The sequence below is a fragment of the Ursus arctos genome, unplaced genomic scaffold, assembly GCF_023065955.2.
Source record: "Ursus arctos isolate Adak ecotype North America unplaced genomic scaffold, UrsArc2.0 scaffold_20, whole genome shotgun sequence".
NCBI lineage: Eukaryota > Metazoa > Chordata > Mammalia > Carnivora > Ursidae > Ursus > Ursus arctos.
Window position 1 is genome coordinate 51,484,887 of NW_026622875.1, and position 209,768 is coordinate 51,694,654.

Here is a 209,768-nt window from a genome sequence, read left to right on the forward strand (position 1 = left end):
CCGAGCAGGTCAAACATGAGGCCCACAGCCTTTTCTTCCTTCTTTGGAGACTTAGACCCACATTGCTGTCTTCTCTTGTGATGGCCTCTCGCCTGCCTGCCTTGCCTACAGTTGTCATTTAAACTATGTGCAGCAAAATCACCATTAGGGCCATCCACGTTCTTGTTTCAGAAGCACATAGGTTGCCTTCCTCTAAAACCTGTAAACCCCTTAGAGCCAAGAGCTGAGGCTCCTAATTCTGTATGTTTGCTGAGAGCCCCACTATTGGTCAGGTAACAGCTGGGTGATCTGCTGCGTGTTGGGGGGAGGAAAAGGACACCAAGGAGGTGAAGGGCTCTAGGTAAATAGGAAGCTTTCCTGGAGGAGCTCTTTACCCCCAAGACACACCTATTCCCGGGGAAGAGCAACTAGTTCAAGAAGCTCTAGGGAATTTCTATAAATCATGTGCAGTCCAAAGTGGCGTCCACTAGGTCAGGCTCCTCTAGATGTGTGCCATGGTTCCATGTGCTTTTGAAACTGTCTCTGTCATTGAATCTTCTTTTATGCTCTTTTTTTTTTTCTCACTTAGTCTTTTGTTTAAAGCCCTTATGAGAACCATTGACTTTCCCTTTGCTAGCCCGCGGTTTGGGAAAGAGACTGGACGCAGGATATGTGCATCCAGAGCCCACTCTGCCTCTAACTGCTTTGCTGGTTGTCCATTCATTCATTCATTCATTCAACAAATAGGTATTCAGAACCTACTGTGTGCCATTCAAGGCACTGCTGGGGATGCAGTAGTGACCAAAGAGACCAAGTTCCTACCTTGCTGGAGCTTATATCCACACACCTGGGTCTCCATTTCCTGGAAGGGGGAGGCTTTCGTCAGCTTTCATGGCTTTTTCAGAATTATCATTCTAGAATTATATGAAGGGAAGACAATTTTCTATATCTTGTTCAAGGCAAGGGGGTATTCAAATTACCCCAAGAGGTAAAACATGGTGGTGGTGTTTCCGAATCTGGATGAAAAGATGGAGAAGGGAGTGTCTGGATGACTCATTTTGTAAAGCGTCTGCCTTCAGCTCAGGTCATGATCCTTAGCTGCATGGGGCTCCCTGCTCAGTGGGGAGTCTACTTCTCCCTCTACCCTTCCCCCCTGCTCATGACCTCTCTCTCTCCCCCTCACATAAATAAATAAAATCTTTAAAGAAAAGATGGAGAACGACAGACAGAAACAGAGACACAGAAAGACTAAATAATAAAAGCTCCACAAAAGTTTATTCAATGGCATATCCTCAGCCTACAACAATGCCCGATGCCTAATGAATGTTTAATAAATATCTCTTCAGTGGATGAATCACATGGGAAAAACAAAAAGGATGGTTGGAAGGGAAAATTTCCTCACCATGACCTCAGGCCCTTACATATACCTCTTTCCCTCTTTCCTGTCTTGGGAATACTGCTCCTTCAGAGTAGCGTTTTCTGTTAACTCCCCCACCTCCTCTGACATTTGGACCCAAGCAGGGTCCAGGCCTGGGGGTCCAGAATTGAACTGTGAACTCTGCTTCTTTTTACTCTCCATGGTTCTAAGAGGTTCTGGCTCATTATTGCCTATAATCCTGGGCATTCCCTCTTCTGAATGAAAACTTCCCTCTCTAATCTTCCTGTTCCTTCCTCAGAGAAGACAATGTTCGCTTCCTGGGCACAAAACATGATCTTCCTTAATGGGTTTAGACCTAGGGTCGCAGATTTGTATGCACACAGAAATAAGCCAGGCAGGTAATGTGATAGGTAATAGGGAGTGCTGGGGACTGTAGCAAACTGTTGAGCTGAGCCCTCTGTCCAAAATCAGACTTTGAAAAAGTACCGTGTGGTCCAAAAGAACCTTCTCTGTAGACACTCTAAGACCAGTGGACCATCCATTTATGGCCTCTACCAGTCACGAGGAGCAAGCTAGAAAGACTTGTCAACTCTTCACCTGTCACTCTACACCAAGTCCCCCTAAGACCACAGGACTGTCTGCCTGAACAGAGGTGGGGGTGGGGAGAGAGGAGGACACGCTCACTGGGAAATAGAATGTACATTAATATCTTAAACTATCATTCTGCTAGATCCACATTTGGCTCCGGTAGCAACTTGTCTTGGGCTAAAGTACCGAAAATTGCTGTAGAGGCACCATTTCTGGCTCCAACAAAAGCTGCCTTTGACTATTGAGAGGGGAGAGTCTGGGTCAGAAGGATCAATTTTCTGATGAATCGGTGAACAGTTCTGAGTGGAACTAATCAGGCTTGTGTTGTGTCACCCTTTCTTTATAACCCATAGTTTAGTGATCTGAACTCTGACTACCCGCCTGTGACTCCCCCCCCCTTCGGCCTTCCTAATATGGACGCAATACCCTGCGTATACTTGGCACGTACGTACACACAGAGAGAATGAGGATGTAGAAAAGTAAGTTGGAGGGATAAGAAGTCTCAGAGAGATGCTGGAACCTCCTGGACAGGACTGGAAACAAAGGGAGATGGGAGAGGATGATGTCCAGTGGAAGGAATTTATCTTTTCATGCCTCCAGGGAATCCAGAAGGTCTCAGGGAAGCTTGGTCCTGGGTAACAAATTAGCTCCTTAGCAAGGCAAATTCCTGGAGGATTACAGGACGGGGAGCGTGCCCAGCAGCACTTCTAGTTACTGATGCCAAGGGAATAGAAAGGGTAATCAATTATTTTTTTCCCTCAAGATTCCAACTCATGTTATACCACAAAGCACTGGGTCATGTTAGGTCACAATCCAAGGCCATGTTAGGTCAGGTCTGGATTACCCATCATATTAGTTAAGGTGATACCGCTTTCAGGGCAGAGAAATGGACTTCAGCTGACTTAAACAAAAAGGGGGATTATCGGAAAGCTCCTGGGGGCTTTTTGAAATCAAAGGAAAGCTGAATAACCACAGCTCGGCAAGGGAAGAAACGGAGCTCTAGGAGTTCATGGTTGTGTTGACATTGATAGGATTCTTTCAGCCTACCTGGGCTCTCTGGCTCTCTGGGGGAAGAAGATCTTATGCGCCCTGTGAGTTAGCTTGGGTTTCCTACAAGCAGAGGGATCCTGGTGCAAGTGATTTTTGGGGGGAGTGCTCTCAGCAGAAACCTGCAGGGCAGTGAGGGAAGCAGGATAGAGCAGGAGCTAGTCTAGTCTCAACCTGATCCCACAGTGGGATCTGCAGAGTTACCCTGACTTGAAGCAATGGAGTGTGCCTTTTGCATCCCCATGTCCATCAGTTACTGGCTGTGGGCAGAGTTTCTCAAGCATTTTTGGAAAAGGCTATTCAAGAGAAGGGGGTAGCTGTGAGCCACGAGCAGCCAACATTCACAGCAGTTGGGGGTTGGTGCACTGCCCTCACAAGGGGATCCGGGATCTAGGCAGAGCACCAACTGTGTATCCACGCACAGCACCTAGCTTGGGTAAGGTGTCCACCCAAGAGCCATCAGCCATAGAGAGAGAGGCCAAAACCTGAGATCCAGACACGGCAGCAGAGGTAAGTGAACAGAGGAGTGAAGGGCAGCTATGCCAAATGATGTCCAGCATATCGACTTGCATCACTTCCACTGAAAACGTCCTTCTGGGCAGTATGCGGAGCTGTGGCCAGCTGTGTTTCTTCTTCAGTAAAGAGAATGTTTGTTTCCCAGGCACCTAACCGAATCTTTCTTAATGGCTTTAGGTTTGGGGTCACAAATTCCAATATAAACAGAGATAAGCGTGATAGACAGTAGGGAGCGGAGAGAGTTTACCACAGTCCCTGACACTCTGTATTGCCAATCACAATTAATATGATTGCCTGACCTCTATCCGTATGCATTTGAATGTATGATCCCAAGCCTAAACCCACTAAAGAGGGTTCACATTAGGTGCCTAGGTATGAACCTAGAAGTGGAATCTATAAGTCATAGGGTATAAATGTGTTGAGCTTTAGTAGACATTGCCAAAGAGTTTCCCAAAATGGTTGTACCATTTGATACTGCTTTTGACAGTTTATGAAAGTTCTAATTGCCCCATATCCTTACCAGCACTTGGTATTGTTTGTGTAATCTCATTAGTAATATTAATTTCCATCTCTCTGATGACTAATAAAGTTAAGCACCATTTCATATGCCTTTTTTTATTGTTTATGGGGATGCTTTATATATTCTGTATATGAGTCCTTTGTCAGATATATAACAAACAATATATAGAGATATGTATAGATATATAGACACATATATGCACATAGACACATATAGAGTAGAAGATATATGTAATTTGTATGTAAAAATATGTTTGTTATACATAACTTTATATTTAAAAGTAAATATTAACATATTTATATTAAAATATTTATTTGAAAAACACATTAAATAAAATATTTAATACAAATATATATTTATTTATAATATATAATTACATACATAACATACTATATAAAATCACGCTGTGGCTGCTTTTTAAATATTTTCTTAAATTATTTTTTTTAAGATTTTATTTTTGGGGCACTAGGGTGGTTCAGTCAGTTGAGTGTCTGACTCGTGGTTTAGGCTCAGGTCATGATCTTGGGGTTCTGAGATAGAACCCTGAGTAGGGCTCCGGACTCAGCAGAGGGTCTGCCTAAGGATTCTTTCTCTCTCCCTCCTCACCCCCCGCCCCTTCTCCTACTCATGATAGCCCTCTCTCTCTCTTTCAAATAAATAAATCTTTTTTAAAAATTAAGATATTATTTTAAAATAATCTCTACACCCAATATGGGGCTCAAACTCACAACTCCAAGATCCAGAGTCCCATGCTCCACCAACTGAGCCAGCCAGGCACCCCTCTTAAATAATTTTTATAATGAAAACAGAATTTGGGGTGCCTGGCTGGCTCAGTTGGTGGAGCATGGGACTCTGGATCTCAGGGTTGTTGAGTTCGAGTCCCACTTGGATGCAGAGATTTCTTAAAAATAAAATCTTGAAAAAAAAAAAAGAAAACAAGCATTTAAATTTAATTTAGTCCAATTTATCAATTTTTCCCTTAATGTTAAGCATTTTATGCTTCCTATTTAGGATATCATTGTCCATATCATAGTCATACAGATAATCTCCTACTTTTTTCCTAAAAGTTTTACCACTACACTTTTCACATTTAGAAACACAATTTATCTAGAATTTATTTGCTGTGTTATGAGTTAGGAGTTTATTTTATTTGTTTATACTTGTGCCAATATCACACTATCTTAATAACTATAGTGCCATACTAAGTCTTAGGGTGACTGATTGTCCTGGTTTTCCTAGTACATTCTGCACACGCCCCTCCCTTTCCATTTGAGATATTACTGACATATAATTGTGTATTAGTTCAAGGTATACAACATAATGATTTGATATATGAAAATTTCTGGGATCTAAAACTGAAAGTATTGCATCTGAGAAAACCCCTCAGTCTCTGGCAAACTAGGATGGTTGGTTATCCTCCTAAGTTCTTTTTTTTTTTTTTTTAAGATTTTATTTATTTATTTGACAGAGATAGAGACAGCCAGCCAGAGATAGAGACAGACAGAGAGAGGGAACACAAGCAGGGGGAGTGGGAGAGGAAGAAGCAGGCTCATAGCGGAAGAGCCTGATGTGGGGCTCGATCCCATAACGCAGGGATCATGCCCTGAGCCGAAGGCAGACGCTTAACCGCTGTGCCACCCAGGCGCCCCCCACTCCTAAGTTCTGGTATCTGGTGGCATAGATCCTCCTTTGTTTTTCTTCTTCAAAATTGCCTCAGCTATTCTTCACCCTTTGCATTTCTTTAAAATTTTTAGAATCAGCTTGCCAATTTTCACAAAAAAAGAAGAATGAAAGAATGAAAGGAAGAAAGAAAGAAAAAGAAAGCAAGACTTCTGGGATTTTCATTGAGACAGCATTAGCCTATAGATAATTTGAGGAAATTGACTGCACATCTTTCATTTATTCCTACATATTTAATGTTTTTTCATGCTATTGCAAATAGTACCAGTTTTAAATTTTTATTTTATTTTTGCTGTTATTGTGTTCTGTTATAGAAGTAAAATGAAATTTTGTAGGTTGACCTTCATCCAATGACGTAACTGAATTCACTTATTAATTTTAATAATTTATAGATTCTTTGGATATTATATGTACGCAATCACTTTCTGTAAAAAATTATCCATTTTTTCTTCCTTTACAAATTGTATGTTTATTATTTCACTTTCTTGTCTTATTGCACTTGCTGAAAACTCTAGTGCAATGTTGAATAAAAGTGGGGATGGAGTTACACAATTATCTTTTAATTTGATCCTATGGAAGATATTGTTTTAAAAAATATTTTATTTGTTTATTTATTTGAGAGAGGGAGAGAAAGAGCAAGCACGAGCAGGGGGGTAGGGAGGGGCAAAGGGGGAAGGAAAGAATCTCAAGCAGACTCCCTGTGGAGCGTGGAGCCAATGTGGGGCTTGATCTCGTAACCCTGAGATCATTGCCTGAGCCAAAACCAAGAGTCAGATGTGCAACTGACTGAGCCACCCAGGCACCCCAGAAGATATCGTTCTTTAACTTTAAAAAATAGTGTTCTGAGGGGTGCCTAGGTGGCACAGTTGGTTAAATGTCCAACTCTTGGTTTCTGCTCAAGTCATGATCTTGGGGTTGGGAGAACAACCCCCAGGAGATCAAGTGCTGTGTTGGTTCCACGATCCGTGTGGAGTCTGCTTGAGATTCTTTCTCCTTCTCCCTCTGCCTCTCACACTTGTGCACCCTCCTCTCTCAAACAAATAAATAAATCTTTAAAATATGTATATTTTTCCGAGGATAAGAATTTTATGTATGGTGGCCAGTGAATAGTTTTATGGCAGGTGGGTCTAACTGTACCCCTCCTTTTGTACAAATAAGCCCCAAAAGATGACTTATTCTCACATTCACCCATTTGGTGCTGAAGTTGGGATTAAAGCATGTTTCCTGATAACCTTTTGTGAGTACATCTGTTGGTTTTTGTCTGCCTGGAATCCCTACCCCCTTCTGACTTCTTCTTTATTTCTCCATTCCAACCATGTAATTAAAGATTCCCAATCACGTTACTCTATCCTTTAGCTCCAGGGTCTTACAGTAGGCCCATTGGTTTATTTCTCCCCAAAATTCAAATGGAAGGCTCCTGAAGTCTTGTGGAAATGCCCTGAGAGCAGGCACAGGGTCTCCTGCTGTTGAGGACCTAGAGGTCTCCAGATTCCTGTCCTTCCAAAGGTTATGATCTCTACCTCTCCCATCAACTCTGGAACTGTTCAAGAATCCTCTTTCCAATGAACTACCTTTTTCTCTTAGCCAGAGTTGGTTTCTACTGTGTATTAATCAAAGAATAGGTATACCCCCTATTCTCTTTACTCTGGCACCAAATGGAGCAAAATGGGAACATACTTTTAAGGATTTAACTGTATTCTATTTATATTTTATTTATTATATTTTTAATTTCTTCCTGATTGAAAATAGTCATTGCATATTAAAATCATAACTTAGAATTACTCTTATTGCATATGCATAATTTAAATCCATATACTCCAGGTTTATTTATCCCCAGGAAAGCTAACAAGTTAGATATTTTCTTTTTAAATTTTTGTCCTTTTGACTCCTCTACTATAAGAATAAGAAAACGTTTCTGTAAAGGGCCAGATAGTAAATATTTTAGGCTTTGTGAGCCATCTGGTCTCTCTCACAACTACTCAACTGTTGCTGCAGCCATGAACAGTACCTAAATGAATGAATGTGTCTGTGTTCCAATAAATGGACACTGACATTTAAATTTCATGTGTCATAAAATATTCTTCTTTTGATTAAAAAAATTGAAAATGTCAAAACAATTCTTAGTTTGTAAGTCATACAAAAATGGTAGCTAAATCTGTTGCGTGAACTATAGCTGGTCAACTTCTGATCTTTCTCCCAATTGTGATACATTATTGGACAGGAGAAATTTGACTTGTGAAATTGAGATTATAAAGTAATATGCATTATTTATGGGATACAGAGCAACTTGTTTGTCTCCTAAATTGATAAGCATGTATTCAAGGATATAACTAGAAGGAGATATATATCTATAAAGGATATAAGTAGATAAGATCTTCCTATTCCCAGGAATTCTTATGTCACATGGGAGAAAGCAGAAAGATCATACTATATGCTAAACTTCTCTGTAGTTATTTCTTGACCATCTAATTTTATAATGTACTAATTAAACATTCATTGTTAACACAGAATCAAAGAAAATAAGGGACTTTCAGAGGTAGATCACCTAGTCACGTACAGTAATAATGATGCCTTATATTTGTACAGCGTTTGATAGTTCACAAAAATTATAGTTCCACATATTATCTCTTCAGATCCTCAAAACAACTCTGGAGGTAGAGAGGCAAGGTATTATTATCCTAATTTCAAGAACAGCAACCTGTCCAAGATTACACAAGGGACAAGGGAGTGGGAGGAATTTTCTAGTCATACCTCTGAGTCATAGCCAGAATAATTTCCATCAAATATAATGATACAATCATGCAATTCAAGAGCTGGGTAATGAGTAAGTCCTGCTTCACCAGCTGACGAACATGTGGTGATTCAACATAGGGACGCCTTTGGTTTGTCAATGCAAGCCTCACATGTCTAGCTCAGTGGGAAATCCAGACCTCCTCTCCTCACCTCTTTCTCTTATACATCTAGGAATCACAGCAATCATAATCATGGCTGATTGTTCTGGGAGGTGTTACCCTTGCTGCTGTAGGAGCTGGGAGCCTAATGCCATTGCTGACTCCAGAGCTTTCCAAAGCTATGCCCTTGGAAAGCAATGCCCTTGTCAACTTCCACTTCTGCCCACAGGATTTGAACATAGTGTCCTTGTAACTACTGAAGCACCAGGCTGAGATAATTACACTCCAACTCACACCCAAGCTCCAGTGTCACCAAGACCTTTGGCTACCATAACTTTGTCTATGAATACACAGGCCATCAGAAGGAAGGGACTTGGATTGTGCTTCCTGTCCTCACTTAGCTGTTACTGGGATGCTTCCCTTCAGTTGTTCCACAAAAAGAGAGATGCTCTTTTCCTCAGGATGACATTTAAGACAGCGCATTGACACCAACTGGCTCAGGGATCCTAATATTACAGTTCCTTGGATTCATTCACCCGGTCACTTACCCAGGGCACAAGCTGGGTATAGAAATAAGCTGCCCTAAAGCCTTTATGTATGTTTGTATGTTAAGTACATATGCATGGGTTGATTGATTTAAATTTAATTTCCAGTTATGGAAAATTTAAAACACACACAAACAATAGAGAATATGGTATTAAATCCCATTCGTCCCTCGTACCCATCACTCAGCTTTAATACTTAAATCCTTGCTTAATCTTGTTTTCATCTCTCTTGCCACTTCCCTCCTTCCCTCTGGAATATTTTCAAGGAAATCCTGTAGATCGTAGAATTCCGTCCTTATTCAGCATGACTCTAGTAGATTATTTTCAAAAACACAACCACAGTATCATTATGACAAGGACAACATTACAAACCCTTAATTAATAATTCCTCAATATCATCTAATATCCAGTCCATGGTCAAATTTCCCAATTGTCTCAAAAATGTCTGTTTATAACTTGTTTGTCAAATCAGGATCCACATACTGTATTTGGTTGTTAGGTCTTTTAAATCTTTTTTAATTCATTAAGGTAATTTGTTTGTTGAAGAAAGCCCATCATTTGTCCTGTAGAACTTTCCACATTCTGGGTTTAGTTGATTGCATCTTCTCTGGTGTTGTTTTGACAGTTTTCTATATTGCTCATTCTCCTTTCTCCTCATAAACTGTTACATTTAGAGGCTTGATTGGATTTAAACTCAAAATATTTTGGGGAGTAGCAAAAATACTTCATAGGTGATTTGATATATTTCAATTGCACCACATCAGATGCATATGATTTATGGTTGTTCGACTCTTATTGATGTTAAAAATTGATCAGTGGCTCCAGGTGTTTTCACTCTACCCACCAATCTTTCATTTAATGTTTTAGTAGCCATTGATGATTGGTATTTAAGTCTATTTTATTAGGAGATTACAAAATGATCTTTTGTCATTTCTTTTATATTTATCAGCTGGAAAGTTTTTTTAAGATTTACTTATTTATTTTGAGAGAGAGAGGAGAGACTGCACGCACGTACATGGAGGGGGGAAGAGAGAGAGGGAGAGAGAGAACCTCAAGCAGACTCCATGCTGAGCGTGGAACCTGACGGGGGCTTGATCTCATGATCCTGAGATCATGACATGAGCCAAAACCAAGAGTTGGGCGCTTAATGGACTGAGCCACCCAGGCGCCCCACAGTTGGAAATATTTTATACAAAGAGGCTTTTTCTTAACAACTCTGGTCACCCTAAAATACAATTTGTACAGGAGAAACAGAATGTTTGATTTTTCTCCTTTATTTACCAACTGCCATTACCATATAACTCAGCAACTTACTGTAGCAACCTCCAGGTGACTTGTACATTTTCTTTTTTCCTAATGTTATTATAAACTTGTGGATTTTAACATCATTGAAGTGATAAATGATTTAAAGTATATTCTGTAGGGGCGCCTGGGTGGCACAGCAGTTAAGCGTCTGTCTTCGGCTCAGGGCATGGTCCCGGCGTTATGGGATCGAGCCCCACATCAGGCTCCTCTGCTATGAGCCTGCTTCTTCCTCTCCCACTCCCCCTGCTTGTGTTCCCTCTCTCGCTGGCTGTCTCTATCTCTGTCAAATAAATAAATAAATAAAATCTTTAAAAAAAAAATAAAGTATATTCTGTAGGGGTGCCTGGGTGGCTCAGTTGGTTAAGCACCCGCTTTCAGCTCAGGTCAAGGTCCCAGGGTTCTGGGATCGAGTCCCACGTAGGGCTCCCTGCTCAGTGGGGACCCTGCTTCTGCCTCTACCCCCTCTCCACTCCTGTGCTCTCTCTCTCTCTCTCAAATAAATAAAATCTTTAAAAATAAATAAATAAAATCTATTCTGTAAGCAATGGTGAACCACGCAACTTTCAAACATAAAGCATACCTGATCATGTATCTAAAAATCAAACAGTAAACTTATTGTTTTAGGAGGAATCCTTTCTTATGGAACTAAAAATTAAGATAAAAATCTCGAAACATATCTAAAATTTAGTCACAACATTTAACAATGAATATTTTCAGGATCTTATACTTGTTCTCTGATTTTCTTCTTTACTTCCACTCCTATTTTTAGACTTCATCTCATGAATGTCTGAGTATCTGACTGAGGATAGAGATTCAGTTTCCAATGATTTCCATCTTTATATCGTTCGGATTACATTTATAAGACCTACATTTCCTATAATTAGTGTTTGCAATTTCATTTTTATAAAATAAGAGCAAATTAATATCCAAATAATTGGCCAGTACTCTGGTAATTGAGCATGAGTGTGTGGACAGTGGGGACGCAGCTCCAATGGAAGCATTGACCAACAGTGAGTGCCAGTGTGTGAGATCAACGTGCTTGTCCGCTCACATACCAAAGATAGATTTTGATGCATGAAAAGAGGGTTAGGTGTTTTAACAGAGTATGCATGAAACTCTACTATCAACTGTGACAAGCTGGATTGTTCGTCAGCTGACTTGTTATAGCTCCACCAGACAATTTGTTCTGAGAGGGCAGAAGCCACACCTGTATTGTTCATTTACTCCTAGCATCCAGTACATGATTTTTAAAAACGGAAGAAAAAATGATGCATGCAAGGCAAGAGAAAAATCTACAATGGTTTTGAGCAGTGAGAGTCATAACTAGATCCATTTTTTAGTTGTACCTTTTGCATATTTTGTCTCTGGGCTACTGGTATGATACACATATTTCTTTAAAAATTTCTTTGAGTATAGATGTAGTACATTTCATTTAGGAATATTCTGAACAGTAAACCAATCAAATAAAGTCCCCGGTACTTCCGTTCCTTCAGGTTAACACTTGGGTGTCTATGTCTGTATAATATTAAACAATATAGGAATCACCTTGAACATATTGTTTGGTAATCTGCTTCTACATTTAAATACATGGTTAATGCTATCCTATGTTACCTTCTCCTACAATAGAAATTGTAATGGCTATATTCCATGATCATATCTATTTTTAAAGTAACCAGACCCAAATCCAAGTTCCAAACATGAGATTCTGATGAACAGGACCACAGAGCAGTGATTCTGATCAGAATTGTGCTTGTTAATAACAGCAGGCAGTTCCATGGCACATACAACTCCAGGATGTGAGATTAACCTCAACAACTATTCATTTAGTTTGGTTTGATTTTCTGCCAGTCTTATGACCAACTTAAAGCAGGTCCTAGAACAGAGAACGTTGTTTGGTGTCCAGGGAAGCAGCAAACTAGAGAAGCCATCCCAAATTCCAGAATAATAATAATAATAGAGAATAATAGAGAGAGTCAACATTCTGTTTATACCTACATTATCCATTTTCTGCAGCAAAATTTGAACTAAAAGGATAAAAATGCCATAGAGGTTAGGTTAAACACCTTGGGGGAAGTAACCTATTGCTGTAGAAAGGAATGGAAATGGTGAAACCAAAAAGAAGCTGAAAACAAAGCTGTCGATACATTTTGCTTTCAAGATTCTACACTGTGTAAATGTCCTTCAAGATGATAAACTTAAGGCTGATTCATTGTCACTTGCTTCTGCGGTGGTTTCCCAGGCATCTTAGCTAGCAACCACCCTGCCCCCAGGGTACAGAGGGCTAGTAAATATTTTTCAGGGAGACTGACAATAGGAAAGAATTGTAGGACAAGAAACTACCTGCAGTACTGAGGTGGGAGTATCCTGGAAAGTGATGTGCTGAAAAACTGACCCTTCCAGCTGGTTAACTTTTATTCTTGTGCATTTATTCATTTTTTTGCGACATTCACTCATCAATGACGAGTGAATATAGGACAGCGTAATGATACAGGGGAAATAATGCAGTATTGTGTATAGAATTGGGAGACATGCAAAACAAGTGTCATGGTATTTCTTTTTCCTTTCCTTTTTTTTTTTTTTTTTAGTAATCTCTACACCCAAGGTGGGGTTTGAACTCAGGTCACCGAGATCAAGTTAAGTGCTGTTCCGACTGAGTCAACCAGGCGCCCCCATGGTATTATTTCTTTTAAAAGCTTAAGGAAGGAGGCTCCTGGGTAGGGGTGCCTGGGTGGCTCAGTTGGTTCAGTGTCTGCCTTTGGCTCAGGTCATGATCCCAGCGTCCTGGGATCTATTCCCATGTCAGGCTCCCTGCTCAGGGGGAGTTTGCTTCTGCCCCTCTCCCTGCTCCTTCTCTCACTCACTCTTTTTCCCAAACAAATAAATAAAATTGTTAAAAAAAAAAAAAAGCTTAAGGAAGCATGCTTTAGGCCTTTGTTATTTGATATAGTATGTATTATCTTCTGACCATCAGTATCCATTTCCTTATTTTGGTGACAGCACCCCAAAATTTCTTCTGGGGAACCACTCCTCTCCTATAATCCATGTTCATTGGATGAAACAGCAGTGAAGCATGTGACTCACATTTGACCAATCACAGCACAGAATTTGCCTAGGTACAGTAATTTGTTAAGGGACAGGCAGATAATCTGTGTTGGTTTAATTAGTGAATCCGGGGACTTCTGGGAAGGATCTCTTTCTTGCTGGACTTGGACCAGGATGGATATAGACTTGAAATTGTTGGGAACCATCTTGCTACCACATGAAGCCTGAATATAAAGGCAATGTGGAGGAGAGGTGAGACTTTTTTATTGTTGCTTTTTGTTTTTCATTTTTTTATTCGATAGAGATAGAGACAGCCAGCGAGAGAGGGAACACAAGCAGGGGGAGTGGGAGAGGAAGAAGCAGGCTCATAGCGGAAGAACCTGATGTGGGGCTCAATCCCATAACGCCGGGATCACGCCCTGAGCCGAAGGAAGACGCTTAACCGCTGTGCCACCCAGGCGCCCCGCTTTTTGTTTTTCAGAAGGACTCTCTCTGATCTGATCTGAAATGGGCATGAGTGGCAGTGGGTTGAAAGTTCTAACTCCACCCTTATTTTCACAGGACTGCTAGAAGTGTCTAAATTATGTATTAAAAAAATTGATACTTTACGGCAACAAGAGATATGAAAAACTGTATTGGAATAGTTTATTATATAAACATCATATAGTAGTTCTAGGGATATGATTGTGGAGTGTATAAAATAGATATTTTTTCAAGAAACATATAATCTGCTTGGAAAGACATGAACAACATTAAAAACGAAACCCTTTAGAACACAAATGAATTGCAAATAGCATGCATATAAATGTTCTGCATGGCAATAGAAAGTGATAACTATCTAGAAACAAAACCAGCCTACAACAAAAGCATGGGTAGAAGGGTTTAGGCTAAACTCTGAGTATTTCCATTTAATTCTCAAGGCACTGGTCCTCATATCCCTAATCTTTAGTTGGTTCGTACATTTGTATTTCCTATCTGGATGTTTCCTCTGAATTACTGACTTGTATATTTAATTGCCTATTTGATATCTCCACTTAGATGTCCAATAGGCATCTCAAACTTACCTTGTCCCCAAGAGTCTTTTCCTCCAAACTTGCTTGACCTAGACTGTTTTCCAAATTTCAGTAGATGGCAACCTCATCCTACTAGTTGTTTAGGTCTAAAACCTTACAAGTTGTCTTTTACTTTCTCTCTCTCTCTCTTTTTAAAGATTTTAATTAATTATTTGAGACAGAGAAAGAGAGAGGGTGCCTGAGCTGGGGGAGGGGCAGAGGGAGAGGGAGAAGCAGATTCCCTGTTGAGCACAGAGACTCAGGGCTTGATCTCAGGATCCTGAGATCATGACCTGAGCTGAAGTTGGACACTTAACCGACTAAGCCACCCAGGAGCCGCTACTTTTTTCTTTTTCTTGCATCTTGAATCCATTCCATCAGCAAATCTCAGTGTCTCTATCTTCAAAATGTATTCAGAATCTAACCACTTCTTAATACTTCCACTGCTGCCCGAATTATTGTAATAGCCTAACTGGTCTTTTTGCTCTCATCGTTGCCCCCCTAAAGTCTATTCACATTATAGCAGCTAAAACAGTCTCATTTTATTAGATAAATTTTCAAACAAACGGCAAAGGTGAAAAAATTTTACATTGCTCCATCTGTATACCCACTCCCTAGATTCTACTATTAGCAGAACAGTCCTGCTTCACGATGACAGATTCTGTAGCTCCTCTGTCCGAAGCTCTCTGATAGCTTACCTCATTCAAAAAGGAAAAGGCAATTTCTTACCATAGTCTTCAAGACCTAGTATGATCTGGTCCCTAATTCCATTCTTCCCTGTTATTACTCTTTAGCCTCACTGGTCTTGTTGCTGCTCAAACATGGCAAGTACATTCTTGCTTTAGGGTCTTTGCACTTGCTGTCCCTTTGCTTGGGATGCTCTTCTCTTAGGTATTTGAATGACTTGCCTCTTTCTTTGGATCAGTTCATCAGAGGTCTTTTCTGACTCCTCCAAGTAAGTATTAGGTTGAACAATTTAATGTCATTCAACCATGTTGAACCACATGAATCTAATATTGTTCTGAGTTTAAAAAGAATGTAAAAAAAGATCAGGAATTTCATATGGTTCAAGCTAATAAAATAGCACCACCCTACCCTTTTATTCTCACCTGGGTTCCAGTATTCTTTATAGAGCTTCTCACCATCTTATGTACTATCATAGTGTATTGTCTAGAAGGTCCTCAAAGATAGAGGATCTTTCTGTTTTGTTCAATGCTGTGTACTCAGCATGCAGATTGGAACTTGGCTATAGTGGGCACTCAGGACATATTTAAGGAATGAATTCTTCACATTGAAGCCAGAGCGATCTTTCAGTAACACAAATCTGATGTCTCTCCCACTAAAAATTCTTAAATTGGTTTGGATCACTTTTTTTTTCTTTTTTTTATCACTTTTGAAACAAAAACGAGAATCTTTACCAGGCCAATAAGACCCTGCATGATGGGTCCTTGCTTAATTCTCTAGGCTCATCCACATTATCTCCTTCATTTCTTTTCATGCCCTGGGACTCTGTTGGTTCCATTATGAAGTCTTTATGTTTTTCCGTTATGATTCTTCTACATCAAGTTCACTCTGAGCCAGTATATTTTTTAAGATTTTATTTATTTATTTTAGAGAGAGAGTGTGCAAGCAGTGGGGTGGGGGGGGGGGTACATTGCAGAGGGAGAGAGAGAGAGAATCTCAAGCTGACTCCAAGATGAGCACAGAGCCCGATGCTGGGCTCCATTCGAGGACCCTGAGATCATGACCGGAGCTGAAATCAAGGGTCAGATGCTCAACCAGCTGAGCCACCCAGGCGCCCCACCCTGACGCAATTTTTAAATCTTGGCTCATAGCATCTCTTGCTAGAAGCCATTTCAGACACTCCAGATTAGGTTTGAGTTCCACTTCGATGCCGTCACGCACCACCTCCCTACCCTTAGTAATACCTATTTGGATTATAAAGTTACTTTTGTATGATAATTTGTCTCCCTTATCAGACAGTAAGTTTCATAAGAAAACACAGCTTTCTTTCTACTTCCCACTGTATCCCTACCATCTGTGAAGTATCTGGCACATAGTAAGAGCTTAATACTCCTTTAAAAAAATCGATCCTATTGTCATTGTTACTCGTGTCTAACTGGGTACCTGGTACACAGTAGATGAATACCTTTGCTAAATGAGCTGTAGTATGAAAGATGTTTGACTACACATTTACAATAAATATATAATGTAGAAGAGCCATCACTTGATTATCTGTGATTAGGCATTCATACACAATTGATATCTACACCAAATCCCAGATTCTATCCTCTCATCAACTTTTCCTCACCACTAAGACTGAGGAACTTAAGTTACACTTCTTTCCTTTCCTCTGTTTACTCTGTGAACTGTCTGGCTAGGAAAGTCCACATAGAGCCAGAGTGAGCCATAATTGAGATTGGCTTCTGAACCAGCAGACCGCATTCTCTCTTAGTTAGATGTTAGAAACATTTTTATCTTACTTATTTTTTTTAAAGATTTTATTTATTTGAGAGAGACAAAGAGAGAGACAGAACACAAGCAGGTGGAGGGGCAGAGAGAGAGAGAAGCAGACTCTCCACTGAGCAGGGAGCCCGATGTGGGGCTCAATCCTGGGACTCCAGGGTCATGACCTGAGCCAAAGGCAGATGTTTAACCAGCTGAGCCACCCAAATGCCCCGAAATTTTTTTATTTTTAAAGATTTTATTTACTTATTTAGAGAGAATGAGCAGGGTAAGAGGCAGAGGCAGAGGCAGAGGGAGAAGCAGACTCCCCGATGAGCAGAGAGCCTGATATGGGCTGGATCCCACAACCCGGGGAACGTGACCTAAAGCTGAAGGCAGATGCTTGACCAAGCCACCCAGGTGCCCCTAGAAACTTTTTTTCCCCAAATGAAAAGCTTTCCATTATTTTTCTTATTTTTTTAAAAAAGATTTTATTATTTATGTATGTATGTATGTATGTATTTATTTATTTATGGCGAGAGCAGGGGGAGGAGGGGGCGGAGAGAGAGAATTCCAAGCGGACTCTGGGCTGAGCCTGATGCGAGGCTCGATCCCATGACACTGCAATCATGATCAGAGCTGAAATCGAGTCAGACACCAAACTGACTGAGACAGCCAGGTGCCCCTATTTTTCTTTTAATTTTAACAGCAATCTCTTTGAAACATTTCAGTGGTTAGAGGATATAGTAAAACATACACATACACAGGTTGTATACATTTACAGGTTTATTAGGGCAGAATGACATGGAACAATATAAGCAGAAAAAAAAGCAAAAATCTTACAAATGACTTCCTTTTAAGTGCGCTGAAACAGACATTTTTAGTAAACTTGTAATTCCAGATGAGCACTGTGGCAAGCTTGTTGACTTTGTCATGTTAATTTAGGAAAAGAGAGAAGAGCCAAATCAAGTACAATAAAAACGATTTACAAAATGGTATAAAAATGGTAATTTTTGGACATAATGAAACATAAAAAGAAACTAAGAATCTAAAGAAGATAGAGGATGTTAATTTTCTAGTTTTTAATAATGTATTATGGGTATGCAAGATGCTACCAGTGGGGGAACCTAGGTAAAGGGTACCCAGAACCTCTCTGTATTATTTTTGCAACTTCTTGTGAGTCTATAATTATTTCCAAATAAAAAGTGAAATAAATAAATTTAAAAAGTAAAAAAAGACAGCAGGAAAATAGTAAAAGGAGATAAGAAGGAATTTTTAGAAAGACAATTTAAATATACATAGTTGAAGACTGCTTTGCCAGATTTCCATAGGTTTGTAAGGAGTTAACCAAAATTTTAAAAAATGCTTCCAAGACAGACAGACAGACAGACACACACACACACACTTTACTAATAAAAAATTAGGCTCTGAAAAGTGGCATCCTATTTTTAATGTTGGAACTAGTGATATTTTCCAGAGACATGGAGAGAGTGAAACATAGTACTGTTTGCAAAAAAATAACTTAATTTTGCAAAAACCACAAAAATGAGTGTTCGCTCTTGAGAAAGGAAAACTTTTATTTCTTGACATCATCAAAGAAAAACGTGAAAGATCTGATATGAAAGGAACAAAAATGTACAAATCATACCACCTCATTCCTCAAAACTGTATAAACATTTGCAAGATTTTCCTTCATCCATTAAATGTCCCTAGAGCAGCCAGCCTACACAGACCTGGGGGCATTCACATGTCACAGTATTACATACAAATCTGGGAACACATATCTTTGGGAGAAAGAAATCACTTATGTGCAAGGAGAGACTGCCTGTGAAAGAATTCAGAGTGACATTTAGGCAGGACCCCTTTGCAATGACAAAATGTTAGTGTCATAATTTATCACATTCTTGGGAGCATTCAAAAGACACATGGCATTATGAGCTTTTATGAGTAGCTTTTTTGGTGCTGAATAGATGGCAAAAATCCTATAGAGGGAGAAGTAAAAACACGGAGAAGCTCCAAAATTGCCTCATATCACTGTACCTTAAAGCTTATTAAAGCAACATGCAAATCTGCTTGGCTGCACATGGTGCAAAGTAAAAGGGGAATTAGGGCTAGAAAGACCTGAATTCAAATTCTGCCTCTTCCAGCTACTAGTTTTGTTACCTTGGGCTAGTCGCAGTCTCTGACTCTCAATGTGTTTGTTACTAAAATGGGTATAATAATCCCCATATCTCAAGGTTGGTCCTAGTACTGAAAGGGATAATATATTTAAGTGCCTAGCACAATGCTGTGCAAACAGTAGGTAGCAATAAGTGTGAGCTCCTTCCCAGCTTTCCCAGAAGACACAACAAAATATTTCTTTCTCTGTTAGTTTGGTATGTGTCAAAACAAATGGCTAAGGGGTAAATAAAAAGGGCAAGAGAATCTAATCCTACTATTATCCAAACAATTGTTCTATTAATTATGCAGTTATATAAACTAATATTTAATAAACATTATTAGCTTTATTGGTATTATTCAGGTAATGCATTAATACCTGAATAGGTCCTCTATTTTGCAAGCCCACTTTTTATTTTGACTTTAACTGATTTAGCAAAATAGGCCATCAATTCTTTTATTCAGATAATAGAGTACGATCTTTCAGGAGGATTATGCTCCTCTTTTTTTTTTTTTTAAGATTTTATTTATTTATTTATTTGAGAGAGAGAATGACAGAGACAGCACAAGTGGAGTTGGAAGGGTGGAGGGGTAGAGAGAGAGGGAGAAGCAGGCTCCCATCGAGCAAGGAGCCTGAGGTGGGGCTTGATCCCAGGACTCGGGGATCATGACCTGAGTGGAAGGCAGATACTTAACCAACTGAGCCACCCACGCGCCCCAAACTTCTCTTGATCCCAGGTAAAAATCATAGTTTTAATGTTTACTCATGGGTCTGAGAAAAAGTGACGCGGAAAAAGAAATGGTAAAAAGTTAAAGAATTTGTTTTTCAAGGCTGATGGTGTAATGCTCCCTATGATGAAGCACCTGTTGATATCTGTCTGGAGACCAACGTTCCCTAACTCATGCCTTGAACCTCCGCTAAGAGTGCCATATTCCCAGGCTCCATCAACTCGAAAGGGTGAGCAAGCCTTGTGAAATTGCAAGGGTGGACAGCACAGACACAGCCCTTAGAAGGCCTTAGGGACAGGTTCTTAACACGGAATCCGTGGGCTTACTCAGCAGGTTCTGGAACCTGCAGTCCCTGCCTGTGAAATTGTGTCTAAGTGTATTTCATGGCTTTTCCCCAGGAAGCTGCTCAACTATCACTTCCCTCTAGAGGCTGGATCTCTAGCCATCCTATCCTGAAAAAGGGGTCTCGCCTACACAATCTCTCACATCATTCTTATGTATTTCCTGCACAGCCTTACCACAATCTGTCATTACCTTGTTTGTCTGCTTAAACCCTTCTACCCCACTAGAAGGTAAGCTTCCCAAAGAGCTGGGCCCTGGCCTTTCTCCAGCACCTTGAACCTGGTGAGTCTCGAGAGACACTTCTGGAATGAATGACACGTCCGTGTCTAGCAGATATTTAACAGCCTCTACATCCCTCCATCTGCACCGCCCCCCCCCCCCCACCTCGCCGCATTCTTCTCCGGAAATCATTTTAAAATCACGCGTTTTCATTTTGGAAATAAGGCTTTTCGCGTTGCCACTACACCCACTCGCTCTCGCACACTCGTTCCCTACAGTCGGAACCGCTGCTCCGGCCCACTTACCCAAGCCCACTAGGCCGGACAGTTTAGAGGCAACCAGGGCAGGTGCAGCCTCGAGCGGGCGCCCGCCTCAATTCACCTTCCCGGCCCCCGGTGATCCGCGGGAGCCGAGGAACCACCTCTAGGCCGCCCGGGCCTCCGCCCACCGGGGTCGCACCCCGCCACCCTCCCTCCAGCGCGGCGCCAGTAGCTCTCAGTGGCCGCGCACAGCAGCATTAGCACCGCTCCCGGGGAGGCGCGCAGCCGTCGCGGGTGAGCCAGCTGTCCTTCGCGAGGCCGGGATCCTGGCCGTCCCGCAGCGCGCGCCGCCGCGGCCGCAACTGCTTCCGGGTGAGCGGGTCACCGACCCTGTGGCCCCGCCCCTCCTCCGCCTCCTTAGCAAGCCGCTCGGGCTGCGGCTCCTCCCGGGGGCCGGTTCCCGCTGTCTCTGTCTCAGCCGCTGCACCGCGGGACCACCGGTGTGACTGACCGACCGGCCGCGGGCGCGGGGAGCCGCCGCGTCTAGCCCGGCCCTCCTGGCTGGGAGCTTGGGACCCAGTTCGCCGTCCGCGACCCTCGCCCTCCGCTCCTCGCTTTTCGCCTGGCCGGCTCCCGGCGGCCGGCTCGCTCCCGGCCCTTCCCGGGCGGCGCCGCAGCCACAGCCCGCGCCCAGGGACAGGTAAGGGCCGTCCCTCCCGCCGTTCCGGGGGCCCCTACCCGGCCTCTCCAGCCCGTGCGACCCGCGCCGCCGCTGACCCCTGCTGGGGGCCGGGCTTCCCTGCGGACTCTCCGGTCGAGGTCGCCCCCCGCCTACCGCGTTCGCCGGCAGCACGCCTGATTTCTAACGCGCACCCTCCGTCCCTGCGAGGGGAAGGGGTTACTCCCATTGTGGGAGAAATTACATTGGGCCGCTGTCTCTCTGCCTCGGGTGCTCGAGGCTCCTTCTCCTCTTCCCAGGCGCGGCACTCCCTCGCTTCTGCCCCCAGACTGGCACCCCAGCGAACGGTGTCAGGCCGGTGGAGGGCGTAGCATTTTTATGGGATTTTTTTTTCTTCCTCCTTGACCCGAACTGAAGCGCGGGCATAACAGGCGCTTGCTAGGAGTGTCGGGGTTAATGCTTGACTAATATGGGGTGTTATTCACATCCAGATTGTTAAGTTATACAGCTCCAGTCAGGCCTCCTTCTCTTGCCTGTGGATATCCAGCAGAAAGCAGGACCTAAGGAAACGCACCTCTTTTCCTTTCTTAGAGGGAAAAAAGTTCAAGTGTTTGCTCTACTTTTCCACCGTGGGAGATACAAATATTAGGCTGCTGAGACATGGCTAGGGAAATACTGTATCCTAAACTTTAACTCTTTGTAGCTCATTTTCTTTGAGTTTCCATTTAATGACTCAGCATTTCTATGGTAAACAGAAAAACTGCGGAGTAGGTTAATTGACTAAAAGATAATATGTAAGAATAACTGAGTAGCTGTTAATTTTTTATGTTATCACAATGGGAAGAGAACGTGGATGCAGTAAATGGAACCAGAGATATGGTGAGCAGGTACGGGTGGGCGAGTTCATAATATTTAAAATAACATTTTTTTCAAGATAACGTTTTATGTGGGGGTAAATCTATATATAAAGGTGCCACTGTTGGAGAATGCAATGTTGCAGATAAGAGTTCGCAGAGACCTGAGGTTTGCTGTGGTTTGGAAGTCTTGCAGAATTAACCCTGTTTAACCAACATCATGCTCTGTTTAACAAATATAGAGATGATGACCTAGTAATATTATATTCATGTTAGAGTAAGAATTTCAGAAAGTGTGATTCATTTAGAAAGTTAGGTCACTCACTTTGTGAATCACTGTTATGGATCTTAAAATTGGAACAGAGGAAAGCTAGAAGTTTGTTACTGCCTGTTTAGATGCCTTCAGTCATTTTGTGTGAAGTATTGTATTATGCTTTGTTAGGTTTGTTGCTGGATACTTACCGTCATGAAGTATGGTAAGAAATAAAAATTGAACCTTTGTAGAATGTTTGGCTTTGGAATAGTTAGTTCCTAAGTGGATTGTTGTAATTTTACTCCCCCCGCCCTTTTCTTCGCCAGATGTGGGAAGATAAATGAAGGGGTCTAGAGACAAAATAAATGTCAGTGAAAAGGTATAAAAAAGTTTACTGAAAGAATCTACAGTATATAAAAGTCTTTTCAGTGAAAGATCTCACCTATTTTGTGAATCCTTAAAAATGTGGAATGAGACTATACCGAGTTCTTATGTAAGTTCTGTTATAGAAGAAAGTGTGTATTGAAGTTGTGATTTATTATTGGAATGAATTCATTGTAAACTAGAAATAACTTTTTATTGCTGAAATGTAATTTGATCATTTTTGGCTTTAAAAATTGTTAAGCAAAATAACCTTGAATCACAGAGTACTTGATACTTATTCTTAGCCTTGTTTTCTTTTACTTCTTTTTGAAATTCAGCTTATTTTACCTTGATTTTCAATTTTAGGGAACTTTAGTTAGTTATCAGCTATAAAGTAATGGTAAGCTGGTCTTGCTTACCAGGTTCCTTTGATTATTTGAGTAAATTTTGGCATCTTATTTTCTTGGATATCCATTCTTATATACAGAGTGTTCCCTAATGTTGCTTTTGATTTTTGTCCAGCTAATAGTGACTTAATTAAGAATTTCAGTTCCCAGTAAACAGAGATTCCCTTTTGGAAAATCCCTCGTGGAAACCACCATAACTAACAGTCTTGATAGGTAGATATGCAAGAGAAGCCTTCTTATGTCATGATTTAAGCATTTCCATAATGAAGGAAAAAAAGTGATAGGAGGGTATATTTGGCAAATAGATTCTTTTTTTTCTCAAAACAAAACCAAAAACATATTTTTACTAGAAATGAGAGCTGTGTCTTGGTAAGCTCTCTGTGAATTGTTTTACCCGGCTCTTAGTGTGAAAAGGAACAGAACTGATGATGTATAGAAAAAAAAATTCTCCTGGCAGCATGCTGGGAATGTTGATGAGGATCCTTTAAGAGGAAGTACAGTTCTTCTGTCTTCATCATAGGAGCACTGTCCATTGCACCTACAAAATAGAGGCCATTTCTTAGCCTTTTCCTTTTAGGTAGTTTCTTTCTGGAAACTCTGAATGGAGAGATGGGCCTTTAACCAGGAAAATGTACTACCTTATCCAGTTTGCAAACAATAGACTTTATGACAATTATTCAAAACTCAACTTTTAAAACTTTAGAGGGAAGGGATTGAGCAGAATTTGCCCAGTGAGTAAAATAACTTTACCTTTTTCTCCATTTCTCCTTTTAAGATACTAGATAGACACCTTTGGAAATGACCCATTTTTGTGTTGCACATTGCACTTTTCTTTTAAAACTTTTTGCCTTATGAGAAATTAGGCCAGACTTAAAAGGAATCAAACATTGGACTAAAAACTGGGTTTATTATAAGTATATTTTTTCATTTATTCTATTATTTCCTTATTCTGGTGGGGGGATGGAGAAAGGATTCTGTTTCTTGGGGGATCTCTGAGATTTGCTAAATGTGTATGCTTTTGTTTTGCTCTAGTGATAGGGAGAGAAGTAGGTGAGAGTAAAAATGGTTGAGAAGCAGAAGACATGGCGTACATAAATGGAAAGAGAATGCCCACTTAATGGGTACAGATGTTTGTAGGACTTTTAAAAATTGATAAAACATTTACAAAGAAAATGTTACATGGTGCAAAGGAAGCCTCCTTTCCACAACAAACTTCTAGCTTTTTCTCACTCCTCCACCCCCTAATCCAAGCAACCACTGTGAGTAGTTTCCTGTATATTCTTCTCTAAATTTTCAATTACATATGTAATCACCTATGTTTAAGAGAACTTTCTTCTATCTTTCATTCTTACCCTTGATATATCTTAGAGATTTTTCCATATTAGCACGTGTGTCCATCTGATTTTTAAAAGACTGGGAGTCTTGCTCAGTGTAGGTGAACCATAATTTATTCATTTTCCATGATTTATTTTACCATTCCCTATTAACAGACATTTGGGTTGTTTTTAGCTTCCTATAAATGTTGCTGGAGTGAACAACTAGTATATAAATCTTTGCACTATACCATAAGTATGTATATGGAATATATTTCTGAAAGAGTGATTGCAAAGTTGGGCCTTAAGTTGTGAAGATTTATAAATTTGTTTCAGTCTTATATTGGATTTTATTTTATAATAGAAGTTAACTTCTTTCTCAACCTTGTAGAAGAAAGGAGCTCTTACTTTGTATTTTATCCTTCCATTTAAAAAAATATTAAACTGTATTTTATAAGTCAATCTTAAACATTTTAGAGTGACCGGTGGTTAATTTTGTTTGTACTGGTAATGGTGAAAATACTGTAGCTTGAAGACTGGTGTTACAGACAAACCACTTCACTTACATAGGGTAATAGTAAAATGAATACCTTTTGTAGTCGGTTAATTGTTTTAGGATTTTATGACCAATATCAATTAAAAATATTGTATATAGTTTAACTTCTTGCCTTGATGAAGTCTGCTACTATATTATTAGTCGCAAAAAATAGTCCACCTTCTGTCTTCCTTTACCTTCCACATCGTAATCTATTCATAATAAAATAAACCTCTGTAGAGTTTGAGATTCAAAGTCATTTTGCAAACCAGAGCGCTATGGATGGATTAATTTCCCAAGGCGGGGGGTAGGTACAGCTTCAGTTTTTATTCTGCAAGGTGTTTGTGAGCAAATTTAAGAGTTTAATTTCTGTATTATACAGCTCACTCATGACCAGGAGAAGGGGGGTTCAGGAACTTTTTCCCTTTTAAAATGAGAGATTCTAGAGAGAGAGAGTAAAAAAAAAAAGTACCGAGGGGCTAATGTATGATGATGAAGTTGGAACTTGTGAGTGGCAATGTCTCTGGCTGGTGCCCAGGATCTATTTTGAGGCCTTGTCAGAGTACCTCTGACAGAACCTACCACATAACTGTAATCTGTCCTGGCCCTGCTGCCAGTCAGGAAGGCCTGCGGTTTAGGAAAAGCGGCAACCGCAGAAGAGTGAATTTATAAAAGACATTTGCCTCCAGAAGATTAAGGCTAAGTTTTGGGGTGAAAATCTGCTTAGCATGCATATCCTAGGGTCATTTTTTTTTTTCTTTTTGTCTTTGTTTTAAAGAGAAGGGCTTGTTTCAGGAAAAATAATGAGGAAAGTATTTCAGAAGAATGTGCAGAAGGAAGAGCACAGGATTGTATCAGTATTGATGTTATGTCCTGGGTCTAAGAGTGATCAGTCAAATGTTTTACAACAGGGGAAAGCCATTACTGATATTGGCATAGGGAGGCCATGGCCCTAGTTGAACTAGTCCAATTCAGAGACTTGCACACATGTCTTTGGATCAAAAGGACACTGGGAATGATGGGCTGTTTTATAGGATTATTTTGAGTTCGTACAGAGAAATTAGCTTCTTCCCATAGAACAGCTACAGTCTCATGTACATTATCATGAAGTTACCGCTTTAAAAATAACTCGAGGCTGTTACCAGATGCTATCTCCCAGCACAGCTGTCTCTGTGTATCATGTGCTTTCTCATGAAAACCTTGGTGTTTTCTATCCTTAGTGAATGAGGCACTTGAGTTTAAAGTTCTTTAACTGATTTCACTACTTAGGCTAGAAACCTGTTTAAAGGGCTTAGTACTCCACCCATTTATCCAAGGTTTCTGTCACCATATTAAACTGCAGCCTTGTATTACAGTCAAGGTTGTTTGAAGAATTCCGCATGCACTGCAAACATAATTTACAGATGCAAAGCCAGCAGATGGTTTCCTTTCTTTTGCTTTAGGTTAGGTTGTAACTCCAAGAAATTTTGTTTTTCCTTGCCCTCAGAAATTTGGATTGTTTGCATTAGACAATAACGATGTATTTAGGACTGTATTCAGTGTGATGAGAAAAAGTAAATGGGAGTATTTATCCCTTTTTTTCTATTTCTATTATCCCTTTCCTGTCTCAGGTCTCAGCCTTCCTCTACCAAAAAAAAAAAAAAAAAAAAAAGGAGGTGAAGATAGTGCACGGCAGAGAGAGTGGAAAAGAGGTTAGGAAAAGCGTTGGAGTACAAATGTATATCAGGTCGTTTTTATTTCCTCAGAAGTGAACTATTAAAACCCTTCTTAAAAAATCGTAGTTTATCTTTTTCATTGTTTTCACTTTGAAGTTTGTATGTCTTAGTTTTTTTCGTTATGAACACCAAAATCTTAACTAATTTTGGATAACATAGCTTTACTGTTTTAGGAAACTAATTTTAAAGTTACTTTGTGATCACTTTGTTATTCTTTCTATATCCCCCACTTTCCTAAATTGAAACATTTTAACAGCCAGGAGCACTCTTTTGGCTCTCTGTTTTCTAAGTAAAATAGAGTATACTGTATGCAGAGGATTAGGATGTTAAAATATTTATTTCCCTTTTAAATGGTTTAAGTTAATTTATAACAATAAACAATGTAATCAGGAAGCATACATGTTGCTATTAAAAAAAGAAAATACAAGAATTTCAGTAAAGTGACCCAATGATTATAGGATTGAAGATAGAAAAAAAAAATCAGTTTTAGGTTAGATATCTGTTCCCGTCATGGATATTGCCATATCTAAGTGGATAGTCAAAGAAACGAGAGTCATTGTCTGCCTCTCTTACTTACCCAACTCACCCTTTGTTATCTATCCAAGTGGGGTTTTTTAAAAATTGTGATAAAATATACATAATATAAAATTTACCATTTAATCATCTTTAAGTGTACAATTCAGTGTCATTAAATACATTGACACTGTTGCACAGCCTTCACCACCCTCCATCTCCAGAACTTTCTCATTATCCCAAACTGCAACTGCACCCCTTAAAAAATAACTCCTCGTTCCCCATAGCACCTGGCAACTACTATTCTACTTTCTGTCTCTATGAATTTGATTACTCTAAGTACTTCATATAAGTAGAATCATATATTTCTGTTTTGTGTCTGGCTTATTTCACTTAGCACAGTGTCCTCAAGTTTCATCCAAATTGTAGCATGCATGAAAATTTAACTCCTTTTTAATGCTGAATAATATTCCATTGTATGTATATTCCACATTCTGTTTATCCCTTTGTGCATTGATGGACACTTGATTAGCTTTTACCAAATTGTGAATAATGCTATTGTGAATAACGCTGCTACCTGTGAACAGAAGTGTATAAATATCTGTTTGAGTCCCTGGTTTCATTTCTTTGGGGCAAATACCCATAAGTAGAATTGTTAGATCATATAGTAATTCTGTGTTTAATTTTTTGAGGAATTGCCATACCTTTTTCTATAGTGGCTGATCATTTTACAGTCCTACCAGCAGTGTACAGGGGTTCTAGTTTCTCTGCATCTTTGACACACTTGTTGTTATTACTATTTTTAAAAATAATAGCCATTCTAGTGGGTGTGGGGTGGTGTCTTCATTATAGTTTCGATGTGTGCTTCCCTAGTAACTAGTGATGTGGAGCATCTTTTTGTGTGCTCATTGGCCATTTATCTATCTTTGGAGAAATATCTATTCAGGTCCTTTGCCCATATTTGAATTGGGTTGTTTGTTTTTTGTGGTTGAATTTTAGGGGTTCTCTATGTATTCTGGAGATTAATCCCTTATTAGATGTACGATTTGCATCCTATGGGGTCACTTTCTTTTCTCTTGATATTATTGCCCTCTGATGCACAGAGTTTTTATTTTGATGGAGTCCAATTTATCTACTTCTTTTGTTGTTGTTGCCTGGGTTTTTGGTATTATATTCAAGAAATCATCACCAAATCCAATGTCATGAAGCTTTTTGTGTATGTTTTCTTCTAAAAGTTTTGTACTTTTAACTTACACTTATTTCTTTGATCTATTATGAGTTATTTTTGTTTGTGGTATATGCCAGTAAGGCACTGTTTTGGTTACTGTAGCTTTCTAGTTAAGTTTTGAAATCAGGAAGCGTGATACCTCCAACTTGTTCTTCTTTTTCAAGATTGTTTTGGCTGTTCATGATCCCTTGAGATTCCATATGAATTTTAATTTTAGGATGGGTTTTTCTATTTCTACAAAAAATGTCATTAGGATTTGATAGAGAGTGCATTGAATCTATAGATGGCTTTGGGTAGTATTGACATTTTAACCCTGTTAAGTCTTCCAATCCTTGAACAGGAGGTGGCTTTCCATTTATTTATGTCTCCTTTAATTTTTTTTCACAATGTTTTGTAGTTTTCATTGTACAAGCCTCCTTGGTTAAGTTTTTCCCTAAGTATTTTATTCTTTTTGATGCTATCGTACATGAGATTGTTTTCTTTTTTCTTTTTTAAAAGATTTTATTTATTTACTTGACAGAGATAGAGACAGCCAGCGAGAGAGGGAACACAAGCAGGGGGAGTGGGAGAGGAAGAAGCAGGCTCATAGCGGAGGAGCCTGATGTGGGGCTCGATCCCACAACGCCGGGATCACGCCCTGAGCCGAAGGCAGATGCCCAACCGCTATGCCACCCAGGCACCCCTGGGATTGTTTTCTTAATTTCCTTTTTGGATTATTTGTAGCTAGTGTATAAAAATTCAGCTGTTTTGTATGTGTGTTGATTTTTTTTATCCCTGTGCCTTTGCTGAATTTATTCATCCAAAGTTTTTTTTTTTTAATCCAAAGTTTTAAAAGCTGTTGCATTTGTTTTATGTGTTGTGTAACAAGTTACACAAATTTAGAGTTTAAAACAACACACATTTATTATCTTACAGTTTCTGTGGGGCAGGAGTCTGAGCATGGCTGAACTGGGTCCTCTGCATAGGGGCCTGATGAGGCTGTAATCAAGGTGTTGTATGTGGCTGGGTGGAATTCTCTCCTGGAGACTTACATGATAAAAATCCACCTCCCAGCTCACGGAGGTTTTTGGCAGAATTAATTTATTTGTGGTTTTAGGACTGAAGCTTCTTGCTCACTAAAGGTTATTAGGATAACTAAAGGTTATGTAGAGGCTGTCTTCAGGCTCCTAAAGGCCGCTCTCAGCTCTTAGAGGCAACCTGAATTTCTTGGCCCTGTGGTATTTCCTAATATGACCACTTGGTCAAATCATCAAGGAGAGCCTAGAGCAAGCCTGCTAGCTGGCTAGTCTTATATAATGTAACATAATCATGGGAATGACATCTTATAACCTTTGTTGTATTCTGTTGGTTAGAAGCAAGTCACAAGTCCTGGCCACATGTTTTGTGAGGTGTTTACACAAAGGTAGGAATAGAAGGAGGGGGGATAATGGTGGGGATCCACCTTACAGTCTGTCTGCTATAGCTGATAACAACATAGCACATACTTTATAAATCCATTTTTGTTTAAAAAACATATATGTGCAGTTAAAAGAAGTATCTTACAAAATAGCACATACTTTATGAACCTATTTCTCTTTGAAAAACATGTATGTGCAGTTAACTAAGTGTTACTGGTGGTTTTTATTGTTATTTTGTGTTTCTTCATTATTTCCCCCTTCTCCTCTCTGTAGCATTCCGTTTTGCAATTTTAAATCAATAGTTGGTGTTTTCTTTATAACTAAATAAATATTATTTACTGCTCAGCTAAGTATTGTACCATGATTGTTTTCTTTCTTGTTTAATTCAGTTTTTCCAGGGGGGCTGCCAGGGGGTTTCCTTTCTTTGCTTAGTTTTTTCTCTTCACCTTATTTTTTCCCAAATGTTCCAACATTGTTTTCAAGTGCCTCATCCTATCCATCCAACTGATTTTGAACAAAATAATTAGTTTATTTGTGAAACATGGAGAAATATAAAACAAAAATACAGTTTCAGGAAGAACAATAAAATGAGCATCTGTGTTTCACTACCTAGGTCAAGAAATGAACATTACAATTATCCTAGAAGTTCCTGTATATATTTTTTAATGTACCCCTTCGTCTCCAGGCAATCACAATGCCATTTTACATGTTAATCACTCTCACCATTCCCTGCCCAGCTTTGCTGTCCCACCCTCCATACATGTATTTCTAATCAATATGTGGTTCAGTCTTGAAAAGTGGAATAGCTCTATCACCTTTTTGTGTCGATTAGTCAGGATAGACTAACCTACTTTAACAAACAACCCCCAAGTTTCAGTGGTTTAACACAATTTAGGTGTATGTCTCACTCCCATCTCTTGGTTGTGAGTTGGGAAGCAGTGGTAAAGGAGTAGTCACCAGCTGAAAGGAGCCTGAGTCCCTGGATGACTCTGTGCAACAAACTATTCCTTTGATTTTCTCTTTTATTTGGTGAAGTGTATCTTCTAGTAGCTTATTGACAAAGGGCATAAAAGAGGTAAATTTTTGAGGCCTCTCATATCTAAAAATGTCTTTCCTCATCAAATATGAGAAATAGAATGATTTGACTGGTCATAGGCTGTTGATAGGTTGTCTTTAGTTTTCCTAGAAGTTTGAAGGCATCACTGTATTGTCCTCTTTCCAGAATTACCTCTTTTTTTTTTTTTTAAAGATTTTATTTGTTTGAGAGAGAAAGTGCATGAGTGGGAGGAGGGGCAGAAGGAGAGGGAGGGAGAGCATCTCAAGCAGACTCCATGCTGAGTGGGGAGCCCTATATGGGACTCGAACCCTCCACCTGAGATCATGACCTTGAGCCGAAATCAAGAGTTGGTCACTCAGTTGACTGAGCCACCCAGGTGCCTCATTTCCAGAATTAACTTTTAAAAGTTTAAAGGCATTCTAATTCTGAATTCTTTCTACGTAGCTTGATTTTCCTACCCATGGAAGCTTGTAAAATCATCTTTGTCTTCAGTGTTTGAAATTCACTATGAAATACTTTGATATGGACTCAGGACTTGTGTTGAGCATTCTGTGGGTCCTTTGAATCTGGAAACTTATGTCCTTAACTTCTGGGAAGTTATTAATGGTATCTTTCTCTCTCTCGTGTGTGTGTGTGTGTGTGTGTGTGTGTGTGTGTGTGTGGTAGGTTGTGGTGGATGAACAGGTATGGGAGGAGGGATGGTCAGTTTGTCTTTATTTGTATAAAAAGGAGCCACCCAAATGTTGATGTTAAGTCTTTATGAGCAGAAGTCGATGTATCTAAAGTGGAGCTCATTGCGTGTGGCTTTGGATCGGATGGCACTTGGATTAGCTACTCTCACAGTTGTGCCGTCAGTTTGGCTGTCTTCTCTAATTACTGCCTTGTGAACATTGTACTTACATTGCATTATATCTTGTTGACTTCCTTTTATGGGCCTGATTGGTGTCTTACCTACCATTTCAGAGTATTACTTTGCCCTTTCTAAGATAGGTGTAAGCTACACAGACCTGACCAACATGGCTCAAGAGGGGGGAAATGTTGGCCTCTCCCTTTATGCTATAAAAGTGTCTCATGGCACTATTTTATTTTCCAGTCAGTGAGCTATGTGGGTGGAAGGTTTCATAGAATAGAGGTCTTCAAGGAAAGCTGATAATTTGAAAGGATTTTGCTTTGATAATAAAAAGTTGTATACTTAAAAATTGTTGTTTTCCCCCAGAATTTTAGAGTACATTAAGGCTTGCTTCTTTGTTCTAATTTTGACCTGTTGATTCAAGTTAGATTTTTAATTTTTAAGGTTAATCCAGTGGTGCTCATTCTATTTAAAATTAGCAATGTGTTTTTCACTTACTTAAAATGTCATTATGCCTGTAAAAGTGATGGTCACCGTGACAGTTTTACCAGAGATGACCAACATAAATTTTTATAGTTCTACTTTGCAATTGCTCTGACAGACTAAATGAATCTTTCCCCTTTATCAGTTCATTAATATTGTTTCAAAGTTGGTTATTTTTATAAGTTTGTATTTTCATACTATGAAGTAGCCCATAATTGTAGATTTTAGCTTAAATAATTTTTGTGATAAAGTGATTATCAACAGTATATAAAGCTTTTGGAAAAGGAAAATTCTTTTTATACATATTGTCTTTATTCATTATTCGTATGTATGAAGTTTTACGTATTTGCAGTCATACTTTACATGGCATTTTGTTATCTTTTTGCACCTTATAGGCATAATATTAAATGTGTCCTTGTCTTTCCTTCCTTCCTATGAGTTTTCTCCTTCCACAATTTATTACATCATGTTGACTGGCCTTGACTTAAAGCTGTTGTTGTCAACTTGGGTCATTTTCAATTTTATCTTTGGTTTTACTATAGACTAACAAAAAATTAAAATGATCATATTTATTAATGTAAGTTTTCCTCTTGCATTATATTCTAAGTTTTATTTTTGTTATGAGAATATAGTTAATATAAGTATTGTCAATAGAGTTCATCTTAATCAGAAGGAGAGCCTAAGGTCTAAGGCTAATTTAAGTTCTTTTTTCCTTTGAGACTTAATTCTGGTTCCTTCTATTTTATTATTAGTAACAGAGGATAGTTACTTGCTTCTGTCATGTTAGTTTTGATTTTCATTTCTTTTGGTGGAGGAAATATTTCAGTAATAATTCTGTATACCCCGGAAAGAAAGCACACACTTGTATAATTTGGTAAAAGGACTTCCCGTTCCTTTTATTGCTGCTGCATATCTAGTAAATTGGAAATAGTAAAAAATGCCTTCCCACTAAGAATATAGGTGTAGTGTTGGATTATATTTGTGTTTGAAAATATGCAATTCCCCTGTCCACCCATAGCTCAACTAAGATTAATCTTAGCCATGGGATTTACTTCTGAATTTTACTTTACTACCTTCTCTTTTGCTTATTTTGATTTTAGATGTTTTGTTTTTTGGTGTTGGTGATACAGTATATTTCTATAGCATTTTACACTTTTTAGAAACTTTTTAAAATATTTTATTTATTTATTTGTCGAGAGCGAGGGAGCACGCAAAAGCAAGGGGAGTGGCAGGCAGAGGGAGAAGTGGATTCCAATGTGGGACTTGATTCTAGGACTGTGGGATCATGACCTGAGCAGAAGGCAGACGCTTAACCGAGTGAGCCACCCATTCATCCCTATAGAAACTTCTATGTCTATTTTACCTAGGAATAAATTTAATAAAAGAGGTATAAGAATTCATTGAAAGCCACGAAACATAGTGGGATGAAATTAAAGATCTGAATAAATGGAAAGACACCCCATGTTAATGGATTGGAATCAATATTGTTAAGATGGCAATATTTCCCAAATTGATCTATAGATTCAATGTAATCCCTATCAAAATCCCAGCTGCCTTTTTTTTTTTAATTGACATGCCAATCCTAAAATTTATATGGAAATATAAGGGAGTTAGAATAGCCAGTAAAATCTTAAAAAGAACGTTAAGTTGAAAGACACTGTCTTCCCAATTTTAAAACTCACTGCAAAGCTACAGTAGTAATCAAGACAGTGTGATACTGACAGAAGGATATCTGTATCTATAGCTATCTATCTATATTTAGATTTATGTAGATAGGTCAGTGGAATAGAATTGAGGGTCCACACATAAATCCTTATTTTTATGGTCAGTTGGTTTTTGACAAGGCTGCCAAGGTCATTCAGTTGTGGAAAGAATAGTCTTCAACAAATGGTACTGGAACAAGTGGATATCCACAGGCAAAAGAATGATGTTGGTACCCTGCCTCACACCATATATAAAAATGAACTCAAAATGGATCATAGACTTAAAAGTAAGAGCTAAAATTGTAAAACTCTAAGAAGAAAATGTAGAAATATATCGTTGAGATTTTGGGGTAAGCAGTGCCTTCTTAGAAATGACATCAAATGGGGTGGTGCAGTTGGTTGAGTGTCGGACTCTGGGTTTCCATTTGGGTCTGATCTCAGGGCTATGGGATCGAGCCTGTGTCAGGCTCTGTGTTCAGCGTGGAATCTGCTTGGGATTCATTCTCCCTCTCCCTCTGTCCCTCCCACTTCTGCCCTCTTTCTATGTCTAAAAAATAAGTAAATAAATCTTAAAAAAAAAAGAAAAAAGAGAAATGACATCAAATGAAACAACAAGAAAAAATAGGTAAATTGACTTCCTCAAAATAAAAGCTTTTATGCTTCAGAGAACACCATTAAGAAAGGATATGTAGAAATAGTGTAAGTACTTTTCTCTGACTTTTTCTTTGCCATTTTAATTTTTCCATTTACTCTTTTGTCCACTTATAAGGCAATGATTATTATGTACATAGTGCTTTGCAAATTGGCAGTACCTATTTGTTGGAAAGAGAAAATTTAAATATATGTATTTTATTTTATAACAATTTTCTAATTTTAGAACCTTCTTCATATTAATTACATAAAAAAAAAATCACATCTTTATTGTATGCTTCCCTATTTCTTCCTCGTCTTTGGTTTTATCCTCGTTCTTTGCTGTCTGAGCTTCTGTTGTTTTCCCTAGTACTTCTGTTCCTTTCCTGTTTTCTGCTTTATTGCACACTTTTAAGTCTGATCTATCCTCAGCAATATGTAATTTTCTCTCTCCCTTCCTTTCATCCTCTGAATTATGTTCATACACACATTCCTGAGGTTCGTTCATTTTTTCTCTTTTCTTTTCTTTTCTTTTCTTTTCTTTTCTTTCTTGTTGACATTGAAATACTTTTTAAAAGCCATAGGGAAGGGAGGGAATTTGAATGGTACTAGAAAATGGTTTTCTTCTCAGGGCATACTGAGTATGCAGTTGTTGGGTAAGAGCACATCTTCCTAATTTGGGTTCTGCACAGTTGATGAAAATAGTATTGTAAATCGTGTTGAACATACAGCCTATTAGAATTCATTTATTTAAACATGGTTAGCAAGGAAGGAAGTGCAACCACTGGCATGTCATCTTATGAAAGGAGAAAATGGAATGATTATCAATTGTTTTGGGTATGTGAGACTATGTATTCAAAATATGAGACTTTAAGAAACATTTTTGTTAATTCTTAGGACTACCGAATGGGGAAGTTGGAGATGACATTATACAGGTTATTATTGACCCTTTATAGGCATTATATTTTGTAAAATATGAGTTTAATTTAACCATTATAGGTTCTCATATTCTCCTTTCATGTTCTGCCAAGTCTTCCAGTTTTGCCTCACATATACATATTTTCCTTTTGTACTTTGCCTCAATTTCTAGGTGTACCTTTTATTCTTTCTGTAGGTTCTGTTAATGATTTATTCATTTTGCATAATGTCCTCATCTAGCTATTTGCAGGAATTGATGTCTTTAAGTGTTAAAAGACGCTTAACTTTCCTCCTGCCTGCCCGCCCTCCCTCCTTCCTTCCCCTACTGCTTTGCTCTTGCCCCTGGCCCTTCCCCCTTCATTTTTTTCTCTTCTAGCCAGCAATTGAGGCATTCTTTCCTTTGCCTATAATCTTTCTAATGAATACTAACTATTGTTATTCTTCCATACTGTGAATACCTCTACCTTCCTTTTGGTTTCAAATCAAGGTTTTCTAATTGAAATTACCAGGTCCCATGCCTTTTGTTCACTTAGTCATCTGCATTTCTCAACCAGTTATTTTTTCCCAACACTTACTATACACATTTTGCAACTTACAGAAAAGTTGAAGAGTTCTTTGAACACTCATGTACTTACTACTTGGATTCCACTGTTAATATTTTACTGTACTTGGGGCACCTGGGTGGCTCAGTCGCTTAAGCATCCCCCTTCGGCTCAGGTCATGATTGCAGGGTCCTGGGATCAATTCCCACATTGGGCTCCTTACTCAGTACAGAGCCTGCTTAAATGCGTCTCCCGCTGTGGGCTGCTCCCCCTGCTTGTGCTTTCTCTCTCTCTCTGTCAAATAAATAAATAAAATATTTTAAAAAATTTACTGTACTTTGTCACCTACTGTCCCTTTATCCACTCCTCTGTTATTACATCTTTTTTTGTTTGTTTTTTGGGGGGGTGCATTTCAAAATAAGCAGCTGATATCAGTACACTTCAACCCTAAATATTTTATCATTTGTCTCATTAACTAGGATAAAGTGTTTGTCTAGAGGAATTTTTCTTTTGAGTTAAAATTTACATCAAAAGATACGCACAGAGGGGCACCTGGGTGGCTCAGTCGTTAAGCATCTGCCTTGAGCTCAGGTCCTGATCCCCAGAGTCCTGGGATCTAGTGCTGCATTGGGCTGCTTTCTCAGTGGGGAACCTGCTTCTCCTCTGCCTGCCGCTCCCCCTGCTGTTCTCTCTGTCTGTCAAATAAATAAATAAAAAAATTTTAAAAATCAATTAAAAAAATATTAATTGTGCCATGTAATGACCTCTGTCTTCTAAATCAGTTGTGTTCTTGTGGAGAGCTAACTCCCATTGTAAGGCCGCACTTCTAAAACTTGTGTACTCATTTAGATTTTCAAAGATAGACTTTGAATGCCACAAAGTGCCTTAAAAATTTCTTCTTTTTAATTTTTTGTTATGTAAATGTGCTACATAGTATAATGATTATAGTTAAAGGTATTTTATTTTTTCTAGATTTTTCCATGCTTCAGCAAATATTCTTAGCATTGCTAATGATATCACATAATGCCTGCTGGGGGAAGTAACTTGAGGATGTTTTTGTTTAGTTAGTTAAAAGTACAAGAATGTAAAGAAAGGCCAGGATTGCCCTTTTGTCTACTTCATAAGCTAAATATGTAAAAGAGGTAGTTAATTCAAGGCACTCAAAACACTTATGGAGTGCTTTCTAAGTTTATTAAGTGCTTGCATTTACCTGAACTCACTTGAGCTCACATTAACCATGTTGTATAGGCAGACAGTTGTTGTGTTTGCTCTGTCAGTGAAGAAATGAAGCCTTAGGGGAAAGGGCAGTGCATCAGTTGAACTCAGGTCATCTCACTTTAACTTTGGTCCAGTGGCAACAGCTGCAGTTCCACTCAAGTCTTTAGTTCAAGTGCCATTCCAGATACTGCTATTTGCTGATGAATAAAAACCAAATGTTTTATTGCATAGATAGTGTTAACTGTAATGACGACTCTGATACAGAGGCTTATGCCAATATTTTGAATTCCGCGTGTTGGAATACTCAGATATAGGGAACTGCAACTATTGGGATCCAGACAGAACTCTCTAAGTGTGCTATATTTAGAATGTGACATACTGATATTACATACCCATTCTGTTCTCACAAGAGTGAACAATATCACGATTGAAGTGCCACTTAATGTGGCAAAATTCCTATTTTTCAGAAATGTATTATGTGAGAAGCTCATTGGAGAAAAGAAAGCCTTGTTGATATATCTATCATGGAAGGTTTCTATTTCACAACATCCTTGAAAGTACTTCCCTTCTTTCCTGTAGGTAGACAGATCCTTAATGACGAAACCATGTGGAGAATAACAACTTGACATTGTCTGGGTAATGGACTTGACAAAATGTGGGCAGTTTTGTTTTTGTCAGTGGATGTAAAGGTTTGGCTCTTAGTTTGGTCAATACAACCAAGGAAAAGCTGGAAGAGATTAACACGGCTCCTGAAGAAAAGTATTCTTGAGGAAACCTTGCAATAGTAACTTACTGGAAGTCCTTTAGGATCAGAAACTGGAAATAATCTAATTGAGATCATCTTTTGAGTCTATATCCTTATTTTTGTCATTTTAAAGATAGATTGCATAGGAGCTGAAAACCTTTTACTTTTTCTAATATTAGTAGGGATGTCTGACTACATAGTACAGATCATGTAATTCTTTCAAAAACATTAGATTGTTTTTTGACAGAGGTAATGGTTGATCTGCCTCGTGTACACCTGAAAAAGGTGACAGGACCTGGCCAATGTGTGTCATGTAAACCCCTAGATTTTCTCTATAGATAGGACAAGAAGGATAAGGAAGACAGGAAGTTGTTCCCATTTCCTATTTATCCTGTGCCTCTGTCTCTTTTCTTGTCATCTTTCTCTCAGGGCTGGCTAGCCTGGAGCCTTTTTTAGAGTTTTGCTTTGAGGCATTTTTAAGAAAAATAATTCTTTGTAAATCTGTGTGCTAGAAGTATCCTGGCAGGTCTGAGGTTTAAGGCAGTATTTGTTGAGAAAGAAGGAAATGAATTATGGAAAAAGAGGAGACAGAAATCCATTCAAAAGAGTGCTACCAACAGTGGCTTCAGATAGTATGTCTCAGCTGTATACCATACCCTAATTTGGGTGTGATCCACTTTGGGGCCACTTTTTTCTTTGAGCCTTGGATCTGGATGGATGGATGGATTGATTGATTGATGCATCTCTCTTTCCCCAATGTTATTGGAATGTTAGAAAATCAAGAAGAAGAAAAAGTGCAGCCATAATTCTTTCCTCCTAACGGAACTGCTGTTAAACTTTTGATAAAATCTTTATTTCTTCTTCTGTAATTATTTTTATGTTCCTGGAATTAGAAAATGCCTCCTTTTGTTTCCTGTTTTTGTGAACTGTCTTTGAATGTGTCTTTGGAAGGCTGGCTGAAGGACGAATATTGGGTGATAACTACTGTGCATCAAATTGTCACTCCAGTCTTTGAAGAGAAAAGTACTACATGCTGCTTTTTTTCTCAGTAGGTGACTAATCTTGTACGTTATTACTATTAAGTATATGGTCTTTAAAATGATGCTGAGGGTGAGAGTGGTGGGAGACTTCTGAAAAAACAACACTGAGCTTTTCAGAAATTGTCCTGATTTGTGACTGGGACTTCTCAGCTGCTGCCTTCAGACATACATTCCTTCTCTTCGTTTCCATTTGAAGGAGTCCTTTCTTATCGTCCAGATAGATTTTCTATGGCAGAGTAATGAACTATCATCAGTCTTCATTCTGATTGACAAACATAGCATGCTAGCTATGTGGGAGTAGGAAATGGTGTCAGATAAGAGGGGAATGGCCTGAATTTTCATTGGAGAAGACTTTCTTTGGAAGAGTGACTTGATAAGTGGTTCTGTTTTATTTTGCCTGAAACAAGTAAATTCCAACACATTAAAGTCACTTGGAGTTTTAATGTAGTTCATTCTACTGGGACAAACTTACTTGAGAATTCCTTTGTGACTCACGGTTTAATGAAATTTCACCAGTTTATTTTGTTAAAGCTAGGAAAAAAATTTTTTTAAGTTAATGGGTATTTTGCTAAATGAGCTGTACTTCTTAGGAATGTGTATAGGAGAGAGGGAGGTCATGCAAATTAGGATGCATTTTCTTATGGGAATCTTTAATTTCAAATACCACATGTTTGGAAGGTCAGATGATCTTTATTATCCTTATTTAATCCTGGCAGATGAATTTTTCTTCTTTTTTTTTGTAAAAATGAGTCTATTTCATAATAACAGCAACAATAATAGATCCATAGATATATTCTTAATCGTTGGCCTACATCAGTTTTGTTTGTCACCGTATCTTTGGCACTTTCCACAGTACCTGGCAGTAACAGGCACTCAGATTATTTGTTGCATGGACAGTGTTGGTAATTGTTAATTGCAGAATAATAAACCTTCAGTTGTTCTTTTATGTGGTAATAGTTTAATTGGAATTGTTTTTTAAATTACACTAAAAAGCCAACTTATCTTTGTAAGTTTAAGGTTCTGTATTAAAATTTCTTGAATATGTTCTTTCAGAGCTTTAGAATGAATGACTTTGCTGAAATGTTTTTTGCTCTGGGATGGAAATGAGTTTTAGAAATAGCCGTAGTAATTTTAAACTGCTAAGTAGAATTACTGCTGACTGCAGTTTTCTGAGGCTAATGTTACAACATGTTCTTTTTTTTAAGACTTATTTATTTATTTGAGAGAGAGCGCGTGCATCCCTGCGATTATGCGAGTGGGGGGTGGAGGGGTGGGGGGTGAGGGAAGGGAGGCCGAGGGAAAGAATCTTCAGCGGACTCCTTGCCAAGCCCATAGCCTAAGGCAGGGCTCCATCTCCCAACCCTGAGCTGAAATCAAGATTTGGCCACTGAACTGATTGAGCCACCTGGGTGCACCTACAACACATTCTTACAGGTTTCTGTCTGTGGGTAGCATGGTAAAAAAGAATTGGGAAGTTTAATAATAAGTATAAACTTAAATATTCTAAAATTTGTTGGAATAATTTGACAGTGAGGGAAAAGTATTTGGTGACTAAGTTATATGTAAATACATAAATGCAATTTCTCTTTTCTAAAAGTGAATGTATAAAGGAGCTTTAAAATGGTACAAAGAGAAGCATCCTAAGTTAATTCTGTTTCTGTTTATTTCAGGGCCGAAAACAGTGAAATCACATTTCACGGTTAAAAACTATTAAGAAGACAATATGGGGACTCCTGGTTCTGGAAGGAAAAGGACGCCTGTAAAAGACCGATTTTCTGCAGAAGATGAAGCTTTGAGTAACATTGCCAGAGAGGTGTGTCTGGAAAACCCCCTCTCAACATTGAGTTGCACAGTTGGGAACATTGTAAAAGTGCTGAGGGGAGATATATATAGACTTTGATTCACTGAGCTGGTTTCAGTATGTTTACTGTGAATAAGGTGTTACATCTGGCCTCTAAATACTGTATTAGAATAAAATGTAGTTACCATCTCTATTTGGATATCTGTTGCTCTTATCTAAAATTAATTTTTCATTTTATTTTTTGTGAATTACTTTAGGTAGGTACCTGTAATGTTTAGAAGTTTATAATTAATCTTCAGTATTGAAACTTCAGGTAATTAGAATGTAGAAAATATGATAACTGTATTATAGAAACACTGTGGGCTATACAGTTAACATAATCCAGGAGGTACTGTATAAATGTTGACAAAATAGTCCTTATTTGGTGTCCACCCAGATTCAGTTGTTTTAGCTGGTTTTTGAAATATTGCAGTGGAATTTTTATGTTTAACTTTCAGCTAGTACCAGAGCTTCTGGAGCATTTTTGTTTTGGTTTGTTGACAACTCAGAAGAAAGAAAAAAATGGAAAGGGTTGTCACCTATTGAATCACTGGCAACATTTCCTGTTACATATTGGAAATTTAAGATAACTCCCAGCTGTGATTTCTTAGTGAGGTGCCAACTTTGTTTCAGACTCTGACTCTATCTGCAGCTGCAGACCTGACCATAAATTAATCTGGTACAAGAATTGGTTAGAACATTATTAAATTATATTCTTTTTGTGAGGATTAGTCCCTCACCACTTCCTCTTTGTTATTCTTAGTAAAATAGCTCATTTAGGACTAGTGCTTTTGACATATTATACAGTCTCTTTTTGATCCAGCTCATTGTTACATTTTTCCTCTGGTAAGCTGCTCAGTTAGCTTTTGAATTAGAAGTCAAATTCTGTAGAGGGATGTTTGAAGCAAAATAAAGTTGTCTAAAAACTGTTGACAAGCTTGTGATACTTTAACAAAATCACTTTTAAAAAATCAAGCGAGATATTTTCAGATAAAAGGGTAAAAGATAGTTTAAAATGAAGTGAAAATGAGATACAAGGATCTTAAGTATTTGCTCAAATGAAGCCTTTTGGAAGCCACATAGTGTTATTTTAAAACTGAAACTACTCAAAATGTTTACTTCCCAAATTAGAGGGATTTACCCAGATTTCTATAAGGAGAGAAAATGTTGGCACCTTCTAGGCTTTTTTGTACTGTCACTAAATATTTGAACTCTTTTTTTGGCTCTGTGATGCTTTGTTTGCAAAAGTGGTGCATTCTAAACATTTAACACTTGAGTGCTTTCTATGTGACAAACACTTCTACACATTTAAACTGCATTAATTCATTTAATCTTCACAGAATTCTGAGATTGGTTTTATTATCTCCATTTTAACAAAGAAACCATTGCACAGAAGAGTTAAGTATCTTTCCTAAGGTCACACAGCCAGAAAATAGCAGAGCTTGGGTTCAAACAAATGAAGTCTGGCTCCAAGGTCTGAGCATTTAATTACTTGCTGTGCTGTGCTGTTTCTCAGTATTCTCCAACTCCCCCATCAGTAGTTTGTTTTTTGGTAACTATTCATGATTTTGAAAGTGCTTGTACATCTTGAGTCTCATAATAACCTTGTGAGTTAGGAAGGATAGGTATTATTATTAGCCTTAGTTACAGATGAGGAAACAGACAAAGCTGAGAAATAAATGTGTAAAAGATAACAGAGCTGGGGCTCAAATTCAGCTACGTAAAGCCATTGTTCATTCTCCTATACTATACTGATTCCAGAAGAGGCTGGCTTTGGAGAGTTCTAAGTGTGGCTTTTAATCCTGCCTCTACTAGTTGCTAGTTGAGTAATTTTGTTAAGTAACTACTATGGACTTCAGTTTTCTCATCTGTGAAATGGAAATAATATTGTCTTCCTGTATTACAGGGCTGTTGTAATAATTAAAGGACAAAGCACGTAAACCTTTATCATAATGTTAGATTTGCAGTGGGCTATTTTGTTGCCTAGTAATAAGTCAGAATTGAAAGTGAGACTAGAGGTAAAATAGTCTTTTTTAAAAAAGAAATTTATTAAGATAGGTGTTCTAAAATAAGGTTGATCACCAGACACCCTCAGGGAACTTCTTCAATGTATGGAGTCCCAGGCCTTGCTAAATCAGAGTCTGTGGGAGTTGAGCTCAGAAACCTGTATTTAAGTGCGTGTGCGTGCATGCATGCACACAGACACACACACACTTTTCTTCTTGGGGGATCTTGATGGCCAGTCAGATTTGGGAACCATGAACCAAAATGCAGAGAAGAAAAAAACAAAAACAGCAACAACAACAACAAAAAACAAACCAAAAAACCCGAAAACAAAATACAGAGAAGATTCTATGGTCAGTTTTTTATACCTACAGGTTGTTTTCCTCCCTGTACATTATTATTTTGCTATGAAATAACTTAGTTTAATATAGTTACTAAATCACAAATTATAATAATAAAAGTTATTATTATAAAAGGATGTAAAAGGCCAGTATTTTTAGTTTTTATTTCTGTTTTCAGAGCTCTGAATATGAATATGCCAACTCTTTTTTTTTTTTTTTTAAAGATTTTTTTAATTTATTTATTCGACAGAGATAGAGACAGCCAGTGAGAGAGGGAACACAAGCAGGGGGAGTGGGAGAGGAAGAAGCAGGCTCATAGTGGAGGAGCCTGATGTGGGGCTCGATCCCATAACGCCGGGATCACGCCCTGAGCCGAAGGCAGACGCTTAACCGCTGTGCCACCCAGGCGCCCCTGAATATGCCAACTCTTAATAACCTGGTCAAAAGTCTCAGCTTAACCTTCAATATGAAAGGTCCAGTTTTCATTAAGATTCAAGATTTTTATTTGTATGAGTGCCTAATATGTGATGTAGTAGTTTGAAAACTTTAGAGGAAATAATAGGTTTAGCAGTTTTAATAATTCCTTCATATAGTTCTTGTGATTCTTTTCCTTTAATGTTTTCATATCTCATTCTCAGTTATGCATTCATACATTACATGGTTGACATTTGCAGATTGCCCCTAATCCTTATTTTCTCCTATATGATCATCCCTTTCACAAAAAACACATGCTTGAAATTGGGAAGAAACCAAACAGAACAGAACTCCCTTAATGATTAAAAACGGCAAATAGCTTAATCCTCCCTTTTTAGTTTTTAAATCTCAACAGTTTGTCTTTTCTCACTTCATATTGTTTTTTGAGGTAGACAGGGAATGCCATAAATAAAAATAACCTCTTTTTCCTCCTGGTTACAAAGAAATGTCAGGTTTCTTTGCTCCTCAGTTGGCCCCAAGTCAGGGAACTACAGAGAATGAGAAGGAAAAGAAACAAAAGGCATACACATATTCTGCAAACTGGATAATTTGCATGTAAAATATGGAACTGAGTACATTGTGGTAAACATACATAACATAAAACTTACCCATTTTTAGAAGTGTAGGATTCTATGGCCTTAAGTACATTCACATTGTTGTGCAACCATTATCACTACCCATCTACAGAAGTCTTCGTTTTGTAAGACCTGTGTACATTTTAAAAAGATGTTTGGATGTTTGAAGACTGTTCTGTGAAGTCAGGAATGTGGATGGATTTAGAAGCCCCGTCCCGTCTGTAGTAGGTGTGTTGCTGCTCTGTGAGGGGAGCATGGGCTGTCACAGCTCTTGGAAGAGCTCGGAGGAGCAGTGTCAGAAGGGGTCACCAGCAAGTCCTCTCAGGTTTCAGGACCAATCCACATGGTTTGTTTTTTTTTTCTTGCTCCTTTGGCTTCGATTGTTGCAAAGGTTTGGGGGAAATGCAATTGACTTTAAGTCAAACTTTACTGAAAGCATGGAGTGTATCAAATTGGGAACCTTTAGGCAGCTAGCTCTCCAAAGGAGAAAGATGAGGGTAGCATGGAAGCTACTTATGCCACCTTACTGCAGTTAGTTTGGCAAATATTATGGTGAGCGTTCCCAGGAAAAGAAATTAAGCCTTTTGAAGGGATAGCAGTCTTTTCCAAGGCATCACAGAAGCCTGGAATATTACTGATCTCCTTGTTTTAGAACTGCAAATATGAAGAAAACGTTCCATGTACATCTTTCCAAATGGAAGTTATCAGAATGTTGCTTATTTTTGGATCTTATGATCTGAAAGCCCTTCTAGCTCTAAAATTCTTTGAGTTCCCTTGAGTTCCAGGACCCAAAGAGATTCATGCTCATAATGCACAGTTCTCTTAAATCTAAAGGATCAATGACAAGCATAGAAATTGATCATCTTTTATAGGTGTTGGAGTTTAGCAAATGGACTGTTCAGAGACTTTTGTTGTTGAGCAGAATGTACATGTAGACATATTGGGTGCATACACCTACTTGAAATAAAGAAGAAAGGAAGCTTTTATGACTTTTTGGCATTTGTGGCTGCAAGGACTTTCAGATTTCATTTTTTTAAAAAAAGATTTATTTATTGAGAGCGAAAGTGCATGAGTGGGGGGAGGGGCAGAAGAGAAGGAGAGAGAATCCTCAAGTAGACTGATATCATGTAGCCTGATACATGACCTGAGCCAAAATCAAGAGTTGGACACTTAACTCACTGAGCCACCCAGGCGCCCCCAGATTTTTTAAAATAGCTTTGTTGAAATTTATTTCATCCATTTGAAATGTACAATTCAATGGTTTTGGGTAGTTTATGATATTAATTTTTTAAAAGTTGTGATTATAATATGTATAACAAAATTTGCCATTTTAACTATTTTCAGACTACAATTCAGTGGCATTCATTGCATTTACAATGTTGTGCAACCATCACCACTGTCTATTTCTAAAACCTTTTCATCACCCCAGACAGAAACTGTAACCATTAAGTAATAACTCCCCATCCCCCCCTTCCAGATCTTGGTAACCTTTAATCTACTTTATGTCTCTGTGAATTTGTCTAGTTCTGAATATTCCATGTAAGTGGAATTACACAGTATTTTTCCTTTTGGCTTTTTTCACTTAGCATAATAACTTCAAGATTCATCTATGTTGTAGTATGTATCAGAACTTCATTCCTTCCCCCTTCAAATAACTTCATTCCTTTTTTAAGGCTGAATAATTTTCCACTGTATGTATATGTTACATTTTGTTTATCCATTTATCTGTTGATGGACACTTGGTTGGATTTCATTTTGCTGCCTATGGCAGTAACAGCCATCCCAGGCCTCTAGTAGTGAGAACCAGAAATTTGCAGGTTTTGATTATGTATTAATTAGCAGCCTGAACAGAAGGATATAAAGGCAAGAATTGTGCTTAGTTTAAAAGATACTGTCCAGTGTTATTGTTTTATGGAATGATAACCATGATACCTTGGTAGAACTAATCTCATAGTTACCTCACTATTTTACTTGAGTAATTTATTCATGTTTAGGGCTTGGCAAATTAAGGATAAAAAACTTGGTAAAGATAGCAGCTTTTGAAAATGCAAAGAATTACCATAATCACAATACTTATGGTTGTTAATACCATCTTTCATTTAAGAATAGAGTTTAAAAGGGCACCTGGGTTGCTCAATTGGTTACACATTCGGGTGTTGATCTCAGCTCAGGTCTTGATCTCAGGGTCATGAGTTCAAGTCCTGCATTGGGCTCATGCTGGGTGTGGAGCCCTAAGGGGGAAAAAAAGAAAGAAAAAGGAATAGAGTTAAAAAACTACACAAATTTTGAATGTCATTCATTCAATAAATGTTTTTTGAGCATCTATTCTCTGCAACTACTCTGTCAGATGTGAGGGATAGGCAGTGGACAGGTCTAACATATTCCTTGCCCTCATGGAGCTTAGAATCTATAGGGGGAACTAGACATTAAACAAGGAGTTACAGAAGGACTAGTTGTTCAATTTTCAGCTCCCTTTTTTCTTCAAAATTAATGTCTGCATTTAACATGGTAATTTCTGTCTTGAAAGCTGTGATTGTCAGTGTACGTCACAGTGGCTGTCTTAGAATTGAGGAAATACAGTGATCTATTTATTTACAACTGTGTTAAGTGCTTTGAGTGGACAGTAAATGATTTTATTAAAAAGTGTGTGATGGGGGACTTGACATGTTTGGGGGCTTTGGGAAGGCTTCCCTGAGGAGGTGCCCTTTCAGCTGATTTCTGAAGGATGAATGGAATTATTGAGGGGAAAGAATTGTCAGATGAGGAAAAGAGCTTTCCAGTCAGAGGGAAGAATGTGTTACAAGCTTTTGAGTCTGAAAGAGTATGGAGAATTCGAGGAATAGCAACAACAGCTAACATGTACTGATTACTGAGCTCATATTACATACCAGTCACTGTCCTAAGTTCTTTATTTTATCAACTATGAATGCAGGGCATGGAGAAGTGAAGTAACTTGCCCAAGGTCACGTAGCTAGAAAGGTAAGGCTGAAATTTGTGCTTAGGCTCCTATGCTTGTAAACTGTTGTGCCTTCTATGAGATCACTGTTAACACTAACATGCACAGCAAGGAGGAGGGTAGCCAGGAGCCAGATCATATAAGCCAGTGGTTCTCAACCAAGGGTGATTTTGTTCCCCACAGGACATTTGGCAATGTGTGGAGATATTTTTGTCTGTCATAACAGGAGGAGGGGTGCGCTCCTGGTGTTTGTGGGTAGGGACCAGGGCTGCTCATACACATCCTACACTGCACAGGACAGCTCCCCACAACAAAGAATTACCTGGCCCAAATAGTCAGTAGTTGGGAACTCTGTTACAGGTTCTAGACCGTATTTAGGAATTGGTCTGTGTCCTAAGAGCAATGGAAAAACATTGAAGGGTTTTGGGCAGGGGTATGACATGATCAGATCTGTGCCTTAAACGGATGACTTCAGTGCAGATTGGAGATTATAACAGAAAGGACATTAGTGGATTCGAGGAGATGAGTTGTGAGACTTGCAGAGGCAGTGGGGGCCCGGCCCAGAGGGACAGCAGTGGGGATGGTGGGAGATGGTTGGGACGGAGATGTAAGTAGTCGATGCTCAGGGAGTGTCTGTGTTTAGAGAGGGGAAAGTTTGGATTGTGCTTCTGGGTGGTGGTAGGGGACATTTGAGTGGGGAGGAATCTTGAAGAGGGAGGATCACGGACTTAGTTTTATGTGTTGTGTGTTTAACATGCCTGTGAGGCATCTAAGTCGAGACTGAAGAGGCAGTTTGCGGATGTGGATCAAGAAATCCAAGGAGAGGTCTGGGCTGTAGATAAACATTGAGACCTGTGAGCATGTAGAAGGTAATTGAAATTGTGAATGTGGATGAAATTTGTCTAGGGAGGAAGTGTAGAGTTGAAAATAATCACTCCTCAGGCTGAATCCTAAGGCATTCCAGGATTTCAAGGTCAAGTCTTGAGTCTTAATTCTGACACTTTTTTGGTCATCCTTTTGTGCTTGGTTCAGATTGTTCTGTGCAAATCAGATTTGTCTGGAAAGCTAACTCCACAGGAGGCATAATTACTCTTATTTAAAATGCTTTTGAGTGTTCTCAATGGTGGTACACAAAAATTTATAAAAAATTATGAAATGTAAATTAATTTTTTAGAGTTATGAAGAGTGATTTTTAAAAATTTCGCCCCAGTTAAAATTCTCCCCCTTTGTGCTTACGTCTTTATTAGACATATCCTTTGAAAGAGCAAATCTAAGTTGTTGTTTTTAGTCATTTAGAATTCCTTCCAGTGGCATTAGTGTATGAATTTAGTCAATTCCCATTTCGTGCAGACTTTTCTCCATTTTTCCCCCATTCACCCCTGGAACTAAGTCAGAGCTCTGGCTCTGTGATGGCCAGTTTCACTCTCTCTCACTTTTCCTTGATTTGTTCCTCTAGCCAGAATTAACAAGACTGAGTTTTATGTCTTGGGGCGCCTGGGTAGTTCAGTCATTAAGCGTTTGCCTTTGGCGCTGGGCGTGATCCCAGGGTTCTGGGATCAAGCCCGGCATCGGGCTCCCTGCTCTGCTGGGAGCCTGCTTCTTCATATCCCCCTCCCCCTGCTTGTGTTCCCTCTCTTGCTGGCTGTCTCTCTGTCTCTCTCTCTCTCTCTGTCTCTGTCAAACAAACAAACAAACAAATAAATAAATAAAACCTTAAAAAAAGAAAAAAGACTGAGTTTTATGTCCGTGTGATTGAAGAATATTTGGTATAGCATTCAGTTGTCATAATCTTCACCATTCCTGTGACTTAGAGGAATTTGGAGAAAAAAATTCAAATAGCACAGTATCAGTAACCTAAATGTGAAGACATTATTGGCAATACCCTTTTTCTTCCCCCAAAGTATTTCTATGAGAACTATGATTCACATTTTCTCCTTTGGTTAGATGTCCCTGCAGATCCAGAATTTCAATTCTCCTTAGCTGTCTATTTATTAGGTTGTATTCTGATCTGAGTAATATAGTCTATAATCTTAAATTTCCTCTCTCATTCCAAAAGAATATTTTGCTATCAAAAGGTCTCTGAGTAAAAGGAAGATACAGTTGTTTGACATCATGACATCAGAAGAAAAGGGCTTAAAATCCCTAGATTTTTATCTAATACAAATAGGTGTTTGTACTCAGAAAAATTTATATAGTTGGTTTTCAACTACGAAAAGCTTTTTAAAAAGTAGTCAATCATAATTATATTGTAAGATCTAATTAAGAAAAATGGCACCTGAGATTTTTACTAAAGGGAAGTTGCTAAGAAATTGAGTAATGGTTTTGTTAGTCTGGAAACCATAGCAACACAATAAATATTATGTCTCTTAATTTGTCTTTCAGGGTTCTTTTGGCATGAGTGTCATGGAAAAATAAACAAAATTAAACACAGTAAACTCTGAGTCTTAGCTACCTGAATTAGTCATTTTCCTTGAATGTTTCACTTTGTAGAATTTTGTATTACACATTTATTGAAATTAAAACATAGCCTGTAAAGATACAGATTATTTTTTGTATTTCTTACACCAGTTGCATGGGTTTTATATTATAGGTATACATGCAAGCTGGCAGCTCTGCACTTGGCTTGACTAAGTGCATTTCTGTCATATTACGGAATTTTTAAAAATATTTTTTTAAGATTGATTTATTTTAGAGAGAGGGAGAGCCAGCGCATGCAAGTGAATGGGGAGAGGGGCAAAAGGAGAGGGAGGTAGATTCTCAAGCAGACTCCTCGCTGAGTGTGGAGCTGACATGGGGCTAGATCCCAGGACCCTGAGATCATGACCTGAGCCGAAATCAAACGAGTCAGCAGCTTAACCTACTGATCCACCCAGGCACCCCTCAATTATGAAATTTTAATTTGGCTCTCTTGAAAAGTGTTACCTGATTACAGTAGGACAGAATTTTATTATTTTTTTATTTTTTTATTTTTTTAAAGATTTTATTTATTTATTTGACAGAGATAGAGACAGCCAGCAAGAGAGGAAACACAAGCAGGGGGAGTGGGAGAGGAAAAAGCAGGCTCCCAGTGGAAGAGCCTGACGTGGGGCTCGATCCCAGAATGCTGGGATCACGCCCTGAGCCGAAGGCAGATGCTTAACGACTGAGCCACCCAGGCGCCCCAAGGACAGAATTTTAAAGCTAGAGGTTCCCCTTCTTTTAAAGTCATTCGAGTGTGTGTTTTCATGTACTTCTCTTTGAAAATATTAAGTGCAGGAAGGTTTTGATAATAGTATAACTACTCATGAGTCTACCGCCCAACATTAACTGATATCAGGGTTTTGTGATAATTGCTTCAGGTTAAAAAAGATAAGAAAGGAAGAAAGAAGACATTATAAATGAATTTTAGGGCCCTATTTTCACTTCCTAGGCCTCTCTTTCCACCGCCCTATACCCAACAGTGAACAACTATAATAAAATCACAAGATTTCCTTCCTGTCTGTATTATAAAAGTTCGAATACATATCTCCACAAATAGTATTGTTTTATGGGTTTTTGTGTATTGTTTTCTAAGTGCTCAATAGGCGTGCGGGTGTGAAACAAGTAGAACCATGTGGGAAGCTGCCAGAATAATGGCTCAGTATGGCTGGAGAGAGATTGGGTAGTGGGAGGAGATGATGCTGGAGAGACTGTAGGGCCAGTCATGAAGGGATTTGTGTGCTGAGGAGTTTAAATCTGATTTTGGAAACTGTGGAGGAGCCATTTAAGAGTAAAAGATTTTTCAGGTTTGACTCGTAGTATCATTGCTTTAGCCACCATATGGAGAATGACTGGTAGGAGGCAGAAAACTAGCTGGGATGCTGCTCTAGCCATCTTGGCAAGAGGTGCCAAGAGCCTAAATTAAGGCAGTAATAGTGAGAATGGAGAGGAAAGTTTGGATGGAAAGAATAGTAAAGAGAGAGAATCTTGAAGGGAGCTATGTAGTTGAGGTTTGGTTACTGAAAATGTGGGCGGAGGGTAATAAAAGAGGAGCCTATGATGATTCTTATCTCAGTTTTTGGATAACTGGACAGCTACCAAGGAATATAAAGAGGAAGAGGAAGTTGCAGGGAAAGATTATAAATTCAATTTGTGATACATTGAGTCTGAGGTTCCAGTGGGACAGCCTCAGTGGTTAATAGCCAGTTGGATCAGGACTGTGGGAGAAAAGTCTGAGTTGGACATAAAGATTTGCAGATAATCAGTATCACAGTGGGGGTGGGGGAGGGTGGGAGAGCGTAGAGTGAAAAGGGAGATCAAGCCCCAAAACTTTGGAGCTTATGATAAATTCTGAGAAAGAGAGGTTGGAGAGTTAGGAGTAAAACTGGGAGATTAGTATTGCAGAAAGCCAAGAGATGAGAATTTTAAGAAGGAGTTGAGTGGTCAGGGAAGTTGGAAGTCCAGAAAGGACAAATGAGGTAAGAATAGAAAAATCCTATTGGGTTTGGTAGTTAGAGGTCATTAGTGGCTTGCTAGGAGCAATTTCAGTAAAATGATTTGGGCAGAAGCCAGAATGCAGTCACATGGAGAGAGCAGGAAGTGAGGAGGAGGTGTAAGAAAAGTTGACTATGAAAAGAAGACAAGGCAGAATCGATCCAGGATGGGATTGTTTGTTTTTATTTGTTTTTGAAAGATGAGAGGGAGTCTGAACCTATATAATGAGAAGAACAAGGCAATAGAGGAGAGAGTGAAGATGGAGAAGAGAGATCACATAGTTGAAGCAAGATCCCTGGGGAAGATGGATTTCACATCGTAGCCTGGGGGGTGTGTGTGTGTGTGTGAGAGAGAGAGAGAGAGAGAGAAGGAGAAAGAGAGAGAAAGAGAGGAGGGATATGCTTATATATGTTTTATATTTATATTAAGTTATATGACTTATCATTCTCTTGCCTTTGAATCTTAGGGTGATGGATTAAAACTTTTTTTTTTTTTTGAGCCCAGTGTGGGATTTGAATTTACAACCCTGAGATGAGATCGAGTTGGATGCTTAACTGACTGAACCACCCAGGCACCCCTAAAACTATTTTTTTTTAAATTAACATAACCTTTTTTTCCTTCAAATAACAGTCCTAAATGAAATCTGACTTGTGAATTTTATTCCAAGGAAACAGTGAGCACTGTGCAGTGGATCGGATGGATCTTACCTTACTTGCAGACCCACCGGACAGATGGAAGATTTATAATAGGATTTTTTTTTGAAGATTTTATTTATTATTTATTTGAGAGAGAGTGAGAGTATAAGTGGGGGGGGGAGGGGCAGAGGGAGAAGTAGACTCCCCGCTGAATGGGGTGCCTAATGCAGGGCTCCATCCTAGGACGCTGGGATCATGACCTGAGCGGAAGGCAGACACTCAACCCACTGAGCCACCCAAGTGCCCCAGCAGGATTGGTTTCAGTTGAGTTTCTTATTTGGAATGCCACTGGTAGCCACTGTGAGTTTATTTTAGCCTGTTCTTCTATGTTTATTTTACTTAAAGAGTAACAGAATCCAAATTTGTGTAAGGGTGCTTTTGGGCATTGGACACCACAAGATACATTATGGCTAATCATATATTATTTTACCTCACTTGTTCCTTGGTGTTTCAGGCAGAGTCATTCAGCAGTGTGTAGTGTGGAATAGCAAGGGAGGAGGAGAGTGAGAATGGAGAAAGTGAGGTTAGAATTAGGAAATGAAGTATTCTAGCTGAAAGTGTTAAGAGCCTGCTTGGAAGAGGGGGAGTCTGTTGGAATGGAAATCAAAGGTGGTTGGAAATGGAAAATCAAGGGATATTGTAAAGGAATATTTGGTTAGGAAGTATGAGGCCCTGAGACCTTGGGTCCTGAATAAGTGTGACAAGATTTCCATTTCTGGAGATTGGAAAATAGGGAAGCAGAGCCTATTTCCTAGAAGATGAGGTCTTTACGGTCTATGTTTGATGTTTTAAAGAACTGCTAAACTGTTTGGAATAGTGGCTATACCATTTTATCTTTCTAGTGTGTAAGGGTTCTGATTTCTCCACATCTTTGCCAACATTAGTTATTTTCTGTTTAAATTTTTTTTTTTATTTTAGCCATCTTAATGGGTGCGAAGTATCTCACTGTGGTTTTGATTTGCCTTTCCCTAATGGCTAATGTGTTGAGTATCTTTTTATGTGCTTATTGGCCATTTGTATATCTTCTTTACAGAAATGTCTGTTCAAATCCTTTACACATATTAAAATGGAATGATTTATATTTTTTATTGCATCTCATCCTCTTTTTCTCTTTTTTCTTCTCTTTTCTTTTTCCTTTTTTCTCTTCTCTTTTCTTTTCTTTTTTTCTTTTCTCATGTTTTTATTTAAATTCCAGCTTCCTCGATGTGGCTTCTTCTCTTCCTCTAGTTGTGCAGTTTGTTCTGTCAGTTCTCAGGTCCATTTTATGGGTATTCAGAATGATTTGATAGTTATCCAGTTGTGTTCTAGGGACGGGTAAGCATAGGGTCCATATGCTGCCATCTTAGCTCACAAAGTCATTTTTTCTTCTTAAATTCCGGAAGAACATAATACAAAATCCTGATGGTAAAGGAAAAGTCCGTAATGTAGAAGTACTCAAACCATATGTGGTTAGTTCTCAGCTTTTCCTAGAAGTTCTTTCTGGATAATTTTAAAAATGGTTTTATTTGAGAGAGAGAGAGCAAGCGTGAGCAGGGGAGGGGCAGAGGGAGAGGAAGAGAGAATCTTTAGCAGGCTCCAACCCCAGTGTGGAGCTGGTTACAGGGCTCAATCTCACAACTCTGAGATCACGACCTTAGTCAAAATCAAGAGTCAGATGCTTAACCCACTGAGCCACCCAGGCGGCCCCCCCAAAGTTCTTTTTCTTGTAAGGTTATTTGGGGGGGTAGAGAGTGCATGTGTGTGGGTGCACATGCAAGTGGTGGGAGGGGTAGAGGGACAGAATCTTCAAGCAGACTTACCCTGAGTGGGGAACCCGATGGGGGGGCTTGATCCCAGGACCCTGAGATCATGACCTGAGCTGAAACCAAGAGTCCGATGCCCACTGACTGAGCCACCCAGGCGCCCTTAGAAGTTCTTTCTTAGTGATCACTGTATGATTCCTAATTATTAGTTGAGTTATAAAGTGAACAGCCTACAAATTTAAAAGGTTTCTGAATTAATACAACCTAAGGCAGTTTGTTCCAGGGGTGGTCAAGTCCCATGATTTTTGCTATCATTTTATTTTTCCATTTGCCCCAGGCAATTAGTGGGAAATGGATTTAATTCTATCCAAATATATCTTTACTTTTTGTGTTGTCATTTTCACTGTTCTAAGGAGAATACATTTCTATACTTAGGTGATTGCATATTTCCTTTAATCAGTCTTATTGTACCTAATATTTGAAAGCATAATGATGAGAAAAATTTTTAGAAATCTAGTCCATTGACCTACTTGATTTCACAGGTAACTTCTGAACCTGAATTTCCAGTTCCTAAATTCTCCTATTAACTTTATTTTAGAAGTTAAAAGTTTGAGTCATATCAGCTTAAAGACTCTACAAGTACTTAAATGAATTAGGCTCCTGAATAACTCTGATTTCATGTTTTATGCTGACTTTAACTTTTTTTGTGTTAAAATACATAACATAATTTACCGTTTTAATCATCTTAAAGTATACAATTCAGTGGGATTGAGTACATTTACACTGTTGTGCAGCGAGCACTATTCTCCATCTTCAAAACTTTGTCATCATTCTGTACTGAAACTGCGTACCCATTAGATAAAAATTCCCCATTTCTCCCTTCCTTCCAGCTCCTCGGAACCACTGTTCAACTTCCTGTGCCCATGCCGTTTGATTATTCTAGGTACCTCAAATACGTAGAATCATACAATATTTGTACTTTTGCGTCTGGCTTGTTTGACTTAACATTATGTCTTCAAGATTCAGCTATGTTTTAGCATGTGTCAGAATTTCCTTCCTTCCTGGAATCATATTCCACTGTACAGATATAACATATTTTGTTTATTAATCCATTGATGGACATTGGGTTGTTTCTACTTTTGGCCATTATGGGTAAGGCTGCTTTGAACATTGGCATACAGATATCTGTTTGAGTCTCTGCTTTCAGTTCTTTTGTGTATGTACCCAGAAGTGGAATTATCAGATCAAATGGTGATTCTATGTGTAACTTTTTTTTTTGCCAACTTTGTTTTAAACTTAGTTAATTTTTTGTGATCCTTTATTCTTTTTTTTTTATTTTATTTTATTTATTTATTCGACAGAGATAGAGACAGCCAGCGAGAGAGGGAACACAAGCAGGGGGAGTGGGAGAGGAAGAAGCAGGCTCATAGTGGAAGAGCCTGATGTGGGGCTCGATCCTAGAACGCCGGGATCACGCCCTGAGCTGAAGGCAGACGCTTAACCGCTGTGCCACCCAGGCGCCCCTGTGATCCTTTATTCTTATATCCCGTTTATTTTATATCTGTGACTATGTGTAAAATGAATGTAGAAATCATGCAGTTGTATTCTGAGGGGAAAATGCTGGTGTTATACCTAGAAGTATGCTTTATGTACCTATAATTTATCTACTTAAAAATACATTGGTACCGGTATAGAATACATGTTTTGTCTACTGGATTGGAATCATCTTTTGCTTTTTGCTACTCCTACTCTCAGTACTGCTTCAAGCATCTGGTAGCAATGTGTAGAAAAATACTAAGATAAAGTACTTTTAAATCCTCTTTACCTTTTTTTAAAGCTTGTTTAGTGGCCTTCTTCAGTACCATCTCCAAGGGAGGCATATCTGAGTTTGGATAAAGTTGGCTAAGGAACAAAGAGAAGGGCTTTTTTGTGACTCTGAAGCCCATGTTCTGTTACACAGCAGCCAGGTTCCCTTTCCTTTTGTTGTGAAAGAAATCTTATCAGAGAGTAGATTTCAATTATCTATAATTTAGGTTTGCTGAGAGAAAAATGGTGAGCCATTTTAGCATAGAATGTATAGAATTGGCCATCGATCTTGGAAGGATGAAATGGGCATTCTCGGTAAATTTCTAAAGAAGGCTACAAGTACAAAGCTAGTAACATGGAAATGACAGTCCCTACGCATTGCCATGGCTTTGCTGAAATTTAAAAAAAAAAAAGTTTGAAAACTTTCCCCAGAAAAATGATACTTTGTAATTTAAAAATATATTTGCTATCTGCTCAACTTAGCCTTGAAGTATTTTTCTATAAAATACAAACTCTAGTAAGAAAGTGGTGTCTACCCAAAGTCAGGGGGTAAAGAAGGTAGGAATAGCTTTTTTAAAAGATAGAGGCCAATGACAAATTCATGTGAGAAGATTAATTGCTCTGGTCATGTTCTTGTTAGAGCTTGAGGTTGGAAGATACGCATTTAGAGTTTGTGCTACTAGGAGGCCATCTAGGCAGACTGGGGAAGTGCCAAAATTGGGGTAGTTGAATAAGTGTTAACTCTTAAGGTGTCTCCTCTTCTTAGAAGCCTGCCAAGACCTTGCCAGGGAAAACGAATTGCTCTCTCCTGCATGCTCCTTCCCTTAGCGTTGTGTCTCCACTTCCCTCAACTAGATTGAGGACTTCTTTGGGGCAGAGATGTCATCATATCTTACACTGTATTTTCAGCACCAAACATAATTGCTTCCACACAGTAGATCTTTTTATTTTATTTTATTTTATTTTATTTTATTTTATTTTATTATTTTTTTTATTTTTAAAGATTTTATTTATTTATTTGACAGATAGAGAGACAGCCAGAGAGAGAGGGAACACAAGCAGGGGGAGTGGGAGGGGAAGAAGTAGGCTCACAGTGGAGGAGCCTGATGCGGGGCTCGATCCCATAACGCCGGGATCATGCCCTGAGCCGAAGGCAGACACTTAATGACTGAGCCACCCAGGTGCCCTGCGTAGACCTTTTTAAACATTGGCGGAGTCTCTTAATGTGAGACTTGCGCACAAATGTAACACCACAGGAGAACAGCTATTGTAGTTATCACGGGGCCATCTGAATCAGAGTTAGGATGTGGCCAAGAACAGAGGAAACCACTGCAAGATAGAAATCACTGAGGAGATTTTTAAGTTTCATGTGGTACATCAAGCTGTTTCCTTGTCTCAATTCCTCGATGCTTTGATCCTTGGCCTGAAATTCTTTTATTTAGCAGACATCAATTGAGACATGGAAGTTGTGGGGGTGACAGAAGTGTGTAATTTTATTTGTTTTGTATTTCTTAATATTGTATTAAAGAGTGCATATGTGAGTGGGCACAGGGAGGGGCAGAGGGAGAGGGAGAGAGAGAATCTTAAGCAGACTCTGTGCTGAGCGTGGAGCCCAGTGGAGGGAGGTGGCCTGCAGCTGTTCATTTGGTGCAAGTCCTGGGAAATAAGGGTGACATATGACTGGGAGGAACCTTATTTCTGGTTGTGTTTTTCTTCTCTCTTCTCTTGTATTTGTGCTAGTCTGTGAAATTTTGCTTTAACCAGAAGTAATGGGGAGCCAGTGGAGGGTTTTACACCGCTTAATGATAAGTCAGAAACGTGTTTTGAAAGACAGATTGGAAATCCTGTAACATTGTAGACGGGAATTATAGGGCAGCTTCTGGAGGCAAGTAGATGGATTTGAAGGCAGTTGCAGTTGTAGTGTTCAAGCAAGAGATGAAGAGTTCCTGTTGTATGATTTCACTGATATGAAATTTCCATAATGGGCAAATTCTTAGAGACAGAAAGTAGAATTAGTGGTTTCCAGGAGCTAAGAGGAGGGGGAACGAGACGTGCCTCCTAATGGGCATGGGCTTTCTTTTTGGGGCGAGGAACATATCCTGGAATTAGATGGTAGTGGTAGTTGTGCAATCCTTGTGACTGTAGTACTGAAAACCACCGAACTGTCTAGTTGTAAGTGGTGTATTTGATGGTATGTGATTTGCATACTAGTTTAAAAGGAGAGAGATATGAAGAGTTCCTGAAACAGAAACAGCATAATGGCCGAATGGGGGTGAGAGAAACCCAGCAGTAGAGAATTGGCAGTACATTGAGACTGGATATTGGCAATGTCCAAAATGAAATAGAGGCTGGTTCTGAAGTTTCTAATTTGTATGATTGAATTGATAGGGAAAGAAATTTTGGAAAACGAGTTTGCGGAGACATAATGAATTGTGTGAAATGTTTTGAATGTGGAATCAAGGCAAGCAGTTAAAAATAAAGGCCCAGATTTCAGGAGAGACTCTGGGCTAGAACAAAGAAGTGACTGTACAGGAGCTGACTGAGGCAGTGACACAGCTGAGCTAGAGGGTATCTTGTCTGCCCACCTGCTATGGACGGTTATGTCCCATCTGCTCCTTAGCCTCGCAGCTGGTGTGCAGGTTGTTGTTGTTGTTGTTCGTAAATAAAGCTGCATCTTTATATTACATTTCAGGCAGAGGCAAGGCTGGCGGCAAAACGGGCTGCCCGGGCAGAAGCACGAGATATACGCATGAGAGAACTGGAGCGACAACAAAAAGAGGTAATCTGGGGGGGTGATCCTAATTTTGTGCTAGTCTCCAATAAATTAATACTTGGCTGGTTTCCTTCTGAGATAAATCTGGCTCCTGTTGAAACACCGGGAATAGTATAACCTGATGTGTATATTTTAACAAGCCATTTTATGTCAGCAAATTAAATACAATATTTGCTTTAAATAATAGCAAACACATAAATAGCTCTTACTGTGTACATTGTAGCAAGTTGTTACAGTGTGATAAGTGCTTTACTTATATTAGCTAAAGTTAGCTTAGAGATGATGAAGTTATTTACTATACTGTCTTAGAGTTTAGGTTAATTATATTATGATATCTACATACTAGAACACTGTGAAGTCATTCAGCCTTAAAGTTTTTAAGCATATTTAATAATGGAGGAAGACATTCATGCAAAAAAATTAAAAAAAAAACCAATTGTAAGACTGACTGGTAGGACTCCCATTGTGTGTTACAAAAACTAGTATTATATATAGGGACAAAAACTACTTAGAAAGAAATGATTACTATCAATACTTTGGTTTGTCAATGGTGGAATTGATTAGTTTTGTTTTTTTCTTAATGCTTTTCTATAGTTCATAAATTTCAGTACATTTTTATTGTCAGAAAAGCAAAAAATAAAATAGGCTTATAGAAATTGGGCAGCTTTAATATGAAACAAATACTCTTTTTAACTCTTTCCTTCTGACATCAATCTGACTCCGAAAATTCACATAAAAATTATTTCTGATGCCATATGGGTATGAAGGGGAGAAAGCCTGCAGGATATTGTTAATAGCATTAAACACTTTATTTTGATGTTGGTGGTGGACTTCTGCTAATGTGTTAAAGAGAAGTGTATAGATCTTATTTACAGCTCAAAAAGTAAACCAAAAAACCGTTGATACTTATGTTGCAATTTTTGTTTTTGACCTCATATATAGTTTCAAATATTGAATGCAATTCTTGGCTTAAAATGAAAATGTTGCAATGCATTGTCTTTTATGCTCCTAAAATTATAGTAAAATTATAAGGAGATTGTTGCTAAGTTTAAGTTCCATTTCCTCTAAACTGCAGAGAGCCATATATCTCTTCATTGTTCGACATATTTAGCTTAGTGATTCTGTATTTTGAATGTATAACTTATGTTGAGCTAATGATCATTGCTCTTCAGGGCAAATGTATAGGATTAATCTAAGACTTTTCAGATCATGCAGTATGTTGGAAACTTCAGTTGATGAAACTTTTGCATTTGTAGCACTCTCATTATTCCTTTGATCGGAAATGGGGACAGATTCAGAAGTGGCTGGTAGGCCGGGATTGCCTGCCTTGCATGTTGTGATCAGTTGCTGAAATTATGCAATCTTGAAGTAGAATATTGACTAATAGTTTGCCAAGTAGGATTGTTTGGCATGTTTGAACCTAAAGGTCAGAGAGTGTCTCTTCTGTCTGTAGTGGACCAAATGTGTACTTGGAGTCCATCCATTTTCTCTTGTAGTCTACAGCCTCACACTTGTGTCATGAATGCTCTTGACCAAGAAAGATTGAGTAAATGGATGTGTTTTCTTTCTCTGAGTTTGTTCTTGTCTCCCTCAAATTTGTCCCCCTCTCCTTTCCCTCTCCTTCACTCCCTCCTCTGCCCCTCTTTCACTCTCCCCTCCTCCTTTCTCTCTTTTTTAAAAAAGCTAGGCAGAAATGTCCTCGTTGAGAGATGACCCAAGTCATTCTTTAATTTTCTGTGAAACTTACTCTTATGTTTTCACTTCTCTCAGTTCCTTTTCGAATCTTCTACCACCACTCCCTAATTTTTAGCTATAAGACCAAATCATGAACCGGTAAAATATTAGTTATGGGGAGTCATTCCTAAATTTGAACTTTTTTCAGTATCGGTAATTCCCCAGCTGTCTCCTGTTGCAGAGGTTCTTCATCCATGTGAATAGGCTTGGGAGGTGGAGCAGGAAGCCTTAAAATCTCATGCAGACTTTTGAATATATGTGTATTTTTAAGTGAAATGCCCCACAGGTGTTATTAACATCATATTCTCAAGGGAGTCTGTGATCCCTAAAGGCTTAGGAACCACTAATTGCTGTTAAACAAGAAATTTTTATAAGCAAATTCCTTCTGTAGCAGCATTTTGAAGTACAACCAGAATTAAAATATTTATGACTGTAAAAAAATATGACTGTATTGACCTACAGATTTAAAACTTTATCATACTTCTTATTGTGATATTTTAGAAAGGAGAGAAAGATGATGTTTGGTTACTTATAATTAAGTGATTCCTCACGAATGTGTTTGTTACTTTGGAGTAGAATCCGTCCTTTCTTGTTACTAAAGCTAGCCTAATTGGTTTTATTTAAAGTGTCTTCTGCATGAAACTGGGTTATCTTACTGTTGATGCATTGAGAACATATTGTGTGAATAAAAGAAATCACTTTTGCTTGCAAATTTTCCATGGAAATATTAATTTTTAAAAATTGTATATTATAGTTCTAAAATTAAATTGCCTGAGAGTTTATTATCACAGGGCATACCAAAACATTAAATAAGAAGAAAAGCCTATATTAAAAGTCTCATATTTGATTCTTATATTCCAAGGCTGTGAAGATAAAAACATATTTTTTTATCTCTGAAATGTGTGCAGTTCAAGAAGTGAGTGTACTAGATTTTCATGGAAGGGGGAACATTTTGGGTTCAGAGGCTTAGAATGTAGATGATGACTAACTCAAGTCCTGAGTGATAGCTCGGACTCACAGAGAACATGGGTGGGGTTTAGTTTCAGGTGGGAATAATTATCACTTAACCCCTTCTGACACTTGCTTTTACTCTTTTCAAACTAATTTTTCCTTTCACTTCTCAGCTTATCTGTCTCTCTGGCTGCATTCTGTGAGCCTATAGTAGAAGTTGGCATGTTATAGTCACAATATAAGATATAAAGAATAATAAATTTATAATAAAATAATGCATATACAAATAATAGGATTGTCAGTTATTAGAAGGAAAAATCTACCCATGTTAAAAATTGCTCCTGATTTTCACACTTTCTGGGTGTCGGGTTAGGATGTTGGGATGTGAACAGGAAAAGCCAGGGCATGAGGCTCAGGAATGAAGCTAACAATGAGCTTGCTCTGTATGCCAGCGCTGTGCTATTGCTTTTTATACAGGTCTCCATTTCACACAGTAAGAGAGGTACCCACCATCTCCGTTTTGCAGATAAGGTGATGAAAGATTGGTGAAGTCAACGACTTGCTCAGTCATTGGCAGAGCGAGAATTCAGAGGTCGGAGAGCTCGCCACACCTGCTAGTGGGTTGGAAGGGGAAAGGACCAAGATGAAAGGGCCTACGTCTTTGTCGGCCTCCAGATAGTCCTAGTGAGGCCAGTGTTTCTGTTTTTAAACTGAGTGTCTCCATCAGCAGCATGTCGGTGACCTGGACGAGAACGTGTGATTTCTGAGGTTTCCTAATTTGAAACTAAGGGGATGGCTCCAGCCTTAACTTAAATATTTCTTGTTGACAGAGAACAGGGCCAAGTGTTTTCAGTGGGCTGTGGTCTTTCTTTCAGTAAAATCACTTCATCCCCACATCAAGTGAATTTTTTAAAAGCAGACTACATTCCATTTCCATTGATTTAAAAGTATCAAAACAACTTTCCAGAAAGCCTTGAACAAATATACATCCATTTTTTAAAAAGATTTTTATTTATTCATTTGACAGAGAGAGAGAGAGGGAGAGAGAGCACAAGTAGGCAGAGCAATAGGCAGCAGGGGAAGAAGTAGTACCAGGCTCCCTGCTGGCCGAGAGCCTGACTTGGGGCTCGATCCTAGGACCTTGGGATCTTGACCTGAGCTGAAGGCAGATGCTTAACTGACTGAGCCACCCAGGCTCCCCGTACATCCATTTTTTAAGGCATTGTCCTGTTTTTTTCTGCCTTGGATCCTTTATACTACTAATGACTTCCAGGACAGTGAAATTGGATTGTTTCCCAGACTGTGGAAGAGGATAGTCAGCCTTGTAGTTGGTATCTAGAAACATAGTTGCTAAAATTTTTTCTCTTGGCACCCGGTGCTGTTAATTCAGGAAAAGCCAATTGGCAATTTAAAATACTATTCTAGAATACCTGGGAAATGAAGTTGCTTATTCTTCAAAGAAGGAGAAAGTGTAAAACCTAGGCTACCTGGCCATTTTCTTCATGCACTTATTATGTAATCAGTGTAGATTTAGCCAGTGTAGGATGGTCTCTTTATGGTTTGGTGGTCTAGTGAGTCAGAAGATTTGAATGCTAGTCCCGGCTTTGTGTCTTTGTGAATTCCTACTTAATCTTTTTGTGCTGCAATTTTCTTTACTTTAAAATGAAGGGATCAGACTGTATAATCTCTAGGGACCTTTCTAGCTCTTAAAAATAATTCTAGGGTCTTTTCTTTTATACAAGAGTTTCCTCCTCTTTCTGTCATATTTGTCACTGTGCAGAAGTATTCAAGATAGGGGCAGTAATTCACAACTACCTAAATGCCTGCCTTTTTATTTAAGAGTGGTGCTACATGGCAGCTACTTAGTAAAGTATGTGCTTTGTGGTTTTTTTGGTATAATGAAAATTTGCTTTGAGCTTGCCTTACTGTTTGTACAGTAGCCACCAGCCATATGTGGGTAATTACATTTAGATTTAAATAGATAAAAATTAAAAATTTAGGTCCTCAATTGCACTTCTAGCATTTCAGGTGGTCAGTAGCCACACGTGGCCATTGGCTACCGTATTAGACAGCACCAACAGAACATTTCCACTTTGTCACAGAAAGTTCTGATGGACAGTGCTGGTTTAAGGTTTAGTTTATAACTGGAATAAACTATATCCTCGCAGTTCACATTAACTGGCCAGTATGGGGTTTACATTTTATTCTGTAGTCTTCTAAAGCCTTTTTAGGCCATTTTTTCCCAAATGGGGCTAAAAAAAAAATAAGCTGTTTAAGGTATTTTTATTAAGAATTATTTTTATAAGTAGCATAATGGAAAATAAATATGAATTCATCCGTCTTTGCTGCATCTTTAATGGGCTGTGGTTTTTAGAGGTCGGTTTTAAAAAACTGCTCTTGTGTGATAGGTGGAATGAAAAAAAAAGGGTAAAGGGAAGATTGAACATTAAACTATATATGTTGCCCTGGTACCCCAAATAAGACTGGGAAAGGACATGTAGAATTAGCCTTCCTGAATAGCACAAGGTTCTTTAAAGCTAACTAACCTAGAACTGGTTACTACTTAATAAACTGTGCCTACTCTGCTGGGTTTATGCTCATGCTCCCAAAACTTTTGTAGTATATAACCTGATAGGGAAAAGGAAGAAATTTGCTTGGCTTCTTCCAGGTTACATGTGTCTGTTATATAACAAAAATGTAAATCAGTGATGAACTCCTAAAGTTCGTAACACTCTTTTGGGTATTGTATCATGGAATCATATTGACCCTTATAAATGGACTTCAGAATGGATTTGATCACAGGCATCAGTGTACACAGCAGATGACAACCAGAAGTGTTCTTGAAGGATGCTGAAAGATGTGACCCAAATTAGGCATTAGGTTGTGGTGTTCCTGTTGAATTACTGTTTCTATAATTTCAAATGAATGATCAGACATAGCCACACCTGTTTGTTCCACCTGTGTAATGATCATGCTATAGTGCCACGTGGTGTTGAGGTATTGATTCATTTTGGAAAAGACGGCATTGATTAGCTATGAACCCAACTGGACAGTTGTGTGTAGATTCTTAGCGCAAATTACTTTAACACTTTGGACTTGAAATTCTGAAAGATCAGAAGTTCCTTACTGTTGCAGTTGATTAAACTGTAGGAACTAGTCATTTGATCTCACAGACAGGACTTAATGCTCCACTGCTAGTAGCTGACTGTGGAAAAGTTTAGAATTGCATTTAATTTAGTCAACTGTTAGGCTGTGGTCATGGTTTTTGTTTTGTTTTGTTTTTTGGTGGTTTTTTTTTTTTTTACCATCTTCATGAGGCATAACTCTTGAAATAACTTTACCAACTCTAAAATATTTATGTAGTTTCTTCTAATTATAAGTAGTTTTTCATATCGCACAGGGGCTTTTTTATTTAGTTATTCTTTTCCATGTAGAGGGGTGCAAGAAAACAAAAAGAAATTCTTTGGTAGTGAGCACAAAATTATGACCCCAATTTTTTTAAGTCCTTAAACTATCTTTGTAATAAACATTTCTTCCTGCCTTGCATAAATGAACATTCACAATGATTAAAAAAAAAATAGATAAAAATCTGTTTTTAATGCTGAACTCAATTTCTGTTTGTTAAGTATACTTGCTTATTTTTATCTTGGCATATTGAGCTCTCTTTGTCGTTTATAGATTACATTCTACAAGTGGTCAGACATACATACACAAGATTATTATTATTGCTACTTTCTTTCCACCTGAAGCATGTGGCGGCCCCAAACCCAGCTTTAGAAGCTGCGTTGTCCACACCTGCTTGCTCTAAGGAAGGTGCTGCTGTCTGCCTGCCATAAGGAAGGTGCTGCTGTGCTCCTAACCGATTGTTGTTTGCGCAGTTGTTCTGATAGACAACCCTCTGTTCAGTGATTAACTCTCCATGTACTTTCTCCTTTCCCAGGAAGATTCAGAAAGGGCCAGGTATTCCCACCGGTCCAGTCATCATCGACCTTATCTGGTTTGTAATAACCAATAAACTTGCCCCTAATACTTGCCCCTCATTAACTTAATGCATTCACCCACAGACTTATGCTGTGTTTGTTTTTGTTCTTATCAGGGAGTTGAGGATGCATTGTCCCTTCGAAGTCTTGGCAGTCACAGGGTTGGTATTTTAAGTTGTTTGCACCATGATAGCAAAGCTTATAGGTGTGAGCTTTCTGCAGCATTATTGCCTGAACAATCTGACAGTGTTCATATTCCTTTGCCTTTAAAAAAAAAATGGAGAAATTATTGGCAGAGTCCTTTCATTGGAAAGTGATCTTTCTCTTAAATTATTGCTATAATCAATATAAATCAATTCTAAAATCATGAATATTTTTAACTATTAAAATGTATTACTATTTTTGTGTAAAAGGACCTTTGATTTTGGAAAATTATCGCAAAATAATAAGATTGATTTTTATGGAATGACATCTGTGTGGTTCAACTTTCAGATTTTCCTACTTTCATATTTTTTAAAATAATGGTTTATTGAATGGGTAATAGCTTTGGGGCTTGGTTGACGAATTATAGTTTTATTACATGGAAGAATTGAGCTACTGATTTGAAAAATTCTCTGCGTAGCATATTTTCAGTAATTACCATACTTCAGCATTTTGATTAACATTTTGTAGTATGCCTCAGCTTTTTAGCATACATTGCTGTAAATCAAGGTAAATGAGAGTTCATTCATTAAAGTCTTGTATATTGTGCCAAGACACTGATCTCTTTTTAAAGAATTGTGCTTTAAAGCTTAAAGCAATGCTTTTAATTTGTTCGTTGACGATATTGATATGCGTATATCTAGATTTTTCATCAGTAAAATGATCTTTCGTGTTGAGGTCTGTGTTGGTTAACTTTCCCTAAATCTAGTTTTCTTCCTATTTTATGTAATATATAAAAGTACTCTATAATAAACCAAGTGTGTTTTGGTATATGAGTTTCAGATGTGCTTGTACTCTTAGGTAGTCCTTTAGTCATATTTCTTACTGGTGACTGTAATCTACTTTCTCTTTTTACAGTAAGTTAGTACACTTATTTTGAGTCATAAATATTTTAGTTAATTGCAAAAGTTTAGATTTATAAGAATATTAACAAGCCTTCACAGCAACCTAATCAGCAATTTAAGAATGATTTTACAGAAGAAACATTTTTTTAAGATAATAAACTCATCCTGCTTCTCCCTAGAGATTTTTTTCTTTTTAAACACTTTGAAAATAATCATACAGGGAGTTAGTCAATAAAAGTTTAAAAGTTGAGTGTTGAGGGTTTGAAAATAATCTCTCCCCATTTAAAAAAAATTTATGGCTTTTTCCTTTGCTTTCCATTATAATGTTCATAGTGTGAAGTTTCACACAGTTACCATTAAGCTGGTTATTTATAATTTTCTAAGTGGTCTCAGGGAAACTTGATTATGTATTAGTTATATTAGTTTAACCGAACAGTAAAACCATCCAAGTTTGATGTAATTTAGGTCAATTTTTAAAATCATTTTTAAAAAAGATTTTATATATTTACTTGAGAGAGAGGGAGAGAGAGAGAGAGAGAGAGAGAGCAAGTGATGGGGGGAGAGGAGCAGAGGGAGAGGGAGAAGCAGACTTCCTGCTGAGCAGGGAGCCCACCCCGGGGCTCAGTCCTGGGACTCCAGGATCATGACCTGAACCTAAGGCAGATGCTTCACTGACTGAGCTGCCCAGGTACTCCTAATTTACTAGCCTTCAAAACAAATCTGCAAACAAGCACAAGAGAAATTAAACCTGCAATTAAGCTAATAAGGAATTGGTTACCATGAGTGTTTATAAAGTAATAATGATGATTTTCTTCTTATGGGAATTATAGCATTAAATAAATTTAAGATAAAACTAGAACTCTCACAGCATTTTATTTCACTGTGGTAAGTGTGAAAATTTGCTGCTATGGTAAAGAGTAAAGCTTCCAGTTTTTAAAAAATCTGAGCGTGAACATGAAGATTAATAAAAATTTTACACCTTAGAGGAGACTCTAGTACGTTATTGTGTATGAGTGTACATCCAGCACATTTTAAATAGTTAGATTTCCTGGAAATAAGTCTGAAAGCTCACTAATAACATTGTTTAAAAGGAATATAATTGAGGGGCCACCTGGGTGGCTCAGTTGGTTATGTGGCTGCCTTTGGCTCAGGTCATGATCCCAGGATCCTGTGATGGAGACCCACATTGGGCTCCCTGCTTAGCAGGGAGTCTGCTTCTCCCTCCGCCTCTCCCCGCTCTCCCTCCCCCTGCTTGTTCTCTCAAATAAATAAAATCTTTCTTAAAAAAAGAAATATAATTGAGGTAAGTTTTTTTTTAAAAGTAGATAATATTGGGAATTCTAAGTTTTTGTCAGATTATGTACCTTTTAAGATTTTATTTTTAAGTAATCTGTACACCCAGTGTGGGGTTCGGGCTCACAAGAGTCGCATGCTCTACCAACTGAGCCAGCTAGTAGCCCTCAGATTATTTACTTTAAGAAGAAATAACTACCACGGGAAGCCTGGGTGGCTCCAGTCAGTTAAGCGTCTGGCTTCGGCCTAGGTCATGATCCTGGAGTCTTGGGATCGAGTCCTGCTTCTGGCTCCCTGCTTAGCATAGAGCCTACTTCTCCCTCTGCCTGCCTCTCCCCCTGCTTGTGCTCCCTCTGTCTCTCTCTCTGACAAATAAATAAAATCTTTAAATAAAAGTTAAAAAAAATAAAAAATAATTACCACATACATTAAGCTGAATATGTAGACAGCTTTTGTTCTCTTTTAAAAATAAATGTGATGGTCTAAAACACTGACCTAATCTTTATTGGGATTTGCTATATAATTTGGGAGTTTTGGTATTTCTTTGCCAGTTATCTTTTAAAACGTATGAGCTGTATATTAAAAAGGTCTAATACTTTTGGATCGTGTGTTTGATGTATGAACATGAGCAGTACCTGGATGTGAGGCAGATGTATTTAAGGTTTTCTGCCATATTCTTAGGACTTTGAACTTTCTTTTTATCCAGTTAACTTCAGTTAATACTTTCTTGAAAGATGACCTGCCAGAAGGTATTTGGACTGGAAATGGTGTCCATGCTATAGATATTCTATAAAAAATAAAAGGAGCAAAAATCGTTCAAGACTGTGAATGATAGGTTTGGGGGAAGGAGGATGAAATCGAAGCCCTGAGCTTAGAATTTAAACTGTCTGTTTCTTTAAAAAATGATCTGCCCATAAAAAACATCTTACAAATGCTTGGTCACTGCTTTTTATATTGAAATACGAGAAGACCATAAGGTAGAGGTCCAAAATTAGAAAATTGAGGCCATCTTGAGCCAGAGCAGTAGGGATGGATACATTGCAATTTCTTATTGGTGCCGATTTTTACTGTTATATATATTAGTTCTTGTTTAATTATCAATGCCTGTAGTATAATTTTAATGAATTTAATTTTAATATGCTTGCAATTTGTGTTTTGTCATTTACTACTACACTGTTTAATTCCATGGAAGAACCCATCGAAGGACATAACTGGGACACACTGGAGCAGAGCTGGTACACCCAAAAGGAAAGACATCATGGTGTGTAGTTCAGAAAAATGCGTAGTGTTAATATTATGCACTTTGATACTCAGAGTTCTGCGGGCTTGAGTAATAGGTATATTCTAACAGAAATTGACACTTGCTGAGCTTTGTTTCCACAACTTGTTTGCTCTATTTCTTTTAATTTTACTTCCAATGAAGACTTTCACGTAACTTTCTGTGAGAGTTAAAATCTTTTTGATAGACGGTCATAGAAGATTTGGAAATATTTTAGCTAGAGCCCTTAATATATTCAGTTCTCTCTCCTTCGATGACTTATTTGTTTTTAAACAACATAAATACCAATTGACATGTACTAGGGGGATTCTTTTTGTTTACCCAGTTGTTCTAGTAGCAGTTGGAGTGTCCAAGTTATGGATTTCTTACCAGATAGATTCAGCAGTTTTTTAAAAAACAGCTGAATTCTGCATTATATTTTGGAAAGGGAAAATTGAAACAGGTCAATTTCAATTCTCTTGTTAAATTCTATGCCTTTGTAAAATGCCATTGGTGCTACAGAGAGGATCAGAACACATAAGACATGACTGTTTTCTTCAGTGAACTTATCTGGTTGGGAAGGCAGAATAGTTTATATGCAAGAATGTGTGGCTTGAGTAATACGTATTTTAGAGATGGTATTTTTTTTTAAAAACAAAAAAGTTATTTTGTTAACGGAGAAGAGACCTAAGTGAAATTTCTATAGAAAAGGAACTTTACTTTCAGGGAAATATCACTCACAATACAGTGACATTTTACCATTGCACATAATTTGCTAAATGCACACCGTTAGGCATTTTAGAAAATTTTAGTTAAACAAGATTTTTGTTACACATGTAATAACACTATCGTTTGCCTCTTCTGGGTAAGATTGCTTAAAAGGTGTAAGCTAGAATGCTTGAAAGACAAGATTAGGAAATCACAAATCTAAGTATTATGCTATAATGCAGTTTCTTGGATTCGAACTGTGCTATTATGCCTGTTGTCTTATTTTCTTAAAGACCTACATGAAATGTGATTTTTCTGGTCTTATCATAAATTTTATGTGTTTTTCTTTGATTGATATTTAATGCCACACCTGTATGTATAGTGTACATATTCCGCACTTTGCTTCGACTAAGTTTCCAGTTTTGTTCAGTGTTTTTAATAGGGAAGCTCTTGAGAAAGGAAGGTTTTCAGCTGTATGTCCACAGGCAGATCGAAGGGGACTTCCACATTTTGATGCTGGAATTGGTTTTTTTTGTTTGTTTTTTTTTTTGTTTGCAATCCTGATTATGTTAGTTATGTGCTCTCGCTTCATTGTCCATGCCTTGCTTTTGCCATGTTTCAAACAATGGGAAATGATGGTAACAGTCACAATAATAGAAAGTAAAACATCTTTTTAATTTCAAAATGCTTAATTCTGCATGTAAAGGCTCCCTGTGGATGTTTTGTGCTAAAGTATACCGAGGTTGAATCATCTCAGCAGCATTGACTAGGAATTCTATGTTTGAAAGGGAACATGCAGCTTTACACGTACGTGAAGTTTAGCAATCACTTACACTAGGGAAGTGTGGGTGTGAGGAAGAAGATTCTTTAATTCAAATGTAACAGCCTTTGTGTATAATAGTTTTTGACTTTTAAGGTAGTGCTGGATTTTTAAAAATTGTTTTTATTTAAATTCCAGTTTGGATTTTTAATAACTTTGCAAATGTTGCTTTTTTCCTCTTTATATTTCTAATTTTGGGAATACAATCAACTTTCAACTTTTTCTGAAATCCAGTATGATGCTGTCAAGGATAGATCGTCAAGACTTTCATCATTAGTATGTAGTGCATGACTTTGTGTTAAATGTAGTTTTACTTTATAAATGCCTGATCATGCTAATCACAGATTATGACTAACTGTCACAGGTTTGTTATTACGTTTTGGGGAAAGAGTATGGCCAACAATGCAAAAACTGTTGTTTTGCGATTGTGGCATAATTTAACATTTGAATAATTTTTTCTTTTAGAATTTCAGGATCAGATAAAAATGATTTGCTTCCTTATTCAGGACTAAGATTGGTAGTAGTTTTTCTTAAAGTGATAAGCACCTCAAATGACACATATGCATTGCCTGGAAGTCATGTTTCTGGCAGTGTTTGATACCCATTGACCTACAGGCCCTGCTGTGTTTCTTTTTATGTGTCACAAGCCAGCGGGTGTGCAGTTGCTAAACAGGAAACAGCCAGCAGTGACAGGTGATACCTGAAACAGCATTACGCCTGCTCATTTTTGCTTGATTGGCTGGGTTTTTAGGTATATCATTTTAGCTAAAGAAGTTTAGTTACAGCGTGTTTTCCTTGGGTTAATATTATGTCAGTAGATTGCCTGAGTTTCTAGACAGTGTAGTCATCTCTTAAAATGTTCAGGGTAATGTATAAAAGGAAGGATATGCATATTCACAAAAAAATGAGTGGATGGATTCAGAATCTAGCTGTGCATATGTCAGGTGATTTGCCTAGAGCAGACTGCTAAGAAGTGGGATATTTCTATCTGCACCTCCTCATTTCAGGTGAGCAGTGCATAGCTAGGTTGGGTTTCTTGTCTGCCTAATGACCTATATAGTAGTATTTCTGTCCTTTATGCCCTCGTATACACTTGGCTTTGCACTCCTGGGAGAAGTTATGTATTGAGACGGTGCTGTCTTCAGAGGACCTGTGTGCAAGGTCAATGTCTGGTAATGCTTTTGCTACAAGGGGCAGTTCATATCATCTTGGCTATTTTCCTCCCGAGCAGCATGTGCTGTGGGACCACTAACTTGGGTCAGGAGTATTTTCTTGGGCAAAGCAATGCCATGTTCTTTCTCTCTCAGTTTTGTTTTGATTGATTCCAAAAGATTGCCTTTTGGCCTTTTGCTATAAGAAAGACCTAGAAGGAGGTGGACCCTCTTGTCACCCATACCTTTATAAAGAAGGTAGAAAGGACTCAAATAAGATGTGGGGTGAGCATCCTTACAAATGCCCTGCCTGGCTCTGAGTCCTAATTACATCTTTTTTAGCTGGCTGTATGTGAGACGGACGGCATAGGGGGAAGTGAGGAGGAATGCAGATGCGTAGAGGTACTCTATCTCTTAGCTAGTCAGCCAAGTGCCATGAGTCATTTACTAACAGCTGGGAAATAGATCCCATGGGGACTACTCTGTATCTCATGTGCATCTTTCTGTGTATGATTTTAAGACAAAGTTTATTAAGTTATTTTTTAAACTTCACTATGTGATCGTGAAAGTTAACTTCAAATGTTTACTTCCAGAATCATTCTTACAGTCACTCTTATGGAATGAAGAAGAGGTCTTCTGGTTCTCATAAAGACCCACTGGTTAGTTGTGTTCTGTCTCATGTCCCACTGTCTTGTGCTGCTGTAAAATTCACTGATTACTTTTAGGGAACTTAAGAATTATGACTGCTTTGGTGTGTGCCTTTGGCATTATTGAAATTTGATAACATACTGAAACATGATTTATCACAATCTTATTTAGAAGTAATTTTGTTTTCACTTACAGGATTTAATAGCAAGTCAATACAAGAAGTTCATTAATCATCTATTTTCAGTTATGAACTGTCCTTTGGAATATACTTAAAGAATCAGTTTAGTGAGGTTTTTGTTTTTGTTTTTGTTTTTAAAGATTTTTTTGTTTAGTTATTTTTGAGAGAGAGAGAGAGAGCATGAGCAGGGGGAGGGGCAGAGGGAGAAGCAGACTCCCTGCCAAGCAGTGAGCCCAGTGCTGACTGATTCCAGGACCCTACGATCATGACCTGAGCTGAAGGCAGACACTTAACTGACTGAGCCACCCAGGCACCCAGGTTTAGTGAGATTTGTATCCTTATTTTAGAAATTTGATTTAGTTGTGGTATTATAGGCAGTGCCAAACTCACAAATAGGTTTCATTCTGAGAGTTTTTTAGTTTGTAGGTTAAATTTTGGGAAGGTGGAATGAATTTTCTGGTAGAAACAATGAAGTATGTGTTAGCAGAGTTCCCATGTTATCTTGCAGGAAACTCTTTAACCTAGCATGTCATTAAACTATAGAACTAATACTGCTCCATTCCAGCCACCTTGCTAAACATTTCTGTGGGGGAAAAATGTGTCCAGAATGCCCATTTGGATTATTAGGAACACTTCTTCCTGTTAGGCTGCCACAGTACTGGCAGGAGAATCAGTCCCAAACTCCCTGTTACCTGGTTTCTGTGTAAGGGGCTCTGATCTTTGGTGGGGTGAGAGAGGATCAGTAGGCTTTGGCAGGTAGGAGGGAATATAATGGAGAGGATATTAGTGAGAAGCCCTGGAGGGTGAAGCATTGAGAGCTCTGGGGAGAGGTTAGTCCTGGTGCCTTGTTGAGGGTGTGGTGTGGGGAGGCAAGGCTGGGCGTGGCAGGGCTCAGTGGGAGTAGGGATCCCCCCCCCCCCCGCCCCCGGCCCATTGCAGTGTCCGCAGTGCAGGAGGAGTCTTTCAGTCAGGGCTTGCTTACATTTCCTTAATTCTGAGTGTAAAAGATGGCTGGATAAGTTAGGGAATTACATAGATGATGTTCTCTTCGCCAGGTAACCACCATCTGTATAATGACTTGTTCTGTGCAGCATATTGAAAATGAACCTGCCATAGATGTTTTAGGCCAAACCTGTTTAGTACACACTGGCACTGTGTTTTTGGTAATTTAATCGGATCATTTTATTTATTTATTTATTTATTTATTTATTTATTTATTTATTTATTTTAAAGATTTTATTTATTTATTCGACAGGATAGAGACAGCCAGCTAGAGAGGGAACACAAGCAGGGGGAGTGGGAGAGGAAGAAGCAGGCTCATAGCGGAGTAGCCTGATGTGGGGCTCGATCCCATAACGCTGGGATCACGCCCTGAGCTGAAGGCAGACGCTTAACCGCTGTGCCACCCAGGTGCCCCTGGATCATTTTATTTTGACAAATAATGGGAGGGACTACGAGAAGTTTGAAGAAAAAGCCTTTACTATTTTCTGTGGCATTGCCAAGTGGATTATAAAAGTGGTAATAGTTGTTTTGGATTTTTCAAGGCTGTTACTAAGTATGACATGAGAGTAAATCATTTATTATTTCCATTCCATTTTGACTGAGGGTTTATGCTCATGTTTTTATTTTTATTTTTTTTATTTTATTTTATTTTATTTTTTTTAAGATTTTATTTATTTATTCGACAGAGATAGAGACAGCCAGCGAGAGAGGGAACATAAGCAGGGGGAGTGGGAGAGGAAGAAGCAGGCTCATAGCGGAGGAGCCTGACGTGGGGCTCGATCCCATAACGCCGGGATCACGCCCTGAGCCGAAGGCAGACGCTTAACCGCTGTGCCACCCAGGCGCCCCTATGCTCATGTTTTTAAAGCGAAAAAGTTAGTAATGACTTGGTTTGAATACAGTTAACCTTTAATATTAGTCTTTTTTTGGAGACTTGAGATAATTGTTATTTTGACTTTTACTTAATGCGATTCAATGCTTTAAAGTCATTGTTTTGGAGGAGAGGGGGGTTTGTCAGTATCAGAGTTTGCCTTTGTGTATTGTCAACAACGTTTAACCTAAGAAAAATGTGTTTAATTTTACTTTTTGCAGAGTGGCCTCTACTTTGACCAGAGAAATTATAGCAGTCTTAGACATAGCAAACCCACCTCTGCCTACACTCGGGTTTGTCTCAAGCTTGTTGGCTTTGTGTGTTTTATCCAACTTTAATGTACTTCTAACCCCTGGTTTTGCATTTTGACTAGTTAGAACTAATCTGTGAGTGGCTGTGTGTACACTAGTTTGTGGTAACTGAATTCGTAGAGTCTGTGTATCTTTACATGATGTGAACTATTGAACCACCACATTTGTAAATGAGTACCATTTTCCCCAGTTTTTTAAAATGAAAAGTATTTAACACACAAAAATATTCAAAGAATTGTATATTAACCACCCACGTGCCTACTACTTAGATTCTACAATTAATATTTTACTACATTTCCTTTATCATATTAATGTCTGTCCGTCTATCCATCCACTGATCCATCTTTTGGGGGGGATGTATTTCAGAATAAGTTGTAGGCATCACTATACATCATGGTGGATGGCCTTTTAATAAAAGCTTACATGTAAAAATTTAAATGGGATGAGAAGAATATAATTATTTGTTTAATGTTAGAATCCTTGTTTTTTCAAGACATTTGGCACATTATACATTTAAAACAGAAATATGTGGCACATAGTACATATAAAATAATTCAGTTGTCAAAACCTGCACACAACTTAGATATTCTTATTTGTCTTGTCTGATGGGCTTGGAAAAAAGAGCTGAAAATTATTTTCAAATGACATCAGAAAAAGAAAGATTTAATTCCATTTTTAAAAATGCAGTGCGTTGTTAGTGCCTTGGATTCTTTGTGACCAGTAGGTTTTTTCTGATTAAATTAAGACACTTAGTCCATGGCTTGTTTTGAAATACAGGGTTTCTAATCTATTTGGAAAAGAGTTTTTGTAGTGGTAACTTGGAGCTCATTTACCTTTTCCTCAGTAATCAGGCCAAGCTCATCAGGAGTCTGCCGTGAGATCTCAGAAAGTGTCTCAGGACCTGCTGGTGATCCGGGTGTGGCTGCTGTCCTCCACACTCACTGCGCTGTGGCCCTCTTTTCTTGAGTGTTCTCTTAGGCTGCCACCCCATCTCCTACCATTACTATTGAAAGCCCAGTAGGACTTAAACATGTTTATAGAAAACTATTCCAGGTGTTTCTCTTATCCCTTGAAATGCATATTCAAAAAGATTTCTAATGGCTTAGTTTTTCTCACCTTATGTGTTACTTAACTACCTTAAGCACTCAGGAATTGCTAATGAATTATGGAATGTAGAATAAACACGGCTTCTGTTCTCATGATGGAGAAACCAAGTCTCCTTTTGTTTTGCTGAATTATCTTGTTCTGTTTTGTTTTTGTTTCTTAACAGTCTTCTTCCCTGTGTAGTGACCCTCTGGCGACATCAAAGAGTACCAGGGTTAGTACTTTCTGAGAAGTGTGTTGCCTTCAGAGCTACCAGTTGCTTTTCTTTGGGTTAAATCATGCGCTTTTTTCATAGGCCTCCTCTACTGCAAATTCTGGTCTGCTGAGAAGTACCAGTCTGGTTTGTATTTTTCTCTTCCAATGTATGCACTTCTGGTGGAGCCACTGTCATGGTGCTGACCCTGGCTTGACAGCTTTCCTCCAGAATAGTCAAGGACACATGGCTTTAATGCTATGTACACTGCAGAATGTGCTGCCAGTGCTTAAAATGTAAAACTTTATGGTAGTAAGAAACAAAACAGCCCTACTGCTGGCTGTTGGTAGGCCCTTGCTTACAGTTGTCTTCCTGTAGAGAAGACAAACTTGCATGGGCTCCACTACACTTGTATACTTTTGTGAGATGGTTGCCCATGCATAGATGTCATATTTTTCTTTGGGACAGCTGTGGCCTTGGCCATGTTAATACTAGGCTCTAATAAAGCAAGCTGACTTGGAAGCAAAAACCATATCTCTGTGTAACGTGCGCCATAGCTCTCTGTAATGTGTGAGTTGTGAGCTGGTTGCTTTCAGGCTGTTGCTTTGTTGTGCTGTGGCCTGTTCGAGTAGACTGGCAACTTGAGGCTTTGTAGTTTCATTTTATTGTGCCAATGGGCAAAGTGCTTTGTGTCCCTCACTTTTCTGCTCAGTTCCTTCTTTTGAGAGAATAAATTCATAAATGTTCCTTCTCCTAGTTTCATAACATGGTGATGAAAAGAAATACTGTAATGGTGCTTTTTAAATGAAGTGTGAGTTTGAAGTTTTGGGACTGATGTAGGACTTTACGCATATCAGTGAGTGTTCTCACCTGACACACACAACACTTTTTGGAACTGAGTACTACGAAGAAGTTGTGACATTTTCAAAACAACTTTGGTGCCTGAATAAATAGATGAGTGGTATTTCCTCTGTTTTTTAGGTATCATTGTATGATGGTGGATTATATAATCCTTATGGGTCTCGAACTGTAAGTCTAACCAGGGGGAGGTGGTGAGGAGGGTGTGTGTAGGTGGGCACAGTTTACTTACAAAGAAAAAGTCATTTAATCTGACCTGCAGTTGCTCTATAAGGTATGACCCATGAGCTAGCCAGTTGTGACTCTGACCCAAGTTGTGAGGAACTGCCTGCCAGAAATCATGGCTCACAGTTGAAGGGAATATAGGTGGAGAAACCTCTTTTCCTGCTCTTTAGTCCCTGAGGAAGAGGATGGGAGCAGTGCTTCTCAGGGCATGCCCTTCCCCTCCTCACCCTCCAGCTGAGGGCTGCTGGATCTGGAGGGTTGGAAGGGAGGTGGAGTTCCAGTCACCTTCACCCCGGGAGCCAGTGACCACTTAGGTCCAGGGTCACAAATGTATTCCCCCAGCAGGAAAAGGAGCTAGCCATTATTGTAAAACCTTTCTTCTTGGCAACTTTATAGCCATCTGAATACAGTTATTACTCATCAAGAACAAGTTCGACCCGAAGCAGTCCTGTGGTGAGCTGTCTGGTTTCTTTGCATGCTTTGTAGATACTTTGGGTTGTTTCCTTAATCTGTACTCACGATTCAGAATGTTAAAGATGTGTGTTTCACTCTCTTGTGCATGGTTTATCATTTTGCTTCAGTACACAGACTCAGGTATACTAATTTGTCCTAATTGCTGGTCTGCGTGAATGTGACTTAGCACATAATTTCTAAAATGAGTCTGGAGCCAGTGCCATTAGAAGTTTTAAAAAAATTTGTATTGTCGTTTATGTGAACTTCTTATCTCTTCAGTGGTGATATTTCACTAAACGGGTTGATTATCTTATGTTTCTCCTTTCCATCTCTGCTGCCTGCATTGAGCCGTTTCACTTGCTTGCCAGCACTTCAATCAAGGGAGTGAAAGAAGAAGTAATAAAACAAGTCAGCTTTTAAAAGTTGTTTACATAAAAGACAAAGCTGGGACAAGTCTAATCACCTAATCTTTCTGGAATATTAAAACATTTTTTTAAGTTATAAAAGTAGTATTAGCTTAAGGAAAGTGCAGAGTAGAAGTCCCCTGACTCTTGCCTTATGTCCCCTTTTCTGTTGAATGTGTTTTGGAGATAGTTTTATGTCAGCACATTCTTTTTAATGGCAATGTATTATCCCACTAGTGCATGGGTTGTACATTTCTTTTTGAGGATTTCTTGGATATGTTAATTTTTTTGGTAGGTATTGTTTTTGTTTTTTGTTTTTAAATTGAAGTACAGTTGACACACAAGGTTACATTAGTTTCAGGTGTACAACATGATTTGACGAGTTTATACGTTATGCTGTGCTTGCCACAAGTATAGCTCCCATCTGTCACCATACAATATGATTACAATACCATTGACTATATTCTCTATGCTGTAGCTTTTATCCTTGCCACTTAATCTTATTACATAGCTGGAAGCTTGTATTTCCCACTCCCTATCAATGGACATTTAAGTTGCTAGATTTTTGCTACAGCAAACACTTGCATAATGGACTTTCATATACAAGTATATTTTTGTGTACTTATGAGTAGATTTCGTGTAAGATAAATTGCTACTCATTAAATGATGGGGGCCAAAGAGTATATACATTTAAATTATGCATATTGCCATATTGCCCACCAAAAAGACTATGCTAATTTACATTTCCAATGGCAAATGATGACTTTAGGAGCTACTTTGTTATTCTTGACAGTGTCAAAATAGGAGAAATTATTAAAGCAATTTCTTAATGGTAAATACAGATTGCTTTGTGGAGTGGAATAGGGGAGCTGTATGGGTTTTCTTTTACATACATGTTGGGCTCTGTTCTGCCATTTCCAAGCAGCACTTCTCAAGAATTCCACTCCTATACTTAACAAAAATGTACGTAGGAATGTTTAAGGAGATGAAGGCTTTTTGATATAAGTAGGAAGTTTACTTTTACCTCACTCCGTAATAAAATTCCACTTGGCAGTTCTTGGGCCTGGTAGCATTTTTAATGTACCAATGTGATGGCCCCTTGCAAACAAAATTATGGTAATATATTTTCAAGCAAGTGTAGAACCTTGTCCTTGTGTGCTGGCTACATGTTATTTCATTCGCAAGTTGGGTTCAGAGTTATTATCTTGGTGATGCCAGCATGGTTCCTCAGTGATGTCAGAATAGAGGTAACCTAGACACACAGAAGATGAGTCTTCTGCTGCTCGTGAAACAGGAAGAAAACTGTAGGGTGATGTTAGAAATATCTCCACCCATTGCATAGGAATGAATAAAGGAAAATAAGAATCATCATTTCAGTGTCTTTGCTGGTAGGAAATTCTGTCTTTGACTTATTTCACTTGAAGATATTCTTGTATTTTCTCTCCCAAACTTAAGCATTAAGTATACTTATTGACACCCCCCCCCCCCCCCCGATGGGATCCCAAAGGGCCTAGCGATTTAAAAAGCATGAAATCCCTAGCTGGTTTTGGTTGGTCTATTTATGCCCTAGCCCTCCACTCCTGTCCTCTTTCTGTAATTTAAATAAAAGATAAAGTAGTATTCTGTGTGCTTTTTTGGAAATATCGTTTAGTTTTCAGTGATAGTTTATTATACTTTGAAGCCACTTTTCTATTCTATGGTGCACAATAGATGGTGCCAATTACATGCCCATGTAGAGTAATTGCATGCTTTCCCCAACCTTACCTAATGTGCTTACAGCCAGGTAAGACCCGTAGTGAAATCACATGTTTGTCATTATCTGCTTTTAATATCTGTAGTTTCCTGACGATGACACTGCAAGCATTGCGTCTTCTGGTCGCTCCAGTCGTGGGCGAAGGGACAGTGTGGTGAGCGTGGTTTGCATGCAAACACATACGATAAGTTTTTAAATTGCCCCTATGTGTGATCCCATGAAATCTACTGGAAAGTGAAATTTGCATTTGACAAAAATGAACATTTTCCTCAAATTTAGTTTATATGAATAATTTGCCTTCAAAAATGTGTTCCTGTGAATATGTATTCTCTGTGGGCTATGGAAGCTTTCATCAATAACTTGCCTCTTCACACCTTTTATGTGCTTGTCTTTGTGTATTTGAAAGATTTTCACTTTTTATTCTTTGTTGCTGTTTTATGCATATGCATTTATGTGCACAATTCACCAGAAACAAAAAAGTTTCTCCAGCAAAATGAATGCTCCACTTCGCATAAAACTCCTGACTATGGATTACAAATCATGTTGCGATCAGTTGCTTTCTTCACTATGTATTTAAGATGTACTGTTTATAGTCCATACATCTTTTTTTTTTTTAAGATTTTATTTATTTGACACAGAGAAAGAGAGAGAGCGCACACAAGCAGTGGGGAGGGGCAGAGGGAGAGGGAGAAGCAGACTCCCTGCTGAGCAAGGAGCCCGCTGTGGGGCTCCATCCCGAGACTCCGGGATCACGACCTGAGCCGAAGGCAGACACTCAACCAGCTAAGCCAGCCAGGCACCCCTATAGTCTATACATCTTTTAAGACCTGTGAACTTTTTAGAGTCTTTGATGGCAAAATTTAGAAATTCTGGTCAAAAATTCTGGTTAAAAATTCAACTAGTATAATAACTGTAGAGGCAACAAATAGCCAGGTCAAAAGACAAATTATGTAATTTCAGATTATTTTGATGATGCTGGAAGTTTTTCAGAGAGCTGATAGCATTTTTGCTATATTTAAGAATTGATTTGAAAATTACATTAAGGATGATATGTCAGCCTAAAGCTAGTAAAGAGCCGTGTTTTGTGAAAGATTGTAAACCGGAAGCTTTCATAGAAAAGGAGAACACTGAATGTTTGTGAGATTTGTTGCCAAGAATGCAGTGATCTAATTAAGGCAATTGTGGTCCATTGGTGAGCCAGTTAATGCTCATACTCACAGCTGAAGGAGGAAAAAACAAGGCAGGACCCCTGAAAGTACCTTGCAAAATGATGGAGTGGAAGGACAGGCGGGGACTTTAAAGTAATGATGCCTGGGTTTGAGCCACTTCTACAAACTGTTAGTTGTGTTAATGGCAGTTAATTTGTAATGGGGATGTTAATGACGGTCTTTGTGGGTAGGCTTAATATATGCATTCAATGAATTACTATATGGAGAATAACTACAAAATTCTTGAGACAATAGGAACCAGTAAAATATTAGGTATATGTAAATCTAAGTTGTATTATTATTACTATGAATAAATACACTGTTGCTTGACTGCATTAGCCCTTAGCAAAACTTCACACTTGTAAGCCTTCTGTGTCTCTGTGGATGGCCTTCCAGATTCCCTTCCTGGAGGGGAAGAGTTTTTAAGCAAGGTAATCAATCAGACAGAGCTGAGTAAGGAAAGCTGATGAGTGAGGTAAAAAAATACTCCTTATTTATTAATTCAACAAATGTTTATGGAGTACCTATTATATGTGAGGCACTGTATTAAGTGTTGGGAGTAATGTGGTAAGCTAGACAGACCAGATTTCTGACTTCATGGAGCTTATATCCTGGTGAAAGAAATAGAAAATAAACAAGTTAACAAAGGAAGAAAAGAGAAGTAACCCCAGTAATTGTGAAGGGTAAAACAGGTGATAGGACAAGGAACATTGAGAGATGCATGTTAGAGAAGGCTTCCCCAAGGGAAGTGACTTTTGAGCTGTGACTTGAAATGGGAGGAGCTAGCTGCCTGAAAGGGGGGGGGGGTGGAGAGCTTTCTAGGCCAGTGACAAAGTCTCAGATGGGAAAAGACTGAGTTTGGGGAACCAGAAAGGGGCCACTGTAGTTCTTCCATTGTTTTGTCCCACAGTTCCTGGTCTTGAGGAATATGAAAAAGAGGCAAGTGTAAAAATTGGGCAAAAGGTGCAGTAAATACCCTGCGAAGAATGCCTCATTGAGCACACATGTGCTTAACAGAGTCGATAGCTGTAATGAACTACAAATTTTTGAAATATGGTAGAGGCTTTAGGTAAATACTGCCCTAGTGAGGATGATGCGTGTGCTAAACACCAGAGCCTTTTCTGGCCCTCGGCAGTAAATGATCTCTAGTACACAACTCGAGTTAAGGTGCACAAAAGCTTGCTTTAGGGAGCCGTGATTTCCTTTGGGAACCCCTTTACATTTCTTTTCTACTTTTTTGACTAGGTTCATTGCAGTAGTTGCCTCATTGCATGACACTTTATCAAGCACCAAAACAGTATTTTTTCCCTCATATGCCAATGTTCTTATCCTTTTCCTCTCTTTTCTTAACCTTTAAAGCATTTCATTTTTTCTGATTGAAAGGTTTCTACTGCCGATTATTTTAGTCGCTCCAATCGTAGGGGGAGCATAGTCTCTGAGGTGGATGACGTCAGCATCCCCGATTTGACCAGTGTGAGTGTATTGCATGGGGGTCGTTGTGGTGTCTCAGGCTTGTGACTAACGGCTAATACATTAGCTATTTGAAAGTTAGGAACTTAATTTACTGCCTTAATTTTTATTGGAATATGGTAACATAAAGTACAGTTATTTATTTTGTTTTGGAATATGTATATTAATATGCTCTGATTTTTTAAAAAAACTTTTCTGTGAACATTTTCCCCTGTAGAACCCATTAGCAGCTTCAACAACTACCAGTGTTTTGCCAGTTTTGCTTCATCGCTTTCTTCCCTTTTCCTTTTTTTTTCCTGAATTATTTTAAAGCAAATCCATGCCATTTTCCAGTGGTTCAGTATGCATCTCTAATTGAGAATTTCTTTTTCATATTCACTCTACCATTATCATACCTAATAAAATTAAAAATAATTCCTTAAAACCTCTAATACCTAGCCTGTATTTAGATATTCCAGATCATTCTTAAAAGTTTTCTTCCCTTTTTATTTTGGTGAATATATAAAGTACTAGACAGACTTTGAAGGTCGAACAATAGAAGATATTACTTTGTAAAATGTCACTAATTTATGATAACTGGGAAGAATCTGAATAGATTTTAAACATTTGCTCTATGGCATTATTTTGAAGAAATGCCTATCCATTGCTTTCACATTCATTGGGAACTGAATTTAGGAAAGATTGTCCAGTAGAGATGCCTCGAGGCATTTGTCTTAAGGAAGGAACCCCAACCAGCAGATACCTCCCTGCCTGATCCAATAGCCTCATTTTCTCTTTGACACCTCCTCTCCAGTGCTGGGATTAGTTTTGTTTTGCCCATCGACCAGTGCTGTCTGATTTTCAAGCGCTTTGAAGCAGATGAGAGGCAGTGTTCCCTAACCAAAAAGTTTGTTTTTGAATGAAGAGATGTTATTTATATTTGGCACATTGCTGGTTGTATTTAAATAGCTATTTTTGGGGTGCCTGGGTGGCTCAGTCGGTTAAGCATCTGCCTTCGGCTCGGGTCATGATCTCGGGGTCCTGGGGTCAAGCCCCGTGTCGGGTTTCCTGCTGCGCAGTGAGCCTGCTTCTCCCTCTCCTCCCTGCTTGCGCTCTCTGTCGCTATCTCTGTCTCTCGCTCTCATAAATAAAATCTTTAAAAAAAAAAATAAGTAGCTATTTTTGAATAACTTTAATCCTGGAAAATAATTTTAAGTGTGGGCCTTAAATATTCCAGATTGTTGGGTCTCAAACCTGGCTGTATAGCAGCCCTGTCTTGCCCTCTGTCAGATCAAGGAATCTCTGCACGCCAAGTTGCAAGATTGGCTCCCAATTCTTTCCTCTGAAATACTGCTCATTTTATTGATTTGCTTAGCAACTTACTTTTTTTTTTATAGATATAAACCATTTAATTTATTGTATACACCGTTTTTTCTTAAAAACTTTGAATTCTATTAGCCTTTCATTTGTGATGGTGGTTATGTCCCCCTTACATGTATTTCTTGGCAATTTATTTTAGTAACTACACAGAAGTGAAAAGCTTGATAGTTTAAAAAAAAAAACTCTCCCTGCTTCTACTAATTTAATATAACTCTTTTCTTTACCCAGGTAGTTATTTTGGTTTATTTACATATTTTTAAATAAAAATTATACATATTTAAGGCATATTATGTGACAATTTGATATATATGTGTTATTATATCAAATCATCATGCTGTACACCTTATAACATAAAAGATTCTCCAGAGCAGTGGTTGGCAAATCTGGCCAGCACCCTCTTATTTTATAGCCTCTGAGCTAATGGTTTTTATATATTTTTTTCATGATTATCTAAGTACCTATACGATATCCTTAATTTTGCCTTTTAGCAAAGCCTAAAAATTTGCTGTTCCCCTCTCTAGAGCAAGAATTTTCTCTAATATTATTTCTTCTAAAGGGTAACTATACAGCTTATTGTAGACAAATGAAAAGTGGACTTGACGGTAAGATTCCCCCCCCCACACACCACTTTTTGATATAATAAGCTAGGAAATGTGCATTTTTATGTGAAATATCCTGATTTTAAAATGCTGACAATGAATTCAAAATTTGAAAAGACACTTTCAGGCTTCCCCATTGTGTACAGTCTGCTCCATTTATAACATCTGAGCTAGGAGTGCTGAAAAAGGGTGCAAGGCCCTGATTTGGCGAGACTCATTATATAGTATTTATGATTGCTCTAGCCTCTGGTCTTTTCTTCTGCATTGTTCCTTTGTCCCATCAGTCAGGCTGGGGAAAAGCATGTAAATGTGCTAACTTTCATTTTACTAATTGTTAATAAGACCATTTCTGAACGGAATCAGCCATTTTTGCTTTAGGAGATTATTAGAATTAATTGATCCCTTCCCTTCTGTGGTTAGGGAATCAGTCTTCAGTTTTCTGGTTGTTGTTTTTTTTTTGTCTTTGTCCATCAAACAGAATTTTTGATGTGTATTATCACATCCATATATAAAATTAGAAGTTAAAGGATTAGACTCCAATAACTACATTAAACAACACTATAAATATTTTGTTTGACTATAATTTTATAACTTAAAAAATAAGTTTATTCAAATGCCTTAATATGAATACCTTTACCTTCTGATCATATATATTACATTAGATTTACTGATACAGTTGACAAAATGTGTGCTGCATGCTGAAAGTTATACACATCAGATATGCATAGTTCAATTATATCAAATCTCTGATATTCTTTTTTTTAATTTTAAAAAAGATTTTATTTATTTGAGAGAGAGAGAGCGTGAGAGAGAGAGAGAGAGAGAGACCACGAGCAGGGGGGAGGGGTGAAGGGAGAGGGGGAAGCAGATTCCCCGCTGAGCAGGAAGCCCGATGTGGGACTTGATGCTAGGACTCTGGGATCATGACCTGAGCTGAAGGCAGATGCTTAACTGACTGAGCCACCCAGGTGCCCTCAAATCTCTGATATCCTTTTAAGAAAAAAAAAAAAAAACATAATTAGAACAAGATACAAGTCTTTATTTCTAAACAACTCTTTTTAAAAATCTTTTTTATTTTTCTTTTGAGAGAGAGAGAGAGAGAGAGTACACAAGGGGGGATGGGGAAGGGGGAGAGGGAAAGGGAGAGAGAATTTTAAGCAGGCTCCATGCTCAATGTAGAGCCTGACCTGGGGCTTGATCTCAAGATCCTGAGATCATGACCTGAGCTGAAATTAAGAGTCCGGATGCTTAATCAACTGAGCCACCGAGGTGCCCTTCTAAACAACTCTTTTAAATGACGGTATCAAAATATATTTGCAACTAGAATTCTCTATTTCTATTCAAAAAGATTCAAATGTATTTTACCATTTTAGTAAGGTAAAATTATCTGTCAAACTAAGTAGCCATATGCTGAAATGAAGTTCAAAGGGCCTTTTAACCAGAGAATAAATAAACATGTTTCTTTTAAGAAGAAACAAGGAGTTTGAAGGATTTGACAAGATATGTATTCTAGGAAATATTTCTCACATGTTCTAATTTCAATAAATATTAAAGGAGTTTAGATTTAAAGAGAAACAATCTATAATCTCTAGTGTCAAGAGCAAAGCATTTTCAGATGTCCCAGACCTAAATAAGGCAAAGGCATTTATTACTGAAATGTGGAAAAGATTATATTTAAGATTTTGTTTACTAGTTGGTAATTTAAAATTCTTTAAGAAAATACTACTTTTGAACTTTTAAGCATCTAAACTGAAATAAAAGTCTGCTACCATGTGCTCTTCTTTCCTTTTTTCCTGGGCTAGCAGGGGACAAAAGGGGGAGGGGGAGGGAGAGGGAGAGAGAATCTCCAGCAGACTCCCCACTGAGCAGGGAGCTGGATATGGGACTCTATCTCAGCACCCTGAGATGATAACCTGAGAGCTGGAATTAAGAGTCCAACACTTAACCGACTGAGCCACCTAGATGCCCTTGCTCTTCTGTTCACATTAATACGAATATGAAATACTGCAAGCTTGTTAGCTGACTTCCAGGTTCCAGCTATCAAAAACCCTTTTCTTGTTTGGAAAATTACCTGTTTAATTATTTAAGGGTACAATGACATGATATTTACTTGAAACTTTTTGAGAATAGTAAGCTACAGTTAACATTAATGAGTAAGTCCTGAGGGCCATATTTGGGAGAGGGAGGAAGCTTTGCTTAGTGCTTTTTTTTGTTTTGGGTTTTGGGTTTTTTTAATCTTTTTTATTAACAACTTTCTTTTTTAGCAATTTGATTTACTTGTAGTATTTTTTTCTATCTCGGTTTAATTTGCATGTTTTAAAGAATTGTGACCATATAGTATTTACAGCCTTTGTTTTCTGATTTCTCACTTACTAATCTTATTAGTACATATTCATTTTTCCATTGTTATTTATAGTTTTTTTTATCAGCTGTAGTCACCATGTTTTGCATCTTATAGCTGAAAGCTTGTATCCTTTTACCAACCTTTCCCTATTTTATACCTTAATATATTAAACACGATTAATTTTATTCCATTTAGAAGCCTTTTCAGGATCTGGCAGACTCTAGGTCATCATTATGAACATTACTATGTCATTACAGAAAAGTTGTGTAGAGCTCCTGGCTGCTAGAGAGAGCACTGAGACTTTTAGAGCACCAGGTTTCAAGGAGCTTTTTATCTGAGTGGAAGACGGCACATAATATAGCACAATCTGAGAAGGAGAACTGGAGTCTCTGGCCAAGTCACTGCAGCCCAAATGACTGGACTGCGGCATGGCGGCTCTTGGCACTTTTTGCTGCCTTAACGATCCCTGAGGTTTGGCGCACGATCAGTTGGGGTTGCGACAGTTGGGATCTGTCAGAAGACAGTGAAAGCAATAGAATCAACATTGCGATGGACTAGTTCAATGATGCAGCCTCTGAAATGTAAGATCATTCCAAGTTGACGGTTAAAAAAATAGGTGGATTTGGGGGTCATTTTTGTGAGGGGGAGTATGAGCCAAGATTTCAGATAGACCTAGAAGAGTGTTTCTGAATGTTGCTTGTTTTTCTCTTTAACTCATTAATAGAAGAGAGTTGGGAGATACTCTGAGGAAAATATGGCAGTTTTTCAGATACAGTATTTCTTTGATTCTGAAGAATAACACTCTAAGTATCAGGCAATGTGTTTTACTAGTATGAGTGTGATGGAAGGTTATTCCTTTCCATGATAATAATTGCCAGTATTAAAAACTACTGTAATTGCTTGTTTTTATGCGATTAAAAAAATCAACGTTAACTAAAATCAATTCCTTTTTAAGAGTATTACAGTAAAAAGTGGCAAAAAGAGATCAAAGTCTAAGATAGTGTTTATATTACTGATACAGTACTTCTAATAAAGTAAACACATTTTATTATAAACAGTTTTTATTATATAAACACTGAGAGGAAGAAATGAACATGATAAATATGGGCAATGAAAAAGAACAGAAAAACTTTCAAATATGAGGAAGTTAGAGTGAAGTGATCTGAGTAGAGCCAGAAATAATGGCATTTTGTGTTTTAATAATTAACCGAGCAAAGTTTTCAAATCTTTTTTCTAGATTGGGCAGGGTGGGTTGGTCTAGGAGTTGGAGTCTGGGTATATTTTCATTTAGTTAAATCTCTCTGTGATCTTTCCCCCCTAATGCTAATTGGAAGAGTATATACAGGTAAATCATATGAACACAGGGTTAAAGATTCACAAAACTGAGATCTGGACTCAGCCCCGACATTTAGTAGTTATTCAACTTTCAGGAAAATCGTTCACCTCTGAATTTCTCTTTCCTCGGCTGTAAGGTCAGGGTTTGGGATTCGACCTATAAGGTACCTCCCTATATGAAAGAAACACTAATCCTATCCGCAGAAGGTAGGATAACTCAGTTACGGTGTGCCCAGATGATAGGACACTGCTGTTGTTAAAGTAAATGAAATAAGTCTGTAAGTACAGCAGGGGTATGATGCATTTACTCATTTGCCTATCCCAGGTGCTATATGATGTTAGGAATACAGAAATGAACATGTAGACATAGAGCTTACATTAAAGAGAAAGAGATCAGACAGTAAATAAATGAATAAATATCATGGGGTCAGGGAGTGATAAATGCCATGAAGAAAACTGAGGTAGTTTCTTTAATCTCTGGAACTTGGTAAGGAGAAAAAGAAGATATAGAATGTATTTGGGACATTACTTTAGACTTTTGTTAAAGACTCGGGGGCTGGTTGCCCTTGATGGAGAATTGGAAGGTCTGGATGTGGTACAGTAGGGAGAGAGGCTTACTTTCATGTACACTTTTGTGCTGTTTGATTTTTTTATTTTTGACACATGTGCATGTGTTGCTTAAAAAAGCCAAAGAACTGAATCCTTAAGAGCTGTGGGGGAAATCTTTTTTGATGATATATTTAACTTGTTTTAATAGAATTTGAACTTTTTTGGCTAAGTGTACTGGTCTTATCTGTGTGTCCTGTGTCCTAATAATGTTTAGATAATAAAGTTTTTTGGCTTTTGGTTTTATCAGTCTTTTCCTTTTGATGGGTACAAGTTTTTGTGTGTGTATGTGTGTGTTAACATTTGCATTGCCAGAATTCAAGTTGACATATTTTTTCTTTAACATGTTTCAAATAGCATGAAAAGAAAATCTACAAGTTCTAAACTTCTGCATAAGGACAGCTTGCTTACTGCATGTCATCTTTAGGACAAGAATTAAAGTTCTTGACATTTTGTCTTATGTGTCTTAACTTTTATTTCAGTTTCCATATGTTTACTTTTAGGTTCCAAACATGAGTTGAACTTGGAAAACTCAAATGAGGTCACTTTTTTTTTTCCTCTAAAAAAAACCCCAGCATGCTAAGCATCTTTCCTGATTTTTATCTCTGTTCTTTTCTAGTTGGATGAAAAATCTGACAAACAGTATGCCGAAAATTACACAAGGGTGAGTACATAAATTCCTAAGGGAATTAGATTCTCAAGGTCAATTAAACTTAATTTCTGCTGCTATTTCATTATTTTACTACATTTGAACTGGTGGAGCTACTCTTCCTTTCTTCATCTATTTCCTGTCCTTGACCCCCCAAATTCCTGTGAGGTTGAATCATGTGAAGCACTGGGAAGAGAAAAGACACTGCATTTTATTTCCTTGAATGTCACTTCTTAAGCTTTTGGCTGCTCTTTCGATTTTCATTCCTTGGAATTTGGTCCTGAGAAGAAGCCATTAAACACTGAAAATGAACTGTCTTTAGGAATGGTGGTGACAAGGGTTTCCCGCCCCCCCTTAGTAGTTGTTATTATTATTATTATTATTATTATTATTATTATTTTTGAGGTAAAATAACTCCTTTCTAGGAGTTGTTTTCTGTTAAAGTCTCTAACTTCTAGAAGTATTTTTAGAAAGTCATCTTTGGGAAATTATCAGGATTACTTTCATGCTGTATCCAAAAAACATATACCAGTTCTGTCTGATAGAGATACAGTGCAAGCCACAGATGTACCCCACATATATGTAAGTTTAAATTTTCTAGTAGCCTCATTAAAACCGTAAAAAGAAACAGGTAAAATTTATTTAAATAATATATTTCATGTAACCCAAATATGTCAATGTAATCAATGTGAAAAATTATTAATGAGATATTTTACATTCTTTTTTTCCATACAAAGCCTTTGAAATCTAGTGTGTATTTTACAATTAAAAATAAAATCTCAATTTGGACTAGCCATGTGTCAAATGTTCAGTAGCCCCATGTGGCTAATGGCTACTGTATTGGGCAGCATAGATCTGTGTCATTTATTAATCCAGTAGCATAATCTCACATTTAAACTAACTGTAGGACTAGCAGTCTAAATTCATCGTGATCCACAATTTGCTTGAGCTGTAAATTTTGTTTCCAACTTTATCAAAGTATTAGAAAAAGAAAAGATTCTAAAGGAGTGGCTTCAGGAACTCAGGAGGAGGACTGCTAATCAGTGTACCAGTTATAAGTCCTGAACTGTTTTAAATTAATCTGATGTGCTCACCCCAGTGTTGTTTACAATATAGCAAAGATAAACTTAGAAAACAGCTTGCACACAAACTATTTCCTTTGTTATTATGAATTCTAGATTCCAACAAAGTGTTGGAGTGAACAAAGTTACGCGCCGTGTGCCCGGACCCTTTTCTGGATACCCACTTCCCATAGCAGTCTACACTGTCTACATCTTCTCATCCACACCCCCACCCTGGGCCCATTTTTGGTTTCCACAGCAAACGTATTTGGAAAGAAACAAGACTTAGATGTGTCCTCTTCCTCTTTCTCTAGCCTTCATCTCGGAATTCTGCCTCAGCAACAACCCCTCTGAGTGGAAACTCATCCAGACGAGGGAGCGGAGACACCAGCAGCTTAGTAGATCCAGACACCTCATTAAGTGAATTGCGGGTAAACCGCAGTTTTGGTTTGCTTTTTAAAAACCGGTTTTTGGCTTCTTTGTAGTCTAGTATACTGGAACTATTTAACATTTAATGTGACTTAGTAGAAAGAAAAGGAGTATGAGTTCTTTAAAAAAAATGGTTAAAGACAGTTTAGGAATGTGACTCAGATCTGAAAGGAAGGAGATTAGTTAATTCTTTTTTCTGTTCTCTTTCCTGAACACTTGATGATATTGGAATGAGTTCTGCTAATTTACAGATGCCAAAAAAGCTTGTTAATGTATGTAAAAGTAGTTCAGAAATAATTGGCCATATTTTAAATGGAAAATATGTGGATATACAGGGAACCAGACTCTAGGAATTGTCGGTCTTTTGAGCCATTATGGTATTATTTGGCTGCTTGAATATAGTTATCTCTCAATTTTTGTAAGTGTAGTGATATTTGGAATAACAGAAATACCTGACTTGAAACCCCTGGGTTGAGTCCCCATTCTTATTAACTTTTTTATTTAAAAAATGAGGACTTGCAAAATGTTTAAATGTCCATTTGCTGAACCTACTATTTGTGAGCAATGGGGGAAGGGTAGTAATAAAAATTGGATTCATTCATTCATTCATTCATTCAACATTTATTGAGCCCTTCCTTGGTCCCAGAGTTTTAGGCCGTGAAACACACTGTGAACTTCAGGAGTTCACTATTTCATAGGGAAGACAAACTGATAGGAACCAGTAAAACCAGGTCATGTGATACTAGGTAGTAGCCAGAATAGGGCTATTAAAGGAATTCAGAGAAGTGTCAGCTATGTTGGACTAGGAGAAGAGATAACAAAAGGCTTTTCAGAGGAGACACACTTTGAACTAAGGTATGAAGGAAGCATACAAATGAACCAGTCAAAGTTGAAGGGCAAAGGCTTTCTCAGAACTTCAGAGAACCAGAAGGTTCTCTGTATAGTACAGTTGCCTGAGGGTAGGATGAGAAGTGAGGAGGAGAGGCAGGTGAGGAGGATGACCGGAGAAGTAGTCGTGGGCCAGACTACAAAGCATCATGTATGGGAGCCTAGAAGGCATTTGGTCTTCCCCTGGCAACTGTGGGATACTAAATAGGGGAGTGAGAGTACCTGATTTGCATTCTTAAAGAGTGACCCCAGATCAGAGGAAGCACTGGAGGCAAGGGGAACAGTACCCTGTGGTTGAGTAGTGAAGTCAAAACTGTGATGGAAGAAGATGCAGGAAACTTGCTCTGAAGAGAATCCTGAAGGATACTGGAGTTGATTGGTCAATAGCAGAGAGAGACAGGAGGTTAAGAGAAGGTTTTTGTTTTCTTACAAAGGCAGGCTTGATTATTATTCTCATTGCTTGACTTGAGCCAGTAGAGAGATGACAGGAAGGCGAAGGAGAGAGTGATTGAGGAGCAGAGTGCCTGAGTGCGCGAGAGGAATGCTAGGGTGCGGATGAAGGGGAGCCAAATGTGGAGGTCCTGTCTGCTGACACAGGAGGAGGTGGGGACTGGGGTACTGAGTCACATTGTAGGTGGGTAGGAACAGGAGTCCGGCTTATGAAATGGGCAGCCTGTGAAAGTGGGCCAGTGGTTAGAGGGTAGAGAGGTTTGCAGCAGTGGCAGTGGCAGTCGAGAAGGAGAGCTGCCCCAGGCTGACATGGCATGACTTTGCAAGTATTAGTATTTACCAAGCTCTTACTAAGTACCAGGCATAGGTGGCAGGGGGGGTGGTGGTGGTGGTGGTGCAGAGTTGAGTAAGATAAACTCTTGCCTTCAGTGGGACAGAACACAGGAGGACAAAGGCCCTCTAGCCTCACAACTTAGCTTGTGCTTGCCGTTTCCTTGTATTGCTTCTTTAAGAGAATGACTTCCTTGAAGGAAATGAGAAGTTTGTATCCTCACACTCGGCTCCTCATAGCCCTTCGATGTGTGTCCGTTGAATGAATCAATGAGCAGAAGACAGACAGACCTACTAAGGAGGAATGAAGAGGGCAGGGGAAGTATAATACAGAAAGTGTCTGTAACTGGCCTTGGAGAATTGATCCTGTCTGTATTGCAGAATGGTACTTAGGGAAAGTAACCGTGACAGTTATTTTCTCACTAAATCAAGCATCCGAATAGATTGTGTGTAGCAGGGTCAGGTATAAGGGAAACTGGATTTTCCATTTAAAATTTGACCTGCTTTACTTTTAAGGATTATGGTAACATTTGGAGCAGATGCTCTTTTCTCATCATTTAAATGGCATCCTCAACATAAAATCTCTCATTTGACATAATGTTTAAAATGTTAGTGTTTAACTTCCTTCCCTTTACTTTCTTTCTCCCAAATTAATTGTGGTTGGTAAGCAAGTCATTGAAAGACAGCTTTGTTCATATCCATTTATTACAATTTTTAAAACTTTTGCATGAGTCAGTAAAATTTGCTGCTTATAATTAATTTACTACATGTTTTACTAATTCTAGATGAAGCATTATGTTAAAAATTATTTGATTTATAAAATTTTTAATATTATATGCTAAAAATGTTATAATTTATATAGCTTTCTTCCATATACACCCTCTCCCCCGCTAATGCTGTTTCAACACGTGTTAATGTCAAGAAAATATTTAATACTTTAGATTGGTTACTCAACACCTTCTCCAGCCCCACTGTCCCCGACCTGTTTGCTCTGTTCCATGGTTTGGAGTGGCAGTTATGCTTGTGTACTTTTATTTCTCTGCTTTTAGTCTGGAATATATGAAAGTAGTTTACATTTTCATCTGAATCTTTGAGACTTAAGATATGTTTGTGCATGGTTTTATGCAATGGTTCATTCCTATGTCCTGCAGGATATCTATGACCTTAAGGACCAGATACAGGATGTAGAAGGGAGATACATGCAAGGGCTTAAAGAACTAAAGGTATCAGGGCCCATTCTGCAGCCCAAGCATGCTATCTGTACGCAGAAGGGTTGGGTAATGGTGGTTTCACAAGTTCTGTTAACCCCAGTGCACAGAGCTTTACTAACAGTGTTTGTCTTTCAAGCATGTGCTTAACCTGCAATGCATAGGAAAGGCGAACTTCAGTCTCTCCTTATGTCTAAATGTTTAGTGTGATTTTTGGACTATTCAATAAAAGATATTATACCTTAGAGTTTTTAAACTTTGTAAAATATTTGCATGTCCCTTGTGTCATAGCCATACAAAATCGAATTGGGCAAACTCTTAAAAAGTATTCTGAGACTATACATATACACACATATATATTTAATTGAAAATTAGACCTTAAAGTTCTTCCATGCTAAGTGAGAGAGTATTGCCTATTTCTGTCACCAAATTCAGTCAATATTAAAGGCAGGAGGAAGAAACATCTAAGAGTGCATTATTATAAATATTCCTTTTGGAGGAAGGACCCTGAGGTAGGAGGCCTGTGTTTTCGTTTTGTTTCTTCTTCTTCTTCTTTTTCTTCTTTTTTAAACTATAGGTCAAAAAGGATTACACAGATTCAGTGCTTTAAAGAATTTGGAGGTAAATTTAAATGGGCCTAAATCTTTTCTGAGCGAGGATGGCTACTAGTTTTCAATATAAAGTGTCCGAGGGAGGCAGACAGATTGGTTGTCATGCACTTCCCCATGTTTTATTATGAAGTTCAAATCGAATATGAGGAAACTAAAAGTTTTCCTGAACACGTGCATGTCCTTATTTGAAATAGAAAATACACATCAGGCCTCTAAAATCACGTAAGCAAGGCATTCAGAAAGGTGACTCAGGATACACACAAAGGACAAACCATTGGCCTAATGGGCAAGGCTTTCATCAGCTTCCCTGGAGTGATGTGAAGTAGTTTCCCAGGCAAAACCTTCATGTGGATGATTATTGTCCATAAGGAACTTATGGTTAAGACTGAGGACCAAAAAGGGTAGGAAGTCCTATGGAAGGAAGAGTGGAGGCGGCTGGTATGGTAGCCTGCAACTCTCAGTAAACATCAGTAGAATTAAGAAGGTAGTGTCGTGCTCTGTTAGTTTTAATGGCTCTAATCGTCAGTATTTAATCCCCTTTTAAGGTTTTAGAGATAAGACTTTTGGAAGTATCTTGGATCAAGGGAACAAATCCTATATATTAAGTAAATACTCTCATACTGACATCTCATATGTAATATAACGTATCAGGAAAGCAAGCAAGTGATTCAGAGGCATTCTTACTTGCTTTTAGTTTTATTTAAAACGTTTTTTCTTATATTTTAGATCTACCATTTATTATATTCTTTGAAGGATACGAAAGAACAGATTAAATCTGTTTGAGACCAGACACAAGACCCTGTTTTTTAAGAGAAAAAAGCAAAACTTAATGTTCCTCACATAAGTGATACCATGTTAAGAAAAACTGTAAGACATTAAATATATCCATGTTCAGTGCAACAGTTTTAAGCATATCCAGAGTAAAGGAAAAACTACTTTGTGATATACAGTGGTGTACTCTGCTTTATTTTTTTCATTTAGAAGAGATCTATTTAATTTATTTTTATGTTATTTATTTTATTCAGGTATAACATATGGTGCTATATCAGTTTTAGGTGCACAACATAATGTTAACAAGAATTCTCTCTACATTACTCAGTGCTTATCACGGTACATGTACTCTTTTTTTTTTTTTTTTAAGATTTTATTTATTTGACAGAGACAGCCAGCGAGAGAGGGAACACAAGCAGGGGTAGTGGGATAGGAAGAAGCAGGCTCCTAGCGGAGGAGCCTGATGTGGGGCTCGATCCCAGAACGCTGGGATCGTGCCCTGAGCCGAAGGCAGATGCTTAACGACTGTGCCACCCAGGCGCCCCATGATACATGTACTCTTAATCTCCTTATCTATTTCATCCACCCCCCCACACCTCCCTTTTCTTTTTTTTTCCACCCCCTCCCCTTTTCATAATTCATGGTCAGCATATAATTGAGCTTGACTTCAGGTTATATTTATCCTTGAAATGACTTTTTAAGTGGAAGAAAAATCGTTTAAAAAAATGTTCTGATTGGTTATCAAGCATGGTGGTGTGAATGTATCCTATTAAAAAAGGATGCTGGGTCATTGCTTATGACATTATTCTTGATTAAGTGAGGTGGTTTTGGGGTGCTTTTCCTCATTCTAGCCTCCGTGCAGAACCACCTGGGTTATGTCAAATCACAGACTGCTGGACCCTACTCCCAGATTTTCTCATTCAGTGGGTCTGGGATGGGATTGAAAATTTGCACATTTACCCAGTTAATGCTGTTGCTGCTAGTCGAGAATCTACACTTGCAAAATCACTGCCTTAGACACATTTAAGTAAAACTAATTCCTAATAGTTATCACTCTGTAAGCTAGATTGAAATCATTAAAACTACCTTGACACAAATTTAAAACCATCCTCCATGGTCTGTTGTTTAAAGGAAGAGTACATGCCATAAATGTTATGTCAAGTTTATTGTTAAATATTGTATTTTTGCATCTGTTGGTAAACTATCTTAGATTCTGATGTTCATGCAGTTATGCGCCATTTTCTATGGGACTGAGCTGTGAGGAAGACTTTTTTTTTTAAAAGTTACTGGCTTTTTAAAAAGAAGTTATTAGCTATTAGCCCCCGAGATGGATCAGAATCATTCTAAATTCTGTATTACTATTAGGATCCCACTATATTTAAACCATTATACAATTGGCTTTGCTTATATTTTTTATTTGGGTTGTATTTGTTCCCAATCCTGGTGTAAATGTTGCCTGTTAATACAGCCCTGGTTTGTGAAGCATTCTTATGTGTGTGTATATCTTTATTGAGATATACTTCACATACTGTAAAGTTTACCCATTTAAAGTGTACACAATTCAAGCGGTTTTTAGCATAATCACAGAGTTGCACAACCATCACCACAACCCTATTTTAGAATGCTTTCATTACCCCAGAAAGAAACCCTGTACTAATTAGCAGTCATTCCTCACCCTTCCTCTTCCTCCTCCACACCCAGCCCTGGGTAACCACTAATCTACTTTCTGTCTCTGTGGACTTGCCTATTCTGGACATTTCATATAAATGGAATCATATAATATGTAGTCTTTTGTGATTGACTTCAGTTAGTATATTGTTTTCAAGATTCATCCATGTTGTAACATCTTTCCTTCCTTCCTTCCTTCCTTCCTTCCTTCCTTCCTTCCTTCCTTCCTTCCTTCCTTCTTTTGTTCTATCTGTCTGTCTATCTATCACGACTGGTTAATACTGCAGTGTATGGATTTGCCACATTTTGTTTATGTGTCAGGTGATGGACACTTGTGTTGTTTTCAGTTTTTGGTTGTTATGAATAATGTTGCCATGAACATTTGTGTACAAATTTTTGTATGGACATATCTTTTCATTTCTCCTAGATAGATACTTAGGAATAGAATGGCTGGGTCATATGGTAACAATATGTTTAACACTTTGAGGAATTGTCAAACTGTTTTCCAAAGCAGCTGTACTATTTTATATTCTCCCCAGCAATGTATGAGGTTTCTAGTTTTTCCACATCCTCACCAACACTTGTTAATCTTGTTTCTGTTTTTTTAAATTATAGCCATCATAGTAGGTCTGAAGTGGTATCTCATTGTGATTTTGATACACATTTCCCTAGTTACTAATGATGTTGAGCCTTTCTTCATGTGCTTATTGGCCATTTGCATATCCTATTTGGAGATATGCAAATAATCAAATCCTCACCCATTTTTAAATTGGATTATGTCTTTTTATTATGGTGTTGTGAGAGTTCCTTATATATTTTGTATACAAGTCCCTAATCAGATAATAAGATTTACAAATATTCTCTCCCATTGTATGGGTGGTCTTTTTTTTTTTTTAATACTTTCTTGATGGTATTGTTTGTACCACAAAAGTTTTTAATTTTGATAAAGTCTTTCATTGATAGTGCTTTTAGTATTGTATCTGGGAAACCTGCTCCTGTCTACTCCAAGGTCATGAAGATTTAGTGCTATGTTTTTTTTGAAGAATTTTATAATTTTAGCTCCTACATTTAGGTCTCTGATCCATTTTGAGTTAATTTTTGTGTACGGTGTGATGTAGAAATCCAACTTTATTTTTTTGCATGTGGCTATCCTGTTGTCCCAACACCATTTGTTGAAAAAATATTCCTTTCCCATTGAGTTGTCTGGGTACCCTTGTCAAAAGTCATTTGATCACTAATGTAAGGATTCTGGACTATCAGTTCTGTGTCTTCTGTCTTGATTTGTTGAACATTTACATTAGTATTTTTAAAATTTATTCCTAGAAGTAATGACTTTTTATGTGAAATGCTTTTTTTTGAAGATTTTATTTATTTGAGTTAGAGCGAGAGAGAGATACTAAGAGTGCACAAGCGGGAGGAAGGGGCAGAGGGAGAGGGAGAAGCAGGTTCCCCCCTGAGCAGGGAGCCCAATGTGTGGGGCTTGATCCCGAGACCCTGGGATCACGACTTGAGCAGAAGGCAGACGCTTCACCCACTGAGCCACCCAGCTGCTCCAAATTTTTTTTTTTTTTTTTTTTTAGCTTTAAAAATTGTTACTTGGGGCGCCTGGGTGGCTCAGTCTTTAAGCGTCTGCCTTCAGCTCAGATCATGATCCCAGGGTCCTGGGATTGAGCCCCACATTGGGATCCCTGCTCCGCAGAAAGCCTGCTACTCCCTCTCCCACTCTCCCTGCTTGTGTTCCCTCTCTTGCTGTCTCTGTCAAATAAATAAATAAAATCTTTAAAAAAATTTTTTAAAAACTGTTACTAGGTAGTAATAATATACCAAATTAGAAGTAATAATCTCCCAAATTAGAAAGTTATTAAAAAATAGACTTGTAAACAGTTTTAAGCAGAAAACTGAATTATATAAAATTTCAGACATTTTGTTGTTGCTTTTTTGTTGTTGTTCTTTTTTAAAAATCATTTTTGTATTGCTTACTTATTTAAGAAAGACCAGAATTTGAATAATTGCTAAAAAAACATGTTTATGCCTTTACATTAGCATTATTATGCAGAACAGGAAAGTACTGAAAACAGATGTCTGGAAAGTAGCAAAATTCAAACCAGTATTAAGTTTACTTGTGTGAAGAGAGGCTGTATTCTGTTGTATCATTGTATTCTGAATACGAAACAGCTTGTTGTTAAAAACAAGAGTAACATTTCTGAAAACACTGATGCTTCTTCATTTTATGACTCTTCACAAATATATGTGGTCTGCATACCTTTTCATCTTTCAGAGGCTACATTGCTGCTTGATTTTGTTTTCTTGGATAGCAGAGAGGATATAAAGTTCTTATCCTGGCATAACTGGCTTATTACCCTCCTTCCATTTCATGTGCATGTTACTAAACCAGGAGTTCCCCCAACTGCTTGTATTTTGCAAAAATGCATCTTCATGTGTTTGTGCCAGTGCTGTATTTCCTGTTATACTGCATATAAGCAATGAACGTATGTTAGATAGTAGGCTGATGGCTGTGACTTTCATTTAGGAGTCTTTGTCCGAAGTGGAAGAAAAATACAAGAAAGCCATGGTTTCCAACGCACAGTTAGACAATGAGAAGAACAATTTAATCTACCAGGTAGACACCCTCAAGGATGTTATTGAAGAACAGGAGGAACAGATGGCAGAATTTTATAGAGAAAATGAAGAAAAATCAAAGGTAATTGTGCATCTCATCATTCCTTTCTCTGGGTTGGAAAATTAGAACCTGCCATTTCGGAGGTGCTGGGCTTGATGGAAGAGTGCAGCCTACCTGGGACTGAAGCTCCAGTTGAAACTGATTGGTCTGAGGAAGTTGACAAATGTGCGATATCAGATCTTAAAATATTTTCCTTTTTAAATTTTTGTAAAATCTATTTAATTCTCTTAAGGAAAATCTTAAGACCTCCTTCATTTTCTGAAGATAGAATACAACTCAAGTTTTATCTTTATTTGCTATCTCTTAATTATTAGGGACAATTATAGTGAATTACTTATTTCTTCCTGTTTTGACTGGCTGGAATGCCACAAAGCTCTGAAGACTTTCAGTGAGATAGTTCATTTTTTTCCTTTTCTATCATTTTTCAAGATAATCTGTTTTCTAAATGATTGGAGAGAAGTTTTTAACCAGTTATTTAAAAACAGCAGGATGGAGACATGGGTCAGACGTCAACAGATGTTTTCTTTAGAGGTTTTGTAAGTTATATTGTTAAAACGTGCCCATGGAAAATAAAAGCCACTGTCCAAGGTTCAGATTTGCCCTTTGACAACTGCAGAAAACAAATTGGGTTCTCTTATTGGATTTGGACTTTTTAAAGTGTTGATGTCAGTCCAAGCAGAAGACAAAAGGATATTACTGCCAAAAAAAAAAAAAAAAATGAGTTGTGACTACATTGCAAAAATAAAAAGCCCAGAAAACAATTTAGGAAATGTACATTGGTGAATTGTTAGAAACATCAGTAAAATGAAGGGAGAGAAGCTGTTAATACAACCTCAAAAGGACTGGTATTAATACTATAGACTCTAATGGGGATTTTTTTCCTTGAGGACTGAAAATGCTCATTCCAGTCTGTTTTGGTCGTGTTTAAAAAGTGTTCGGAAGTGTTTGTCAAGGGCTTGGGGGAAGGAAGGCTGAATAGACAGAACATAGAGGACTTTTAGGGCAGTGATACTATTTTGTATGATACTATACTAGTGGATACATTATTTTTGTCAAAACCCATAGAATAGGGGCGCCTGGGTGGCTCAGTCGTTAAGCGTCTGTCTTCAGCTCAGGTCAACATCCCAGCGTCCTGGGATCGAGCCCCTCTTTGGGCTCCCTGCTCAGCGAGAAGCCTGCTTCTCCCTCTCCCACTCCCCCTGCTTGTGTTCCCTCTCTCGCTGGCTGTCTCTGTCAAATAAATAAATAAAATCTTAAAAAAAAAACAACCCAAAACCCTGTAGAATATGTAACACTGAGAGTGAGCCTCAATGTAAACTATGGACTTTGGGTGATGAGGATGTGTCATTGTAGGCTCAGCACTTGTAACAAATGTCCCACTCTGGTGCAAGCTGTTGATAGTAGGTAGGAGAGGCTCTTTGTGTGTGGGGACAGGGCTATATGGGAACTCTTTACTTTCCACTCAACTGCACCAAATTAAAAGTGCTCTAAAAAATAAAGTCTATTAAAAAAAAAAAGTTAGGTTAAGAAGACTTGTGTCTATATAAGTTAAAAGGAGACCTCTGGATATTTTCATTCTGGATGACGGGCTCATCGAAGACTATGATTTGGTGGCATAGGTGGTTTCCTCTTTGATTCTTCCTGTTTCTCAAGGGCAAATTTCTGAGATTCTGAGCTGTCATATTTTATGTAGAGCCCTTGGACTCCTTTTTGGCCTTTCCACACATTTTTTCATGTCTATTTCTGGCTCTTTGTTTCTGGTAGATTAGAAGAAAATCTCATGCTAAGTATTTAATGTTCAGTACTAAAATGAGTTATCATTCCATCTTCTCAAATGCCCTTGAGCATTTTTAAAATACAAAAAGAAAAAAACCCACAAACCTCCATGATTAACTTACTAGGCAACTTTATTTTTTCCTTTTATGTTTTTCTAATATGTAGAGATGTGTTAGTATACATAGAGCTGTGGTTTTTTATTTTTATGTAAAAAAAAAAAGTGTGCTTTTCAAATTTAAAAAATCTGTATGCTTTTTAAATACCCTGTAAATCTGCTTTGGGTACTGTAATGGCAAAGACCTTGTGATAGTGTTTTTCTAGTGCACCTTCTCTTTGAGCTCTTCTTTTTTTTCCCCCCAAGAGTTTGTTAGTTTGCTTGTTTGTGTGAGAGAGCAAGAGAGTGAGTGAGTGCGGGAGCAGGAGCCCAAGCAGGAGGAGGGGCAGAGGGGGAGGGAGAGGGACGTGTAGACTCGGCACTGAGCGTGGAGCCCAACGCAGGGCTTGATCTCAGGACCCTGGGATGATGACCTAAGCTGAAGTCAAGAGTTGGCTGCTCGACTGACTGAGCCACCAAGTGCCCCTATAGATAGTGCCTCATGCAGTAGAATGTTCACGTTTAGAGACCTACAGAGAGGTCAGGCACTCAAGTATGTTTCATTATAGCTCAGAAGGAAAGGGTAGATAAGGACCATTCAATTATAACAACATTGATATTAATGCAGTTTTTCAAAATGTCTTCAGTGCTTCCTGCTGGGGTTATAATTGCGTCTTAAATATTGTCTCTGTACCCACTCTGGGGAAGAATGCCTGATTAGGAATGTCTCAAGTATATTATTTTCTTAATATCTATTTATTTTGGTAGTGGATCCTTTCTCTTTTTTTTAAGGCTTATCTGAGATTTTTAAAAAACGTTTTATTATAGTTTTTAAAAATACAGAAAATAGCGGACTATTCTGAACCCTCCTAAAGCCCATCATCTACCTCCAGCAACCATCAACCTATGGCCGATTTTGCCCTACTTCCCTCACTCCTATTCTTTGAGACAAGATTTCAGTCACTCATATTTTTAAAAAAGATTTTATATATTTGAGAGCGTGAGCGAGAGACAGCAAGCAGGAGCCAGGAAGGAGCAGAAGGAGAGGGAGAAGCAGACTCCCCGCTGAGCAGGGAGCCTGATGCGGGGCTGGATCCTGGAACTCCTGGAACTCTGGGATCATGACCTGAGCCGAAGGCAGACGCTTAACGACTGCGCCACCCAGGTGCCCCTAGCTTAGCTATTTTTGACATTCATCTGTGTTGTAGTGTGGGTCACTACTTGATTACCTGACCACATTTTGTTTGTTCATTTGTGTGTCGATGCCCATGCTATCATGAATAGTGCTGCTATAAACATTTGTGTACAAGTCTTTGTGTGCACAGATGTCCTTTCTGTTAAGTGTGTACCTGGGAAGGGAGTTAGTTGCTGGATCATATGGCAACTCTATGTTGAACCATTTGAGGAAAGCCAGGCCATTTTCCACTGTGGCTGCACCATTTCACGTTCCCATCAGCAGTGTACGTGAGTTCTCATTTCACCACAGCCTCACCAACACTTGTTAGTGTCTGACTTTTTTTCTTTTTACAGCCTTTCTAGCAGCTATGGTTTTGATTTGCATTTTCCTGATGACTAATAATTATGAGTATATTTTCATATGCTTCGTATATTTTCCTTGGAGAAATAACTATTCAGATCTTTTGCCTATTTTAATTTTTTTTAAAGATTTTATTTTTTTGGGAGAAAGAGAAAGAGTGTGTGTGAGAGAGAGAGAGCACAAACAGGGGGAGGAGCAGAGGGAAAGGGAGAAGCAGACTCCCCGCTGAACAGGGAGCCTGATCCATCCCAGGACCCCGGGATCATGACCTGAGCCAAAGGCGGACACTTAACCGACTGAACACCCAGATGCTCCCTCTTTTGCCTATTTTTAAATTAGGTGTTTTTTTTTCTTTTTATTATTGAGTTGAAGAATTTATATATTTTAGATACAAGTCCCTTATCAGATACAACTTAAAAAATATTTTAAAATGTCATTATGTCATTATGAAGTCAAGAATACAAGCATTTGATGATTTGAATTCATCGTAGCTTTTGTTCTTTTTAATTTTCAAATTGTTCAACCTTTAACTAATATGAATGTGTTCAGGTTGATTTCCAAGTAATTTTGACATGAGTCTAAAATTTTTTTTTTTTTTTTTTTTGATAAATTCTTTGCTGTCTAGCACAAGAAAGTGTTCCAGGCTCATCTGGTACATTTCCTGCTCCAGACCTGGAGTTAGCTGTTTGTCCAAGGAACCTTGGTTCTTTTAGTGGGGTGGCGTTGGTGCCAGAGAGCTCTTGCCACTGAGAAGATCATTGTTTATAAGGCTTTTTTTAGTGGATGTGTCAGGGAAATATTTATGTGGACTACTTTTTTGTTTGTAAAGTCAAAATGTATTATGAATTTATGCTGGTAGTTCTAGTTCATGTTCAGGACCTTGGCATTTTTCCTTACCCTCTGTTTTACATATGTGTATCTCCGTTCTCAAAGTCACTGGGAATGATAGTAATTATGTTATATTTTGTTCTCTTTGCTCTATCCCACAGTGCTCAGAATAGCCATACCAGTGTCGGCCACGAATGATACAATTACTGAAAATAGTTAAAAGTTTTTTGTTTTGTTCTGGTTGGTTGTTATTTTGCTGCTATACTATGTATAGTCCAACCATTGTCTTTAAAAGTTACTCGAAATAGTTTCTCTGTGCTTATGCTGCTAACTGGATATATAATTAGGCTCACTGCATTTTATTTTCGATACTTAGGAATTGCTTTAAAAATTTTTATCTTTAGATTATTTTTGCTTTCAATTGTGATGAAAAATAATACAAAATTTACCATCGAAACCATTTTAAGGTGTTATAGTTCAGACAGTTTGGTAATATCAAATATATTCACATTGTTGTGCAGTGGGAACTTTTTCATCTTGCAGAACTAAAACTACTCATTAAACAACCCCCCCCCCCCCGCCGCCGCCCAGCTCCTGGCACCCACCTTTCTACTTTTTCTCTTTCTGAGTTTGTCCACTCAAGGTAGCTCATAAAAGTGAAATCATACCATATTTGACTTTTTGTGACTGTCTTATTACACTTCACATAATGGTTTCAAGGTTTATCCATGTTGTGTTGTAGCATGTGTCAGAATTTCCTTCTTGAATAATATTCCAGTGTATGTATGTACCACATTTTGTTTATCATTATTCTGTGTCTGGATACTTGGGTTGCTTCCATCAGGAATTGCTTTTTGAGTTTAACTTTGTTTTATAATTACATAAGATATTTACATATATCTGAAGTCAAACCAACAAAGAAAATATATTCAAAGAAGTCAGTCTTCTATCTCTGTTCATCCCTATTTCTTGAGGGGATTTTTTAATTAAATGCTTTATCCTTCCATTTTTTAACTTAAGAAGATATATTTTGCTATTTGAAAAAATATATACAGAGATGTATGTGTTTATCTCCCCTTTCTTAGAAAATGGTAGCATACTATAAATAGCACTGCACACCTAGCTCTTTATCGCCTCATGACCTGGGTCTTCATGCTTTGGTGTCACTACTGGTGCTTCCATTGTGTGCAGGTACTATAGGTTTTTCCACCAGCTCCCTGTTAATGGACATTTGAATTGTTTGCAGTCTTTTGCTGTTAAAAATAGTCCTGCAGAAATGATGTCTTACATAAGTCTTTTTGCATTTTTCCTGGGCTAGCTAGGGAAGTCGTCAAAGTGGGCTTATTGGGTCAAAAGGCACGGTCATTCTGCTGGATGTTGCCAGATTCCCCTTTGTAGTAGTTACGCCACTTTGGATTCCTACCAAAATGTACAAGAAGGCCTGTTTTCTTCCCCTTAGTATTTTCCTGAATACGTTGTCAAGTGTTTGGACTTCTACTAAGTTTTTTCTCTTAGTGTGATCATCTTTTTATATTCAGAGTAATTTCTGTTTCTTTTTCTGTGAACCATCCATTTCTTTAGGCTGTTTTTCTATATAGTACTGTTTTTTTCTTTTTAATTTTAGAGACTCTATATAGAGAGACAGTAACCTTCTGTTTCTGATACAAGTTGTAATTTTTTTTTTTTTGTAGATTATCATAGGTGTTTTTACTTTGCTTAGAGTGCCTTTTGCCATTCAAAAGTTTTTATGTACTCTAATTTTATTACCCATTTCCCTTTCTTGCTGGTGGATTTTTAGGTCATTTTTAGTAACATTTTTCCTACTCTTTGGTTATAGGAATTCACTCATTTTTTTCTCTAGTAACTGTATCCTTCTTTCCTTCTCTCTTTTTCTCTCCCTTCTTTCCATACATTTCCTATCCTTTTGAAATTTGTCCTGGTGCAGAGTGTGAGGGGTGGTTCCAAGTTTTTTTTCCATTTGGGTATCCAGTTATTCCAGCCACACTAACATAAAACTCTGTCTTTTCTCATTGATTTGACATGATCTTTTTGTTTTGTTGCTTAATACATTTGCACATGTAACTGGGTGTATTTCTGGATTTTCTCTTCTGCTCCTTTGGTCTGTATTCATAAGCCCTTATAAACATTGTTTTAATTATATAGGCCTTATGTCTAGTAAGGCTAGCTTTCCTTTGTATTTTTTTTTTTTTCTGGCTGTTTTTTCTTACGTTTTTCTTCCAGATACACTTTATAATCAATTTGTCAAGCTCTGATGAGAAAAAAGCCTAATGGTATTTTTATTTGGACTGCATTAAATGTATAGATTAATCTGGGGAGAACTGACATTTTTATGATGCTACGTCTTTTTGTCCAAGGTGGTATGCCTTTCTATTTGTTTGGTCCTACTTCTCTGGCCTTCAGTAATATTTTATATGATTTTCCTCATACTGATTTTGGGTATTTCTTGTAAGTTTACACATGTATTTTTTTAATTATATTTTTTGATATTGTGTTTATTATATTTTTCTCTCTAGATTTTATGTATATTTATGAAGCTTATTAAATATTATATATATTTTATATATTAATTTTATAACCTGTTACTTTAGTAAGTCTTTTCATTGTTCTTAGTCATTTTGCCATTGATTAGTCTGGGTTTTCTAGATATATACTCCTAAGAGATGAAAAATGTTAATTTTCTGAACCTTTCCTTAGAATACAGAATTTTTCTAAGTCATTATGCATGGGAAGTCCAAGTGGGTTTCTGGAGGTCAGACTTAGCCTCTGTGTTATTATACTGGAGATGTGCCAGTTTGTTGTGTGCCATTATCTGTGTAAACCATATCATTTGTTTATTAACAGGAGTTAGAAAGGCAGAAACATATGTGTAGTGTGCTGCAGCATAAGATGGATGAACTTAAAGAAGGCCTTCGACAGAGAGATGAGCTCATTGAGGTATGTGCATGAACTGTGGAAATACTTCATTTTGAACAAAACTCATTGAATGGGACGAGGGAGTGTGTGTTGGGAGGGAAGGGAGTTAAAATGCTATAGAGTTTCCTTGTCTCTTCATCTTTGCTGTACCCTAAAATTTCACACACATGAAAGAAAGTTAGGCTTAAAAAATTAATGCTACCAACTGTGTAAGCATTCCCCCTTGTAGTAGCAAAAGCTTTTGTAATTATCTTTTATTCCTTAGCACATTCTTTCCTATAGATATCTGAAGAAATGGCAAAAGGAAAAGTTACGAGTACCATTATTCTTTGGAATGTAGTGAATGCTGTCTGCTGGGACAGGGTTCTTGGGGAGTAAAATGTTTGATCTTCACTGAGGTAGATCTGTTTCTGAGGCAGCTAAAGGAAAAGAGCTAGTCAAGACAGACACCTTATATATAAAAAGCTGGAGGTTGGCAGGTTATGCTGGTGGAGGAACCCCCGAGTGCCCGTGTTGGCAGCATCCTTAGGAATGTGAAGCGGTGGGGTCCACCAAGAAATCTAGAAAGCATTTATTATCCTTTTGTTCCTGCTACCCCGTGAGCATCTCTGTTTCTCTTTAAATGTGGTCTTTCCTCTTGAGGAGGGTTTTCCTCGTGTTTCAGAAGTATGCTGGGCAGGGATCCTGCCCACTGGCGTGCTGTGGTTATCAAAGGTGTCCTGTGTTGACTTAATGTTGATGATGTGGGAGTGATTTCAGGATGGCCAGCTCTTACTTATCCCTGGGAGAGGCCTCCCGTAGGTACCACACTCACCACAATCATCCACGAACCTGTCACTCAGGACCCGCCCTTGCTCTGTTCCCCTCCCTCCTCCTCTCTTCCCCCATGGACCTGCCCCACTTAATCTCTCACCCTGTAAATGACTTAAAAAAAACCATTTAATTGAGGAAAATAAATGACTACTTTTCTATTTGTGGATTTCTGTTAACTTACCTTCTTTCTTGAGAACGATTGAATTGATTGTAGCCTGCTGAAAGCAGATTGAGTTTGTGAATTCTAAACGCAGACGCAGATAACCTTTGAAAATATCAGATTACATGTGAAGTTAGTTGTCCTAGTTTTTCCATTTTTGCCATGAAGCATATTATCTAAATTTTATATCCTGCTGGTATTTAAAAATATGTGAATTCCTCTTCTTTTTTGTCCTTTTGTATTTTTTGTGTCTATATGCCAGCCACTTGTTATTTCTTTTTCTAATTAAGATATATACTTTTCCCCACTTTTGGTTTCAAAAGAATAATAAAGCTGCTTTGGCAGCTGCTTCTGAAATACAGTAGCTTAAGTTAGAATTGGTTAGGTGTTCTAGTTTTTTTTAATTTGATGATTGTGCTTAAGAGGAATTATAATGCTTGATTCCCATAACTTGTCACTGTGGTTTAAAAGCCGAGGGTGCTGGATGTACAATCTTTAAAGACCTTAGTTTTAGGAGATTTTATGTTTAGAATTAACATCTCTTGTATGTTAATACCCATGTGTATGTATAACTGAAAAACCTTGAATATGACAAAATGATGCTTTTTGGTCTTTCATGGTAAAGTAGATAAGAAATGTGTAAGTAGGAAGAGTAGGAGATGGTAATTTACCAATAATTCTTAGAAGAAAACCTGTTAAATATTCAAGGATATAAATTGAGCCTCGTTGCCTAAGGAGAACAGTTGCTTAAGAATTGCTACATGCTGAATTCTGGTTTTTCTAAAAAACTAGACAAAACTAAACTAAAAATATGGCTGTTCCTTCGAGTTCTTGATATTCTTGCTGTCATAGGTTCTGCTAACAAATTCAAATGATTAAGCTGAGATACGTCTTATATTTTTTAGTTCTGTTTAAGAAAGTTTAGAACTATGACTTGTTCTCTGTACTAAGGATCATGTGTTCATATGCAAATCTGAATTTCCCTCTCTAGAAATGTAAGTGGCTCCATGTTTGGAAAAAAGGCAGTTATCAGAGGAAGAGCACACACACGGAGCTGTGTATACACAGAAACCCTAACTGGCTTGTTGCCACAGAGCTGTGCTTGCAACAGTTCTTCCCACTTCCCTTGTGGCAAGCCAGCGGGAGTCCTGTCACCAAGACACTGGATGTCATCTTTCCCTTTAGCAAGCAACTCTTTTCCTGCTCAGCACAGACTTTCTTTCTCCCTTTGCTAAGTTTCTTTATCGGGTTTATTTTTTGTTCTCTTTTCCTCCCTCTTACCCCCCTCTGTTTTTTCTTTCTGCTCTTCTATTACTTCTCTCCCCATTTCCTCTGCAGGAGAATCAACGAATGCAGCAGAAAATAGACACCGTGACAAAAGAGGTGTTTGACCTCCAGGAGACACTTCTTTGGAAAGATAAAAACATTAGGGTATGAAATGAAATTGGGCTTTGGTCTGAAGCTCATCGATGAGGAATAGACCAATATAATTAACTTAGAGATTCCTGAAAATGTGTCCTTTTGCTTATTTTTGAGCATTTATACACTGAAATGGGGAATAAGCAGAAGACAGAAAAAAACTTCCAGGGGAAAACTTGATACTATGCCTGGAAAGAACTCTTCTTGCTAGCAGGACTCTGGGCTTGTGAAACCTACAAAGTAGGAACTTTCTAGGGAAGTTTATTTCCCCAGGATTCTCATCCAGAAGCAGCCACAGGCATTTAATTCAAACTCAGTGGGTAACTTGATATCCTTACATTGCAAGAATTTTGGATGAGAATCAAGAGAACAGTGAGTGGGGGGTGGAAGACAAGTAATTAGTATCCCATAAATCCTTGGTGAATAAAATAGGAAGAGATTAACATCAATTTAGTTACGGAAGTGGATAGGAATGTAAGATTTGCCAGAGTTGCCAAACCATGACGTCACCTCTAATTATAACCCCATGACTCCCCAAAGCGGGGGCCCAGATAAGGAAGTCTTCAGTGCTTTTTTGCTAAGCCCTTTAGGTAGATTCCAAGTGCACAGGAGGCTGGAAAAATTCCCACCAGTTCATCCCGTGTCACACTTTGACATGTGCCCCATCTCATGGTGTGAGCTCTCTCTTCCGCACTGGGGGTGCCACACAACCATAGCTGCCAGAGGCTTACCTTGTCAGGGAAGGGCTACGGTGGAGGAAGCAGAGGGAAGGAAGGAAGGAGGGAAGGAAGGAAGGCCGGCCCTGTCCTGAGAACATAGAAAGTTCTGTTCTGCTTGAGTTTAGGGGGCGTAGGGAAAAGTTGGCAAAGATCCCTGAGAACACCTGTGATAGACACGCCTGGATGAGAAGCCCTCTGGGTCATACCCCTCAGTGTTGTGGGGGGGCTCTCATATCCAGTTCTTTTCATTCCTCCAAGGACCTGTCTTTTTTTTTTTTTTTTTTTAAGATTTTATTTATTTTAGAGACCGAGAGTGAGTGCACAAGGGGAGGGTGGGGGGCGGCAGGTGGAGAGGGAGAAGCAGACTCCCTGCCGAGCAGGGAACCCTTACTTGCTGGATCCCAGGACCCCGAGATCATGACCTGAGCAGAAGGCAGATGCTTAACTGACTGAGCCACCCAGGCACACCCCATCCTCTTATTAATAAACACATGGGAAACAAAATTACTTTTTAAAAGTTTCTAACATTTAAATACTGAGTTTCTAAAATTCCACCCAAAGCTAGAAGAGCCTTCTGGAATATAAATTAACATCTGTTAAGAGTTTTGAAATTTTGATTGTGAACTCCCGATCTTATTTACATTTTTACTTGGGGAATTTAAAATGAGATGTGAAAAAACGTATGGCACAAAGTAGGTAATTTGTAAAGGGTAAAGTCTATTCGCTATCTAGAATGGTCTTCTTTTAGGATCTTTTTTTTTTTCTTTAAGATTTTATTTATTTATTTGACAGAGAGAGAGAAAGCCAGCGAGAGAGGGAACACAAGCAGGGGGAGTGGGAGAGGAAGAAGCAGGCTTCCCAGCAGAGCAGGGAGCCCGATGCGGGGCTCGATCCCAGTACTCTGGGGTCACGCCCTGAGCCAAAGGCAGATGCTTAATGACTGCGCCACTCAGGCGCCCCTTCTTTTAGGATCTTAACATAATTTTCCTTAGCACAGATCTGTAGGTCCATGATTTCTATTTTGTATAACTGTCTTAGTATTTAAACTGATTATTTTGGATCAGCCATAGGAAAACCCCAAACCATGCAGTCCAATAAAATAGCTATTCAAAATAAAACAAAAATATTTTTTCTACCAAAAAGATGTGCTCATAGTTAAGAAATTATTTGACTTTTAAATACTCATGGCATTATTAAATGAATAAGTGGCTATCTTCTTTCTGTATGGTATATAATAATGTGTTCCTTTGGCTTTTTTAAAAAGTTACACTTAAAAAAATTTTTTTTGAGGTAATTGTAGATTCACATGCAGTTGTAAAGAAGTAATACAGAGAGGTCCTGTGTGCCCTTTATCCAGTCTTTCCTAAATGGAACATCTGCAAAAACTATATAGTAGAGTATCACAGCCAGGATATTGACCTTGCTGTAGACAAAATACAGAACAGTTTCACCACCACAAAGATGTCTTCTGATGCCCTTTTATGGCCTTATCTACTACCTTTCCTATTCCTCCCCAAGCCCTGGCAACCACTCATCTGTGCTCGTTTCTGTAATTTTGCCATTATCAAACCACTATATAAATGGGATCATAAAGTATTTAACCCTTTGGGGTTACGTTTTTCACTCAGCATGATTCTCTTGAGTTTTATCCAAGTTGCATTTAGCAATAGTGGGTCCCCTCCTTTGACTTTTTAGGAAACTTTATAAATTGTGGTAAAATACAAATAATGTCAAGTTTACCACTTTAACCATTTATCGGTGTGGAGTTTGGTAGTATTCAGTACATTCACACTGTTGTGCTGCTGTCACCACCGTCCATCTCCAAGCTCTTTCATCTTATAGAACCAAAACTGTGCCCATTAAACAGCTCCCCACGTCCTCCTCCCTGTAGCACCTGGCAACCACCATTCTACTTTCCATCTCTCTGGATTTACTATTCTAGGTACCTCATATAAGTAGAATCCTAGAGTCTTTGTCTTTTTGTGACTGGCTTATTTCACTTAGCATAATGTCCTCAAGGTTTGTCCGTGGTGGGGCATGTGTCAGAACGTCCTTCCTTTTTGAAGGCCGAATGATGTTTCATTGTATGTATATACCACGTTTTGTTTATCCATTCATTGGTTGGTGGACAGACACTTGGTTTGCTTCCACCTTTTGGCTATGGTGGATAATGCTGTGCACATGAGTTTTCAAATACCTCTTTGTGGCCCTGCTTTCATTTCTTTGGGTTGATATCCAGGAGTGGAATTGCTGCATAATATGATAATGGTATGTTTAATTTTTTGAGGAATAGCCAGACTGTCTTCCACAGCAACGGTACCATTTTCCATTCTCATCAGCACTGCACAAGGGTTCCATTACCAACACTTGTTTTCAGTTTTTCTGATAGCCATCCTAATGTGGTCCTCCCACGACTTACACAAGACACATTTTCAATATAGTCAGTGACTATCTCTGGTATCACTTGTCTCTAGCTTCATTTTCAAGATTCAAAGTTACTAACTTAATAAAGAAACGTGACCATTATTTTTATGTTAGAGTTTGTTTTTCTTTAGTTCTCCTTCATCGATCCTTGTGGTCATGCTTGTAGCCCTAAAGCAGGTCCGAGGGCCAGGTGACTATGTGTGGAATAAACACATACAGGACTTGTGTATCTGGATAGCCCCATGTGAGACTCCATCCCGTTCTGATTAGAGATCTTTCTGGCCCCGTGCAATTATATGGAGAAATAACCTGTTGCCCTCAGAGTTCAGCCTGTTATACATAGCTTTCAGGCTTCTTGACACTAGAACTTGAGGTTAGGTCAGGGGTAAAGAATTATTTAGATCTCCACAAGCATGCAGTTTTATCCTGAGTGGGGGGAAAAATCTACTGTAAGAGCTATTCTTGAATGCAAACACAGGCTAGTGGTCTTATGGTCAGGTACTACAGAGCACTTCAGATCCGGCGTGAATACATGTGCTCCAATTATAAGGTATTTCAGTAGCCTCCAAACTTTGTGGTGAAATGGGGGAACTTATAGGGTGTATTTTATTTTGCTGTCCGTAATTATGGGAAGTTGAAAAGTCCAAAAGTAAAGATAAAATGCATTGCTATAGGATGTAGGAAGAGGAGCAAATGGCATGTACTAGCATTTGCTAGAATTTCTAGTTTCAAATTGGTCTGTTCCTAAGAGATCGTGTATACTTAGTGGTGGTGTTGATGCAGAGCACGTTGTGGCAGTGATCGCTGACCGGGTTATACGTGGTGATGCATGGCGTAACTGTGCACGCAGGTACCGATAACCCACAAATGTCTAACCCCACAGAGGTCACAGTGTCTGTCAACAGATGGGAAAGTATTGCTTGTGCTTTTTTTGTCCTGATGCTAACATTTGTTATTCATGTAATAGAGTGGTAATAGTAGCTTGAAGTGTTAGGCTAAATGCCTCATGATGCTAGAAACTCAAATTGTTAATATAAAGGCAGACTCAAGACAGGCCATATGGTGTGAATGTAAATTGCTGAAGGGAAATCAGGTATTGGTGTTACAGTTTGGGTAAGTATGGGGTAGGGCTTGCCCTTATAGACTACTTTTCCAGCAGCATCTGGGATGACAGTAAGGAAACATAATTGTGGTCTTCTTGGGGCTGTGATATAGAAAAAGTATGCAAAGGCTTTGAAACCAAAAAGAACTGGATTCACATTCTGGCTTTGGCACTTATTTCGACTTTGGGCAAAAAAATTTATTTTATTTATATAATATATATATATATAAAATCTGAGCTTCAATTTTCTGATCTGTGAAATGGGGATAAGACCAGTGCAGGATATATAAGGGAGAAATTACATGTATTAATCTGTCAGAGCAAAGTTCTATGTCTTTGCAGCAGTGCCTGCTGTGTATTTGGAGCCGCACAGTTGGTGGTTGCTAGCGCCCCTTACTTATCGCCAGTTTGGGTGCGCAGTAAGATGATAATGATTTAGAACATTGTCCACGACTCAGCAGTCAGTAATGAAGCAGTTGGCTCATTTCTAACCCCATAAACCGAGAGGAAAGTTACCTGTTGTAGTTTAACTTCTTGGCCTAGTGGGGCTGTTGGCAGACAATGTTAAATATAGGAACACTTGTGTCAAGAAAGGCTTTTTCAGAATAGTCCAGCTGTCAGGTGTCTGCATAGACTGCTTGCTTGCCTGGGGTATGTTTCAAATTCTGGGTTATTTCATTACATAGAACAAATTGGATTTGTCACTGATGACCCAAGCGCGTGCTTGGCCTCAGCTCTGACAGTTGTGATTCAGGCAGTGGCGGGGGCGATCCAAGTGGGAAGAAAAGTGGTGGGCTCTTCCTGAGCCTTCCCGGGACTCTCGCATGACAGCAGTGCTTCTGCCGTGTACGTGGGGCGGTACTACTGTTGTCCCTTCCGTTTTTCAGATCAGAAATCTGAGGCACAGGACTCAAAAGCCTGACCCCGAAATCCATATTCTGCTGCACTTCATCAGTGGGCTGTCTCTATTTTGTCAGTGATTTATTTTTGTTTTTCCCATTTAGAAAGGTGTATCAGAAACCAGATTCTTAATTGTATTTAACTAAATTAACAAAAAACAGGTCCTTGGGAATCCCTTTGGAGATTAGCTATTTTGAATTAAGTGGTATTTGAGGACTGTTTTGCCACACTGCTTGGGAAACAATCACTACAGTCAATATTTAATTAAAATACCTTGTGCATACTGGTTACTTTTTCCTCCAGGGCCATTAAAATATTTTTAACTAAAAAATTTTTTTAATTTTCTTAATTAAAAAATTTCACTGTATTCTTGAATGAACAATTTTAGTTGAAATGTATTCGTTTTCTTGTTTTGGTCACCATATGAAAATGTAGTAAGGTCAGTAAGGAAAGCTTTATTTTAATACGACTGCTGTCTTCATCTTCCTTTTCCTGTTTTTTTTTTCATCGACTGGAAAAGAAAGATCAGTTCTCCTGCCTGATGTGATAAGCATGTTTTGGTGAATTGATGCACGATTAACCAGTTTCTGTTTAAACTCTCCTATGGAGATGTGTGTCCATATGGCTTTGTATTTCCTCTCATACCTAACTGCCGGTTTCCAAGCTTTACCACTCCCTTGTCTTTTATGGCCTTATCTCTGTTTATTTGAATTAGGTGCTCTCTGCTACCTCTTTCACTTGCTCTTTTTCTGTGCCATTCTTTCCCTTGCTATCCTGTCTAAAACCAGGCCCTAGAGAAACAGAAAGAATACATTGCCTGCCTTAGGAATGAGCGAGATATGCTCAGAGAGGAGCTGGCTGACCTGAAGGAGACAGTGAAGACAGGAGAGGTACGTTAGCTTTAGCCTGGAGTTTGAGTCCCTCACTGCTTTATTCTTCCTTCCTTTCATCCTGTTATCTTTCCCAGCCCGAAGACAAACCAGTGTTCATTCTTCAGTGCAGATTTGGTAGGTTTCCGTCATTTCTTCTACGGACCTATATTCCGTGTAACTAGTTCTGACCCGGTGTTACCTGTAGCAAACATATTGTCGCAGAGTCACCTCACAGAGCGTACTGCTTCCATGTGGGCCATGTTTTGTGACGGTGGGTTTTTTCCTTCTCCACAGAAACATGGCTTAGTTATAATCCCTGATGGCACTCCCAATGGTGATGTCAGTCATGAACCAGTGGTTGGAGCCATCACCGTGGTGTCTCAGGAGGCTGCCCAGGTCTTGGAGTCTGCCGGAGAAGGTCCACTAGGTAAGACACTGGCTGCTGCTCTGCTGGCTTGGATTTCCCGTCGTATTAGACTTCCGGCTTACTCATATCCCATTTTGGAAAACAAAAACAAAAGAGCTATCTGAGGTTTATCTAAATTCTTAACAGGAAAAAATCTGGGCACAGTGTCTTTAGGCATCCTTGAACTTGGGAAACCAGCATCTGGGTCATTGTAAGGCCCCGGGATGGAAGCACTGTTGGTGTATACACATTGCTTTTTACTTAAATACAAACCTTCCTGGAAGAGATAATCCAGTATGTGTATCCCAAGGAACCTGTGGGCTGGTAGGGGACTACCCAAGTATGTTTTAAGTATCTTCTTCCCAGAGAATCTGGTTTTATGCTCTGCTACTTATCCCAGGGTTTTGTAGCTTTTTGCCAGTGCATTTCTTAAGGCAAGAAACAGGTAACAAGAAGTCAGATCTTAGAGGAGTGTTCTTTGTAGAGCAGGGCTTCTGAGCCTCTTAACATCTAAGCCTCTTAAATTTAAGCCTTTGAGACTTTAATAACACCTCTCCCAGGAAACCACGCAGATGCCCATCCATTGGCTCCACTAAGAATTCTGCTCTAGAGGAAGGAAAATGGCACAGATACTCTTAACACCAGTTCACTTTTTAAAAATTTTCATATATGTGTAGGTTTCCTAGAGGAGTGGGACTTTTTCACTTAGTAAACAGATTCTCTAATGCACAGAATTGCAGAAACAGAGCACTTCGATATAGCAGAGGACGTGGGCTAGGCACAGGGAGCCGCTCTAGAGAAGGCACTGAGTGTGTGGCTGGGGCGGGGGGGGCAGCCCAAGGCTTCCCTCTGCTTGTTTGGAAGGTACTGGGGAAGCCAGCGCTTACATTTGGCCATGACCCTAGTTGGTTCTGGGAGGCGCTAGCTGGGTGTCGGCTGCTGCTTTTACTCACCTATGGTCCCCCTCAGCCCGAGGGGCTTGTTTTAATGGCATGCTTGGGAAGCAGCAGCCCTCCCCCTAGGCCAGGAGGGAGCCCTAGCAATCCTGCTGGCACGCCTCAGATTAGCCCTTGACTGCCTGCAGCTTGGCGTTGGTCCCCATTTCCCCCCAGTAGCCTGTGTGGGCCTTTGCTTCTTCAGCATTGTGTTCCCATTTTCCCTGTTTCAGCCTCCCCATCCAGGCCCCCTCGTACCCCATCTGTCTTCTCTCCCAGATATTGTTTGCTCCTGGGAGGCTTAAACCTGTGGGAGCACCCAGCATTTGAGTTGTCTGTCTACTGGTGAAAGTTTGCACATTTTTGAAATAAGGAAGTGATCTTTGTACTTTGGTTTGTCTTTCAGTGGAAAATCACTGCCCTTGGGAGCAAATGTTGTATTTAGTGCCTTGATAGCTGAAATTCGTTGTGTGGAAATATGTGTTGAATGATTTAGTACTTTTCCTAAGCACCGTTAACTTAAGCCTTCATTTCTTTTGATATTGAGAGCTGTAAGTTATCAGATAATGTTTGTTGTTTTTGAATTTCAAGAATAATTTTTAATTGTTTCGGTACTATATCATAACCAATTCAGTTTACAACCTTTTCCATTTGTTTTAGATGTCAGGCTACGGAAACTTGCTGGAGAAAAGGAAGAGCTACTATCACAGGTAAAGGCTTTCTTCTCACTGGAAGGTAATGTTAATTTAATGGACTAAATAAATCACATGCCAAAACGTTAGTGAATTAAAATGTACACACGAAAGAAATTGGCTTATTTCAAACATCAGTACTCAAGATTTGAAGGATAAGAAGATAAATTCATGTTTTGTCTCTTTGTTGTTTCCTGTTCTTTTAAAAAAATGCATCAGATGTGGAGTTTAAGGAGTTAAAATAGTTCTACGAAGCTTGTTGTGAAGACAGGAGTTCCCTGCTCTGCCACCTCACCTTTACCCCTGACCATTCCGATTGGTTTAGCAAATTCTTCCCATGTGTACTGTTCTTGTATGTTTCTATCCCACACGCTCATGTTGCTTCTTGGTGGTTCTGTTTTGGGCACTGTTGACATCCCTCTGTGGAAGATGACCATCTAGGCTTCTGTCCCAGCACACACACCTGTCCCATCAGCCCCTGTCCTAGTGAAGGCCCAGTGCACATTCTGTCCACGCGTGTCATCAGGACTCGTAGGCGCCGCTCGCCGTGGAGCCCCGCAGCACTCCAGGGCTGCCTTCCCTCTTCTTCACAGCTCCGCTCCCCCGGAGTGAACACTGTGGCTTTTCTTTTCCTCTGCTTGGTTTCCTGTGTATTTATTACCAGGGTAGCTGCTGCGTCTGCAGCATGGGTTAATCTGTTCTTAGTGTTTTCAGATGCACCAAGTATTCTTCCAGTTCCACTTGTTGGTTCTCGGAGCATCTGACCTGGCCCGCTGGGAACTTCATGCCTGTTCCCTCCGTGCCCAGCTGGGCTGCCCTTCATCGCCACCTAGGGTTTCCTCTGCCTGGGGTTCATGTTGGATTCCCTTTTTGCAATGCCTTAGGCCTTCCTCCTTTTTTATTCATTCTCTTTTGGTACATCCCCCGGCAACTTCCTGAGCAAAGGGTATATAGGCTGTAAATTTTTCTTAACTTTGGAGGCCTGAAAATGTCTTCATTTTACCCTGTTACTTAACAGTTTGGGTATAGAATTCTTGGTAATTTTCCTCCTCCTCCTCCTCCTCCTCCTCCCCCTCCTCCCCCTCCCCCTCCTTCTTCTTCTTCTTTTTTTTTTTTTTAAAGAAATTGCTCCACTGTCTTCTGGCTTCCATTATGGAAGTCAGCATATTGAGGATTTCAAGGGCGTTCTGATTTTTTCATCTTTTGTATGTGACTCCTTCCCCTCTCTGGCAGCTTATATCATACTTTCTCCTTCCTGTTTGGAAGTTTCACAGTGATGTGGTCTGGAGTTGTCTGCATGGTTTGGGCCCCTGTCAATTCTAGGAATTCCTGTCCTCCAATCCTGGGAAAATTACTTGACTGGTTTTCTCCCTTCCCATATTCTGTTCTCTCTTTTTGAAACTCCTATTCAGTCATTCGAATGTTGAATGAGATTCCACTCTTTAACAGGCTCTGTGAACAGATCAGTTAAACAATCCCTGCAGTAGTAGACCTTACCTTTCTAGTGGGAAGAGACCAGACAATAAACAATAGATGGAATGCATATGTAAGTTATATGGTATGTTCGAGGTTTGCGTGACCACACTTACTGTATGCGTTTCTCTAGCCACATTTAGTGGCCATAGGTGCAGGCGTGTGTTGGTGGAGTTGGATTTTACCCGGGAGTGTAATTGGGCAGAGGAGGTGAGGGCATGTGCAGGAGAGTAGTGATAATGACCCTGGAGATGAAGTGGGTATGAGGCTAATGGGTAATCCAGGAAGATATCAAGGCCCAGTGGAAAGAAGATGGGAAATATCAGTGGGATTGAAGGACTGGGATTTGGGTTCCCCAGGGAGCTGGAAAGACCAAGAGTAGAGGTTAGAGAGAAGATAATGGGACTGACTCATGCAGGGACTGCACTTAATCGAGTGGGAGATCCAGTATGTGACTGTGGGAGAGCAGTGAAGCCAAGAGGAGAGAGACGGCAAAGTCCTTGGAGAGGAGGTGTTCTGGAAACTGCCATCAGTTGTAGGAGAAATCCTCCATCTGTGAATCTTGAAATTGCTCAGGCTATGCTTGAGCACAGGTCGGGAACTAAATGGTGAAGAAGGAGTGGGGTAATGGCAGTGATGAGGAGTGGTCGGTATGTGGAATGGGAGGGGAGGAGGTCAGGAAGCAGGAATTTTAGGGAGCACTGAGGGAGAACAGTTGGGCAATGGCACAGGAAGCAGGTTATATGTTCTGTTTTCAGGCTCAGTGGTAGGAGGGCTCTGGGAGAAATTGCAAGAGGGTCAGAAGGCTGCAGAGGGAACAGGCTTCTCAGGGGAGAGTGGGTTTCTGCTAATGCACTAGGTAAAGGGACCACTCAGGAAAGAGACTGAGAATGAGGGGAAATGGTAATCCGGAGTTTCAGGCATTGGGAAGGGTTAGGAGGTGCAGATGGGGGAGATGGCTGTACAGAGTCCTTAGGGGAAGAGTGAGGAGGATGACTGTTCCTGAGATGGACATGATGATGGGGGATAATGAAAAACTAGTCCTGGTTCACTCAAGGCAGATGTTGAAAGGGTAGAGGTTTCTGGGAAGCATGGGTTTCCTCTCTGTGCAGAGCTCGCCCTTTCCCCATTGGGAGAGTGGCCCACTTGGTCCTGGTGTCCAGGCTTCCCCTTGACCACTGTTGATGGGGTCCCAGCTAGGGAAGCCCCCTTGTCTGAGCGTCATACTCACCCTTGGCCCTTGATAATGAAGGGCGAAGGAGGCCTGGGGAGGCTCGTTCTTGGTCCCAGAGGCAGCTCCCCCTTGTAGTTCTGAGCTGTAATGCTCCCCAGATCTCTGCTGATAAGAGTTGTAGGCATTCAGGGAAACATGGCTCTGATTTCTGAAGGAAGGGGCAGTAGACCTCTGGGATCAGCACCTTAACTTTTTTCTCTCCTGTTCATCCATCCCTTTTGATCTCTTGCTCTACTTTTAAAAGATTTTCTCAACTTTATCTTTGAATACTTCCATTGGGTTTGTGTTTCTGCAGTCATTTCCAGGATGTAGATATTTTCACTTACCTCAGAGGATATTGATAGTTTGTCACTGTTCTCTGCTGTTTCCTTCCATCTGCATAGTTTACTTCCTAACTGATGATTTTTATGTGTATTTATTTGGCCCTAAGTTTCAGGGGGTGGGGTGGGGACTAAAACGCCGATGGACTGCTCTGAGCATATGTAAGGCTGATGTGGCTGGGTGTTTTGTTGGGAAACTTTGACGTGGGTATGCTGGTCTTCACTTTAGACTAGCAGACAGTTCTGTAGGCAGACATCCCCTAGTCCTCTGTGTGTGGGGAGCAGTCCTGCTGGCAGCATTCTGGGGACTGAGGCCGGCCAGACTGGGGACCTCAGCATCAGTACATGTCTGTCACCTGATCCTGTTCTCCATGCATGCGGGGCTCCTGTCTCCGCTGGGTCCTGTCTTTTCCCACACTGAGTCCCTTTGTATTGGATTCATTTTTAGTTTCTTCAGTTTGCAAATTAAAAAAAAAAAACCCAGCTTTATTAGGGGCCCACCCTATTCCAGCATGATCTCATCTCACCTTAAGTAAATGCATCTTCAGTGACTCCATTTCCAAGTAAGTTCACATCCTGAGGTACTGGGAATTAGAACTTCAACCTATGAATTTTGTAAGGACACAACTCAACCCATAACAATACTCATGAAACCATGACCACAGTCAAAATGGTGGAAATATTCATAACCCTCCAAAGTTTCTGTGTCCCTTGGTAAATCTTCCTTCCTGAGCCTCCCTCTTTCCCCGTCTCCAGGCAACAACTGATCTGCATTCTGTCACTGTGGATTAGTTGCCGTTTTGTGGAGTTTTATAGAATTGGAATTACGTAGTATGTTGTCCTCTTTTGTCTGGCGTCTTTACACAGTGTACTTATTTTGAGACTCAGCCATGTTGCACGTGTCGGTAGTGCTTTCCCCTCTCTTGCTGGGTAGTAATTCCACTGTGTAGATGTGCCACAGTTTGTTTATCCTCCTGTTGATAGACATTTGGATTATTTCCAGTTTGGAGCTATTACGAATAAGCTACTGTAAACATCCTTTATTTTGGGTAAAATAAGGTGGATCAACTGTGTAGCCAAATTAAAAAATACATTTCCAATTATTTCTGCATACAGAAGTTTTTCTAAATATTTAATCTAATATTTAAGTGTTAATATTTAATACTTAATTTAACATTTTAATTTAGTTATTAATTTTAATTGAATTCGAGTTTTAATATTTAAGTTTCCTAAATATTTAACCTAGAACATTTACCCTAATTCTAAGACAAAACACAAACATCTAACTTTGCCCGTGGAATTTTATTAAAAATGGAATGAAGGTAGTGAAGAACTCTGAAAAGATCTGCCGTTCCACCAGCCTACACAAATCATAAAATAGGTCTGCTCTGACTGGGACACCTGGTCGTGAAGCTCACTCCTTCTGATGTTGTTCCCAGTTTGTCACTAGCGCATCTGGCCGTGTGGCCCCGTGGTAGTCACTCAAGTTCTGGGTGGATGACTTGTGTGGCTGAGGACCCACGTTGTCCTGTGGATCTTGTGACGGACCTCTCTCTCCACTTCAGATCCGAAGGCTGAAGCTACAGCTGGAGGAAGAGCGGCAGAAGTGCTCCCGGAGCGAGGGCTCGGCGGCTGACGTGGCGGGGCTGCACAACGGTTCCGACCTGCAGTTCATCGAGATGCAGAGTAGGTGCCGGGGCCAGGCTAGCGCCGCTATGCCGGGAGGCTGCCCGTCTTGTCATGTGCATTTCTCTAGTGCAGCCGTGTTACAGATTGCTTAGTCCTCAGCGAGCCCAGAAGGTAGTCCTGATCCGTGGTACAGCCAGGTAGAGGCTTCTAGTAGCCTCTGCACTTCAGGGAATGGATTGAGAGAGGACTGGGTTAGTGCTCTTACCCAAACAGTATCCTCCTGGCGCTGTCCTCTTCCACACCTGGGTCAACTGTCAGATCCCATACAGCACCCTTCCTAACGGTATTTTTCTTGGGAATCTATTTGGATAGTGGAAGGATACATTTGGAACTAACTCACACTAATGCTGAATAGTTTCAGAACTTTGCGAGAAGTTTTCGTATTAACCAAATTAATCTTTATAGATGGAATTTAAAACAAGGCCACAGAATAGCCTATTCAGTTTACCTCATGGAGTTTTTCTCCCTATTTTTGACCCCATGTTGTTTTACAATGCCTGTACTCACAGTAATAATCTCCATGATGCGGGGAGGTCAGCAGCCATTTGTATATAGTTAGATAATGTATCGTTTGTGGAAAGGGAAAACCTACTTTTTTTTCAATTTGAATTGTGGCTTTTCTGATAACTTATTTTAAAATATCAGTTATTTCATGGCCTTTTCATCTATTTTTGCATTAGGCTAAAAAGAAAAGGCTTCTTGGATTAAGGCTTTTTAATACTATTAATACTGGCTTTTGAGGTTAGTGTCATGTCCTTTATTAGGTATCAGTTGGGACCCTCGTGACACTTCCTTTTGAATATTTTGTTCTAGAAATATTTTGGCGTGGGGGATAGATGAAGATGGGCATGATGAGAGGCAGGCTGACTAGCGGGGCGGCTGTGATGATCAACTGGACCAGTACAATGGCTGCCAACAGTCTTAGAGAGGGGCAGGGGGTAGATCTGAAAGAGATTGGCCTAAAGCAGCAAATTCAAAAGGAGTCACACTGAGGGAGAGGGGGCATGCCTTACGTGTGAATGCTTCTGGGGCAGGTGGGCGTACCCAGAGTGAGCTGTAGAACGAGGTGGGCCCAGTGGGATCTGATAGACTGGGCCTGGCTGGCAAAGGAAGCCCGGGGATGTAAACATGGTGTAGTCGAATGGAATTTCATGGCAAGCACAAAATGGCAAAGATGAAGGACTTACACTCTTGCAAACAGGAAGGAAAGTGAGGTTTGCCACGAGAAGGAAGTAGCACATTGTGATAGTAAGTGGCTGGGATGAGGAATTAAAAACCCAGATCCTGAAGCTTCTATTTTAGAGCCCAGCAGTAGGAATTCTTGTCTCTCACTGCCAGATGGGCCTTTGGGGCAAGAGTTTTATAGCCCCATTACTTTTCAGGTGACAGTAACTACCAGTGAGAAGAACCTCTCGCTGAAGATTATATAAGTAGTTGTAACCTCACTGATGTGGAAAAGCAGAAAGTTCTCAAGTTAGATAGCTTCGATTTGGCTTATCTCCTGTAGGCCTTATGATTCCTACCCTGTAATAATTTCAGAGTGATTTTTATTAAATTTGGTTTGCTGGAGGGAATTTTTAAACTTCTCATTTTAAATGACTTCTTAGGTCAGAAGTACAACGAATGACGTAGAAGTCTGCCCATCCCATTATCACAACAGGTTACTGAAAAGCATTTCTTTGAGCAGGTGTTTATTAAGCACATGCTCAGAGCCCTTGGTGAGATAGAGAAGTAGATTGAAGAAGGCAGAGCCAGGGCCCCTCTCCTCACATACAGGTTTAGAAGGCACGATCAGTGTTAGCAAAGAGTGCAGATAAAACGAGACAGGGAAGGTGAAGTTACAGGGAACTAAGCAGAGTCTTGACGGGGTTGCTGAGGACTTCAGTCAGAGGCAGGGAGAGCAGGGCCCTCGAGGTGTGGCAGCCGAAGAGAGCTGGGGAGGCAGGAAGGTGAGGGAAACTGGAAGCTCCGGGGGAAGGTCAGCATGTAAGGTTGGTGGGGGCCACGGATGCACTGACAGGGCTCCTTGCTCCAAGGTCAGCCTTCCCCCACCATGGGGTAGAGAGTACATTTTCTTCCAACTCCCTGGTCCAAGGGATGCTGGGATTAGGATAGAGCTTCTGGCAGGAGAGCCGTTCTAGAGCCCAGGCTGTGCTGTGGCCGCCCCATGGGCGTTTGCGCTTTGTCTCCTTCCACTGTACAGTCCCCTCCTGGGCTGCAGAGGCTGTCACTGCCGGAGGTCACACCTGCTCGCTGAAAGGTGATTCACTATTCTCTTCTCTTCTAGGAGATGCCAATAGACAAATTAGTGATTACAAATTTAAGCTTTCAAAGGCAGAACAGGATATAACCACGTTGGAGCAGAATGTAAGTACTTCTTCAGTGTGCTAGCAAGTGACTTACACTCCCTTCGAGACTTCTGCATCCGGGTGCCTAACTCCAGGAGCACCCAGGTTTCTTTGGGCTGCCTCTACGGTGGGGTCAAGTAGAAAGCCAGCAGAGAGAACCTGGCAGGACACTTCAGCCTTCTGTTAGCTGTAAAACGTAGAAGACCATAGCTATAATTCTGGTTTTGTCCAGGTATTTCAAGAGACTTAAGGAAGACTGTAGTTTGAAAATCCCTTATTGTCTATTCTGGAGAGTCTAAAAGCTTTTCCATTTAGTGAGTCTTGTCCTGTCATGTAACTTTGGCACTTTAACAGTATGTTCACCATAAACTTAACATGGGAAATTGGCTCTATACTGACTCTCCAGCTGTAATCCTCTCCAGGGACATTTCTCGCTCTATAAATAGCTGTCGGGTTCTGAGAGGCCGTATGACTCACCGTGAGGGGATGACTTGGGATTTGTAATGACACTGTGTTTCCATGTGGCTGCGAGAACGGGGCTCCTGGTGCCCATTAGCAGAGGCCGGCGTTCTCTTGTTGACAGATCAGCCGGCTCGAGGGCCAGGTGCTGAGGTACAAGACCGCCGCGGAGAACGCTGAGAAAGTGGAAGACGAACTGAAGGCAGAAAAGAGGAAGCTACAGCGAGAGGTACCTGCTTTTCTTGCTCACATTCCTACAAAGAAAAGATCCTTCACTCCGTAAGGAATTGGATCCTGGGTCCAGTTTTAAGGCAACAGCAGTGGAGTCTCTTACTCTTCAGTGTTGGTTTTTGACCTGCGCAGTGATGGCCATTTACTTTAGGTTTTGGTCAGTTAGAGACTAGAGAAAGGATAGGTCTCCCTTTTGTTGTAGAGCCAGTCTGTTTCCCCACCCGTTGTCTGTCCTTTCTGGGATTGAGGCTCAGTGTCCCTGTTCGGCACCGCCAGCTGGCAGAAGAGACAAGGCCACGGGGTGCAGCGCAAGGCCGAGCTGGCAGTGCTTCCATTTCCCAGGCAGGGGCGGGGGGGGCGGGGCGGGACTCAAGTGGCACTGGGGTTCGTGTGTGACCATGTGAGGTGACTGGGCTCTCCCTGTCTGCAGTTACGAACAGCACTGGACAAGATTGAGGAGATGGAGATGACCAACAGCCACCTGGCCAAGCGGCTGGAGAAGATGAAGGCCAACAGGACAGCACTTCTGGCCCAGCAGTAGGAGGCCACTGTCCTGTTCGGGTGCCGCTCCTGGGGCCCCTCCCAGAGGGACTGACTTTTTGTCCATTGACACAGACCCCCTTCAGTACTGTTTGAGTTTTGTCATTAAAATAGCCACCTTTGTATTTTATAATTTATGAGAGAATGAAAGAGGTTTGAATCTTCATGAATGAACACTTTGGATTTCGTTTGTAGTTTGATTCTAGACTAAGAACTGGTCCATGCTGTTTTTATTTTTTATTTCCATAATTTTAGAATCACGTTTACTCACCATTTTTCCCCAGCTGCCTCAGTGACTGGGCACTCAGAGGCCTTGGCACGGGTTCCAGAGGACAGCGACTCTGTGAGTGCCCAATGAGATAACTTGGCTGGAGACCTCGGAAAACACAAGTGCCTTCTCCATGGTGCAATTCAGACGTCAGTCATCTCCAGCGCTCAAAAGACACTTACCCTTAATATCAGATAGCATTTATATTTTAGTGAAGAAACAAGTTCACAGGTGGGGAATATATGTTTCACTCAAATTTCTATGTTTGGAGGAAAAAGCCTTTTTTTGTAAAATATTTAAATTTATATAAGAAAATGTTAGAAAAAGATATGGGGAGTGTATATAAAACTTGCTTTATTGCATGTGGCCGGGAAAGTCCAAAGCCTCACACTCTTAAAGTAAGAGTAGGGCCCTTTGTCTTCAACATCAACTGTGCTGTATCTCATGTAAAGTATCTCATCTGCTGCTGATTCTGGAAGAAACCTCAGACGAGCCCGGTGGGGGGGGCAGGCAGGGGGGAGGCCGGCCTGAAGACTCTATTAAACGCACCCTCTTGCTGACCACAGCTGGCTACTGACACATTCATTTTTGTTGGAGGAGCCTTTAAAACACCTCAAGGCAGCCATACCCACCCCTCTTATCTTGCCCCCTCTTCTTTTCTCTCCTCCACAAGGAGAAGGATCTGGAATATACAGCTTTTTAAGAAGTTCAGTTTCATCTTTAAAGGCACCCGGTTCAAGGGGCTTTTATCATCGAGTATGGCCACTCTTCAGGATTTGTGATTCTCTTTTGCCCTCAGAATCAAGGTGGTTTTATGGAGATGGCGGCTGTATCTTCAGAACAAATGCTGTGGGAAGTCTAATGAATTAAAGGCACGTGAGAGAAACTGAAAGTTTAGACGTTAAACTAGATACTAAAGCTAACTTGAATGTGAAGAAAATCTCTACGAATTACCCCCTTCTTCAGAGCAATGAGCTTATTTTTAAAATATGGAAACCACTGTCCTGGATGGAGGGGATTTCCTATAAATTCTCTCTAGTCATAGCAGTAATCACCCGTGCGGGCGCTGCGGGAGAGGGCTGAGGCGGCGAGGGCCTGGAGCCCCACAGCTGGGCTGCTCAGCCTGTGCCCCGCTGGGCTCACCGAGCCCCACTGCTGAGCCGCCCTGTTGACTTTTTGGAAGTTCTATGTGGTAGAACCGGACCTCACCCCTTTTGCGGAACAACAAATTTGTCTCTTCTGTTGTCCCATTCTCTTCCAAAGGGAATGGCTTCATGTCTTCATTAGGTAAAGTTCCCTGTTCTTTCCCATGGAACGTTCTTCACTGAGTCTTGTAATCTGGATTTTACCTCAGTACTGTAGGCGTTCTTCCTCCCCGTGCTCACTGCACATTTCTGTTAAGGCAGCTTATTATATTGGCATGTACAGCTTAAGTTTGTGTTTTTATGTCATCCTTCAGACAAGAATAACTAGAATTTTATCTTAAGCTGGTAGGATTCAGATCCATTAACAAAGGGGGCTCACTTAAAGTGCACACCAGTTACAGACTCCATCAGGACTGCTGCCTTCTCTCAGTTTTTTTTTCATTACAAATTAATTAGCTTTGGTTACGTACAGTAACAGATTATCAGTTCAGCTTTCTCCATACTCAGTGTCACCAGAGCCTCTTACATGTTTGAGACCTCTTTCCAAGGCACGTGAACCAACGTAATCCGTATCAGCTGATATTAGAAATTTACCAGAATACACAAAGAATCAAACCAGAGCAAGATTTATAAAATCTTCAAGGCCTTCTTAGAATTCTTACCAGATGCCCAGACGGCTTTCAAACCAGTTTTGGATTCTTCAACCCAATCAGGTATACTGTAGGTGAAAATGGACCTAGAAAACCTTTCAAGTATAGTGAAATTAAATAAGAAATCATGTTAGGACACATCTGACAATTTATTTCTGGTTGATCCACCAAGCGTGAAAGAGTGCTACTAGTTAGAGGGCAAACGGGAGTCTTCATCCATAAGACCTACCCTTGTCAGGACACCGTCCAAGAACCGCACCACTCAGTCTGCAAGTGAGCGTGGTTAACACCGCTCGAAGACTTTGTACAGATCGGGCAGGTTAGCAAGCTGTAGGATATTTCCATCTTCTGTGAAATGTTTGGGAGGCAGAAGATGTGAGCGGAAGGCTTTATAGACGATGTGTTCCACAGTCCACTTCCAGGGCTTTGCAGAGGAGCCAGACACTTCACTCTGGAAGAGACGTGTTAGAGGTCACAATCCTCCCTGTTTGCCCCGCTCACATCCCAGCATCTGTGGTTTCCTGGCTGACTGTACTGGGCCTGGAAGTCTTGCTGGTTAAAATGGGCTGTTTTACCTCATGCTGGTGAAACATCCTCTCTGGTCAGCCTCTCAGGGATCCTACAGCCCTGAATGTGCGAGAGGAGACAAGGGGAAAAGAAGGCAGAGACTTTCTCCCATGGAAACTTTGTTTCCATTTGGGAGGAACAGTTGATTGTAGCAGGATCTAACATAATGTCTGATCCTGACTACAATGTTCAGCCGGCAAGGCATGCACCCAGGCCCTTTTTGTTTACAGCTGATCTGTAAGAAGAGCTAGGGATTGGACGTCAGTACTGCCCCGTGTGCCTGGCAGAGCAGTGGTCAGATGTAAAATAAGCCGAAGCTAAAGGAGCGTGGGGAGACTGGGGCAGAACCTGAAGACTAGGGCTGCACACTTGAGGGCGAACGATGGGAGACGAGGGCTCACTAGCCCTGGATCGTCCAGCTCAGCCTCCCAGCTCACTGTGATGGCTTGTGTTTCCACATTTGACAGGTACCGAGATCATTCTAGAGGGACCTTCCAAACCAGCAGAAGGAAGAAAATTCATGAATAAAAGCAGACCATTATGTTTAAACCTTATGTGCAGTGAAATCCTAGGAATTCAGAGGCGGCAAGTTTCATTTCCTAAAGGTTGTGTGAGGGCCCATCCCTGTCCCAGGAGCTAATGTGCGTCACCACAGTACCTGCTGGCCTGAGAGGGTTGACTCCTCAGATATATACTGCTTCCGAATGGAGTAAAATATAGCACATTCTTTACTGAGGCTTTCAAAACATTCCTTCTCCTCATCCCAGTTCACCTGGTCCAAAGAGAGAATTCAATACCTCAACATAGGTACTTGCTTTAGTAAACACATTTCATTTCCAAGTGGAGATCACAGACTACTTAAAGCTTTTTACATGTAACATTTTAGGCATTAAATCTGGAAATGAACTGCTGAATACTGCTGGGGTAGGTGGGGTAAGGGGGGACCTTCAGCTGTTTTATCCTTTATATCATTCCACGTGAAGGTGTGGTCCCGTGCCCTCTCCCTCCAGCCCACACGCAGGTACCCACATACTTAGGAATGGCTTGACCACTTGCCTCTGTGGCTAGTCGAAGAATGAAGATAGGCAGACCCTCCAAAGGGGGCACATAGTTGTCGATCAGCAGGGGTAATCCAATCAGGTTCCCCTCCTGCTTGAGGAGAAAAGGCCACGACAAGGAGACAAAAATTAAATTGTTAGAATTTAATCAAGTTCCACTTCCCCAGTGCTCCTTCCAGGTCTTGTTCGCATGCCCGCACCTTGGGTGACCAGGTGCTTGACTGGGCTGGGCACCGGGGGCAGGAAAGCAAAGCGCTTAAAAAGAGCTTTTTGTATTGACATGAAGCAGAACAACTTCTTTCAGTATGCTCGCCAACTAAAGAACACATCGAAATGGAAAGCCCCAAAGGTTAAGGGATAAGAGGAAGAAACAAGAAAGCAAGTGGCCTGGCATCATCTCATTCGCTGCGGCCTGTAGGGACTCTGGGATTCAGCTCTCCCTTGTCGGGATCCTTCACCCCGGGAACAGGAATGGGCATGAACGGATGACAAAATGGTTGTGTAACCTAGACATGCAAATAGGGAGTGAAGATGTGAATGGATGTCACATGCTGATCCTCTCAGAGGTGGGCGGCCTTCTTGTCCTGATCTCAGACCGACTACAGAACTTGATTCTTATCTGAGGAATACAACAGAGGCATAAAAATGGCTGTCACACACCTCATCGATTTCCAAAGAGAAATAGTCTGCAAGCATCTCAGCCTTCTTCTTCAGAAACTCAACAATGTACTCAGCAAGTCCTTCTTTGGGACCATCTTCCTCCGTCCAGCCACTCTCAGGACTATCCAAGGCGAGCATGGCCAGGTCAAACAGCGGTGCTGGCTCCTAGAATGGAGGCGGTGTTAACAGTGCATCCATGTGAAGCCTGTATTCCTTCCCACAAAACCACCACAGGCACACCTCGGAGGTACTATGGGTTTGGTTCCAGACTGCCATAGTCAAGGAATATCACAATATAGTGAGTCAGATGAATTTTTTGGTTTCCCAGTGCACATAAAAGTTATGTTTACACACATATATATCCTATCTATGAAGTGTGAAATAGTATTATGTCTAAAAAAAACAATGTACATCCCTTAGAAAAACAATTCAGCTGTAATCATCAAGACAGTATGGTACTGGCACAAAGAGAGAAGGAAAGATCAATGGAACAGAAGAGAGAACCTAGACGTGGACCCTCAACTCTATGGTCAACTAATCTTCGACAAAGCAGGAAAGAATATCCAATGGAAAAAAGACAGTCTCTTCAAGAAATGGTGTTGGGAAAACTGGACAGCCACATGCCGAAGAATGAAACTGGACCATTTCTCTGACACCATACACAAAAATAGACTCAAAATGGACTAAAGACCTAAATGTGAGACGGGAAGCCATCAAAATCCTAGAGGAGAACACAGACAGCAACTTCTTGCTAAATCCGTCTCCAAAGGTAAGGGAAACAAAGGCAAAAATGAACTATTGGGACTTCATCAAGATAAAAAGCTTTGCATAGCAAAATAAACAGTCAACAAAACCAAAAGACAACGGACAGAATGGGAGAAGATATTTGCAAATGTCTCATGAGATAAAGGGCTAGTTATAAAGAACTTACAAACTCAATACCCAAAGAACAAATAATCCAATCAAGAAATGGGCAGAAGACATGAATAGATATTTCTACAAAGAAGACATCCAAATGGCCAAGAGACACATGAAAAAGTGCTCAACATCACTGGGCACCAGGGAAATACAAATCAAAACCACAGTGAGATACCACCTCACACCAGTCAGCATGGCTAAAATTAAGTCAGGAAACGACAAATGTTGGCGAGGATGCAGGGAAAGGGGATCCTTCCTGCACTGTTGGTGGGAATGCAAGCTGGTGCAGCCACTCTGGAAAAAAAGTATGGAGGTTCCTCAAAAAGTTGAAAATAGAGCTACCCTACGACCCAGCAATTGTACTACTGAGCATTTACCCCAAAGATACAGATGTAGTGAAAAGAAGGGGCACCTGCACCCCAATGTTTATAGCAGCAATGTCCACAACAGCCAACCTATGGGAAGAGCCCAGATGTCCATCAACAGATGAATGGATGAAGAAGATGTGGTTCATACATACCATGGAATATTATTCAGCCATCAGAAAGGATGAATACCTACCATTTACATCGACAGAGATGGAACTAGAGGGTACTATGCTAAGCGAAATAAGTCAATCAGAGAAAGATAATCATCATATGGTTTCACTCATATGTGGAAATTAAGGGAAAAAACCCAGAATCATAGGGAAAGAGGAAAAAATGAAACAGGATGAAATCAGAGAGGGAGATAAGAGACTCTTAATCATAAGAAACAAACTGAGGGTTGCTGGAGGGGAGGGGGTGAAGGGATGGCGTAACCAGGTGATGGACATTGGGAGGGTATGTGTTGTAATGAGCACTGGGTATTATATAAGACTGATGAATCACAGACCTGTATCCCTGAAACAAACAATACATTATATGTTAATTAATTGAATTTAAATTAAAAAAAGTGAAAACAAAAAAAGAAAATGTGTGCTTCTGGAAAAAAAAATTATTGCTAAAAAATGCTAACCATCTGAGCTTCCAGTGAATTATTATCACTCATCACAGTTTGTATTATATACAAATACAATAATAAAAAAGTTTGAAATATTACCAGAATTACCAAAATGTGACACAGAGACATGAAGTGAGCAAATGCTATTGGAAAGATGGTGCCAACAGATCTGCTCAATGTAGGGTTGCCACAGATTTTGAATTTGTAGAAATGCAAGGTCTGTGACGTGCAATGAAGCACAAAATGAGGTGTGCCCGTGTGAAAACCACAAAGCCATGATCGTGACAGGTGAGAAACCCCAAATCTAACACTCACTCCCCATCTCCCACAGAGAAAACACCTGAAAATCACAAGAAAACCTCTTCCTCCTCCTCCTCCTCCTCCCCGGTGGCCACTGCAGCAGAGAGGATGTGACAGCCTGCTGAACAGGTGGGAAGGGGGAGGCCGTGTGGAGGCACTGCCCTCGTGCAGCTCTAAGGGCTCCATGCCTCACTGAAAACTAATGCAAGGGGACGGGAGAATCAGTTCAAGGACATCTCAGGTAAATCATCTGATTAGGAAGAAGACTGAAATATATGCTTAAAAATAAGATGCCTAAATTTTCTTCCATTTCTCCCCTTCCGACTTTACTATGGTCATACATTTTACTTTTACACATGTTACAAACCCACAGAACACTGTTTCTATTTTTTCATAATAGAGGAGTCAGTGAAAGGATTCGACAATTTAAATGTTTATGGACTCAGTACCAGAGCTTTAAAATCTATGAAGGATCAAACGAATGGAACTGGCAAAGAGAAAAAGACAGATTCGCAATTACAGAAGTTTCAATACCACTCTTTAAAAAAAATAAACTAGAAAATCAGGATATGGAAGATCTGAGCCTCACTGTCAACTTGCTATACTTGCCACTCCACTCAAGCAGACCAGGCTACACAGTCGTTTCAAGTGTGTGTGGGCCACTGAGCAGCACAGACCATACTCTTAGTGATTTCTAATTCAGTAACAGGTATCGGGAAAAGCTCCAAGTAACTGGAAACAACATACTTCTCAATAACCTGTGGGTCAAAGAAGAAATCAAAAAGGAAATAAAGTATTTTGAACTGGATGAAAATGAAAACAACTTATCAAAATTTGTGGGAAGCTGTGAAAGCAGCACTCAGGAAATGTATTAGCAATACATTAGAAAAGAATGATGTCCTATCAGTGACCTCAGCTTCCACCTTAAGAAATCTGAAACAGAAGAGCAAATTAAACCCAAAATAAGTAGAAAGGAAGTAATAAAGATCAGAGTAAATATCAATGGGATAGAAAACAGAAAAACAACAGAGAAAAATCAATGAAACCAAAAGTCAGTTCTTTGAGATCAATAAAAATAGACAAACTTCTAGCCAGACTGATTAGGTTAAAAAGAGAGGCCACACATCGCCAATATTGGGAATGAGAGAGGATCTAAACATTAAAAGAATTATGAAAAATACTATGAACAACTTCATGCCAATAAATTCAAAAACTTCAATGGAAAAATTCCTTGAAAGAAACCAAAACCAAAACTCCGTCAAGAAGAAAAAGACAACCCGAATAGTTACCTGTGAAAGAAACTGAATTTGTAGCTAAAAATGTTCCCATGAGGAAATCTCCAGACCCAGATGGCTTCACTCACTGGTGAATTCTACCAGAAATTTAAGGAATCACCCCAATTCTATACAAACTCTTCCAGATGATGAAAAAGGAGGGGAGAGCTCCCAACTCATTCTATGAAGCCAGCATTAATGCTGATACCAAACCAAAGACTACAAGAAAAAGAAAAACCAGTATCATTCATGAACATATATGCAGCAATTGTAAACAAAATTCTGGCAAATCAATTTCAATAATATATAAAAAGAGTACAGTTCATCCCAGGAACGCAAGATTGGTTTTTAACATGAAAATCAATGTAATTCATCATATTAAGAAATTTAAAAAGAATACCACGCAATTATCTTAACAGATACAGAAAAGTCATTTGAAAAAACTCAATATCCATTCCTGAATAAAACCAACTCTAAGCAAACAAGGAACAGAAGGGAACTTCCTCAACCTCATAAAGGACATCTCATCTCCACCTACAGCAGAAAAGCATACTTACTTTGGAAAGACTGAATGTGCTTCCCCGTAAGATCAGCAACAAGGATTTCCATTCTCACCACTTCTATTCAACATTGTACTAAGGGTCTAGCAGTCAGGCAAGAAAAAGAAAGCCATCCAGGTTGGACAGGAAAAATAAAACTGCCTTTATTCACAGAGGCTATGATCATCCATGTAGAAACTGATAGAAATCTGTAAGAAAACCACTAGCACTACTAAATGAGCTTGGCAAGGTTGCAAGGGACAAGATCAATGTACGTAAACACCTGTGTTTCTATATACTAGCAACACACAACTGGAAAATTTTTAAAATGCCATTTATAATAGCGTCAAAAAATGTGGGATAAGAAGGGATAAATCTAACAAAAGATTTCCTCCCCAAATTGCTCTGCAGATTCAAGACAACCCCAATAAAAATCCTAGTAGGCTTTTTTGTAGTTATGTCGGCTGTACAAAGATGATATGAAACTACATAGATAAGTAGTCTGATTTTAATTCTAAATTAAAATTAAGCAATGAAAAGGTCTTGGAAGAAATGACCTAAGACTGTCAGTTGGGGTTGGTTGTGTTTGGGTCATAGGCCTTAGAGGATGTTTATTTCTATTTTTATCTCTCTACAGGTTTTCTTAAGTAGATATGTACTAACCAATACAATAATAAACTTTTGTTTAAGCTGGCTACCAAGTGACTCTTCTGCTTTGTATAAAACTGTGTTATAACTAAAGATACTTCCATATACAAATCATACAATACAAACACGATCCTAGGCATATTTAGAAAAACTTAATATACCGCCAAGCAGATAATTAGGGTAAAGCTATTACTTTCAGAAATGACCAGGTGCTGGAAGTTTCAGAAGTGAGAAGCAGGAAGTAAACTTACCGAGAGTCTCAGAACACCAAAATTGGCAAAATCATAAATGAGTATCTGGTAGAACAGTTCTTCACTGAAAATAAAAATGAAGTGACTTTAAGGAAATGCTGAATCCGTGCTTGAAAGCCAAGCAGTCAGGACAAACAGAAGAAATAACCCCTGCAACATGGATGGGACATGCCGTGGAGACTTCCTGACAGTCTACAAGACCTCCTCCTCCTCTAAGGAGCTGGGACCCATTGCGTGCTCCAGTCAGGGCTTCGGCTGTCCAGCTGCCCCACGCGGCTTAGAGCACTAAGGCTAAGTCTCTAAGTCACCCAGACTCTGTCCCCAACCCCTGGTGCTGTAAAAGGCTGCTGAACGCCCTGTAGGTGAAATGTAAGAAATTTTTGTTGGCTTACTTTTTCCCCCACTTACAAAGAATCCTATAAATCACTTTTTTTTTTTTTTACAACTCACCATTAAAAATGGTATGGAGTATATAAGGAGAGCAGGAGACTTGCTAAATAATCACAAGTGCACACAAGGCAGAACTAGACCAGCTGGCTGTTTGGTGTAGGATGATGCACTGGCTGGCAACGCTCCGAAAGCAGCTGTGGGGGTACAACACGCTGGCCTCCTTACACAGCACGGTGCTGAAATTAATGGCACTTTATAGTTCTTAAGCAATCTGAACCATATAGGTCTGTTTAAAGCCTTCTCATTATCAATCAAAGTAGACAACGTATCTGCTATGCCTGCGTTACAGGGGGAAACTGAGGCACCCAGCGAGTACCTAACTTGTCCCAGGTCAGAGCTAATAAGATGGAAAAGGAAGGAGTTGAATCCAGATTCTGCACTCTGAACCTGATTCTCAATCTGTTTCTTTTAGCTTCTCACTGGGAAACCATTCACATTTATTAATAGCTGAAATTCTAGCGCTGGCCTGGCTTTCTGTTTGTAAAATGAAAGAACCTGAACACAGTGTGATTTGGAGTCTTGGAAATGTACTTATATGAGATGGGAAAGAAAGAACAAGGGCAGTAGAATTCCCAACACATTCATAAGAGACAGCCCACTGCGCAAGCCAAAGGATTCTCAAAGAAAAGACAAGGGATCCTGAACAGAGCTGCACCAAGACAGCCTAGAAGGGGTGAGTTCTGAATATCCAAAGACATGTGTGTGGCAGCAGTCAGCTCTGGGCTGGGGAGGTTTCTAGGTGAGGGAGGAAATTAGTTCTTATCTTGTGCGCCACCCCCAAGCAACGTATGGTGGCTGCCTTGCTCACGGGCTCACGAAGCACTGCAAGGCGTCAGCAGGGCTTGGTGGGAAAGGGCCCCACAGTGGCCAGGTGATGTCTAGTAGATGCCGGGTGGCAGCACCCTCCCATCTGTGCCACCTAATTGAGAACAGATTTGATACAGGTTCTAGACTCACTAGGAGCTCATCGACCAAGGTCTCTGGGAACAATCAATAGCTATGTACTAGGCAAATGGCACGGCTTGTCAACCCCGCTGGCTCATGCGGTGGCGAGAGTAAGCCTTGGCGACATTCCCTAAAGAGGAAAGGGGGCATTGGGTCTTCTTTCTCTTGCATCCCACATTACCCCACTGCACACAGCAGATGCTAGAATTCTCTACTGGCACTAAGCCCTCAACACCTGGTTCAACCACAGTGGTCAACATTTACTGAGGACCAAGAACCTGCCAAACATGAGGCTTCTCATGTCATTTCTTATCCTCACAAAACCCTGCAAGTGAAGTAGTAATTTCCAAATGTGCAGATGAGAAGTCTGAGACACAGTTTAGGGAAGTACCTTGTCCAGGGTGACAAAAATGGTAAATGGTTGGGCCTGGACTGGAAACCATCCGTCTGTCTCCAAAGCCTGGGACCTTCCCCAACAGCTCAGACCGCTCGCTGTCCCTGGCTTTTTGTGCCTGCGCCTCCAGACCATTCTTGTAGTGGCCCTGCTTTTGTCATGCACTTACTCGTTTACCTCAGTTTGGTGGTGTTGAGAAGGTATAACTTGGTCTGATGCTGTGCCAAGGCCCACTGCGGATTCACGCAGCCCACAAAGGAGTGGTTATGCAGCATCTCTCGGAGCGCTGGAAAAGAAAGAGCCGGTCAGGAACGGCATCCCACCAACACCGCTTTGCAGCCCAAAGCACCAGAGCTAGAGACAACAAACGAGCACGATGCCTGCAATGTACCTCTTGCTGAAAACACACACAAATGAGGAATAAATGATAACTAATCTTTCAAAATGCAACAAAAACATTGCCCAAAGGTAAAGGAAAACTTTGCCCAACGATCACACCCTAAGGCAAAGCAGGAAGCCAGAGAAGTACTGCGAACTCTGAAGCCAGCTTCACCCAAAGGCACCAGAGGAACTCGGGAATCACAAACGCTAGTCTGTGCAGGCTCTCAGGTGCGGGGAAAGAAGAACAAAAATGTAGGGATGGTTTGAAACGGGGAGTCTAATAGGAGACCACTTCCCCAGCATGTGAAGCTGAGATGCCAGGGGCCGCACCCTCAGGCAAAAGAGAAGAAATCCTGCCGTGTCCCGAGTCCCAGGGCAGGGAGCAGAACTGCCCACGGACCTCAAGCCTGGGTGTTGGGGGTAAAGAAAAAAATCACAGCCCCGAGAATCTGTAACCACGAGCCGGTCCTCACAAGCTTCTGCAGCCAGGATTCACGCTAAGTGCGTTGCCTAAAACCTTGTATGGAGATTTTAGTTTAACATTGATTCCAGGGCTGACTGTTCCTCCAGGTCCCTGATAGAATCAAATGCAAATTCTCTGCGGAGAAATTCAGTTTCAGTCCAGGCTTCAAATTATCCCCCACAGATAAAATACCAGAAGCTAGCAGTCAAAAAATTACAAAACACACAAAGAATGTAGCAAGAACCAGAATCCAGAAGAAACCACACGACCTCTGCAAAGGTTCAGAGACTGGAAATACCAGCAAAGAAGAGAAAATAAGTATGTTCAGGAGGCTTAAGAGGGATTAAACAATGAATAAGTAGCAAGAGACTATCAGAAATGACCAAGATCTACAAAAGAAACCGAATTTCTAAAAATGAAAAATATATGACTGAACTTAAAAATCAAGACCGACTTCACAACAGATGAGACAAAGTTGCCAAGATAATAACTGATAGGTAGATCTGAAAAATTATCCAGAATGCAGCACAGAGAGACAAAGAGGAAAACTACAGAACTGCTTATGCAACATGGAAGATAATAAATATATAACTCGAGTTCCAGAAGGGAGAGAGGGCAGGGGGAGATGATATTTACAGTTTGAAGACAAAAAATATCTGCAACTATCCCAGAAGTGACAGAAGACACCAAACCTCAGTTCTAGGAAGCCCAACAAAACCCACACTTGGCATACAGAGATACTGCGTACACTAAAGAAAAGAGATCTTAAAAGCACTCAGAGACAAAAGAGAGATTCCCTACAAAGTAATAAAATATAAGACGGTTAGCTGGATTTTCAGCAGTAAGAGTGGAAAATGATATCATTTTACCAAAAAATGATAGAACACCACCTCTGGTGCATTAAGAAAAAGTCAATCTGGAATTTTAAACCCAGCAAAAAACACTTTCAAAATGAGCATAAACTGGACAAAACAAAACTCAGTTGGCCACCCAAGACCCCACCTAATGGACAGGCTTCAGGTAGACCATGAACGATCTAAGGGAAAGAATTATGAGCAAATAATATTCGCTAAATCCAAACAAAGTGACAATGACAATGTATTATAGAACAATTTGATATCCACATGAAAACCATGGATCTAACACCATACACCAAAGACGAATTCCAGGAGGACTAGGGATTTACGTATAAGCATTTTAGGAGACAATATAAGAATATGTTAATTAAACCCAGAGTTAGGAAACATTTCCTACATTAGATTTAAAAAGCCAATCTGTAAAGAACAATTCACAAAACCTGCCTATGTTAAATCTAAGAATTTCTATTCATGAAACAAGTATTTGTTTAAAAAAAGAAGAAGAAAATGGATAAATCCTAAACTGGGGGAAGATGTTTTCATGTAACTGATCATTATCTGGAATATTTAAAGAACTCCTCAAACCAGTCTGAAAAGACCACAAACCCAACAGAAAAATGGGCAAAAAACTAGAACAGGCACTTAACGGAAGGGGAAATATCCTTCAAATTATAGTAATCAGGGAGATGCAAATAAAACCACCATTAGCTACCATTCCACAAACACCAAAGTGGTAAAAAGTCTGACAAGACCAAATGTAGGAGAGGAAGTGGAACAAATGCAACTTCCGTGACCTGTTGGTGGGGCCAATGGGTACGTTTATCTGACCCCTTTGAAAAACAATTCATCATCTTCTGACCCAGCAGTAGCTCTGCTGAGTATATACCCACAGCAGAGCTTCCCCACCAGTGTGCCAAGCTCTTGAATCTCTCATGGCCAGAGCGGGAGGGGGTATGAGCAGGCAGGGATGAGGCCATCTGAATCCAAATGTCCTTCAGCAGAACGAATGAACAAACGTGCAGTTACAGTCACCAACTGGAATCTATTACACAGAAAAAGCAAACCAGAGCTATATGTAGTCAGATGGATGAATCCTAGAACAGAATGCATGTGTATGTATGTTTTATGCACACACACACTATACACCCCCCCCAAAAAAACCCTTACAGTATGATTCCATCTATGTAAAATTTAAAACTTGCAAACTGAACAAATTTTTTAGGGCTATAAATACGGCTGGTAAAACTATATTAAAAAGAAATAACAATCATAAAATTTAAGAAAGCGGTTACCTCTAAGGGAGAAGGGAAGGGGTTAGTTTAGGGAAGAAGAACCTAAGAGATTCAGAGGTGATGAACCCACAATGCTCTATCTCTTAACCAGGTGTTCACGTGTTTTCTTGTATAGATCTTAGGTATGTATTTTATAAATTTGATTTTTTATTTACCAATACATCTGTGTGTGTGTAAGTAAAAATACCACCACCATAAAGGGGGTGGGGAAGGGTCTGGGGACAGCAGTAAGCCTGTAGACCATGTTTTCACTATACTTCTCTTTTTTAGCTTAGGCACCACAAGTGAATTCTCATATTGTTACATAAGTTCTGTAATGCTCTCCGTCTCCCCAAGCCCCAGTAGAAAGAGGCTTATTTTCTTCATTTTTAGAATGAAGTGTTCCCCTCTGTTCCCACTGGAAACTCAATGTCTCTACAGGATGTACTGTGTAGGCGGAAAATGATTATTTTAAAAGCTGGAGAACATCGAATAATCTTGAATAATGAGGCACTGGAGGAAAGAGAAAGCAGTGTAATCCACTAAAAAAAGGGTCAGAGATTTTTCCATACAGATTTTTCATAGAGCCCTCTGACGCATCCTAGCTACCGAGGTGCAGCCCTGCCAGCCTGGGTGGGGAAGGGAGGCGGCTGCTGGCTTGGTGCGGGCCTTCCAGAGTCACTCTTTCATCCAGGCGGGACTTTTCTTCCCACCACTTGGAGCTCTTCACAATGTATCAGGACCTCAAGAACCTCTCTTTCATCCCTCCTCTAAATACCTCCCCAGCATCCCAAGTCTGTGGGCATCTCCCTGCCGTTTCGCCAGCAGCAAAATGGGACAAGATCCTTCTGTGCTTCAAAGCCCAACCACACAGCTGGGCTCCCAATGGAGGTCCTGGGTCTCGCTCGGCCTGTTTTTCTGAGAAGGAGCAAGTAAAGCCAAAGCGAAGGAAGCGCGCCGGGTGCTCTGGTTCTTCATGGCCGTGTGCGGAGCAGAAGCTCAGCGCCCTACCGGACCGCCTGGCGGGAGCCCCCGCGGGCACGGCCTCTGGCCGCCGCCCCAGATGAGCCAAAAGCCATCCCGGCAGCTCTCACCCTGAGCGCCACTGGTGTGGCCTTCTACCTCCATTACAGAGTAGCTTTCATTTTACCTGCTGCGGAAGCCAGCTACTTACTAACCACTGCCCAAACCACGGCGGAATCCTGTACGGCAGGGCTCATTCACCTCTCCCTCTGCCTCAGCACCCAGCCCCGGGCATTCTGTGCAGATAGCATACTTGACAGATGTTTGCCAACCTGATTTCATGTACCAAAATGATCACCTGAGGACAAGCCATATAAAAGTATGAACACTGACACCCAGGACCGTTGCCCAAAGACCAAGGGAAAAAAAATAAAATAGTGGGTAAAATGTTAAACACGTTCACATTCAAATGATAGCAAAAAAATTACAATATTCCTTGTCCTCATTCATTAGTAGATCAAAATTATGAGATTTGCAAGTACATTCAGTCATTATTAATCTGAGATGAGCCTAATTCCTCGGAACTGACTGGATACCGGGCCAAAAATGTCCCGCATTTGCCCACCAGGGCTGGGGAGATCCAGCACACTCGAGAGAGGTGCCTGGTTGAGTGTTCAACTTCGACATCCTGTAGAAGAAAGGTTCACCTCCCGGGCAACTGCTCTCAATCATGTACACACTGCTTCAGCAAATACTTACGGAGTCCACCTGCCAGGCCCCCTGTGGACACCGAGGGTGATGCACTCAGTGTGACAGACACGATCCCTGCACAGACAACACACCGATTGAATAAAACCACACAAATGAGCACAACGAGGAACGTGGGTACAAGGAGAGCATCCCTTACTTCTCTCCTGGGCTGGGGCGCGGCCAGTCCCTGCGGGGGAGCAGCCGGGCTGCTGGTCTGTTAAGGGAAGTGGCCTACCTCACCAAATCTGAGCTCCAGGGAAATCCCTGGACAGCATTCACCTCGAAGACAAGCAGCTTCCCCGACCTGGGGCCACGGGGCTAAAGTACGCGCTAGTGGGCAGGACCCAAGGCCCCATCCCGTGGACAGAGGCCTGAGCTGACGAGGCACGCACGAGGGATCTCAGGTGTTCATCGCAAGGGCCCGGTAAGGGCTGAAGCAGTGCTATCATGCTGTGGAGCAGGAAAATAATGCCCTAAAAAGGTGAACCCATTTCTGCTAGGTGAGGGAATGGTGTAGCTGGCAGGAGCTTCCGCAGAGCCCGTCCGGCTCACTCCACTCCCACACGAAAGCCACCACACCTTCTGTGAGACCCTACACCGGCGCGTCTGAAAAACCAGCCTCGGTGGCGGGGATCAAATCACAAAGGGCACCTGCCCCCTAGAGCAGCTGGTTTGTTTAGCCTCTGAGTCCTGGGCCAGCCACCTCGTGTGCAGACCGTGTCAGTCACCATCCGCCCTCGGTGACGTGTGTCCCTGGGCCTGTTTCTGACTGCTGGGATGTTCTAACTCATCTGTCCACTCCTGTCCTCTCCATCTTCCATTTCATGTCCTCACCTTCAAAACAGGTAACAGCAGCTGCCTGCCTCCCTCACAAGTTGATTCTAGATTTAAATGAGATAACATGTACAAATACACAGTTTGGGAACATTGAGATTCATCATCTGAGCCTCAGCAATGGACTCCAAACCTGATCCAACTTGACTCAGGTTAGCTTGACACTGCACTGAAAATAGTGTGCAACTAGTCAGAAATTTCTCAAAACTCTAACTTTAAATAGCCAATTTACATAAGGGATACAAGCCCTCAAGGAAAACTCCGTAAACTCCAAATCTGAGGGAGGCTGTCAATTGAAACTACTGTGAACAAGCCTGCTAAATAAATCAAGGAACAGCCCACCTCTCTTATAACGTTTCAAACGGTTTTAAAAGCTTCCAGCTTGAAAGCCAATAAGCGGAAGTAAAGAGCGACTGGAGCAAATCTTCGTGCAAACAAAAATCGGAGGCCAACTGGCAGCTACTTCTACAGCTGGCCAGACCTCAGTCACAGGAAGCTTTTACTCTTCCCACGTGTAGAGACACCTATGGCTTTGCCCACATGTGGACAAAGCCCAGAGAGCTGAGAAAAGAGAGAATGAACAGGAAAGGCAAACTGAGGCCTTCCTGAATTCGTTCAAACAAGGGGTGACTGGGATAGAGAAAAATGTAGGGGGCCACAGAGTCACAACAGTGCGTTAGAAAGTGGAGGACTGGGGCAGCTGGCTGGCTCAGTCAGTTAAGCATCTGTCTTTGGCTCAGGTCATGGGTCTCCGGGTCCTGGGATCGAGCCCCTGTGGAGCCCCGCATTGGGCTCCCTGCTCAGTGGGGAGTCTGCTTCTCCCTCTCCCAATGCCTCCCCCCCAGCTTGTGCTCTCTCTCTCAAATAAATAAAATCTTTAAAAAAAAAAAGAAGAAGAAGAAGAAGAAGGTGGAGGATTAGTGTGAAAAGTGCTAACCTGCTCTGCTCCCCAGCCACTGAGGACTTTAACCACGTTGTCATATTTTAAGACGCGGGTTGAAACGTAACTATTTTAATCAGGAAATGTGTTACCGATGAAACATGGAAAGGCCATGACTAAACCGCTGAGACTCAAGTGCAGAGCTGCTGTCTGGAGCCCGGAGCCGTGCTGTCTCCGCTTGGAGCATGACCGTCTGACTCAGCAGGTGAGGGTGGCTCTTTGGGCCAAGCCGCTGTTCTGGTCCTCAATCCCTGCGCAGTTTGTGCCTGGGACATGACTAGCCCCCTTTAATTCCTAAACCCACATCAGCTGGTTTTGAAGTAACCGGGACCAAAATGGAGCTCTATCCTCAAGTATTCTGAAAAGCTGTATCTGAGGAAGGTGATGTTGATTCATGGCTTTGTCTTCCGGGTATAAAAATATCTACTGACTTCTTACTCTATAACAAGTGTTTTACTTATTTTCTCTCTAATCAGCACAATCATCTTCAAGGGTAAAATCAATCCCGTTTTAAAGATGAGGAAAAACCGAGGCAGAGCAAGGATAAGTCACGAGTCTAAGGTCACACAGCGGAATTGGTAGTGCCAGGAGAGCCACTGGGGGCCCTCCAAAGCCTGCTCTAGCAAGAGCACGCCCCGCTCAGGCCACAGATTAGAATCTTGTGGGTCATCACACCGCTTTAAACTAAGAAACAAACTGAAAATTATGTAAATGACTCCTTTACTCTGGCTGCTAGGATTCAGCGAGAATATCGATCAATTATAATTAAAACCAGAGATTACTTTTTCCATTCCCTCCCAGCTGAAAATTGTCTTTCAGCTGCTGCTGCTGCGGGTGAGGAAAGGGAGGCGTGCTCAGCACACCGCAGCGGCCGCCCTACTGTCAACACTTTCTGCATTTCCTAAAACTTGACGTTAGCAGCTCTGGCCCTTGGAGGCCCCGACAGACGTCGGCACTTACGTACTCTCATGTCCCCGCTCGTTAATTTCTTCCTGGAGGCTCAGCACACTGGTGAGGTTGATGATCCTCCGCCGAGGGGTACACGCTGCTGTCATTTCCTTTCGGGAATCATCTTCCACCATTTCCACATCAGAGCTTTCCCGAGGCCTCTTTCTGCAATGAAGATAAGAAGCCGGCAGATCATGACTATCCTTGAAAGCTTTTTTAAATCACCCAAATTTTGTGTATTGCATTTTGGAAAAGGGAGCAGCTTCTCGTGCTGGCTCTGCACATCTGGGGCGGGGTCCTTGTGCAGGCGGCAGATTAGCAAGATTGGTCTGTTCTCTGGCACCCCGTGAATCAGAGGACCCGAGCCCCCAGCAGCCAGCCCCTGCGCACAGCAGGCCTCTGGAGTCACTCGCCCGGTGCAGCTGCAGGGCCCTGAGCGTGTGCGCCCACCTCGCCAAGTGTCACCCGTTCAGTCCTCCATCAGACACTGTTACAGCGCCAGCTCCACACGGCTACGCACCAGACAGACAAGGTGCCGGCTCTCACGGCGCTTACTTTCTAGCTGGAGAGTCAGAAAGCCACAGAAAAAAGATCCTTTGAAGCAGCAGAAAATGCTAAGAAGAAAAGTAAACAAGGCAACAGGATGATGGAGGAGTGAGAGGGCCTCTGGCAAGAGGTGACTCGTGAGTGGAGGCCTGAGCGACAAGAAGGCAGTCCTCCTAGGCCCTCAGCACAGGGAGGGAGAACAAAGCAGGGGAGCTCAGGCAGTGCAGGCCAGCCACACAACAGTGTGGCCAAGGACCCTGCAGGAGAGGGAAAGTGGGGGCTCAAGCGGGGGGCAGGGTGGTGCACCCAAATGCAAGGGGAAGCGTTGATTTTCAGCTGAGGAGTGATACAATCTCATTTCTGGTTTCAGATATTTCTTTCAACTGCTGTGTGGTAAAGAGCTGGTGGTGTTACTTCCCCCAGTGACAAAGAGACACGTAACCCTGCCCTGCAGGGCTGCTAAGAGCACAACACGAGATAGTGCAGGTAAAGTATCCAACACACACTGGGTTCCCCACAGGTGGCAGCACCCCTGATTATTCCCTGGAGACACCCCAACACGTTGTCTTGCTAGACTGACTTGGCAACAAGCAAACTGGAATCAAGTAACTCGTCCAAAACCCAATGGCCGCTTAGCACTGGGGTTCCGGGGCCAGGCAGGTGCGTAGCCCTGGGAGAGCACCTTCCCCCTGAGCCCAGGCGCTGTGCCCGAGCCCGCTGGGGAAGGGGCATCCGCCTGGGCTCAGTGCCGCACCCCTGGGGAGCCTGCGGAGCATGTCCTTCGAAGGCAGGGAAATGACAGCCGCTGCTGCCAACCGCCCTTCTCCCGCTCTCACCTCCAGCCCGTGGGCTTCAGGGCCTTTATAATCTGAACTGAGAAAAATGTGTTTTTCCTGAGAGGAGTGGAAGCAGCCTTGAGTGGGATGAGGGAAAATCCTCTGGATATTTCAGGGTTCTCTCTAGCCTCCTCTGCTATTGAGGCATTATCAAAATCCAGTACTAAAAATAAAAGATAAATCTTACTTTTTTTTCCTGATGTGTGTTTAACTCATGCTTGGAACCATGGACATTTAAAATATCTCAAAGGCCACTGAGTGGGGGGCTCTCAAGCCATAGTCAAAGGCAGAGCACTGTCCCATTGGAGGCAGAGGGCGGGTCAGGCAGAGAGAAGCTGCAGGTGGTTCATGCCAAGTCAAGCCAGAGGCGGTTTCAGGAAAGAACAGCAGAGGCAGGTGCACTCCTCCCAAAGTCCATACCTGGGGTTGCCTGGGCTGGAAGAGGGCCCTCTCTTCTCTGACGTTTCCGAGGTCCCCTCTGTCACATCCACCTCCGTGCCCTGATTTGTGGCAGCCACTTGAGCAGGCTCTGGGAGTTCAAGCATTTCCTCATCTTGCTGCCCAGCCCCACCACTGGAAGCATCAGTCCTGTCTTCTGGGACAATGGCCTGAGGCTGACTGGACAGAGCCTTGCTCATGGGCTGCAGAAAGGCATCGAGCTTCTGTTCCCGTGAATCTGTGCGGACCATCTGGTGGGCATAGACCTTGTCGCCACTTCCAGTAGATGAGGGGGTCACACCCGTTGTGGATTTAACCACCTCCACAGAGGGGCCAGCAAGACCTGGTAGTAAAGTCTATGTTAAAAAAGAAGGTAGTGGGTTAAAAAATTTTTTTTAAATAAATAAGATTCCTAGCCACTGTGATTTTTTAAGCTCAATGGCATTTATGTAATGTATGATTCACTTTATGTTTTTGCTGAACCCTTTCTATATTCTGTCCTATATGTTTCAATAAAATAGAATCTCTCTGGAAAAAAAAAAAAAGGCGGCAGTGGGACAATTCAGAATATGAAATAAATGTCCAGGTCCCAGGGGCACCTGGCTGCCTCAGTTGGTACAGCAGGTGACTCTTGATCTTGGGGTTGTTAAGTTTGAGCCCCAAAGTGGGTGTAGAGATCAGTTAAAAAAATAAAATCTTTAAATAAGAAGAAATAAAAAAAAGAAGTCCAGACCCCAAAGTGGAGCAGCACTGGAGAAAGAAGCTAGAACTAGTATAATCATCGTTACAGAAATACTAATATAGACTCAATTCTGACCAAAACTTGAAGTCTAAAAGATGCACCAGTAAAAATGCAAAAATTCAGAAAAATCCTCACAATTTTAAAATTGGTTTGAAAATGGGGAATACTAGTGTAAAGTGCTCATATTTTTTGCTGCCATAAGAGGATTTCATTTTTTATTGTAGTAAAATATACGCGAAATTTGTCATTTAACCATTTTTAAGTGTACAGCTCTGTGGCATTAAGTATGTCACATCATTGTGCAACCATCACCACTATCTATCTCTAGAACTTTTTCAAAGTTCCAAACTGAAACTTTGTACCCATGAAGCAATAACTCACCATTCTCCCCTCCCTACCAGTTCCTGGCAGCCACTATTTTGTCTGTTTTTAGATATACAGATTTCCTAGCTCTGTCCACTGGAAAGGCCTAAAGCCAATGACCAGCCAGCAGCAATAAGGACCCCCAATCCCAGATTATAGTCTCTAAATACCATCCCCACTAAAATACACCAGAGTTCCTTGGAGAAATGGCCAATTCCAGGGCCTGGGCTGGGCAAGTACAGGGTGAGCCTACAACATCTTCTCTTGCCAGAAACAAGGAAACCATCAAAGACTAATGGAATTGGGTCAAAAGGACAAGAGCACTAGTTTGAAAGGGCTTTTGTTGGTCTAAGATGGGATAATTTCAGGATCTAAAAGAAAAATGACTATCATGAACTAAATTATATTGTTTTGTTAACAGCTATGATAAAATATTAAGAGAAAAAGAAAAAGATGGAGAGGGAGAGGGAAAGAGAAAGAGAGCACAAAGTCATTAAACATCCCTGGAGATCACTAGGACGTCAACTCATTCCTTTGCAAACTGATAATTAAAGGGACAGAACTCAGCATTTACCCTTACTTTCTAGTGTGAACTGTATTTTAGGATAACCAAAAAGTTCTAACAAACGAGGAAAAGTTACTGTATACAGAAGAATTATAATTAATATAGAGAAAATGATAAAATCAGAAAATCATAATCTAGCAATCCTAGTAAAAAAACTGATTCAGGTAATGGTCATCAGTGAATGGTGAAACCATTAAGCTAAATATTCCTGGGAAACTTGACAATGAAGGAAACAGCTAGCACCAGCTGAACCCATGGAGGAGTCTTAGCACCAAAATGACGTAACAAGTCAGTATGCGCCTCCTGCTGGGGCATGACAGACAGTACATGGCATCATCTATCAAGAATTCTCACACAGAAATCTCATTCATAAATCTGAATGTAATCATGCCAGTTTATAGGAATTCCCAGCTTACAGGAAATGTGGAGGATTAGAACAAGTTAAATGACACTAAGAAGAAGCAGTCAGCCAAAGAGAAATGTGCATTATTCTATAGGAAGCCTTTAGAAAAAGCCAGTAAGAACAACAAAAAAGTGTACAGGGACTTTTCTGGTTTCAAAGAGACTTTTTTAAAAGAGATTTAAAAGACAACAACTAAATACAGTGAGTGGAACTTAACTGAATATATATTTGAATGAAGCTACTTAATAAAAGGATCTTTTTTGGACAGTTGGGACATTTGAATATGGACTAGATATTAAATGATATTACTATTAATTTTGTTATGTATAAAAAAAGACAATTGTGATTATATAAGAAAAAAATATTTTAGGGGCGCCTAGGTGGTGCAGTTGTTAAGTGTCTGACTTTGGCTCAGGGCGTGATCCCGGCAACCCGGGATTGAGCCCTACATCGGGCTCCTCCGCTGGGAGCCTGCTTCTTCCTCTCCCACTCCCCCTGCTTCTGTTCCCTCTCTCGCCGGCTATCTCACTCTGTCAAATAAATAAAATCTTAAAAAAAAATTTTTTTAAACACATATAAAATACCAGAGAAAAAAGTAAGTCCCTTAAATGAGCTTTAAAATATTCCTTTCCCTTGGGGCGCCTGGGTGGCATGGTTGGTTAAGTGTCTGACTCTTGGTTTCACCTCAGGTCATGATCTCAGGGTTGTGAGATCAAGCCCCACATCGGGCTCCATGCTCAGTGCAGAGTCTGCTTGAGATTCTCTCTCTCTGCTCCTCCCGTTTGTGCTCTCTCTCTAAAATAAATTTTTTAAAAAATGCTTCACATCACTTGCCATCAGGGAAATACAAATCAAAACCACAATGAGATACCACCTCATACCAGTTAGAATGGCTAAAATTAACAAGACAGGGAACAACAGATGTTGGCGATGATGTGGAGAAAGGGGAACCCTCTTACATTGTTGGTGGGAGTGCAAGTTGGTGCAGCCACTCTGGAAAACAGTACGGGGCTTCCTCAAGAAGTTAAAAATAGAGCTACGTTACGACCCAACAATTGCTCTACTGAGTATTTACCCAAAAGATACAGATGTGGTGAAAAGAAGGGGCACATGCACCCCAATGTTCACAGCAGCAATGTCCATAATAGCCAAACTGTGGAAGGAGCCGAGATGTCCTTCAACAGATGAATGGATAAAGAAGATGTGGTCCATATATACAATGGAATATCACTCAGTCATCAGAAAGGATGAATACCCACCATTTACATCAACATGGATGGAACTGGAGAGTATTGTGTTAAGTGAAATAAAGCAATCAGAGAAACACAATTATCATATGGTTTCACTCACATGTGGAATATAAAGAATAGCACAGAGGACCATAGCGGGAGGGAAAACTGAATGGGAAGAAATCCGAGAGGGAGACAAACCATGAGAGACTGTTGACTCTGGGAACCAAACTGAGGATCGTGGAAAGGGAGGATGGTGGTGAGATGGGGTAACTGGGTGACAGGCATTAAGGAGGGCAGGTTATGTGATGAGCACTGGGTGTTACCCGCAACTAATGAATCACTTGAACATTGCATCAAAAACTAATGATATGTTGGATAATTGAATTTAAATTAAAAAAAAGTAAAAAACAAACAAAAACCACCACTTTTTTCCCTAATCCCAAGTGAGAAAGGGAAAGAGAAAACAAATACGGCAAAATGCTGATGCTTGTTGAAGCTGGGTGACAGGTACGTGGACCGTTTGTGTAGTACGTACTTTCATGTGTACTTAGAGTCAATAATGAGCTAAATAATAAACAGTTAAATAAAGTAGCAAATCTGCTAAAAAGGAAAAACCTCCCTTCATGGACAATGTAAAGCACTTGCAGCACACACAGGCCAATGAAGTGAGTACAGCTGGCCCTTGAACAGAGCAGAGGTGAATGCCATGGGTCCGCTTACATGCAGAATCTTCCCAACACAGTGCTGTGAATGTATTTTCTCTTCCTTGTGATTTTCTTAGTAAGTTTTTTTCCTGCATTACTTTATTGTAAAAGTACAGTGTATAGCACATATACAAAATACGTGTTAGTCGACTATTTATGTTATTGGTAAGACTTCTGATCAACAGTAGGCTAACAGGAGTTAAAGTTTTGCAGAGTCAGATTTTTGACTGTCCAGGGCTCTTAACAGAACTACTTTGCAGATAGTAATTTTAAAGTCCAGAAAAGTGAAACACCTTGTCCAACAGGATGGAGCTGCCACAAACCCCCAGAGCCCCTAGGCTTCCTGATTTCTATACCAAATGGTTTCATTGCAAACCAGGGCTTGTGCTGTAGGCCCCGGGCAGTATCGTGCAAGACACAGCTGGGGAATAGGACAGAAGATATTCTGATGTCCCCAGAGGAGTGGGGACAGCTCTGAGTTTGGATCCCACTACCCACAGCAATGCTCCAAAGCTTGTGCCACTGCACCAACAGAGGCAGGCAGTCTGATCCAGAAACACACTTTCCTTCTGAAGACACATGGGTCAGGACTATGCAGAATTCTATGGGAAATTACAGTGTAAGCTCACTAAATGAATCTGACTTATGCAAAATAAAGACACAGAGGAAGGTGAGAAGTTCCTTCCCCAGTGCAGCCATGGACACACTCCAGGACCTCTGGCAAATCTTTTTTTTTTTTTTAATCTCAGCTAAGACAGAGCAAGGGATAACCACTCTGGCCCAGACAATGTGCTCCTCATTTTCACCTCGTACTTTGAGCCTGTTCTGCTCCCTGCCAGCCAAACCTTTCCCAGGTCCTGCCAATTCCAGATCTTCAACCGTCTGGGAGTGGAGCTACTTCCTCTGCCAGACCCCTCACTGCTTCTCCCAAATAGCTGCGGGCCTCCATGTTGCTATCCTTCCCCCACTGCGACCACAGAATTCTTCATAAAACGCACATCAGATCTCGATTGCCATCACACCAAAGGGTAAACTCCTTAACACGCTGACAGAAAATGTCTACCTGGCAGGACCTCTGCAGCCTCCCCTCTCCATGGCCAGCTCCCCACCAGGCGCACACTCAGGCCTCCCCCTGACTGCACATGACAGCACCTGGGAAAATTGTAAAACTACTGATGCCCCCTCAACCCCTGCCTGAGACTGATTTCTTGGTTTGGAAAAGGCCCAGGCAAAGGTGTTTTCTGTTTCCCAGGTGATCCTGATGGCAGCCAGGGTGAACTCTGGACCTACCACGTGGAACTTTCAGATCCTCGAGCACATGTCCTCCTGTCCCCCCGACCCCTCAGGCCTTTTCCTCACCGCCCCTCAGCCAGAAATACTCTTTCTATGCCTTGTCCCCTTCACCCATCTCACTCTTACCCAGCCCTGGGGTCCCAGCCTCTGAGGCCCTTCCTTCCCTTCCCTGACTGCCCAAGTCTGGGATAGGAGCCTACCCCCACCCCCTCCTGAGTCCCTCCTTTCCTCTCTCTCTCATGGGATGTATTCTCCAGGAGCCCAGGAGCCCGGGAGCCCGGGAGGGCCTCTGCGAAGGCAGGAACCAGCAGCCATGCATCCCCAAGTGGCCAACAGGGGCTCGCCCACAGGAGGGTCCCCGTGCATGTCTGCAGCAGAAGCAGAGGACGAGGGACAGCAACAGATATAAACCAGCTCACGGTGACTGAGCACTCCCTGTGTGTCACCCACTGCCCTGAGAGCCTGACCCACGCACACCAGGCCCACCAGCCCTGTAGCACGTGCATCGTCCCCTCAACCACCGGCACTGCAGGGATTTGTGCACCCCTTACCTCCACAGACTCAAGGCTCACGTGGCACCAGGGCACCAGCAAACCTAAAAGAAGACTGAGGGCTGGTTCAGGGAGAACTTCCTTCTGCCCACCTGCCACATACACCTTCCAGGTGGCATCCGTAGCGACCTGCGTGGACTCACTGCCCACGTCACTGCCTGGGCCCCAGCGGTGGTGGGGCTGCCCCCACGGCATTTGCTTTCACTGCTTTGTGCCCATGCCCTCCCGGCGAGGGGTGTTCTGTGAAGGTTCCTATGGGAAGCATTCACTGGCCTGGGAACTTAAAAGGTTTTCTGCGAAGTAGGAACTTCTCTGCGAAGAAGCCCATTCTCTGCTTGCAGGGCCCGGTGCTTCCATTTATTTTTTTCTTTCTTTTCTTTTTTAGGGGGGAGGAGGAGCAGAGGGAGAGGGAGAGAGAATCTTAAGCAGGCTCCACGCCCAGTGCAGAGCCCGATGCAGGGCTCAATCCCACAATCCTGAGATCATGACCTGAGCTGAAATCCAGAGTCAGATGCTTAACCGAGTCACCCAGGAGCCCCACCCCCTGCTTTTTTTTTTTAGAGAGGGAGATATTTTATTTAGAGGGGGATATTTCCGTTTCTGTGGTTCTGGGGTCTGTTGTGCTCTGAACACACCCTCACCATGTGCTGCCTAGAAACACATCATGTCAGAACTGGGATGAGACACTGGAGATCGTATTATCTACCTATTTATTTTATAGATGGGAAAACAGAGGCCCCGGAGAGCTTGAAGTAGCTTAGAATTATAAGCACTTAGAACCTGGGTAATTATAATAAGGTGGATAGTGCCAGGCCCTGCATCAGACACTTCCACCTACTGTTTGTCCCCACCCTCAGAGGTGAGGATGACCAGTTCAGTCCTCACCGAGGGAGACATGGAGACGTGGGAAGGTTAGTCACATGGTGGCACCCAGGCCCGTCTGACACGAAACGCCCTGCTCCTCCCACTGTCCCACTGCCTCCCAGGATCCCACCCCTCCACTCTGCCCTGTGCATGTGGACTCAGCCTCCTCCTGAACATCCCCAGGAAAGACGAATGCATGAAAGAGGTGTCCTATTCTGTTTCAGACAGCTTGTTTTCCCGAGAAGCCAGTCTAAGGTCTTAAATGGAGAGAGAGTGAGGCCGCAGGCCCCATGACTCCAGGCCCAGGGATAACATAATACTTTCATGGTTATGTTCAGAAAAGGAGATGTTACCAAAGGAAAACTATCTAAGTAATCCTTGGAAAGACAGTCCTAAAGCAACAAGCAAAACTCTGGGCTCTCGTGTCTGACGGGCCACATTTTCAGGTGGTGGGGAAAGCGCCAGAGCCAGAGCTGGACAGCAAGCGCCCTGACCTGGGTGAAGTACATCCTGGAGGAGTTGGAGCCCAGGAGCTTGCTCTCAATGTGCTGCTGCACCCGCTCCAGGATGCTGTCCTCGTGCAGGAAGTGAACTTCATGCTTTGTGGGGTGTACATTGACGTCCACGTTCTGGGGGCTGATGTCTAAGCTGGAGGAAGGAAAGCAAACAATTATGTCGGGTGGTAGAGAACAGGGAAAACAATTCTCACCAGCAGGCTTGGGGGGTTCAAATGACACAGTGGTCAAAACTTTAGGGTCAAGTCTGAGCGACCTGGATTCCGAAGCTGTGTAGCCTGGGGTCAGTGACATTATCTTTCTGTGCCTCAGTCTCCTCATCTGTAAAGCGGATATACTTGTGGTGGGGCTTAAATTCATGCAAAGCACACTGCGTGTACCTGGCACATTTATGATACATCGGCTGTTACCATCACTCCGGAACTAGTAGAATTTCTTATTGTGTGACCTGGGGCAAGTCACTTAACCCGTCTGGATGGGTTTTCTCATCTGTAACCATGAACCTGTTCCCTAGGTAATTTTCAGTATTATGAGGATCAAAATAAGAACACACGTGAGAGAATGTTCTATTACCAAAATGTACTGTAAGAGTCAGTTTCGAGGCCGTGCCAGCTATCACCTGACTGCCTCAGCTCTACAACCATCTTCCACTGCTTACCCCGTGACCACAACGTGAATCTGTGTCAGGAGAGGGCACTGGAGGGACCGTGGAGGAGGAACAGGTTTCTCTGCCAGGTAGGGGACAAGATCCGTCATTCACCTTTGTTTCGGCAGCACGGTGGCTGGCACATGGGAGGCCCTCAGTGAGACTCTGCTGGGTGAGTGAGTAAACGAAGGCAAACTGTGCCCTTCACCTGTGAGAAAGGACAGAACGTCCTTTCGCCAGTGGAGGATGGGATTCGCTCTGCTGGAGCTATGAGCCAGCCCACCTCTTTCAAAGAGGACAGCTGGACAGAATGTATTCCTTGTGAGTCTCTGGTGAGGAGCCCGGTGATGCCTTACCTGAGGTACAGGAATGGGTGTGTGTTTTTGGGCAAATATGCTGCATACACTGTTTCAATGGCTTTTCTTAAGGAAGTTGACTCTACCAGACGATCTAGAAAATAAAAGGAAAGTAACCAGCTCAAAACTATCCTGAAGAGAGAGGTAACAGGTGCACATTCATACCATGCCATGAAATCACTCAGGAAAAACACTTCTGGAGAGACTTCCACAGCAGACCCTAGGAAAGAAAGGCCTCTTTTAATGTGTCACCATCCACCAGCAACTGGCTCTGGGCTTCGGGCTTTCTCCTCTCAGCCAAGTCACAGGAACATGGGAGGGCAATAAGTTCTGCCTCCCTGCTTCCCTTCCCTCAGTCAGCCCGGAAGGACTACCTTTGCCCTTGCCGGGCATGGTGGGCAGCGTGCCGTCAGCTCTCAGACTTTTCACGCTGCACATACACACTGGCTGCCTATCACATATGCCATGGGCTGAGGGACAATAAGCTGGTGACTACATAAACTCCAGTTCGAGGGGGTAAGCACCCCAAGAGATGTGTGTGCTAAGTGGTGGGAGGATGGAGCGACCAACTCTGCCCAGGGGGATTCCAACAGTGGGGTATCCCAACTGAGCAATGAGGGTAAGAAAGAGTTTTCCAGACACTTCAGGCAGTACAAATATTTGATGTATGTATGTAATTTAGGAAATGAGACACGGTTGAAGGGGGTAGAAAACACTAAAAGCTGGGAGAGACATGACAAAAATCAGAGGAAAACCTATTTTCAGAAAACACAGCCCTCCTGTCTCCCCAGATAGGTGACCTCCTGGTGGTCTGTTCTCCTGCGTCGGTGTAGCCAAGGATATGTCCTATGGTTTTATTTCCAATGGGAAGAGAGCCTGTGATCTTATCAATGAGGAGACCATTATTTTCCGAGTGCTCACCACCTCCGTGGGCCCTCAACAAGGGCGCTGTACTTAGTGACACGTGCCCTGAGCATGCAGCCTGAAGCAGGTGTGGGCACCTGACAAGGGGATGGCCAGAGCCCCTCTGCTGCGATTTCAGGACTGGAGACATGCCAAAGGAGTGTTCCTTTTCCCACCACCTTTTCCTCACCGCCGTGACAGCGCACGGCATGGAGGTAACTGGATGATCATAACCTAGAGTCTGACCTCTATGCTACTGGCAACTTGGTTCACTGACCAGACTCGCTAACACTGATGCAGAGCCCATGGGGTAAACAGCTCACCAGCTGCACAGACGGGCTCCGCATACGGAACTTACACTGATTTCTGCGCGTCTATTCTGTAGCCAACACATGTGTCACAAAGCAATATTCTTCATGGTTAGAAAAACAAGTGAAAAACATTTCTGAGCCTTGATTAAAGCCAGATTTATTATAGATCAGGCTTAAGTCCTTCTTAATGGAGTAGGAAAAAAACCCCCACTAATATAATATAGATCAGTTTAACAGACTGTGTCTATAAAATATTGACTCCCTCTTTCCTGTTTATATATGGCCTGGAAAACTGCTGTAAAACATGTATAATCTGGGACACTTCTGGCCGGCTTATCATTATAAACGGAACAGGGGAATATACCATTTTCCATAGCAAGCCAACAAAACTATAAACTAACTACAAATTGCTTTGAACAATAAAGGTAATGGATCTGTATGACAAAAATATAAGTACTGAACGAATGGCAAGATGCGTGACACATTTCTGGCTGGGAAATTAAAAACTGAATCAGATCCATTGTGGCTCTCCTGTCACACTTTCTCAAAACCATACTATGAGCAATTAAGTAAAAAGAAACAGAATGCAAAATAGTATTTACTCAACAAGCAGCAATCATGTAAAACAATACGACTGCAGAGAGAGATAAAGACCAGAGAGGAATCTGACAAAAATCCAAACTCATTTAGTTAATTTCCTCCCTGATTTCTCGTACTGCTCATTATACCATAAATACCTCATTCTTTAAAAAGAAAAATCCCAAGGGGCTTAACATTCCCTTTCTTTACTAATGACACTGCCTACACCCAAGGTACCCCCTCCCTGTGTCCTGCTGTGTGATTCAAACAGCTGACTCTTAATCTAAGGCTAGAACAAGCATCACAGGGGTCTGTGATGCCCCCTCCCAGAGGCAACAACCACACTCTGCCAATAGTCAGCCAGCAATGAGCACACATCAGAGGGCTGAGTAGACTTAGGTAGAAATTATAAATGCTTCCTCATCAAGCCACACTTCGGCCTGAGGGCTTCCTGCGTGTAATCAAACCTGTGGATGCGGAATTTTTCCACCATCCCATAAAATTCCCTGTGGACAGACTTCCCCACATGGTTTTTTTTTTTACTTACGGTTGATGAAGAGTAAGAAGATGCACTTCTTTACCGAGTAATTTGCATTGGATATGTAGCCATTCATTTTGAAGGCTAGGGTTTTATCCTCACACCCAACTTCTATCAGTTCTCTGGTTGAAAAAGAGAAATTTTGAGGGTCTTGAAAATAATGCAAAATTCGAACAGTATAAAGAATCAGTGTTGGAAAAATCAGGGCTTCTTCATAAATTAATTCTCTCAAATAAGGACTCCCAAGACTTGGCTTGTTGAGGCCCTCTGGGCCCACCCATCCACCCATCTGCCCCACCATCCACCCACCTACTCACCCTGTCACTGTTTCCAAGCACTTATGTTCTATGCCAAGCCCTGCTCTGACTGCTGGGACATAATGACAAATCCAAGCTCTGAGACCGTATTTTGCTGAAACTTTTATGTATCTTAGTACCTAAACCCCAAAGATGAAATTCCAAAAGGGCTCATTTCTACTGAATCCCTTACTATGTGAACAGCACCACAACAGACCAGTGTGGTGTCCTCAGGGTTGTGCTTATGGGGAGGTGAAGTTAATGGGTGAAAGGTGGTCTGCACCTAAGCCACACTCGTCTCTGCCCGAGGATCTTCCCAAGTGCGGGTCCCTCTGCCCAGAAAGCTGCTACTGAAAGCTAGTTAATTCCTCCTTATCCCTCATATGTCTGGGCTTCCTCCTTCAAGGAGCTTTCTCTGACTAGCCCTCTCCCTGACCCTGAGAGATTCTCCTGTTGTGCCTTATGTTTTCCCTTTGAGACATCTAGCACAATCACTAACGAATGGTGTGATTATTCCATGTGTCTTTCCAACTGGATTAGAGTCCTCTGAGGGCAAGGAGCATTTCTGCTTTACGCCCTACTAGATTTCTCAGCACCACACCCGGCAAACAGTAGGCATTCGTTAAGTCTTTGCGGAACGTTCGGTGGAAGCTGTCAACTAGTAATGTGCACTCTGAGTCTCTGAGCAGAAAATACAGCTTGCGGTGTTTCTCACACACAATAAACCAGCAAGCCCTTTCTTCTCCAAAATGTCTAAAGAGGCCGGTGTTCTGGAAGCACCCTTTGGGAACAGCTGGTCTGTGTGATTTCTAATCTCTTATAGTCCCTAGGAATTTCATAACGACTAATTCTGAGTCTTTAAATAATAAAGAAGCTCTTACAAGTTTCCTGGTACAATAGTGTTCTCTCTCTGCTCTGGGAACACAGTTTAAGAAACTTACTTCATTAACAATTAGTAAAGAAGAGGGCAATTAAAAGCAAATTGACTGTTCCCTAGTTAGGAACTTGGTTTTGCTCAAAGAAACGAGTAATTTGTCCTCTGAAGTAGAAAACTGGGCTCTGGGACTACTGCTGCTTCTAAGACTTTTGGAAAAGGGGAAACCAGGGGCTGTCTTCTCCATCTGCATGTGCCCCTCATCCAGGCCATGCCTGGCATGTAGAGACCCTTAGCACTTTCCCCTCAGATTATGACATGCGCACTTTGGACTTTGCAAAGTCCTGAGATTTAGCTAGGACTCTGCGATGGAAATGATGGTTTTTGCCTGCACAGGGAGTGCCATGAGGAATCTAACTGGCAAGTTCCCCTCTGAGGCTTTCCCTGACAATGAAGATTTGGTAACGCTTAGAAATCTGCTCGCCACCAGACAGGGAAGTCTTTAAGGACAGGGAATATTTTATTTGTCTTTACATGCTTAACTTTCTGCACAAAGCCTAGGATATGGGAGACAATTAAGAAATGTCGAACAATAATAAGTGAAATCCCAAAATGACAATATGGGAAGTATTAGGAAATGAGGGGGTGCTGGAAAATGAAAGAATTCTTCTATACTGTGACTATTCTGAAGACAGAGACTAGAGAGAACACACTGATTTACAGCCAGAGCATCTGGGAGATTGCATGCACCCAAGAGGTATGGGCTCCCTGAAATCATGACTCCACAAACAAGTCTGAACCATGGAAATAAGCCTGCCTATTTCAATAATGCAAACTCTTAAGGCAGGTGCTACTTTGACAGATTCCAAATTAATGTAAAAATGGTAAACCAAGACGTGGAACGCAGATTTTTCAAAATATGAATTTCTGACATACCGGCTAACAGCATTTCCAAAGATGGAGCGAATATTGTCCACCGTTGTGGCATTAGGCAGTGTCCTAACGTCAGCTACGGTCTCACCTTGCTGATAAACAGAATGGAAAATACAACTTACTGTCTCACAGTTGTGAATAAAACATCCCAATCTTATCTCCTCAGGTGAACTATTAAAAAAAAAAATCCCTTTTTCTAATACATAACCATCCCTTATAATCCCGCCACTTACTTTTTTAACTGAGAAACTAATGCCTGAATTATGTATTGAATACCTGGCAAAGAAAAGACAACAGAACAGTAAGCAGAGTGGCCAAAGGCACAATATAACACAGAACTCCCTATTGGTTAAATAAATCAGTGGGGTGACATGATTTAAACAAAAATAAACACAGTCAAGAATATCTCTATCTATCATATTTTACCCACAGGAAAATAAGCCAGCACAGACTTTATGGAGATATCAATGCTAAATGTGGCAGACTCAAACAAAAAACAGGGTTTTTTGCTTTTACAGGGTTCTGACTAGACTCAAGGATATTTCAATACAATTTCCTCCTTGCTTACAGTTTTACTTTCACAAACCCACTAGGGTCCAGCTTGCATCTCGAGAACCTAGACTTTACAACTCCTGGACTCTTTTATTCTCTCCCAGAGCCCCTCAAGACATCCCCTCCTCACCTGCTTCTTTATCGGCCCCAGGCCCTGTTCCAGCATCTCCCAGTCTTTTCTCAGTTGGCTATTATTTATTTATTACTCCTCCCTCCATGGGCCCCACGAACTGAAGGACTGTGTCTAGCAAAATGCATTCATTCGGCTAACAATTAAGAATTCACCTGACCACACCCAAAACCAAAAGAGCCAACTAGAACTCCTATATTTCCAAGAGGTAATATGCTGACGGTGACTTATACAACTCCAGGGAAAAGCAAAGAAACTTGATGTAGAAGTCTGTTCCACTTTATGAGGAGGAGCAAATGTTTTATTCATTTTGGAGTTTTCAGAAATACTGAAAAATAGTTAACAGATCTCTGCTACGATTCAAGGATGTGCAGGCTTGGAGAGCCCATGCTGGATCCACTGAACCACCAGACAAAATCAGCCTCCAGTGGACATAATGTTATTTTCACCTGCCCCAAACCCTTTCTCCTTCTTCTTTTAACAGGCTCTAGTCTTCCTTTGGGAAACCACCTCTTCCCCATTCCACCTGATAAACCCTTAGACTGCCAATCAAGGAATCTCCCCATAGACAGAGGCACATGACGGGGGGACCCAAGCCATGCCAATCAGATGTGCTCTCCCAGGAAACAGGCCCTTGAGTCGAGTCAGTAAAGAATGAAAACAACTGCACCAGGGCCACTATCTAATCCCCAAAGCCGGCCTGGTTCTCTCTCTCTCCAGGAAGCAGCTGCTGACACTTCTTGCCACTCTTAGCCTTCCAATAAATTTCTTTTGGGCTCAAGTTAGCTGGAGTCCATCTGTTTTGCTTTCCACCAAAAAACCTGCAGAGACCAACTGCTCTCTCCCAGGGAGATGAGAGAAAGCCCAGAACTGGCAACTAAACCTTGACCAGAAACAATCCACAGGCTAGAATACGATGTGCTGTTTTCCATCTAGCTCACCAACCGTTCTCAGTTTATAAGCACGATGAGAGATCCCAGGTTTTGGACTGTACCTGCCAACAACTTCCAATATTTTCCCATATTCTTCACTTGGATTTTTTAAAGCTTTCCTCCTCGTGGATATGTTGTAAAAAAGGTCCTCTACCTGAAATGAAGATTGATTTTTTTCTTGTAAATTCAAAGAAATACATGGAAATAAAGACCCACGCTGTCTACCTAAAGCTGGCTAGCAGAGAATCCAACTATACTTACCAACCGTACAGTTCCAAGCACTGACTGGGGGAGGGGGCAAGAGATAAGTCAGCCTTAACAAACAAAGGAAATAAAGGGCATTTTTCCTGCTTCCCATATTCATTCACTGATTTCTCAAATAGGTACTGGGGGCTATCTCCAGGTCAGGTTCTTTGCTTTGTGTTGGGAATACAAAGACCAACAAAGCACAGTCTTACCCAGGATGGCACACAATTCAGTGGGAGCAAACATGTAAATTTACAAATAATTATACTATAACATGGCATTCAAGCATATTTTCCAAACTGAGAATTCTTTTAAAATTTCTGAGATCATTTGGGATTCTTGGAAATCACACTGTGGCCATCCTATGTACCAGATCTGTCTTAGCATGCACTTAGAAGCACGCATTCATTTCTGCCTCCTGCCTCCCTTGTCAAGGCAAGGGTTGAGAGCCTTCAGGGAAATGTGTGCTAGCTGGGGCTGAGGTGGAGGGGTGGGACGCATAACATGACAGCAGGATGCTTTGTAGGCTCACACAATGGGAAGAGACCAGATGTGGCACCATAGAAATAAGGCAGCATACTAGATTTTCTCTGATTAATGATATAATCATATTACTCAAACACTCTCTGAGTGGGCAGGTATTCTTTGTTCCATTTGAGAGATGGGAAAAGTGAGGTTAAGGGACACTGAACAACTTGCCTCTGGACACACAAACACTGAGTGGCAAGGCTGAGACTCTAACTCATGTCTTCTAGAGCCAAGTTTAAAGGTCCTTTCAATGCCAACTACTTTGCCACTGACTTCTGCCATCCCATACAAGAATCTCCCAGGCTCTGGAAAAAGATGGAGGGAGTGCGCACAGGCTACCATGCCATAAAAGCCAATGACCAGTCCTCTTGTTTAGAAAGAAACAGCTTTCTAGTAACTAGCAAAGATTCATTTTATTATTACTTTGAAAAGTCAGAGATAATTTTATTTTTTTTGAGACAATTTTATTTTTTATTTCAATATTTATACAAAGCTCTTTGTCAACAATTTATACTCCCTTGTACCATTCTTACCGTGATCTGGGTCCCCTGATTGCCTGCACATGGTTTAGGAGGAGCTTTCAGCTTTCCATCTGAATAATTTGCTCTTAACAGAAAATATAAGAGATTATTAATATCCAAAAAGCGGAACATCTACCCAAAGGGTAAAAAATGAAATTATATCAACAATAAGGTAATGCTATGTTATCTACTGTCTTAATCACCATTTTCCTCTTTTTCTACTATTCCATTATCATTCCAATTAGATACCAAAAAAAAAAAATCCCTCTTCTTCTAGCAAATGTTGCTTTTTAGTGCCTGAGTTTTGAGCTACAAAGCAATAGTTTTGCCATTGCCTATGGTGACAGTAACATCTTTTTGGTTAATTCTGTAATCATTTATGGAGGGGCTACCACATGACAGGCCTGTAGAGGCCCTGGTAACAAAGAAAGACCCTGGAGAGCTCTCAATCTAGGGAACACACTTTTTCCTAACGTGGAGAACATTGTGCTAAGTAATCTAGAGAAGCAAACATTCAGCTTGGGGTTGGGGAGGGGGCGGTGAAAGCATCACAGAAGAGATGGCAATTTATCTGGGCTCTAGGGAGGAAGAGTTTCAGAGAGAAAGCACAGAAGACCATCCAGGAAGAGAAAAACATAAAAGCTCAGAAACTTTGGAACACCTGGCAGCTGGAATTTGTGGAGAGAAGAAGCTGGAAAGGTGGATGGAGAGCACAGTGTGGGTGCTGTTTAGGGACGGCTCTGGATTTCATAGCACCATAGAAGGGGAGCCATTGGCGGTCATAAGCAGGAGCATAATATAATGTCAGTGGTGAAGGAACAGAATTTGTCCCAGGCTATTTAGGAAGACATTAATTCACAAGTATCTCCCTATTTTGTTAGAAGGAATTTTTTTTTTTTTAAGATTTTATTTATTTATTTGACAGAGAGAGAGAGGCAGCGAGAGAGGGAACACAAGCAGGGGGAGTGGGAGAGGAAGAAGCAGGCTCCCAGTGGAGCAGGGAGCCCCATGCGCGGTGCGATCCCAGGACCCTGGGATCAGCCCTGAGCCAAAGGTAGATGGTTAACAACTGAGCCACCCAGGCGCCCCTGTGAGAAGGAATTCTGATCCTTCACACAGCGTCAAACTCGCCTAGCAACAGTGCTGTCTACTCTGGAATGCTCCCTGTTCCATTACGTTACACGTCTGTCTGCTGAAGACTGACAAACAGGCAGAACTGCCACTGTTGGAGCTATTTTCCGTATTAATTTATGGACAATCTGTATGATTAAAAGAAATTCTTTTTAAGGTACTCCTAAATAAGGTACTCCTGTCTTCTACTAGCAAATGGCCAGTGCTTATAAAAACAGAGGTGTACCTCTGATTCCTCAAATCCTGTTTTTGTTCTGTTCCAAACTGTCAGCCTTTGAAGACTGGGCCAGCACAACAGAGAGCCAGCAGCCCCCCGTGGGAGGGCAAGCCAGCAAAGGCATGCACGTGGGGCAGGGAGCCAGGGTCTCAAGAGCCAGCTAAGGACCCGTGGGCCTCTGGCACCCCAGCCACAGCCCTGTCATCAGACAAAGTGATATCCTACTAAAGGGCTCAGGGGCAGAATAACATCCACACCTACCACCTACTTAGAATACATCTGTGTAATAGAGCTTGTAAGCACTTATATGTCACATATTTTCTGTTAAGGATCCAGGAGTAAGATTATTACCTAATAATCATCCCTGTGGATTATCCACTAGTCCATAGAAAGGAAAGGAAACTTACCCAAGATTTTGGTCAAAAAAAATGACACTGGTGTTTAGATAGAGTCACTTTGAGATCTAGGCATAAAGCATGTTTCGGGATGAATATGTGAATAAAAGCAGACTGAGCCATACCTGTAGGCGCACTTTGCATCAGCTGTTTTGGTTGTAATAGTAACATGAGCCACGTGGCTGATGCTGGCTAAAGCCTAAGGAAGAAAAGAAAATGAAATGAAAGAAAAGCATTGCTGGGTCACCCACTCTCACCCCATTAAAGACAAAGATGGATCTAAATTATCCCTTCCATTTTGTATTAGCAAATGGCAACAATGGGCATTTTGTTCCCTCACTTTCATGACGTGTTAAGAAAAGGATATCAAATTGCATTTGTAGCATATTATCAGAACAAGCGGAAAATACATATTTGAAAAAGTCCAAAAGGAAACACAACAGAGTATTTTTTAAATTTATTTTAAATCCAGTATAGTTGGGGTGTCTGGGTGGCTCAGTCAGTTATGATCTCAGGGCTGTGAGACAGAGCCCCACAATGGGCTCCAAGCTCAGTAGGGAGTCTGCCTGAGACTCTCTCCCTCTGCTGCTCCCCCTGCTCCCGTGTACACAAGTGCATGCACTTTCTTGCTCTCTCTCAAATAAATACATCTTAAAAAAAGAAAAAATAAATAAATCCAGTATAGTTAACATACACTGTTACGTTAATTTCAGGTGTGTAATACAGTGATTCAATAATTCTATACATTACTCAGTGCTCATCACAGTAAATGTACTCTTAATCCTCTTCACCTGTTCCACCCATTGTCCCCCACCTCCTCTCCTCTGGTAACCATTAGTTTGTTTTCTGTAGTTAAGAGTCTGCTGTTTGGTTTCTCTTTTCCCCTACCTCGCTTGTCTGTTTTGTTTCTTAAATTCCACGTATAAGGGAAATCATATAGTTATCTTTCTCTGACTTATTTCACTTAGCATAGTACCCTTTAGCTCCACCCACATCTTCGCAAAGAAACTCACCAGAGTATTGATGTATTAGAAAAAAGTGCATTCAGGCAGCAGAATTACAGGCATGCTTAATATTATTCTCAATGATTTGCCTCCCAACAATTTGAAAACTTGCCTTCAGAAATGAGGGCACTCCAAATACATAATGTTGCATACATACACAAAACTGTTTTCTGTAAGCACTTAGAGGTTTAGAAATGTAAATTTTAAAATTATCTAATTAAGAAAAAACAAATTTGGAAAAAAAATGACCATTTTCCCCTCTTATAACCAAGACTGCTTTCCTAGCCCACTGGAATCCGTTTCTTCTTTCACAAAAATGACATCACAGAACATAAAAATGCAACCAGGCACTGTGATGAGGTCTGTGTGACAGCATCTCAGCAGACAATGAACACAACCTATGGCAGGTTTAGTTCATTAATAAGGAACTTGGCTTAGGCTCAGAGATTATCAGGTCCTAGCTGGATTTCCCTAGTTTACGTGACTGAGCTAATTTTTATCATTAAAAATGCACATGATTTTGAGACCTGTGTAAGGAAGACATTAAATATATACAGTACATACTCCATCCCAGAACCCCGAGATCATGACCTGAGCCAAAATCAAGAGTCTTGGATGCTTAACCAACTGGGCCACCCAGGTGTCCCACGGATGTTATTTCTATAAATTTACCCTGAGACAGTAATTAAACAAAACACATTGTATACGAATATATAAATACTCACCAAGAAAATGGCAAAAAGCATAAATGTTCAACAGGAAATCATTTAAACTACAGTACGTTCATATAATAAAACTATTAAAAATTACATAGGACTATATATATACTGAATGAAAAGATAACCACAGCGTATTGTCATAAAATTATAAGATCCTATTTTAGTATTAAAATGTTTTTATCTACTTTTTATATTGTATGTTCCTCCGATGCATCACATAATTTTATTCACAAATATTCCCATATATATTTTAAATAATAAGGACTCCTCCCTAGTAATAAAAACATACTATTTTTTATACCAAGAAAATCAGTTTCTTTTTTATTTTTTTTAAGATTTTATTTATTGGAGAGAGAGAAAGAGCACACTCAAGAGAGAGCACAAGCGGTGGAGGGAGAAGCAGGCTGCCCATCAAGCAGAGAGACCGATGTGGGGCTCGATCCCCGGACCCGGGGATCATGACCTGAGCCGAAGTCAGCCAGCCACTTAACTGACTGAGCCACCCAGGCATTCCAACAATTTCTTCTTAATATTATCAACTGACCAATGTGTTCAAATTATCTGTCTCAAAAATTTTTTTCAGTTTGCTCAAATCAGGATCCAAGGAGCTGGTTCATGTGCTTCTTAAGCCTCTTTTTTTTTTTTCTTTAGAGAAAGCAAGAGAGAGCATGACAGGGGTGGGGTGGGGGCAGAGGGAGAGGGAAAGAAACTCTTAAGCAGACTCCAAGCCCAGTGTAGAGCCCCAGCTGGGGCTTGATCTCATGAACTTGAGATCATGACCTGAGTTGAAATCAAGAGTCAGACACTTAACCAACTGAGCCACTTGGGTGCCCCAAGCCTCTTTCAATCTACAGGTTTTTGTTTCCTTCTCCACTTTTCTTCCTTGCAGTTTGTTGAAGGAAACAAACAAGACTTTTATCATGTGGCTTCCTAATCTCTGTATCATTTACCACGCTCCCTTGCCTCCTATATTTTCCCAGTACGAGCACTTAGTAAGCATTAAACAGATTCGCATTTGATAATTTGACAAAAAAGCTTTGTGGGTGGTGTTGCATTCTCCATCAAAAGACACCTAACATCTTGGAAGGAGGTTGTATCTGTAGATAAAACAGTTTTCATTGTGTTAAGTACTTATGAACAATCCTTGATTCTCGAAAGTGAAATTTAACTAAGTTTGTTTGATTTACATATATTTAACAAGTAAAAAGAATCACATCTTATTTACCTGTTGAGAAACATATGTTGACAAATGGCAGAAATGTCATCATAGAAGGATACTTCACACATTTCTTTAATCTTTAGCTTACCTCACCCCGAAAGCCATAGGTAGAAATACTAGCTAAATCCTCAAAGGACTGCAGTTTACTTGTAGTGAACCTCTCACACACAATATCCAGATCTTCTTTCTAGAAGATACCAAAAAATAAGTAAATAATTATGTTATTCATTTTTACCAAATCTTGAATTTCCCTTCTCTGGAGTGAATTCAAGAAGAAACCCCTCTTAGGGGATGAATTTTAAAATCAGCAGTAACTTCCTCATGTGGCATCCAGAATGCCACACTGTCCTGGTCTCCCTTCTCTCTCACGAGTCACATTTCTCATCTGCATTTGCTGGTTCAGGCTCATCTCTGATTGCAGAGTAACCCAGGACTCCAGCCTTGGACCTCTTTGCTGTCTACACTCACTCTCTTGAGGAGTTCTCCACCCACATGAATTTTATAAAAATCATTATTATTATTAGAAAACTTCTTTATTAAAAATCTACAGAGGCATTTAATTACAGTAAAACATACATAACAAACTTCACTATTTTTAAGTGTACAGTTCTGTGGCCGTAAATACACTGCACTGTCGTTTAACCATCACCACTATCCATCTCCCGAACTCTTTCATCCTTCCAAACGGAAACTCTGTCCCCATTAAGCGATAACTCTCCATCCTCCCCTCCCCCAAGCCCCTTGCAACCACCATTCTACCTTCTATGAATGGGACTACTCTAGGTACCTCTTAGACGAGGAAACATACAATATTTGTCCTTTTGTGACTGGCTTACTTCACCTAACATAATGTCTTCACGGTTCATGCACATTGCAGCATGTGTCTGAATTTCAATCCTCAATAAGGCTGAATAATACTCCATTATGTGTATAAATCACATTTTTAAATCCACTCATCTCTGGAACCCTGGGCTGCTTCAAGCTTTGGCTATTGTGAATATGTTGCTATGAACATGGGGGGACAAAGCTCTTCAAGACCTTGCTTTCAATTCCTTGTAGTATACACTCACAAGTTCTACTGAATTGCATGGTAATTCGGTTTAATTTTTTCAAGAATCACCATACTATTTTCCACGGTGGCTACACTATTTACATTCCCACCAGCAAACGCACAAGGGTTCTAATTTCTCTATATTCTTTTTTTTTTTTTAAAGATTTTATTTATTTATTTGACAGAGAGAGAGAGACAGGCAGCAAGAGAGGGAACACAAGCAGGGGGAGTGGGAGAGGAAGAAGCAGGCTCCCAGCGGAGGAGCCTGATGTGGGGCCACGCCCTGAGCCGAAGGCAGACGCTTAACGACTGAGCCACCCAGGCGACCCTAATTTCTCTATATTCTTTATAACACTTGTTATTTTATTTTACTGTTTTTAGAATAGCCATCCTAATAGACGTCAAATGGTGGTTGGTCATTGTTACTTTTATTCTTATTTCCCTAACGACTTGGTATGTTCAGCACCTTTTCATGGGAGTCTCATGGTTTCTAATACCATCAAAAGGCAATATACCAAATTTTTATCTCCCCAGTCCAAACCTCTATGCTGCCCTCCAGACTCATACGCTTACTCAACTAAGAGCCATCTCAAGGTCACCATGCCCCCAAACAAATTTCTCATCTGCCCTCAAGTGTGTTTTTTCCATTGGCTTTCCCACTAGTAAATGGCAACTCTGCCATTTTGCACAGGTCAAAACCTTGAAATCATTCTTGACTCCTTTTTCTCTTACACCATGCATCAGCAAATTCTGAGAGCTCTGTGTTCATAATCAATGCAGAATCTCATTGATTCTTGCCTCTCTACTGCAACCAAACTGGTCCAAGTCATGGTCACCCTTCTCCTGGACTGCTCCAAGAGCCCTCTCACTGCCTCGGTCCTGTCCTGCTACAGTCTATCTTCCATATTCTAGACAAAAGGGTTCCTATAAAACTCACCAAACTATGTCACCTCTTTGCTCAAAACCCTTTAATAGTATCCCACCTTATTCAGAGTAAAACTCAAAGATTTTACAATGGCCCACAAGGTCCTACGTGACCAGCCTACTTCTCTCGCAGACTTCATCTCCAGCTATTATTCCACTCCCTCACCCTGTTAGACACACTGGCCTCCTTGCTGGTCTTTAAACAAGTCAAGCGGGCTTCCATTTCATGGTGTTTACATGTTCTGTCAGCGCAGAACATTCATCCTTTAAGCAGCCTCATAACTCTCTCCTTGACCTTATTTTCCTGAATAGTGTCCAGCTTAGAATATGTATTCCAAATATATTTATCATCGGTACTGAAAATTTGAGTTAAATATCCCATCCACAAAAGCCCAGAGTTTCCCGAACAGGGAAAGGCTCTATCACTTCCTGTTAGATACACCCCACAAAGCACACAAATAGCCTGCTCCTCTGAGGTTTTACTTACCCTGATCCCAGTGCCATTGTCTTGGATCTGAATCAACTTGAGGCCTCCCTCTTTAACAACCACTTGGATACTGGTGGATTTTGCATCTAAACTGGCAAATTAAACAGAAAAAAATTTTTATTATTCTGCAACTATTTTAATATATATATTTTAATATAAGCCAAGGTAGAACAAATTCCAGATAAATACAAGACTGTTTAGTGTGTTTTTCCCTCTGTTTTATAGGCTCTGTGACTACACTGTAATGAGTTTACATGCTGTGAGAGAAAGGGAGAAGAGAGAGGCAGAAGGAGGTAATCATCATTTCCAATAAGACATTAAACACCACTTCTGTTCCTCTGGGAAAGAAAGTGAAGTTAAAAGTAGGATCCTTTTACCACATGCCTATTTCTTACCCTCTTCTCAACTGATTTTGCCATTTATTACTTCAACTTTATTCAGTCTCAGGTTCCCAAGTGACCCTAATGAGATGCCATATCAAAAAAATCATAAATTTGTTTTTCTACTATGTATTCCCTTTTAAGAAAATACGTTTTGTTGGGGAAAAGCAAAAAAGATGACAATGCACAAAGTTCTTTGAGAAGCCAAGAAATCTTTTGTACTTTCAAAGAGTAGCCAACAATCACAGAGAGCGTGGGCTACAGAAAACAAATTCAGTCTGTGGCTGCATGAGAAAGAAAAGTAATCTGCTCTTCACACAGAAACTTCTTTCCTCAAAAATCAGACAATAAGTTACTTAAACATTAAAGGTCTTTCTCAGAAACCCTTGAATTGAAGTTGTATTAGCTATCTTGGTTCACATTCTAAAAAGAGCATAACTGGACTCCACACAAAATCCCTGCCCATAGAACTAATTATAAAGCACTTAGCTAATATGTTCAGTTTGGTTGTGCAGTAGTCTGGCGCATTACCGTAATAGGTCCAAGTTGTTCTGTCAGTGAATTCTAACATTGTAGAAACAAAAGCCGGCCTTTCCAATAGGTGAAAGGAGAAACCGTTCCCAGGTTCCCCGCTTCTTTTGTCTACCTCCTAATTCTGTTCCTTTACCTCAGTGGTCCCTTCTGCCCTGTTCTTTTAGTCCCATTACCCTGAGTGGTTGTTTATGCTTTCACAATCAATCTCCTTACAAACCCACCATTCTTAGCTCATGTTGTTCTTTTCGTGTATTTATTTTATTAACATCAATTGATTTCAACACGAAGGTAACGTTTAGGTACATCATGAGTATGTCTTTTTGAAGTTTATACCCAGATTTTTAACCTCTTCCTTCCACACTGTCTGACACTTCTAAAACATTAGAATCCACGGGATACCCCATGAAATCAGGTATCTTCGATGTGTCCCTCCCCAAAAAAGGTAAAGGAGAGGAAAACACTAAGCTGGGTCACTAATTTGGCAACACAGCAATCATAAGTTAAACCCAGACAAAATCCATCGGCCTGTCCTAAAATCTCGATAACTTATTTGGAATAAAAAATCAAATGAATTGCATTCTTGAAAGTTCATGGGTTATTTTTGGAATAAGCAAGAAACGTTAACACGCATAATACGGTACCCTCTGAAGTATGAATGGAGATCGTCCCCCCGAAAATTTTTATGCATTTAAAATTTTGCACCTTCTGTACATATAATTTTAAAGTATTTCCCTTAACTAATGGCGCCATTAAAACAATACAACGTAGCCCTCCACTTGGACCCAACAACCCTACTAAAGTCTCGCGAGAGCAGTCACAAACTCGCGGTACTCGGGAAGGAAGATGGCAGGACCCACGAGGCCTCCGGCGCCGTGGGCATGCGCCGTACACGCCTCCGCTCGGGGCAGGGAGGCGTATCCGCGCGCCATCCTGAAGACAGGCCTGTTAAGTCGTAGCTAATAAGGAAGCCCGGCTCCAACTTCCTCCCTACCAGTTCTCAATCATCTCCTTGATGGCATTAGCCGGCCGCTGGATAACTTCCCCTGCCGCGATGCGGTTCACCACTGTCTCGTCCAACCGCCGAATAACCCCCGCTACGAGCGACATTTTGGCGCCAGAGGAGCCTAAGTTACGTGGAGATGCTCACCGGAAGTGTCTTCAGCCAATCACCTCAGGGCTTGGTGCTCACGTCTTTTCACCGACTCTGTTTACGCGGTCTTGTCCCACCTTCCCGCGGCAGCCGCTTTCCGAAGGAAGCTATTGATTGGACAGCTGGATGCCAGTCAAGTTTCTTAAGTCCGCGGGTTCCTGGGTCTCTTGGTCCCTCCCTAGAGCCCGACTTCAGGCCACCAGTTAGAAGGGTATGCGCCTGCGCGCTGCCCGCTCTCTCCATTGGCTCCTTCCTGGGCTAGGGAATACGAAATCTCCAGCCAATAGGAACGCAGGTGGCGTAGCCGGAGGTTGGTGTCCCCCTGCTGGGGTGATTTGGCGCAGAGCGGAGGAGGTGCTTGCTCCTGCTCCTGCTCCTCCCCTCTCCTTGCGGCCTCTCGGAGGTCGGCCCTTTTCTTGTGGCCTGCAGTAAAATGTGGATGACGCCCAAGAGGAGCAAAATGGAAGTCGACGAATCTCGGGTTTTCCGGACCGAGTGGACCCAGCGTTACTTGGTGGTGGAGCCTCCGGAGGGCGAAGGGGCCCTGTGCCTGGTCTGTCGCCGCCTCGTTGTAGCCACCCGCGAACGCGACGTCAGGCGCCACTACGAGGCCGAGCACGACTACTACGAGCGGTATGTGGCGGAGGGCGAGCGCGCGGCCCTAGTGGAGCGTCTGCGGCAGGGCGACTTGCCCGTGGTCGCCCCGCTCACTCCCGAGGAGAGAGCTGCTCGTGCAGGCCTCGGGCTCGCCCGCCTCTTGGCCTTGAAGGGTCGCGGCTGGGGTGAGGGGGACTTTGTGTACCAGTGCATGGAGGTGATGCTGAGGGATGTACTGCCCGAACACGTAAGCGTTCTGGATGGCATTGATTTATCTCCAGAGATCACGCGGCAGAGGGTCCTGAACATTAACAAGAATCTACGCAGTCAGCTTTTTAACAGAGCCAAGGACTTTAAAGCCTATTCCCTTGCCTTGGACGACCAGGCCTTTGTGGCCTATGAGAACTACCTCCTGGTCTTTGTCCGCGGCGTGGGCCAGGACTTGGAGGTGCAAGAAGAGCTTCTGACCATAATCAACCTGACTCGTCACTTCAGTGTTGGTGCTCTTATGGCGGCAATCCTTGAGGCCCTGCAGACAGCAGGGCTTAGCTTGCAGCGAATGGTTGGACTAACCACGACCCACACACTGAGGATGATTGGTGAGAACTCAGGACTAGTGTCATACATGAGGGAAAAGGCTGTAAGCCCCAACTGTTGGAATGTTATCCATTATTCAGGATTTCTGCACTTGGAACTCTTGAGCTCCTACGATGTAGACGTGAATCAGATCATAAATACTATATCAGAATGGATAGTTTTGATTAAGACCAGAGGCGTTAGGCGCCCCGAATTTCAGGCTTTACTAACTGAATCTGAATCAGAGCATGGCGAAAGGGTTAATGGACGATGTCTGAACAATTGGCTTAGAAGAGGGAAAACTTTAAAACTAATATTTTCCCTGAGAAAAGAGATAGAAGCATTCTTGGTTTCAATAGGGGCAACAACGGTCCATTTCACAGACAAGCAATGGCTGTGTGACTTTGGCTTCCTGGTGGATATTATGGACCACCTTCGAGAACTCAGTGAACTATTGAGAGTCAGTAAAGTCTTTGCTGCTGCTGCCTTTGACCATATCTGTACCTTTGAAGTGAAGCTGAATTTACTGCAGAGACATATTGAGGAAAAAAATCTAACACACTTTGCTGCCTTCAGAGAAGTTGTTGATGAGCTTAAACAGCATCTTAAAGAAGATCAAAAAATATTTGATCCTGATAGGTATCAAGTTGTGATATGTCGCCTACAGAAAGAATTTGAGAGACATTTCAAGGACCTCAGATTCATTAAAAAGGACTTAGAACTTTTTGCAAATCCTTTTAACTTTAAACCTGAATATGCACCTATTTCAGTAAGAGTGGAGCTAACAAAACTTCAGGCGAATACTAACCTCTGGAATGAATACAGAGTCAAAGACTTGGGGCAGTTCTATGCTGGATTGTCTGCTGAATCTTACCCAATTATCAAAGGGGTTGCCTGTAAGGTGGCATCTTTGTTTGATAGTAACGAAATCTGCGAAAAGGCTTTTTCATATTTGACTCGAAACCAACACACTTTGAGCCAGCCATTGACAGATGAGCATCTCCACGCCCTGTTTAGGATTGCCACAACTGAAATAGAGCCGCATTGGGATGACCTTGTGAGAGGAAGAAATGAATCCAATCCATAAGCTTTGGTAGTACAACATTGAGACACTCAAAGAGAATTTCATTCTAAAAGCAAACATTTGTCCGATTATTCAAGTTAATTAATTTGGATTGTGGCAAATCATCAAGTTTATTCATCCAAATTGATCATGATTCAGATTCTTCTGACAAATGTTTTTTTCATCTCAAGAGGCAGCATGGGACTGAGACATGCAAACACCTTTTTTAAAATTTAATTTAATGACAAAGTCATTGTCTTTTGCTTTTATGATATTGTTTTTAAAGAAGTTCAGTACTGATAATGTGAGTTGAATTAGAAGTCTGTTTTTCAGATGTTTTAAAGAAATTTTAGGTGTTATTTTAACAAAGTGTTAAAATTCTGATGCATATGGTCTGAAGTTATCAACTCCTTAAATGTATGTTTGAGCCAGTTTGCAGAAACTCACATAGCAAGTTCAGAAGTTTCTGAGAAGGAAAAACGTACATACAGTGGAGGTATTTTGTCTAACTATCAAAATGTTTGAGACTATATTTTTTTTTAACATTTTTCTGAGTCTGAAGTCAATACTGACCGATTTCCTCCCTCACCCCCCCAACCTGCCCTAGCGATAATATTACTAATAGAAGAAAATAATTATACAAAATTTTAGTCAGAGGAGTTAAGAATTATTTTTAAATTGCTGGTTTAGGAGGCTTCCTGCATTTTGGAGATCAGACTATCCAGTTACTGGGGGGGTCTCCCCTGAATTTTTCACAGTTGGGTGCTGTTTTATCAGCTTGCCTATTAAAGGACTACGGTAAGTATAGAATCTTAATGATTGCCCATTAGTAATTCTTTATTCTACTCCAGATAGAAGTTTGGCCCTGTCAAAAAAGTATGACAGAATAAGATTATTGCCCTCCAGGATCAGGAGGTGTGAGATATTTTAGCTTATTATGCATGGGTGTTACTGCTTTATAAAGAAATCCTGTTTAAGGAAACCCTTTATTTTAGAGTGATATGACGTCAGATTGTGTTAGCTGCTGGAAGTGGATTTATAGAATTTAAAACTGTCCCACACATTCTATATTTAAGATAGTGCACAAGTAGAAATATTTAACTCTCAAGAAGCAGCTTTATTAACAGATTGCAGCAATTCTGTATTTCTAGTGAGACATCTGCTTTGTGTAAAAAACAGTAATTTCCAAACTTACGTTAACCATGAAAAGGAAATCTTACACAGTAAAGCCAAATACATAAAATGATTTAAAAGCAGGACCCAACTTAGAGGTTATCTCAAGTACAATTTGCAAACTTATGCTAAAGTCCTGTCGTAACTATTGTAACATGTTATTCTTGTTCACTAATCCAGCAAATTCATGGAACCAGGATACGATCAACAATTTAGTCAAAAGAGATGGCATAAAAGCTCAGGAACCAAAATTGTGTCAGTGGTTCTCAACCAGAAGCGGTAACCCCTCTTTCCAGAGGTTGTTGGAAAACATAGGGGACTTTTTTGGTTGTCAGTCTTACCTGGGGGGATTCTGCTGGCATTTAGGCGCGAAGGAACCCCCCCCACCCCCCCCACCCCCGCAGTGCGTAGGACAGCCAGGCACAAAGGAGAATTATCCTTTTCAAAGTGCCAGTAGATCCCCCATTGTAGATTATTTTATTTTGAGGGAGAAGGCAAATTACTGGTAGAAGCAGAATGAGAAAGGCGGGTCGGGCAAACTGACACTACTTGATAGGAGAGACTCATTCCAACATTCCAGGTTTGCCTAGTAAGATGAGGTAAAGTCCTTGATAGATTCTGGTAGCTCACAGTAGCATTTTAAGTCAGTAGCTTATATTGAACTAGAGGAAAGAGCTCTATTCTATTAAACGTAATTAGAGCAGAAGAGCAAGTATTAACAAGCTAGTAATCGAAAATGGTCAAGTTGAGATTTTTGGTGAACAGGGAGTAAGCTTAAATATCTGGAAGAAAAACAATGAAAAACCAACCAACTCCTCCCCCCCCCACCCCCCGCCCCGCAAAGAAAAAAAAATCTACCGGTAATTTGCCAGTAGTTTGGAGTCTTCTCTTTCATGTCAAGTGCTTTATTGAAAGAATGTTTGGAGGACCTGCTTCTGCTTTCCTACCCTAGTTCCTCAAATATTGAAGTCTTGTACATTTTGTGAAGTTCCACTATATATTTTGCTTAAGGTAATAAAACTAGTTTGCGTCATATAGTACTGAGTTGGGGGGAGAGATAAGCTAAGGATTTAAAACTGACCCTAAATAGTAGAGAATTTGCTATAAACTAGTCTTGTTTGTAAAAAAGAAAAATGTGTGTATATTATTGTTTTCTGTATTAAGTAATTCTGTAACTGCATGGCAGTCTTTTAAAAATTTTTTTTTACAAAATAGTTGTTACTGGTCCTGTCGTATCAGTGAATATAGTTAAAATAAGTACTATTTTTTAAAAACCCTATGTCCCTCTATCTCCCATTCCTACTAGTTTTCTTAAAAGATTTGTCTGTATTCCCAGTCTCTCAGTGCCACTCAAACTGCTCTACCCAGCTAGATCCTCGTCAGCATTCTTACCCTCTGACACCACTGACTGCTCTTCCTTGAAGTACTTGTATATGTTGGCTTCAGGGGTAGATACTATCTGCAGGTATGCTTTCTCAGTCTGCTTCATCGGCACCCCTATCCCTTACATGTCTGTGTTCTTGTGATTTTAAAATTTTGTTGTAGAGCTACTTTCTGCATCATCTTAGTTGCTCTCATCCCTGTCCATGGCTTCAGTTACCATCTGTATGCAATGACCCCCAAATTCATATCTCCTTTCTAGGCCTTTCCTAATTCATATATCTATATAACTGCTAACTTAAGTCCCTCTGCTGACTTGTGGACACCATAGCATGTCACTGATCTTGCCCCCAGATCTGCTCTTCTTCTGTTCCCTCTTCCAGTAGATGGCACTACTGCTACCAGTTGCCCTAGCCCAAGCCAAAAACCAATCTATCCGTGACCCTTCATCACATCCACTCGCGAAAACCTTTGTGTTAGGTCTACTGTCTCAAGTTTTTCTCATTTCTCCAGTGCTACCATCCTGATTCAGGCTGTCAGCCTACCTAAATTATAGCAACAGCATCCTTGTTAGTCTCTTTTTCTCTGATTTTGATCATTTTTTATGCTGCAGCCAGATTGTTCCAAAAGACATACTGGTCATATCTCTCCACTGCTTTCACCATGACATAGGATAAGATACAATTTCTGTTCTCTTTGAGGTGTCAGTTTAAATACCACTTCCTCTAGGAAGGCTTCACTGATGCCCTCTAGACTAGGTGCCCCCACTGTGCACTCTCTAAGTACCCTTTTCTTTTCCCAGCCATACACTTGGCACATTTTGTTGCTATTTCTTATTGATCACTGCTAGACTGTAAGCTTTACCAGGGCAGGGACTGTGCCTTGCTAGCTGTTCTGTCTGTAGTGCTTAGCACAATGCCTGGCATTCCAATAAATGTTTGGATGAATAAATATATGTGTAGTGTTTTATGATCTCTGAAGCCTTTTCATAGTCTCATTTGACCTTCACCGAGGTCTTCCTGCCTTAGCCTGCTTGTTGGGTAATTGTTATTCACATATTATGAACTAAGAAATGAAACTAAGTTCTTTGTGACTAGGGAATTGTATTCCCAGAATTTAGCTCAGTGCTTGGTATGTGGCTCAAATATTTTATTATGTGAATGTTGTCGAGGAAACAAACTTAGATTGCAATTTGCCCAAGTAAATTTAAGTAGTAAAGCGAGGATTCAAACCCAGGTATACTTACATAAATCTATGGAATATTAAGTCTTTACCTCCTTTATTTAGAAGTCTTAATTTCTTTTCTTTCTTTTCTTTTTGACCTTTCTTTTTTCTTTCTTTTTTTTTTTTTCTTATTTCCAAAGGTAGACTTGCAAAGGAACCTAGTGAAACAGATTGAACAACTATTTAGTGGACTAAAACAATACTTTGGTAATTAAAAAGTTACACTCAGTATCAGAAAAAGATAATGCCGTTTAAAATACTCATTTTCCTTTTGTAAAGTATCAATCCTAGAAGAAAATGGCATACTATTTATTTACTTGCTACTTTTCTTTACAGATGATTTCTGGCTCTTCTGGGATTTAAAAGTAAGTAAATTTAATAAAATATTAGAGGAATGACTTGGTCTTCCTGGTCCCTAGATACCCAGTTCTCTTGCTTTCTTGCCTACAGAATATCCTTATCACTTCTCCAAGGAACCAAAAGTGACATGTAGTCAAGGTGTACTTCTTAGATTTGCTGTATTTCTTTGCTTTCTTGTTCACATGTCTCTGAACTTAATTTTTGGGTAACCAGGGCTTTTGGGATTCGTGGAAGAACTATACCCATAGTCTTTTTTCTTGAGCCATTTTGTCCAACTTAAGGGATTAGCCAGTGTTATACTAAGTTGGACTTTTAGTCTGAGGCACATTAACTCATCCAGAAATCTTAATAGTTGGTATGATAGTCATCCAGTGATCCTTGCTGCAAAACTGGGTGTTAATGGGTTTCTTTAATCCTTTGGATTAAAGAATTTCTCAGTTTTATCTTTTCGTGATAGAGAAGTAGCCTCATCCTATCCAATAAGTACTCGAATTTATGAACTCTACCCCCTTTCATTTCTGCTTGCAAATTGATGAATTCTGAGGTCCTCTCTTTCTTACACATTTTGTCAAATGCAGCCAACAGCAACCATAAAAAACAAAAAAATGTGTTTTTTTACTCCCCACCCCCCTTCAGTAAAGGGTAGATTCTGTGCCTTCCAGGTTTTCCCAGGAGATAGTTTCACCACTCCATAACATGAGTTGCTCCCATAAGTTATTTCTTCCATCCTCCAATAGCAATTTCCTGAACGCCTACCAACTAAGCCAGTGTGTAGTATGTTGAGTTTTTTAAAAAAGGAGCCAATTTCTATGTAAGGATAGGTGAGGTTGTCACAGTAGCAACAGCAAAATCTCAATGCCTCGGAAACTTCTCTCTTGCAACTTGGCTAGGGACTTCGCTCGAGGTCAGGGGTCAACAAACTACAGTCCACAGGCAAAATCCATCCTGTTGCCTGTTTCTATAAATAAAGTTTTATTGGAAGACAGCCTTGCCCACTTATTTATATCTATGGCTGCTTTTGCTCTATGATGGCAGAATTGAATAGCTGTGACAAAGAGTGTGTACAACCCACAGAGTCTAAAATATTTACTATGTGACCCCACAGAAAATGCTCACCGATCCCTGCTCTAAGTTGTTCTCATTCTGGGACTCAGGTTAGCCAGATATCATGTACGGTGTGGCTGCTTATTTTGGGAAATGAAAAAAAATGCAGCAAATCACTTAGAGGCCCGTAAAGCACTTTCACTGCCCAAAACAAATCCCACGGCCACACCAAAGTTCTAGGAAGACTCTAATCCTTCCATGTGCCTCAGAAGAAAACCAGAAATACTTGGAAGATGACACTAGATTAACACATGGTTATATCTCTCCATTTATCTAATTTCTTTAAAAATATTTTTATTGAGGTAAAACATATTCAGTAAAGTGTGTAAATATTAAATGTATGCCTCAGTGGGTTTTTATATACACCCTTGAACCCCTCCAAGATACCGAACATTTTAGCACCCCAGCAGATGCCCTCATGTCCCTCCTGCACACAGATAACACTGTTCTGGCCTTTATCACCAGAGTTTACTTTTGTCTTTTTAAAGCTTCATGTAAATGTAATAATTATATGTGCTCTTGTGTCTTTTGTTCAATACTATGTGACTCATCCACGTTGCATGTAGCAGCATTTTTTACTTCTGTGCAGTATTCCATTGTACGACTGTACTGCAATTTATAAATCTGTTCTACTGTTGATGGAAATTTTGGTTGTTTCCAGTTTGTGGTTATTATGAATAAAGTTGCTATAAACATTTTCGTATCTGTCTTTCAGTGAACATGTGCACCCATTTCTCTCAGTATACTCTGTTGTATCTTTAAAGGCTTTTAAAGATATTCATTAAAAACAGATCATTCCACTTTTTGCCTGTAATTATTCATACAGCAACCAGAGTGATCCCTATTGTAAAAATATAAATCAGACCATGCCAGTCCTCTGCTCAAAATCCTCCAATGACTTAGTATTCTAATTAGAATAAAATCCAACATCTTTATTGTGGTCTGCAGAGCCCTGCATGATCTGCACCCCCATGTAACCCTTGTTCTTCCTACCCTGTCTTCCCTTGTATCCTTCAGTCCCTTTCCCCTACCCTCAGTCATTCTGTATTGAACACTGCTTGTGAGTTGGGGAATCAAGATAAATGATTTGACCCTGTCCTTAAAGTGGTTGTGATCTACATAGATTTTTAACAAGCCTAACACTGGTTTGTGTTAAATCAATTAGTACTGTATAAGCAGTATAAGGAATAAGAAGCAAATTTGCCCTATGATTAATTAGTGTAAAATAATTTACAATTATTAAAGTGTAAAGTAAATTGCAACCCCTGGAAGGGATTTAGAGAGTAAGATTAAAATGTAAAAGTTTCCTGATAAATTCAAAAAATGTGTAAGGTCTTGCATTTTAGGTCTGCTGATGATGAATTAAGAGTTCACCAACTTGACTACTCTTACAACTTACTATTTGCTATTACATGTTTACTTCCTTGAGGGGTAGGAGAGAGCTGGGGGTGGGGGTGGGGGTGGGGGTGAGAAGGCATTGGAATAAATAAACAAGTGCTGATATTAAGCACATTCCAAAATACCACCCTCATGGCAAAGGGCCTTCTTAAACATTGTACAATTATTGATACATTATTGATTATTGTAAAATAACTGAAAGAATTTGGCTTAAGCTCTTCCCACATTTTTTACTTTATTGATACATAATTGAAGTACAATAAACTGCATGGTTTAAAGTATAAAAAGTGATTGGCTTAGACACATGCGTGAAACTCACCACAATCAAGATAATGAGCATTTCATCACCCCACAAAGGTTACCTTTTGGTTTTGACTAGTGGGAAGGGAAATTTATTCCAATTTAAGTGGCACTGGGGAAAAAGGACTTTATTGAAAGAATAGGAGGTTCTCTCAGAACCACTATTGTTGACTTCCTTCTCTGAACTTTTTTTTTTCTTAAGATTTTATTTATTTGAGAGAGAGAGAGAGAGCACAAGCAGGGGGAGCAGAGTGGGAGAAACAGGCTCCCTGCTGAGCAGGAAGCCCAACACGGGGCTCGATCCCAGGACCCTGGGATTGTGACCTGAGCCAAAGGCAGATGCCTAACTGACTGAGCCACCCAGGTGCCCCTCTCTGAACTGTCTCATCAATTTTGCCTGCAAACCTTTGTACATCTCCCTGGCTGTTGGTCACCACCCCTACTCCAGGGCCACTGACCACTGACCGAGTCTCCTAATACACCAATTCCACATTCTTGGTCAGGACTTGTAAAGGTGCAGTCTGGTGATGTCTTCCCTGAGGCCAGGTATGTATACCCGTAGTGAAGTGAGTGATGGCTGTGAAGGGAAGGGTCCCCTAATGTGTTTGGTGGGGCTTTCTGGTTGTAAGAAACCAACTTGTGCTAGCTTAATGGGAAATAAGAGAATGATTACAGAAATAGACAAGTATCTCATGGAAACCAAGTAGCAGAATCAGATTCAGCGGTCATTCGACAATCACTAAATGAAAGCCTGATAGTGCCAGGCACTGGTCTGGGCACCAGGGACTCAGATTCCTAAGCCAAATTTCTTACCTTCGTGGGTCTTGTCTGTGCCCTCCTTGCACACCTGCTTCATTGTCTCTGAACACCAGCTTCCACTGCACGTATGCGTGTGTGTGTATAGATTTTTTAATGGGGGAATATGGTGGTTGTGATTGCAAAGATGTTTTTCTCTAAAGGGGTCTATAACATGCGGCTCGAGGCCCAGTCCTGTAGTTGAGGTGGGTTGTAGAGGGAGCCTCTATAGGAGGATTTGGGCTGGGCAGATGCACCAAAAGTTGCCTATCACATCTCTCAGTGGTTAGCAACCACTCTTATTTAAGGCATTCCAATAGGTTATTGCTTCCTGTCACCAGCGTTTTCATTGACCCTTACGAATGAGAGTTTATAGAACTGAATATTCAGGAGTCCATAGAAAGAGCATTCACTCCAACTCCTTTACAGGTTGAGAAATTGGGTCCCAGAGAGGTGGCTAAGGTTATTCTGAATTATGCAGCAGACCCAGGGTGAAAGCTATTTCCTGTTCCAGTGCTTTTCCCACTCTGCCATTCTGTCATTGCCAGATTGGCTCTTTGCCTCCATTCCTTTCAAGAAACTACTTGTTTGCCAGGTGGGGGACCCCAGAGTCCTCACAGCCTTGGCCTTTGGCTCTGGCTAGCAATGGCTGAGACAGTCAGGGTATCATCTTAGCACGTACACAGAAATCCTTTGGGAATCTAGAATTCATTGAGATTTGTTACATTAGATACATAATAAAATTATTAAAATTTTCATATTTTGGTGTGTATTCTAAAACAGTTTAAGTAGTGTACCTCTAGACCTGTTTCTAGAGGGCTTGAAAAAATCTGAAAAGAATGGGACTGGTGCCACTTAGGTAGGTTTTTAAAAAATTCTTTATTTAAATTCAAGTTAGTTTACATATAGTGTATTATTAGTTTCAGAGGTAGAATTTAGTGATTCATCAGTTACGTAGAACACCCAGTGCTCATTCCATCTGTGCCCTCCGTAATGCCCATTGCCCAATTACCCCATCCCCCACCCACCTCCCCTCCAGCAACCCTCAGTTTGTTTCCTAGAATTAAGAGTCTCTTATGGTTTGCCTCCTCTCTGTTTTCATCTTATTTTATTATTCTTTCCCTTCCCCTATGTTCATCTGTTTTGTTTCTTAAATTCCACATAGGAGTGAAACTATATGGTAGTTGTCTTTCTTTGACTGACTTATTTCCCTTAGCATAATACACTCTAGTTCCATCCATGTTATTACAAATGGCAAGATTTCATCTTTTTGATAGCTGAGTAATATTCCACCACATATATATTCCACATCTTCTTTATCCATTCATCTGTCAATGGACACCCAGGCTCTTTCCATAGTTTGGCTATTGTGGACATTGCTGCTATAAACATTGGGGTGCATGTGCCCCTTTGAATCACTGTGTTTGTATTCTTTAGGTAAACAGCCACTCAGGTAGGCTGTTTGGTTTTTTTTTTTTTTAATAATTTTTCAATTTCTTCTTATTTGCTTGCATATTGAATTAATTTCAATTTTTTTGGATTTTCTTAGGAAATTTTCCATTAAATTAAGGTTTTCAAGTCTATTGTGTTGTTCATAACATTTTTGTTTTATCTCCTCTGTACTTCTGGTTATACTCCCTGTCTCATTCCTAATGTTTGGGCTTTCTCTTTTTCTTAATTAGCCTCACTACAGATTTTTATTTTCTTGTCCTTTTCAATGAATATCAGTGATATTCTATTAAGTATCCTATAAAATAATTCTATTTTCTAATTCATTGATTTCTGCTTTTATTTTCTTTAATTCATTCTTCCTATTTTCTTATTCTTTTTCTCCCTTCAATTATTTTTTCTGTATCCTTGACTTGAATATTTTTACACTTTGTTTAGTAGTTAACCTATCTTCATTGTACAATTAACTTATTATCAATATACAGTAAATTTCTAAGGCCTCTGTTATGCCTTTTATTGACTTGAATTCTTATTTGATTGACGTGGACGCTGTACCACGCCACCTAGATGCCTCAGTTAGCACCGAGGTTCTTATTTCATCTCTAAAAACTAAGAACGTTTTCATATATAATACCATCATCCTAGCGAATTAATTCTTTGACAAAAACTAATGCCTAGTCCATATTGTTTTCTCCAATTGTTCTCAAAATGGACTTTTTACGGATAGTTTCTTCAACTCAGGATCCAAGCAAAGTCCACACACTGTATTTGGTTGTTGCATCTCTTAAATCTCATTTAATCCAGAGGAGTCCCTCTGCCTGCTCCACATTTCCTCACGCCATTGCGTATTGAAGAAGCCAGGTCTGCTGCTGCTGTATGGACTGTCCCACCTGCTACATTGATCTGTTTTCTTCTCTGTTGTATTTAATTTGTTCCTCTATCCCCCATATTTTATTTAGCCTTGAAGTTCATGCTGAAGGTTTGATTTGATTCAGGTTGGACTGTTGTGGCTAGAATGCTGGATATAAGGTAGTGGGAGCTTTCTGCTGCCTCACAGTGGGATCATACACTCTGGTCTGCCCATTTCTAGAAATGCTAGCACTGGTCAGTGGGTCCGGGCGTTGCAGCCCCGTCCTGCCTCTGTCAGCCTCCCTCCCAGTCATCATCTCCATCTTCATCAGGACTTAAAATATAGTTGTCTTTCTAACTCTATCACTTCTTCTACACTTAGGAGCTGAATTCTTCTGGAAAGTAGAACTTTTCCTCAATAACAGGACTATTTAGTTACCTTGAAATACAGTTTCATGCCAAAGAGTCACAGACAAGGTCCACGAGGGTAGGATTTTATTTTGCTTTACTGACGAATCTTCAGTACTGAGGCCAGTGCCTGGCACTCTAGGCCTCCACTAAACCGTTGTTGAAGGGAGAATAAATGTGTGATTCTTCCCCATTAATTACTAATTTTCACGGTTAAGAGTTGTGTCTCCATTTTTGTTTGTTTGTTTGTTTTGGTTTTTTTTTTTTTACTTGTGGACTTTTTTACATTTCAATAAAAACTTTTATTTATAAACTCGAAGACTTTATTTTTTAATGGTTTCCGTCAGTTTGCAGTCACTATTGTTCTTCATGCTCATGTGTCCTCACCTTTGACCACTGGCTGCTTCCTTGCGTTGGTACCTATATCCTTTGCCACAGTCCCATTAGTCTTTGGTAGCTTCCGTGCTTATCTGCCTCAGATGTGCCAGGCTCATCTCTATAGTCCTATCCATACTTGGTTGCTAGAGTCCCAGTCCTCGAAGGAGAGAATGGTTGATAGTCAGAGATCACCGTTAGGATGTTGGTGTTGCTCATTCATTAGCTGTCATTGCTTCTAGGCCTTTCCAGTGCACAGAACTAAGAAATACATATTTTATGGCCATATTAGTTTTTCCAATTTGAACTTAACATTGCAGAGTTTTATTCAACTTCTTTGATTTTGCACTAATATTTCTTTTGTGCTGAAAATACTTGTTTCTGAAACATTAGCATAGTAACTTATTTGCTTTACCTACAGTACACATGGCAATACTTTCAAAATAACAACAGTTTCAATAATTTGGTAATACTAATAATAGATTAACAAATGAGGTTGAAATTTCTGTACAGTTCTAGTTGTCTTTACAATTGTCTTTAAAATATATTTCATTAACAATGTATAGTCAAAAGATGGTGCTGTAAAGTTAATTTAAATCATTATTTTTGTGCGAATGGTTATTTGATCGACTTGATAGTCATTTAAGTTTATTTGTTTCAGTTTGGGACAAGTTTTTTTTTTTTTAAAGATTTTATTTATTTATTTGACAGAGATAGAGACAGCCAGCGAGAGAGGGAACACAAGCAGGGGGAGTGGGAGAGGAAGAAGCAGGCTCACAGCAGAGGAGCCTGATGTGGGGCTCGATCCCATAACTCCGGGATCACGCCCTGAGCCGAAGGCAGGCACTCAACCGCTGTGCCACCCAGGCGCCCCAAGTTTGTTTTTTTTTTTTTAAGATTTTATTTATTTATGTGACAGAGAGACAGCCAGCAAGAGAGGGAACACAGCAGGGGAGTGGGAGAGGAAGAAGCAGGTTTCCCAGCGGAGGAGCCCGATGTGGGACTCGATCCCGGATCGCTGGGACCACGCCCTGAGCCGAAGGCAGACGCTTAACGACTGCGCTACCCAGGTGCCCCCAGTTTGGGACAAGTTTTAGGTTGATTTTCATTTTTTATTTAATTTTATGTTTATATATAAAGGGAAGTATTGTTTCTGAAGATAAAACTGTATGATGTCTCATTTCCACCCTGTTCCTTTTTATGCAGGGGGTAAGACCTCTTGAAATTAACTTTATGTTCTCACCATGGATTGTCTAGAAAATGAACGAGCTAGGTTCTCGTCTTTTCCTTGATGGGATGACAACACCTATGAAGAGTCAGGGCCAAGTACAGAATTAGGGGGATACCGTCCACACAAGACTGCTCTGACTTCTGAGACAAAAGCAAGTTCAGGGGGCTCCCAAAACTAACCCTCAGGTTCAATTACACACTAGAGGGCCTCAGAACTCACTGAAAGCTGTTGTACTCATAATTATACTTTATTACAGGGAAAGGATACATACAGAAGTCAATCAGGGGAAGAAGAGTATGGGGCAGAGTCCCGCGAAGTATCAGACGTGGAACTTCCTTTGTCCTCATCCCATGGAGTCAGGATGCATTCCTTTCCTGGCATTGATGTGTGACCAAAGGCAGGAGTATGATCACCCAGGAAAGCTCACCTGAACCTCAATGTCCAGAGTTTTTATTGAGGTTCCATTACATAAGTGTGATTGACTGTCCACGTGGCTGATCTCAGTCTCGAGTCACTGTGGGTGTGATCCAAAGCCCATGACCTAAATCACATTGTTGGATTATGGGGCATGATCAAAGGCCCCCAGGTAAACAAAGACACTTCTATCAGGCATAGTACTCCAAGGGTTTAGAGATCACTTCCCAGAAGCCAAGGACAAAGGCCAGACCTCTTTTTGCGTAAGGTAAAAAATGTTTAAGTTGAGATATAATTAACACAGCACCACATAGCACCTAAGCTCAGCTTCTCATGTTATCAACAGCTTCCCTCCTGCATAAAGGATTTGTAAAATGCCACAGGCTTCAAGGTCCCTAGGTACAGGATAAGTGACTTTTCCAGACAACCCCTGTGAACAACTGACACCTCCAATCCCAGACGGCCTGGCATCAAACAGCTTGTTTACTTCTGCACTGATAAAATCACTTTACCACTTGTCTAACAGTAGGGAGGAGTTACTCTGATGGAATTGAACACACACTGCTTCCAGCAGATACCCTGGACCCCCTACACCTGTCCATGGGATTATGGAAAGACTGGGTGATCGTATACATCTTTGTTTTGCTGAGTCTGGTCATAAGAGTTTTCCCCAGTAAAGCCAATTCCTCACCTATGCTCTGTGAGGGCATAGACTTTATCTTAACCCCTTTGTACAAAAACTGGCAGCCCCAAAGGGATCAGACACATGAAGGAGCATTATATAAACTTGTGTTGGCCCTTTTAAAATGAACAATATAAACAACATTATCTTGGCGATTACTTCAAATAGATACAAAGAGATCTTCCTCATTCTTTTTAATGCTACATAGTATTCGTTTGTGTGAATGTATCTAATTTATTCACCTATTCCTGTAGATTGTTTCCAGTCTTCCGTTTTTACAAATAATGTGCTTATGACTTACTTTATGCATAGGTCGTTTCATAGTTTTGTCAGTGAAATTTTGAGATAGATTTCTAGAAGTAGAACTTCTAGGTTAAAGCATAAATGCATTCATTATTTTCCTAGATGTTGCCATATTTTTCTCCTTTGTGGTTGCTTCATTTTACGTCCTTACCAGCAATGTATGTGTATCTGTGTCTTCATAGTCTTACTGAACACAAAAGTTGTAAAACTTTTGGATATTTTCCAATCCAATGGTTAAGAAATGGTATTTCAGTGTAGCTTACTTCATGTTTCTCTTAATGAATAAAGTAACTTTTAAAAAATATATTTTAAGATTATTTGTATTTTTTTTCTGTGAACCATATGTACAAATCTTTTGCCTATTTTTCTATTGGGCTGTTGGCCTTTTACAATTTTTAGGAGATCTTTATATATTAGGGATATTAGTCCTTTGTGATATAAGTTACAGATACTTACCAAGTGTGTCTTTTTTCCTGATCATGTATATATATTTTTTCCTATGGGAAAGTTGATTTTTTTTTAAACAAACCTCTAACTAGATTGACTAAGGAAACAAGAGAAGACTCAAATTACTAAAATCAGAAATGAAAGAAGGGGATATTACAGAAATAAAAGGCGTTGTAAAGAAACAGTAGAACAACTGTATGCCAACAAGCTAGATCACGTAGATGAAATGGACAGATTTCTAGAAAGACACGAATTACCAAAATTGACTTGAGAGGGAATAGACAATCTGAATAGACCAATAACAAGCAAAGAGATTGAGGGGCGCCTGGGTGGCGCAGTCGTTAAGCGTCTGCCTTCAGCTCAGGGCATGATCCCGGCATTACGGGATCGAGCCCCACATTGGGCTCCTCCGCTGGGAGCCTGCTTCTTCCTCTCCCACTCCCCCTGCTTGTGTTCCCTCTCTCGCTGGCTTCCTCTCTGTCAAATAAATAAATAAAATCTTAAAAAAAAAAAAAAACAAGCAAAGAGATTGAATAAGAAACCAAAAAATTACCCACAAAGAAAAGCCCAGGCGGCTTCGCTACTGAATTCTACCAAACATTTAAAGAAGAATTAATATCAGTTCTTCACAAACTCTTCCAGAAGATAGAAGAAAAGGAAATACTTCCCAACTCATTCTGTGAGGTCAATATTACCCTGATGCCAAAACCAGAGACATCACAAGAAAACTACACACAAATATTTATTATGAATATAGATGCAAAAATCCTCAACTAAATACTATCAAACTGAATCCAGCAACAGATGAAAAGAATTATCCACTACGAACATGTGAGATTTGTCCCAGGATGCATGGTTGGTTTACCCTCTGAAAATCAATTAATATAATATATCATATTAATAAGATAAAAAACAAGGACCACACGATGCAGAAAAAACATTTGACAAAATCCAACACCTTTTATGATAAAAACACTCAGCAAACTTTGTCAACATGATGAAGGGCATCTATGAAAGATCCCACAGCTAAAATCATACTTAGTGGTGAAAGATCGGATGCTTTCCCACTAACATCAAGAACAAGATAAGGTTGTCCACTCTCACCACTTCTTTTTTTAATTTTTTTTAAGATTTTATTTATTTATTTGACAGAGAGAGAGACAGCCAGCAAGAGTGGGAACACAAGCAGGGGGAGTGTGAGAGGAAGAAGCAGGCTTCCCAGCAGAGGAGCCTGATACAGGGCTCGATCCCAGAATGCCGGGATTGCACTCTGAGCCGAAGGCAGATGCTTAACAACTGAGCCACCCAGGAGCCCCCACCAGTATGACACATACTGGTGGTTCTAGTCAGGGCAATTAGGCAAGGAAAAGAAATACAGGTCATGTTATTGGAAAGGAAGAAGTAAAACTATTTGTAATTCTAAGATAACATAACCTCATATATAGAAAATCCTAAGTAATACAGTAAATACAATTCCAACTAATAAATTCAGCGTGGTCTCAGGATACAAGATCACTATACAAAAATGAATTGTATTTCCATACAGTAGCATTGAGAAAAACAAAAATGAAATTAAGAAAACAATTCCATTTACAATAGCATCAAAAAGAATAAAATATTTAGGGATAAATATAATAAAAGTAGTGCAAAACTGACATTTTGGAAACTACAAAATATTGTTGAAATATTAAAAATGAAAAATCTTTATTCTCTCATTTGGGGTAAATCTTCAAGTAACTTTTTCTAAAAGTATAGTTTTTCAACTCCGTGTTTCAAAATCTATACTTCACAACATGTTCTGGGATATATCTAGGTATGGGTCTTTTCACTCACTTTTTTCCTATGGAGGAGCTAACTTGCAATGAACTATTTTTCTAGTTCATTGGCCTTTTGGGTGAGAATTAGGGGTGAAGAAGTGATGTTTCAAAATACAAGTTTTGTTATTCAAATATGATGAGACCAACAGATCAGGAGATGACTGCCACTGAAAAGGTAATTTATTACTCAATAGTTCCCAAGAAGAGGGGACACTCCACTCCATACCGGGCAACACAGGGAAGCACCAGGGTAGGTCAGGATTCATAAGGAATGAGGGGAAAGCATAGGCAGGAACCCTTATTGTGGTTTCCATGGGAAAGACAAAACAAGGCAGGGTAAGCATGTTTAGGATTGGCTAGTTTGAACAATTTCAGCTGGTTATGGGACATAGGGGCTTTGTTCAGTTGTCTAGTACCTGGCCATGGGATGATTAGGATAGAAGAATATGGCCTCTTGGAGTATAAACACCAAATGGTGGCTCTGGATTAGTTGGTTTACATATGACAGACATGCTCAAAGGGAAGTCATTTGCTAAGTCTAGGAATTGGCTAGCCCTGGGAGGGGCACTCTCCTGGGTCAGGAAGGACCCAGACACCAGAACATCAGGAAAACAGAAAATGAGAAAATACAGTTAACATGATGGGTAACTGCCATTCCCGATCCCTAAGTTTTCTGGCAGGGAGAAGGCAAATTCCAGCTCGGGGATAGCGGACTTATTCTTGCAGGTGTTTCAAAAGGATACTGGCTCTTTCTTCAAGCATGAATGTGTCAATCAAGGGCAAGGCAGTGGCTTGATGGAGAATTCAGTTCAGGCTTTTGTGCTTGGCTTGGGTTCCTCCAGTTTCCATGTAACCAGGCATGGACTGACTAGTGCTGTCAGATTACCAGGTACCTACAGCATCTGGCTTAGTCTGCCCCTTGTGGATGACATGGGTTACCAAGACAAATCAGAACCTCCGTCTCCTATAAAAGGGAAATCATTTGTTAGTTGGAATATGAAGGATGATGGTGAGGGTGTCTTTTTGGCCCCTTGATTGTAACCTCTCTCTGCTGCTCCTTTACCAAGTATGCTTGACTGTTAACTCATCTCTTGAACACAGGCAGAGAGACTAGACACTAGCTATCCAGCCTTTATTGGCCAACAGCCTGCAAAACACTGTCCTTAGTTGGTGGTTCCAAAGAGATCTTTGTTTGTCTCTGCTCTCACAGCTGCTTTAGAGAATGCACGTTCTTCTGTGCCTGCTATCAAATGCCAATAATTGTTAAAGCTTGTGCGTGGGCACCTGCACCTCTCATCTTTTGTGTATGTTTGAAAATTCCATAATAAAAAGATTTTTGAAAATGAATCACAATTTATACCCATTAGGATGGCTACTATAAAAAGAAACAGAAAATAAGTGTTGGCAAGGATGTGGAGAAATTGGAGCACTTGTGCACTTTTGGTGAGAATATAAAATGGTGCAGTCCCTATATAAAAAGGTATGGCAGTCCTTCAGAAAATTAGAAATAGAAATATCATACAATCCAGCAATTCCACTTCCAAGTATATACTCCAAAGAAGCAAAAACTGGGACTTGAAGAGATATTTGCATGCCCAAGTTCATAATAGCGTTATACACAGTAGCCCAAAGGTGGAAATGATGGATGAATGCATAAGCAAAATGTGGCATGTGCATACAGTGGAATGTCACTCAGTTTTAAAAAGGAAGAAAATTCTGACATATGCTCCAACATGGGCGAACCCTAGGACATCATGGTAAGTGAAATAAGCTGATCACAGGACAAATACTGTTTGATTTCACTAGAGTGTCAAACTTATGGAGACAGGAAGTAGAAAGATGGTTGCCAGAGGCTGGGGGGATATTTAATGGGTTCAGGGTTTCAGTTTTGCAGCATGAAAGGAGCTCTGGAAATGGATGGTGCTGATGGTTGCACAACAGAGTGAATGTACTTAACACCACTGAACTGTATCCTTAAAAATGGTTAAGATGGTAACTTGTGTTGCTTTTAAATCCTACCACAGTTTTAAAAAAGAATCAAGTTCCACTACTCTATAAACAGAAGCCTATCCCATGACTCAGCAATTTTACTCCTAAGTATTTACTCAAGAGATATGAAAACTATGTGACAAAAATGTTCATTGCTAAGGAATATTCATAGCAGTTTGAGTCATAATAGCCAAAATCTGGCAATAAACCAAATGTCCATCAATAAGAAAGGAATAAACAAATTGTGTTCTCTTCATACAATGAAATGCCAATCTGGAACACGTAACAACATGGATAAATGTCAAAAACACCATTCTGAGCAAAAGAAACCAGATGACAAAGGAAACATAATTGCTTATATGAAGGTTAAGAATGGAAGAATCCAAATGACGGTGATACTATGGTGATAGAAATTAGAGCCTTGGAGGGGTGAGTGGGATGCAGAGAAGGTAGGAGGTGAAAGTAAGGTGTGTGTGTGTGTGTGTGTGTGTGTGTGTGTGTGTGTGTGTGTGTGACTGACTAAAACGGTCCAAAAAGGAACTTACCAGGTTGATGGAAGTATCCTATATCTTGACTGGGGTGATAGTACTACAGGTGTATGCATTTATCAAAACTCAAAAGCTGTATCCTTAAGATCTGTGCATTACTATCCGTTATTTAGACCTCAACATAATTAGTATAAAAAAATGTCTTCTCTTTGCTCTCCCTCTCTGCTCCCGGGGCCAGTGAAGCAGGCTGAAAAAAACAATAATGTGGCTTTTACACTATTCTCTGTGCTTTGAGGTATATCATTTAAAAAACAACCGCTAGTCATTTCAAATGAGCAGGTTTGCTTGTAACAAAACAAAGGCAGAGGTCAAGGTCACGGTGACTGGTGTGGCCCCCTAGCCAGTGTTGCAGGCCACAAAGAGTGAAGTGAGAGAGTGCAGGTGTGAGCTTCCTACAGCTGGACAGCATCACACAGGGGCAAGAGATAGTCCAGGAAGGTGGCGTGACTCAAGAGGAAGGTTGCTTGGTGAGTAGCAGGCCTCCGCATTATCTTTGGTATCAGTGAAAAGCTGGTTTCCCTGGCAACAGGGGCCTACCTAATGAGCAGTGCTGGGCAGCAGGCATGAACACGTCCGTAGCAAGCATGCAGAGAGAGAGAACACCTCCTCACCAAATACTCCCTTTCAGTCTGCATACTCAGCCCTAGTGATGGTTAAGAACAAATCAGAAAATGCCAAAAGGCATGATAAAAAGCTTTGGTGCCCCCGGCCTCTTCTCTCCCCCTCCCTGCTATGCTCTAGTAATAACCATTTGTAGGCTTTCCTTATGTTGGTGCTTTTGGTTTCATATGAATCTCTATATATCATGAATTCAACTGCTCACTGTCAACATTGTCTCTTTATTGCCTATTACAATAAATATGGGGGTAGAGTTAGGGGACCCCACTTTTGTATTTACATGGTCAAGGTTGAAATCTTTTACATTCTGTTCAGGAATCAGAACTATTCCCCACACCTGGTCCCGAGGTGATGATACAAGCTTTAAATTAGTAAATAATCGATTGCTATGACATATGATTAGTTACATTTTCCCCTATCCTTATAATGTCACAACCCTGGGCCCCTCAAAGGACGATGTTCCCAGCAAATCATCAAATTGATTCTCTTTTCTTAAACTACTGCAGTTGCTCAAATTCATACCACATTTTAGTTTGCTTCTAATATGGATCATGACTTTCCTGTCTTCTTGGACATTTTTGTTGCCCCTCCCCCTCTCTGGGAGAAGGAAAAGACTTTTTCATCATAGCACTGCTAGTTTCTTTTTCATTCTAATAGTGCAGGGCCTATTCTAGAATTCTTCTTAAGGACATCTCTTTGGAGATGACTGAACTCCTGTTTTAATTTGGGCAGATATCTTTCAAAACCTGCTGCAAGGTATCATCCCAGGATTTCTTTTCATTAGATTAGCAAGGTTAGTTCTATCACTTCTTGTTTTCTACATACAGCTCACTCTTGATTTCTTGGCCAACATCTTCGATTATCTCCTTCACAAGGCTAAATAGGAGACAAACTATTTTATATCTGTACAGGTATAAAAATGGTTTTTGTTCTCAATCTTTTTAAAAAAGATTTATTTATTTATTTGAGAGAGAGAGAGAGAGATTGAGTGGGGTGGGGGCAGGAGGCAGACGGAGAGAGAAACTTAAGCAGAGTCCCCACTGAGTGTGGAGCCTGATGTGGGGCTCGATCTCACAACCCTGAGATCATGACCTGAGCTGGAACCAAGAGTTGGAAGCTTAACTGACTGAGCCACCCAGGTGCCTCTAGTTATCAATCTTAATAGCTAATGCGGCTAAGTGTAGATTTCTGGGTTCAAAATCACTTTCCCACAGTACTTTGAAGGGGTGCTTCACTAATTCATTAAAAATTTAAAAATCGTGGGGTGCCTGGGTGGCACAGCGGTTAAGCGTCTGCCTTCGGCTCAGGGCGTGATCCCGGCATTATGGGATCGAGCCCCACATCAGGCTCCTCCGCTAGGAGCCTGCTTCTTCCTCTCCCACTCCCCCTGCTTGTGTTCCCTCTCTCGCTGGCTGTCTCTATCTCTGTTGAATAAATAAATAAAATCTTTAAAAAAAATTTAAAAATCGTGAAATGGAATCCATATACAGAAAGGTGCATAAACACAAATACATATCTTTTTAAATGATTTTTATTAGTAATTTTTTATTATGTTATGTTAGTCACCATAAAGCACATCCTTAGTTTTTGATGTAGCGTTCCATGATTCATTATTTGCACATAACACCCAGTGCTCCATGAAACATGTGCCCTCCTTAATACCCATCACCGGCCTATCCCAGTCCCCACCCCCCTCCCCTCTGAAGCCCTCAGTTTGTTTCCCAGAGTCCATAGTCTCTCCTGGTTTGTTTCCCCTTCTGTTTACCCCCCCTTCATTCTTCCCTTCCTTGTCCTACCGATCTTCCTGCTATTTCTTATGTTCCATAAATGAGTGAAACCATATGATAATTGTCTTTCTCTCTTGACTTATTTCACAAATACATATCTTTATGAATTGTTATAAAGTAAATACCCATCCAGGCCATGAAATGACATTTTGTCAAAACCATAAAGGTCTACACCATCAACTCCATCCCCAACTCATATGTTCCTTTCCAGTTACAGTGCTGCCCTTCCCTCCTAGAGATAGCCACAATTCTGACTTTTATGGAAATAACACTTGCTTTTAAAAAAATGATGTTATTACACAAGTATGTATCTTGAAACAGTCTAGTTTTGCTTATTTTTGAGCATCACATAAACAGAATACTACAGTATGTATTATTTTATATCTGACCTCATACACTCAACGTTATATTTTGAAATTCATCCGTGTTGTTGCATGTAGCGATAGTTCATTCATTTACATTGCTGTATAGTATTCCATTGGATGAATCTGACACAATTCTACTAATGATGGATAGCTAGTTGTTTCTAGTTTGTGGCTATTGTGAGTAATAAGCTGCTGCTATAAACATCCCTATACGTGTCTTTTGGAGTTGATGTATATGAGAATTTTTGGTTGCTTGTCCTACCAGCTAGTGATGTAACATGGTTAAAATTTCCCACCAGCACTGTGAATTTCTCTTTGTGGGTCTGACACCTCTTGCTTTACACACTTTACAGGCCGTTATTTGGTACATACACATTTAATATTGGTAATTTGTCCCGATGACTTGAATCTTTTGTCATAGTGAAGTGGCCCTCTCTAATGTTTTTTTATCTAAATTCTATTTTGCTTGATGTTAATAGAACTACATGACATTTCTTTCATTTTTTTATATCTAAATCACACATAATACAGAATTTTGCATTTTAACCATTTTAAAATGTACGATTCAATGGCATAAAGTACATTTACAGTTACCACTATCTTATCCCAGAACTTTTCATCATTTCAAACAGAAATTCTAGACCCATTAAACAACTACTACCCCTCCCCCTTTCCTGTCAGCCCCTTTTAGCCAGTATTGCACCTTCTGTCTTTATGAATTTAAGTATTCTAGGTGCCTCCCTGAGTGGAATCATACAATATTTGTCCCTTTGTGTCTGGCTTATTTCACTTGTTTTTGGAGCTTTAAACAAACATGTTATATCATCTACATATAGATTCACTAAGCAAAGATTTTTTTCCCCCTTAAAACACCTGCAGTGTGTATGGCTCTGTGGGGAAGCAAAGATGAATAAATCTCTGTCCCTAAATCCTTTGGTACAGACTGAGTGGGAGGCAAACACAAGACAAGGAGTGAGCATCAAGAAGGGGCATGATGGATTGTGAAATGAGTATGTGCCGTCTTCCTTTTGCTTGACCTCAGCTGATGTAAGGAGAAATCCGTATGACATTTAAATGTTACTCAAGTTATTGGATCTATAAACGTGCTGGGCTTGAGTACGGATCCACCTGCCTGGAGGTGAAGCCCGAGCCTGCCGCCTGGTGGTGTAGCTGGACGCTCCTGCCGCACGGGGGCGGCATACCGAAGTGAAAGGAGGGCTGCCGGCTTGCCTGGTCCCTCCAGGAAGGAAGCTGGGGAAAAGAATCAGCACCCGAGGAAACGAAACCCTTTCCAAGTGTGGCACCGCTAGGGTGGCTGTCAGAAGGGTGCTGCAAGCACTTTCTAATTCTTATCCCCCCCCACCTCATTTGCCCCTGCACCCTACAACTCCCTTTTAAGACCCCTCCATTAGGGCTGCTTTATTTGATCTGTCCCCTTACTGTCCCTACATCCTCAGCGTGAGAGCCGACCAGGCTTTTCTGCCCTTCGAGCCTTTAGTTTCATTCCAGGGATTATTTGTTTGTTTGTTTGTTTGTTTGTTTATTTTCTGTTCCTCCACTTCCTCCTCTCCAATGAAAATCAGTTTCCCAATCCTTGGCCATTCTGCCGAATGTTATTTTGCCCTATTCCCAAGCTCTGATGATGATGATGATGAACTGATTGTCACAAATACCAGTTTGGAACTACTGTTGACCCTTGAACAATGCAGGGGTTAGGGGTACCCATTTTACCCAGTTGAAAATCCACCTATAACTTTGGACTCCCCCAACTTAACTACTAACAGCCTATTGTTGACCAGAAGCCTTACTGGTAACATCAATAGTCCATTAACACATATTTGTATGTTATATGGATTATACACTCTGTTCCTACGGTAAAGTAAGCCAGAGGAAAGAAAATGCTGTTAAGAAAATCATAAGGAGTGGCACCTGGGTGGCTCAGTTGGTTGAGCGTCTGCCTTCGGCTCAGGTTGCGATCCCAGGACCCTGGGATCCAGCTCAAATCAGGGTCCCTGCTCGGTGGGCAGTCTGCTTCTCTTTCTCCCTCCACCGCACCCTCTGCCACTCCCCCTGCTTGTGCTCTCTTGCTCTCTCTCAAATAAATTAAAAAAATATTTTTAAGAAAAAATCATAAGAGAAAATATATAGAGCTGTACCATGTTTATAAAAAATAATCTGCATAAAAGATGACCAGCACAGCAAATGGTGTTGTTCAAGGGTCAACTGTATCCCCAGCAGCTTCACAACACTGCTGTCATTACTGATATGTATTGTTTATTCATTCACTCTTCAGGCATTGTCAGCTAAGTGCCAGGGCACTGGAAACACAGAATAAACAAGATAAAACCATAGACTTGGAGGCGCTTATGGTCTAGTGGTAGATGACAAGTAAACAGTTACAAAGCAACGTGGTATGGGCTGAAACTGAGACAAGAGTAAGGAGCAGGGAGCAGGAAGCGGTGAAATGGAGAGGCCAGGCTGGGGGGCTGGGTCAGTCCAGGCGTTCACATGGGAGGTGATGACAGAGATGAGTCATATAGGGACTTCGGGGTTTACCAGATGGAAGAGGGTGGATGCAAAGGCCGGATCATGCTGCCAAAACAACAACACGTGAAAACATCATTAGTTCCTCAAACCATCTGGAGTTCAGTGAGGGCAGGGCAAACCACAAAGTAGGGTAGCACCCAGCTAGCCTCAGCCTGACAACAGGATCTGGTATGGGTGTTTAGTTGTATTAGTGGCAATAAACTTGGCTGTCCTATCTGGCTTGTCTGTGGTTGGGTTTTATTTGGTGGGAACTTCTTCACATAATAAAATCAAGATTTCTGGTTTACACACACACACACACACACACACACACGCACACACACACACACACACACACACACACACCCCAAACGATTTTTCACATCAGGCCCACCTTCTCTATGGCAACCACCAGCTGAAGCCACTTCAGTAGAAGGAGCCTGGCTGTCCTGGTTTGTTACAAACCATACCTCCCCCTGGTACTTACACCTGGCCAGATATGCTCATTTGTGACACTTGCTTGGTCCCTGTAGGCAGCCAAATTTAGGACCTCTGCTTTGACATTCTACCCAGCTACAGGTGTGGGCCACGGTTCTTAAGAAACCTGGTGCAGAACTCCTTCCTCGAGGTGGTGAGGAGAAGGAGGGAGAGAAGGGAGCAGGAGGTGACTCAGCCACTGATATTATGTGTATTGAGGGTTACCCAGATGTCTCACCCTCTGCAGAGAGATGAGTCAGAGCAAAGGAGGAGGAATAAGGTGGCAGTTCATTCCTGTGGCCAGGACCGACATAAGAAACACAGAGAGTGATGAAGAAACGGGCCCCTTCCTTGGACGGTATTCCTGGCCTGGGAGTGTGAGAGCGTTAAGTCCACCCCAGCTATTGTGGGGGGGGGGCAGGGCAAGGGTACGAATGGAGATACAGCCTGCTCTTTTCCTCCTCCTGTTTTCATCTCTGCCCCCCAGGATGAAGTGCACACATGTGTGGACACCCCAGCCCACAAGCTCAGTTCTGTCGGCAGCTCTCCTTGCTCCTGGCCAACAGCCGCTTCTTGGCCACCCCTTGGGTGGACACTGGAAGTTTGCTGCAGTCTTGGAAGGACAGACTCAAGAACCAAGTCCGAGCAGACCCTGAAGCAGGCTTGGAGCCATTTGGGCCAGAAATTATGGCCTAGATCACGGTCTTGAAGGAAGGTGTGGGCCCCTGGAGGGGCACATCACTTTGGGCCAGTGGGCTCCTCAACCCCTAGGGGGTCAGAGGAGAGTCTGAATCCTCGAGTTCTCTAAAGCCCTTGGCCAGGATGAAGTGTTAAGACGAGAGAGGTACTTGGGATATCTCATGTGCTGTGTCCACTGTGAACAAGTGCCACCAATTGGGTGACTTAAACCAACAGAAACTCATTCTCTCATAGTTCTGGAGGCTAGAGGTCAGGAGGGCTTCTTCCTTCTGAGGGCTCTGAGGGAGAATCTGTCCCATGCCACTCTCTAGCTTCTGGTGACAGCTGGCAATCCTTGGCTTGACACGCATCATTCTGACCTCTGCCTTCACCCTCACAGGGCCTTCTCCCCATCTGTCTGGCTTCATATGGCCATCTTCTCATAAGGACCCCAGTCCTGTTGGATCAGGGCCCACCTGACTCCTGTGTGACCTCATCCTACCCAATTCCATCTGCCACAGCCCCATTTCCAAATAAGGTCACGTTCTGAGCTATTGGGGGTGAACTCTTGAATGTTCATCAGGGGGAAGTGTTACAGTTCAGCCCACAACAGGATCTGTCATCGGGTCACAGGCTGTGACAAGGGAAGGAAGGTGCAGGTTCGCAGAAACCACCTTTGAGCGGGGCCTCCTGCGGTTGGGGAACGAGGTGGGTATTTCCTTGGGCTAGCTCGGTTCTCACTGGCTCTTGCCAGTAAGAGCTCACTGAGCATCTAACATCCTGGCACCCACATCTGCGCATCTGCTCGCACTACTCCCGCTGCATTGCCAGCCAGCTGATCTCTCTGCCCGTCTCTCCCTCTGCTTGGTGCCTCTGGCTGACTCTGGCCTTTATGACGCTTAGAGCTCTTCTCGCTCAGTATTTTTCATCTTTTACTTCTGCTACTAGTTGCCCTGACTCTGACTGCCAGTTTAAATTGCTGAGTCTGGAAAATTCTGGTCCAGAAAATCACTGTGGTCCCTTTTAGAACAGCTTTCTCATCAGTTTGCCTCAGTGAGAACTGGCAGTCTCCATTGGCTACTCCTGGGTAGATGCCTGCCCATCCTGGTCCAAGTAGCTGTGGCCAAGGTGTGGATCTTGTGAGACAAACCATGCTGGTTATCACAGAGGAAACAGCCCAAGGTGGTTTATTAGCAAGTTGTTAAGGACAGGACAATCGCCCACTGCTTCCCAAGCAAGATTTCCCAATCTCGGCACTATTGACATTTTGGGGCTGGGTAATTCTTTGTTGTGGGGTACTGACCTGTGTATTGTAGGATGTTCAACAGCATTTCTGGCCTCTACCTGGTGGGTGCCAGCAGCCCCCTTTCCCCACTTGCACTGAGTTATGATAATTGGAAATGTCTCCAGACATTGCCAAATATCTCCTGAGAGGAAAACCACCCTGGTTGAGAACCACAGTTCTAAGGGAATGGGGGGCTCCAGGATTAGCCCGTCCATGCCAGGATAGTCAGCAGCGTGAGTATGGAGGGTACCGATGAAGGATACTGATATATAATCAGTACACCTGCCTTTGTCAGGGCTGGCTTAGAGGCTGAGAGAGGCGGCTCCTGCTGTGGGCAGGGGGTTGGATGGAGCATTGATGGGTTCAGACGTGAGTAGCTGTGCTCAAAGTGAGGAAAACAAAGGGCACCTGGGTGGCTCAGTTGGTTAAGTGTTGCTTTCGGCTCAGGTCGTGATCTCAGGGTTGTGAGATGGAGCACCGTGTTGGGTTCTGTGCTGGGTGTGGAGCCTGCTTAAGATTCTCTCTCTCCTCCCTTTGTGCCTGCCCCCCTTGCTCTCCCTCCCCTTCTTAAAAAAGAAGTGGGAAACCAATACTGAGTATCATATATGTGTGTGTTTTGAATGAGCATGTTCACTGGTTTACTCTTTGTACATTTCTGAGAATGTGCAATCCTCTATGTGGGTGTAGGTGTCTGAGTGAGGGTGTGTATATCTGTATGTCTCGAGATTGGACGGTACATAGTCCACACTGCCCTCCTCCTATGTTATCAGGATAGGTTAGTGTCATATATGACACACTTGATTGGTATTCTCAGAATGTCACATAGGGTGAGAATCAGTTCTGTTGACGTTGAATTGAAAAACAAAATTTGCTTCAGAGTGGTTTTTCTTGTTTAGACCTGTCTGCCTCCAGGCATATACAATGAGCAGTGAATGGGTAATGGCCCCAGTGATCTCAATGACATCTTGCTTCAGCACCAGAATCCAGGGTTGACCAAACTCCGTGTCCAAGAAGCACAGCCAAGCCAAGTCCAAGCTCATCTGTGTTTTCTAGGCTCAGTCCCTGACCAAGTAGCTGTACAACAAACTGTTTGACCTTTCTTTTCTTTAGTTTTTCTTTCTGTAAAATGAAGATAATGAATACCCTTCTCAGAGGACTCTTTTGAGAGCAACTTACATGATCATACTTTAAAAAGTGGTACTACATAACTGTTGAATGAAAATTAATTGTACTTCCTCCTCTATTTGGCATTAGGTGAGCTTTTCCTTTTTAAAATGTCAACTGATATTTATTTATAGACTCTATGTTCCCGATCATTTATCTAAATATTTGTCCTTCTTACTTGGTTAGCTAGCTGGGCATGTAGGGTTGGGTCCATACCTTCCCTTATTATAAAGGTCATTGTGGCCACTAAAGACTCAATAGTCATTCGTTCACATTGATGTTTTTGACATTGATGATTCTAGCCTGCCCAAGTTCCCAGATTGTCTATCAGTTTTCAGTTATTCAAGGTCATTGAAATGGGTTCTTGGATACTTTCAAGGGAGAAGAGCTTGTCATTCAACAATCGGACCACATGTGAGAAACAGAAAGGTATGTGAGGCAAGACTCTGACCTTCAAAGCACTATAGTAAAGGACAAGCCATGGACTCAGGGCAGAGAGATCGATAGACACTCTTGCCAGGTCATTTTCCTGTGCTTTCAAGTTAATATCTTTTTCATTTCTCCAGCTTTATTGAAGTATACTTCACAAATAAAATTATATCTATTTAAAAGGTACAACTTGATGATTTGATGGACTTATTCTTTGTGAAATGATTACCACAATTAACACATCCGTCATCTTACATAGTTACCTTTTGTGTGTGTGTGTGTGTGTGTGTGTGTGTGTGTGTGTGTGTGGTGAGAATGTTTAAGATCTATTTCCTTAGCAAATTTCAAGTGTACAATACAGTATTATTAACTCTGGTCATCATGCTGTACATTGTATCTCCAGAATGTATTCATCTTATAACTGAAGGCTTGTGCTCCTTGACCAGCATCTCCCCATCTCCCCAATCCCCAGCCTGGTAATCACCTCTCCACTTTCTCCTTCTATGAGCTCAGCTTTTCTTTTTCTTTTTCTTTCTTTTTTTTCTTAACTTTCTTTCTTTCTTTTTTTGGTTCCACATATGTGAGATCATATAGTTTTTATCTTTTTCTGTGTGGCCTATTTCACTTAGCATAATGTCCTCTAGGTTCATCCACGTTGTTGCAAATGGCAAGATTTCCTTCTTTCTCATGGCTGAGTAATAGTCCATTGTCTTATCTCTCGGTATATATTACATTTTCTTCAACTATTCATTCATGACTAGACACATAGGTGGTTTCTATATCTTGGCTACTATGAATAGTGCTTCAGTGAACATGGGAGTGCAGACATCTCTTCGAGATACTGATTTCATTTTCTTTGAATATATACCCAGAAGTGGAATTGCTGGATTATATAGTTCTATTTTTAAGTTTTTGAGGAGCCTCCATACTGTTTTCCATAGTGGCTGCACCAGTTTGCATCCCCACCAGCAGTGCCCAGGGGTTCCCTTTTCTCCACATCTTTCCCAAGACTTGTTATCTCTTTTTTGATGACACCCATTCTAACAGGTGTGAGGTAATATCTCATTGTGGTTTTAATTTGCATTTCCCTGGTGATTAGTGATATTGAATACCTCCTCGTGTAATTGCTGACCATTTGTATGTCTTTGGAAAAATGTTTATTCAGCTTCTTTACCCACTTTTTAAAAAGATTTTATTTATTCATTTGACAGAGAGAGAGAGAGAGAGAGAGTGAGGAAGAGATCACAAGCAGGGGGAGTGGGGGAGGGAAAAGCAGGCTCCCGGCTGAGCGGGGAGCTCAATGCAGGGCTCAATCCCAGGACCCTGAGCTACCCAGGTGCCCCATTTTTTGCCCATTTTAAAATCAGATTGTTTTTTGTTACTTAGTTGCTTAAAGTCTATTTTGTCTGATGTAAGTATAGCTATCCCTGCTCTCTTTTTGTTTCCATTTGTAGGGAATATCTTTTTCCATCTCTTCGCTTTGAGGTTATATGTGTCTTTAAAGCTGAAGTGAGGGGCACCTGGGTGGCTCAGTCAGTTGAGCATCTGCTTTCAACTCAGGTCATGATCCCAGGGTCTCAGGATCGAGCCTCACATCAGGCTCCCTGCTCAGTGGGCAGTCTGCTTCTCCCTCTGCTCCGTACCCCACTTGTGCTCTCTCTCTTTCAAATAAATGAATGAAATCTTTATGAAAAAAAATAAAGCTGAAATGAGTCTCTTGTAGACAGTGTCTTGGAGGCAGGGTCTTGTTTCTTCATCCATTCAGGCACTCTATGTGTTTTGATTGGAGAATTAAATCAATTAACATTTAAAATAATTATTAATAGGTAAGAACTAATAAAATAATAGGTAAGAACTAATAACAAAAATTATTGTAGCTATATTTATTTTAAATACCTTTGTTCTTTTGTCTTTATACTAGAGTTAAATGATTAACACACCACCATATTACATTATTAGAGCATTCTGAATTTGATTACATACTTACTTTTATTTTATATTTTTACATGTTTTCATATTACTATCTAGCATCCTTTCATTCCAGCTAGAAAAGCTATCAGCCTTTGTTAGAAGGCGGGTCTAGTGGTGGTAAACTCCCTCAGTTTTAGTTTTTCTGGGAAAGTCTTCATCCCTCCTTTGTTGCTAAGAACAGCTTTGCTGGATAAAGTGTTCTTGGTTGGCAGTTTTTCCTTCAGCACCTTCCGTATATTATCCCACTGTCTCCTGGTCTGCCAGGTTTCTGCTCAGAAATCTTTCACTGATAGGCTTATGGGGGTTCCCTTGTGTGTGAGGAATTTTTTTTCTCTTGCTTCTTTAAAAATTATCTCTTTGCCTTTGGACAGTTTCATTGTAATGTGTCTTGGAGAAGATTTCTTTGGGCTGAATCTATTTGGGAATGAGAACTTTGCAAACCTAAGGAGACATTTGAACATCAAGTTCATGAAGCTTAAATCCATGTTCAACCTGACCACAGAAGGCAGACCAGAGGGTGCAAGGACAAAGGCAGAGGAGGAGGACCCTGCTGGGATGTCAGCCTCCCTCTACAGGCTGGAGAATTTATCTGTGTCTCAACACTTCACATACTCTGCTTAGTACAGGCTGAGTTCTACACTTACCAGGATCCGCCCTCCTTGGAAGACAGTTCAGTGCCCATCTATTGTTAGCGAACTTGTCCTTGGGGTCATTCTGCATCCTTCCCCCTAACCCCAAACCAAATGATGTTTCCACATACTCATTAAAATTCCATATAAAACTCTCCCCAGAGTTTGGGTAGATACAATTTTTTTCCATCTTTGGGACACCAATGTTTTGGAGGTAAAATGGCAGTTGTGCAGATGAATCACCCCTTGATCTGGCTCTGCAATCTAAGGCCATGAAGAAGGGGTATGCAGTGTCACAGAGCAAAAGCACAGCCATGCTTGAGAGTAGGGATGTAGGGTGGGAGAAGCAGCGTTACTCAGCACATTCTTCAAAAGGCAGATCTTTCAACCGTTTAAAAAGAATATTAGAGGACAATAGCGGACAGAGCACAAGTATATGGTTTTATTGCCTCCTGAAGTCCTACTAAAACTATAGTAAAGAGATTTTTAAAAGGCATATGGAGAGGGAGAACAGGAGAGAATATAACAGCAATTAAAGCTTGGTGCTGGAAAGCTACTAGAAGACTGGGAAATGACTTAGCAGACAAAAGAGAAACAATGGTGAGCTGGCAGAGGGGAAGCCAAGGGCCAGCTCATTTTACACAACAGAATCACCAAAAGTCTCAGAAACTATTGACAACAGATATTTTTGGAAGTAGGGCCAATGAACGGGATAAGGAAGTTTGGTTGAACATCTATTTAAGAAGTGTAGATCCCTAGATCCCACCCCAACTCAGCATAGCTGCCCACTGCCCCTTCCTCACCTGGCCACAGGGGCTTTCCCCTGAGGAGGCAGAAAGGCAGGTCTCAGGACTGGGGAACATCAGGCAAAGTTGAAGATAAAGGCACCTCATCGCAAGCAGTCAACACGTATATACTGGAAGCTGAGGCCCTTAACTCCTGTAGGTCCTTAGGTGCCCATAACACAGACATCCAGACCTTCACCCTCTGGAAAGGAGATTGCTTAATCTAGCCAGGCCCAGAGGGAAAACCCAAAGACCCTGATGTCAGAGATTCTTTATCCCAGAGGCTCACTGACTGCTTGCAAGCTAATAATCACACTCACATGCTCTGAATTTCCAATTAGCTTTTAATCCATCTCTCTCTCTTTTTAAACTCTTCTGTGTGGAAAAACTTCCAACTTCACAACAGTAGAGAGAATAATATAATGAACTCCTATAAAACCTACTACCTGGCTTCAGTAATTATCAATATTTTGCTAATCTTGTTTCTTCTATATCACTACTTTTTTTTGGTTTTACATGAGTATTTTAAAGCAAATACCAGACACCATATCAGTTCACTGATTAAAAAGGAGAGAGAGATATCTAGTTTGTATCTCTAATAGAGACAGACTTTTAAAAAACAACCACAATACCATTATCATACTCAACAAAATTAACAATAAATAATTCCTTAATATCATCATAACATGCAGTCTGTGTCATATTTCCCAGATTGTCTCAAAAATTTACTTTACAATTGGTTCATTAGAATCAGGACTCAAACCAGGCTAACATGTTGCATTTGGTCGATACGTCCCTAAGTCTCTTACACTCTATTATAATTACCTCTCCTTCATTCTTTCTCCATGTTGTTATTACCATTATTTTTGGTTGAAGAGAGGAAGTCATTTTCCCTATAGAATTTTCCACATCGTGGATTTGGTTGATTGCATCCTTAATGTGTCCTTGTAACATGTTTCTCTATCCTCTGTGCATCCTATAAACTGGTTGATAGATCCAGAGCAGGGATTCTTTATCTTTTAGGGGTCATGGACCACTTTGGAAATTTGACAATGTCCATAGATCTCTTCTCAGGAGAATATATATTTTTTAAGATTGAATTTATTTATTTGAGACAGACAGAGAAAGAAAGAGAGAGAGAGAACACAAACTGCAGGAGAGGGGAAGAGAGAGAGAGGAAAAGCGAGAAACAGACTCCCCACTGAGAAGAGAGCCCGATGTGGGACTCAATCTCAGGACCTGGGATTGTGACCTGAGCCAAAGGCAGTTGCTTAACCGACTGAGCCACCTAGGCACCGCTCTCAGGATAATATTTTTAAATACATAAAATAAAATGCATAAGATTAGAAAGAAAACTATTCATTATATTTATATTGAACTATAATTCTCAAAATATTAAAAAACTAATTGTGATATAATAATATATCTTCTTGATTAACACATTAAATAGCAAGACCTTGAAGCAGGTATAATAATTAGCATAATTGTGCAGTAGTTATAAACAAAAACAGTATTTTGAGGTGGACATAAAGATGGTGATGGGATAGGAAAGAATCTGATTTCACTGTCAACAGAGCCTTATGTACTGGTTTTATTGTAGTTTTATTTTTTGTTTGCATTTGCCTGTATTCATAATTGAAGATAATACTAAGTTTCAGTTAAACGTTAGTGAAAATCAAGATGATAATTAGGTTCTTCTTCAGATTCACAGACCTGAACTCTACCCAAGGATCCTTGGTTTAACAGCTCTAATTTACAGACTAGCTTAGGTTTAGATTCCATTTTGAGAAGCAAAAATTCTTCCTTGGAATTGCTGTGTCCTTCTTTTTGCAACACAGCAGGAGGCACATAATGTCTGGCTGTCCCAGTTTTAGTGATGTTAGGACTGACAAGTGGGGTTAAAAGAAATTACCAGAGTCATCTTTTCTTCAGTAGTTTTCCTACCACTGGTGATCACTCGTAGATGGGCTCCTACTGTTCAAATACGGGAACTTAAAGCCTTAAGAAGAGGACAATTGTAATGATTGAAGTACATGAAATGTTTTCAGAAATTCATGAGAGTTCATCAAAAAAATTTGTTGATTACTAGTGTACCAACTCATTATTCCAAAAGCTGGTCAATAAAGGAAGGGAACAAGCATTTACTCTGCTTTTTCTGTATGAAGTGTTTTTCAGGGCAACCATATGATTATAGATGGAAAGTTCTTTTTTATTGAAGAACTCTAGCTGATAAATGCAGAAAGAAGGATAGAATTAAAAAATGACTTAAAAATGCTTGAATTTCCCATTTGTGAACAATGGAAGCCTCTAGAAGTTGGTTTCTGGATTTTTTGACATAACCCCATTTTCCCTTTGGTAGCTTCTTTGCTTTCTGGAACAATAAAATCTCCCTGTCTCAACTAGTACACTTCTGTCCCCAACATGGAATTAGTGATTTTTTTAAAAAATGAGTCCTTGTTCCTTGTAGAGAGGAATGATATTTAGAGATCACCTCGTGGGTGCTGGGGTGCACACTATTATTCAATCCAGCAATATTGCAACATCACATCAAGGATGGACAGAATGAATAGAGTGAGGCAATAAACCATAAGTTCATAGTGATATTTCCAGTTCAGTTCTCAGATTACAGAATTTTTCCTTAATTTTTTTTGATTTTATATTTGTATTTCTTTGCTCTTACACTGAAAGTCTCGGTTCTGCATAACATTATCATAGTTAACTATTTGCTTATTCTGATTTATACACAGTCTGAGTAATAAAAGTATCACCCACTAATATTTTTAGATAAATGTTTTAAAAACATATCAATATTGAAACTTGAAATAATTTTTGTGTGGTTATGGTACCCACTTGATATACAGTTAAGTTCATTTGTTTCAGTATGTTTCCAATTTTAAGAACTGTTTTTTAAAAATTAGATTTAAGTTGGGGCACTTGAGTGGCTTAGTCAGTTAAGCATCCGACTCTTGATCTCAGCTCAGGTCTTGATCTCAGGGTCATGAGTTCAAGCCCCATGTTGGGCGCTATGCTGGGTGTGGAGACTACTTAAAAAAATTAGATGTAAGTTTTCAATTATGTTAAATATTCACATGGTTCCAATGTCAAAACTGTAAGACAAGGAATATCTATATCTATCTATAGTATCTATCTATCTATCTATCTATCTATCTATATATGTTTTTATTTTAATTCCAATTAGTTAACATACAATGTTAAACTAGTTTCAGGTTTACAATATAGTGATTCAACACTTCTGTACATCACCCTGTGCTCATCACAACAAGTGCACTCCTTAATCCCCATCACCTATTTAACCCATCCCCCCATCCATCTCTCCTCTGATAATCATCAGACTATTCTCTATAATTCAGAGTTTTAAAACAAGGTATATTTAAAGACACTTAGCTTCCCTAACTTTCCCTTCTGCTCTGTTCCTCCTTATAATTAACTATTTGTCTTAGTTTTTGGTTTTCCTTCCATTGTTTCTTTCAGAAAATACAAGCAAATGAATGAAAATATTCTCCTTCCCTTCTTACTCCAAAGGTAGCATACTATCAACACAGTTCTCACCTAGCTTTTTTCACTTGACAGTATTTCCTGGCCTCAGCCCATAGTGTTATACAGCAATCCTCTTAATTTCTTAGTACAGCTGCATGATTCTCTATAGTGTGGGTATACCATGGTTTATTCGATCAGTTCTCCACTGATGGACATCTTGTTCCCTTATTCTTAATCCTGAGCAGATAACCACCTGAGGGAACTCCATAACAAGGAGAATAAAATAAGAAACATTAAGAAGAAAAGGAATCCAGAGAATGGAGCCTATTTAGAGAAAAAAAACAAAACAACCCAGTAGTAATATCTGCAGGGAGATGAGAGAAGTTATGTAGCCATGAAAAAGAGAATGGGGTATTCCAACAAATCACAGAATAAGAAAGAGCTCTTGGAACAATCAAAGTATGCTATTAGAAATAATTAAAAAAAAAACTCACTAAGAATCATCAGAAGATAAAGTTGAGGAAATCTTCCAGGAAAAACAACAACAACAACAACAACAACAACAACAAGTGATATGAACATCAGGGAAACGTATCACAAGGGCCAATCCTGGAAGTTCAATTTTTGAATAACAAGATTTCAAAAAAAAAAAAAAAAAACCAAGAATAGGGAAAATGGAGGAGAAGAAACAATCAACAAAAGTATTCAAGATCATTTCTCAGAACTAAATAGCTTAAGTGTCAAGAATGAAAGAACCCACCCAGTACATAGTGGAATAGATGAATGGACCCACATCAAAGTACATCATGGTGTTATTCCAAAACACTGGGGAGAAAAAGAAGATTTTTCAGGTTGCTAGAAATTTAAAAGAGGTCACATAAGATGGGTAATTGGATGTGTTCAGATTTTCAACGGTGGTACTGGAAGACAGTGATCACTGGAGTAATAGCTTCAAAATCCTGAAGGAAAATCATTTTCAACCTAGAATTTTATACCCAGCCAAACTACATCAAGGGTGAATTTTTTTTCAGACAAGCACAATCTAAAAAAGACTTACCCGATGATGCATAAGACTGGGGGGAAAACCACCCAACAAGAAGAATTAGCAGTGTTATGTAGAGGCAGGAACAGAGCTAATAGAATGATTAGATAGCAGCAATAAAATTGGTTGCCTCTGGAGAATAAATCAGGTGGGAGGGGGGACTGCTCTTTTAATTGAGAAAATGTAAAATTTTGATAAAAATATTAAAAAATCAGAAAGAGAAGAAATGATTTTAAAAAGAAAGGTGACTTTTCTTTTGAGCTGATGTGATTATTTTGAGAACCATGATGAAAGATACAGAGGAAGAAGTAGGACAAAAAGAGTCTAAGATGCTTATGAAAACCGGTCAAAGGGTGGTGAAAGTTTAGAGGCGCCTTCTTAATCTACTGCACCCTCACCAACTTCTTGACTTGCTCTCCTTCATGTAAGAACCTGGAAGTCTTCGGGAAGCAGAGACTCCTTGAAGTTGGCTAAAAAGAAGAGCCATATTAGAAGAGGTGGCATGGACCTTTCTTAAATATAGAACTGGGAAACACTGAGAAAAAATTGGAGGAAGGATATGTCAAGTTTCCCGAAAGTGAAAGGACCAATGCTGCTTGGTTTGGAGACTAGAAGTGTTTTCCAAACTTTGCTTTATGTTATCATCACCTGAGAAGCTTTAAAAAATCTCTTGCCCGTGTCATAGCCCATACCAATTAAATCAAAGTATTTGGGAGTAGGAGTCAGACATCAGGATTTTTAAAAGGCTCTCAGGTGGTTCCTATGCTCAGCCAGGTTTGGGAACCACTGGAGTAGTCTGTGTGTGAGGAAGCTAAGACTGGAAGGGTTGGGCAAAATTGTGAAGAGTCTTGAATATCCAGCTACCTAATTTGATCTGTAGTAGGCAACGGAGGTGCCACTGAAGGATTTTGAACTGGAAATGATGCAATGTGACATTTGGGGAAGATTAATAGACAGAAGAAACGGGAGGACCTGAGACTCTAGAAGCGAAGAGACCACTAGCTGTAGTGATAGGCTGGTTTTTGACTCAGAGTAAGCAGCGCAGAGGACACGGGTTGTGTGCTTAGGGGTGTACATGAGTCACCAGATCCTCCCTGCCTCATTGGAAACTGTACTGACCCTCTCGGAAGTGCTGTGGTGTTCTCCCCGCCACGGGGGAGGGCTGCCCCGTGTGGTGGCCCTCCATGGGTGAGAGAATTGCCAGGAGGCAGGGCAGGCCAAAGCCTTGTCCCAAGAGAGGACTGTGGGCTTTGCTCTCGGATTGGGTCAAATCCCTGGCGTGCGGGGAAAGTGATCCCAGGATCAGACAAGCTGGGGGCCAAACCTGAGGGGTCGATGAGAAGCTGTGCGGCCTGTTGCACCGACAAATGAAGGCGCAATGGCAGTCTGAGGTTGTCCTAACCGTCCCCAATTCTTTCAGTCACCACTGCCCTTCCAGGAGCGTCCTGGCCATTCCGCCTGTGGGCAGAGGCTCACTCCTCTGCAAGCACTTGAACGCGGCTGTGAGCGTCAAGACATCGAGGGGCCTAGCTGGTCTCTTCCCATCTGAATGCCCCGTGTCCCCAGAATGGAGGCCCGAGCACACAGTAAGTGCTAGATAGCCAACGAGTGACCGCCCAAGGCGACCGCGGAGTGGGGCACAGTATTAGTTGACCAGGCTG

General features: G+C 40.5%; 3 protein-coding genes and 1 long non-coding RNA gene across 33 annotated transcripts; 2 read left to right on the forward strand and 2 right to left on the reverse strand.

Moving 5' to 3' along the window:
* The first annotated feature begins 20,922 nt into the window (after window positions 1–20,922).
* LRRFIP2 (LRR binding FLII interacting protein 2) lies at window positions 20,923–126,139 on the forward strand. 24 transcript variants are annotated; one of them, XM_044383289.3, is made up of 29 exons: window positions 20,923–21,395; window positions 40,809–40,951; window positions 58,716–58,802; window positions 60,053–60,103; window positions 65,422–65,478; window positions 65,578–65,622; window positions 68,993–69,061; window positions 70,821–70,862; window positions 72,331–72,396; window positions 74,658–74,729; window positions 76,018–76,065; window positions 76,147–76,191; window positions 77,026–77,073; window positions 77,524–77,580; window positions 79,823–79,891; window positions 82,329–82,418; window positions 89,278–89,322; window positions 90,683–90,799; window positions 93,617–93,688; window positions 99,254–99,424; window positions 106,501–106,593; window positions 108,884–108,976; window positions 114,898–114,999; window positions 115,276–115,408; window positions 116,983–117,032; window positions 121,607–121,727; window positions 124,018–124,097; window positions 124,662–124,766; window positions 125,199–125,478. In XM_044383289.3, the coding sequence occupies exons 2-29, from the start codon at window positions 40,862–40,864 to the stop codon at window positions 125,307–125,309; spliced, it is 2,229 nt and encodes a 742-aa protein (XP_044239224.1). In that variant the 5' UTR covers window positions 20,923–21,395; window positions 40,809–40,861; the 3' UTR covers window positions 125,310–125,478. The 24 variants fall into 24 exon arrangements, with proteins under 24 accessions (XP_044239224.1, XP_057172043.1, XP_048072244.1 ...); XM_044383292.3 differs by lacking the exon at window positions 20,923–21,395 and adding an exon at window positions 21,543–22,253; XM_044383291.3 differs by lacking the exon at window positions 20,923–21,395 and adding an exon at window positions 21,549–22,261.
* Window positions 121,069–124,663, reverse strand: LOC130544417 (uncharacterized). The gene is made up of 3 exons (XR_008960683.1): window positions 124,556–124,663; window positions 124,134–124,265; window positions 121,069–124,010 (listed from the first exon to the last, which is right to left on the reverse strand). It is a non-coding gene; the product is annotated as an uncharacterized LOC130544417 (long non-coding RNA).
* A 1,362-nt stretch (window positions 126,140–127,501) lies between the features above and the next one.
* MLH1 (mutL homolog 1) lies at window positions 127,502–170,555 on the reverse strand. 7 transcript variants are annotated; one of them, XR_008960682.1, is made up of 20 exons: window positions 170,213–170,387; window positions 168,308–168,398; window positions 165,934–166,032; window positions 163,029–163,102; window positions 161,173–161,245; window positions 159,928–160,019; window positions 158,485–158,527; window positions 158,255–158,343; window positions 156,158–156,270; window positions 153,818–153,911; window positions 152,795–152,948; window positions 145,566–145,939; window positions 143,780–143,928; window positions 136,534–136,642; window positions 134,568–134,631; window positions 129,657–129,821; window positions 128,995–129,087; window positions 128,597–128,710; window positions 127,947–128,429; window positions 127,717–127,822 (listed from the first exon to the last, which is right to left on the reverse strand). XR_008960682.1 is itself a non-coding variant. In XM_057316052.1 (19 exons), exons 9-19 carry the CDS (start codon window positions 156,222–156,224, stop codon window positions 127,655–127,657), a joined length of 1,551 nt encoding a protein of 516 aa, XP_057172035.1. In that variant the 5' UTR covers window positions 156,225–156,270; window positions 158,255–158,343; window positions 158,485–158,527; window positions 159,928–160,019; window positions 161,173–161,245; window positions 163,029–163,102; window positions 165,934–166,032; window positions 168,308–168,393; window positions 170,369–170,555; the 3' UTR covers window positions 127,502–127,654. The 7 variants fall into 7 exon arrangements, 6 of the variants coding, with proteins under 6 accessions (XP_057172035.1, XP_048072240.1, XP_026352488.2 ...); XM_057316052.1 differs by lacking the exon at window positions 127,947–128,429 and having other exon boundaries at window positions 127,502–127,822; window positions 168,308–168,393; window positions 170,369–170,555; XM_048216283.2 differs by lacking the exon at window positions 127,947–128,429 and having other exon boundaries at window positions 127,502–127,822; window positions 170,369–170,555.
* Window positions 170,556–170,662: 107 nt separating this feature from the next.
* Window positions 170,663–178,543, forward strand: EPM2AIP1 (EPM2A interacting protein 1). The gene has a single exon (XM_026496706.4). It carries the CDS (start codon window positions 170,805–170,807, stop codon window positions 172,629–172,631), a length of 1,827 nt encoding a protein of 608 aa, XP_026352491.1. The 5' UTR covers window positions 170,663–170,804; the 3' UTR covers window positions 172,632–178,543.
* Window positions 178,544–209,768: the final 31,225 nt, after the last annotated feature.

Bases quoted from the DNA above. Each gene is read 5' to 3' on its own strand.
- MLH1 (XM_026496703.4), bottom strand. From the start codon at position 170,328: ATGTCGCTCGTAGCGGGGGTTATTCGGCGGTTGGACGAGACAGTGGTG. The intron at 160,020-161,172 runs GTAAGAATGGTA...TCTTCATTTCAG, and splicing joins ATCAGGGGACCCAGATCACG to GTAGAGGACCTTTTTTACAA. The intron at 129,822-134,567 runs GTAAGTTTACTT...CCTCCATTCTAG, and splicing joins TTGGTGTTCTGAGACTCTCG to GAGCCAGCACCGCTGTTTGA.
- EPM2AIP1 (XM_026496706.4), top strand. From the start codon at position 170,805: ATGTGGATGACGCCCAAGAGGAGCAAAATGGAAGTCGACGAATCTCGG.
- LRRFIP2 (XM_044383289.3), top strand. From the start codon at position 40,862: ATGGGGACTCCTGGTTCTGGAAGGAAAAGGACGCCTGTAAAAGACCGA. The intron at 89,323-90,682 runs GTGAGTACATAA...CTCTTTCTCTAG, and splicing joins ATGCCGAAAATTACACAAGG to CCTTCATCTCGGAATTCTGC. The intron at 115,409-116,982 runs GTAAGACACTGG...CATTTGTTTTAG, and splicing joins TGCCGGAGAAGGTCCACTAG to ATGTCAGGCTACGGAAACTT.